The sequence below is a fragment of the Coregonus lavaretus genome (assembly GCF_964263955.1).
Source record: "Coregonus lavaretus genome assembly, chromosome: 3".
Classification (NCBI taxonomy): Eukaryota; Metazoa; Chordata; class Actinopteri; order Salmoniformes; family Salmonidae; genus Coregonus; species Coregonus lavaretus.
In genome coordinates this window covers 48,763,022-49,009,964 of record NC_139990.1, presented here as the reverse complement: position 1 = coordinate 49,009,964, position 246,943 = coordinate 48,763,022, and the positions used below count along the sequence as shown (strand labels likewise).

Genomic DNA, 246,943 nt, shown 5'->3' with positions numbered 1-246,943 from the left:
GTTGACAGCTTTATGATGATAGTCTATATTTGTTTTTAATTAATTATAATAACTCACCCAAACAAAAAACATTTCTGAAACAATACTGATGAAAAACGCAATTTAACCAGAGATGTATTTCCTATTTGCTACTAAAAACTTAAGAACTGCAAATAGAGAAACTTTACTGTCCACTAGTGCTGAGCAATTAGTTCTTTTTTAGGTCGGTTCGGTTTCAGTTCGATTATTAAAACATCACGGTTTTCGATTTCGGTTTCAATTATTTTTTTAAACATTAAATGCACTATGCATTATATGGGTTGAATGCTGTAATAACACAGAATAAAACAATTAATACAAGTCCCATGATGGTAGTGACTGCCCATTACTGCTTATCACTTATTAACCATCATTTATTGACATTATTTTACTAAAATATTTCAGTTGTTGAGTGTATTACATTTGTTTTATTTGATAACTATTATCTCATTCCGAGTCATCATCTCATCTCTATAGAGCTGCTGCCTATGCTGTCTGACACAATTTTGGTAGTTCTTCAAAGTAAATAAGGCATACTTTTATTTACATAAAATATTTTTATTCAGAGCGACTTACAGTTAGTGAGTGCATACATTTTTTTTTTCATACTGGCCCCCCGTGGAAACCGAACCCACAACCCTGGCGTTGCAAGCGCCATGCTCTACCAACTGAGCTACACGGGGCAGTTTATGACTGCTGAATACCAACTATCAATCACTTAGGTAGAGATCCCTCTCGATTGCGCATTATGCTGTCTTTTGTCTTGCTCTCCTTTTCTGACCCACACTAACCTAACAGTAGCAGGCGTAAAAGAAACACAGACCGGACAAGTAGGTGCGCAATGTATTATGGTCATTGTAGTTATTTACCTACCTACCTTTTTTAAAAGGTATCTGTGACCAATAGACACATATCTGTATTCCCAGTCATGTGAAATCCATAGATTAGGGTCTCATTTATTTATTTCAATTTACTGATTTCCTTATATGAACTGTAACTCAGTAAAATCTTTGAAATTGTTGCATGTTGCGTTTATATTTTTGTTCAGGATACTAAATAATGGCTACTTCTGAGAAAGTATTAAACTGTCAAGAGGAGTGAAACAAGGTTGTCCAGTTTCGACATATCTATTTATTATGGCCATCAAAATGTTATCTATTAGAATTAGATCCAACAATAACATCAAGGGGCTAGAAATCCGGGGCTTAAAAACAAAGGCATCAGTGTGTGCTGAGGACTCATGCTTTCTTTTAAATCCACCATTTGGAACTCTGCAAAGCCTCATGGAGGATCTAGATAATTTCTCTAACCTCTCTGGAATACAACTGAACTATGATAAGTGTACCATATTAAGTAGGCTATTGGATTGCTTTCACATTACCGTGTAGTTTACCAATAAAATGGTCTGAAGGTAAAGTGGACATACTCTGTATTAAAATCCTGAAAGAAAGAAACAATCTCACTACAATACATTTTAATAGAAAGTTAGCAAAAATAGATAAGATCTTGCTACCATGGAAAGGTAAATACCTGTCTATTTGTGGAATTTTTTTGTCACATCCCAGTTTGCAATTTCAATTTAATCCACCAGAAAAGGCCTATTACAACAAATATTATGTCTAAACTCAAATATACTAATTGATTAAAAAAAAAAAACATGATTTTTGGAAATAATGTTTACAAATTGTATAATCTTTGTTAATGATGTCATAAATATGACTGGTGGAGTTATGTCACACATGCAGCTAACAAAAAAAACGGGATGGTTTTCAGAGATACAGTGGGGGAAAAAAGTATTTAGTCAGCCACCAATTGTGCAAGTTCTCCCACTTAAAAAGATGAGAGAGGCCTGTCATTTTCATCATAGGTACACGTCAACTATGACAGACAAAATGAGAAAAAAAAATCTAGAAAATCACATTGTAGGATTTTTAATGAATTTATTTGCAAATTATGGTGGAAAATAAGTATTTGGTCAATAACAAAAGTTTCTCAATACTTTGTTATATACCCTTTGTTGGCAATGACACAGGTCAAACGTTTTCTGTAAGTCTTCACAAGGTTTTCACACACTGTTGCTGGTATTTTGGCCCATTCCTCCATGCAGATCTCCTCTAGAGCAGTGATGTTTTGGGGCTGTCGCTGGGCAACACGGACTTTCAACTCCCTCCAAAGATTTTCTATGGGGTTGAGATCTGGAGACTGGCTAGGCTACTCCAGGACCTTGAAATGCTTCTTACGAAGCCACTCCTTTGTTGCCCGGGCGGTGTGTTTGGGATCATTGTCATGCTGAAAGACCCAGCCACGTTTCATCTTCAATGCCCTTGCTGATGGAAGGAGGTTTTCACTCAAAATCTCACGATACATGGCCCCATTCATTCTTTCCTTTACACGGATCAGTCGTCCTGGTCCCTTTGCAGAAAAACAGCCCCAAAGCATGATGTTTCCACCCCCATGCTTCACAGTAGGTATGGTGTTCTTTGGATGCAACTCAGCATTCTTTGTCCTCCAAACACGACGAGTTGAGTTTTTACCAAAAAGTTCTATTTTAGTTTCATCTGACCATATGACATTCTCCCAATCCTCTTCTGGATCATCCAAATGCACTCTAGCAAACTTCAGACGGGCCTGGACATGTACTGGCTTAAGCAGGGGGACACGTCTGGCACTGCAGGATTTTAGTCCCTGGCGGCGTAGTGTGTTACTGATGGTAGGCTTTGTTACTTTGGTCCCAGCTCTCTGCAGGTCATTCACTAGGTCCCCCCGTGTGGTTCTGGGATTTTTGCTCACCGTTCTTGTGATCATTTTGACCCCACGGGGTGAGATATTGCGTGGAGCCCCAGATCGAGGGAGATTATCAGTGGTCTTGTATGTCTTCCATTTCCTAATAATTGCTCCCACAGTTGATTTCTTCAAACCAAGCTGCTTACCTATTGCAAATTCAGTCTTCCCAGCCTGGTGCAGGTCTACAATTTTGTTTCTGGTGTCCTTTGACAGCTCTTTGGTCTTGGCCATAGTGGAGTTTGGAGTGTGACTGTTTGAGGTTGTGGACAGGTGTCTTTTATACTGATAACAAGTTCAAACAGGTGCCATTAATACAGGTAACGAGTGGAGGACAGAGGAGCCTCTTAAAGAAGAAGTTACAGGTCTGTGAGAGCCAGAAATCTTGCTTGTTTGTAGGTGACCAAATACTTATTTTCCACCATAATTTGCAAATAAATTCATTAAAAATCCTACAATGTGATTCTCTGGATTTTTTTTCCTCAATTTGTCTGTCATAGTTGACGTGTACCTATGATGAAAATTACAGGCCTCTCTCATCTTTTTAAGTGGGAGAACTTGCACAATTGGTGGCTGACTAAATACTTTTTTCCCCCACTGTAGATGGGAGGGGTTGAGGGTAGCTGAAGGGTGGGACTAAAAACAAAATAAAAATAGATGACTAACGTAAAATATACTGTGTCCGTAAAATATATATATAGTATGTATAAGCTGGAAGTAGAAGCCTAAGTATTGTTGTCCATTAGTTTACTCCAATTAGGGGAGGGGTGGTAGGGTTCAGGGAAAATAATAAAAATGTTGTAAACATTTTATGGGGGATAGGAAATGATGCAGACAATTACATTAATAGATTGTGGGATCTATCTGCAATATTAAAGCTGATTTACGACTAAAAAAAATTGGTAATGAAGGAGAGAAGACAAGGAAAGAAGGAGAGGTGGCAATTAAAGGAGACCACCAGACCAGACCTGCCTGAGGGTCACATAAATCGGGGAGAGTTTTTCATTAAATGTATAACAAAGGGTGACAAGGAATCTGCTTTTAATGTAGGAGCCAGACCAGGTAACCTGCTTGTTTGGTTACTTAGGTGTACCTCTTTCTTTAACTCTCTGATGGGTGTGTTCTTTATAGCATTCCAATTATTCTCATGAACATGTATGGCTCCATAGCTCAGAGGTTAGAGCACTGGTCTTGTAAACCAGGGGTCGTGAGTTCAATTCTCGCTGGGGCCTTAATTTTGATCCTACCCTCTGTGACATGCGTCTGAAACGCTGCACAAGGTGGGAGTTACCATTACTCTGGCTCTATACAGCAGAAAGATTTAAAAGTGACAACAAACGGACAATATTGCCCTGCAAAAATAATTATCTGCTGTACTACTACTGTAAAAGACATTGCCAAACAAACTGAGGATACGTTTGCTGATCCCGTCCTGGGACGCCCATCATGATTAAAGAAGGGCTGAAACTAGAGACAGGAGTAGCAGAGGTCATGTAAGTCGTTGATATTAAATAAAGCATTACAGATAATGTCAACAGCATTGTGATGAGGGAATGCCATAGGCTGAATTGAGAGACTGGGCTAGGTAGTTTAGTCCCAATCTAGAAGATTTATTTTCTTAGAAATTCTAACTTAACAAAAAATACTTGAGTCCTTTTAGCTCCTTGTAGAGCAAAGGCACAACAATAACAAAAGCAATATGTTCTCAACCCTGACAAACAATATACTACTGCTGACTAACAAAAGCAATATGTTCTCAACCCTGACAAACAATATACTACTGCTGACTAACAAAAGCAATACTTTCTCAACCCTGACAAACAATATACTACTGCTGACTAACAAAAGCAATATGTTCTCAAGCCTGACAAACAATATACTACTGCTGACTAACAAAAGCAATATGTTCTCAACCCTGACAAACAATATACTACTGCTGACTAACAAAAGCAATATGTTCTCAATCCTGACAAACAATATACTACTGCTGACTAACAAAAGCAATATGTTCTCAACCCTGACAAACAATATACTACTGCTGACTAACAAAAGCAATATGTTCTCAACCCTGACAAACAATATACTACTGCTGACTAACAAAAGCAATATGTTCTCATTCCTGACAAACAATATACTACTGCTGACTAACAAAAGCAATATGTTCTCAACCCTGACAAACAATATACTACTGCTGACAAACAAAAGCAATATGTTCTCAAGCCTGACAAACAATATATTACTGCTGACTAACAAAAGCAATATGTTCTCAATCCTGACAAACAATATACAACTGCTGACTAACAAAATCAATATGTTCTCAACACTGACAAACAATATACTACTGCTGACTAACAAAAGCAATATGTTCTCAACCTTGACAAACAATATACTACTGCTGACTAACAAAAGCAATATGTTCTCAACCCTGACAAACAATATACTACTGCTGACTAACAAAAGCAATACGTTCTCATTCCTGACAAATAATATACTACTGCTGACTAACAAAAGCAATATGTTCTCAACACTGAAAAAAATATATACTACTGCTGACTAACAAAAGCAATATGTTCTCAACCCTGACAAACAATATACTACTGCTGACTAACAAAAGCAATATGTTCTCATTCCTGACAAACAATATACTACTGCTGACTAATAAAAGCAATATGTTCTCAACCCTGACAAACAATATACTACTGCTGACTAACAAAAGCAATATGTTCTCATTCCTGACAAACAATATACTACTGCTGACTAACAAAAGCAATATGCTCTCAATCCTGACAAACAAATACTACTGCTGACTAACAAAAGCAATATGTTCTCAAGCCTGACAAACAACATACTACTGCTGACTAACAAAAGCAATATGTTCTCAACCCTGACAAACAATATACTACTGCTGACTAACAAAAGCAATATGTTCTCAACCCTGACAAACAATATACTACTGCTGACTAACAAAAGCAATATGTTCTCAATCCTGACAAACAATATACTACTGCTGACTAACAAAAGCAATATGTTCTCATTCCTGACAAACAATATACTACTGCTGACTAACAAAAGCAATATGTTCTCAACCCTGACAAACAATATACTACTGCTGACTAACAACAGCACAAACACATTTAGCCTGCTGGGTTTAAACCAGTAAAGCATGTTGAAAGCATAACAACATTAACTTTAACTTTCTGTTTGACATCATAATCATCATCAAATCAAAATCAAATCAAAGTTTGTTGGTCGTGTACACAGATTTGCAGGTGTTATGGCCGCTGCATCATCATTCTAGTAGTACGTTTATCAGAACATCGGGGTGTGGTAGAAAGTTTATCAGTACAGGGGGGTATGGTAGTAAGGCCAATAGCAGTCCACCATCTCCTTGGCCTCGTCGTATGTGGTGAACTCGCAGTCGGGGGAAATTTGTGGCTGTCCCGGCTCACAGAATCTCAGATGGTCTCTCAAATTGTACATATCGAAGGTCAACATCTGGGAGGAACAGATTTTTTCATTATCTTAAGTGATAGCTAGACTTTCGATTACTGATTGTAAAGTCTTCCTATTCACTGCTTTGGCAACATTGTTGTACCTTTAAAAGTTATGCCAACGAAGCAGTTGTCTTAAAACCTGTCCTGGAGAGATACAGGGTGTGCAAGGTTTTGTTCCAGGCAGCACTTACACAAAGACTACACTAATTAAGGTCTTGATAATTAGGTGATTAATTGAATCAGGTGTGTTAGAGTTGGGCTAGAACTAAATCATTTACACCCTGTTACTTTCCGGTAGAAACATTATTGATCCCATCAATAAAGTTAATGTGAAATCTAACCTGTGAATCATCCATCTGGAACGCTACAGCAATGTTGTCCCAAACGTAGAACTGGTGTTTCTGCGGATCAGGGATCAGGTGGGTTACATCCTGGTTCTGGTAGGGCTTTGGCACCAGTTTGAAGCTGTGGAAAGGAAGTGAAAGTGTAAATCAATTCAAATTGTAATAAAGCATCCCATGCTAGAATTGAGAGTGATTTTGTAGCTAGTATTGCTGTTACATCTAAAGTAACTGATATATTTAGCATTGCATGGTAACGTTTTGAGTCGGCACATTGTTTACATTTATCTGTGAATTACACTCACGCACTATACGCACACACTCTAACCTGTGTGTCTCACACATGTCCTCGGGTCTCCAGATGATCTATCCATCTCTGTAAGCACAGACTCCATCATCATTGTCCTGGAGGAGAGGGTACTTCTCAAAGAGGTCATTGTTGAAGTGACTATGGACTAGCACTGAGTACATCACCTCCTGTTTGTACAGCACTGTCTCATTCACATGCAGGATTGGCTCGTGTCCAACACATAGCTAAACAAAAAGACAAATACCTTTATTATCATTAAATTACATGATCTTGTTTCTTTCAATTATTTGACCACAAATTCTCACATGGTCTCGGTATGTACCCAGCACAGGAGGTTGGTGGTACCTTAATGGAATTGGTGGAATGGTATCAAATACGTCAAACACATGGTTTCAATGTGTTTGATGCCATTCCATTTGCTCCGTTTCAGCCATTGTTATGAGCCGTCCTCCCCTCAGCAGCCTCCATTGGTACTACCCAGCAGTCATGTATGTTAATTCTACAGATATTGTAATTGTTCCACTAATAACACTTCAGTACCCTTTCCCGATATCTCTTGAGCAGCTCATCCAGGGGGAAGGTGAAGCGGTAGGAGCCCAGACGGGAGGTGTCCAGGAAGGCAGGTGAGGTGGCGAACCTCTGCAGGAAGGATGTCTGCTCCCTGGCCTGCTCCTCCGTCCTGTCAGGGTACCTGGCCTGGAGCAGACGCTGTTCAGCCGAGGCCATCTCCTCCGCTCCCAAAGACAAGCTCCACCACAGCATGTCCAAACCCTCTGGCCCCTCCTCTCGGTCCCTAGCACGGAACCCCCCCTTGGCTATCGACGGCTATGCCAAATAGCCCGCCTTCATTCGTGTCGTGTCTGAGCTGGGAGACCCGGAACTCTGGCCTTGGGTATTCTGGGATGTTGTCTTTGAAGAGGTAATTGTTGTGAAAGCCCTGAGCTTTCAGTCTCAGTCCTAGGTCCGACAGTTTCAAGTGCTGGGCCTGGACAGCAAACTCCTGGTGTCCTCTGTGTTTTTTGCACACAACCACATCCATGTTCTGCTCTCACTTCAGCGTTGTCTGAGGAGAATTTGGAAGAAAAGGAAGTTCAAAATACCAAAAAGGCAAACATTAGTCTACCGAACCAGAACTAATGTGTCTTCTGAAGACACCAACATACAGTAACACAGAGTGATGTGGGATGTTTGGAAAGTATTGGAGAAAGAAGTGGTGGCAGTCTGCGTTTACTCAGTCAGCCCTTTAATATGTAGGCTACCATAAAAATGTACTGTACAACCTGATGGTTAAAGAGATGAACCATTGCCCACAGGGTTGCTGGTTCAAATCCCAGGCCTGTCGAGAGTGGGAATGTGAGACAGCAAAAGCTCTGGTCCTTGTGCATGCGTCACGACTGCAATACCAGCTGCTTGCGCATCTGACGCATGCGCGTGGACCAGAGCTAGTCTGTCAGTAAACTAAATGCTCAAAATAGTTTGAGAATTCACAGCTTGAGCACATGTTGAAAAGTTGGTTAGCACTCTAGCAACATCTTTACTTAGGTGACTAATGAAAGTATATTGACCTATCTAACACCTCAAAAAAGACATCACCTTGGTACTTTTCAGCATGTGCTGTGGAAATGCCCGGGGGGTGGTTTAAAAAAAAATATATCTATAAATGTATTGTATGAATCCTATGAATTGAAATTATAAAAACTTGATGTAAAAAAAAATTATAACTGCAAGTGCCCCCACACCAACATTATTCGTTTTAAAGTAACTGCCCAGTGAAAATGGAAAGTTATACGCAAATAATGTTGAATCGTCTTATACTCGTATTTGTGGCCAAAGAATATATATATATATATAAACACCTCAGACTTGTATCTCAAACAGACCATTTAAAAAATGCTTGCTATTTCCTCAGATAATGATGTCATACTCCTGAGGAGGATGAGCTGGTCAATCAAAGGTCTAGAGGATGAGCTGGCTAATCAGTGGTCTACTTGCATGAATATTTTGAATTACCGGTGTAGAGGAGTGGCCTAACATTATGATAATGTCTATGTAATTGGGTAATTAATTATATATGTGTTTATCTTTATTCCACCATAAACAGGGCACCATCTATCATTTAAATTGATAGGTAACTTTCTTAGCAAGTAGGGATAAACCATAGGCCTATTTGTCACAATTATAATCTGAAGGTAAGCAAGGGTGCTTTCCAGTCACCAACTACGCTGACGTCTAAGCAGCAGAAGGATTTCGGTCGGCCGTGGCTATTATTCGAGCCACGCTTTAATAGTTCCGTTCGAATGGAGAGTGGGGGCGTGGCTAAGTGCTGAGGCTCCTTGCCTGACTGGCTGAAACGTTCTGTGTTCACGCTTAACAGGGAAGGAAAGGTCTTGCTTACCCAGCCCCAGGGAGGAGAGTCCCTTTCCTTAGGGAATTGAATAGTGTTCCATTATTGATGGACAAATCCTTTGCACAACCGGGAAAGGTGGGTAATTGTTCAGGGCTTAATGTTCCCAACATAATGATACAAAACATGACATATTCTATTGGGGATTTATTATTCTCCTAAATTGATGGGATGACTAACTTAGAAAGAATGCATTCTTGACTGGGCTAATGTAGGCTGTGACACCTGGCAGGCTGTGATTGATGTGAAGAGCTGTTTTAGGGGGTAAAGGGAGATAAGGATTTGCCTCCAAATGCTAGACTATACTGGTTCTTTGTGATCTGTGAGCCTTCCTTGGACGTAGGAATGATGTCTAAGGGAGCTGGCTCTTCTCACTATGATAGGTTGTTATGATAAACTTGTGCCTGGCTGAAGTGTGCAACAAATGGCGCCGAGGAGATGAGACCAACCCCTGAACCAACGGATTGGCTGAGTAAAGTTTAAACCACACTCAGTTCTTTACTCTGATTGGCCAGCAGAGAAGTGGGAAACTTTCTCTGTCAGAGTATTTGAGCAACAATCTGAAACAATGGATTTAGTTCTCTGGGGTGTCCTGCGAGGTATCTCAGAGAGCCCGTATATACGAAACATCATATTTACCATTGAAGGTTTTTGCATTAATTAAAATAACTAGTATATCTTAGAAGTCGTGTTGACCTCTTTTGTTCCTAATACCAGATTTGAATTGACGCGACTTTGACAATTGGTGACCCCGACGCGGTCTGGTAGAAGGGACTTCGCTGGGTAAATGTCCGGCCCATTTGGTCACCTCTTTCATCGAACCGTGTGTTTCACAAACTGCCCGGGCTTCTAAAAAGGTAAGCAGATACCTATTGTTAAATAACTGAAAATCTGCACATTGGCTTTATCCAAATTAATTTTGTGAAACACCTGTCTGATGTAAGTGAACTAAATTATTAAACTATTATGAGTAGATAAGCACAATATTGTGACATGCAAACCTTTGCTAAATGTGATGTTTAAACCATGGTACCAGAGAGTATTGATCTACCGACAAGGTCCGTAACTATGGATACGGCTAGGTTCAGGAGACAATGCTGACATCTACCGGCAAGGTCCGTAACTGCGAGGGTACGGCTAAGGTTCGGAGATAAAGGGAATTATTGGCTAAGGGCGTTGGCTACTGACACATATCCATCGAGATATGGCTAGGATCAGAGGAGCGCCAAAATTTTAGTTGAGTATTGTTTCTCTGACACATATCCAGAAGAGATATGGCTAGGTTCTGAGAAAATACTGAAGTCTCCAGGCTAGGATCACCAGGGGTGAGAACTGGAGACACAGGGAATTATTAGCTAAGGGTGTTGGCTACTGACACATATCCATTGAGATATGGCTAGGATCAGAGGAGCGCCAAAATTTTAATTGAGTATTGTTCCTTTGACACATATTCAGAGAGATATGGCTAGGATCAAGGAAGATACTGAAATCTCTGGACCACAAATGGTGGAACCGTGAGATACAGGGATTAATTGATTAAAGTGTAACGTTGTGGCACATATCCACTAAGATATGGCTAGGATCAAAATGGCCACTTAAATTTTAGATAGTGTTACGCTACTGACACGTATCAGAAGGCTAGATACGGATAGAGTCAGGGGGACACTGGGTGTTGTTGTATGCATGAGTGCGCGAATGATCACTGACGAAATAAAATAGTGAATAGGAGTTATTAAAAATAATAAACCTGTATATTAAGACGTCTGTGGCTGTCCAAACTGTATAATTTGGGGATAACTGTTGGGTTTGTGGTTGCTTAAACCATATAACCCGTTAAAAACAAATGGGAACATAAAGCAAAAGTGATGAATTGTGTGACTGAACTGAAACGGTTGAGCTGATATGTTTGAACTGTGCCGTTTGGTGTTTGACATAGCATAATACTGCTTTTGGATAGTTGTGTCGAAACAATTCGGTTTAGTATTTGATTTGATGTTTGATGTTTGACATAGCATAATACTGGTTATAGGTGCTTGGTTTGGGCTATTTGGTTTATTATTTGATCTAACGTTTGATGTTTGACCGTGCAAAATACTGGTTAAACAATTAGACCAAAATAATTCGGTTTATCGTTGAGATATAAACGTGCACCAACTTTAACTAATTAGGTGGGAATTATTTGATTTAAATAAATAGACTGAAGTACTTTGAATAACGGCAGAATATTGGAAAACGCGCTAAAACGAGAAAACAGCTCCTCACAGCTCCTCAAAAAGCCTGTTCCCCCTGGACAAGAAAAAAGGTAGAGTTGCGAGGGGAGGGGCTGGAGAGAGCGAAAGTGTGGCTTTTGGAGCAATGAAAAGACTGGGAGATGGCTGGGAACGCATGTGGGTATCTGACGAGAGAATGTTCTAAACTTGCTCACCCGAGCGTCATGGGTGAGAAAGTAGAGAATGTTTACATTTGCATTTTTGGTAATTTGGCAGACGCTCTTGTCCAGAGCGATTTATGGGAGCAATGGGGGTTGAGTGCCTTGCTCGAGGGCACATTGGCAGATTTTTCGCCTGGTCGGCTCGGGGATTGGAACCGGCGACCTCTCGGTTGTTGGCGCGGCGCTATTGGTCACTAAACTGCCAGCCGCCCCATATGAGTTTAAGGTTGTGGCGTTGTTGGATCATGTGATGGTGGAATAAACTAAGTAAATGTTGTTTTAGACGTAATGTATAATATAGTACAAAGCAAATAGAGGGTTAAACTGAACTAATGATCATGGTAGAGCTAACGTAGTACAGTGAGGGAACTTCATTTTGTGTCAGAGGGTAAGATGAGATCATTAATGGTACTATTGGTGAAAATCTATTTATCATTTCAAGGCATGAGTAACAATCTGCATTTATGAGTGTAAATTCCACTGCTGATGTGTTGATCGAATGGGTACGATGGAGTAGTTGGTTTGGTAATGTTGAATGGACTATTTGTAGCGTGTTTTGGGGTTAAATAGAAAAAACTAACTTATTCAATAGGGAATCAAAGGGAGAGAGAGTTTTTTGCTGAGGTGAAAGCTACTGCGATTTTCATTTGGTGACGTCACTTGCTCTATGAACTGGGAGTAGTTACTTTGAGAGCATCGCAGATGGTGTGGAGTGACTGGCGATGTCCCTGGTTCGAACACAGGTAGGGACAGTAGACAAAGCTTTCGCAGTGGGGCTATATACCTAGATTACTATGTGGATTGAGAAATGTGAAAGGTTGAATTAGATAGCTTAAATATAAGTATTTTAGATAAGTTTATGAAAATATGTTACAGGTACGAATGACATTATTTCCTAAGAAGGAAGATTGTAGGGACATTTCCCGCGCCTCCCCCATAATGCAGGAAGGAGCAGGAGAGGGAAAGGAGAGATAAGAGACAGGACATAGTTCAGATAATAGGAATGTCATTAAGCGTATGCTGATAAACGATAGCAAGTATTTGTTTTATTAATTAGGGCCTAATCAGAGAGAACAGTTAAATAAATTGAATAGCGAACTGAAATGGGTTAGCGGGAAAATACAAAATAATTGGACGATTTTAGAACGATAATTTATTTTGGTTAGGATGAAAGTATGCATTGGCTGTTGTGCTGGGGAATAGCGCCAGCCTGTGGTGGGTTATGGATTTGTTACATAAACTTATATTTTAAATTAAAGTGATGGAATAGGCTATAATTATAACATTATCAGAAAAAAGACACAATTTAATGTGAAATAGTTATTACAATTATTATTGATAGTTATTACAGTTATTATCATTGATCCAGTAACGATATAAGGATAGTAGAGGAAGGCAGGGGATTTAATCTCATTAGGGAAGTTATATTAGGAAGAAAATACCATTAAATGAGGGAACATTTGATGTAACCGTGATTGTATTGGCTAAAAACTCAAATATGACATTTACAGGGGGGACAGGAACAATATAAGGGGAGACAGATTTTCCTAGGGGGTTGAATAAATAATTGATAATGGATCATTTGAGATGAGATCACATGTAGCAGAGTTAGGGTAATCAATTAAATAATCATTGTATACTCGAGGAATTTTGAGTGGTTTAATGAATTAGATATGAGGAATTAGAATGATACAAACAATTATTGATGGGTTAAGACTGGGAATATCTATCATGTTTTGTGTGTACTACCATCTTTAGATTATAACTAGGAGAAAGAGATTAGCTCATCTCAGTTAGGCAGTATTTAGGTCATAAAAGTGAGCTATCAAATTGAGTGAGGCCTGGCTATTTGTGATTGTTGTTTTTTCAAATTGGGTTAACATGGGTTCACAGAGCCAGAGGCTGTACAGAGAAAGGTGGAGCCCCCATGTTGCCCTAGTGAAAGAACATTCAGAGGAATGGTTATCACTAGGTAAATGGATAAAACAGGGGAAAAACATTACTGACTGGCAGAAAACACCAAATGGGGATCAGTATGGCCACTCCACTGGGAGATATAGAAGAAAGTTAAATTGGAGAGCAAAAACCCAGCCCAGGTTCCACCTGGAGATAAGTTTTAATGGATGACAGGAAGAGATTTTCTTAACTCAGGAACAGGAGGCTGAGTTAGCAGCAATTCCGTTCAAATTATGGTCACAAGGACAGCAGATGTAGGACTAATTAAGGGGGTAGCTCCAGTACAAGTGATTCCTCGATTCGATAATAGACCATACCAAAAGCAATATACTATGAAACCAGAAGCAATAAAAGGGATAACACCTACATTTGAGCATTTACTTAAGGGAGGGGTGATAATTCCTGGAGATGAGGTACAATGAAACTCTCCAGTATTTCCTGTTAGAAAGGAGGCACCTAGCGCCGACTGGAGGATGGTCATGGACTTGCAGGGGGTTAATAGAAATATTATTCCCAGAGTTCCATGTGTACCAGATCCACATACATTGCTGAACCAATTGAAACCAGAGAACTCCTATTTTACAGTGATAGATTTAGCTAATGCTTTCTTTAGTATCCAAGTTCATCCGGATAGTTAGGGGTGGTTTGGCTTTACTTTTCAGGGAAGGAAATGGACTTAGGCTAGGATGCCTCAAGGCTACTCGGAAAGTCTTACAATCTTAGCCCAGGCTATAACTAGGAATTTGGGAAAGTTTGAACCTAGGGAAGGAAGCCAAATGTTAGTTTATGTAGATGTTATTCTATTGGCTAATCCCACTCAGGAGGGATGTAAGAAGGATACAATCCAATTGTTAACCTTCCTTGGCAGAGCGAGGTCATTTACCTAGGACACACTATAACACAGGAGGGGCGAATGTTAAACTCATCCAGGAAAACTGCTATATTTGAAGCGCCAAAACCGTTAAAACAAAAAACAAATGATGAGCTTTTTGGTAATGATAAAGTGCTGTAAAGTTTGGGTACTCCATTATGTACTGCATACGGGTAAATTAAGTGATCTTATCTATGGGAAGGCAATGGTAGCCCATGGTAAAGTAATTTGGAACTCTAAGGAGGCATACATACATCAGGGATGTTATCCAAATGGTAGAGAGTAACGAGGGATATGACATTGGTAGTGATTTAAAGATGATGAAGTTTTTTGGTGGGCTATTAGATATAACTGGGTTAATCATGAACATAGAGATTTTTATTCTTTGTTGCTAGACAGAAGACTTAGGTGACCTAAAAAATAGACTTGTCATGTCCAACAATTAGTCTTCAGGTCAAGCCCGGGAGAGCCTGGGTAGAACAGAGTTTGAACTAAACATAAGTGTTTTTACAAGATAAGAGATTGATTGATTGGATTACTAATTGATTCTGAACTGGATGAAAGTTGAATTTAGCTGCCATAAAAGACAAAGGAAGTGGGAGGAGCAATAAAGAAGCAAAAGACAATCTCAAAAATGAAAGGCATGGCAATTGGATGATAAATTACATAAGGATGGTTTAGAAAGGTGGTAATATTGACACATGGGCAAATCATGTGTCAAAAAGGCGGAGTGATAGGATTAAATAATAATGATAGGATTAAATAAAAATAAAAAAACAACAATAGAAATTGAGAGCTCAACATGTATGTGTGAAGATAGTTTATTAACCACACCCGTATGTCAGAGGTTTTGTGCCCCACAGGTGAACTAAAGGAGAAGGTGACCCACTCTATCTCACCAGGAGACTGGGTGTGGATCCAGTCCCTAAAAGAAGAAAAACTGGAAGCAGGCCTGTTGGGAAGGGCCCTATCAAGTCCTATTAGATCCACCTGGGTGCATGTCACACACTGCAAAAAGGTAAACCCAGTTACACCTGATGAACAAACACAGAGTTAGGAGAAAGAACCGATCACCACTAGGGCTCGGGGGTTGGCTCCTTAACGAAGATTCCCTTACCCTGTCTGATCATCCCTGTGTGAGTTCGGTAGAAGGTGAAGCAATGGGTTGGCGCCTGACATGTTCTCAGGGCGAGGGTGGGGATTCACAGGTCTCCTGACAGTAGGTAGCTGTCTGATTGGGGGGGCCATATTCCTAACACACTCAAACCCTTCTGATCAGCCGAAAGTAGTAGTTAACCTAAAACAAGTTGATAAAATAATACCTGAGCACAGTCTACGAAGGCATAGGAGACAGCTAGACGTAGGGAAAGGGGAAGTTTAGGGACTTTAGGGGAGGACATCACTATATGTATGTCACCTTGTACATCCTGGGACTATGTAGTTGTTCATATCGAGAGCGTGGGGGATATGTAAATCTCCATACACAGTTTAGGGACAGGTGTAGTATTGTGAAAGTAGGGAATTACCAGAAATGGCAGTGCGACCCATAGAAGGGTAGGTACTGTCTGAAAGTCTGAAGTACGCAAAAACAGGTTTATCCTCCATGCAAGCCACCTGGGAATGTGGTGAAAGAGTCTTGTAGTAACTTGAACTATCTGTATCCCCCGATAACAAAGTCATTCCGACCTAGGTTGCCTACGTTTGAAGTCTCAGGGGATTCTAATTGTTTTTCTAGGACTAGTAAGATAGGATACAGAGTAGGGCATCTTAGCTCTGCTCCTACACAAAGAATATCACAACTGAAAGAGACCATGACTAATCTCTCCTCTTTGTTGCAGCCAGAGGATTTTAGGAGCCAAAATCAGGCCCGTGCTGACATCTGATGGTTGTGTGGTGATAACTGATTGTGAACTCAACTACATATGTAAACAATCAAACGTGTCAGAGACTGGTGAGTTGTCACGTAGAAAGTAGGACCTCCTCCCGGGATCCTTTGATGAAAGGATCCTGTGATGGGATAGGAGTACCTCGAGTGGTTCCAGAACAATTCAAAGCTAGGAATCAGATCGCAGTTGAGTTTGAATCAAGTATTTTTTGGTGGTCAACAATTGATAAAAACGTAGATTGGATAAATTATATTTACTATAACCAGCAAAGATTTATAAACCACACTTGTGATGCAATAAAGGGATTAGATGAGCAGACAGCGGCAACTATCTTAATGACATGGCAGAATAGAATAGCTTTAGATATGCTTTTGGCTGAGCGGGGCGGAGTTTGTGTTCTGTTTGGATCTATGTGCTGTATTTTTATCCTCAAACAATATAGCACCGGACGGGTCAGTGACAAAAGAGCTTCAGGGGAGTAACTACACTGACGAACAAACTGGCTGAGAACTCTGGTATTGATAGCTCCATAAACGGTTGGTTTGATAACATATTTGATAAATGGAAAACTATTGTTGTAACTATTCTGGGTGAAGTTATAGCCTCTATGGGTATACTTGTTCTTTGTGGATGTTGTCTTATTTCCTGTGTCTGAGGTTTGGTGAGAAAGGAGATGGAGAAGGTGATTTCCCAACAGATGGTGAGATACGGCCCAATCCTGGACTCCAACCTAGGAATGGAGGATATGACCTACCAGGCTTGGTGGAGTGACACTAGAGGGTGTCTAAAGGGGGCCAAAATATACTTCTCTGTTTGTGTTTTATGTTTTAATAGTCTTATGTTTTGTGTTCTATTAATCCTGTGTTTTATGCTTTATTAATCAAGTTAATCATGTGAATGTTTGTCTTTCCTTATGTGATGGTTTGAAGTTCCTTGGTGACTGGTAACAATTTGCAAGTGGGGTGTAGATGAACTGAGGGTTTGAATTTTTTAGTATCATTATGGCCTATTAATAAAAGTGTGATTTTTTGTTTGTATTGTATTATAATGAATGACAATCTGTGTTTTCTTATTTTTTGAATCACACCTTATTAGGTGTGAAAAGGGGGATTATTGGGGATTTATTATTCTCCTAAATTGATGGGATGACTAACTTAGAAAGAATGCATTCTTGACTGGGCTAATGTAGGCTGTGACACCTGGCAGGCTGTGATTGATGTGAAGAGCTGTTTTAGGGGGTAAAGGGAGATAAGGATTTGCCTCCAAATGCTAGACTATACTGGTTCTTTGTGATCTGTGAGCCTTCCTTGGACGTAGGAATGATGTCTAAGGGAGCTGGCTCTTCTCACTATGATAGGTTGTTATGATAAACTTGTGCCTGGCTGAAGTGTGCAACAAATGGCGCCGAGGAGATGAGACCAACCCCTGAACCAACGGATTGGCTGAGTAAAGTTTAAACCACACTCAGTTCTTTACTCTGATTGGCCAGCAGAGAAGTGGGAAACTTTCTCTGTCAGAGTATTTGAGCAACAATCTGAAACAATGGATTTAGTTCTCTGGGGTGTCCTGCGAGGTATCTCAGAGAGCCCGTATATACGAAACATCATATTTACCATTGAAGGTTTTTGCATTAATTAAAATAACTAGTATATCTTAGAAGTCGTGTTGACCTCTTTTGTTCCTAATACCAGATTTGAATTGACGCGACTTTGACAATTCTCCTTGAAATACAGATAAGTTATTCACAACGGGGTGAATACACAATATCATTGAACATTTCTACAGCACACAATGATCATAGCATGCATCAGTACACTTCTTGCTTCCTGCGCCTAGGTCCTTATGTAGCCTAATAATTTATCCAAAAAAGCAAGGTTTTGTAGTTAACAAGAATGTTCTCCTGATTCCATATGAAAGGTGTCATGAACCCTGCGTCCTGAGTCTGTTCCTGCCTGTGTTGCCGTTTTTCTGCTCTGTATCTCCTGTTTCCCGAAGGTGCCTGAACGCACCCTGTCCGGTTGCCGGGCGACGTTGCTAGGCGGGTGATCTCTCGATTACCCGCACCTGCTTCTCATCAGCTTCGGCACACCTGGTCCTGATCATCACTCCTTCATAAGCTCTGACCTGACATCCATTCCCTGCCGGATCGTTAGCTATAAACAGTATTTTTTGCCAGCGTATCAGCCTCAGAGTACTAGCGTTAGTTTTGTTGTTTTTTGCACCTTGTTGACCTGCCTTGTACTTACCTCCGTTTGTTCTGTCTACAGTCATTCTCCCGGAACCTTCACCCAACCCCTGCCGTGCCATTATTCATCTGCCACTTCACCACCACCTACTCATCTCCGCCACCCGCTCCGTCTCCTGAACTATTCTGCATCTTTTATCTGTAATAAACACTCTCATTCGTTCAACTCACCTTGTCCTGGTCTGCTTCTTTTTTTATCCAAAAAAGCAAGGTTTTGTTGTTAACAAGAATGTTCTCCTGATTCCATATGAAAGGTCTGGATTCTGTCCGTTTAGCGCAAGGCGAGCCATTTTGCAAGCCCCTGCTGTTACTGTGCCATCCTGTCCTGGATAGAATGTTTAAAGTGGATGTTCTGACGTTTAATGGCCTTCTGGAGTGTTATCGTGTAATCCGGAGTGTGTTGGGAAAGGGAGAAAAGAGGTAATGGGTTGCGTCACGTCTTTTCATCTCTACCGTTGGCATGCCAATGGGCAAGTAGATGTGTATTGGGTATGGTCTGCCAACTGCCAGGCATTTGGAAATGGTCTGGTCATCAGTCAGTGCGACATCCCTACACCGGTATATGCCCACACCATTCTACACCGGTATGGTATATGCCCACACCATTCTACACCGGTATGGTATATGCCCACACCATTCTACACCGGTATGGTATATGCCCACACCATTCTACACCGGTATGGTATATGCCCACACCATTCTATTGTTGGGGTACGCCCACACCATTCCAACACAGAAAACCTGCTTTTTAACATACTTAATTACATTTCTATAGAAGGAAAACTATTTAACTCATATTGTAAGTAATTATAGGTCACTTTTAATAGAAATCTGGAAACACTGGACAGTTATTTTAAAGGTAGACTCAGTGTTATGCAGCGGCAATTTTAGCATGTAAATCTTGGTGGGGCAAACTAAAAAAACATTTTTTTGATGCATGCCAGAAAAGCCACTACAGAACACAACACTAAACAATACATTAATTGCACTATAACGGTGACTAACAGTGCCCACAAACTGTTAGGGCCTACATAAAGCTGTCCCAACAGCAGTCCCAACACCTTCCCACTGCTACACCTGGCTATCAGCAGAGCCTTGTCTGGCAGCGAAACAGTTCATTCAGCCTAATTTACTGCCTAGCTGATATGGCTGACTTGCTTAAACAAATGTGGTTTCTACTGACAATTGAGATGTACAAACTATGGCATAAGGGGACGACGAGCAGATAAGAGGCAATCGGTAATTTCGATAATAGTCAATATTACTTTCTTAGCTACAGTATACATATCTCGCTGGCATATTACATCATTTATGCAGCAGCATACAATAGATTTTTGGACTCATCTTGTTGTGCTGTCATCAAAGTCTGTCATTCTCTGGATTTATGGTGCTTTCAAGACAACTGTGAACTCTGAAAAAAACAAGGTCGAATCATGATGACGTTAGTGATCTTCAGGTCGGAGCCCTAAAAAGAGGCTTACAATTCTGAGTTGGATGACCGTTCATAACGTATTTTCCCAGTTGGAGCTTGTTTTTTCCCGAGTTCCCAGTTGTCTTGAACTCACTGAAATGCTTGCAGTTAGCCACTGATTCCTTCCAAATCACTCATTGTTGAATTTCCGATTACCAACTTGTTGTGTAATGTTTATGTCCAATGGCCGATAAGCACCGATACGTTTTATCTATAATTATTCTTCATTATTTTTCTTCATATGACAAGGATAAAAAATAATTTTCCAGTAGATTGTGACTTCATTCATGATGATGACTGCTAGCTAAGATTTTGAAAGTATGATGTTGACATGATCAGTCCAATCAAAGCTACTGTAGATGTAAGGTGATTTGATGTAATTTTATCTGTTGCCAATGACCTTGAGCCTTCTTGGATGGGCACTTCTAATGTAACTCTATGGCAGCATCCAAGGGGCTTGAATTTTCAAGCTCTACCCTTACATTTGACGGTGATGTAGTGTCCCTATGAGTGAGAGAACACTGAGCCAATCACGGCGCAACTGGAGAACGTTACCAACCCCAATGCTCCGTATTTTCCGCTGGCAGCCCCACCACCACAGAAAGCACTGAGCTAGGCTGAAACACCTTAATTTTGGAGCTACCTTACTCAAGAAAGCAAAAAAGAGACCAAGTTTGTATGCGGCTTTATTAACTCAATGATATATATATATATATATATATATATTTTTTTTTTTTCATTGTTTGCAAACTGATATGTGACACATATTAATGCCAATATAACATGAAAATCAGGCAACCCCCCAAAAACATCTTACTACAATACATTTTAATAGAAAGTTAGCAAAAATAGATAAGATCTTGCTACCATGGAAAGGTAAATACCTATCTATTTGTGGAAAAATCACCCTGACTAATTATTTAGTCCGAACCCAGTTTATCTATTTACCTATGGCCATGCCTACACCAAACAACTTGTTTTTTAAAATTATATGAGCTAAAAATATTCCACTTTATTTGGAACCGCAAACCAGACAAAATTAAACGGGCCTAATTATATAATGAATAGGAATTTGGAGGGCTTATATTATTAAATATTAATGCATTGAACCTCTCACTAAAGGCTTCAGTCAGGCAAAAGTTAAAGTTAAATCCAAACTGGTTTTCCAGCAGAGTAGTTAGAATGACTCCATGTACAAGAATATACTTTTCCCCTTTATTGATATTGCAACCTCTCACTTTCAGTTATTTGAAAATGAAATAATCTCCAGAATATCACTATTTTTAAACAAGCTATAGAAAGCTGATTGCAATTTCAGTTTAATCCACCAGAAAAGACTGAACAAATAGGCCTATTACAACAAGTATTGTCTAAACTCAAATATACTAATTGATTTTAAAAAATCATTATTTTAGGATTTTTTAAAACAAATTGTATTATCTTTGTTAATGATATCATAAATATGACCGGTGGAGTTATGTCACACATGCAGCTAACAAAAATATATATATATGGTTTTCAGAGATAGATGGAAGGGTTTGAGGGTAGCTGAAGGGTGGGACTAAAAACAAATACAAATAGATGACTAATGTAAAATATACTGTGTCTGTAAAATGTATATAGTATGTATAATCTGGAAGTAGAAGCCTAAATATTGTTGGCTATTAGTTTACTCCCATTAGGGGAGGGGTGGTAGGGTGGTGTCAACTAATAGTCTTGGAAGGATCCTGCTTGATTCTGTAAGTAGAATTGTTTTAACTTGTAAACTGTGTTGGTTCTGTCGGTCTGTCATAGTTAGTAAGCTACCCAGTCTGCTTAAAAAGCGATTGCTACCCATTCACACTGGACGCAGGGCCAACCACTTATTTTGTTCTCTGCAGATTACAACTCAATAGGAGGGGGAGTGGCTACACTTGTGCTAGGCAATTAGCTTAGTGTTATTAGTACAACCTCTTTGTTTAGCGGCAGCTGTCCCTGAAACAAAGACAGTTCTGCAAAGTTGTTCTGCGGGAGTTAGTCGAGGGAGGCCCCGCTCTCTCGCTTCCCCAGATGTTTAGTTAATTTCATTCTGATCTCTTTTGCATTATTGTAGCCTTTTCTGTAGCCTGTCAACTATGTGTCTGTCTATCCCTGTTCTCTCCTCTCTGCACAGGCCATACAAACTCTTCACACCGCGTGGCTGCTACCACTCTAATCTGGTGGTCCCTGCGCACACGACCCACGTGGAGTTCCAGGTCTCCGGCAGCCTCTGGAAGTACCGTTCTGCGGCCAACAAGGCAGAGTTCATCTCAGCCTATGCTACCCTCCAGTCTCTCGACTTCTTGGCGCTGACGGAAACATGGATTACCACAGAAAACACTGCTACTCCTACTGCTCTTTCCTCGTCTGATCGTGTGTTCTCACATACCCCGAGAGCATCTGGTCAGCACGGCGGTGGCACAGGAATCCTCATCTCTCCCAAGTGGACATTCTCTCTTTTCCCCCTGACCCATCTGTCTATCTCCTCATTTGAATTCCATGCTGTCACTAGCCCATTCAAGCTTAACATCCTTGTCATTTGTCGCCCTCCAGGTTCCCTTGGAGAGTTCATCAATGAGCTTGATGCCTTGATAAGTTCCTTTCCTGAGGATGGCTCACCCTCACAGTTCTGGGTGACTTTAACCTGCCGACGTCTGCCTTCGACTCATTTCTCTCTGCCTCCTTCTTTCCACTCCTTTCCTCTTTTGACCTCACCCTCTCACCGTTGTAAGTCGCTCTGGAAAAGAGCGCCTGCTAAATGTAAATGTATGGTTAAGGGAAAATAATAAAATAAAATAAAAATGTTGTAAACATTTTATGGGGATTGGAAATGATGCAGACAATAACATTGATACATCGCACAATCTATCTGCAATATTAAAGCTGATCTACCCTTAAAAAAAAAAGTCACGAAGGAGAGGAGACAAGGAAAGGAGGAGAGGAGACTATTAAAGGAGCCTTCTGAAGAATGTTTACCACCAGACCAGACCTGCCTGAGGGTCACATAGACCTGGGAGTGTTTTTCATTAAATGTATTGTTGTGTCGAGTAAACGTTGCTAATTATGCTGTGATGACCAAGGAGAATCGCTGACGCTGTATTTTCATCATAAGGTTTATTCATAACAAAGGGTTACAGCGTCGATTTACAGATACCTGCAGATACCTGGAGAATAATCGCCCCATCTCTAATATGATTATTCTGTCTTCCTTTGTCCCAACTGTGGTATATATTCTATGTAATCTGATATGGGTGTTCCCCTACAGACCAATCACCTGTCTCCACACAACAGACTTATTCTGTTCTATGGGGTGTCCCTCTAAAACTGCTCCCTCTAAAACTGAATAAACCTCCTCTCAGGTTCCATTTGAAAACATTAGCAAAGTCATAACTCCTCAGACACTACAGTATAACAAAGGGTGACAAGGAATCTGCTTTTACTGTAGGAGCCAGACCAGGTAACCTGCATGTTTGGTTACTTGGGTGTGTCTCTTTCTTTAACTCTCTGATAGGTGTGTTCTTTATAGCATTCCAATTCTTCTCATAAACATGTATGGCTCCATAGCTCAGTGGTTAGAGCACTGGTCTTGTAAACCAGGGGTCGCGAGTTCAATTCTCGCTGGGGCCTTGATTTTGATCCTACCCTCTGTGACATGCGTCTGAAACGCTGCACAAGGTGGGAGTTACCATTACTCTGGCTCTATACAGCAGAAAGATCTAAAAGTGACAACAAACGGACAATATTGCCCTGCAAAAATAATTATCTGCTGTACTACTACTGTAAAAGACATTGCCAAACAAACTGAGGATATGTTTGCCGATCCCGTCCTGGGACGCCAATCATGATTAACGAAGGGCTGAAACTAGAGACAGGAGTAGCAGAGGTCATGTAAGTCTGTTGATATTAAATAAAGCATTAAAGATAATGTCAACAGCATTGTGATGAGGGAATGCCATAGGCTGAATTGAGAGACTGGGCTAGGTAGTTTAGTCCCAATCTAGAAGATTTATTTTCTTAGAAATTCTAACTTAACAAAAAATACTTGTGTCCTTTTAGCTCCTTGTAGAGCAAAGGCACAACAATAACAAAAGCAATATGTTCTCAACCCTGACAAACAATATACTACTGCTGACAAACAAAAGCAATATGTTCTCAACCCTGACAAACAATATACTACTGCTGACTAACAAAAGCAATATGTTCTCAACCCTGACAAGCAATATACTACTGCTGACTAACAAAGCAATATGTTCTCAACCCTGACAAACAACATACTACTGCTGATTAACAAAAGCAATATGTTCTCAAGCCTGACAAACAATATACTACTGCTGACTAACAAAGGCAATATGTTCTCAACCCTGATAAACAATATACTACTGCTGACTAACAAAAGCAATATGTTCTCAACCCTGACAAACCATATACTACTGCTGACTAACAAAGGCAATATGTTCTCAAGCCTGACAAACAATATACTACTGCTGACTAACAAAAGCAATATGTTCTCAACCCTGACAAACAATATACTACTGCTGACTAACAAAAGCAATATGTTCTCAAGCCTGACAAACAATATACTACTGCTGACTAACAAAAGCAATATGTTCTCAACCCTGACAAACAATATACTACTGCTGACTAACAAAAGCAATATGTTCTCAACCCTGACAAACAATATACTACTGCTGACTAACAAAAGCAATATGTTCTCAAACCTGACAAACATAATACTACTGCTGACTAACAAAAGTAATATGTTCTCAATCCTGACAAAAAATATACTACTGCTGACTAACAAAAATTAATATGTTCTCAACCCTGACAAACAATATACTACTGCTGACTAACAAAAGTAATATGTTCTCAACCCTGACAAACAATATACTACTGCTGACTAACAAAAGTAATATGTTCTCAACCCTGACAAACAAAATACTACTATTGACTAACAAAATAAATATGTTCTCAAACCTGACAAACAATATACTACTGCTGACTAACAAAAGCAATATGTTCTCAAACATGACAAACAATATACTACTGCTGACTAACAAAAGCAATATGTTCTCAACCCTGACAAACAATGTACTACTGCTGACTAACAAAAGCAATATGTCCTCAACCCTGACAAACAATAAACTACTGCTGACTAACAAAAGCAATATGTTCTCAAGCCTGACAAACAATATACTACTGCTGCCTAACAAAAGCAATATGTTCTCAAACCTGACAAACACAATACTACTGCTGACTAACAAAAGCAATATGTTCTCAAACCTGACAAACAATATACTACTGCTGACTAACAAAAGCAATATGTTCTCAAACCTGACAAACAATATACTACTGCTGACTAACAAAAGCAATATGTTCTCAACACTGAAAATGTATGTACTACTGCTGACTAACAAAAGCAATATGTTCTCAACCCTGACAAACAATACACTACTGCTGACTAACAAAAGCAATATGTTCTCAACCCTGACAAACAATATACTACTGCTGACTAACAAAAGCAATATGTTCTCAAACCTGACAAACATAATACTACTGCTGACTAACAAAAGTAATATGTTCTCAATCCTGACAAAAAATATACTACTGCTGACTAACAAAAGCAATATGTTCTCAACCCTGACAAACAATATACTACTGCTGACTAACAAAAGTAATATGTTCTCAACCCTGACAAACAATATACTACTGCTGACTAACAAAAGTAATATGTTCTCAATCCTGACAAAAAATATACTACTGCTGACTAACAAAAATTAATATGTTCTCAACCCTGACAAACAATATACTACTGCTGACTAACAAAAGTAATATGTTCTCAACCCTGACAAACAATATACTACTGCTGACTAACAAAAGTAATATGTTCTCAACCCTGACAAACAAAATACTACCATTGACTAACAAAAGAAATATGTTCTCAAACCTGACAAACAATATACTACTGCTGACTAACAAAAGCAATATGTTCTCAAACATGACAAACAATATACTACTGCTGACTAACAAAAGCAATATGTTCTCAACCCTGACAAACAATGTACTACTGCTGACTAACAAAAGCAATATGTCCTCAACCCTGACAAACAATAAACTACTGCTGACTAACAAAAGCAATATGTTCTCAAGCCTGACAAACAATATACTACTGCTGCCTAACAAAAGCAATATGTTCTCAAACCTGACAAACACAATACTACTGCTGACTAACAAAAGCAATATGTTCTCAAACCTGACAAACAATATACTACTGCTGACTAACAAAAGCAATATGTTCTCAAACCTGACAAACAATATACTACTGCTGACTAACAAAAGCAATATGTTCTCAACACTGAAAATATATATACTACTGCTGACTAACAAAAGCAATATGTTCTCAACCCTGACAAACAATACACTACTGCTGACTAACAAAAGCAATATTTTCTCAACTCTGACAAACAATATACTACTGCTGACTAACAAAAGCAATATGTTCTCAAGCCTGACAAACAATATACTACTGCTGACTAACAAAAGCAATATGTTCTCAACCCTGACAAACAATATACTACTGCTGACTAACAAAAGCAATATGTTCTCAACCCTGACAAACAATATACTACTGCTGACTAACAAAAGCAATATGTTCTCAAACCTGACAAACATAATACTACTGCTGACTAACAAAAGTAATATGTTCTCAATCCTGACAAAAAAATATACTACTGCTGACTAACAAAAGCAATATGTTCTCAACCCTGACAAACAATATACTACTGCTGACTAACAAAAGTAATATGTTCTCAACCCTGACAAACAATATACTACTGCTGACTAACAAAAGTAATATGTTCTCAACCCTGACAAACAAAATACTACTGCTGACTAACAAAAGCAATATGTTCTCAAACCTGACAAACATAATACTACTCCTGACTAACAAAAGTAATATGTTCTCAATCCTGACAAAAAATATACTACTGCTGACTAACAAAAGCAATATGTTCTCAACCCTGACAAACAATATACTACTGCTGACTAACAAAAGTAATATGTTCTCAACCCTGACAAACAATATACTACTGCTGACTAACAAAAGTAATATGTTCTCAACCCTGACAAACAAAATACTACTATTGACTAACAAAAGCAATATGTTCTCAAACCTGACAAACAATATACTACTGCTGACTAACAAAAGCAATATGTTCTCAAACATGACAAACAATATACTACTGCTGACTAACAAAAGCAATATGTTCTCAACCCTGACAAACAATGTACTACTGCTGACTAACAAAAGCAATATGTCCTCAACCCTGACAAACAATAAACTACTGCTGACTAACAAAAGCAATATGTTCTCAAGCCTGACAAACAATATACTACTGCTGCCTAACAAAAGCAATATGTTCTCAAACCTGACAAACACAATACTACTGCTGACTAACAAAAGCAATATGTTCTCAAACCTGACAAACAATATACTACTGCTGACTAACAAAAGCAATATGTTCTCAACCCTGACAAACAATATACTACTGCTGACTAACAAAAGCAATATGTTCTCAACACTGAAAATATATATACTACTGCTGACTAACAAAAGCAATATGTTCTCAACCCTGACAAACAATATACTACTGCTGACTAACAAAAGCAATATGTTCTCAAACCTGACAAACATAATACTACTGCTGACTAACAAAAGCAATATGTTCTCAAACCTGACAAACAATATACTACTGCTGACTAACAAAAGCAATATGTTCTCAAACCTGACAAACAATATTCTACTGCTGACTACCAAAAGCACAACAAAATGTAGCCTGCTGGGTTTAAACCAGTGAAGCATGTTGAAAGCATAACAACATTAACTTTAACTTTCTGTTTGACATCCTAATCATCATCAAATCAAAATCAAATCAAGGTTTGTTAGTTGTGTACACAGATTTGCAGGTGTTATGGCCGCTGCATCATCATTCTAGTAGTACCTTTATCAGAACATCGGGGTGTGGTAGAAAGTTTATCAGTACAGGGGGGTATGGTAGTAAGGCCAATAGCAGTCCACCATCTCCTTGGCCTCCTCGTATGTGGTGAATTCGCAGTCGGGGGAAATTGGTCGCTGTCCCGGCTCACAGAATCTCAGATGATCTCTCAAATTGTATGTATCGAAGGTCAACATCTGAGAGGAACAGAATATTTAATCATCTTAAGTGATAGCTAGACTTTTGATTGCTGATTGTAAAGTATTCCTATTCACTGCTTTGGCAACATTGTTGTACCTTTAAAAGTTATGCCAACGAAGCAGTTGTCTTAAAACCTCTCCCGGAGAGATACAGGATGTGCAGGGTTTTGTTCCAGGCAGCACTTACTGTCATGTGAATTTCTATCTCTAATTCAACCTAAGCTTGAATCATTACCAGAGGTTGTAAGGCTCTGGTTTTAATCATCAATGATTCAAGGTCCATAACCACGAAGAATGATTTTTTGTATGTTTATTCATGGAGAGCTCTGGCGCCAAAGACACAAACATAAGATTTTATACCTCCTAAACCTGACTCCTCCCACCTTTAGGTGACTTTTCTAAACAGTTTCCGCCTCCCCCTTCACCCTTGAATGTTTAGTACCGCCCCCTCTGTTAGTGGGTTGACACTACATGATAATTCTAACATTTATACTGTATTTGGGGTGAAATCCTTTAGTCATTATTCTTAAAATCCAAATTAATCTAACAATCCACCCCTTTGACTAAATAGTCCCACATTCAGGATAAATGTATTTTACAAGCATGATTAATCTCAGAGATCACATCAGAACTAATAAACATTTCATCCAATTGCGGTCTTTCAGGGTCCAAATCCTCGTCATCCACCAAGCCTGGAGGATCGTTTTTCACATTCCCCTGGTCAGAGTCCAGAGTCAGTCCATCTCTCATCATTGTTTAGATACTGCATTTCACCAACGCCTGACTCACCAATCCTCGGACACAGGGAACAAGACAACAACCACATAATACAAGAATACCCATACAAACACTGACTGCTCCTAAGATGGTGGCTGCTAGGGTTTTCCATTTACCAAATATTTCATCAAACTACCCTATCCACAATGTACTAACTTCTGAGTTCAGTTCATCCTTCACTTAGTGCAGTTAATTCTGTAAGAGCTCTGGTGACTGTCCCATCCAGTGTGGTGTTGTTAGGGATAAATGTGCAACAATGGCTTATCTTTCTATAGACACCGGCCCTTTCTGCCTGATCTAGAACCAACCTCTACTAAGTTATGAGCGGGATGGCGGATAATCGCTCAGAGATCCCCTTTACTGCATCTCTAGTCTGGTCAATAAATCGTTGTTGGTTGTAATAGATATAATTTATCCAATCCATATTTTTGTTTATTGTCACCCACCAGAAAAATGTTGTAGTAAAACTCTCCCATATTTGATTCATAGCTTTGTATTCGTCTGGAACACCCCTGGGGATGCCTATACCATCTATCCAAATTGGGCTATTTCCTTCCTGACCTATATTTCTCCTCCTCCTGATTATTCTTCCTTTCACTGGTCTTTGATGACTAATTCTTACAGGTTGGACCAACAATACTGGTGCACAAGTACCCACCCATCCCTCTGGTAATGTCTGCCGAATGCTCCCTTTGTTAGTGCATGCCCACCACACATCAGTCAGAGGGATGGTTAGGCTCCCAAAAAATTTTCCCCCCCTTCCTTATCTAAATCAGTCACATTAATTATCTCCTTACAGCCATCAAAATCACCCAAGTTACGGGTGCCATTTCTATGTATGTAACACTGGTATTCGCCAGGAGCTAAAGTGAATCTAGGTGGGCTGGCCCAGTATGTCAATTTTGCCAGCCCAATCCCTGTGCAATTTGGCTCTTTTTGATTGGACCCCAGGTCTAATCCACAGGGAAACATTGCCTTTGGCATTGGGGTGGTCAACATTGTCGGTCGCCCAATGGAGCATGCATAACAATTGGTCTCCCCCAAGGCCCTAGCGGTGTATTTCATCCACTTTAACCAGAGATTCTCATCAGGGACCCCCTCCACTTCCCCATTGTTCCATTCTTGGAGGAGAAAATCTTTCATAGTGGACGGGTTAGTCGAATTGACTCAGTCATCCCTTGACTGATTTACTCGGTCTATTGCTGTTAGTGGATTAATGATAGTACCTGTGCTTTCCATATCTTTTGACTCCATCAAATGTAATCTTAGACAAGTATCCCATCCGTATTTGTCCGCGCAAGCCCAGTAAGTTATTTTCATGTCCTCTTTAGTGACTTTTACTATCGTTACTACCATTTCCGTGGGGATGTCGTTATACCTTCTTATCCTCCATCTGGATGTCCAGCCCCCCCCCCCCCCCCCCCCCGTCTCATCTCTCCGTCCCCCAGTATGTCTAAATACCTGAGCCCAGGAACAATCCGCCGAGGGAGCTGAACATAATACAATGGGATTTTATAATCCCACGTTGCTTGCTTATCTGCCCTGATAAGATCCCTGATCCTAATTTTGAATCTTACTCCCCACCCTTCTCTGACTCCTATTTTGTAGATCACTCACCCTTGACGGTCAGTATGTCGGGTCGCTTCCCTTTTATTTCTTAATAATGGTAAGGCCATAGCGTAATTGGTGGGAGGTGGTGGTGGATCTTGACATACCACGACTATTGTCGAGACTATGATGCAGCTCAGGGTCACCCATATTCCCAAAAACCGCCAACCCACTCCTGTCTTGAGTCCTTCTGCTCGGTACCACCCCATACTCACACCCTAGGAACACACTACAGTGATGATAGGTCTGGGTAGGAGATCTTCGTTGACAGAGGTGACCCCCGGACCCTGTGGCCCAGTTCTGCTCTTCAACTCTGCGTGTGCTAAGTGGTGCTTGTATGTGGTCTTACCTTCTTGCAGTGGGTAACATGGACCCAGGTTCCTCTCTCTGCTATTCTAATGGCCAAGGCGGTGACCAACATAACCTGATAGGGCCCTTCCCAACAGGCCTGCTTCCAGTTTTCCTTCTAGTGACTGGATGCTCACCAGTCACCTGGTTAGATAGTGGGTCACCTTCTCCTTCGTATATTATTTAATCCTACAATTAGCCTCTTCCCCCCTCTTGACACATAGTTCTGCTTATGTGTCAATATTTACCATTTTCCTAAACATTCCCTTAGGTAATTTATCAACCAATTGCCATGCCTTTCATTTTTGAGATTGTCTTTTGCTTCTTTATTGCTCCTCCCACTTCCTTTGTCTTTATGGTGGCTAAATTCGACTTTCATTCAGTTCAGAATCAATTAGTAATCCAATCAAACAATCTCTTATCTTGTAAAAACACTTATGTTTAGTTCAACCTCTGTTCTACCCCGGCTCTCCCGGGCTTGACCTGAAGACTGATTGTTGGACATGACAAGTCCATATTTAGGTCACCTAAGTGTTCTGCCTAGCAACAAAGAATAAAAAACCTCTATGTTCGTGATTAACCCAGTTATCTCTAATAGCCCACCAAAAAAAATAAACCATCATCTTTAAATCACGACCAATGTCATATCCCTCTTTACTCTCTACCATTTGGGTAACATCCCTGATATATGTATGAAAAGCTAAGACTGTTTGGGAAGAGAGCAACAACGTAAACTGTTCTTCCTCCTCAGAGTTCCAAATGATTTTACCATGGGCTGCCATTGCCTTCCCATAGATAAGATCACTTAATTTACCCGTATGCAGTACATAATGGAGTACCCAAGCTTTACAGCAGTCTATCCTTACCAAAAAGCTCATCATTCTTCATCTATTTTTTTTTCTCTAGTCCTTATCTACCTGATCCTATTGCTAAATCAATGATCTAGGCAATAGTTGTCTCGCCTTAGATTGTACATTCCTCTGATTACTGCAGCTTATTCCATTAATTTAGGTTCAAATATCCCCCAACAAACCGTTCCATCCTACAGCATAGTAAACACCACCTATGAACTGTTGAAAATCCCCTAAATTCAACATAACAACCCTTTATAAACATCATGCTGGGTGTGTTTTTTTTATTTGAAAAACCCAATTGAAAAATAACAATCAAAGATAGTTAGGCTCAACTTAATTTGGTAGCTCCCTCTTATGACTTAAATACTGCCTAACTTCACTACTGCTCCCCCTTGCCCTGAGCAATATTCCAATGAGATAAGCTAATCTCTTTCTCCTGGTTATACATTTTGTTAACCTTCAATTACCATCTGTAATCTAAAGATGGTAGTACACACAAAACATGATACAGATATCCCCAGTCCTAACCCATGAATAATGTTTGTATCAATCTAATTCCTTATAACTAATCCATAAAATCCCTCAAAATTCCTCGAGTATACAATGATTATTTAATTGATTACTCTAAATCTGCTACATGTGATCTCATTTCAAATGATCCATTATCAATTATTTGATCCACCCCCTAGTAAAATCTCTCTCCCCTTCTATTCTGGAGTTCTACCTCTACCAGCTATTTCCCCTAGTGGCCATTAAATACTCTGCTCTCATCTGTTCCTTTTCTTACTCTGTTAGTCTCTGCTTTTCAAGCTATAGAAACTGTTGTCTCTGTCTCTCAGCCTGCTTGTTTTTCAAACCTAAACAGTTTCCTTCTCTCTATTTCTTTTATTCTCTCCCTCTCTAACTTCCTCTGTCTCTCTAAGTCTGTCTCTGCCTCTCCTTTTTCCTGCCAACCAGAGCCACAAATCATTCTCCTTGTCCTCAACTCAAACCTCACAGCTCTATCGCTACTTCAGTTCGCCATCCAATTTCTTCAACTGTTCTCTCTGATTCGGCCCTAATCAATAAAACAAACACTTGATATCGTTGATAAGCATACATTTAAGGATGATATTCCATAATGTCATTCGCACTTGTAACATATTTTCATAGACCTATCTAGAATACTACTAAAGCTATCTAATGCAACTTTTAATACACGTAAAAACTCTCTCTCTCTCCACCCATTCCCTATTGAATAAGTGCGTTTTTAACCCCCAACCACGCTCCAAATCTTCCCTTTAGCATTAACCAACCAAATACTAAGTAGTATCCGGTTACCATTCATCCCAGCCGTTGAATTCCCTCATACACACATATTTCACCTTATGCCATTCAAATGCCCAACACAACAATGAAAAAATGTGAATATTCTCTACTTTCTCACTCATGACGTACGTCTACGTTTTAGTGCGAAAGTTCATACATATGCATCGTTGGACTTTATAGGTACCTCTCAAATAATCGCTTTGTGGTGTTTTTAGCCAATTCTTAATTGACACTAATCATTTTTTAAAACATTTTCCTTTGTTACCGTTAAAGCACTTTCGCGCTTAAAAAAACCACTCGCTGTTTCTAGCCCCTCCTTTCGCTGTTTTTTAACATTTGCTCCACAGTTGATATGCATTTGCGTAATCATATTTTCTAACTTTGCAACATCGAGATGCCCAATAAATCCATACCTCTTCTCCCAAATGGATCCATAAAACATATTTCTTCGATCTCTTTAGAAGTTTTATTTCCCATGGTGGAAAAATAAAAATCCCCCCTTTAGTAATAATTCCCAGAATTATTCTTCTAGGAGCTATTATTTTAGTGCGTCTCTTGAGCCAATGTATGATCTGCTTTTGTAATTAACCATTTAAAATGATTTAACCCCTAATCCAGAGCTTTTATTTAAAACTCCGGTTTCATGAAAAGAGTTAGATAACCATTTTTTCTCACGCGACTTATTTTTTTAGCTCCTTCCTAGAAACAATTATCACGTCTCCCGATGGATTAAGTCTCACACATATACGACCTTATACAATCATTTGCTAAACTTATTTGCAAAGTTCTAGCAAATCCCCAGTCGTATACGCTACACCCGACTCATCTATCTCACACAATGATAATTATCTCCCTGTTTATACTGTTACACTGCATCTCGCACAATAACAATATTAACTAGTTTACATTTGTGATGGCCATTCACTCCATGTCATTTCGGACTAGTTTATTTTTGTAATAGCTATTTACTTAGGGTCATTTTCGGACCCTCCCCAGTCGTAATAATTATTACCTTCTTTGAGATTTTGGTAACTATTGTCTGCCCTTTACAAGAATTCCTATTCTTATACAAGTTCAAATCATTTCACCAAAATCCATGAATAAAAACTACTGACCTTTTCCTTGCAGTTTGGATTTAAATGCTTTTTCAAACTCGTTAACGTCTTTATCGTTCATAAGAGTAATCACCGGCCTGCTTATAACCTTAACGTCGAAGGCCAGGACTCTTTCACGGATAGTATCACCCGCCCGTGCACGGGTTTCGGTGTCCATAGAACGATAAAGATGTATTAAGCTCCGCTCAAAGGACCAATCTGTCATGTGAATTTCTATCTCTAATTCAACCTAAGCTTGAATCATTACCAGAGGTTGTAAGGCTCTGGTTTTAATCATCAATGATTCAAGGTCCATAACCACGAAGAAGGATTTTTTGTATGTTTATTCATGGAGAGCTCTGGCGCCAAAGACACAAACATACGATTTTATACCTCCTAAACTTGACTCCTCCCACCTTTAGGTGACTTTTCTAAACAGTTTCCGCCTCCCCCTTCACCCTTGAATGTTTAGTACCGCCCCCTCTGTTAGTGGGTTGACACTACATGATAATTCTAACATTTATACTGTATTTGGGGTGAAATCCTTTAGTCATTATTCTTAAAATCCAAATTAATCTAACACTTACACAAAGACTACACTAATTAAGGTCTTGATAATTAGGTGATTAATTGAATCAGGTGTGTTAGAGTTGGGCTAGAACTAAATCATTTACACCCTGTTACTTTCCGGTAGAAACATTATTGATCCCATCAATAAAGTTAATGTGAAATCTAACCTGTGAATCATCCATGTGGAACGCTACAGCAACGTTGTCCCAAACGTAGAACTGGTGTTTCTGTGGATCAGGGATCAGGTGGGCTACATCCTGGTTCTGGTAGGGCTTTGGCACCAGTTTGAAGCTGTGGAAAGGAAGTGAAAGTGTGAGTTAATTCAAGTTGTAATTAAGGCATCCCATGCTAGAATTGAGAGTGATTTTTGTAGCTACTATTGCTGTTACATCTAAAGTAACTGATATATTTAGCATTGCATGGGAACGTTTTGAGTCGGCACATTGTTTACATTTATCTGTGAATTACACGCACACATACGCACACACTCTAACCTGTGTGTCTCACACATGTCCTCGGGTCTCCAGATGATCTATCCATCTCTGTAAGCACAGACTCCATCATCATTGTCCTGGAGGAGAGGGTACTTCTCAAAGAGGTCGTTGTTGAAGTGACTGTGGACTTGCACTGAGTACATCACCTCCTGTTTGTACAGCACTGTCTCATACACACGCAGGATTGGCTCGTGTCCAAAACATAGCTAAACAAAAAGACAAATACCTTTATTATCATTAAATTACATGATCTTGTTTCTTTCAATTATTTGACCACACATTCTCACATGGTCTCGGTATGTACCCAGCACAGGAGGTTGGTGGTACCTTAATGGAATTGGTGGAATGGTATCAAATACGTCAAACACATGGTTTCAATGTGTTTGATGCCATTCCATTTGCTCCGTACCAGCCATTGATATGAGCCGTCTTCCCCTCAGCAGCCTCCATTGATACTACCCAGCAGTCCTGTATGTTTATTCTACAGATATTTTAACTGTTCCACTATTAAGACTTCAGTACCTGTTCCCGGTATCTCTTGAGCAGCTTCTCCAGGGGGTAGGTGAAGCGGTAGGAGCCCAGCCTGGAGGTGTCCAGGAAGGCAGGTGAGGTGGTGAACCTCTGCAGGAAGGATGTCTGCTCCCTGGCCTGCTTCTCCGTCCTGTCAGGGTACCTGGCCTGGAGCAGACGCTGTTCAGCCGAGGCCATCAAAGACAAGCTCCACCACAGCAGGTCCAAACCTTCTGGCCCCTCTTCTGGGTCCTCTGGCCCCTCCTCTCGGTCCCTAGCACGGAACCCCCCCTTGGCTATCGACGGCTATGCCAAATAGCCCGCCTTCATTCATGTCGTGTCTGAGCTGGGAAACCCGGAACTCTGGCCTTGGGTATTCTAGGATGTTGTCTTTGATGAGGTAATTGTTGTGAAAGCCCTGAGCTTTCAGTCTCAGTCCTAGGTCCGACAGTTTCAAGTGCTGGGCCTGGACAGCAAACTCCTGGTGTCCTCTGTGTTTTTTGCGCACAACCACGTCCATGTTCTGCTCTCACTTCAGCGTTGTCTGAGGAGAATTTGGAAGAAAATAATGTTCAAAATACCAAAAAGGTAAACAGTCTACCGAACCAGAACTAATGTGTCTTCTGAAAACACCAACATACAGTAACACAGAGTGATGTGGGATGTTTGGAAAGTATTGGAGAAAGAAGTGGTGGCAGTCAGCGTTTACTAGGTCAGCCCTTTAATCTGTAGGCTACCATAAAATATACTGTACAACCTGAAGATTAAAGAGGTGAACCATTGCCCACCGGGTTGCTGGTTCAAATCCCAGGCCTGTCGAGAGTGGAAATGTGGGACAGCAAAATCTCTGGTCCTTGTGCCTGCATCACGACTTCACTACCAGCTGCATGTTCATCTGACCCATGCGCGTAGACCAGAGCTTTTCCGGATTGACTGACCTTCATGTCTTAAAGTAATGATGGACTGTTGTTTCTCTTTGCTTATTTGAGCTGTTCTTGCCATAATATGGACTTGGTCATTTACCAAATAGGGCTGTCTTCTGTATACCACCCCTACCTTGTCACAACACAAATTATTGGCTCAAACGCATTAAGAAGGAAAGAAATTCCATGAATTGACTTTTAACAAGGCACACCTTCTAATTGAAATGCATTCCAGGTGACTACCTCATGAAGCTGGTTGAGAGAATGCCAAGAGTGTGCAAAGCTGTCATCAAGGCAAAGGGTGGCTATTTTGAAGAATCTCAAATATAAAATATGTTTTGATTTGTTGAAAACTTTTTTGGTGTTATTTCATACTTTTGATGTCGTCACTATTATTCTACAATGTAGAAAATAGTAAAAAACAAAGAAAAACCCTTGAATGAGTAGGTGTGTCCAAACGTTTGACTGGTACTGTATATTCCACCATAAACAGAACACCATCTATCATTTAAATTCATAGGAAACTTTCTTAGCAAGTAGGGATAAACCATAGGCCTATTTGTCACAATTATAATCTGAAGGTAAGCAAGGGTGCTTTCCAGTCACCAACTACGCTGACGTCTAAGCAGCAGAAGGATTTCGGTCGGCCGTGGCTATTATTCGCGCCACGCTTTAATAGTTCCGTTCAAATGGAGAGTGGGGGCGGGGCTAGGTGCTGAGGCTCCTTGCCTGACTGGCTGAAACGTTCTGTGTTCACGCTTAACAGGGAAGGAAAGGTCTTGCTTACCCAGCCCCAGGGAGGAGAGTCCCTTTCCTTAGGGAATTGAATAGTGTTCCATTATTGATGGATAAATCCTTTGTACAACCGGGAAAGGTGGGCAATTGTTCAGGCTATAATGTTCCCAACATAATGATACAAAACATGACATATTCTCCTTGAAATACAGATAAGTTATTCACAACGGGGTGAATACACAATATCATTGAACATTTCTACAGCACACAATGATCATAGCATGCATCAGTACACTTCTTGCTTCCTGCGCCTAGGTCCTTATGTAGCCTAATAACTTATCCAAAAAAGCAAGGTTTTGTTGTTAACAAGAATGTTCTCCTGATTCCATATGAAAGGTCTGGATTCTGTCCGTTTAGCGCAAGGCGAGCCATTTTGCAAGCCCCTGCTGTTACTGTGCCATCCTGTCCTGGATAGAATGTTTAAAGTGGATGTTCTGACGTTTAATGGCCTTCTGGAGTGTTATCGTGTAATCCGGAGTGTGTTGGGAAAGGGAGAAAAGAGGTAATGGGTTGCGTCACGTCTTTTCATCTCTACCGTTGGCATGCCAATGGGCAAGTAGATGTGTATTGGGTATGGTCTGCCAACTGCCAGGCATTTGGAAATGGTCTGGTCATCAGTCAGTGCGACATCCCTACACCGGTATATGCCCACACCATTCTACACCGGTATATGCCCACACCATTCTACACCGGTATATGCCCACACCATTCTACACCGGTATGGTATATGCCCACACCATTCTACACCGGTATGTTATATGCCCACACCATTCTACACCGGTATATGCCCACACCATTCTACACCGGTATATGCCCACACCATTCTACACCGGTATATGCCCACACCATTCTACACCGGTATGGTATATGCCCACACCATTCTACACCGGTATATGCCCACACCATTCTACACCGGTATGGTATATGCCCACACCATTCTACACCGGTATGGTATATGCCCACACCATTCTACACCGGTATGGTATATGCCCACACCATTCTACACCGGTATGGTATATGCCCACACCATTCTATTGTTGGGGTACGCCCACACCATTCCAACACAGAAAACCTGCTTTTTAACATACTTAATTCCATTTCTATGGAAGGAAAACTATTTAACTCATATTGTAAGTAATTATAGGTCACTTTTAATAGAAATCTGGAAACACTGGACAGTTATTTTAAAGGTAGACTCAGTGTTATGCAGCGGCAATTTTAGCATGTAAATCTTGGTGGGCAAACTAAAAAAACATTTTTTGATGCATGCCAGAAAAGCCACTACAGAACACAACACTAAACAATACATTAATTGCACTATAACGGTGACTAACAGTGCCCACAAACTGTTAGGGCCTACATAAAGCTGTCCCAACAGCAGTCCCAACACCTTCCCACTGCTACACCTGGCTATCAGCAGAGCCTTGTCTGGCAGCGAAACAGTTCATTCAGCCTAATTTACTGCCTAGCTGATATGGCTGACTTGCTTAAACAAATGTGGTTTCTACTGACAATTGAGATGTACAAACTATGGCATAAGGGGACGACGAGCAGATAAGAGGCAATCGGTAATTTCGAGCTAGGATGGACGTAGTCAATATTACTTTCTTAGTTACAGTATACATATCTCGCTGGCATATTACATCATTTATGCAGCAGCATACAATACATTTTTGGACTCATCTTGTTGTGCTGTCATCAAAGTCTGTCATTCTCTGGATTTATGGTGCTTTCAAGACAACTGTGAACTCTGAAAAAAACAAGGTCGAATCATGATGACGTTAGTGATCTTCAGGTCGGAGCCCTAAAAAGAGGCTTACAATTCTGAGTTGGATGACCGTTCATAACGTATTTTCCCAGTTGGAGCTTGTTTTTTCCCGAGTTCCCAGTTGTCTTGAACTCACTGAAATGCTTGCAGTTAGCCACTGATTCCTTCCAAATCACTCATTGTTGAATTTCCGATTACCAACTTGTTGTGTAATGTTTATGTCCAATGGCCGATAAGCACCGATACGTTTTATCTATAATTATTCTTCATTATTTTTCTTCACATGACAAGGATAAAAAATAATTTTCCAGTAGATTGTGACTTCATTCATGATGATGACTGCTAGCTAAGATTTTGAAAGTATGATGTTGACATGATCAGTCCAATCAAAGCTACTGTAGATGTAAGGTGATTTGATGTAATTTTATCTGTTGCCAATTACCTTGAGCCTTCTTGGATGGGCACTTCTAATGTAACTCTATGGCAGCATCCAAGGGGCTTGAATTTTCAAGCTCTACCCTTACATTTGACGGTGATGTAGTGTCCCTATGAGTGAGAGAACACTGAGCCAATCACGGCGCAACTGGAGAACGTTACCAACCCCAATGCTCCGTATTTTCCGCTGGCAGCCCCACCACCACAGAAAGCACTGAGCTAGGCTGAAACACCTTAATTTTGGAGCTACCTTACTCAAGAAAGCAAAAAAGAGACCAAGTTTGTATGCGGCTTTATTAACTCAATGATATATATATATAAAAAAATCATTGTTTGCAAACTGATATGTGACACATATTAATGCCAATATAACATGAAAATCAGGTAACCCCCCAAAAACATCTTACTACAATACATTTTAATAGAAAGTTAGCAAAAATAGATAAGATCTTGCTACCATGGAAAGGTAAATACCTATCTATTTGTGAAAAAATCACCCTGACTAATTATTTAGTCAGAACCTGTCACGCCCTGGCTCTGGGGACACTTGTATGTTGAGCCAGGGTGTGAGTTTCCTTTGTGTATTCTAGTTGTTGTATTTCTATGTTGGCCAGAGTGGTTCTCAATCAGAGGCAACGAGTGTCAGCTGTTGCTGGTTGTCTCTGATTGGGAACCATATGTAGACAGGCTGTTTTCCCACAGTGGTTGTGGGATCTTGTTCCAGTGTGGTTTGTGTTAGACCGAGGACGGCACGTTATCGTTTGTTGTTTTGTTTGTGTAATCATTAAATAAAAAGTATTTTTGCCTTCAACGCTACGCCTTGGTCCTCTGTTCCCGACGATCGTGACAGAACCCAGTTTATCTATTTACCTATGGCCATGCCTACACCAAACAACTTGTTTTTTAAAATTATATGAGCTAAAAATATTCCACTTTATTTGGAACCGCAAACCAGACAAAATTAAACGGGCCTATTTATATAATGAATAGGAATTTGGAGGGCTTACATTATTAAATATTAATGCATTGAACCTCTCACTAAAGGCTTCAGTCAGGCAAAAGTTAAAGTTAAATCCAAACTGGTTTTCCAGCAGAGTAGTTAGAATGACTCCATGTACAAGAATATACTTTTCCCCTTTATTGATATTGCAACCTCTCACTTTCAGTTATTTGAAAATGAAATAATCTCCAGAATATCACTATTTTTAAACAAGCTATAGAAAGCTGATTGCAATTTCAGTTTAATCCACCAGAAAAGACTGAACAAATAGGCCTATTACAACAAGTATTGTCTAAACTCAAATATACTAATTGATTTTAAAAAATCATTATTTTAGGATTTTTTAAAACAAATTGTATTATCTTTGTTAATGATATCATAAATATGACCGGTGGAGTTATGTCACACATGCAGCTAACAAAAATATATATATATGGTTTTCAGAGATAGATGGAAGGGTTTGAGGGTAGCTGAAGGGTGGGACTAAAAACAAATACAAATAGATGACTAATGTAAAATATACTGTGTCTGTAAAATGTATATAGTATGTATAATCTGGAAGTAGAAGCCTAAATATTGTTGGCTATTAGTTTACTCCCATTAGGGGAGGGGTGGTAGGGTGGTGTCAACTAATAGTCTTGGAAGGATCCTGCTTGATTCTGTAAGTAGAATTGTTTTAACTTGTAAACTGTGTTGGTTCTGTCGGTCTGTCATAGTTAGTAAGCTACCCAGTCTGCTTAAAAAGCGATTGCTACCCATTCACACTGGACGCAGGGCCAACCACTTATTTTGTTCTCTGCAGATTACAACTCAATAGGAGGGGGAGTGGCTACACTTGTGCTAGGCAATTAGCTTAGTGTTATTAGTATAACCTCTTTGTTCAGCGGCAGCTGTCCCTGAAACAAAGACAGTTCTGCAAAGTTGTTCTGCGGGAGTTAGTCGAGGGAGGCCCCGCTCTCTCGCTTCCCCAGATGTTTAGTTAATTTCATTCTGATCTCTTTTGCATTATTGTAGCCTTTTCTGTAGCCTGTCAACTATGCGTCTGTCTATCCCTGTTCTCTCCTCTCTGCACAGGCCATACAAACTCTTCACACCGCGTGGCTGCTACCACTCTAATCTGGTGGTCCCTGCGCACACGACCCACGTGGAGTTCCAGGTCTCCGGCAGCCTCTGGAACTGCCGTTCTGCGGCCAACAAGGCAGAGTTCATCTCAGCCTATGCTACCCTCCAGTCTCTCGACTTCTTGGCGCTGACGGAAACATGGATTACCACAGAAAACACTGCTACTCCTACTGCTCTTTCCTCGTCTGATCGTGTGTTCTCACATACCCCGAGAGCATCTGGTCAGCACGGCGGTGGCACAGGAATCCTCATCTCTCCCAAGTGGACATTCTCTCTTTTCCCCCTGACCCATCTGTCTATCTCCTCATTTGAATTCCATGCTGTCACTAGCCCATTCAAGCTTAACATCCTTGTCATTTGTCACCCTCCAGGTTCCCTTGGAGAGTTCATCAATGAGCTTGATGCCTTGATAAGTTCCTTTCCTGAGGATGGCTCACCCTCACAGTTCTGGGTGACTTTAACCTGCCGACGTCTGCCTTCGACTCATTTCTCTATGCCTCCTTCTTTCCACTCCTTTCCTCTTTTGACCTCACCCTCTCACCGTTGTAAGTCGCTCTGGATAAGAGCGTCTGCTAAATGTAAATGTATGGTTAAGGGAAAATAATAAAATAAAATAAAAATGTTGTAAACATTTTATGGGGATTGGAAATGATGCAGACAATAACATTGATACATCGCACAATCTATCTGCAATATTAAAGCTGATCTACCCTTAAAAAAAAAAAGTCACGAAGGAGAGGAGACAAGGAAAGGAGGAGAGGAGACTATTAAAGGAGCCTTCTGAAGAATGTTTACCACCAGACCAGACCTGCCTGAGGGTCACATAGACCTGGGAGTGTTTTTCATTAAATGTATTGTTGTGTCGAGTAAACGTTGCTAATTATGCTGTGATGACCAAGAAGAACCGCTGACGCTGTATTTTCATCATAAGGTTTATTCATAACAAAGGGTTACAGCGTCGATTTACAGATACCTGCAGATACCTGGAGAATAATCGCCCCATCTGTAATATGATTATTCTGTCTTCCTTTGTCCCAACTGTGGTATATATTCTATGTAATCTGATATGGGTGTTCCCCTACAGACCAATCACCTGTCTCCACACAACATACTTCTTCTGTTCTATGGGGTGTCCCTCTAAAACTGCTCCCTCTAAAACTGAATAAACCTCCTCTCAGGTTCCATTTGAAAACATTAGCAAAGTCATAACTCCTCAGACACTACATATTCCCCCCTTCAAGACAAATTAAATCTCGAAAACAAAAAGAATAGGATTATGACAAGTAACAATCTCTCTTATTGAGTATTTTTAACAATAAACCAAAAACACTTTTTTCTATGGAGTGTAAATACATTTCTATGAAATATGAACAAATCTCTATGGAGTGTGAATACATTTCTATTAAATATGAACAAACCTTTATGGAGTGTGAGAGCGAAAAACCTGTCTGGCAGCCTTCTTTCCAAATATCCATCCATCAATCAAGACAGTAAAATTCTCTCACGGCCCCTCTGCCCCAGGCAACCACTTAAGTACTCCAGATCAATTCATAAATCTTTATCAATGCATTTGAAACTATGATGCAATTAAATACACATGAAAGCCTCAGCAAACAAAATACTATCAAAAAATGTCCACACTCAGGCTGGTCGACCCATCGGACCCTCCTGTGGATTCTCTCTATCCCTGCCTAGACCCAATATCCCTAAGCATCCACGAAATAAACAAAAACATCTGAGATCCCCACATGTACCCAATAACAGCAAATATCATTCTACAAAAATTAATACCAAAAGAATATGACACAAATTATGTATTACACATGCAAATATGTCATTGCAGACACTGGAATGTAGTCCACTACACTTCATCTCCTCAGCAGTGTCGACTTCCAATGCATCGTCGATGATGGAATCGGAACATTTCCACACCTTCCTTGTTCCTTCATATTCTCCTTTCATATTGTCCCTTCATATTGTCCTTGTTTGAGTATTTGAATCTCTCTACATATTCCCCCATATGCTTCTGGAAGAAAAGAAAATACCAAACAGTGTCTTTTGCAAAACAACACATTCAAATTTAAACATCAATATCAACTAAAAATATAAAAATGATATATAAAATGATATATCAATGAATCACATTCTATTTCCCCCCTTTGATTCATAACCAAATACTAAAATCACCATAATATTTAAAACCCCTTTGAAAAATACAAAATTGATATCTATCTATCAATACTCCTTTGAGTCTTGACAGAAGGTTAAACCCTCTTATCGTTTCATTCGCAAAACCCTTCAAATTATAGGTAATATTATCTATATGATCTTCCCAAAATTTTACACCATACCATGGAAAAATCCCCACTTCTCTCTTAGACTTATCCTCCAATGGTAGGCTTCCCAGACTATGAAACTTCTCTCTTTCAGAATCAGATTTATCTCTTTCCCTTTGCTTCCCCTCTTTTAATTTTAAAACCTCATATGGAAGCTTCAACTTCAACATGTAACAACATATTTTCCATCCATAGGTAAGAATATATTCTCTCACCACAAACCCCTAATGTTTCTCTAAAATCCCCCAATAGTCACATTACCATTCAAAACGTCTCTCCACATGAGAGGAATCTCACCTCTACACATTCCTTCTCTCACATCTACAAGGAAGATGAGCTGTATCACTCATCCTAACCCTAATAACAGTCGTTTCCTCTAAAATTGGTGCTGGAGCGATTGGCTCCCTTGTAATCAAATGTGATATATTTATAGCTTTAATAACTGTCAATGTTGAAAGAGTTAAATTGCTTCTCACTGTTGTTATAATATGCTGAAGTGTTGATGTCATTGTTGTTAATTCATCCATTCTCCCTAAAGCTTCTAACTCTTTACTTGTATTTCCATCTATCACCACTAGTGTCACTACATTAACTCTCAATCCCAACTCTAATCCCTCACTTTCAAACTGTTGATTATAAAAAATACACTTGTAATCACCTTGATCTTCCTGCTGGGAATTGTAAATATAGATACTACAATCACCCTCAATCTTCATTCTTCTCTCATCATTCAGCAACGCATACTTTCTCAATGCATCTGCTCCTAACAGATCTAAACTCCTACCATATCTATCTTCCCACTGAACTCTAAATTTCCTTCACCACTGTTCTCTCTCTCTTACTACTAACTAACATTGAAGCTTAGCTGACTGTCCTAGAGTTCCTTCAACCCTAGTTTTCTTAACTTTTTAATCTGACTTTTTCTCCTAACTTTTTCAAAAACCATTTCACTGAGTTATCCACAAATTCCTTTCCCTCTAATTTTAGAAAAACCATTTCACTGATTCATTCACAAAATCCTTTCCCACTAATTTTAGGACATGTGATCGGGAAGTCCCCACCTGCTAATGACTTCTTTACACACAGACTTGGCAAACGATTGAGCATATTTTAGCCTAGTTTGAAATATCTTGGTGTAGGAATGTAACCAAGAATAACAGTCACCCTTTTTAACATCATTTTTCAGACAGATTGTCCTCCTTCCTATGATATAATCTTTTCAAGCAAATATGATTCCCAAAAACCCTACTCTTTTATAATATTCTACCAGACAGCCATCTGGTGTACATCTTATTGTACAGTCCAACTTACACAATGCATCTCTTCCCAACAATGCAATAGGTATATGTTCTGATACCAGTATGGGTATTGTAATTTTATTTTTTCATAGCAGAGCTCAATTGGTTCCTTAAGAGTAATCAACTGTTTTACTCCCTCAAATCCCTATCCTAATTAGTTAATTTTACATAGTGAAATGTTTAACCTCTTCAGGCTGAACACAGATAAAAGCTTTTCCACTATCCACCATCACTTCTCATAGTCCTTTGTTTTCACTTCAATTGTTGGATCTTTTTCTAATTGGTGCTACCAGCTGACACCCCCCTTCGGATCTTCTAGGCACCCCTAGAATCCTTGCTCCTTGTCCCTATAAGGGTTCACCTGTCCTCCAGATGATCTTCACTTGCTCCTGTATCTTCCTCTGAAATTCCCTCTTGTGTTTCCTTCTGGCCCATTGCACTCACAGCAAAGTGACCAACCTGTCCACAATTATAACACACTTCTTAAGATTGCTGGAAGTATGGCTTTAATCTTCCTCCTCTTCCTCTTTCTAAATCTTATTGTCCTCTTCCTCTCCAATTCTTTCTCAGTCCAGAAACTATCTATGGATATGAAACAACTTGTACCACTAGTTGTGGCTGGTACAATTGCATTTGACCTTGTTCAGTTGAAGCTGTAGCAGTGATTGTTGATTTGGTGCACACTGATTCTTCATAACCAAAGCTTTTCTTCTCCTTCTTCTTCTCCCCCCAGTTGTATTTCATCAAGTTTTCTGAGAGTTTCTTGGTCCTGTTCTTTCTTGTTGTTGACATATCGGTATTCTTCAAAGGCTTATATTCTAAGTTTTGTCCTCGAGATATCATCTTCTTACTGGTGCTCTCTTCCCTTGGCCTCAATGTATGCTTCTCCTCCAATTATTGGGATCCTTTTCTCAGCAGTTTTTTCTCTCTTCTGTATCTTCAGCTTCTTGAGTTGTTCTTCCAGTTCTTTTTTTTTCTCTTCTAAATTATTCCCCTTATCCAGGCATAATACACATCAGTCTATATCTCTTTCTATTTCTTCTTTACTAATCATTGTAGAATAAAATCCTATTTAACATAAAGCCCCTTTAATCTCCAAATCTTCATCGCTTTCTCCATCTTCACTTTCCTCAGAGATCGAATCTCTAGTATCCTTCTTCCTTCAACTTCCATCAGAGATCAAATCTCTAGTATCCTTCTTCTTTCCTCTCTTCCCAACTTCCTTCTAATCACAGAGTCATATCCACCCATGATCTCTTCTCAATCACTCTGATCATCATCATCTTCATCTTCTTCATCTTCAAGTTCCTTCTTCCTTAACCTCACTCTTCTCTTAGTTTCCAGACATCTCATTTTCTTCTTACTTTTGGAGTTTTGGATTCATCTTAATGGTCCTTTCTGCTTCTCCTCTCTCTATTATTCAGCAACTTTCATCATGTTGATGACGTCAGGGTTAAGATTCCTTCCACTAGCTATGGTTGTTCAATGTCAGGCCAACTTTTATTCCCTTTTCCAGATAACATTTAGTTAATGGTATTGCAAGGTTTACTAATTTCAACTATATCAACAGGTGTAATTACTTTCATAGTTCTGATGTCCTTTTTCCCCCTTGTAACAACTATTTTATATTACTTTATTGTAAATTATTTCATTATTTTAGACTATATAGCCTATGGCTTCCTCCCTATTTTTTTCTCCCAAAATTATAATTAATCAATTAATTTATTCATCAATTTATTCATTTGTTCATTTTATTTTACCAAACTATTGATTAGTGGCAATCTTACCACATCCAATCAGGAAAAGTAAATGAAAGTAGTCAACTTCAGAGCAACCCAAAAAATAAAGACCTATAATCCTGCAACACTACAGTAGTCACAAACCCCATTGCTTAATTAGCACCCAATTATCTTAATTTTACAGAATAATGTCAGTACTCGATTCCCCTCATATCTAATCAAACCCACTCATGCACAAAAACTCCAATACGCAATTACGTCAATTGATCAGTCTGTTGCCAAGTCCCTGTCAAATTGTCATAACATCAAATATGCTAGGCACACAAAATATCCTGTATGGGAAGGTAAGGTTTTTGTAAATAAAACAGTACTAGCCTTGATTTTCTGACTTGATCCTGTTGCAGCAGACTCTGTCGCGTCACACCCTGTCGCTTGATGTACACGTCAGCACTTCCGCTCTCTCTCTCTCTCCTCCTTCCTCTTATCGTCTCTCACATGACAGAATAACAAAGAAACAGACAAGAATTTAGTAGTTTATGCACTCACTGAGCTATTACAAACATTCAATATTCCTCCGTTCACATTCGCGCTAAGAAATAACTCAGGAATCGTATAAATAGCTCAATAACATTTTATTTTATTTATTTAATTTTTATATATTTTTTTTTATCCGTCGACATATCTCTAGTTTATCAATTCAATAGGTCTCAAGAAAACAGTTTCATCTTCAAACAACAGCCGATGTAACAACCAGAATACACTATTAGTCTAACTCTTCTCCTCTCTCTTCGTTCCTTCGTTCGTCTGCTCTCCCCGCAGAGGAGTGTAGGCAGAGGAGTGGCATATTTACCCCTACGTAACTCTAGTCATAAAATCACGCGCATGCGTAGTTCAAACATCAATACGATTTCAGCATGGACGGAGCTCTCTCCCAGCTCTCTCCAAGCTAGACAACAGAAAGTTAACAGTCCCGCTGTACTTCCTCTCTTTTACCCCTCATAGACAAACAATAACACTTAACAGAGCTCACAAACCATAGGACACAAATCCCACACTATTCTAAACACAGTTTTGGAGGCTCTATCCATTCCTATGGACCTCCAAGGTAACATTTGTAGCATGTAGCATGTATCATTTATCATGTAGCATTTAGCAATTAGCATGTAGCATGTAGCCTGTTACCTCCGTTGCGCCGTATAATTCCTTTGTTCTCTAAATTTTTGCTACCACGAGGTCCCCCGGAAATTCAATGAGCGGTCACGTCAACCAAATGATTCGTCAACCACATGCTGAGAGGTAACATACAATCGAATATATATACCACAGCCTCAAGCCCCATGGACTTACCTAACTTCACCTAACGTGTTATTAGGATTTTTGGCCCATCCTAGTGATCACCTCCTTTAAGAAGGTTTTTCCATAGATTCGCAATGGTTCTAATTTGTACACATATACCTTGGCCTTATTCCTTTCAATCTATTCTTCTTGAACTTTATTCAAGCAAAATATCCCTATAGACACTCCCCCCTTTTTGTGTTGTTTACCAGCGCAAACAAATTTAGAACGGACTCCTATCCCACAGCATATCAGCAACGCACACACGCAAGTTCTTTAACGGTGCATTCTCTCAACGCCCACACACACAGACACACGAACTGACCAGAGCCCAAAGTAGCGAGAAAACTCAACCTTATCTGCCTCTGGAGCCAAAGTCAGCTCGGCGCCCATGAATGGAACGCTGAGAAAAACGCAATTCGTCCGAATACCTCGTCACCATTTTGTTGTGTCGAGTAAACGTTGCTAATTATGCTGTGATGACCAAGGAGAACCGCTGACGCTGTATTTTCATCATAAGGTTTATTCATAACAAAGGGTTACAGCGTCGATTTACAGATACCTGCAGATACCTGGAGAATAATCGCCCCATCTCTAATATGATTATTCTGTCTTCCTTTGTCCCAACTGTGGTATATATTCTATGTAATCTGATATGGGTGTTCCCCTTCAGACCAATCACCTGTCTCCACACAACAGACTTATTCTGTTCTATGGGGTGTCCCTCTAAAACTGCTCCCTCTAAAACTGAATAAACCTCCTCTCAGGTTCCATTTGAAAACATTAGCAAAGTCATAACTCCTCAGACACTACAGTATAACAAAGGGTGACAAGGAATCTGCTTTTACTGTAGGAGCCAGACCAGGTAACCTGCATGTTTGGTTACTTGGGTGTGTCTCTTTCTTTAACTCTCTGATAGGTGTGTTCTTTATAGCATTCCAATTCTTCTCATAAACATGTATGGCTCCATAGCTCAGTGGTTAGAGCACTGGTCTTGTAAACCAGGGGTCGTGAGTTCAATTCTCGCTGGGGCCTTGATTTTGATCCTACCCTCTGTGACATGCGTCTGAAACGCTGCACAAGGTGGGAGTTACCATTACTCTGGCTCTATACAGCAGAAAGATCTAAAAGTGACAACAAACGGACAATATTGCCCTGCAAAAATAATTATCTGCTGTACTACTACTGTAAAAGACATTGCCAAACAAACTGAGGATACGTTTGCCGATCCCGTCCTCGGACGCCAATCATGATTAAAGAAGGGCTGAAACTAGAGACAGGAGTAGCAGAGGTCATGTAAGTCTGTTGATATTAAATAAAGCATTAAAGATAATGTCAACAGCATTGTGATGAGGGAATGCCATAGGCTGAATTGAGAGACTGGGCTAGGTAGTTTAGTCCCAATCTAGAAGATTTATTTTCTTAGAAATTCTAACTTAACAAAAAATACTTGAGTCATTTTAGCTCCTTGTAGAGCAAAGGCACAACAATAACAAAAGCAATATGTTCTCAAGCCTGACAAACAATATACTACTGCTGACTAACAAAAGCAATATGTTCTCAACCCTGACAAACAATATACTACTGCTGACTAACAAAAGCAATATGTTCTCAACCCTGACAAACAATATACTACTGCTGACTAACAAAAGCAATATGTTCTCAAGCCTGACAAACAATATACTACTGCTGACTAACAAAAGCAATATGTTTTCAAGCCTGACAAACAATATACTACTGCTGACTAACAAAAGCAATATGTTCTCAAGCCTGACAAACAATATACTACTGCTGACTAACAAAAGTAATATGTTCTCAACCCTGACAAACAATATACTACTGCTGACTAACAAAAGCAATATGTTCTCAAACCTGACAAACAATATACTACTGCTGACTACCAAAAGCACAAAAAAATGTAGCCTGCTGGGTTTAAACCAGTGAAGCATGTTGAAAGCATAACAACATTAACTTTAACTTTCTGTTTGACATCCTAATCATCATCAAATCAAAATAAAATCAAGGTTTGTTAGTTGTGTACACAGATTTGCAGGTGTTATGGCCGCTGCATCATCATTCTAGTAGTACGTTTATCAGAACATTGGGGTGTGGTAGAAAGTTTATCAGTACAGGGGGGTATGGTAGTAAGGCCAATAGCAGTCCACCATCTCCTTGGCCTCCTCGTATGTGGTGAATTCGCAGTCGGGGTAAATTGGTCGCTGTCCCGGCTCACAGAATCTCAGATGATCTCTCAAATTGTATGTATCGAAGGTCAACATCTGATAGGAACAGAATATTTAATCATCTTAAGTGATAGCTAGACTTTTGATTGCTGATTGTAAAGTATTCCTATTCACTGCTTTGTCAACATTGTTGTACCTTTAAAAGTTATGCCAACGAAGCAGTTGTCTTAAAACCTGTCCCGGAGAGATACAGGGTGTGCAGGGTTTTGTTCCAGGCAGCACTTACACAAAGACTACACTAATTAAGGTCTTGATAATTAGGTGATTAATTGAATCAGGTGTGTTAGAGTTGGGCTAGAACTAAATCATTTACACCCTGTTACTTTCCGGTAGAAACATTATTGATCCCATCAATAAAGTTAATGTGAAATCTAACCTGTGAATCATCCATGTGGAACGCTACAGCAACGTTGTCCCAAACGTAGAACTGGTGTTTCTGTGGATCAGGGATCAGGTGGGCTACATCCTGGTTCTGGTAGGGCTTTGGCACCAGTTTGAAGCTGTGGAAAGGAAGTGAAAGTGTGAGTTAATTCAAGTTGTAATTAAGGCATCCCATGCTAGAATTGAGAGTGATTTTTGTAGCTACTATTGCTGTTACATCTAAAGTAACTGATATATTTAGCATTGCATGGGAACGTTTTGAGTCGGCACATTGTTTACATTTATCTGTGAATTACACTCACGCACACACTCTAACCTGTGTGTCTCACACATGTCCTCGGGTCTCCAGATGATCTATCCATCTCTGTAATACAGACTCCATCATCATTGTCCTGGAGGAGAGGGTACTTCTCAAAGAGGTCGTTGTTGAAGTGACTGTGGACTTGCACTGAGTACATCACCTCCTGTTTGTACAGCACTGTCTCATACACACGCAGGATTGGCTCGTGTCCAAAACATAGCTAAACAAAAAGACAAATACCTTTATTATCATTAAATTACATGATCTTGTTTCTTTCAATTATTTGACCACAAATTCTCACATGGTCTCGGTATGTACCCAGCACAGGAGGTTGGTGGTACCTTAATGGAATTGGTGGAATGGTATCAAATACGTCAAACACATGGTTTCAATGTGTTTGATGCCATTCCATTTGCTCCGTACCAGCCATTGATATGAGCCGTCTTCCCCTCAGCAGCCTCCATTGATACTACCCAGCAGTCCTGTATGTTTATTCTACATATATTTTAACTGTTCCACTATTAAGACTTCAGTACCTGTTCCCGGTATCTCTTGAGCAGCTTCTCCAGGGGCTAGGTGAAGCGGTAGGAGCCCAGCCTGGAGGTGTCCAGGAAGGCAGGTGAGGTGGCGAACCTCTGCAGGAAGGATGTCTGCTCCCTGGCCTGCTCCTCCGTCCTGTCAGGGTACCTGGCCTGGAGCAGACCCTGTTCAGCCGAGGCCATCTCCTCCACTCCCAAAGACAAGCTCCACCACAGCAGGTCCAAACCTTCTGGCCCCTCTTCTGGGTCCTCTGGCCCCTCCTCTCGGTCCCTAGCACGGAACCCCCCCTTGGCTATCGACGGCTATGCCAAATAGCCCGCCTTCATTCATGTCGTGTCTGAGCTGGGAAACCCGGAACTCTGGCCTTGGGTATTCTAGGATGTTATCTTTGAAGAGGTAATTGTTGTGAAAGCCCTGAGCTTTCAGTCTCAGTCCTAGGTCCGACAGTTTCAAGTGCTGGGCCTGGACAGCAAACTCCTGGTGTCCTCTGTGTTTTTTGCGCACAACCACGTCCATGTTCTGCTCTCACTTCAGCGTTGTCTGAGGAGAATTTGGAAGAAAATAATGTTCAAAATACCAAAAAGGTAAACAGTCTACCGAACCAGAACTAATGTGTCTTCTGAAAACACCAACATACAGTAACACAGAGTGATGTGGGATGTTTGGAAAGTATTGGAGAAAGAAGTGGTGGCAGTCAGCGTTTACTAGGTCAGCCCTTTAATCTGTAGGCTACCATAAAATATACTGTACAACCTGAAGATTAAAGAGGTGAACCATTGCCCACCGGGTTGCTGGTTCAAATCCCAGGCCTGTCGAGAGTGGAAATGTGGGACAGCAAAATCTCTGGTCCTTGTGCCTGCATCACGACTTCACTACCAGCTGCATGTTCATCTGACCCATGCGCGTAGACCAGAGCTAGTCTGTCAGTAAACTAAGTGCTCAAAATAGTTTGAGAATTTACATCTTGAGCATACGTTGAAAGGTTTGTCAGCACTCTAGCAACATCTTTACTTAGGTGACTAATGAAAGTATATTGAAGCCAGTCACTAAACATACATCTAAAGAGAAAAAAAACCTACAGAGGGAAATATAGTTAGTGCTTTGAAGAAAGCTCAAACTGCACCTGCCCCCAACCCACAGCGCTTGATGGTTTTTGCGACTGCACTTGAAGACACTTTCAAAGTTCGTGAAATTTTCCGTATTGACTGACCTTCATGTCTTAAAGTAATGATGGACTGTCGTTTCTCTTTGTTTATTTGAGCTGTTCTTGCCATAATATGGACTTGGTCATTTATCAAATAGGGCTGTCTTCTGTATACCACCCCTACCTTGTCACAACACAAATTATTGGCTCAAACGCATTAAGAAGGAAAGAAATTCCATGAATTGACTTTTAACAAGGCACACATGCTAATTGAAATGCATTCCAGGTGACTACCTCATGAAGCTGGTTGAGAGAATGCCAAGAGTGTGCAAAGCTGTCATCAAGGCAAAGGGTGGCTATTTTGAAGAATCTCGAATATAAAATATATTTTGATTTGTTGAACACTTTGTTGGTGTTATTTCATACTTTTGATGTTGTCACTATTATTCTACAATGTAGAAAATAGTAAAAAACAAAGAAAAACCCTTGAATGAGTAGGTGTGTCCAAACGTTTGACTGGTACTGTATATTCCACCATAAACAGAACACCATCTATCATTTAAATTCATAGGAAACTTTCTTAGCAAGTAGGGATAAACCATAGGCCTATTTGTCACAATTATAATCTGAAGGTAAGCAAGGGTCCTTTCCAGTCACCAACTACGCTGACATCTAAGCAGCAGAAGGATTTCGGTCAGCCGTGGCTATTATTTATGGAGGACTAAAAGTGCCACAATTAAATAAATAAATACACCATTAAATAATTACTTAAATGTGTCATTAATTAATTAAAATTAGAATTAAATACATAAATGTGTAATTAAATGTGTCATTAATTAATTCAAATACCGATTCATTTTATGTAAAATACATATATAATTATTTCACTATTTACATTTACATTTCATGATCCTGCATTGCAGTGATTCATGAATTACTTAAAACTGTCAAACTGACCCATCAAAGTCAGTGGGCGGGGCTAACGCGAATCTAGTCTGATCCATTGCTTTGGTCTGAAGTAGAGTAGGCCAACCTGGATAGAGACAATGGAGGATCTCCGTGAACTTTCCAGGGAGTTGGTTAGAGACATTTTAAACTTAGCAGAGGATGTAGAAGCAGGACCTGCTGACATTATCCGGAATTGATTTGTCTTGGCTTGATGCAGAGGGTAACCAATCAGGCGTTAGGTTCCGCCTACCAACTTTTGATGGGTCAGTTTGACAGTTTTAAGTAATTCAGGAAGCACTCCAACGCAGGACCATGAAATGTAAATGTAAATAGTGAAATTATTATATATGTATTTTACATAAAATGAATCGGTATTTGAATTAATTAATGACACATTTAATAACACATTTATGTATTTAATTCTAATTTTAATTAATTAATGACACATTTAAGTAATTATTTAATGGTGTATTTATTTATTTAATTGTGGCACTTTTAGTCCTCCATAATTATTCGCGCCACGCTTTAATAGTTCAGTTCGAATGGAGAGTGGGGGCGGGGCTAGGTGCTGAGGCTCCTTGCCTGACTGGCTGAAACGTTCTGTGTTCACGCTTAACAGGGAAGGAAAGGTCTTGCTTACCCAGCCCCAGGGAGGAGAGTCCCTTTCCTTAGTGAATTGAATAGTGTTCCATTATTGATGGATAAATCCTTTGTACAACCGGGAAAGGTGGGTAATTGTTCAGGCTATAATGTTCCCAACATAATGAAATATTCTCCTTGAAATAGAGAGAAGTTACACAATATAATAAAAACAATTCTACAGCACACAATGATCATAGCATGCATCAGTACACTTCTTTCCCTCCCCGCCTACATCCTTATGTAGCCTAATAATTTATCCAAAAAAGCAAGGTTGGTCAGTTTGGCAGCTGCGCGAGTGGGTGGGAGATGCCTGTGTGTTTTGCGGTTAACCGGATCTTTTTTCGGCAGTTTTCTTGAAGATCACTTCGTGACCCACAAGCTGCAGTACTGTCGTACAGCAGCAGATAATGATGGGTTGTCAGCCACTTGCGCCGTTCAAAACAAAAATACTAGGTCAAATCATGACGTCAGTGATATTCAGGTCGGAAAGTCGGAGCTATAGAAAGATGCCGAGTTGGATGACCGTTCAAATCGTTTTTTACCCAGTCGGAGCTCGTTTTTTCCGAGTTCCCAGTTGTTTTGAACGCGGCAACTGTCATTCCCACTCGCCATCATCGAATGGACTCAAGCTAGCAAGAAGTTCTGACTGGGCTCAATTGTCATGAAACACAAACACAGCGATGAGTTTCTCCCTCTTGGTTTAATACACACTTTGAGAAATAACGAGGAGCACCCATAATGTGTTTTGTGCGGGTTAGTGCTTAATGAGTCTCTCATCCACAGCATGACGGTAAACCAGGGAGTTCTTTCAGGACAGGGCAGAATGCTTCAGGAAACAGTGCTTCGACAGTGGAAGAGTAAGTCAGCTAGCAAGGCATTGTTGTCATTTTATAACAGGTGATAATAAGCAGAAATAAGGGAGTACTATCTCTTGTAGTAGTCGATGTGAGGTTCTCTTTCAAACAATCCCCTTTTACACAGCTAATAGCTAGTTACTGATAGTGCAACCATAACGCCTCGATCACACCGGCAGAGGAGTGCATTTGGGTATACCAGAAGTACATTATTTCCCGATGGAATGCTGCGTTTGCCTTGCAGCATTGCGTTGTAGTATGTTCTGTGTGGTGCATATGTTGGATTTATCGAACGTATGCGTCAAACTGTATGCATAGATGGCTTGACAGAAATGATAGTAGAAGTTGAATGTTAAACTTTAAGTTGCACACTGTAGTAACTTGACAAGGAATGCCCACACACATTTTAATATTACTTTCCTTTACTTTCAACCTAAGAAATAAAAGGTGTACAAATACAGCAAAACGATACAGCCCCTCAACATGTGGTAGTCACATTGTACAGATCCGATTCTGGGTGATGACATCATCAAAGGGGAAAGGTCACGGTCAATGCCAATAATAACCATACACACATGAATAGTAATCACACTATACTGCAGGTAAGTACAACACATATTCAATGTAATTATTTATATAGTGTCCACGCTATAACACACACATATCCAGATGATGCTGCGTCTCATTTTGCGCAAAAACCCTATCGGTGTGATCAAGGCGTAAGTTACAGTACATATTATTGTTGAAAACAAGTCTAGGTTGGAACTGTTGTTGTTAAAATACAAGTAATATTTTTTATTCTGAATTGGAATAAACTGATTGAAGCATGATGCTTTTTGAGGCAAACACACTCACACAGTTCTGGGTTGCTCATCTACAGCAGGAAGCGGTCTCCTGCCTGGCTGAGAAAGCAGTAGATGTTTGGCACCACCTACCTATGTGAGTCAGGGTTTTCAACTCTGGCGTACTTAAAACACAAGTACAGAAACCGACTCAATGCTGAGCATGACCTCAGGGTTGCACTGTCAAAAACTGAGCCCAGAATAGACCTGCTTGTTGAAAACTTCAACCAATCACACACCTCTCATTAGGACTGTGTGTGTGTGTGTGTGTTTTCTGGACTACATCTGTGTGATGCCTCAAAAAGCATCTTGCTTCAATCAGTTTATTCCAGTTCAGAATGAAAATGATTTATTGTATTTTAACAGCAACAGTTCCTACCTAGACAGATATGTAAGAGTGTTTTTAATGGGAAAATATAAACATGAATAGCTATTTATATGGGTATTTCATTTCGTTGTTATTTGTCTACATTGCATTTGTTTTAGGTATAAGGGCAAATTAAATGTACCAATATTTACATATAGTTGCATGTTTTCATAAGCTTGGGTCCCAAGAAAACACAGGATTTCTAATTTGGGTCCCAGGCTGAAAGAGTTTAAGAACCCCTGTTCTACAGTGTTCCATTGAGCCTGATGACCCCTGTTCTACAGTGTTCCATTGAGCCTGATGACCCCTGTTCTACAGTGTTCCATTGAGCCTGATGACCCCTGTTCTACAGTGTTCCATTGAGCCAGATGACCCCTGTTCTACAGTGTTCCATTGAGCCTGATGACCCCTGTTCTACAGTGTTCCATTGAGCCTGATGACCCCTGTTCTACAGTGGTCCATTGAGCCTGATGACCCCTGTTCTACAGTGTTCCATTGAGCCTGATGACCCCTGTTCTACAGTGTTCCATTGAGCCTGATGACCCCTGTTCTACAGTGTTCCATTGAGCCTGATGAAAAGTATTTTCCACGCCATCTTGAGCTGTAGTCATCTGATCCTAATTATAAGTAAACACAAAACATAGCGTGGGACCAAACACTTTACCTGCAGGTCAACCAGAATTTATGGAAGGGTTGACTTAAGTTGCAGGTCATGGTTCCCTCTCAGGGCCATGCATAACTAACCTGGCTAGCATAGATAACGGTTCTCATAATAATATAGCGCCATCTACTCTGGTAGTTTTCCATTGTGAAAGGTTGGTTCTGTTGTCGTGTGAGTGCTGTTTTAAGGAAAAACCAGCACAAATCCTCTAGGTCTGAATATTCACAACCCTTGAATGGAGGGTGTCCTCTGATCACTGAAAATACATCCACAAAAAACTATTGTTGTCAATATCATTTTTTGGCTGAACACTGCACTATATTTCCTTGGATTTATCATTTCCAACAGCCCTTACACTCTGCTGTGTTAAGCCATTGGTTCATTATCCTTTGGCAGAGTGGGAGCCACCATAGATTGAATCCCGGCTGTTGTACTGTTTGGCGTTGACAGTGGCGTAAAGTACTTAAGTAAAAATACTTTAAAGTACTACTTAAGTAGTTGTTTTGGGTATCTATACTTTACTTTGCTATTTCTATTTTTGACAACTTTTACTTTTACTTCACTACATTCCTAAAGAAAGTATTGTACTTTTTACTCCATACATTTTCCCTGACAACCAAAAGTAGTCGTTACATTTTGAAAATTGTCAAATTCACGCATTTATCAAGAGAACTGCCTCTGATCTTGTGGACTTACTAAACACATGCATCTTTTGTCAATAATTGTTGGAGTGTGCCCCTGGCTATCCGTACATTTTTAAAACAAGAAAATGGTGCCGTCTGCTTTGCTTAATATAAGCAATTAAAACATATTTAAGTATATTTTAGCAATTACATTTACTTTTGATACTGAAGTATATTTAAAACCAAATACTTTTAGACTTTCAATCAAGTAGTATTGTCACGATCGTCAGGGAGAGACCAAGGCGCAGCGTTGAATGCGAACATTATATATTTATTTAGAATGATCACACGATCAAAACAACAACGATAACATGACGTCTACAGTATAACACAAACCAAATCAGAACAAGAAACCACAAACACAAAGTGAAAGACAGACAGTTAAATATGGCTCCCAATCAGAGACAACCAGCTGACACTCGTTGCCTCTGATTGGGAGTCACTCAGGCCAACATAGATAGACAACGACTAGAACCTAAACAAAATAAACACCCTGGCTCAACATACGAGAGTCCCCAGAGCCAGGGCGTGACAGTACCCCCCCCCCAAAGGCGCGGACTCCGACCGCGCCAACCAACCACAACAGGGGAGGGACCGGGTGGGCACTCCGCCACGGCGGCGGATCCGGCTCCGGACATGACCCAGGCACGGGTTGTGCTGGACTGACGACGCGCACCCCTGGCTTGGTGCGTGGAGGAGGAACGGGCCTTACCAGGCTGACGACGCACACCGTAGGCTTGGTGCGTGGAGCAGGGACAGGCCGGACTGGGCTGACGAAGCACACCACTGACTTGGTGCGGGGAGCAGGAACGGGCCGAGCCGGGCTGACGAAGCGCACCACTGCCTTGGTGCGGGGAGCAGGAATGGGCCGGACCGGGCTGACGAAGCGCACCCCTGACTTGGTGCGGGGAGCAGGAATGGGCCGGACCGGGCTGACGAAGCGCACCCCTGCCTTGGTGCGGGGAGCAGGAATGGGCCGGACCGGGCTGACGACGCGCACCACTGACTTGGTGCGGGGAGCAGGAATGGGCCGGACCGGGCTGACGACGCGCACCACTGACTTGGTGCGGGGAGCAGGAATGGGCCGAACCGGGCTGACGACGCGCACCACTGACCTGGTGCGGGGAGCAGGAATGGGCCGGACCGGGCTGACGACGCGCACCACTGACTCGGTGCGGGGAGCAGGAACGGGCCGCGCCGGGCTGACGAAACGCACCACTGACTTGGTGGGAGTGGCAGGAACAGGCCGGACCGTACTGGGAACACACACCACTGGCCCTACGCGGGGATCAGGAACAGGCCGGACCGGACTGGCAACACACGCCAGTACCTCTCGCCGTGCCTCTACAACCTCCCTCCCCCTGGTGACCAGTGACTCCCGCAACCTGGCGGCCTCCTCTGCCAACCCGCTGGACCGCTCCATCGCGGCCTCCTGCTGCCCCGACGTCGTGAGCCCCCCCCTAAAAAATTTCTGGGGGTCTCTCCTCCCCGTGGGCCAGGCCTCCATCGTTCTCGCCCAACTCTCGCTCCTCTGTCTCCAACTCCCGCCATTCAGCTCCTCAATGGGCTTGACCCAGTTGAAGCTCTTCCTCAACTGGTCCCAAGTCCACCCTCTCTGCTCCTCACTAGGCTTGACCCAGTCGAGGTTGCCACGGAGATCCGCTAGCGATGGCTCCTGGACACGCTGCTTGGTCTGGTCTTGGTGGTTTCTTCTGTCACGATCGTCAGGGAGAGACCAAGGCGCAGCGTTGAATGCGAACATTATATATTTATTTAGAATGATCACACGATCAAAACAACAACGATAACGTGACGTCTACAGTATAACACAAACCAAATCAGAACAAGAAACCACAAACACAAAGTGAAAGACAGACAGTTAAATATGGCTCCCAATCAGAGACAACCAGCTGACACTCGTTGCCTCTGATTGGGAGTCACTCAGGCCAACATAGATAGACAACGACTAGAACCTAAACAAAATAAACACCCTGGCTCAACATACGAGAGTCCCCAGAGCCAGGGCGTGACAAGTATTTTACTGGCCCAAGTAGGCAAGGGGGGTGTTGTAAGAATTTCCAGGTGAACAAAAGGAAGAGCAGTGGTAGGTCAAATCAATCAAGAATCAATCCAGTTTATTACAAGTTGCAACAGGGAGACACCACCCAGCACAGAACCTTTCCCTGATTGATGGTCCTGCTATCTGCAGCTGGGCAATGAAGTCAGGCTGAGTTTAACGAGCCTGTGTGACAGGGTCTAGGAGTGTTTTATACAGTGGGGGAAAAAGTATTTAGTCAGCCACCAATTGTGCAAGTTCTCCCACTTAAAAAGATGAGAGAGGCCTGTAATTTTCATCATAGGTACACGTCAACTATGACAGACAAATTGAGGAAAAAAAATCACATTGTAGGATTTTTTATGAATTTATTTGCAAATTATGGTGGAAAATAAGTATTTGGTCACCTACAAACAAGCAAGATTTCTGGCTCTCACAGACCTGTAACTTCTTCTTTAAGAGGCTCCTCTGTCCTCCACTCGTTACCTGTATTAATGGCACCTGTTTGAACTTATTATCAGTATAAAAGACACCTGTCCACAACCTCAAACAGTCACACTCCAAACTCCGCTATGGCCAAGACCAAAGAGCTGTCAAAGGACACCAGAAACAAAATTGTAGACCTGCACCAGGCTGGGAAGACTGCATCTGCAATAGGTAAGCAGCTTGGTTTGAAGAAATCAACTGTGGGAGCAATTATTAGGAAATGGAAGACATACAAGACCACTGATAATCTCCCTCGATCTGGGGCTCCACGCAAGATCTCACCCCGTGGGGTCAAAATGATCACAAGAACGGTGAGCAAAACCCCAGAACCACACGGGGGGACCTAGTGAATGACCTGCAGAGAGCTGGGACCAAAGTAACAAAGCTTACCATCAGTAACACACTACGCCGCCAGGGACTCAAATCCTGCAGTGCCAGACGTGTCCCCCTGCTTAAGCCAGTACATGTCCAGGCCCGTTTGAAGTTTGCTAGAGTGCATTTGGATGATCCAGAAGAGGATTGGGAGAATGTCATATGGTCAGATGAAACCAAAATAGAACTTTTTGGTAAAAACTCAACTCGTCGTGTTTGGAGGACAAAGAATGCTGAGTTGCATCCAAAGAACACCATACCTACTGTGAAGCATGGGGGTGGAAACATCATGCTTTGGGGCTGTTTTTCTGCAAAGGGACCAGGACGACTGATCCGTGTAAAGGAAAGAATGAATGGGGCCATGTATCGTGAGATTTTGAGTGAAAACCTCCTTCCACAGCAAGGGCATTGAAGATGAAACGTGGCTGGGTCTTTCAGCATGACAATGATCCCAAACACACCGCCCGGGCAACGAAGGAGTGGCTTCGTAAGAAGCATTTCAAGATCCTGGAGTGGCCTAGCCAGTCTACAGATCTCAACCCCATAGAAAATCTTTGGAGGGAGTTGAAAGTCCGTGTTGCCCAGCGACAGCCCCAAAACATCACTGCTCTAGAGGAGATCTGCATGGAGGAATGGGCCAAAATACCAGCAACAGTGTATGAAAACCTTGTGAAGACTTACAGAAAACGTTTGACCTGTGTCATTGCCAACAAAGGGTATATAACAAAGTATTGAGAAACTTTTGTTATTGACCAAATACTTAAATAAATTCATAAAAAATCCTACAATGTGATTTTCTGGAAAAAAAATCTCATTTTGTCTGTCATAGTTGACGTGTACCTATGATGAAAATTACAGGCCTCTCTCATCTTTTTAAGTGGGAGAACTTGCACAATTGGTGGCTGACTAAATACTTTTTTTCCCCACTGTACATAGAATGGAACATTAATAATAATGTACTTACGGTCAGGTTGAAGGCTGCTAAACACTGCTAATCTTGTCTTCTTTGAAGCAGAAACAGTATCTTGAAAAGCTCACCTTGTCTTCTTCTTTTCCTCTGCACCACACCAATAGTTAGGCTCAACTTTTTGTTCTTTCAACACTGAACTTTCAGGGGGTTCCCAGTCTGCAAGCTGCAGTAGCCAATCACATCCAGTATCTACATACCGTTACGCTAATACCTCATTGCATTTCCTTTTGTCTACTTCACACTTGTTGAAGCTTTAACCGACTCCAAAACCATTTCTACACCATGTTGTCAGCTTACGAGGCCTGATGAAGACAACGTACAGTTGTGAATGCTACAGTGATTTTGTGAAAATGTATTATTTGTCTAAAAACATGATTTTTTTCTGGTTACTCAGACTAGTATAGGCTGTAGATATGCCATACCAGCCCCCACAGAGGTAGTACCTAGACGGCTATTTGGATGTATAGGTACTCAGACAAGGCTGTTGTAGAGTTGTGAATGCTGCACTATTTTTGTGAATATTATTTGCCTTTTGAAGATAATTTAGAGTTTTGAATGCAATTATATTTTGCAAACAGATTGTGTGTCTGAAAGCATGCATTTTCCTGGATCTGGGTACTCAGACAAGGCTGTAGATATACCACAGAATATACCAATACAATCTCTACACAATGTTCTCAGTTTAGGGAAGCATGATGAAGACAGTTAATAGTTGTGAATGCTACACTATTTTGGTGAAAATAGATAGCCTAATTAATCTCGTCTGAAAACATGAATTTCCTCAATCTGGGTACTCAGAATAGGCTGTAGCTGTACCATAAAGTATTCAGACCCCTTGACCCTTTCCAAATTTTGTTACTTTACAGCCTTATTCCAAAATCCATTGAATTGTTTTTTCCCCTCATCAATACACAACACCCCATAATGACAAAGCAAAAACAGGTTTTCCGAAATTTTTGCACATGTATTAAAAATACAAAACTGAAATATCACAGTTACATAAGTATTCCGACCCTTTACTCAGTACTTTGTTGAAGCATCTTTGGCAGCGATTACAGCCTCGAGTCTTCTTGGGTATGACACTACAAGCTTGGCACACCTGTATTTGGGGAGTTTCTCCCATTCTTCTTTGCAGATCCTCTCAAGCTCCGTCAGGTTGGATGGGGAGTGTCGCTGCACAGCTATTTTCAGGTCTCTCCAGAGATGTTCGATTGGGTTCAAGTCCAGGCTATGGCTGGGCCACTCAAGGACATTCAGAGACTGGTCCCGAAGTCACTCCTGCGTTGTCTTGGCTGTGTGCTTAGGGTCGTTGTCCTGTTGGAAGGTGAACCTTCGCCCCAGTCTGAGGTCCTGAGCGCTCTGGAGCAGGTTTTCATCAAGGATCTCTCTGTACTTTGCTCAATTTATCTTTCCCTCGATCCTGACTAGTCTCCCAGTCCCTGCCGCTGAAAAACATCTCCACAGCATGATGCTGCCATCACCATACTTCACCGTATGGATGGTATTGGCCAGGTGATGAGCGGTGCCTGATTTTCTCCAGACGTGACACTTGGTATTTAGGCCAAAGAGTTCCTTCTTGGTTTCATCAGACCAGAGAATGTTGTTTCTTATGGTCTGAGAGTCCTTTAGGTGCCTTTTGGCAAACTCCAAGCGGGCTGTAATGTGCCTTTTACTGAGGAGTGGCTTCCGTCTGGCCACTCTACCATAAAGGCCTGATTGGTGGAGTGCTGCAGAGATGGTTGTCCTTCTGGAAGGTTCTCCGATCTCCACAGAGGAACTGGAGCTCTGTCAGAGTGATCATCAGGTTCTTGCTCACCTCCCTGACCAATGCCCTTCTCCCCCGATTGCTCAGTTTGGCCGGGCGGCCAGCTCTAGAAAGAGTCTTGGTGGTTCCAAACTTCTTCCATTTAAGAATGATGGAGGCCACTGTGTTTTTGGGGACCTTCAATGCTGCAGAAATGTTTTGGTACCCTTCCCCAGATCTGTGCCTCGACACAATCCTGTCTCGGAGCTCTACCGATAATTCCTTCGACCTCATGGCTTGGTTTTTGCTCTGACATGCACTGTCAACTGTGGGACCTTATATAGACAGGTGTGTGCCTTTCCAAATCATGTCCAATCAATTGAATTGACCACAGGTGGACTCCAATCAAGTTGTAGAAACATCTCAAGGATGATCAATGGAAACAGGATGCACCCGAGTTGAATTTCAAGTCTCATAATAAAGGATCTGAACACTTATGTAAATACGTATATATATATATATATATATATATATATATATATATATATATATATATATATATATATATATATATATATATATATATATTAGCAAACATTTCTAAAAACCTGTTTTCGCTTTGTCATTATGGGGTATTGTGTGTAGATTGATGAGGGGAAAAAATTATTGAATCCATTTTAGAATAAGGCTGTAATGTAACAAAATGTGGATAAAGTGAAGGGGTCTGAATACTTTCCGAATGTACTGTATGTTGCAAGCCATCCATGCAAGTACATGACTTGAAATATTTTTTCCTGTCTTCTCTGAGATTTAGTGGTTATTTAGAAAAAAAATACATTGAGAAACAAACATTCTGAGCCAGTGCTAGAGGTAGGTTTAGAAGTGTTGCAAAAACGCAACATTGGGCTTAAAGTTTTGCCAAACTGAGACATAGGGCCACATTCATATATTGATAGAAGTTAGAAAGATAGTTCTTCAAAATTCTGCAAATATGGACAACCAAATACTTCAAGAGTAACTTTGAAGTCCCCTCTACACATCAAATGAACAAAAAAATATAACAAATGTTTTGTGGTTTATGCGATCAGAATACTACCATTGACGACCATTCATTTTATGGTAAAGAAGTAAAATAGGAGGTTATCTCTCCAAATGAAGCCAGAAAGAACATCCAAATATTACTAAACTGAGTTAGATGTTCTCTAGACATAGAAAAACCACAAAATACTTTATCCTTTCAATATATGTTTTTGATAGCGAAACACAAAAATGTTGATTGGTCGAGTTGATCAATGCGCTATTTCAGACAAAATAGGACTTCATTTCAGATTTATATATGTTAGACAATATTTTCCATCACATGTCAATGCATTTTATCCATTTTGATGTGGTTATAATAGAATTTCACCGTTTTCTGACCACACATTCTTTCTACCGTTGAAGCCCAATGTTGCATTTTTGCAAGATTTCCAGAAATAATGTATTATTATTGCCCTATTATTTCTGAAGGGTAATACAAAAAAAGGCTCATTTAGATCTATGCTTGGGTCTCACAGGGTTAAACAAAGAATTGAGACAACAAATAAACAGAAGAAAAAATTATAATAATAAGTGCTCTGTACATGTGCCTGACTGTCTGTGGGTGATTGAATGACAAATTAAAGAGGTTTTGAAAAGGCATGTCAAAGTATGGAAGTGGATTCATCATCTTTACTTTTAAATATAGTGTATCATAAAAGAGAGAACAAACATGCCAAAGATAAACTGTACGGAATTGTTACTAAACATCACAGTATATGACTCAGTTGCACTGGTTTCCTTTGACGAGGAGGAATGTTCCAGTAGCCACCCCCAGCAGTCCCAGAGTCAGGGCCACTACAAAGAATACAGCAGGACCAGCACTGGACCCACTCATCTCAGGCTTTGGGGCATAGAAGGAGGACACATTTCACCCATGTTGTGTTTCACTCATGCTCAAATACAACTAGACATATATCATTCATTTATAAATTAATGGACATCAGATCCTCTAAATATAACATCCAATCTGCCCATGATGAATAAAACCTGCTCCCTTGCATCTCTCACCCCAGAACTCCACAGTGCAGGCGTAGACATCCCCCAAGAGCTCGAGGACATGACTGTCATGTATGTCATCTAGCTCGCTCTCATATGTCATCTAGCTCGCTCTCCTCAACTCACTGCTCCTATTGTAGGTGTAATTCCAGTGTTGGCCTGCAGGGCGCGGGAGTGAGATGCTCTTGGGCTGGGCTGGAATGCTCCTGTTCAGACAAAGTTACTGTATATCTAATCAAATAAAAATACACAGAGGAGGGATTCAACAAACACTCTAGGAGATGCGCCTGACTTTCCTGTCTGAATGGCGGTGTTCTTTAGGACTCAGGTGCATGTACTGTACATGCTGTCAAGTCTGAGCTAGGGTGCGACCCAGTTAGATCTGTGCAGTTCACCTAGTTACCAGATAGTTCTTAACTGAGTTTACAAAATATTAGGAACACCTTCCTCATATTGAGTTGCACCCCCACCCCTCCCTTTTGCCCTCAGAACAGGCCCAATTCGTCGGGCATGAACTCTACAATAATAATAATAATATGCCATTTAGCAGACGCTTTTATCCAAAGCGACTTACAGTCATGCGTGCATACATTTTTTTTGTGTATGGGTGGTCCCGGGGATCGAACCCACTACCTTGGCGTTACAAGCGCCGTGCTCTACCAGCTGAGCTACAGAGGACCACAAGGTGTCGAAAGCGTTCCACAGGGATGCTGGCCCATGTTGACTCCAATGCTTCCCACAGTTGTGTCAAGTTGGCTGGATGTCCTTTGGGTGGTGGACCATTCTTGACACAAACCGGTGCACCTGGCACCTACTACCATACCCAGTTCAAAGGCACTTCAATATTTTGTCTTGCCCATTCACCCTCTGAATGTCACAAATACACAATCCATGTCTTAATTGTCTCAAGGCTTAAAAATCCTTCTTTAACTTGTCTCCTCCCCTTCATCTACACTGATCGAAGTGGATTTAACAAGTGACATCAATAAGGGATCATAGCTTTCACCTGGATTCACCTGGTCAGTCAATGCCATGGAAAGAGCAGGTGTTCTTAATGTGTTGTACACTCAGTGTATATAGAGGGTGCAACTCTATTTATTTGTATAGCCAACAAGTCATAAACCCCGCTTATTTCTACAATTGCTATTAGGGCTCGATTCAATCCATAACAGCAAAGTTCAGCGCTAAAGCGCAATTGACATTTAAAGGCAATGTTCCCGCGTTCGGGATGACTGCATTCACATTAAACGCTGCATATGTCGGCTCAATCGGAAATTACTGTTACATTTCAAGGGCGCTATAGTGCTGAACTTTGGCAATACAGATTGAATAGAGCCCTTCAAATCAGATTTTAAACCTAACCCTAACATTAAAGGTCCAACTGCAGCAACCTTTAACAATGAAATGCCTTACTGTGATTGTTTTCAATGAAAATGGTCCAAAATAAACAAAAATTGATTCTTAGAAAATAGCAATTTGGTCTATTAAATAATATACCGCCTGGTGATGTCACCAAACTCCATCCCACCAAAACAGGTATTTTCAAACAGCTCTTACTCTAAAAGGGCATTATCCTGATTTTCACAATTTCACAGTATTATTCTAAAGTCATAGTGTGGAAATATAAATATGATAGCTACCTATGGATGCTTTGAGTCAGGTGATACTGAGGTAGTGGTGGTGATGGATGGGAATGAAGCTGGCTATGCTGATTTCAAGGAAGGAAAGAGGGTGTGGACGGTGCCTAATGTTCCACTAAGTAAAACATTCCATTCACTGATGTCTTATGAATATGCTAAATTGACTCTAATTTGGTGCATGGAGCGTATGAAATTTAGAAAAGGTGCAGTACCCAGCATACCACAAGTCAAAGGTAAGTCAGATTCTTTATTGGAATGTCTGCATAAGCCAGTAAAAAACTATGCATAAATGTAGATGTATTTTACTGTATACTTCTTACCTGGAAAAGTGTCTTAGTCTGAGGTTGGAGTTGCCTGACACCTGTAAAAGCAATACCCTCCAGAGTGGGCGGGGAGCCTTTTAGTCTAGTGGACAGACAATGGACTACTGAATATGAGACCAGATCCTGAATGGGTTTGGTCCATCTTACTAGTGAAGTATTCTTTGGTCCGTGTAACAAGTGGAGTCTTTTTCTATGTTCTGGTTTCTATTTGCCCCCCAGAGCACCATCTACCCCAGGGATGAGGAGGAGCTGGGGGTGGAGAACACGCTCATCTACTCTGTGAATCATTTCTTTCCCCCGTCTGTCAAAGTCAACTGGACCAATAATAGCCTGGAGGTGACTATTGCAATCTTACTAAAGATGGAACGTTCCACCAGTTCTCCACCGTGAGTTTCACCCCACAGAAGGGTGACTTCTACGCCTGCACTGTGGCGCACACGGCCCTGAAGGACCCCAAAACTAGGTTCTGGGGTGTGGGGAAATTCTGAATAGTATACTTTAGATGTTTCAGTAATATGTCTACTACAGTGTGTGATTACTGGATGTTCTCTCTGACTAATCTCTCATGGTGTGTTTTACTGGCACCTCTTTCCTCCTGTCCCCAAGAGCCTGAGGTCAGTGAGGTAAGTGCGTCCAGTGCTGATCCTGCTGTATTCTGTGGAGTGGGCCTGGCTCTGGGACTGCTGGGGGTGGCTACCGGAACATTCCTCATCATCAAAGGAAACCAGTGCAATTGAGAACCAGAGATACAGAATAGAGGCAAAAGTGACATTGTAAAGGGCTGAAATGGGGTAATGTGGATAATGTAGGTAATGTGGGCAATTGGGTAATGGGGATAATGTGGGTAATGGGATAATGTGGACAATGGGGTAATATAGATAATGGGGGTAATTTGGGAAATGTGGGTAATATAGGTAATGGGTAATGTGGGTAATGCAGTAAATTGTAATAACTCCTTGTTTCACTGTACTGACATCATGGAAAACATTCACAATTACAGAGGTGTAACAATTAATGCTTGTCAGATATGTGCTAGTTTCCAGATATAGCTTTTGTTTTCTGCTGCATCAATTTTTAGCAAAAATAAATAAATCACTAAAGTTGGTTTTAATTACCTACCCATTAATGTGCACTGTAGAAAACATATTTTCACTCAATGTTTTTGCTAGCACTTACCCCAAAACAAAGTGTCTGGGTTAACTTGACACTTGTGTAGAATTGACCAAAACAGAACAGATGCTTCAACCTCACTGACTGGTCTACCATTGGGGTTTCATCCCAGATAAGGAACAAACACACATGTACAACCTCCCGAGTGGCGCAGTGGTCTAAGGCACTGCATCGCAGTGCTAGCTGTGCCACTAGAGATCCTGGTTCGAATCCAGGCTCTGTCGTAGTTGGCCGCGACCGTGAGACCCATGGGACGGTGCACAATTGGTCCAGGGTAGGGGAGGGAATGGCCGGCAGGGATGTAGCTCAGTTGGTAGAGCATGACGTTTGCAACGCCAGGGTTGTGGGTTCGATTTCCCACGGGGGGCAAGTATGAAAAAAGATTATACAGTGGGGAAAAAAAGTATTTAGTCAGCCACCAATTGTGCAAGTTCTCCCACTTAAAAAGATGAGAGAGGCCTGTAATTTTCATCATAGGTACACGTCAACTATGACAGACAAAATGAGAATTCTTTTTCCAGAAAATTACATTGTAGGATTTTTTATGAATTTATTTGCAAATTATGGTGGAAAATAAGTATTTGGTCAATAACAAAAGTTTCTCAATACTTTGTTATATACCCTTTGTTGGCAATGACACAGGTCAAACGTTTTCTGTAAGTCTTCACAAGGTTTTCACACACTGTTGCTGGTATTTTGGCCCATTCCTCCATGCAGATCTCCTCTAGAGCAGTGATGTTTTGGGGCTGTCGCTGGGCAACACAGACTTTCAACTCCCTCCAAAGATTTTCTATGGGGTTGAGATCTGGAGACTGGCTAGGCCACTCCAGGACCTTGAAATGCTTCTTACGAAGCCACTCCTTCATTGCCCGGGCGGTGTGTTTGGGATCATTGTCATGCTAAAAGACCCAGCCACGTTTCATCTTCAATGCCCTTGCTGATGGAAGGAGGTTTTCACTCAAAATCTCACGATACATGGCCCCATTCATTCTTTCCTTTACACGGATCAGTCGTCCTGGTCCCTTTGCAGAAAAACAGCCCCAAAGCATGATGTTTCCACCCCCATGCTTCACAGTAGGTATGGTGTTCTTTGGATGCAACTCAGCATTCTTTGTCCTCCAAACACGACGAGTTGAGTTTTTACCAAAAAGTTCTATTTTGGTTTCATCTGACCATATGACATTCTCCCAATCCTCTTCTGGATCATCCAAATGCACTCTAGCAAACATCAGACGGGCCTGGACATGTACTGGCTTAAGCAGGGGGACACGTCTGGCACTGCAGGATTTGAGTCCCTGGCGGCGTAGTGTGTTACATTTACATTTTTACATTTTAGTCATTTAGCAGACGCTCTTATCCAGAGCGACTTACAGTTAGTGAATACATATCTTTTTATACTGGCCCCCCGTGGGAATCGAACCCACAACCCTGGCGTTGCAAACGCCATGCTCTATCAACATCCCTGCCGGCCATTCCCTCCCCTACCCTGGACGACGCTGGGCCAATTGTGCACCGCCCATGAGTCTCCCGGTCGCGGCCGGCTGCGACAGAGCCTGGATTCGAACCAGGATCTCTAGTGGCACAGTTAGCACTGCGATGCAGTGCCTTAGACCACTGCGCCACTCAGGAGTTACTGATGGTAGGCTTTGTTACTTTGGTCCCAGCTCTCTGCAGGTCATTCACTAGGTCCCCCTGTGTGGTTCTGGGATTTTTGCTCACCGTTCTTGTGATCATTTTGACCCCACGGGGTGAGATCTTGCGTGGAGCCCCAGATCGAGGGAGATTATCAGTGGTCTTGTATGTCTTCCATTTCCTAATAATTGCTCCCACAGTTGATTTCTTCAAACCAAGCTGCTTACCTATTGCAGATTCAGTCTTCCCAGCCTGGTGCAGGTCTACAATTTTGTTTCTGGTGTCCTTTGACAGCTCTTTGGTCTTGGCCATAGTGGAGTTTGGAGTGTGACTGTTTGAGGTTGTGGACAGGTGTCTTTTATACTGATAACAAGTTCAAACAGGTGCCATTAATACAGGTAACGAGTGGAGGACAGAGGAGCCTCTTAAAGAAGAAGTTACAGGTCTGTGAGAGCCAGAAATCTTGCTTGTTTGTAGGTGACCAAATACTTATTTTCCACCATAATTGGCAAATTAATTCATTAAAAATCCTACAATGTGATTTTCTGGATTATTTTTCCTCAATTTGTCTGTCATAGTTGACGTGTACCTATGATGAAAATTACAGGCCTCTCTCATATTTTTAAGTGGAAGAACTTGCACAATTGGTGGCTGACTAAATACTTTTTTCCCCCACTGTATATATATAATGTATGCACTCACTAACTGTAAGTTGCTCTGGATAAGAGCGTCTGCTAAATGACTAAAATGTAAATGTGCAAAGCAGTGCAATGTTTGCCTAAGTACAATGTAATTTATAGGTGTTACACAGTTTTTCTCTAGTTAAAGTAAAGTGTGAGTTATGGGGTACCATAAAAAAAGGACACAATATTTTTAAATGATGCCCAACCAGTCAATTAAAAAACAAGTCAGTATGTTGCAGTCACACAGTAAACAGTTGCAAAATAAAACATATGATGCTGTTCTTCACCTGCACTGGAGTGGTTGGAGTTTTAAAGCTGCCAATGCTTCTGTGTTTTTTAATAATCAGTTTCCTCATTCAGTTTCCTCATTACTAGCTCGTGATAGAACTGTTTTAACTCTGGGACGTAAACATGTCTGTGCTGAAGTTCTCCTCCATACACCTGGTGCTCCTCTCCTCTTCTCTCTGTGGGTGAGTATAGACATTTAAGATTTGGGGGTAATGTGGGTAATGTAGATAATGGGGTAATGTGGGTAGTGTGGGTAATGGGTAATGGGGGTAATGTGGGTAATATCGGTAATGGGGGTAATGTGTAGTCCAGGGTTGTCAGCACTACCACTAGATCAGACACCAGCACAACATTTTATTTTTGGTTGGTTGTTTGATATTGCCACAAAATTCAGTGGGGTATCCCAGAGTGGGGCTTAAACCCAGATCCAGTGACTGTCAAGCCAAAATTGTATCCTCTTGATGAGGTTGCTTGGTGTTGAGTTAAAGTCGCTACAAAATGTTTTATTGTAAAGTGTATTTTAAAAACGTGAATGCTTTTTACATAGAGTTTGGGTAACGCTGTACAGTGTCATTATTATTATAACAGGTTATTTACATCTGTAAATACAATGTAAAAAGTATTGTAATAAATGGTAATAACTCCTTGTTTCACTGTACTGACATCATGGAAAACATTCACAATTACAGAGGTGTAACGATGAATGCTTGTTACAAATGTGCTAGTTTCCACTAAACTGTCTAACTTTATATTGCTTTTTGTTTTCAGCTGCATCCATTAAAGGCAATATGTTGTAGTCACACAGTAAACAGCTGCAAAATAACATGTACCTACCTGCTGGAAACATATGAGGCTGTTCATCACCTGCACAAGAGTGGTTGGAGTTTTAAACTTGCTGCCAATGTCTCTGTGCTTTTTAAAATCTGTTTCCTCATTCAGTTTCCTCATTGCTAGCTCATGATATACCTGTTTTAACTCTGAGATGTAAACATGTCTGTGCTGAATTTCTCCTACATCAACAGTGAATTCAGTGGGTTAGCGCAGAGTGGGGCCAAACCCAGGTCCAGCGACCGTCAACCCAACACTTTAGATTATTGAGGTTGCTAGGTTTTGCGTTAAGGTCACTACAATATTTAATATTGTAAAGTTTATAAAAAATGGGAATGCACTTTAAATAACGTTTGGGTAATGCTGTACACTGTGCTTATTATTATTACATGGTATTTACAATATGTAATAAAAAGCATTGTAATAAATTGTAATAACTCCCCCCTTGCTGAATTTCACTGTCAGCATTATAACAACAACAAATGTTGCTCTCTCTCTTTTTCTCTCTCAGCAGGGTGTCAAGTGTCAATGTGCAGCGGTAGGACGGAGTCAGGCGCAGGACACAGAACTGAGTAAACGACGTACTTTACTCGAGAAATAAACAACACTCATTTCCACGCAGGGAAAACACACCAGCTCACATAAGTCTTAAACACAAAACAAAGAACAAACACGCACAAAACCATGTGGGAACCAGAGGGTTAAATAGGGAAATAATATAATGTAATGGGAACCAGGTGTGTACAATCAAGACAAAACAAATAGAAAAAGAAACGTAGATCGGTGGCAGCTAAAAAGCCGGTGACGACGACCGCCGAACGCCACCCGAACAAGGAGAGGCACCAACTTCGGCGGAAGTCGTGACAGTACCCCCCCCTTGACGCGCGGCTCCAGCAGCGCGCCGACACCGGCCTTGGGGACGACCCGAAGGACGAGGTGCAGGACGATCCGGGTGGAGACAGTGAAATTCCTGCAGTAAGGAAGGGTCCAGGATGTCCCCCACCGGCACCCAGCATCTCTCCTCCGGACCGTACCCCTCCCACTCCACGAGGTACTGAAGGCCCCTCGCCCGACGCCTTGAGTCCATGATGGCTCGTACAGTATACGCCGGGACCCCCTCGATGTCCAGAGGGGGCGGAGGAACCTCCTGCACCTCAGACTGCTAAAGTTGGTGGCAGCTAGAAAGCCGGTGACGACGACCGCCGAACACCGCCCGAACAAGGAGAGGCACCAACTTCGGCGGAAGTCGTAACACAGGGCTGATGCTGGTGCCAACAAGTTATGATATGGGTCCCTCTAGTGGTTCAATTATATTACATTTGGAGTTAGAAGCTCGACAAAAACTGGCCAATATCAAATCCCTGGTGGCAGCTGATATTGGAGTTTGCTTGTAGCAGCTGTTTAGAATAAAGAAGAATCAGTTTAGCAACATTATTTTGGTGTGGTAGGTATGTCTTATGACATAAGAATAGCCTATCAAATATACACTGAGTGTACAAAACATTAGGAACACCTTCCTAATATTCAGTTGTACCCCCTTTTGCCTTAATTCGTTGGGGCATGGACTCTGCAAGGTGTCGAAAGCGTTCCACAGGGATGCTGGCCCATGTTAACTCCAATGCTTCCCACAGTTGTGTCAAGTTGGCTGGATGTCCTTCGTGTGGTGGACCATTCTTGATACACACGGGAAACTGTTGAGCGTGAAAAACAGTTGCAGTTCTTGACAAACTCAAACTGGTGCGCCTGGCACCTAATACCATACCCTGTTCAAAGGCACTTAAATATTTTGCCTTGCCCATTCACCCTCTGAATGGCACACATACACAATCCGTGTCTCAATTGTTTCAAGGCTTAAAGATCCTTCTTTAACCTGTCTCCTCCCCTTCATCTACACTGATTGAAGTAGATTTAACAGGTGATATCAATAAGGGATCATAGCTTTCACCTGGATTCACCTGGTCAGTCTATGTCATGGAACGAGCAGGTGTTCCTAATGTTTTGTACAGTCATTGTATGTTGAATGGTATTATTAGTATGGCTATATTTTTCAAACGCAGAGCTAAAACTTATGAAAGCTCAATCACAGTTTTTATTTTTATTTGAAGACAATGCATTTCTATTATTTGTTCATTCCTGGAAACGAAAAATAAGTGCAAGTAAACTTGACAGAAACTTACATATACAACAATGGAAGCTGCTGAGGAGAGGACGGCTCATAATAATGGCTGGAACGGAGTTAATGGAATGGCATCAAACACATGGAAACCATGTGTTTGATGTCACAGGAGGTTGGTGGCACCTTAATTGGGGAGGACGGGCTCGTGGTAATGGCTGGAGCGGAATTAGTGGAATGGTATCAAATACATCAAACACATGGTTTCCAGGTGTTCGATGCCATTCCATTCGCTCCGTTCCTCCCCTCTTTAGCCTCCTGTGTTTGATGTATTTGATACCATTGCACTCATTCCGCTTAATAAGATTTCTGAGCACCACTATAAGACAGGAATAAGACCAAGGCTGAATTCAGTACGAAAAAATGTAGTGGACAGTTCAATTAAACGGAAAAGGTGCTGTACTGAACGACCAGTTAAAAAACGGGGAGGGGTTGGGTTGTGGGTTCAAAATGCAAAGCCGCCCTTTAAATACGTCACTCGTTGCTTCAAGCCACACCCCGCCACACCCCGCCACACCCACCAAACAGAGCAAACATACTCAGAGATGAAGAGGAAGAGAGAGGGCCAACTCAGCGGAAAATCTGTCTCCCTCCGACAGGTGGCGTTTTTTCATTGTTTTGTCCACCAAGCAAGGAGTTTTTGTATGGAGGTCAATGAGGGCATGTCAAATTTCGTCAACAAAAAAAAATGTATGGCTTATTTGCTACGTGAGGTTTATTTGATGAAATAGAAGTTTCGTAATGCTTAAGTTGTTACGAGTGCACTGATATAAGTAGGACACGTGACATCACGGCAACTTTGAGAAAAAACGCTTTATATCGGAGTTGTCTCGAGATGGCTATGCATATTCATGGCATGAGGATAGTAGCATAGCATCTCTCCACATTGAATACAGGCGGTTGACGTCAACAACCCTCGTCGAATATTCAAAAAAGGATTACAACAATGAGATGTATCCACCAATCCAAAGAAAGGATAGCCGGGAGCTAGACAGCCTACCATGCTGCTTTGTGGACAATGACTCCCATTGTTAGGGCGGAGACACATCTATCTTGTCAGTACATCCATAATCTTTGATGTACCTCAAAGTCTGTTCAAGAATTTACAAGAACGTTTTGGGGAAACATGTAGTTCAGTACAAACTGTTCTGCAACATAGCAAACCTTCAATCGAAATGAACGTACCCCATGTCTACTGGCCTACTTATCTAATTGTTTTGTATTTTAAACTGTTATTTTGTTTTTTGTCCATAATTAGGATATGATTTTGTGATTTATATTTCCTTTGCCTGCAGTGGAGGCTCCTCAGAAGAGGAAAGGGAAGACTATCCTCCTCAGTGAATTTCATTTTTATTGATTTATTGTAAAACATTAAAAAAGTTATCCTATTTAGATAAAACTATACTAAATATATTCACGTCACCAATAATTGATTAAAACACATTGTTTTGCAATGAAGGTCTACAGTAGCCTCAACAGCACTCTGTATGGTAGCACCATGGTGTAGTCGGAGGACAGCTAGCTTCTGTCCTCCTCTGGGTATATTGACTTCAATACAAAACCTATGAGGCTCATGGTTCTCACCCCCTTCCATAGGCTTACACAGTAATTATGACAACTTCCAGAGGACGTCCTCAAACCTATTAGAGCTCTTGCAGCATGAACTGACATGTTGTCCACCCAATCAAAGGATCAGAGAATGAATCTAGTACTGAAAGCATAATCTACAGCTAGCTAGCTCTGCAGTGCATAAAATGTGATGAGTAGTTGTCTCAAAGAGTGAGAAAGACAATAGTTGAACAGTTTTTAACAAATTAATTTCTTCAAAAATGAAGGAGAAGCAAGAGAGAGAAAGAGAAAGAGAGAGAGAGATTTCATCATGTTTTTCCCACTTTCAGTTTCACTAACTTAGCTAGCAAATGCAGCTAGCTAGTTTAACCTACTCAAACACCCTGCTCAAATAGAGGGATGCTATTACATTACATTACATTACATTTTAGTCATTTTGCAGACGCTCTTATCCAGAGCGACTTACAGTTAGTGAGTGCATAAATGTTCATACTGGCCCCCCGTGCTATGTTAGCTAGCTGGCTATAAATATCCAACACAACACTGGAACTCTTCCAAGTCAAGGTAAGCTTTTGGTTTAACTAATTTATTGCCACCGGGGCCCACCAGTTTAACTGCTGAACTGCTTACTGACTATACACTGTAATGTTACTGCATGATTGTAGCGGGTTTAATAACGCGTTAGTTCTATTGAGTTATGTTGACTATGACGTTACTTTAGCTAATATGGTGACAACTATGTAGGCTGTGTGTAGCGGTTATGATATGAAGGTTTGGCTTGGAAAGGTTGTTTCGCCTGGTCACATACAGCTGATGTGTCGTGCATTTAAGTCCACAAATGAAGGGGAGAGTGCATAGATGCGAGAAGGAATGCAACGTGGCTGCTATGAAAGTGAACTGTGTTTATGCGTGATCAGTGGTGTATTCATTCCGCCGATTCTGTTGAAAAACGTTTCTTAAACAGAAGCAAATAGAATGAAACTGAGAAAAATACCTGAATTTGTCCAATAGAAACTCTAGTTTGCAACTGTTGGATTAATGATTACACCCTAGATTCGCTAGATGCAGGCAAGAGTGTGCAAGGCGGTATTGAATGTGTCACTGTCTGTCCATGTCGACCTATGTGCACCTAAGCTGTAAACTTTCATTCATAGGCTAGGTTGTAGCAACCTCATGATGGGTATAGGGAAAATTAGAGTATTGTGTAGTCACCTAAGCCTATCAATGTTACATTGAACTGGGTGAATGGAATATGAATGACAGTCATCCAATATGCTTTAATAGAAATAAGGTCCTCCCTCAGTTTAAAATGCACCGACCACCACTGTTTACCTGAATGATAACATGTACTTTATAAATAAAAACACAAAGTTAAAAAACATAGCCTACTGTTGAGATCATGATAGAAGTGTGTGAGCTGTAGCAAGCGGTAGGATATAACTGATACGGTAAACGTTTAGCATACCTACTGAACTACAGACAAGAAAATACACTCGGAAAATAACCAGCCACTACCTACAGAGGACGCGCAGCAGCTGATACTCTTTCCGCGCATGCTCTCTCTCGAGGAAATATGAGCCGCTTCTGGTTCTATTTTCTTTTTCTATTTTTCTCAATTAAAAGCCCAAGCCTCATCCTATTTGTCTGTTGCGCGGTGTAGGTGTTCATCCACTACTGGAAGCGATAAAGAAAGACGCGGAGAAAGGGAGGGGACAATGGAGAAAGAGGAGAGGAGGATGAGGGAGGGAGCCAGCCAGGAGGGAAGGAATAGGCCTATAGGCAAATATACAGTCGATGTGAGAAAGGCTGTTGATGTTTTAATACACAATCATGCATGATGCATGCATTAAACTGTAGCAGACAAAAAATAATAGGCTGCAGGTTATGTTTACCTCCTGTTATGACATACTATCCGTTATTTGTTTGTCTCATCATCTCTCGGATATCCATCACTTCACTACTTAGGTCACAGAATCTCGTGCCCTTGCACTGCCAATCTGTGTGACGTGGTTCTGAGATGTCGGAATGTGCTGTTCTCGCAGCGGAGGTCGTCAGACGCACTGGATGGGATGGTTACGTTACCGGACATTGATAACCGCTGCAGACACACGCGTCCAGCGGGGGGCGATAAGGGGAGTTTATAAAAACATGGTGATGACTGACCATGTCCATTAGTACGAGGGACAACAACTCTGCGCGAGAGAAAGTGTGGTAAGCTACTTTCTATTTACCTAAACAAGTTAGCCTATGTTTATTTATCACGACCATTCCTCCAAACAATCCCAATCTGATTAACCTGATCTAATGTAGAACTTTCTGGGAGAGATTATAGTGATCTACATGACATCATTGTTTTCATTAAAAGAGCTATATGTAATATTTTTGCATTTCAATTTCATAAAATGGCCTTAATAAATCTTCAGTAATAGTGGAAGGATAGTGTTTCACAATATTTCTTCCCCCAAAAAAGTCATTGGGTCCACACAAAATTGCATTTAAATGGTCCAGCCTTCTTATTGGTCAACAAAAGACAGACCTTCTCTTTTTGTCAAATTGATTGGGGCCAACAAATCTCTTGTTGTCAATTCAACAAAGGACCAGTCAATTTAACAAGATATTTGCTGGCCCCAGTCAATTTAACAAGAGATTTGCTGGCCCCAGTCAATTTAACAAGAGGTTCATTGTTGAATTGTTACATGTAGCCTAGTACCTTTAAATTGTATGAATAATACTTTATGACTTTGGCCAGCCTTGATTCAAAATCCTGCTGTCATGACTCATGTCAAGACAGAAAAGTATGTATAGGCTACCTCAGCACAAGTTCAGGTTATACATGTGTCCTTTATGTTCTTATCATAGGATTGGATCATTAACTTGTGATGAATGACATCACTGTGAAATGTGGATTGCTCGAATGAGATTGACTCAGTCTAACGTGATGTCTGTTTTCTCCACAGCCTTGAAAAACCCTAGCTCAGCCAGTGTCTGAGTAGTGAATATTGTGTGTGTGTGTAGGCTATAATGGGTCTGGCACTGTCTGGCTGGCTGGGTGGCATCCCAGCCAAGATGAAGAAGGATGCTCCCTCCTCTTCCTCCTTCCTCCCGATGTCCATCCCTACCTCCTCCCGCCTTTCACTGCTCCTAAACTCCTTTCCCATTGCCCCTGGAGACCCCCGGTGCCGCTGGAGCCCCACACACTGTTCACCTCACTTCCTGCTGTCCCCGTGCGGGGAGGAAGTGACACGTGCACCCACCCAGCAGAGCAGCGACGGGGCTCGGGGGGAGAAGGGGGAGAGGGGAGGACTGCACGTGTGGGAGGTGCTGTGGAGCCCCGCCCACAGAGGAAGTCATGCTGTGATTGGTGTATCCACGGAGCACTGCCCGCTGCAAACCTCCGGTTACACTGCACTGGTGGGCGGAGACTCACAGTCCTGGGGATGGGAACTCACAACCAATCAGCTGTGGCATGCAGGGCGAGCACTGCGGAGGTACCCCGGGGAGAGAGGGGTGCAGGCAGGAGAGCGATCTGTGTCCCCCCCTCACCCTGTCCCGGAGCACGTGCTGCTGGTTCTGGACACAGACGCAGGAACTCTGGGATATGTGGTAGATGACTGCTTCCTGGGCGTGGCCTTTAAGGACCTCCCCCGAGGGGTGGAGCTGTTCCCAGCCATCAGCAGCGTAAGGGGTGGAGCCTCCATACGACTATGCTACCTCAATGGAGCTACCCGTGAGTATAACCTCATCATTATAATACAATACAATGTAACTTTATTGTACCTTGGCATGTTGCTTGGCTTTGATAGCATCAACACAGACAGGCAACATTTACCAAAATATTACAGCTACCAAACTAAACACAGTGCAACTAACACAACTAAAACAGTTCAGAACTATTGATGATGCCCTTAAACCCAAACATGCCCACGCCAAGTACTTATGTTTGCATCAGTGGAGGCTGCTGAGGGGAGAATGGCTCATAATAATGGCTGGAACGGAGCCAATGGAATGGCATCAAACCATGTGTTTGATGCATTTGATTCCATTCCACCAATTCCGCTCCAGCCATTACCACGAGCCCGTCCTCCACAATTAAGGTGCCACTGACCTCCTGTGGAATGCATGTATGTTTGTTACATTTCTTTCTCTCTTTCCTTCCTTCCCTCTCTTTCTCTCAGGCGAGCCTCCTGCACTGATGGCTCTCTGTGGTCTGTCCATCCATGTGTCCATGGGGAAAGAGAGAGAGACTCAGACAGACAGACTACCTCTGCCTCTTCCTCTTCAACGCTACCTCCTGCCCAGCATATGACTTGCACACACAAACACACACACACGCGCACACACACACACACACACACACACACACACACACACACACACACACACACACACACACACACACACACACACACACACACACACACACACACACACACACACTGTATGGAGTAAATAGGAATGTTCTCACTGACACAATGTCCATATACTGCTAAATTATAGAACCTATTTATTACAACCATGATATTGTTGGATTGTAAAATACACCTGCTGTTTTTTACTACATTTATATTTAATAATTTATTAATTTATGTTAAATCTATTGCTGTTTGTTTAAAAATGCTATTTATTTATTAAATATCTGATATTACAGGCTGCCATAACTCCTGTCCTGGGGCTCATTGTTATTGTTCAAGTCTTCTCTACCTCATGTTCTCACACACACATACAGGATGGTTGGTTTAGACAACAAAGTATAAAAAAAAACTAATTAAATAGGTTAGGATAGCACACTGCTGATGTGAGTAATATTGAACAATCTGTTTTTTTTGTCCTCTTAGAATAAACGTATGTCACACAAACAATCATCACACATGTACCCTCACAGCCTTCATTCAGTTCTGAACCCATGCTTTAGCAGAGATGGAATAGGAAGCGAGACATCCCACACCCCAGTGGTGTAGTGGTGCATGGAGAAGTGGGTATACTCTAATTTTGCCAAAAATGTTTCAAACGGCCCGCCCGGCGAAGGAAAGGTGCCCTGTGTGAAAGATCCTATGAGAAACAGTGACATACACTCTGAATGACCTAAAATTATCAATCCCATATTGGTCTTTCACAGTCAGGCCAACCCAAGCTGTACTGTGCAGTAGGCGAATAGTGGTACCTATTATTGAAACAGATAAACTGAGTCAGAAATTCACAGGTTTCAGATTTTCCCCAATTTCTTCAGGGTTTTGTTCTCAAAGGCCCTTTTTTGTTTAGTTTTTTTGGCAAAACTGTATGTTCTAAGTCCATAACAATGCTAAAACCACATCTGGAGACCACTTTTGAGGTCTTTTGAGGAACCTAGCACTGTTGTTTGGTTAGCAGTGTTTCTGTAGCACATGAATGGCCACTGGATTGATGCAAATAATCATGATATCATTCTGACAGGTATGCATGCGTTCTCCTGTTCTATTGTTGTTGATTTTTACTTTCTTTCATTGTCTAGCAGCCCAAGGAATGATCCTAATCATATTAGCAACCCCATGACAGTTATTGCATATTTAAATCCCCCCTCTTTCTAACAGATATTTCCATCTCTGTCCATTCCCTTAGATTGCAGTTTTGAAACTGCAGTAAAAGTGCAGTGACTGCAGTCGACTGTGGTATTTTGGATGCAGTAATTGCATAATACTGCAGTAATACTGCACTCTAACTGCAGTTATACTGCACTCTGACTGCAATCTTTTTTCGTAAGGGTGAAACAGCGCATGTGCGGTGCGCATTTTAGAAAGGTGTTTTCCCGCAAATTGTTTTTTGGAAAATTCACGTGTAGGCCTACTGCCATGTGTACATTGCTGCGCCTAAAATAAATAATAATAATAAATAATATTTTATCAACATTTTAAGCTAAACAGTCCGATCTGTTCCATCAGCCTTACTAATTGACATGGCGGATACCTCCACTACACTACTCTGATACGCATCAGTGGGGATTGAGAAGTGAGCCTACGCAATGCCCACTGAAAACTAAATGGGTATATGGAGTATACCTGCGTATACCCACTACACCACTGCCTCTCTCTCATTTTTTCTGGTTCATACAATGCCTTGCAAAAGTATTAATCCCCCTTGGAGTTTTTCCTATTTTGTTGCATTACAACCTGGAATTTAAATTGATTTTTATTTGGATTTCATGTCATGTACATACACAAAATAGTCCAAATTGGTGAAGTGAAATGAAAAAAATAACTTGTTTCAAAAAATTCTAAAAAATAAATAACGGAAAAGTGGTGTGTGCATATGTATTCACTCTATGAAGCCCCTAAATAAGATCTGGTGCAACCAATTACCTTCAGAAGTCACATAATTAGTTAAATAAAGTCCACCTGTGTGCAATCTAAGTGTCACATGATCTGTCACATGATCTCATTATATATATATATATATATATATACAGTGGGGAGAACAAGTATTTGATACACTGCCGATTTTGCAGGTTTTCCTACTTACAAAGCATGTAGAGGTCTGTAATTTTTTTCATAGGTACACTTCAACTGTGAGAGACAGAATCTAAAACAAAAATCCAGAAAATCACATTGTATGATTTTTAAATAATTAATTTGCATTTTACTGCATGACATAAGTATTTGATCACCTACCAACCAGTAAGAATTCCGGCTCTCACAGACCTGTTAGTTTTTCTTTAAGAAGCCCTCCTGTTCTCCACTCATTACCTGTATTAACTGCACCTGTTTGAACTCGTTACCTGTATAAAAGACACCTGTCCACACACTCAATCAAACAGACTCCAACCTCTCCACAATGGCCAAGACCAGAGAGCTATGTAAGGTCATCAGTGATAAAATTGTAGACCTGCACAAGGCTGGGATGGGCTACAGGACAATAGGCAAGCAGCTTGGTGAGAAGGCAACAACTGTTGGCGCAATTATTAGAAAATTGAAGAAGTTCAAGATGGCGGTCAATCACCCTCGGTCTGGGGCTCCATGCAAGATCTCACCTCGTGGGGCATCAATGATCATGAGGAAGGTGAGGGATCAGCCCAGAACTACACGGCAGGACCTGGGCAATGACCTGAAGAGAGCTGGGACCACAGTCTCAAAGAAAATTATTAGTAACACACTACGCCGTCATGGATTAAAATCATGCAGCACACGCAAGGTCCCCCTGCTCTAGCCAGCGCATGTCCAGGCCCGTCTGAAGTTTGCCAATGACCATCTGGATGATCCAGAGGAGGAATGGGAGAAGGTCATGTGGTCTGATGAGACAAAAATAGAGCTTTCTGGTCTAAACTCCACTCGCCATGTTTGGAGGAAGAAGAAGGATGAGTACAACCCCAAGAACACCATCCCAACCGTGAAGCATGGAGGTGGAAACATCATTCTTTGGGGATGCTTTTCTGCAAAGGGGACAGCACGACTGCACCGTATTGAGGGGAGGATGGATGGGGCCATGTATCACGAGATCTTGGCCAACAACCTCCTTCCCTCAGTAAGAGCATTGAAGATGGGTCGTGGCTGGGTCTTCCAGCATGACAACGACCCGAAACACACAGCCAGGGCAACTAAGGAGTGGCTCCGTAAGAAGCATCTCAAGGTCCTGGAGTGGCCTAGCCAGTCTCCAGACCTGAACCCAATAGAACATCTTTGGAGGGAGCTGAAAGTCCGTATTGCCAAGCGACAGCCCCGAAACCTGAAGGATCTGGAGAAGGTCTGTATGGAGGAGTGGGCCAAAATCCCTGCTGCAGTGTGTGCAAACCTGGTCAAGACCTACAGGAAACGTATGATCTCTGTAATTGCAAACAAAGGTTTCTGGACCAAATATTAAGTTCTGCTTTTCTGATGTATTAAATACTTATATCATGCAATAAAATGCAAATTAATTACTTTAAAATCATACAATGTGATTTTCTGGATTTTTGTTTTAGATTCCGTCTTTCACAGTTGAAGTGTACCTATGATAAAAATTACAGACCTATACATGCTTTGTAAGTAGGAAAACCTGCAAAATCGGCAGTGTATCAAATACTTGTTCTCCCCACTGTATACACCTGTTCTGAAAGGCCCCAGAGTCTGTAACACCACTAAACAAAGGGCACCACCAAGCAAGTGGCACCGTGAAGACCAAGGAGCTCTCCAAACAGGTCAGGGACAAAGTTGTGGAGAAGTACAGATCAGGGTTGGGTTATAAAAAAATATCCGAAACTTTGAACATCCCACGGAGCACCATTAAATCCATTATTAAAAAATGGAAAGAATATGGCACCACAACAAACCTGCCAAGAGAGGGCTGCCCACCAAAACTCACGGCCCAGGCAAGGAGGGCATTAATCAGAGAGGCAACAAAGAGACCAAAGATAATCCACAGCGGAGATTGGAGTATCTGTCCATAGGACCACTTTAAGCCGTACACTCCACAGAGCTGGGCTTTATGGGAGAGTGGCCAGGAAAAAAGCCATTGCTTAAAGAAAAAAATAAGCAAACACATTTGGTGTTCGCCAAAAGGAATGTGGGAGACTCCCCAAACATATGGAAGAAGGTACTCTGGTCAGATGAGACTAAAATTGAGCATTTTGGCCATCAAGGAAAATGCTATGTCTGGCGCAAACCCAACACCTCTCATCACCCAGAGAACACCATCCCCACAGTGAAGCATGGTGGTGGCAGCATCATGCTGTGGGGATGTTTTTCATCGGCAGGGACTGGAAAACTGGTCAGAATTGAAGGAATGATGGATGGCACTAAATACAGGGAAATTCTTGAAGGAAACCTGTTTCAGTCTTTCAAAGATTTGAGACTGGGACGGAGGTTCACCTTCCAGCAGGACAATGACCCTAAGCATACTGCTAAAGCAACACTCGAGTGGTTTAAGGGGAAACATTTAAATGTCTTGGAATGGCCTAGTCAAAGCCCAGACCTCAATCCAATTGAGAATCTGTGGTATGACTTAAAGATTGCTGTACACCAGCGGAACCCATCCAACTTGAAGGAGCTGGAGCAGTATTGCCTTGAAGAATGGGCAAAAATCCCAGTGGCTAGATGTGCCAAGCTTATAGAGACATACCCCAAGAGACTTGCAGCTGTAATTGCTGCAAAAGGTGGCTCTACAAAGTATTGACTTTGGGGGAGGGTGAATAGTTATGCACGCTCAAGTTTTCAGTTTTTTTGTCTTATTTCTTGTTTGTTTCACATTAAAAAATATGTTGCATCTTCAAAGTGGTAGGCATGTTGTGTAAATAAAATGATACAAACCCCCCAAAAATCCATTTGAATTCCAGGTTGTAAGGCAACAAAATAGGAAAAATGCCAAGGGGGGTGAATACTTTCGCAAGCCACTGTATACTGTCAATGAACTATATAAGTAGACCAGACCCAACTGCTATGCATTGGTGTCTATGGGAGAGCCACCTCTTAAAGGGGCAGTGCAGTCAAAAGTGTGATTTTGCTGTTATTTGGATGATATTTCAACACTATAAGTTCAGAAAAAAAATGCCTGCAAATTCAGCATGTTCAGGTGGGATGGTGTTTTTGTCCCAGATCATGACATCACAATCTGATCTGACTATTCTTACCAGTCATCTTTTATTTGCATATGTATCCTACTACTTTGAAGAGGTAAGGGTAGGTGTGTAGTAATATCCTATCCGCCAATCAGGACTGTGTATGTAAATATATTTAAATTTGTATCAACAGGGGCCCACAAGACCAGACTGAGCATGTCAATGGTAAAGAGAGGCTCAAGGAAATAAATGATTAAACATACAGTACCAGTCAAAAGTTTGGACACACGTACTCATTCCAAGGTTTTTCTTTATTTTTACTATTTTCTACATTGTAGAATAATAGTGAAGACATCAAAACTATGAAATAACACATATGGAATCATGTAATAACCAAAGAAGTGTTAAACAAATCAAAATATATTTGAGATTTGAGATTTTTCAAAGTAGCCACCCTTTGCCTTGATGACAGCTTTGCACACTCTTGGCATTCTCTCAACCAGCTTCATGAGGTAGTCACCTGGAATGCATTTTAATTAACAGGTGTGCCTTGTTAAAAGTTAATTTGTGGAGTTTCTTTCCTTCTTAATGTGTTTGAGCCAATCAGTTGTGTTGTGACAAGGTAGGGGTGGTATACAGAAGATATCCCTATTTGGTAAAAGACCAAGTCCATATTATGGCCAGAACAGCTCAAATAAGCAAAGAGAAACGACAGTCCATCATTACTTTAAGACATGAAGGTCAGTCAATACGGAACATTTCAAGAACTTTGAAAGTTTCTTCAAGTGCAGTCGCAAAAACCATCAAGCGTTATGATGAAACTGGCTCTCATGAGGACCGCCACAGGAAAGGAAGACCCAGAGTTACCTCTGCTGCAGAGGATAAGTTCATTAGAGTTACCAGCCTCAGAAATTACAGCCCAAATAAATGCTTCACAGAGTTCAAGTAACAGACACATCTCAACATCAACTGTTCAGAGGAGACTGCATGAATCAGGCCTTCATGGTCGAATTGCTGCAAAAAAAACACTACTAAAGGACACCAATAAGAAGAAGAGACTTGCTTGGGCCAAGAAACACGAGCAAAGGACATTAGACCGGTGGAAATCTGTCCTTTGGTCTGATGAGTCCAAATTTGAGATTTTTGGTTCCAACCGCCATGTCTTTGTGAGACGCAGAGTAGGGGAACGGATGATCTCCACATGTGTGGTTCCCACCGTGAAGCAAGGAGGAGGTGTGATGGTGTGGGGGTGCTTTGCTGGTGACAGTGTCTGTGATTTATTTAGAATTCAAGGCACACTTAACCAGCATGGCTACCACAGCAGTCTGCAGCGATACGCCATCCCATCTGGTTTGCGCCTAGTGGGACTATAATTTGTTTTTCAACAGGACAATGACCCAACACACCTCCAGGCTGTGTAAGGGCTATTTGACCAAGAAGGAGAGTGATGGAGTGCTGCATCAGATGACCTGGCCTCCACAATCACCCGACCTCAACCCATTTGTGATGGTTTGTGATGAGTTGGACCGCAGAGTGAAGGAAAAGCATCCAACAAGTGCTTAGCATATGTGTGAACTCCTTCAAGACTCTTGGAAAAGCATTCAAAGGTGAAGCTGGTTGAGAGAATGCCAAGTGTGTGTAAAGCTGTCATCAAGGCAAAGGGTGGCTACTTTGAAGAATCTAAAATATATTTTGATTTGTTTAACACTTTTTTGGTTACTACATGATTCCATATGTGTTATTTCATAGTTTTGATGTCTTCACTATTATTCTACAATGTAGAAAATAGTAAAAAATAAAGAAAAACCCTTGAATGAGTAGGTGTGTCCAAACTTTTGACTGGTACTGTATATTTGGAGTTATTTTCATGAAATAAACACATACAGTGATTTATCAGACATACAGTGATTATTTAAAAATACTATTAAAAATACAACAACAAAAAAAGACTGCATGGGGGCTTTAAGTAGATGGTAAATGAGTGGGATGTCTTCAATTATCCACCATCTTTGGCTTTAGTTCTGCTGCAGCGGCGCCAGCGCACGTGGGGATGAATTTGGCGCGCTTGGTGCACAGTGAGAGACGCGCTAAAAGTCAACTACACACACAACAGCTAAAAGACGAGTTAACGTTCAGGTTAGTAGAGGTAGACTACCGGTAAGTTGCTAACTAACAAACATGCTATAACTGAGGCGCACATTCCATATGTCTGGAAACGGAAAGGGTTAGGCCTACGACATAAGTAAAATTCAAACTAGCTCAAGTTAGCTAACTAGTCAAATTATGATACAATGATTCACGTGACAAGGTTTAGGCCAAAGTTGTCTGCGTGTCTTTGTGTAGCCTAGAGAGTAAATGTCGGTGCCTGGTGATGTCAGAGGAAGAGGCCTGTCTGAGCCCCCCAATCTGAATAGAGAGGAGGAGGAGGAGGAAGAATCACATGAGGTGAGAGCAACAGTGAACACACACATACATGTCATGTGTGCTAAACCACCTACAAACAATGGGCCATGGTAGATTAAGAAAATGTGTATGTGTGTCCAGGTGTTGCTGAGTGTGTTGGCCCAGCATGGGCAGTTGGGGTTGTGTTTCTATGACAGCAGAGACTTCACTCTGCACTACATGCCTGACACCTCAGGCAACCACCAGCTCCAACTGTTGGCCAGAGGTATATACTAAAGTTAAACACACATACACTCACACACACTAACCAGAGGTAGTCAGTACACATGCCTAATGCACACCTAAACTACTTACTGACCCAAACGCATTGATCCCTCTCCTCCCTGTCCCCCTCTCCTTCCCCTGTCCCCCTCTCCCTCCCCCCGGTCCCCCTCTCCCCTGTCCCCCTCTCCTTCTCCTCTCCCTCCCCCTGTCCTCTCCCACCCCCCGGTCCCCCTCTCTCCTGTCCCCCTCTTCTTCTCCTCTCCCTCCCCCTGTCCCCCTCCCAATGTCCCCCTCCCTGTCCCCTCTCCCGGTCCCCCTCCTCTGTTCCCCCTCCCTCCCCTTCCCTCTCCCCCCTCTCTCTCTCAGTGGTCCAGGAGGTGAGCCCTCATGTGATCATTACCAGTGCTAAGCAGGAACGCTGCATGGTCCAGTTCATGCAGGGACTGGGTGAGGAGGGGCACCGCACAGGGAGGACTGGGGAAGGGAAAACGTTAGGCCGGCCCGGGAGGGTTGGGGGGTGATGGTTAAGGTGGAGGGTAAAGGTTAATGCAAAAAAATCTTTCTACATTTGCACTTTCTCCCCCTTTCTCACTTTATCTGCTTGCCCTTCTATCTCACTTTCTCTCTCTTTCTCTCAAGCTCTCTCTTCTATCGCTCACTCTCTTCCTTTTCTCTCTCGTCTATCACACACACCCCCCCTCTCTCTCTCTCTCTCTGACTCCCTCTCTCCTCCCTGCTTCCAGGAGCCAACCCAGACTACAGGCCAGAGGTGGTGACCTATCCCAATGTGGACTTTGGTAAGAACAGCTGCCTGGCCTGCCTGTGGTAATACAGTAGGTATCATTCTTTGTGTAACATTTTAACATCAATAGTAAAGTTTTCAATTACAGATTCGCTCTCTCTCCATCTCTTTTCTGCAGGTCTGGAGGTCAGTAAGCAGAGGCTGCTGTCTGCCCAGCTTCTCTTCCTCCCTCCTGCCGTCTCAGAGAGAGAGAGAATCTCCTACCTCTCCTCCTGCATCTCCTTCGATTCCCCCCTCATGGTGAGTTCTCCCCCCACCTCCCCCTTGTTCCATTAAAATAACCTCAGGTTAGGTTAAATTGAAAATGTTGTTGTTTTGTGTGTGTGTCCTAGCTGCGCTCAGTAGGTGCGTTGCTAAAGTGTCTGGACAGGAGGAGAGTGGGAGTGGAGCTAGAGGACAGCAGTGTGGGAGTCCCCATCTTACAGTTCCACACCTACACACTGTAAGACACACACACACAAAACATACAACACACACATACTGAATTTCATTTCTCTTACAGGAAAGACGTGGTGTATGTGGACCGGGATACTTACAGGTCAGTCCCCCTGGAGACAGACACAGACACAAACACACACACACACACTCTCTCTGCCATGTTTGTTGTGTGTGTTGCAGATCTTCAAGTCGGAGATGCACCCCTCTGTGTACAAGCTGCAGTCTGGGGAGAAGGAAGGGCTCAGTCTCTATGGTAACACACATTATGGGATGTTAATGCACTGATGTGATGTCAGTACATTCTCACACTCGCATTATGAGAAGCGATGATCTCTCAGGCGGGTTTCCTGTAGTGATGATGTCATGGGTGTCGGTGTCTCTGTTTCAGCGATACTGAATCACTGCAGGTGCAAGTTTGGCTCCAAACTGCTTCGGTGAGGAAAACCTGTTCTCATGGTTAAAGTATCAGAAACCAACCACACACAGATCATATCTGAGAAACATAATCAATACCTCAGTACCTGTTCGTGGTGGTGCGTAGTCATAATCTATCCCTCCTTGTTCTGCTAGACATTGGTTATTGTGAAATACCCTCTCCTCTCTCTCTCTCTCTCTCTCTCTCTCTCTCTCTCTCTCTCTGTCTCTGTCTCTGTCTCTGTCTCCTCTCTCCATCTCCTCTCTCTCTCTCTCTCTCCTCTCTCAGCCAGTGGTTTCTGAGGCCTACTCGTGACCTGGCAGTGTTGAACAGGAGACAGGAGATTGTGAGATTGTTCTCCTGCCCACGCAATTCTGACTCCCTAAACACTTTGCAGGCCTCCCTACGCAACATCAGGAGCATCCCGGTAATCCTTGACCTGTAACCCTGACCTCTGAACTTAACCCTTTCAGCGCCATGCAGGCCTCAATCTGCAACATCAGTGATGAGTATGAATTTGCTGTAATTAAGCATATTATTTATCCTGCTGTAGACTCTACTGTGTACGATGTCTCTGTCTCACATCAAAGTCTCTGACTGGCAGGGTCTCTACAAGGTAGGAGTTCTACGACCATTTATCTATGTGAATAGCGTGTCTGAGTGTGTACTAGACAAACTACTGTGCAGTGTGAATTGTTGTGTGAAGAGTGTGTGTGTGTGTGTGTGTGTGTGTGTGTGTGTGTGTGTGTGTGTCTGTGTGTTGTAGACAGTGTACAGTGCGGTGTGTATCAGGGACACAGTACGCTCCCTGCCTCAGTCCATCCAACTCTTCCAGGAGATCAGTGAGGGATTCTCAGATGACCTTTACTACACGTCAGGTGCAGCTCCCATGTTCTGTATGTCAATGTGTTTCGTTCTCATTTTGTTCTGTGATTTGTGTCTTGTACAGGTGGACTTTCAGGGCAGTTTAGCAGAAAACCGTTTCACCGTCAAACCCAATGTGGACCCTGCTATAGACGAGAGTGAGTGTTCATAACATTAGAGAATTCTGAAGGTTAGAGTTATGTTAGCTGAAGGTTAGGGTAAGGTTAGTTGAAGCTTAGGGTTATGTTAGCTGAAGCTTAGGGTAAGGTTATTTGAAGTTTAGGGTTATGTTAGCTGAAGGTTAGGGTAAGTTTGTTGAAGGTTAGGGTTAGGTGATGGTTATGGTAAGGTGAAGGTTAGGGTCATCTTACTCACCTCCGTCTGCTCCCTCTGTCAGAGAAGAGGAGGATGATGGGACTGTCTGATTCCTGACGGACGTGGCTCGCAGAGAGCTGGAGCACCTGGACGCCCGCATCCCCTCCTGCTGCGTCATCTACATCCCCCTGGTCTGACATCTACTATTACTGTCTGTCTACATCCCCCTGGTCTGACATCTACTATTACTGTCTGTCTACATCCACCTGGTCTGACATCTACTACTACTGTCTGTCTACATCCCCCTGGTCTGACATCCACTACTACTGTCTGTCTACATCCAACTTGTCTGACATCCACTACTACTGTCTGTCTATATCCCTCTTGTCTGACATCTACTACTACTGTCTGTCTACATCCCCCTGGTCTGACATCTACTATTACTGTCTGTCTACATCCCCCTGGTCTGACATCTACTACTACTGTCTGTCTACATCCCCTTGATCTGACTTCTACTACTACTGTCTGTCTACATCCCCCTGATATGGCATCCATCATGGGGTTACCCATCCCTGGTTTACATGCTAACAAGGATGCTAAATGCTAAACAAATAAATCTCAAATGTATCTTGCTGACTGTCAGGATCAATAGGATGCTGATGCTTTCTAAATATCCATAAAATGAGGTGAAGTTGTAATCTGGATGGCCTATAACATCAACATAATTTATTTATCTCTCTCTCTCTTTTTTTTTCTCTCTCTCTCTCTCTCAGATAGGGTTCCTGCTCTCGGTCCCTCGGTTGCCCAGCATGGTGGAGAAAGAGGACTTTGAGATAGAGGGCCTTGACTTCATGGTGCGTGTGTGATACATGCGTATGTGTGCTCACTGTGAGTATGTGTTTATGATGTGTGTATGTTCTCACTGTGTATGTGTGGTGTTTGTGTGTGTGTTTAGTTTCTGTGTGAGGAGCGTCTGCACTACCGCAGTCAGAGAACCAAGAAGCTAGATGACCTACTGGGAGACCTACACTGTGACACCAAAGGTCAGGCTGTCAGCCCTCCCCTCTCTTTCTCTCACTCCTCTTCTCTCCTCTCTCCTCTCTTTCTCTTTGCCCTCTCTAAAATGGGGACACATATAATCCAGAAAAATTAATATCAGAATGGGCAATGTCAGAGACCAGAATATAAATATATATACCACAGGAGGTTGGTGGCACCTTAATTGGGGAGGACGGGCTCATGTTAATGACTGGAGCGGAATAGGTGGAATGGTATCAAATACATCAAACACATGGTTTCCATGTGTTTGATGCCTTTCCATTTGCTCCATTCCGGCCATTATTATGAGCCGTTCTCCCCTCAGCAGCCTCCTGTGATATATACATATAATGGTGTGTAAAGACAGTATGGACAGTATGTTAATAGAAAAGGGGTGTACAGCAGTAGTTATATATCGGATGAGCCTTGACTAGAATACAGTATTTACATATGAAGTGGTAAAACAGTATGTAAACATTATTAAAGTGACCAGTGTTGAAATCGATCAAATTTCAATCAAATTTGAGTTATAAAGCCCTTTTTACATTAGCAGATGTCACAAAGTGCTATACAGAAACCCAGCCTAAAACCCCAAACAGCAAGCAATGCAGATGTAGAAGCACGGTGGCTAGGAAAAACTCCATAGAAAGGCAGAAACCTAGGAAGAAACCTGGAGAGGAACCAGGTTCTGAGGGGTGGCCAGTCCCCTTCTGGCAGTGCCAGGTGGAGATTATAACAGTACATGGCCATTAAGGCCAGATTTTTCTCCAAGATGTTCAAACGTTCATAGATGACCAGCAGGGTCAAATAATAATCACAGTGGTTGTAGAGGTTGCAACAGGTCAGTACATCAGGAGTAAATGTCACTTGGCTTTTCATAGGTTGAAATAGCAGGTGCGGTAGAGAGAGAGAGTTGAAAACAGCAGGTCTGGGACAAGGTAGCACGTCCGGTGAACAGGTCATGGTTCCATAGCTGCAGGCAGAAGAGTGGAAACTGGAGCAGCAGCACGACCAGGTGGACTGGGGACAGCAAGGAGTCATCAGGCCAGGTAGTCCTGAGGCATGGTCCTAGGGCTCAGGTCCTCCGGGATGGGAGGGAGAGAGTCTAAGGTGCAGGGTAGATTACCGGGTGGTATCCAGTTAGTAACAGTGTCTAAGGTTCAGGGCAGGGTACTGGGCGGAGGCCTGCTAGTGGTGACTGTTTAACAGTCTGATGGCCTGGAGATAGAAGCTGTTTATCAGTCTCTCAGTCCCAGCTTGGATGCACCTGTACTGATTCTCTTCAGGAGAATCTCTAGCAACTGGATTTAGCTAAATATTTTCTGGATGATTTAGCACACATAGCACCTTTTTTCCTAAGAGTTTATCTAGAACCTAAAAGGGTTCTTTGGCTGACCCCATAGGAGAACCCTTTGAATTACCCTTTTTGGTTCCAGGTAGAACCCTTTTGGGTTCCATGTAGAACCCTTTCCACAGAGGGTTTTACATGGAACCCGAAAGGGTTCTACCTAAAAACCAAAAAGGGTTCTACCTGGAACCAAAAAGGGTTCTCCTATGGGGGACAGTAGAGGTCTTCACGTGTCCATAAAGTTGGACCTGTTCCGAAATGTACCTGGGACTTTCCCACACAAACCCGATATGCATAAATAACGGGCCCAAGGACAACTAGACCTGTTCCGTATAGATCGGGTCAGATCCAGACCCAGTCCGGTCCGAGTGAGGGAAGCAGCAGAAAATTCTTTTTTTAGCTACTTTATTAACCAGAGCTGATACTGTGCGAGAGGAGGGAGAGAGGTGGGGCTCTAGCAAACGGGGGAGGGGCCGTACTGTGAGACAGTGACATGGAGGGAGGAGGGAGGGAGAGACGAGGGACAGCAACCAACCAAGACTAATAGCTGCCATAGCTAGGTTATCTATCATCTAATATGATTACGTAGTACCTGTCTTGGACTGAATCAAACCAAGACGAGAAGCTAGTTAAGCTAGCTAACCCTTAGCTAGCTAGGCTAACTGATGCTGCAGTGCATGCACTTTCTCATCCTACAGTTACAAATAACAACAACTCCATTCAGAATATTAAGTAGCAGCCTGCCTACCTGTTGGCTCTTTTAATTACGTCATTTTAATTCCATCTTCCGTTGATTAGATATCTCCTAACTTTTGCCACACATGGAGACTATGACTGTAACCTATTGCCACTTTGATTACTTATGATTGGCCAACAACAAGCTACACGCACCAATCCCCACTCTCCTGACAAGCAAGATCAGCAGCAGCAGCATAAATTATACAATTTCTCTCTCTCTCTCTACTGCAGCAGTCACGTTCGGATCTGTACAGGCCGTTCCGGACAAGTCAGTTAAAATTACACATACCCGAGACCCGTAACAATTATATCAGATCCGACTCAGACCCGTGACCTTATTTTTGGATTTCTGGATCCGGACCAGCTCGGGTCTCGGGTATTCGGGTACAGGTGGACCCGTGAAGATCTCTAGGGGACAGCCGAAGAAACCCTTTTGGAACTATTTTTTCTAAGAGTGTAGACCATACTCTCTGCATGTCTGAATCGCTCTGTCTCTGTCTCTGTCTCTGTTTCTCTCTCGCTCTCGCTCTCTCTCTCTCTCAAAACCAAGATTGAACTCTTTGGCCTGAATACCAAGGGTCACGTCTGGAGGAAACCTAGCACCATCCCTACAGTAAATCATGGTGGTGGCAGCATCATGCTGTGGGTTCACATTCCAACAGGACAACGACCCTAAGCACACAGTCAAGACAACACAGGAGTGGCTTCGGGACAAGTCTCTGAATGTCCTTGAGTGGCCCAGCCAGAGCCCAGACTTAAACCCTCTGGAGAGACCTGAAAATAGCTGTGCAGCAATGCTCCCCATCCAACCTGACAGAGTTTGAGAGGATCTGCAGAGAAGAATGGGAGAAACTCCCCAAATACAGGTGTGCCAAGCTTGTAGCGTCATACCCAAGAAGACCTGAGGCTGTAATCGCTGCCAATGGTGCTTCAACAAAGTACTAAGTAAAGGGTCTGAATACTTATGTAAATGTGATATTTCAGTTTTTTTACAAATAAATAAATACTGTTTTTGCTTTGTCATTATGGGGAATTGGATGAGGGGGAAAAAAACTATTCAATCCATTTTAGAATAAGGCTGTAATGTAACAAAATGTGGAAAAAGTCGAGGGGTCTGAATACTGTCCGAATGCACTGTATATATATGTAATATTTTTCTTATTTTTCCACAAAAGTCGTGCACTGGGCCTTTAATAGTGCTGTATTATATTAATGGACCGATATAGCGTCTGTAGCGCGGCCAATTGTTTTATTTTCACCCACCCCCCCCCCACAATAAAAACAATAACGAGGCTGTATGCGGGGAGTCCCAGTACCGAGTCAATGTGCAGATGAGACTCTAAAGCGAGATTTGACATTTAAATAAGTTAATAAATGTAAATGTGAACATTAATAAATGCCACCACTTCAGACTACTCTGATGTTGTTTCTTGCATTGTACCCAATGATTTATCAAAACTTACTTGATAGGTTGATGTCCTCATTGTGGTTTTACAGACATGTTTAATTAGTTTTATGTACACACTTTATTAGAATATTTATGAAATGCACATTGTTATATTTGGTAACACTTGCTTATTTTCCCTCGACTCCAACCCCATTTGATACATTGAACGTATGTGGGTGGATCAATGTCTACATAAGTTTGCAAATTATAAACACTCACAAAAGCTCTGAGGAAGGCCTTGAGGCCGATATGTAAAGCTTAATAAAGAGCAGTGATACTATCAAGAGCAGTGATACTATCAAGAGCAGTGATCCTATCAAGAGCAGTGATACTATCAAGAGCAGTGTGCAGGTTTCTTCTGTTTTCTCATCCTATTCAGCTGTTACCATGCACCTGCAACAAAGATAGCTCAGATGTGCGAGTGCCTTTTGAACATTTAAATCAGTTATTCTGGCTGCAATACATACACACAATCACACACAGGTGTTTTCTGTGTGTGTGTGTGTGTCCCTGTCAGGTGTGTGTGTGTGGTGGAGAAGTTCCTGTGTGTGAACCTGGAGGACCAGAGTGTGGATCTGCAGCGCTACATGAAGGAGGAGCTGCTGCCTTCTGGAGGAGACTTGCTCTAACAGGAACACTACTGTATACCAGTACTACTGTTGTCGATGGGAGATACACTGGTACTACACTCTTAGAAAAAATAGTTCCGAAAGAGTTCTCCGGCTGTCCCCATAGGAGAACCCTTTTTGGTTCCTGGTAGAACTATTTTGGGTTCCATGTAGAACCCTCTGTGTAAAAGGTTCTACATGGAACTCAAAAGGGTTCTACCTGGAACCAAAAGGGTTCTACCTGGAACCAAAAAGGGTTTTTCAAAGGGTTATCCTATGGGGCCAGCCAAAGAACCCTTTTATGTTCTAGATATCACCTTTTTTTTTTAAAGAGTGTACTGTTGTCAATGGGAGATACACTGAAACACTGTCCAGTATGACCTCAGCTTCACTAACTGTAGGATATGGCGTAGGAGGAAGTTGCCCCAAGATGCTGATGATTTTAGAGAGGTTAAGATTATCCTAGATCTGTGCCTATGGGTCTGAGAGAGTGAGGCGTACTACTATAGGATTTACCATAACACTAAAGTCAATGGGAGATACTGTAGTATTCTCTATGGAAATATTTCAGTTTGGATGAGAACATAAAAGTAATTTTGATGTGTTTAAAATATCCCGACCAAGACTGAGGACAATGTAAATTAATATTATGTTATTCACAGTTACAATTCAAAATGTTCAATAAATATGATAGAAATTAAAATATGTTTTCTAGTTTATGCCAACAACAGAATGAGAAAGTTACTTTACATTTATTCTAAATTGTATTCCATAAAACCGTCTAATCAATTTTGCCCAAAGCCCAGAGACAGCTTCTAAGGGTTTAACATGAGCCTTTTGCCTTAATCTGGCACATCCACATATGTGTTAATTACTGTCCATAATCCTTTACAAATAAACACAGAAAATTAACAGAATTAAATGTGAGCTGCTGGGGACTGTATGACGCATGGTGGTATTGTAGTCTTGAAGGTGAGGATCATGGTTATTGTAGTCCTGTTGAGGGTGAGGATAATGGTTACTGTAGTCACTGTCGGGGAAAGGAGAGGTGGATGATGGTTATTGTTGTCAGTGCCAGGGAGAGGAGTGTGTTGAGGGGTAGTGTGTGTCCGGTGTTGCATAAGTGTGTGTCGCAGCAGTGCTTGGTCATCACGTAGATGGTTGTGTTGGAGAAGATCTCCACACTGGTCACCAGCTCACACTCCTTCACCTTGACACAGCCCAGCAACTTAACGTCCAACACATCACCTACAGAAACACACACACCGTTAACACACATACACACTGTCAACACACTAATACGCTCCACTTCACATTCCTCTGCCAAAAACCCACAAAACCCAGCACCGTAATGTCCCACACACAGCCCCCCCACACACACAGAAAACACTCACACACAGCACCCCCCCGGCCATGTCTATGCATGTGACCCACCTGCCTTCCCTCGGCCAGTGTAGCACCTCTCCCCGATGTTGCAGTTGGTTTTGGTGGTGTAGCAGGCGTCCCAGAAGCCCAGGTCACAGCGGAAACACTGCAGAGGTCCCTCCTCCTCCCGTTGCTCCTCCTCCTGATCATCCTCATCTGGGACCACAGGGTTTTATCATGTACAGTACACTCTCAGACAGGGACATAATCGCTACAAGTCATGAGTGCTATATTGATTTATTGATTGAATTGATTTGATAATTTAAAGTCGAAGGCTGCTCCTGACGGAGACAACATTACATACATAAACAATTATTTGAGAATAAAAACAATAAAGATTGAAGGTTTATTTATATTGTGGTCCTCTTTGGTAAATAATATGAAAGGTGGGCAAGATCGCATTGTACACACTGTACACTCAATGCAGTTTAAAAAACATTAACAACAGTACTTAATTACAAATATTTACAACATAATCAACAGTACTGAGGTATCCTTACACAGGTCACTTCTTGAAAATAAAAATACCCCTAATCAAACAACAACTCAAGGTGATGCCTTAAAGCTGTTCTCTGACGACAAAGATTTTATGTACAGTGAGTGGTAATTTGTTCCACAGTACTGCAATAGACAAGAGTGGAATAGAGGAATACGTTTTTCCCGATGAAGCTCTTGAATCTACAGGGAATAAAGTTGGTAGCGCTCCCTCTGGTGGAATACTGGTGGGTGTCACCAATGCGCTTAAAATAATTACATTGGTACTGTAAATTTGGGAAAGAGTTATGTAAAATGTTTGATGACTTGGGTGACTTGTTTCACTTGAGCAACTCTTGAGCCATTTCAGTTCATCAAAGAGACAGGGTTGAACATGAGTACGGAACGGGAGCTTGAGAATAATCCTGACTATTTTATTCTCAATGGTGTAAAGTACTTAAGTAAAAATACTTGAAATTACTACTTAAGTAGTTTTTTGGGGTATCTGTACTTTACTATTTATATTTATGACAACTTTTACTTCACTAAATTCCTAAAGAAAAGTATGTACTTTTTGCTCCATACATTTTCCCTGACACCCAAAAGTACTTGTTACATTTTGAATGCTTAGCAGGACAGGAAAATGGTCTAATTCACAAACTTATCAAGAGAACATCCCTGGTCATCCCTACTGCCTCTGATCTGGTGGACTCACTAAACACATGCTTCGTTTGTAAATTATGTCTGAGTGTTGGAGTGTGCCCCTGGCTATCCGTACATTTAAAAAAAACAAGAAAATGGTGCTGTCTTGTTTGCTTAATATAAGGAATTTGAAATTATTCATACTTTTACTTTTGATACTTAAGTATATTTTAGCAATTACATGTACTTTTGATACTTAAGTATATTTAAAACCAAATACTTTTAGACTTTTACTCAAGTAGTATTTTACTGGGTGACTTTCACTTTTACTTGAGTCATTTTCTATTAAGGTATTTTTACTTTTACTCAAGTATGACAATTGGGTGCTTTTTCTACCACTGCTTATTCTGAGAGGTTTCTGAAGCTTATTCTTGAGGCACACACATAATCAATGATATAATCAAAATGACACTGCACAGGGGTCCCTGCCAGTGTCTGCAGTATTTTCCTATCAAGAAAACGTTATTTCCAAGTCAGAAACGTTACTTTTTGGTTAACCTTGGTGAGAGCTTTTAAGGCCATACTCTCACCTGATCGGTCACTATCTTACTCACAACCAAGGTAGTTCACGGCATCTTCGGCTGTAACCACTGTGTCTATCGTAGACTACAGAAGACTATGTCTCTAGTAGAATACAGAAGACTGTGTCTATAGTAGACTACAGAAGACTGTGTCTATAGTAGAATACAGAAGACTGTGTCTATAGTAGAATACAGAAGACTGTCTATAGTAGAATACAGAAGACTGTGTCTATAGTAGACTACAGAAGACTGTGTCTATAGTAGAATACAGAATACTGTGTCTATAGTAGAATACAGAAGACTGTGTCTATAGTAGAATACAGAATACTGTGTCTATAGTAGAATACAGAAGACTGTGTCTATAGTAGAATACAGAAGACTGTGTCTATAGTAGAATACAGAAGACTGTGTCTATAGTAGAATACAGAAGACTGTGTCTATAGTAGAATACAGAAGACTGTGTCTATAGTAGAATACAGAAGACTGTGTCTATAGTAGACTACAGAAGACTGTGTCTATAGTGCGCCAAGATGTTACAGTAAGAGGGGAAACTAAAGTAGTTTAGTCAGATCATTTTCTTAGGTAGCTGTATCTTGTGTTCATCTGCCAGCAGCATACCACACTGCATCCCACTGCTGAAAAGCATTAATGGTGGATGAGGTAAGTTTGTAAAGCACTTTGAGCACCTAGGTGGAAATTAGGTTTAGGTGGTAAGTCTAACCCTATGTACACTTTAGGGCTAGACTTACTGCTTAAAGCTAGTCCAGTTAAAATGTTGCTCCATTACCACCTGCCATGGCCATCCACCCCTGGTGGGAGCAGCTCCTAGTGCTAATCCAAACCCTGAGTTTCAGTGATGTTCCTAATCTCTGGTCATCAGCCCCTCTCATCCTGTTAGCTTGTTAGCCCCTGCTAGCTCAGGTGAACACTAATTGGCTAGAGGATTGGGGTTGCACAAACTCACCAACTGGAACTAGCAAGTATTTCATCCAGTGTTTGCTTTATCACTGTGTTGGAACAAAGACCTGCATGCACACACCAGGACTACAGTTGACCTAACGATTACTATATGGACTACAATAGCTACCTAAAACTAATTCCAGTAATCATCCCAAACCAGAGGAGGCTGGTGGGGGGAGCTATAGGAGGATTGGCTCATTGTGATGTCTGGAATGGAATAAATGGAACGGTATCAAACACATCAAACATGAAAACCACATTTGACTCTGTTCCATTCATTCTATTCCTCCTATTGCTCATCCCACCAGCCTCCTCTGTCCCAAACATAGAGTCACCCAACCCAACCTCAACTTAACTCTCTTCCAGTAATTCTCTTCTCTTCCAGTAATCATCCCAAACATAGTCACCCAACCCAGGAGAGTAATTGCAGGACTGGTGAAGCTGTTTAAAGACATGAAAGCCCCATCCTCTTCAATCAGAACAATCCCAGTATTTGTATAAAACTGATACTGACGTATTTGTATAATACTGATATAATTATGTTCGTAGTGAATATGTTCATGGATGCTCTGTGTAGCTACAATGTCATGTTTATTATGTTCTTATTGACGTGTTATGTATGCTTTATGAACACACATTTAAATAATATATATCTTAAATGTGCTGTAGCAGTTTGAAGTTGGTGTTAAACAACATAATTCTATGATTCTAACATTGCAATTTTATGTTCACCACATTCTGTATGAAAAACTTCACATCCCATACCTAAACTATAGCCTACCTAAATACTATGACCCAGATCAGAGAAGGGCCAATTTATCTCAATTTACCTGCAGAAGCTGTTAACATCGCCAGGGCAAAAACACAGAGCATCAATCCCCTCATTTCAGAAATAAATCCTTAAAACTATCCAGAGAAGGGCCAGTTGAGACCACAAAACAAGGAGTGTCCCTGAGGAAGTCAATGAGCTCCATATTGACAGTAGGAGCAGGCACCCCTGTAGCAAGAATTGGATTAAGACGCATTATACCTGTTTATTCTCACAGACCAATCACTGTTGTTGTCAGAGGCCGCACTACGCAGTGGGCCAGCCATCCGGAGCAGAGACGTAAAGATATAGGCTCTCTATAAGCTGTCTATATATATATGGCTCTGATCCGGAGCATGTTATTGCAGTGGTGGAAAAAGTACCCAATTGTCATACATGAGTAAAAGTAAAGATACCTTAATAGAAAATGACTCGAGTAAAAGTGAAAGTCACCCAGTAAAATACTACTTGAGTAAAAGTCTAAAAGTATTTAAATATACTTTAGTATCAAAAGTAAATGTAATTGCTAAAATATACTTAAGTATCAAAAGTAAAAGTATAAATAATTTAAAATTCCTTATATTAAGCAAACCAGACGGCATGATTTTCTTGTTTTTTAAATTTACAGATAGCCAGGGCAAACTGGTAAATAGTAAAGTAAAGTACAGATACCCCAAAACACTATTTAAGAAGTACTTCAAAGTATTTTGTCCCACCCTGACTTATGGGACTCTTGTATGTTGAGTCAGGGTGTGGAGATCTATGTAATTATTTCTATGTTCACATTCTAGTTATTGTATTTCTATGTTTGGCCGGGTGTGATTCCCAATCAGAGGCAGCTGTCGCTCGTTGTCTCTGATTGGGGATCATACTTAAGTTGCCTGGTTGCAATCATTAGTTGTGGGATCTTGTTCCGTGTTAGAGGCTTGTATTGTGTTTAGCCTTAGGACTTCACTTTTCGTTGGTTTGTTGTTTTGTTGTGGTGTTTATCAGTAAATAAACATGTATGCCTTTCACGCTGCGCCTTGGTCTGACCCGTCCTTCAACATCTTTGACAGAAGATCCCACCAAACACGGACCAAGCAGCGTGCCCAGGACACAGGTGGGGAAGATTTGGTCTTGGGAGGAGATATTTGCGGGGAAAGGACCCTGGGCGAAGGTGGAAGCCCAGGTAGGAGAGGAGCAACGGCAACACAGAAGGCGCCGGCCGAGGAGGAAGCCCGAGAGGCAGCCCCAATAATTATTTTTTGGGGGGCTAAAGGAGTGGTCTGTTTGGGGGGGGCTAAAGGAGTGGTCTGTTTGGGGGGGGCTAAAGGAGTGGTCTGTTTGGGGGGGGCTAAAGGAGTGGTCTGTTTGGGGGGGGGGGGGCTAAAGGGGTGGTCGGGGAGCGAGAGAGAAGAGCCCCGACCACTGCACCTGGTGGGTTTCCAGGTTGAGTCCCTACGACCATGGGAACAAGAGTGGGAACAGTTTTATACTGAGGAGTCGGAGGATGACGACGACGATGAGTTTCTGTTCCCTAACTCGTGGGGGCTCCCGGAGGAGTCCTCACTGGAGGAAGATTGCCGAGAGAGAGAGAAGGATCGGATCTGCAGGGTAAGAGAGGAGGCCACCACATTACGGGGGCTGATAGCGAGAATAGAGCGGGAGAGCTCCATTCAAGAGGAGGCACTGCAGGAGGCTCGTAGGAAGAATGAGGAAGTAGATGCATGGAGAGAGGAGCTGGTCAGGCAACATAAGGAGCGTGGGTTAATTGAGGAACCCATGTATGCGGAGATACGCACTGTATCGCCAGTGCGCATACACAGCCCAGTGCGTTCTGTGCCAGCGCCCCGCACGTGTCGTGCGAAAGTGGGCATCCAGCCAGGACGGGTTGTGCCAGCTGTACACTCCAGACCTCCAGTACGCCTCCAAGGTCCAGTATATCCTGCTCCGGTTCTACGCACTGTGTCACCAGTGCGCCTCACCAGTCCTGTACGGCCCGTACCTGCTCCTCGCACCAAACCAGTGGTGCGTGTATCCAGCCCGGTACGCCCCGTACCTGCTCCCCGCACCAAGCCAGTGGTGTGTGTCCCCAGTCCGCCCTGGCCCATTCCTGCTCCTCGCACCAGACCAGTGGTGCGTGTTCCCAGTCCGGCCCGGCCCGTTCCTGTTCCTCGCACCAAGCCAGTGGTGCGTGTCACCAGCCCGGTACGACCCGTACCTGCTCCCCGCACCAAGCCAGTGGTGTGTGTCCCCAGTCCGGCCCGGCCCGTTCCTGTTCCTCGCACCAGACAAGTGGTGCGTGTTCCCAGTCCGGCCTGGCCCGTTCCTGTTCCTCGCACCAGGCCAGTGGTGCGTGTTCCCAGTCCGGTATGGCCCGTGCCTGCTCCCCGCACCAAGCTAGTGGTGTGTGTCCCCAGTCCGGCCCGGCCCGTTCCTGCTCCTCGCACCAGACCAGTGGTGCGTGTTCCCAGTCCGGCCCGGCCTGTTCCTGTTCCTCGCACCAGGCCAGTGGTGCGTGTTCCCAGTCCGGTACGGCCCGTGCCTGCTCCCCGCACCAAGCTAGTGGTGAGTGTTGCCAGTCCGGCCCGGCCCGTTCCTGCTCCTCGCACCAGACCAGTGGTGCGTGTTCCTAGTCCGGTCCGGCCCGTGCCTGCTCCTCGCACCAGACCAGTGGTGCGTGTGTCCAGTCCGGCACGGCCCGTGCCCGTTCCACCGGTGCCTGGTCCGGCACCGGTCAGCTGCTCCACTCCGGAGCCAGAGCAGTCCACTCCACCGGTGCCAAGTCCAGCTCCGGTCAGCGGCTCCATTCCGGAGCCAGAGCAGTCCGTTCCACCGGGGTCGAGTCCAGCTCCGGTCAGCAGCTCCACTCCGGAACCAGAGCAGTCCGCTCCACCGGTGCACAGTCCAGCTCCGGTCAGCAGCTCCACTCCGGAGCCAGAGTAGTCCGCTCCACCGGTGCATAGTCCAGCTCCGGTCAGCAGCTCCACTCCGGAGCCAGAGTAGTCCGCTCCACCGGTGCCAAGTCCAGCTCCGGTCAGCGGCTCCAGTCTAGACCCAGACGTCAGCCCCTCTCCAGGTTCGGGGTCTCCCACACCAGGGCCCAGACAGGGCTTGGTGCATCGTGGGAGGAAGGAGAGGGGAAGCAGCGCACCGAGGTCCAGACCAGACCAGGGGCGCAACGGGGAGGCTGAGAGAATGTGGTCGTCACGCCCGGAGCCGGATCCGCCTCCGAGGCGGAATGCCCACCCGGACCCTACCCTGTTATGTCAGGTTTGTGCGGTCGGAGTCCGCACCTTTGGAGGGGGGGTACTGTCACACCCTGACTTATGGGACTCTTGTATGTTGAGTCAGGGTGTGGAGATCTATGTCATTATTTCTATGTTCACATTCTAGTTATTGTATTTCTATGTTTGGCCGGGTGTGATTCCCAATCAGAGGCAGCTGTCGCTCGTTGTCTCTGATTGGGGATCATACTTAAGTTGCCTGGTTGCAATCATTAGCTGTGGGATCTTGTTCCGTGTTAGAGGCTTGTATTGTGTTTAGCCTTAGGACTTCACTTTTCGTTGGTTTGTTGTTTTGTTGTGGTGTTTATCAGTAAATAAACATGTATGCCTTTCACGCTGCGCCTTGGTCTGACCCGTCCTTAAAAGAACGTGACATATTTTTACTTAAGTACTTTACACTACTGTGTTATTGTAAAGCTAAGACATTTAATTAACCAATCGGCTCAGACAAAGAACTGTCTGTAACTAGTCTGGGCTGGATTTTGAGTAGTTACTACTATTCACTAGCTCATGAAAATATCTGTACTTCCCCCCATATTAAACTAACACATTAGCATCATCAGAGAGAATGTCTTTTGGGAAACAGCTGTTGGATGCTTAGAAATGCTCTTTATGTGGGATCTAAATACTTGTTTATTTGATTTCAACTATATTTTGACAGGGAGTCATGCTGAGACCAAGGCCTATTTTACAGATGAGCCCTATACTTACAAAAATACACTACGAAAAGCCAAAAATATGGATTTAAAGCTACAAAGGATAGAACAGATAGAGAGTATTAGGTTATCTCACAGGGCACTGGAAAAAAAGCCTATTATACTTCATTATTTAATGAACATGTTTAAACACCACAAAGGGAATAATGAGATGTCCTAAATCAACGTTGAGGGTTAGATGTCCATTAGTAATCTGTACTTGACTGAATGTTCTACCACATGGCGCTATTGAAATCCTACTTTATGTGAAGATAGACTCACAGCAGGTGTTGTTGTGTGGGTCACAGGTGTCCCAGGTGTTGTTGGGTGGGTCACAGGTGTCCCAGGAGTTGTTGCTGTGCCAGATTGAAACACTAACTTGAGATCCTGACTATCTACTGATCAATGGGAGATTTGCACAAAGTTGTGATTTGCATGTGCAGATCTCAGGTTAGGATTCAGCCCTCTGGTCCTGTAACCCCAGTAGGGTCTCCCCCCTCGGTAACACACGTGTCTGACTCAGCGAGGAGGAGTTAAGCAGCTTAGAGACAGTGCTCCCAGTCCCACCAGGCGGACATGTATCTGCAAAGCAGGGGGGGTTACAGTACAGATCCTGCATAAACTCTAATAAACTCTATGTATGACTGACATTAGAGGGAGACTAAAACAACTGTCCTGTATGTGGGATTGTGTAACACAAAGACAGACTGAGACAGTTAAACAAACCTAGGCAACAGCAAGAGCAGAAATCTCTGTGTGGGACAGAGAGGGTGTGTGCGTGTGCGCCCGTTTGTGTGTGCATGTGTGTGTGTGTGTGTGTGTGTGTGTGTGTGTGTATGTATGCGTCTGTGTGTGTTATGGAAGGCCATAGGTGGAGCATTGTGAGAGTAAGGGTTAGGGTCAGGCAGGGATTACATGTGAATTTAATGTTCAGGATTACAGCCCAGCAATCAAACACTGACTGAACACATAACTCAGCCGCTGCATTACTAAACTCACAAAAACACATACCTCCCAGTATTAGTATAGTCAGAAGACAGAAACCAAGTAATGGTTTATCCCTGGTAATGTCACTTGTGGTGAACTGGGGTTAATGGGTTCAAAAACAGAAAGAGACGTGTGAGGTTTACCATGCGTGAAAGCATGCATGCGGTTGTGTGTGTGTGTGTTGTGCCTGTGTGAGGTGTAGATGTGTCTGGCCGTGCAGGGCAAGGCAGTCTTGGCGTTCATCACTAATCTCGATGGCATTATCACAGCATGTGTCTGAACAACAGAGGAAATACTCTGCAGTCCTGAAACACCAATAAAAAACTCTCAGTCTGTTCCACAGCATAATTAGAGACTGGAGGAGAACACTCAGGACAATTAAAATCACCCTCCCTCTCCCTCCTCCTCCTCCTCCCCCTTTTACTGCATCTGTGGGCTCTATTCAATCAAACCCACAGTCTAACATCCTAATGGTTTTGGGTACTGTAAAAACAAAAGGTTTGTTGCATACATGCTGTAAAGATATACTTCATACATGTTCTGCAAACAAAGACTACCAACTGGGCACATTTGGTTGAGTTGTCAGCTAACGTGAATTCAACGTGAAATCAACAAAACAAATTCACCATGACATTGTATTTAGGTTAAAAGTTGGGTGGGAAAAGGACGCAATTTCCTTACGTTGATGACTTTTTGCAAATGTTTTGCTGAAATGACGTGGAACAACGTGGACTCAACCAGTTTTTGCCCAGTGGGTAGTAACATCTCTATCTCAAGTAAAGATTAGAGTAAGCATGTGGACAGCCAACTGTGAGAAGGCATTCACTTTATTTTCATTGCTATGATTTCTGTCCAGCTCCTGAGCCAAGTTTGGGTGTGTGTAAACAGAAACCCTAAAGGAGAAGAGCCGTGACAAACAGTCACTAATATTAGATACAACTTTGAGTTACAGTTAAAACAACAGCATGAATCAAAGTTCTCCAAAGTAGCCTGTTTCATAGCGGAATGTCTGGTCGTATTTAGTGTGTGTGCGTACATGTATGTGTGCGTGTGCGTGCGTGCATGTATGTGTGCGTGTGTGTGTGTGTGTGTGTGTGTGCATCATTCAGGATGGCACCACAGTCACTGTCTGCAGTGGAATCCTCTCCAAGCCCAAATACGGTCAAACCACCCTGAGAGAGACTTTACTATACAACAACAAGCTGACGTCACCTAGCCCTGTCTCCCCCTGGCCCTGCCTGTCCTAGAGGGGTAGAGAGAGATGGCCAACACACTCCACTGCATCTACAGGCTATAGACACCACAGAGAGAGATGGAGAAATATGTGGTGCATTTATTTAGAAAACCGTGTACAGATGTGAGTGAGTACAGTAATGTCTCCGAGTTCGTGAATAGAGTAGATAGGGGAGCCTGTCTGCACGTTATAGTTGATCTCACTGGAGTTACAGGAGTCAGAGTACACAGAGGAGGGAGCGGGGGAGGGACAGGAGGAGGGGGGGTCCTGGTGGTGCAGGACTGTGGTCAGCAGGGTTGACCCCTCCTTCCCCCCCACCTCTCTGACTCTTTCTTCACCCCCCTGTCCCTCTCTCTGTCCCTCCCCTGGCAGCAGTGAGCTCAGCTCCCCCACAGAGAGAACATTCAACTCTGACCCCTCCTGTCTAGGCACTCTGGGAGGCAGGGGGGGCAGGCACTCCTCAGGGAGAGGGGAGTGTCTGTCTGAGGGTTCTCTCTGGTTCCCCTGTTCCACATCCTCATAATCACGGTTCTCCCGGCGCCGTTCCCTTGTTTTCTTCCGTTTGCGTTTCCCCTGCTCCTCAGGGTTCTCAAGGTTCTCACGCTCTCGGTTCTCGCGGTCCCGGTTCTCGTACAGCAGGGTTCCGGCACAGATGAAGATGAACAGGCCGACGCCCATCACGACAGGGCCGAGCAGTTTCATTCGCTCGCTGTGGGAGCTGCCTCGCCCACCCACAGGGTTAGGGGTGGAGCTTGCATACCCGGCCACGGCCACAAACATTCCCACCATCACCACGACAACGCCCGCTAGCAGCCACGCCCCAGGAGGGGAGCGGAGGCGGAGTCTGACTTTGAGCTCATCCTTCTGTCGCTGTGGGAAGCAGAGTGGGCGGGGCCATGTGGTTTGTAGGCAGGTTGTTTCAGGTGAGTGGGAGGAGTCTTGGGTGCAGACAGCGTTGACCGCTCCAGTGGACCCCGCTACTGTCATCCTCTACCACAGACTGGATAGACAGAGAGAGGACAAGGACAGGAGAGAGAGAGAGAGGACAAGGACAGGAGAGAGAGAAAGAGAGAGGACAAGGACAGGAGAAAGAGAGAGGACGAGGACAGGAGAAGTAATGGGGAAGAGAAAGGGGTTCAATCAGAGGGAGAGAAAAAAGACGGGGGAAAGGGTGGGGTGGAGAGAGAGGGATTGTTGAGAGTTCACTTTGTAAACAACAGGAAATGACAGAGGTGATAAGAACCCCAGGAGTTAATGAGATGCTGTATGTGGGTCTCTCATGCCTCCTTCTAAACTCCACTCTAGACTACCCTATACACAAGCCCGTTCACTGTAGCCGTCACATTTAAACTCGAACTAAATATTCCACAATAGCCTAAGGAAATACTAAAATAACGCACTGTCAAGACAAACATATCAATGGCGTCCAATTCTGAGCTAAATGGATAATATATGGTCCCAGAGGTAACAGTCAATTGACCCAGTCCCAGATGTGGCTTCTATTAGATTTCACATGAAGTCATTTCGTCTGATTTGGGTCTTTCCTTGAAAATAACATTCACTCAATCCGTCACTTCAACAGGGAACATTAATGCAAAAAAACAAGACATTTAGTAAAGAAGTTCAGAAATTGTAGATTTTACATACAATTATATTAATGATGGCATTAACATCAGTCAAAAACGTTCACCGAAGGTTCGACCTTGTGCAACATTGTAGCAGACCCTCGACAACTTTTCTCGAGGGAGCAGAGTTGCGTTGTCCGATTCCCGATACAAAGTAACGGTAATCTTTTTATTAATGGGTATCTGACACAAAATCCTTTTTGACATTGGGGATGTCTGAATAATGTTAAAAGTAAGTCAACACTATTGACAAAATACAAACAAAAATGAAAAAGTAACACTTGCTTTTCATATGCTGCGCTCAGATTTTCGATAACATTCCGATAATGGTTACTTGTCTCGATTTGGCTGTTGCTCCGTCGTGGACATTTCTTCGTCGCTCCTGTTGCTGACATATCTAAAACTATTTTCTCAACATGATGACCTTTATTTCTTTTGTCCCTACATTCATATGATCAATGTTGACTCTTCAGCACCCTCTTTAAATGTTTTCCCGGAGTTTCACCCCTCGACCAGGCTGCATATTAACATCTATCCAGCCTTGGTTTTAAGCGGCGAATAGGCTACAACGGCGCATGCGGGATCTTGGTCCTCATAAATTCCCGATGAGTAAATAGGCCTAAATGTTTCAGTTGCATTTTGACTTGACTCTATACTATGCGCACACTTTGCTTTTTGGAATACAGTTTGATGTTTCAGAAGCACTAAGTCAGAGTATAAAGCTCGGTGTGTGTGTTTTTGGTTTTACTATCCTTGTACTATCCAACTAGGGACATTTTGCTGGACCCCACAAGGAAAAAGGCTATTTTAGGTTTAGGGGTTGCAGTTAGAATTAGGGAATAGTTCTAGGGGGTTAAGGTTAGGGAAAATAGGGTTTTGAATGGGAATCAATTGTTTGGTCCCCACAAGGATAGTTAAACAAACATGTGTGTGTTAGTAAGATATGCTGTGTCTGGTTGTGTGGCTGAGGGGTCGTGGGAATCTTTGGCTGGTTTGGGCCAGTCCCACAGTGATCCTAGTAGTTATTATTAGTTAGAACAGCAGAATACTTTGGGGGGGGGGGGGGGGGGGGGCTTCAGAGTGAAGAAGGGAGGAGAGAAGAGGGATTGATAAATAGAATGGGTGTGGGGCTGGATGGAGAAAGGTTTATGACATAACCAGGTGTGTGTGCGGACCGGACAGGTGTGTGCTTAGGTGTGGCGTCAGTTCCTGTGAATCTGAGGCAGTAACAGGATACAGACACATTTACATTTTAGTCATTTAGCAGACGCTCTTATCCAGAGCGACTTACATGAGCAATTAGGGTTAAGTGCCTTGCTTAAGGGCACATCGACAGATTTTTCACCTAATCGGCTCGGGGATTAGAACCAGCGACCTTTCGGTTACTGGCACAACGCTCTTACCCACTAAGCTACCTGCCCACAGATCAGTGCTGTTAACAGATCAGAAGAGTGAATAACCAAGCCCTCAGGCAGTGTGCACATTAGAATAATATACAACACCAAAGACTGTATTTCATTTATTCCATTCCACTCACACACACACTCCAGCAAACATGCACCTTCACAACTGACACCATCTCACAAGTCAACAGCACTTATCAATTCCCCTTAAATTAAAATACATAAATACCGGTTTCGAATATAAACAATATTGATGATAAACACATTTAAGCTCATTGCAACACACTTCCAAGGTATCGCAAGGATGACATTGACAAAAAATCTTTAAAAGATTAATTCCTCAATTCAATTAAAAAAAATACATTTTTAATTTCTTGGAAAAGATTGGTATTGATTTGCATAAGCTTCCAAAGAACCACTTCTTATTGGGATACAGGGTGTGTCACGACCCCAGAGCTATAATACACTATTTACACTGCGTACACAATAAATCAATCAGACCAAATGAAACAGTAAACAATATTCACTCAGAACACATTGATGATTTTCTTTTCTTTCCTTTTTTACATTCCAACTTCATTATCGTTTGACCATTAGCTCTAAAGCAGGTCCACAGAAAAACATCTCTCTTCAGTTGAAATAGTCCTGAAGTCCAGCTTTCCTTAAAGTTCCAATGCTGTAACATTTGCCCTTTTAAATAAACATCTGACTAACACACACATACACACACAAATCAATCCTCTCCCTCCACCCAAGCCTTGAGCCGTGCCAACCTCTTCCTGCCTTGGCCCTGTAGAGACATGTATCCATCTGATGGAGAGAGGTAGAACTACATGGTGCTTTTCTTTCACAACAAAAAAATAAATCAAGAAGTATTCAAGGAAAAACATGTACCGACTATTCTTGTTCCATTTGCTCAGGGCTGAGCACCATTTCCTCACAATTTAAAATAAAAGCAGATATTAAAAAATAATAATATTAAAAGGTAGACTCAGCGGTATGACGTAGATGCAGAAAGTAAACAGCATAGTGGGTCAATTTCCGCAAACAACTAAGAGCGTTGAAGTGTGAGGCTCAACTTCTCCGCTGTTTTGGTTCCCGGTAGCCAGGGAACAGCGTGAAGCGAACCCATGCACATGTGCAGATCACAGGAGGCTGCTGATGGGAGGACAGCTCATAATAATGTCTGTAATGGAGTAAACGCAATGGTATCAAACACATGGAAACAATGTGTTTGATGAGTTCAATGCCATTCCACTATTCCGTTCCACCATTACAATGAGCCCGTCTTCCTCAATTAAGGTGCCACCAACCTCTTGTTCCGCAGATACTGTTGTGAGAGCGAAGTCTTGCATCTCGCTCATCTCAATATCTGTGGAGCTGCTCGTGGCAACATCATTTCGCTGAGTCTAACTTCAAATCGAATTCAATATCAATACTTTTAAGATGCCCACTGCTCATTTCTTATTCATTCAGAAAACAAACATTTAAGTTAAAGGGGCAATCTGCAGTTGCTATATACATTTTTGGACATATAAATTAATGATATATACCCATTGATTCTTGAAGAATATCTTATAAATGCCTCATGAGCTTAGTTCAAGAGTCGTATCCCATCAGAACCCAAAATAAATGATTGTTTTACTTCAATGTTGGTAAACAACGTAAATGTAAACAAACACTGTATAGCCTCAAAACATGGTTAAAACTATAATTTTGATGATGGTTCTGTCTATGAATTTGAGTGGTAACATTTCTCCGCTTTAATATTGTTTCAACTCAGGATTGCCCCTTTAAATTATAATTGTTGCTATGTTACAGTATAAAACACTTTCTTGGGTTGTCTGTGCCATCTGTCTGACAGATAAGATCTCAATTGCATACTCCTCGCGTCCTCTCTCCTCGTCTCCTTCTGAAAACCCATTGGAGAAGGTCAGAGGGGCGGGACCTCTGGCTTTCGCATCCAATGGGTTTTGAGAAGGAGACGAGGAGAGAGGACGCGAGGAATATGCAAATAAGATCTTCCCACAGACACCACAGGTACATCCTCTCTGTATCCTCTCTATTCCTCTACACTGACGTGCAAGAACTGGATAGGTGAAAGCAGATTCCTGGTGGGCATCCATCACGTTGCTCTGACCTATCCTACGGCTCTGATCAGTGCAGATGAAGATCAAAGGGGATAAGATGAGGAGGCAAGGAAAGGAGATGAAACTTCTCTAGACTATTGAGATACAGCGGTCGGGAATGGGAGGAAGTGAAGCGTGAGGGTGCGTCTCACTCCTCATCAGCATTCTTCAGCATGAGTATGGCGTTGTATATCTTGAGGGCGGGGCCTAGTTTGATTGACAGGATCTTGACTATGTCTGCTTGGGTGAGAAGCAGGAAGGCCTCTCCGTCTATTTGCTGGAGCGACACACAGAGACACAGAATAAGCTCCAACACAGAACGTGTGTGTGAGTGTTTGAATGTCAATGGCAGAATTTAATTTCACTTGGTTGCATTGTCATAGGATACACCAACCAGGAGCAGCAAATGAGAGGAGTGCTCAAACCCCAACTGATTCACACAGTTGGGGTTTGAAGTGGTAGTTCTTACCTCTGTCCTGAAGGTGGCAGCGTGCTCTTTGCAGCCCGGGAGCCCTTTGACAAAACTGGCCACCTGACCAACAGGGAAACAAACATTAACACACACACATACACACATAAATAAAAACGCAATAGGATACACAAAGCTATTGTATTGGCTGTATGTGTAATGTATGTGTTTTGCACAATATGTGAGTTTGTATAGTATGCGTACAGCGTGCCTGTACATGTTTGTATTGCTTATGTCCTCATGTGTGCGTGTCTGACCTCGTCAGCGGTCCAGGTTGAAACTCTCTTAGCAGTGAGGCCCAGGACCTCAGGGAGCAGCTGGCAGTGTTTGTCCCAGCACAGAGCCACCCTGTGAGGGGGAGAGGAGGAGCCACCTGGGGAGAACACTGACTCATGGAGTGCCTGCTGGAGAGACAGGGGGTCTGGGGGAGAGGGAGGAGAATTGAGCTGTTCATATCTTCAATAGACATGCACAGACAATATATTAACCACACAGCATTATACCCATTCTCTATTTCTGGGAGGAGAACCTTTACCTTTCCCATCTCCACTCTCCTGCTTGACGAAGTGCAGCTTCAGATACTTTGGGACTGGAGCAGACCTGCTGAAATACAACATACAGTGCCTTCGGAAAGTATTCACACCCCTCAACTTTTTCCACATTTTGTTGTGTTACAGCCTGAATTTAAAATTGAGGTTTTTTTGGTCACTGGCCTACACACAATACCCCATAATGTCAAAGTGGAATTATGTTAAAATGTCTGAAATGTCTTGAGTCAATACGTTCAGGAGTAAAAATGTGCTTAACAAGTCACAAAAATAAGTTGGATGGACTCAATCTGTGTGCAATAATTGTGATTAACATGACTTTTGAATGACTACCTCATCTCTGTACCCCACACATACAATTATCTGTAAGGTCCCTCAGTCGAGCAGTGAATTTCACACACAGATTCAACCACAAATCCAGGGAGGTTTTCCAATGCCTCGCAAAGAAGAGCACCTACTGGTAGATGGGTAAAAAAAAAAAAAGCATACATTGAATATCCCTTTGAGCACGGTGAAGTTATTAATTACACTTTGGGTGGTGTATCAATAGATCCAGTAACTACAAAGATACAGGCATTCTTCCTAACACAGTTGCCGGAGAGGAAGGAAACCACTTAGGGATTTCACCATGAGGCCAATGGTGACTTTAAAACAGTTACAGAGTTTAATGGCTGTGATAGGAGAAGGATGGATCAACAACATTGTAGTTACTCCACAATACTAACCTTACTGACAGAGTGAAGGAAGGAAGCCTGTACATAATACAAAAATAATCCAAAACATGCATTCTGTTTGCAACATGGCACTAAAGTCGTACTGCAAAAAATGTGGCAAAGCAATTAACTTTATGTCCTGAATACAAAGTGTTATGTTTGGGGCAAATCCAATACAACACATTACTGAGTACCACTCTCCATATTTCAAGCATAGTGGTGGCTGCATCATGTTATGGGTATGCTTGTAATCGTTAAGGACTGGGGAATTTTTCAGGATAAAAAAGAAACGTAATGGAGCTAAGCACAGGCAAAAATCCTAGAGGAAAACCTGTCTCAGTCTGCTTTCCACCAGACACTGGGAGACAAATTCACCTTTCAGCAGGACAATAACCTAAAACACATGGCCAAATCTACACTGAAGTTGCTTACCAAGAAGATAGTGAATGTTCCTGAGTGTCCGAGTTACAGTTTTGACTTAAATCTACTTGAAAGTCTATGGCAAGACCTGAAAATGGTTGTCTAGCAATGATCAAGAACCATTTTGACAGAGCCTGAAAAATGTTGCTAAGAATAATGGCCAAATGTTGCAAAATCCAGGTGTGGAAATCTCTCAGAGACCCAGAAAGACTCAAAACTGTAATCGCTGCCAAAGGTGCTTCTACAAAATATTGACTCAGGGGTGTGAATACTTATGTAAATGCAACATTTCTGCATTCATTTTCAATAAATTAGCAAACATTTCTAAAATCATGTTTTCACTTTGTCGTTATGGGGTGTTGTGGGTAGATGGGTGAGAAAATCTAATCAATTTTGAATTCAGGCTGTAACACAACAAAATGTGGAATAAGTCAAGGGGTATGAATACTTTGTGAAGGCACTGTACTCTCTTAGTAAACCAACAAAAAACACTCTGCTCCAACATGCATTTCAGAGTTTGGTAGGAGAGAGGAGTGTGTGCCTTACCTCTTGGCCTTGGCTCCGTCGTGGCTGGGCTCGGTTGAGCCCCCTGGTGGCTCACTCTGACTGCTGCACCCGGATCGTTCGCCCTCGACAACCGTTGCCCCCCTAGTAACACTACCATAGAAACAACTGTTGCCATAGAAACAACTCCACAACTCCAGACTTGATTTGCAGTACGATAACAAAAGAAGGCACTGAAGCAGAGCTCTCCAAACCCCTTCTGTTACATGTTCCACACGTACCTGGTCTGAGGGGAGTGGTCTGCAGGCTCGGGCTGCTCTGGCGTGGTGGGGGTGTTTGTCTGGGTGTGTGAAGGAGGGTCTGGCCGTCGCCCACGGTGATGAGGCCCACTCAGGGTCATAGGTCGTTCTCCACTCAGACGGTCTGGTACCTGGCCCTCCCTGTTCAGGTTCATCTCAGAGTACGGACAGCTCACCCCTCTACACACACACACAAACACACTAGTTCAGAACAGGAACACACATCACCTTGCTCACAGATCACAAGTCATTGTATGACGTGTTTTGATAACAAAACTATTTTGACAGTTTGTGTGTGTGTGTGTGTGTGTGTGTGTCTGTTACTGACGTGTAGTGGGTTCCGTAACGGGGTCCTCGGATGTGGCCAACCCCATTGCATCCTGGGGTAGGACAGCCCTGCCCTGGGAGGACCAGCATATCAGTAGAGCCTGAAACACACCGCAGAGTTACTACTATTAGCTAGTACTACACACACACACACACACACACACACACACACACACACATATATACACAGAGACAGAAACATCAGAGAGAGTGACCTGACCACACACACAGACATACACTAAATAGTGTTTATGTCCCCATAAACCGACAGCTAGCTACAGCAGCTGTGTAGAACCAGCATCATTTTAACTACACATATTTTTTCTGCATGCCACTTCTTGCAAACCTTACACTTTGGGACTGGTTGGAAAATATTTGTGGGTTTTAGCAAAGTCATGACCATGTCGATTTTTTGGAAGTGTGTGTGTGTCTCACCATTGGGGGGGTGTTGTAGGGGATGACTAGTCTTCTGACACCAGCCCACAGGGTGCAGGTCTGGGCAGTCAGCGTCCACCCAGTAGTCATACTCCTCACTCCAGCCATCAAAATGGATCTGAGAAAGACAGACAGGGTTACACACACACTACTCCACAATAATCATACTGCACTCTCACACACAGCGTACCCTCAGTCGGTGGTCCTCCACCTCGGCGATGGTTGTTACACGGATGAGCATGGGGTTCCTCTTATCGACGGCTTCCAGCTTCATTCCAGCCTGGAACCCATGGCAGGGACGCTACAGGACACATTCAAGAGTTAACATCATGATTGATACAGATGGATTCATTTGCATATTTGTAGCTGATATAAATAAAGAACGTCAGACGACCCAGCACAGAGCCCAGGGGAACTCCATGTGAAAATCCCCCAGGCATCCCAATCAACACCAACAATGTAATTTGCATGTGTCACAGGTTTGAGTGTCAACTGTACGTGTGTTTGAGAATGTGTGTTTGTGTGTCTTACCAGTTTGAAGGCACGTGCAGGGACTGCCTGTGTCCCAGTCTCCTCCATGTACTTATCCCAGGAAAAACTCTTTGGGTGCTTATACTCTGAGAGGGGAAACCACAACACACCCTTATACAATGTTTTATGGTGTATCCAAATAAAGCGTTGAAATATGTTTTGTGTGTGTGTCTCACCAGCAGGGGTGGTGAGGGTTAGCTCAGCCTCCTCACAGTAGCCTACAGGGTGGATGTAGGGACTGCTGGCATCACACCAGTAGTCATAGGTGTCGTCCCAGTTGTCAAAGTGTATGAGGAGTCTGTTGTCAACAGCAGCCGCGATGGACGCTACGCAGATCAGATACGGGTTCTTCTTATCCACCGCCTCCAGCTTCATACCCGCACGGAACCCTGACGGAGTCACCGACTACACCCAGAAGTACCCCCATATTTCATGTACAAACTTACTTGAACAGACCTAAGGTCACCAACTAATTCACAACACAAACACACGGTTAATGGATCCACACAGGCTGTCAGGTAGGCTCACCGTGTTGAGGCTCTTGAAGAGGTGTTTGGGGGCCAGCTGACCTCTGCAGTTCTTCACATACATGTTCCAGTTGAACTCCCCATCCTTACAACCTAGACACAAAAGGTTGAAGGTTAAAGTTTTGTCCAGCAGCAATTGTGCAGTCGGTAGAATATGCAATGTGTGTCGGGTGTGTGTGTATGTGTGTCTGGGGTGTGTGTGGGTGTGTGTATGTGTGTGTGTGTGTGTATGTGTGTGTGAGGTGTGTGTGGGGTGTGTGTGTGTGTATGTGTGTCGGGTGTGTATGTGTGTCGGGTGTGTGTGTATGTGTGTCTGGGGTGTGTGTGGGTGTGTGTGTGTATGTGTGTATGTGTGTGTGAGGTGTGTGTGTGTGTGTATGTGTGTCGGGTGTGTATGTGTGTCGGGTGTGTGTGTATGTGTGTGTGAGGTGTGTGTGGGGTGTGTGTGTGTGTATGTGTGTCGGGTGTGTGTGGGTGTGTGTATGTGTGTGTGTGTGTGTGTGTGTATGTGTGTGTGAGGTGTGTGTATGTGTGTCGGGTGTGTGTGTGTATGTGTGTCTGGGGTGTGTGTATGTGTGTGTGTGTGTGTGTGTATATATGTGTGAGGTGTGTGTGGGGTGTGTGTGTGTGTATGTGTGTCGGGTGTGTGTGTGTGTATGTGTGTGTGTGGACCTTTGGGCAGCAGCAGCTTGTGGCCCATCTTCTCACACCAGCCCGCGGGCTTCACATCCCAGGTGTCAGCATTTACCCAGAAGTCATAGCATTCTGGATAGCCGTCGAAATGAAGTCTTATCCTATAACCCTGGACCTGAGACAGAGAGAGAGAGAGGAAGGAACGCAAAGAAACGAGGGAAAGCAAAGGGTTAGTTGTTAGAAAACAGATTTCCCCCTATATTTTATTGGTCTGACCTGTTAAACAGACACATACCTCAGCAACACTGAGCACACAGAACAGAGAGGGGTGACAGGGGTCCAGTCCTTCTAACTTCATCCCCACTTTGAAGGCATTCCTGCTCTGAGGGAACGACTGGTGCTGCGGGACACACAGATAACACTCTTTGACACGTCTGTACAACTGTTTGAGTGTGTGTCAGCGAGAGAGCGCATGATAAAGTGTATGTGCCACACCTCCTTGAACAGTTTAAGGGGGCCAGCTATAGCCTTCTCCTCCTCCAGGTAGGAGGGCCAGCTCCAGGGTCGCTTCTTATTGGGTGGGGCTGTCACTGGGGGTGGGACAACGAAACAGTCACCAATCAGTGACATGAAAACCAGCAGGATTGCAGCACTCATGACCCCTGGTCTACCTGATTGGACAAACTTTCTAGCCCTTGTCATGATCAACAAATCCATCCTCTCATCTATCCATTCTCTCATCTATCTATCCCTCCCATCTATCCATCCTTTCATCTGTCGATCTCTCCATTTATCCATCCTCTCATCTATCCATCCTCTCATCTATCATCCGCTCATCTATCCATCCCTCCATCCTCTCATCTATCCATCCTCTCATCTATCCATCCTCTTATCTATCCATCCTCTTATCTATCCATCTATCCATCCTCTCATCTTATCCATCCTCTCATCCATCCATCCTCTCATCTATCCATTCTCTCCCTCCCCTCATGTAATAATAGTACATACCTAGCTTGGCCAGCTTAGCAGCTCTCCTCCCTTTGACAACCTTGACCTTGTCCTGTAGAGAGCGAGACAGTGACACATCAGCAGGAGAGCTGCCACACACACACAACATTACTCTGCTTTCCAGGACCAGCGTTGGTGACATATTCTATCATCACCTCTTCCTCCTCCTGGTTGTCTTCCTCTTCATCACCAGAGTCCATGTAGATCTTCCTCTTTTTCCTCACTCTTTTCCCCAGTCCCCCCTCCACCCCCTCTCTCTCCCTCTGCTCCCCGGGAGATGACCTAAACACACACAGAACAGAGGTCATTCTGTGAACTATGCTCATGTGATGACTGTTTCGGGTCTTAACTGTTACTACTATCAATATGCTTTCTAAAATACAGTACAGTAAGAATAGCTAACATCTTAGAGTGGGAGTCTTTACCTGCCACTGGAGGTCTGGACACAGATGGAGCTGCAGTATTTGCCCTGGAGGAAACTCTCCAGTGGTCCGGAACCCCCACACGACCTACAGCTAGCCATCGCAACCCTGGGGACCACCTCTGCACTGGAGCCCACCTCCGCACTGGGACCTACCTCGACGCTGGGGCCCACCTCCACACTGGGCTCCTCCACAGTGGGACCCTCCTCTAGAGACAGAAGCACAGGGCCTTGAGCTGGGGGAAAGAGAAGAGTAATATTGAAGCTTTGTAGAATTCAACGTTGAATGTGGGAAATGTAATGGATTCTATGGCCCCATCTGCAGAGCACCCAGTATGTAGTATGCTAATATACACAGTGCTGACATAGACTCATAGCTCTGATATAAATACTACACACCTGTATTATAAACAGTCATAACTATGTTATAACCCCTATGTAACCGTATGTTTACATTACCCTTAGGTGCAGGTGGCTGGACTTCCTTGGCTGCAGAGGAGGCTGCGCTGCTCTCTGATTGGGCCTCTGGTGGAGGGGTGGGCCTTTGCGACTGGGCGGGGTTCTGGGGGGCTAGCCCTGCCTCTTTGACCTCTGGCTCTGTCACGATCTCCAAAGTTCCAAACTCTGTCATACGGAACTGAGAGACACCAGTTAGTCACACACCTGTCTGTAGTATCCACACACACTCACTCACTCACTCACACACACACACCGTACCTTGATGTCGCTGCCGGGCAGTGTGGCGATGCCGTCCTGCCAGTCCAGAGCGCCCATCATGTCAAACTCCGCCCCCTGGGAGGGGCCATCGCTGGGCGGGGTGTCAGTCATCTCTCCCTGCTCTCCTCCTCCTGCACTGACATCAATCAATTAAATCAGTCAGCCAGTCAATGGGCGTGTTCGAGCGGTCACCGCCTTTCAAAATGTGTTGCATTATGGGGATAAAAATTGTCTGACTTGTGCCTACATGTCGACTGCACGAACTTGACAAAAACCATGTGATCAAAGGTCATGCAGTTTTTGATTAAGTTGCATTCAAGTCGCTGCTGTTGCTTCTCACCAACTGCACCATGTGGCCATCGTCTGGCTAGTGGGAGGAACTATAGGCACTATCTGTCAACCAATCATTAGGATGTTTTTAGTTGACCCACGTGAACGTGACCAAAGACGTGACTGAAACAGAAACCAACTTTGCTGCGATTCTAAAGCTATAGGGGATACTATGATATTTGAGACCTCTCTCTAACCAATTAATTGCACACGTTATGTTTTCAGTTTGTGAGTGTGTGATGAGGGTATAGAAAAGTTTATTTCGACATTTATAAAGAAAAACTTGTATATACAATAGCAGGTATGTTGACACTGCCATGTTGATCTGAGCCTTTCTTTTGGAAAACCATTACTAGGGCCGGGACGATACTCGTTAGTATCATGGCAAGGAAACAAAGCACAAAGCAGTTTTAACTTCTTTAGGAAAGCAGCCCTATAGTTGGAAACAAACGTCATTGTCATCCAGAGTCACATTTATTTATTTTCCAAGCTAGAACACAATATTTTACATACAGCAGGTTTTTAAAGAACCAAAGAATTTAGTCTGCTTCGTGTTTGAATTTTTGCATGGAAATAATATTGTGATACTGGTATTGCGATACACAGCCTAACCATTACAGTGTCTGACATTCTGTTGTCGCAGATGCACCTCCCCTGACTTTACTCGTTAACAGAATGTTTAGTTAGACTTACTACTCAAACACACCCAATCAATCAATAACCATACAGGTGTCACATCCAAATTACCTGGTACCCCGTGTATATAGCCAAGTTATCGTTAATCATTGTGTATTTTTTCCTTGTGTTATTATGTTTTCTATTTTTCTCTCTGCATTGTTGGAAAGGGCCCGTAAGTAAGCATTTCACTGTTAGTTTACACCTGTTGTTTAGGATGCATGTGACAAATAACATTTTATTTGAATTAAGACAGCATGCCCGCTTCAGCAGTGGAAGGGGAAAAACTGCCACATGGCTATTTACATATCTGCCTGTCTTTCATGTTAAGACAAGATGTGTGGGGTGTTTGTTCATGCAAGGATCTGGGATAGACTAGGCATTTACATTTTAGTAATTTAGCAGACGCTCTTATCCAGAGCGACTTACAGTTAGTGAGAGCATACATTTTCATACTGGCCCCCCGTGGGAAACGAACCCACAACCCTGGTGTTGCAAGCGCCATGCTCTACCAACTGAGCTACAGGGGACTACTAGGCCTGTCTGTATGTTCTCAGAGTAAAACTGAGATTGAGAAAAATCTGTCAAATGGATACAATTGTCTATCTGCGTGTTTTAGTTAGATATAAGATATATACGTCTGTATCTATGTAATGTTTTTGCACCATGTACTTTCGGGACCACAATGGAAATAAGTCACTGACTTTATTTTGCTATCCCTGTTACGTTTTGAAAATGAATGTAGTGTGTGTATCAATCAAATTACATTATCCGAAAAGGTGTACTCGAAGAATCTTCGAATATCCCTGACACAAAAAGTACAGGTACCTGCGAGAAGTAAACCAACGCGTGCAAGTCAGGTACTAAAGAACCGCATCCCATCGCCGCTAGAGGGCGACTGTAGGTTGACTGTTGTGGAATACACCATGCACTTATATGAAGCAAAACAGTAAATATTTTACTTTTGAAAACTAAATATCAAATAATAAATGCACAAGCACTCCTGCATGGATTAGCCTAGAACACAAGTATTGACAAACACCGTGAGAGACGTGTCAAATACAAGTTAAAAGAACAAGTTCAGCTTTTCCTTGTTTTAACAGTATCTTATTAAATCGGTTGTTTGCATTGACGCGGACAACAGAGATGGTAGAATAATCAATTGTTTTAAAGAAAACAATGTGTTCTGCACAGAAAGGTCGAATTTACGTGTGTTTTAATCAAACTAAGATCACGATATAACGTTTTCGCCTCGACGCTGGTTCAACACTATATTTTGGTCAAATAAATGATTTGTTTGACTGAAATAAACGAATGGGAAGTAAACAATAAAGTGTGCTGTTCGACATCTGTCAGTTTACGTTCCCAAGTTTAAACCTCGAATTTATTCGACCATAAATAAAGTGTTCGTGCGCCCATGATTAGCATTCGTCTTATACAAAATGGCGGAGCATAGGAAGAGGCCACCAACACGTTAAAACTATGTAAATGACTCAAGTTATTTATTAAAACACATAATGCAGAGACTTGTCTGTCAAAGAAAACCAAATATATACCCTGCAATTTCATATGTTAGTGTTTTCCCTCATCATGGCCATTTTCTTTACTTTCCCCTTGTCTCGGAATGTCAGCCAGCTAGCTGCCAGCTAGCTTGCTAACTGCTTCTGGCTAGCAAAGCGTCACTACGGTTCAATTCAAACGGGTAGCTAGACGGCTAGGAACTGGGACTAGCATTGTGGCTTGGTGTAGCGAAGTAAGGACAACCAGTAATAAATAAGTTTCCAGGTTTTGAACGTTAGAAAATGCTTAGGAACGGACTTCTACAATAGTTGGAATAAATAAATAAATAACCGCCCATACACTGCGTTATTTGTTCAAGGCTAAACTATAGAATTGCTTTCTTTTAATTTCTTCAATAGAAACTTGACTCTCCGATTTATCTTTACGGTTTTAAATCACAGTACAAATAATAAGAACCCGTGCAAACTATAAAACGAACGATGCTTTACCGATTACTGTTGTTATTTGCAACATGTAATGTATAACGGCGATTATATTGTTTGAAAATTATGGAACTCACCTCGTTTCTGTTTTAACTCTTATTTTGAGCTGGATAGTGGATGCAACACGCATGCGCTCAATGAACGCTGCCTGACAACTTTGGATCTCGGTAAACTTGAGCACACAACTATTGATGGTCGATAGGTACAGCAAGACGGACGCTTAGAGTGGACATATAGTTTATTAAATATTGTATTCATGCCTTGGGACTAGTCTTTCTCCCTCGTGTATTTTCAGAATCTCAGAGAGCATCAAATCGGAGCGCAGGGGCGTGCAGCGTCTGTTTGGCGTGGCGCGCGATTTCCATTGTGGTCATGTCACTGTATGCCGTCAATAACTGTTTACGTCACCACCAGTCAATATTGGCCCCATATGTTAAAAGAAAGTTGACAGTAGACTAATCATAAACCCAACTTCTAGCTGTTTTATGAACGTGGCCACACTTCCTACCAGTAATTCAGCTAAAAAGTAAGAGCGGTCAAGCCTAGACGCCAAATAGACCTACAGTAGTTAGACCGTAGTATTGATTCCAACAAGGCCTATAGGCTATCAGCTCTTATCGGATTTAAATTGTAAAACATGATGCCTTTTCATGTTTGTTATCCATGCCCAATCAGACCAGACGTCCGGAATAGAAGCTCTCTGACTTTGCTATTTTAAGGGTTAATTAATAAGACATTCCTACTGTTCTTATTACAAGTGAAATGTTGGACTGGAGAGCCTACTGTAGTCTATTTGGCATTATGAAATGCAGGCCTTCAATGGGAGTGTGTCGCCTATAAATAAGCCTGCTGTTTCCTGTCGCTACCGCTAGATGACAGTATAATGCTGTTTTCTGACGGATTACAGTGTAACATCTCAGTTTCCCAGTCACAAACATTTTTCTCAACATCAGAAGAACGACAGATGCTAACCATGAGATGGCCTTCAGGGATAAAGTGGCCGACACGAGGGTAAGAGGACTGTTTACTCGGATTTGACACAGAAAAATCTGATTACGTGCCATCCGGGCAGCCGTGGGTCAGATATGGACGCTGTTATAATAAAATACGAAATCATCAGTTGTCGTTGTTGGCGACTATAAAGCAAAAGATATCAGCCTATCATTCCTATTCAGCGACTGATATTTCATTTATCGTGAATGGCAAATGCAACAGATGATGATCACTCAGTCTGTGCAAATGAAGGTCTTCTGTCCTTTGCTGCTCCCCCGCAGTGCGCATCCCCTGCAGAGCCTGTTGGAGTTCTGCCATGGGAGCTTTTACACCTGCTAAATGATCCACGGTTCAGTTGACAGTGCTGTCACGGCTTTACTACTGTGTCTGGGCGGCTGATTTGAGTATAGCCTAGGTCTATGATATGTGATATATTACTCTCTCTTTCTCTCGATCTCTCTCCCTCAGACCGTGCTTGTGCACCTGCTGCTGTGCATCGTCATATTCTACTCTCTCTACTACATGATTGGGAGTGTGTGTTTCGGCGCGTTCAGGTGCAACACTTTTCTTTTCCTCTCTCTGCGTGCACGTGTGGTTATTGGGTAAGTGACCTTGCTGGAACGGTGAGCCGTCCTCACGCGGCTTCTATAAACCTGGTGCCAGGTGACAGAAGAGAGGGGGAGAGATTCGTGGAATCCACAGCATCTATTGGTCTGTTTTCATTGATTGGAATGACAGTCAGTTTCAACCACCCTGGTTCTGTCCTAGCTCCTCCTTTTTAATATCCTATGTGTTTGTTTGTTTTATCTGCTGTTCTTCTGTTTGCATTCAGGTTGGATCACTTCGATGGACTTATTCCCTTTGACTTTAAGACTGAACCAACCAATTTGGAGTCCAACTCCAAATACCTGGGTGAGCGAAGATGTGTATGGTAGTGTTTGTGTGTCAGCAGGTAGCCTAGCAGTTAAGAGCATTATGCCAGTAACCAAAAGGTCACTGGTTCGAATCCCTGAGCTGACTAGGTGAAAAATTGGTCGATTTGAGCAAGGCACTTAACCCTAATTGCTCATGTAAGTCGCTCTGGATAAAAGCGTCTGCTAAATGCCTAAAAGGTTTTTTTTAAAGGTGTCTGCGCGTGCGCATGTCCTCTACAAATGGTTAATGACTTATACTGTTGTTCCAGTGAACCTGCTGTCCATGGAGTTGACCTATTTCTGCAGTGGTCTGCTGTTTGCTGCCGTGGTGAGGAGATGGGTCTGGGACTACGCTCTCACCGTCACACTACTGCACGTACTGCTCACCAGCCTGGGTGAGGCACACACACACACACAGAGAAATACATACACATGCCTGAACTCACTCACTCACACACACACACACCCTGGCTTAACTCAGAATAATCTCTCGCTGGCAGAGGTGAGTGCTCAGGGCCAGCTTTGATGACATCAGCACAGGACGGGAAGTGGGGTTAGAGTTGAGAAGCAGTTGGGGCCAAAACAAGGCACATATATTGACCCTATCCCTTGGTCTTCTTTAATTCCCCTTCGTCATGTGTAAGGACTGGATTGGATAGGTCTAGCTCTAAAGCAATACGATGTACACTTCACTTACCTTAGTTCTGTGTGGTATATTACCTGTTTGTAATGTGTGTTTGTAATGTGTGTTTGTACTGTGTGTTTGTAATGTGTGTGTTTCAGTGATGCTGGAGTTTCCCTTGGTATGGCAGTGGTGGCTGGCCCTTGGTAAGATCTACCTCTCCCTCACTTCACCTCACCCACAGAAACCTTCTGAGTTATAGACTAGTAATTGATTATGTCTCTTCTTTATTAATGGTTTTGTGTGTGTGTGTGTGTGTGTGTGGTTGTGTGTTTTGTTTGAAGGCAGCGGGTTGTTTCTGATGATCTGCAACGGTCAGCTGATAGCTTACTTCACCTGCCAGAGTGACCAGAGTTACCCAACCTTCAATAGCTACTGAGTACACACACACACACACACACACACACACAGAGACCAGAGTTCTTTGCGGTGAGTCAGGTGGAAATGGAGGGAAACCAAATGTTCCTGTTGCCTTGGTTACCTGTTTGATTGTTGCACTTCGTTTCTGTTGTTTCTGTATTATATTTCTATGGACCGGTTTCCCAGACACCAATTAAGCCAAGTGATTCTCCACTGAGCAAGCTTTTGAGTCCAGGAAACCGCTCTTATATGTAATATCTGTGTTCTGTATGAATGTTAATCATGTCATTTATTATCTTAGACCTATTAAACCAGCTGTAACCTCACATACCTGGACTGGCTCCATACACACACACACACACACACACACACACACACACACACACACCTGTTTTACCATCCTTGTGGGGACCAAACAATTGATTCCCATTCAAAATTATATTTTCCCTAACCATAAATCTAACCCTTACCTTAACCCTAACCCTTAAACCTAACCCTAATTCTAACCCTAACCCTAAAATAGCCTTTTTCGTGGTGGGGACAGGCGAAATGTCCCAAACTTTTCTGAATTTTCCTTGTTTTAATATCCTTGTGAGGACTTCTGGTCACACACACACACACCCTAACCCCAACCCTTACCCTAGCCCTAATCTTATGTTGTTTTTAAAATATATATTTGTTGTATTCTATTGTTTTATGGACAGTGATAGTACCACTGATAGTTGGAGTGTAGAGGGGAGGCAGATACAGAAGAAGACAGGGAGGAAGGGCTGAGACGGGATTCGTACCCATGTCGCCAGGGGTGTATGTGTTCCATAGTCTGAGGGGTTACCACTAGGCCAGACTTTGACATCTTATAGTCAACCCTAACCCTAACCTTGGTTTATCCTACTTTTCTCTTTGGACCCGTAAGGTGCTGAAGATTGGCTCCGCCTTGTTCTCCCTTTGACCCAAGGTGCAGGAGGCCGACTCCAGGTAGCTCCAGCTCAATGTAACCACTGGTTCTAAGTAACCCTGCCTGAGCCTCAGTTCTCTGTGAGACATAAACAATCTGATACATGATAGGAAAATGCACTTTAATTTATTGAAAACACAAATAATAGCAGAATGAAATCAGGGCTCCGTGACACCAACCTCAGCCGAAGGCATATAGGAGAACCCTGGGAAGGCTCCATTGGCCGACATGTCACTCAAACCCAGGGAGGCGGGGACTGGAAGAAGCGTGAACTCAGCGTCAAAATACCGTACATCACACGGACCAGACTGAAAGAGAGAGGGAGGGAACGAGTGATCAGACACACATTCAGGTAGACACAGATCCTGCCCAAAGTCAAACTGACCCATAGCCCCCATAAAACACACTCACAAACTCTCTCTCACACACACACATACATACATACACACACACATACACTCACCAGGTTGGGAATGAATGGGGGAGGGACTTTTCTGGCTAGCAGGTCATCCCAGTTGATGGACAGGAAGAAGGAGTGGCCCTGCAGTTCGGCCTACAAACAAAGTGAGACAACACAGCATTAATATAATTTATAAGTCGCTCTGGATAAGAGCGTCTGCTAAATGACTTAAATGTAAATGTATGGGTGCATGTGTGTGTGGTCTTGCATGTACAGTGCATTCGGAAAGTATTCAGACCCCTTCTCTTTTTCCACATTTTGTTACGCTACAGCCTTATTCTAAAATGGATTAAATATATTTTTTTCGTCATCAATCTACACACAATACCCCATAATGACAAAGCGAAAAACAGGTTTTTAGAAATGTTTGCAAATGTATTAAAGATACAAACTTATTTACATAAGTATTCAGACCCTTTGCTATGAGACTCGAAATTGAGCTCAGGTGCATCCTGTTTCCATTGCTCATCCTTGAGATGTTTCTACAACTTGATTGAAATCCACCTGTGGTAAATTCAATTGATTGGACATGATTTGGAAAGGCACACACCTGTCTATAAAAGGTCCCACAGTTGACAGTGCATGTCAGAGCAAAAACCAAGCCATGAGGTTTTGTCAATAGAGCTCAGAGACAGGATTGTGTCAAGGCACAGATCTGGGGAAGGGTACCAAAAATGTTCTGCAGCATTGAAGGTCCCCAACAACACAGTGGCCTCCATCATTCTTAAATGGAAGACGTTTGGAACCACCAAGACTCTTCCAAGAGCTCTTCCCAGCCAAACAGAGCAATCGGGGGAGAAGGGCCTTGGTCAGGGAGGTGACCAAGAACCTGATGGTCACTCTGACAGCGCTCCAGAGTTCCTCTGTGGAAATGGGAGAACCTTCCAGAAGGACAACCATCTCTGCGGCACTCCACCAATCAGGCCTTTATGGTAGAGTGAACAGACAGAAGCCACTCCTCAGTAAAAGGCACACGACAGCCCACTTGGAGTTTGCCAAAAGGCACCTAAAGGACTCTCAGACCATGAGAAACAAGATTCTCTGGTCTGATGAAACCAAGATTGAACTCTTTGGCCTGAATGCCAAGCGTCACGTCTGGAAGAAACCTGGCACCATCCCTACGGTGAAGCATGGTGATGGCAGCATCATGCTGTGGGGGATGTTTTTCAGCGGCAGGGACTGGGAGACTAGTCAGGATCGAGGGAAAGATGAATGGAGCAAAGTACAGAGATATCCTTGATGAAAACCTGCTCCAGAGCACTCAGGACCTCAGACTGGGGCGAAGGTTCACCTTCCAACAGGACAACGACCCTAAGCACACTGCCAAGACAACGCAGGAGTGGCTTCGGGACAAGTCTCTGAATGTCCTTGAATGGCCCAGCCAGAGCCTGGACTTGAACCCAATCAAACATCTCTGGGAGACCTGAAAATAGCTGTGCAGCGACGCTCCCCATCCAACCAGACAGAGCTTGAGAGGATCTGCAAAGAAGAATGGGAGAAACTCCCCAAATACAGGTGTGCCAAGCTTGTAGCGTCATACCCTAGAAGACTTCAGGCTGTAATCGCTGCCAAAGGTGCTTCAACAAAGTACTGAAGAAAGGGTCTGAATACTTATGTAAATGTAATATTTCAATTTTTAATTTTTAATACATTTGCAAAAAAATCAAAAACCCTGTTTTTGCTTTGTCATTATGGGGTATTGTGTGTAGATTAATGAGGGGGAAAAAACAATTTAATCAATTTTAGAATAAGGCTGTAAAGTAACAAAATGTGGAAAAAGTCAAGGGGTCTGAAGACTTTCCAAATGTACTGTATGCGTCAACACTCTGTGCCAGGTGGGGTAATGAGGGTGCTTACAAGGTCATGTTCCCCCCCAAGGCGTTTGGAAAAGTCCTTCACCAGCAGGCCCTGCAGCAGAGACCAGGCAGACTGGGACACACTGTAGAACGGGGGCTGTGGAAGAGAGAGAGAGAGAGAGAGAGAGAGAGAGAGCGGAGGAAGGGGAGAAAGGAGAGAGGGAGAGAGGAGAGAGGGAGCCAGATAAGTGTGCAGTGATGGAATATGCTAGTTGCAAAGTAGCTGAAACATACAGAGAAACACCCTCACCAGTCTCATAAAGCACACTCCCCAGCACCCACCAGTCCACGGCTCCACTGTAGGCGTGGCCTAACAGCACCTCTGGCGCCAGATACTCTGGTGTTCCACAGAACGTTTGCATAGCTCCACCCACAGACACGCCCGCTTTACACAGCCCGAAATCCGTCAGAACCACATGACCTCCACTGTCCAATAGGATGTTCTCTGGCTTCAGGTCTCTAAGGGGGTACCGAGAGTTAAATCACTGTGAGGAAAACGCTCTCTCTCTCAGTGTGTGTGTGTGTGTGTGTGTGTGTGCGCGCACCTGTAGACTATGTTGAGGGAGTGGAGGTAGCCCAGGGCTGAGGCCATCTCCGCAGAGTAGAATGTTTCTCTGGGCTCCGGGAAGGCACCCTCCCTCTGGAGATGGTAGAACAAGTCTCCTCCATTGATGTAGTCCAGTACGAAGTAGAGAGTGTTAGAGGTCTGGAAGGAGAAGTGGAGCCCCACCAGGAACGGATGCTGCAGTCCCTTCAGCAGCACACTCCTCTCTACCATCACGTCTCTGCTGGAAGGAGAGAGAGAGACAGAGGGATAGAAAGAATGGAATGGAAATAGAACAGAATGATAGATACCTCTTTCTTCCTCAGTATGACCTGTTTCTGTAGAACCTTGACAGCGTAGAAACTTCCACTCTGTCTGTGTCTCGCTAACACCACCTGCAACAAGATAAATACATCACCAACACAACAAACACACACTGGCCTACTCATACACACACACACTTGCTCCCACCTTCCCAAAGCTTCCTTTGCCGATGACCTTCAGGTAGTGGAAATCAGAAGGCTTCACCCTGGTAAACATGACAACAGAGAAGCATGAGTGACAGGTCTGATGATTTCCACTGGTTAAGGGCAACTCGAGGAAAAACTCCTGGCCATAAGTATGGGTACTCACTGAGTCTCATTCTCCAGCAAACTTGGCAGACACTGATAGAGAGAAAAGGGAGGGGGAGGGGGGGGGGCAGGGTTAGATTTGGGTCAGACAGAGATTATATACTGTAGATGGGTCCTAGGTCACCTGGCTGTATGCCTATAAATACTCACCGATGTTCCCCCCTCGCTCTCCTCTCTTTCTCTCTCCTCCCTGTCTTCTCTCTCCTCCCTGTCTTCTCTCTCCTCCCTGTCTTCTCTCTCCTCCCTGTCTTCTCTCTCCTCCCTGTCTTCTCTCTCCTCCCTGTCTTCTCTCTCCTCCCTGTCTTCTCTCGCCTCCCTGTCTTCTCTCTCCTCCCTGTCTTCTCTCTCCTCTTCTCTCTCCTCTTCTCTCTCCTCTTCTCTCTCCTCTCTCAGGCTCTCCTGCAGCAGGATGGTCTGGGTGTCCAGGCTTTACAGAGACAACATGGACAGTGTTAGGCCTATGTGTGTCTCTGTGTTAATTAGAACATAATACATTATGTTATATCATCAACATGGAGTACAATCATTACTACAATATGAAGGAAGTTGTGACTTACTGCTGAAAGATTTGGTGGTCGGACACCAGTTTGTGAATGAAGTTGCTGAAGCCCCCTTTCTTCCCTTCAAGCAGAGCTGAAACACAGGAGAGGGTTCTTACATAAGACTATGTCAGTATCAATATCAGTAGGTTCTCAAAGTGTCAATATAACTAACCTCACTATAAAGGACAATCTAATGAAAAACATGATGTAAGACATCAAGGGCGTCATACATGCAAGTCAATGACATTAACAATGTGTTATACACTATACACTACCAGTCAAAGGTTTGGACACACCTACTCATTCAAGGGTTTTTCTTTATTTTTACTATTTTTTATATTGTAGAATAATAATAAAGACATCAAAACTATGAAATAACACATATGGAATCTATATATATATTTGAGATTTGAGATTCTTCAAATAGCCACCCTTTGCCTTGAAGAAAGCTTTGCACACTCTTGGCATTCTCTCTACCAGCTTCATGAGGTAGTCACCTGGAATGCTTTTTAATTAACAGGTGTGCCTTCTTTAAAGTTAATTTGTGGAATTAATTTCCTTCTTGATGGGTTTGAGACAATCAGTTGTGTTGTGACAAGGAAGGGGGGGGTATACAGAAGATAGCCCTATTTGGTAAAATACCAAGTCCATATTATGGCAAGAACAACAGTCCATCATTACTTTAAGACATGAAGGTCAATCAGTCCGGAACATTTCAAGAACTTTGAAAATTTCTTCAAGTGCAGTCGCAAAAACCATCAAGCGTTATGATGAAACTGGTTCTCATGAGGACCGCCACAGGAATGGAAGACCCAGAGTTACCTTTGCTGCAGAGGATAAGTTCATTAGAGTTACCAGCCTCAGAAATTGCAGCCCAAATAAATGCTTCACAGAGTTCAAGTAACAGACACATCTCAACATCAATTGTTCAGAGGGGACTGTGTGAATCAGGCCTTCATGGTCGAATTGCTGCAAAGAAACCACTACTAAAGGACACCAATAATAAGAAGAGACCTGCTTGGGCCAAGAAACACGAGCAATGGACATTAGACCGGTGGAAATTTGTCTTTTGGTCTGGAGTCCAAATTTGAGATTTTTGGTTCAAACCGCCATGTCTTTGTGAGACGTGGTGTGGGTGAACGGATGTTCTCCGCATGTGTAGTTCCCACCGTAAAGCGTGGAGGAGGAGGTGTTATGGTGTGGGGGTACTTTGCTGGTGACACTGTCTGTGATTTATTTAGAATTTAACGCATACTTAACCAGCATGGCTACCACAGCATTCTGCAGCGATACGCCATCCATCTGGTTTGGGATTAGTGGGACTATCATTTGTTTTTCAACAGGACAATGACCCAACACACCTCCAGGCTGTGTAAGGGCTATTTTACCAAGAAGGAGAGTGATGGAGTGCTGCATCAGATGACCTGGCCTCCACAATCCCCTGACCTCAACCCAATTGAGATGGTTTGGGATGAGTCGGATGGCAGAGTGAAGGAAAAGCAGCCAACAAGTGCTCAGCATATGTGGGAACTCCTTCAAGACTGTTGGAAAAGCATTCCAGGTGAAGCTGGTTGAGAGAATGCCAAGAGTGTGCAAAGCTGTCATCTAGGCAAAGGGTGGCTATTTGAAGAATCTCAAATATAAAATATATTATGATTTGTTTAACACTTTTTTGGTTCCTACATGATTCCATATGTGTTATTTCATAGTTCTGATGTCTTCACTATTATTCTACAATGTAAAAAATAGTAAAAATAAAGAAAAACCCTTGAATGAGTAGGTGTGTCCAAACCTTTGACTGGTACTGTATATACAAAAGTATGTGGACACCCCTTCAAATTAGTGGATTCGGCTATTTCAGCCACACCCGTTGCTGACAGGCGTATAAAATCGAGCACACAGTCATGCAATCTCCATAGACAAACATTGGCAGTAGAATGGCCTTACTGAAGAGCTCAGTGACTTTCAACGTGGCACCGTCATAGGATGCCACCTTTCCAACAAGTCAGTTCATCAAATTTCTGCCCTGCTAGAGCTGCCCTGGTCAACTGTAAGTGCTGTTATTGTGAAGTGGAAACATCTAGGAGCAACAATGGCTCAGCCACGAAGTGGTAGGCCACACAAGCTCACAGAACGGGACCACCGAGTGCTGAAGTGCGTTGCGCGTAAAAATCATCTGTCCTTGGTTGCAACACTCACTACAGAGTTCCAAACTGCCTCTGGAAGCAACGTCAGCACAATAACTGTTAGTCGGGAGCTTCATGAAATGGGTTTCCATGGCCGAGCAGCCGCACACAAGCCTAAGATCACCATGCGCAATGTCAAGTGTTGGCTGGAGTGGTGTAAAACTCGCCACCATTTGACTCTGGAGCAGTGGAAACGCATTCTCTGGAGTGATGAATCACGCTTCACCATCTGGCAGTGCGACGGACTAATCTGGGTTTGGCAGATGCCAGGGGAACGCTACCTTCCCAATGCATAGTGACAACTGTAAAGTTTGGTGGAGGAGGAATAATGGTCTGGGGCTGTTTTTCATGGTTCGGGCTAGGCCCCTTAGCTCTAGTGAAGGGAAATCTTAACGCTACAGCATACAATGACATTCTAGACAATTCTGTGCTTCCAACTTTGTGGCAACAGTTTGGGGAAAGCCCTATTCCTGTTTCAGCATGATAATGCCCCCGTGCACAAAGTGAGGTCCATACAGTAATGGTATGTCGAGATCGGTGTGGAAGAACTTGACTGGCCTGAACAGAGCCCTGACCTCAACCCCATCGAACACCTTTGGGATGAATTAGAACGCTGACTGCAAGCCAGGCCTAATCGCCCAACATCAGTGCCCGACCTCACTAATGCTCTTGTGGCTGAATGGAAGCAAGTCCCAGCAGCAATGTTCCAACATCTAGTGGAAAGCCTTCCCAGAAGAGTGGAGGCTGTTATAGCAGCAAAGGGGGGACCAACTCCATACTAATGCCGATGATTTTGGAATGAGATGTTCGAAAAGCAGGTGTCCACATACTTTGGTAATATAGTGTAACTGTTATTGACAATACGTTATAACTGTTATTGACAATGCGTTATAACCCAATAATAACGCATTATAGCAGTTGGCGAGAAAAGGTGTTAGGCCACCGAGCATTTAAACACTAGAATCTGAAAACACATAGTTGTAACTACATTAATAGAATCCCACAGAATGTCAAACTTACCAGTAAAAAATGACACAAGCCCTTTCATTTTGGCATAGGACATTCTGTGCCTTGGCTGCGTAACTCCCATCTGGATGAAATAATAAAGTCAGGTAAAAGGAGTGAACAAACTGCGAGAGAAGAAATAAAGGCTGGTAGGGGTCCGAGATGTTCTTCAACTCTGGTGGCTGCGGTCTGAACCGGTTGAGAGTTCAGCACCACTGACAGCACGTGCTCCGCAGGCAGGCTATTTACAACAACCCCACGCGCTCTCCCGTCAAAAGACCTCTCTGACGTAGGCCTAATTGAATCCAAGGCACCACCATAGGCTACATTATTGTGTGGGCATTGGGCTCAAGTCACTCATCTACGAAATCCTGAACGGGCTCCCGCGCGCCCCGGGTGTAGTATCGAATCAATGCTCTTATCAATGGAAACCCTTCTGAAATGTTCTAAGAGCTCTGTATGGACAGACACTGTGCTACTGCTTTGGGGAATGTGTGTGTGTGTTTGTGTGGTAGCTGCTTTGATTCCTCTAAAAGGCCCTATATCCTGATAAATGAACTCTGAATGCAGAACACACAGAGGGGAGATCAATACTGACCGATAGTTTCCACTGACCATTCGGAAAGACAGTCGAAATAGAGCAAAAGAGACAAGGAGAGACAAATACACATAATTAGTCACAGCAGGGGCTGTATGGTAAGAGTCAGACCATGCTATTTTCCAAACTAATGCAGGAAGGTCAGAGGTCATCTGCTTTGGTCCAGATACAGGTAAACCCTGTTCAGAGTCACTACAGACTGTAGGCTGTATAGACCTGTCTGAGGAGGGAAAGGAAAGGAAAGGGGGATACAGGGAATGACTACTGTAGATTTACCACACCAACATTGACCTGATCTATGACCTCTGACATTTAACCTTCCTCTCATTGGACATTTAGAGAACACAGGCTTGCACGCACGCACGCGCACACACACACACACACTCTGACAGGTCTGTATTCTGTGTGTGCCAAAGAGTGTATCAATATTACAACTAATCATGTAATTCATTACATAATATGATAATTTTTCCCAAAACGCTATGTATCCATTTTCAGAAATGTTGGTAAATTAGTTTTTATTGTTTAAAGAACTTATGAAAGATATTGGTGTTTTTTCACTATCTAATTATGGCATGGGCTTCTTCAATGACAGAAAAGTATTTGTTTGAAATCTAGCACTTGATAGTTTCATTTCATAGAGACAAATAATCATGTTTTTTTGCAAAATGCTATACATCCGCCTCACTCTCAGAGAAATAAGTAGTACTGCTAGGTTTTACACAGTCAAATGTAACAAATAACTACATTTTTAATAAAGAACTGTACAAATGATACATTTGTGACATATATTATTTTTATTTTTATTTTTTATGAATCAATACAGTAATATGAGATCTGAATGTAAAACATTTACATTTTACATTTGAGTAATTTAGCAGATGCTCTTATCCAGAGCGACTACAGTTAGTGCATTCATCTTAAGATAGCTAGGTGAGACAACCACATATCACAGTCAAATATACAGGATACCAACATTCCATTCCAGCTAAACAATGGATATATACTGTATAGCGTTTTGCAAATAAAACACATCTTAATACACACCTACAATCTATGAATAAAAAAAACTGAGAACAGTAATATTTTACACACACATGAAAAACCATGTGAAAAATGTATGGAGATAGCATTTTGGAAATAACCTCTTCATATGTAACCAGAGAGAGAACATTCTCCCGAATCAGACACCGTCTAGTCAATACGTTCACACCGTCCTAACGAGAAAGTACATACATGTTGCCCTAATGAAACAGACAAATGGGAACATGCACTGCTCCAACGAAGACAACACCAACAACACACTCTGCCCATCTCACAGAGGAAGACCATCAGAAAGAGAGAGATAGAGAGAGAGGCAAAAATAAATGGAGAGAATTGAGATGGGAAAAGAGAGAGAAAGAGGGCTGAAGGTTAGACAGAGAGAGGATAAAAGGTGAAAAACAGAGAAACTAGTCGAAAGGAGTCAAGTATGCTGACCATTTCTTCTTCCTTTTTCTCTCCCCCTCTTTCTCTCTCCCTCTACCACTCTCTTTCTCTCTCTCTTGCTCTCGCTCTCTACCACTCTCTTTCTTTCTTTCTCTCTCTTTCTACCTCTTTATTTCTTTCTTTCTTTCTCTCTCGCTCTCTCTCTCGTCTCTATATTTGGAGCAGTGGAGTTCAGGGGACAGTCAGTGCTGTTGGGTCTTGGTTACTGCAGCAGTAAGGTGCCACTCAGAGAGAGAGGCAGAGGAAGTTATCCCACTTTATCACCCCACTGACAGAGAGATAGGTGAGGGTCACCCCACTAAGAGTCAGAGGAACCGGTCTTTGCTGGTTATAACTCACCATCCCACATCTGACTCTGCATACCCTCTGACCCTGGTAACCTACTAGCACAGCAACTGGTGACACTACACACTGTAACACGTCCATAACCCTCCAACATTACCTAACAGAGAAGAAGCACTCTCTTTTGACGACACCACAATGGCCTCTCTCTGGATTGGGCAAAATTCTATCCCACTATTGGTTAGTGGAATAGAATCAGGTTTGTTAGTGCTGGGCTGGAACACAAGCCTGCTGCATACACTGTAGCTCTCTATCGCTGAATTTCAGAAAATCCCTTTCTGTTTACATCAATCCAATGCTGTCCATGGAGGGGAGTGAGCAAGTGTCCATGAGGGGGTTTGAGCAAGTGTCCATGGAGGGGAGTGAGCAAGTGTCCATGAGGGGGTTTGAGCAAGTGTCCATGAGGGGGAGTGAGCAAGTGTCCATGAGGGGGAGTGAGCAAGTGTCCATGAGGGGGTTTGAGCAAGTATCCATGGAGGGGAGTGAGCAAGTGTCCATGAGGGGGTTTGAGCAAGTATCCATGGAGGGGAGTGAGCAAGTGTCCATGAGGGGGGTTTGAGAAAGTGTCCATGAGGTGGTGTGAGCACATGTCCATGGGGGGAGTGAGCAAGTGTCCATGGGGGGAGTGAGCAAGTGTCCATGAGGGGGTGTGAACAAGTGTCCATGGGGGGGGGAGTGAGAAAGTGTCCATGAGGGGGTGTGAGCAAGTGTCCATGAGGGGGTGTGAGCAAGTGCACACTCTCGGAAGAATGGTATGGGATAAGAAGTCAGCACAGGATCAGGGTTGCCAGCCCTTTGCCTACCCTTGGCCCTATAGCAGGGGTGTCCAACTGAATTCCTAGGGCAGGGGTGGGCAAAGGACAGGGGTGGGCAAAAAAAAAAAGATGATTATGGGTTAAAACACTCCAGGCCACTCTTGAAAGTCTAAAACTAGACAGAAATTATGTTGAAATTATAATGGTCCTACAGTATATATTTTCAAATAACTGCCCCTTTTCTGGGCTGCAAATGGATTTTGACAAACAAATCGGTCTCCAAAAAATCTGTGCAGCCCTCTGTTGAATTTCAAAATCCCAATGTGGCCCTTGAGCCAAAAAGTTTGTCCACCCCTGTCCTAGGGGGACTAAGTGTCTGCGGGTTTTTGCTCCTCCCTTGTACTTGATTGATCAATTAACATCATTGATTAGTTAGGATCTCCCCTCACCTGGTTGTCTACACGAATTAATTGGACACGAATTGAAAGGAAAAAACTAAAACTTGACACCCTTGCCCTGCCTATAGAAACACCCGCTTCAGCAGTACCTCGTCTCGTCTGTAGATGGCAGCAGGATCCCAGAGAGGTTCAATGGGAGTAAATTACAGGCTGCATCTCAGGCTGTTAAAACAGGATTACAACATAAACCAGGGTTCTTCAATTCCGGTCCTGGAGGGCCGAAACACCTCTGTTTTTCATCCTCTCCTTCTAATCAGGGGCTAATTCAGACCTGGGACACCAGGTGAGTGCAATTAACTACCAGGTAGAAATAAAAAACAGAAGTGTTTCGGCCCTCCAGGACCGGAATTGAAGAACCCTGACATAAACTGTTAGGACACAGACAAGTGTATTGATAGTAATATGATTGTCTCAATCGGATAACAAAGTCACATTTTAATTGGGGATGTAATTAGACAGGTCTCATTACCTTCATCTGCACTGGTATGGAAATATCTGACTTTTTGGATGAGTACAGATGAACGAGGAATTGAGACAATGAGAGGGAGTCATTAGACTATTGAGATTAAGAAGAAGAGACAAGGAGATGACGCTGCTTTAGGAGAGGAAGCGAGCCCCTGACTGGACAGTTGATGAGCCTCCTCAAGACAGGACATGTGGAAGCTATGCAGAGGCACCATTCGTTTTCTCCTATGAATAAGTAGCCTAGGCTACTTCAAGGATGGAAGGAAAGAATTATGTGTTATCAAAGTAGTCCCAATGAACAAGACTTGAGGTACTCCACTCTTTTTCGGACCAGCCAAGAACCTAGACCGAGTTTCACTTTCACATCTCTGGAAGTTTAGATTTTGCAAAGGATATTCAACCCCTTGTTCTGGTGAATCAGGGTGTCACTCCTCTACAGTCCTGCAAGGCTGCGTGAACAGATTACATGATATCGGCTTCCTCTGATAAGAAATAATATGATCTGCTGTGCCTACATCGGGGGTGGCTGAGGACCAGAACGCGCATCCATCAAGGCGCGAGCGCGCATTGAGAAGGGGCGGGGCAGCGGGAATCTCTCTTTCCGGATATTTACCTCCACCTGCCCGCGCGACGCGCCTGGTTCCGAGGGTTTTAACAGCGGTAGTATCAACGGACATGACAAAGTTCACAAATCCAGGACTACTGAGGTATTTTAACTGATCTTCTCTAACTAGATTGTCTGTGTTCTCATAACAATCCGCCAGGATCAACTTGATATCTGAAGTGAAGTAAAGTTGCTGAATGGCATGTTGAGTATAGCAGTAGAAGAACCTATAACATTAGGCTACGTTTATGTTGGTCGTTCATAGAGCCTACTTAGTTTAAAGTCCACGTCGAGGCTGTAGGTTTCAAATAACCTACCATTAAGGATATTGGACGTTATCTTATTCTCCTTGTTAGTTATTGCGATACACCAGTTGAATCGATAACCGAGATGACGTCTGATAACAAGTTCGCCAATGCCACCAGGAGCAAATCTCAGGCCTATCTGATACACTTTAAATAGGCGATGTTGTATACCAATACTGCCCTCAACAGTCTAGACTTAAAAAAACTCAGTGTCTTAAAATAGTTAAGGCAGTTCAGTTCTAACTGGTGTGAATGTCATTATCATTATGGAAAATCAGGCGTGTGAGAGTGCTCTACTCACTGTAATGTATTCAGAGTGAGTACAAACATTAACCTGTGTGTGTGTGTGTGTGTCATAGGCCTAGAGAAAGACCTGGCCCACTCACCTTAGCCTACATTAACACACACACACACACACACACACCTACTGTTATTAAAAGCATGGGTTATTGGGTTGATGCCCAGTAGAGCTGGTGTGTAAACAACACTGCCATGCGTTTGCATGTAGATCTGAGATCAGTTCCTAGGCCTGTGGATGGGCGAGCTCGTCTCTGACAATATTTAACATTCTTATCATTCAGCAGTCTGCACAGGGAGGAAGAGAGAGAGAGAAAAGGAGGGAGGGAGGACGGACATGTTCAGACTGGACAGATAATAATGTATTACCGACAGACACACACACATACCCGCTACATTACTCATTGCAGCATGATACTGCTTCACAGACACAAAAAGTACACACTGGGCGTGTGTGTGTGGTTTTGTTTGTGTGTGTGTGGGGGGGTGGTTTGTGTGTGGGTGGGGGGGGGGGCCAGTATGAAAAAAATTAAATAATGTACAGTGAGGGAAAAAAGTATTTGGTCCCCTGCTGATTTTGTATGTTTGCCCACTGACAAAGAAATGATTAGTCTATAATTTTAATGGTAGGTTTATTTGAACAGTAAGAGACAGAATAACAACAAAAAAATCCAGAAAAACGCATGTCAAAAATGTTATAAATTGATTTGCATTTTGAGGGAAATAAGTATTTGACCCCCTCTCAATCAGAAAGATTTCTGGCTCCCAGGTGTCTTTTATACAGGTAACGAGCTGAGATTAGGAGCACACTCTTAAAGGGAGTGCTCCTAATCTCAGTTTGTTACCTGTATAAAAGACACCTGTCCACAGAAGCAATCAATCAATCAGATTCCAAACTCTCCACCATGGCCAAGACCAAAGAGCTCCCCAAGGATGTCAGGGACAAGATTGTAGACCTACACAAGGCTGGAATGGGCTACAAGACCATCGGCAAGCAGCTTTGTGAGAAGGTGAAAACAGTTGGTGCGATTATTCGCAAATGGAAGAAACACAAAATAACTGTCAATCTCCCTCGGCCTGGGGCTCCATGCAAGATCTCACCTCGTGGAGTTGCAATGATCATGAGAACGGTGAGGAATCAGCCCAGAACTACACAGGAGGATCTTGTTAATGATCTCAAGGCAGCTGGGACCATAGTCACCAAGAAAACAATCGGTAACACACTATGCCGTGAAGGACTGAAATCCTGCAGTGCCCGCAAGGTCCCCCTGCTCAAGAAAGCACATATACAGGCCTGTCTGAAGTTTGCCAATGAACATCTGAATGATTCAGAGGAGAACTGGGTGAAAGTGTTGTGGTGAGATGAGACCAAAATCGAGCTCTTTGGCATCAACTCAACTCGCTGTGTTTGGAGGAGGAGGAATGCTGCCTATGACCCCAAGAACACCATCCCCACCGTCAAACATGGAGGTGGAAACATTATGCTTTGGGGGTGTTTTTCTGCTAAGGGGACAGGACAACTTCACCGCATCAAAGGGACGATGGACGGGGCCATGTACCGTCAAATCTTGGGTGAGAACCTCCTTCCCTCAGCCAGGGCATTAAAAATGGGTCGTGGATGGGTATTCCAGCATGACAATGACCCAAAACACACGACCAAGGCAACAAAGGAGTGGCTCAAGAAGAAGCACATTAATGTCCTGGAGTGGCCTAGTCAGTCTCCAGACCTTAATCCCATAGAAAATCTGTGGAGGGAGCTGAAGGTTCGAGTTGCCAAACGTCAGCCTCGAAACCTTAATGACTTGGAGAAGATCTGCAAAGAGGAGTGGGACAAAATCCCTCCTGAGATGTGTGCAAACCTGGTGGCCAACTACAAGAAACGTCTGACCTCTGTGATTGCCAACAAGGGTTTTGCCACCAAGTACTAAGTCATGTTTTGCAGAGGGGTCAAATACTTATTTCCCTCATTAAAATGCAAATCAATTTATAACATTTTTGACATGCGTTTTTCTGGATTTTGTTGTTATTCTGTCTCTCACTGTTCAAATAAACCTACCATTAAAATTATAGACTGATCATGTCTTTGTCAGTGGGCAAACGTACAAAATCAGCAGGGGATCAAATACTTTTTTCCCTCACTGTATGCACTCACTAACTGTAAGTCACTCTGGAAAAGAGCATCTGCTAAAATGACTAAAATGTAAAAAAAAAAAAAAAAAAAAAAAAAAAAGTAAAGTGTGTGTGTGTGTGAGAGCGAATGACAAGGGGCGGTTCTCTGCAGACGATGTCATCCTTAGGGAGGGGCAAAACTACATGAGCAGATATCATCATAATTTCCAGTCTGGAGGTGTTTCATTAAGGTGTGTGTGTGTTGTATCTCTCTCCCCAGGTTGTGGAGAAATGGACTGAGGGTTGTATCAGTGTGTGTGAGTGAAGCGTAAATCAGAGTGCAAAGACACAGAGACGTGATAGTCCGGCATCCCTTCGTGACATAGCTACGCGTCTCTGAGACCACTGTCCGCGGGGAGACGCACAGCCCTAACGGGTACCTCCCCAACATTCCCAACCAACGCGGCTCCATGTCCCTCTATTCATTTGAATGTGTTGACAGTTGGATAAATTGCTTGAGCCGCGTTAAGAATTCAAAAAAATATGAAAGCCAACGGTCCAATATTCTAGAATACTGCTGTGCATACACATTTTGGACTCTGATAGACGTGTATGTGAGAGAAAGTGAATGTGTGTGTATGAGGTTGAGTAACCCGCGGTAACAGACATGCCCAAGCCTGATCTACTCTGTTTGGTTCAACTACTGGACAACACTATCCAGACCTTTACAGTCAATGTGAGTATACACAGACACACACTCTCCTGATGTGCAGAGATCATATGTACAGTGGGGGAAAAAGTATTTAGTCAGCCACCAATTGTGCAAGTTCTCCCACTTAAAAAGATGAGAGGCCTGTCATTTTCATCATAGGTACACGTCAACTATGACAGACAAAATGAGATTTTTTTTCTCCAGAAAATCACATTGTAGGATTTTTTATGAATTTATTTGCAAATTATGGTGGAAAATAAGTATTTGGTCACCTACAAACAAGCAAGATTTCTGGCTCTCACAGACCTGTAACTTCTTCTTTAAGAGGCTCCTCTGTCCTCCACTCGTTACCTGTATTAATGGCACCTGATTGAACTTGTTATCAGTATAAAAGACACCTGTCCACAACCTCAAACAGTCACACTCCAAACTCCACTATGGCCAAGACCAAAGAGCTGTCAAAGGACACCAGAAACAAAATTGTAGACCAGGCTGGGAAGACTGAATCTGCAATAGGTAAGCAGCTTGGTTTGAAGAAATCAACTGTGGGAGCAATTATTAGGAAATGGAAGACATACAAGACCACTGATAATCTCCCTCGATCTGGGGCTCCACGCAAGATCTCACCCCGTGGGGTCAAAATGATCACAAGAACGGTGAGCAAAAATCCCTGAACCACACGGGGGGACCTAGTGAATGACCTGCAGAGAGCTGGGACCAAAGTAACAAAGCCTACCATCAGTAACACACTACGCCGCCAGGGACTCAAATCCTGCAGTGCCAGACGTGTCCCCCTGCTTAAGCCAGGCCCGTCTGAAGTTTGCTAGAGTGCATTTGGATGATCCAGAAGAGGATTGGGAGAATGTCATATGGTCAGATGAAACCAAAATAGAACTTTTTGGTAAAAACTAAACTCTAGTCGTGTTTGGAGGACAAAGAATGCTGAGTTGCATCCAAAGAACACCATACCTACTGTGAAGCATGGGGGTGGAAATATCATGCTTTGGGGCTGTTTTTCTGCAAAGGGACCAGGACGACTGATCCGTGTAAAGGAAAGAATGAATGGGGCCATGTATCGTGAGATTTTGAGTGAAAACCACCTTCCATCAGCAAGGGCATTGAAGATGAAACGTGGCTGGGTCTTTCAGCATGACAATGATCCCAAACACACCGCCCGGGCAACGAAGGAGTGGCTTCGTAAGAAGCATTTCAAGGTCCTGGAGTGGCCTAGCCAGTCTCCAGATCTCAACCCCATAGAAAATCTTTGGAGGGAGCTGAAAGTCCGTGTTGCCCAGCGACAGCCCCAAAACATCACTGCTCTACAGGAGATCTGCATGGAGGAATGGGCCAAAATACCAGCAACAGTGTGTGAAAACCTTGTGAAGACTTACAGAAAACGTTTGACCTGTGTCATTGCCAACAAAGGGTATATAACAAAGTATTGAGACTTTTGTTATTGACCAAATACTTATTTTCCACCATAATTTGCAAATAAATTCATTAAAAATCCTACAATATGATTTTCTGGATTTTTTTCTCTCTCAATTTGTCTGTTATAGTTGACGTGTACCTATGATGAAAATTACAGGCCTCTCTCATCTTTTTAAGTGGGAGAACTTGCACAATTGGTGGCTGACTAAATACTTTTTTCCCCCCACTGTAGTTCCTATCCATCTCTGTAGAGTGGTAATGATAGCAGTGTCAGAAGGGCAGACCGGGAAACTCAGATCTCAGCTTCCCATTGATCTCAACACACAACCTTGACCTGGAGAACACACTCATTAGAGAAGCTTTACCAAACCATACTGTACTACAATATCACATACACACACACACACTGAGTGACTCCCAGTATAAGGTGTGTTTTGCATCTCTCAGAAGCAGGATGCAGGGGAGGTTCTGCTGGAGCAGGTGTGTAACCAGCTGGGTCTGCAGGAGAGACATTTCTTCAGTCTGCAGCTACGAGACTCCAACACCACCATCGTTGCTCAAACACACTCTCCTGTGAGCAGCTACACACACGCACACACGCATGCACATATAAACACACTCTAGTGAGTATCTACACTAACACAGCGCACACACACTCTTTCTCTAGTGAGTATCTACACTAACACAGCTCACACACACTATTTCTCTAGTGGATATCTACACTAACACAGCTCACACACACTCTTTCTCTAGTGAGTATTTACACTAACACAGCTCACACACACTCTTTTGTGAGTAGCTACACACACACTTAGTGAGTACTCTAAAACGCACACAACAGATGGTGAATGTAGCATAATGTCTTTGATTAACATAGTTTGTTTGTCTTGCAGAGGTGGCTAGAGGCCAACAAACCACTGAAGAAGCAGCTGAAAGGTAAGAAACACTAAATGAGACCTTAGCCTGAGCCCAGTGTCATCCTACTGTTTAGCCTGAGCCCAGTGACATCCTACTGTTTAGCCTGAGCCCAGTGTCATCCTACTGTTTAGCCTGAGCCCAGTGTCATCCTACTGTTTAGCCTGAGCCCAGTGACATCCTACTGTTTAGCCTGAGCCCAGTGACATTCTACTGTTTAGCCTGAGCCCAGTGACATCCTACTGTCTAGCCTGAGCCCAGTGTCATCCTACTGTCTAGCCTGAGCCCAGTGTCATCCTACTGTCTAGCCTGAGCCCAGTGTCATCCTACTGTCTAGCCTGAGCCCAGTGTCATCCTACTGTCTAGCCTGAGCCCAGTGACATCCTACTGTCTAGCCTGAGCCCAGTGACATCCTACTATCTAGCCTGAGCCCAGTGACATCCTACTGTCTAGCCTGAGCCCAGTGTCATCCTACTGTCTAGCCTGAGCCCAGTGTCATCCTACTGTCTAGCCTGAGCCCAGTGACATCCTACTGTCTAGCCTGAGCCCAGTATGATCCTACTGTTTAGCCTGAGCCCAGTGTCATCCTACTGTCTAGCCTGAGCCCAGTGTCATCCTACTGTCTAGCCTGAGCCCAGTGTCATCCTACTGTCTAGCCTGAGTCCAGTGTCATCCTACTGTCTAGCCTGAGCCCAGTGACATCCTACTGTCTAGCCTGAGCCGTGTCATCCTACTGTCTAGCCTGAGCCCAGTGACATCCTACTGTCTAGCCTGAGCCCAGTGTCATCCTACTGTCTAGCCTGAGCCCAGTGTCATCCTACTGTCTAGCCTGAGCCCAGTGACATCCTACTGTTTAGCCTGAGCCCAGTGACATCCTACTGTTTAGCCTGAGCCCAGTGACATCCTACTCTTTAGTCCAGTGTGCATTTCGATAAATGATCAATGTTCAATTTAAGATTGAATTCTGTGGATTGTGGGGGGTCATGTCAGGGGTGATGGATGATTAAGGTCAGAGGTGAGGTCATCGGGCTGTGTCTGACAGTGACTCTGTCCTACAGGAGTTGTCTCTCCCTTCTACCTGACCCTCCGAGTCCGATTCTTCATCTCAGACCCCAACTCTCTACAGCATGACCAGACCAGGTAGGGACATGAGTAGGGATCATGGTCTCGTGACAAGGTAGCCCTGCCTGCCACTTCAAAATCAGTGGAACCTTTGGCCCAATAGGGAATTTCCTCTTGGTCTAATGGTCAAGAGGTTGGTTGGGTTCTCCAATGGGAGACCTGGGTTCAGATCCCCTGTGTGTGTCTGTGTACCTGTAGACAATGTTGAGAGTGTGTGTCATTAGGATGTACAGTATATGTCTGATTCAGATGATAACCGTCTCCTCTACTGTCCTGTGTGTCTGCAGGCATATGTACTTCCTCCAGATCAGGAGTGACATCAGAGAGGGCAGGTCAGACACTCTGAGCTCCCACATACACATACATTCCCTCTTACTCCACCTAGTGGTGTAAACAGTGTGACGTTACATTGAGAAAGTGTGTGTCCTGCAGGTTGAAGTGTCCTCTGAGTGCAGCTGTAGTACTGGCCTCCTATGCTGTGCAGTGTAAGTCACGCTCTCTTCTTTGGTCTTATTAGTGTGTTGTCTGTCTGGGGGTTTAGCATAATCTGTCTCGCTCTTTCACTGTCTCTCTCTCGCTCTCTTTCTCCTTCTCTCTCTCTCTTTCTCCTCTTCTCTCTCTCTCTCTTTCTCCTCTTCTCTCTCTTTCTCCTCTTCTCTCTCTCTCTCTTTCGGTCTTCTCTCTCTGTGTTGTAGCTGAGCTAGGTGACTACTCCCCAGACCTTCTCCCTGGTTACCTGTCCAAAAGCCATTTCCTCCCGGAGCAGGACGATGACTTCCTGTCTAGAGTGGAGGCTCTGTACCCAGGGCACAGGTACACACACCCAGAGACCAGGCGTGTATACAGCACCCCCTGGCCTACTAGAGGACATGGTGGAGCTGTTAGCATAATGCTGATACCAACCTATCCTATTCATGTGCTGTTTCAGGGGGCTGAAGCAGAGTGAAGCAGAGCTGTGTTTTCTCAATACAGCAAGAACACTGGAGCTGTATGGAGTGGAGCTACACACTGCCATGGTAAGTACCTCCGTATGTCTCCCTCTGACGCTCCCCTCTGATGCTCCCTCGGCTTCCTCTCATTATTCTATCTCTGTCTTTCTCGTAGGACTCCAACAGTTCCCCTCTATTGGTGGGATTGGCCTCAGGGGGCGTAGCTATCTTCTGTAACATGATTTGCTCCAGCTTCTTCCCCTGGTGAACACCTGGACTTATGATCAGACCCACACCCCACACACACACACCCCACACACACACACCACACACCACACACCCCACACACACCCCACACACACACACACCCCACACACACACCCCACACCCCACACACACACACACCCCACACACACACCCCACACCCCACACACACACACCCCACACACACACACACCCCACACACACACACCCCACACCCACACCCTGAGTATGTATTGTCTCCTGCAGGGTGAACATCATCAAGATATCCTTCAAGAGGAAACGCTTCCTTATGCAGCTCCGACGCAAACATGTGAGTCCTGATTGGCTCAAAATGGTGTGTCCTGCTCTCCTATTGGCTGGCCTTAGTGTTGTCTTCATAACGTGTGTTCCAGGGGGAGACGCAGGACTGTGTGGTGAGCCTGGTCCTGCCCTGTCACAGGGCATGTAAGAGCCTGTGGAGGTCATGTGTGGACCATCACTGCTTCTTCCACTCCAACAAGGCAACCCGTAGCCCACACTACGCCAACCTGGCAACCCAGATACACAACAAGCTGCTCTCACAACACTGGGCCTTGGGCAACACTAAAACAGACAGGCAAGCGCACACACACACACACACACATAACAGACACTATCTTTCTCTCTTTCTTTTACTCATCTGCACACTTGTCTCCTCTGCAGTGGTCCAGTGTGTAAGAAAGTGATGGGTGGGATGGAGTGGAACCCGGTTCTGAGGGGGTCCACCTCGTCAGAACACCTGGAGACCAAGAGCCTGCCATCCCGATCCCCCCCGCTCACACCCAACTGGTACTGCCCACACCACACACACTGCTACAGCAGGAGATATCATGTTAAGGAGTAGCTGTGTCTAGGGGTAACTTCATCCTACCTTGTCTCTCTCTCTGTTAGGCGGAGTCCTCGTGTGCGTCATGGCGCCCGTAAACCCCGCCCCTCCTCAGTGGAGCTGAACAATGACCTGCGAGACGTCTCAGAGGGGGAGGACGTCTTTTACACCTACAGGGTCTCCCTCAGCAGCAGCAGGGGCATCCAGGAGGGCACGCCTACACACAGGTCAGACACACACACACTTGCACACGGTATGAAATTGTATCAGTGTAAAGTACATTCTCATGTTGGAGTATGTTCTGAACACAGTATCTATATCAGTGTTTCTGGTACACACAGCCAAGGGGGCGGATTGTCGCAAGTTGATGATATCAGCACAGGAGAGGACGACATTGAGGCCACCTCTCACTACCGGGACAAGGTCAGTTACCCAGACAGACACGGGTGTGGGGGTGATCATGTATTTGGGATAAAGTATCTCATCTGTGTGTGCCAAATTCAGTCAATTGTGTGTGTGTTGCAGCGTGCTCTGGGGGATGGAGACCTGCTATTGGTGCGTCTCGCACCTGATCACAACGGAAAGTTTGGTTTCAATGTCAAAGTGAGTCTCCCCTTCAATGAATCACACACACTCTGTTACATACAGTACCATTCCTGTATCCCTGACTGTGTTCCTGTTCTCAGGGTGGCGTGGACCAGAAGATGCCTCTGGCCATATCCCAAGTCAACCCTGACTCCCCTGTAAGTGACCATGTATTCTGGTTTATCTGTGTTGCTAATGCCTTTGTAAACAGTACTTTAGATTAATCCAATGTGATTTGCTTGATTTGTTGATTGATTAATTGATTGTAGGCGGGGCGGGTTGAGCCAAGGTTGTTGGAAGGGGACCAGGTCGTGTTGATCAACGGTCGCGACATCTCTGAACACACGCATGACCAGGTTGTCATGTTCATAAGAGCCAGCAGAGAGTCCCACTCCAGAGAACTGGCTCTGCTCATACGACGCAAAGGTAACACGCACACTAGAGAGAGTGAGAGAATGGCCCTGCTAATCAGACACTGATGCAGGTAACACACTGTGTGTGTTTAGGTCCAGGCCGTGTGGCCCCCCTGCTGCAGTTTCCCTCTGCCCTGTCTCTGACTGGCCAATCACACAGTGATCCACTGCTTCTGCCTGGCCAATCAGAACGAGGCCAGACACTTGAAGAGTCCATGAAACAACTGGAGAGGGGAATCCAGACAGGCACTCTCACCTTCCACTTCGAGGTGTGTTTTAGTTAGGCAACAACACTATGAAAGGGACTTGCTTGTGTGTTTAAATGTAACAAATGCACTTTGGGAATAACTAGTCATTCACATCACAATAAAACCTGCTGTTGACAATGCAGACAGAAGAGCGTAGTGAGTGATGGTGATGATGTGTGTGTTGTAGAACCTGTACATGAGGAAGCCTGGTCTATCAGTAGCCTGCGCTCGTCTCCCAGAGAACACAGACAAGAACAGATACAAGGACGTGCTGCCCTGTGAGTACATACAGTTCTGTGTCCTAGTAGGAGTGACTCAACATACCAGTGCCAGTGTACCTATCTTCCCTAATGTCCTGAATCTGTGGGAGCTGGAGGACAGGACACTGTGCTTTGTTTGTTGAGCTGGTATGGTGGTTTGTGTGGGTCTGGGGTGGTTTGTGCGGGTCTGGGGTGGTTTGTGCGGGTCTGGGGTGGTTTGTGCGGGTCTTGTTCTGACACACACTCTCAAACTCTTTGTTCTGTCAGATGACATCTCCAGAGTGGTACTTCAGGACCAAGAGGACTACATCAATGCAAGCCACATAATGGTCAGTACACACTGTGTGTTTAGTGTTGTCCTTGTTGACTTGTGTGTAATTATGCTGTATTTGTATATTCTGTGTGTCAGGTGGTGCCCCCAGGGTCTGGTGTGTGTCTGCGCTACATTGCAGCTCAAGGACCGCTGCCTCAGACCTGCACTCACTTCTGGCAGAGTGTGTGGGAGCAACGCACACACACCATCATCATGCTCACCACACTCACCGAGAGAGGACGGGTATACACACGGACACACTCTCTCCTCTCTCTTTCAAAGAGTGAAACACACATTTACCGAATGAGAATGGATACAGCACACACAGGTTTACCAAGGTCCCAGGCTCATTGTGAGTAGCTGTCTGCGTCTTTGCCTGCCTGTTGCTTGGTAACCTGAAGCTCTTACTAATTGATCATCTTGCTGATATTCCACAGGTACTTCACACACACACACATTGAGGCTGACAGTCAGTTTCCACTCATCTCCTGATATAATATAAGTCCTGGCCTTGAGAATGTCCTGAGATGTTTGGGAGAACACACTGAGTGAAGCACTGACTCAGAAATATGGAACACAGCTCAGTAAAATAAAATGTCTCAGAGCTTAAAGATGTGTTATAGCCTCTAGTAAATCAATATTAATGAATGTCAAAAATCTATTGTGTGTGTGTTTCAGACTAAGTGCCACCAGTACTGGCCACACCCTCCTGAAGTGGTTGATTATGGGTACCTGAGAGTCAGCTGCCACTCCGAGGAATGCAACCTGGCCTACGTCACACGCCAGTTCACCCTCACACACACACAGGTAACACACACGACCTGACTCACATAACAGGAGGGGTGTGTGTGTGTGTGTGTGTGTGTGAGTTCTCCACAGGAAACATTGACCAAACTATCCCCAGCCAGCTCCACGTGTTTCTGCTTCCATTGGCATTGTGTTTATTTACCTTTACACCACAGAGGTTAATATAGAACACGTTCTCCTTTACAATAATAGCCTGCCAAAGAGTACACACACACTACACTGCTGTGCTGGCCCATCTGTTCCTCTGGCTGTCAGAATTAATCCCTGCATGGAGCCACAGGCTGGACAACACACTCTCCTCCTCTATCCCTCCTCCATCTCTCCCTCTCTACTCTACTCTCCTCCCTCTCTACTCTCCTCCCTCTCTACTCTCCTCCCGCTCTACTCTCCTCCCGCTCTACTCTCCTCCCGCTCTACTCTCCTCCCTCTCTACTCTCCTCCCTCTCTACTCTCCTCCCGCTCTACTCTCCTCCCGCTCTACTCTCCTCCCTCTCTACTCTACTCTCCTCCCTCTCTACTCTACTCTCCTCCCTCTCTACTCTCCTCCCGCTCTACTCTCCTCCCTCTCTACTCTTCTCTCCTCTCTACTCTCCTCTCTCTACTCTCCTCCAGATCTCCCATCACAGTAACTGAGGTACCACACCCTACACTTTTAACTGTTTCTCTCTCCTCGCATCTCATCCATCTTCCATTACAATCATCACATATCCAGGTTAATTTAATTTATTAAAATATCTTTCATAAAAGAGACAGTGTGTGTTCTCTCAGCTGTTTTCCTTCTGTGTTTATTATCCTATACGTGTGTGTGATTCCAGCTGGGAAAGGAGCGTTCGGTGACCCACCTGCAGTATGTAGCATGGCCAGACCATGGTGTACCTGATGACCCCTCAGACTTCCTGCTGTTCATCACCTCTGTTAGGGAGAGGAGGACAGGAGACACGCCACTTATGGTGCACTGCAGGTACACACACACACACGCACGCACACATTCACACACACGCACGCACACACACACAAACTACCCCTCTAAGGTTGCAAGACTTATAACACCTCATGTATGTTGTTGATGTAATTGCAGCGCTGGGATTGGGCGTACAGGTGTTCTCATTACCATGGAGACGGCGTTGACGCTGTTGGAGAGCGGACGACCTGTGTTCCCTCTGGACATCATCAGGACGCTCCGAGACCAGAGGGCCATGATGATCCAGACCACGGTACACACAAGCACGCCTATACGTCTAACCATTAGCTACGGTCCTCCAAGACCAGCCTTGAGCCCTGACTGAAACCCTAATGACTGTCTGCAAATTCCTTTGGTATGTTTGTTGTATGTGACTGGACTATTTTTATGTTTGTGTTCAAGTGTCAGTTCCGGTTTATGTGTGAGGCCATCCTGCGTGTCTACAGAGAGAGGAGAGCATTCTGCAGCACCACCCTCAGCACGGCTAACGGACCACTAACAGGAGGAGGGGGGGGACAGCTAGCCACAGCGCTAGGCTAACAGGAGGGGGGACGCCTAGCCACAGCGCTAGGCTAACAGGAGGGGGGACAGCTAGCCACAGCGCTAGGCTAACAAGAGGGGGGACGCCTAGCCACAGCGCTAGGCTAACAGGAGGGGGGACGGCTAGCCACAGCGCTAGGCTAAAAGGAGGAGGGGGGACAGCTAGGCTAACAGGAGGAGAGGACCGCTAGCCACAGCGCTAGGCTGTAGCCTTAGAGAGCCATAGCACTCCACTAACCTTAAGTGCTCGGCTACGGCTAGCCTTCGGTTGCTACAGCACATAACAAGCCGTAGTGCAGAATGTGCTCAGCTAGTCTTATCCTTATGCTAGCCACAGAGAACAGCTAGCAGGGAAGGGTCATGTACAGTAGAGATCTGTATATTTTTTTTCTCTGGGACAAAAGTGCTACTGTGTGAGTGACTGAAGACCGTATCTCACTATAGCCACTGTAGAAATTATGCCTTAGAGAAATGCCTTCCTAATGGTGGGCCCGCGGCTAGTTCCTCCTGAGTGGTAGCTATTTAGCCTTCCTAATGGTGGGCCCGTGGCTAGTTCCTCCTGAGTGGTAGCTATTTAGCCTTCCTAATGGTGGGCCCGCGGCTAGTTCCTCCTGAGTGGTAGCTATTTAGCCTTCCTAATGGTGGGCCCGCGGCTAGTTCCTCCTGAGTGGTAGCTATTTAGCCTTCCTAATGGTGGGCCCGCGGCTAGTTCCTCCTGAGTGGTAGCTATTTAGCCTTCCTAATGGTGGGCCCGCGGCTAGTTCCTCCTGAGTGGTAGCTATTTAGCCTTCCTAATGGTGGGTCGCAGCTATTTCCTCCTGAGTGGCGGCTATAGAACTAGGCCTTTTATTTTTTTATTTTTTTTTGTCATTTAGCAGACGCTCTTATCCAGAGCGACTTACAGGAGCAATTAGGGTTAAGTGCCTTGCTCAAGGGCACATCGACAGATTTTTCACCCAGTCGGCTCGGGGATTAGAACCAGCGACCTTTCGGTTACTGGCACAACGCTCTTACCCACTAAGCTACCTGCCGCCCTACTTTTCTAGACTAGAGCGATTGACTGGTCTGTCTGTATTGTTGGGAGAGTGTCAAAGGCTTTCGGTGGATTCACAGTACAGACGAACACTGCCAGAGGCACCACACACTACCCCCCCGCTCCCATCTTCCCTAAATTATTGACACACTGAATAAACACACTGATATCCACTTGGAGCTCTCTGTCTGTTTGTTGATCTACTAAAAGTCAATTGATGGTATCTTACATTCTCAGAGTGAATTTTACAGATGAAAGATAATATTCACAAGTTCTACATGTAATATCAGTTCCAGGTAAATGTAAGTATATTTGTGGCCAGTAGAGTTGCCTGTACGTATCAAAACGTTGTAGGAGTTGAGTCCTACAGGCTGCAGTGCAGTTAGTCCTCATTTAAACACATTCCTGTTACCTGCCCTAGATGTCTGCATGCTCCAGTTCAGTGCCAACATAAGTCCCAGACCATGTTGAACAGTCTACTGATCTCATAGAAAGATTTAGGAGGGGCATAGTAGCAATTACTACTAAACAACCATAGCAGGCAGATATCTGGAGTGAGTAAAAGGAATATATTTGTTTTAGGACAGGTCAACTCTCTGCACTTTCACTGGTGTGTGTGCTTCTTTCTGCCTGAATCCCGCGGCTACACCATAATCCTACCGGTTTATTCTGAAATTGCATTCTTCTTTTTTGCTTGTCCTCCACATTACATTGTCCCTATTGTGGTTTGTCCTCCACTGCGCTAGCCGTGGTGTCGCCTGTGGCCGACAGGGAGCGCTGCTTCGCTGACACAGCCTGGCCCCAGTAAAAAAAAAAGTTTGTTCTGCGTTGTGTTTTTACGCAGGCGCAAAGCATGCTGTTTGTCCAGTTTCTCTGGTTGACTTACCTGTGAGGTGAAGCAGTTTCGGTTCTTCGTGAGAGGATTAAATAATACCGACCACTGGTTTGAGTAAGCGCGTCCCGGGAGACTAACCACGGTATGTGAGACTATAGGGACGCCCGCTGCGGAACACGAGAGCTGCTCGGGATTTCTCCGGGATTTCTCCAACATTTCAGAATCAGTGCAACAGCAGGTGCGCGAGCGGGGACGAAAGGCAGGCGGAGACGAAAGGGGGGTTGTGCTTCCGTGAGTGAGTTCACTATTGAAACCGAATAAATGATTGGAAAATTCAACTGGTTGCTTTGTTAATGCCGAATAGACAGGTCCTGCTCAATTATGCGGCTGGTGATCCCCACTGCTGCCGACAGTCAGTTTCAGGATTCAGCGGCAGCCTGAGGTCTCCGTGCCTGCAGTGAGGGACTCTTCGCCCCGGGGTGGTGGCAGTGGGACAAACGCCACACACATTGTTTCCCTGTAGTAAGCCTCCCCGTGGACACCGAACACGGTGCTCGCGCTGTGGGTAGAATTAACAATTGGAAAGATGATGGGCTTCCTACGCCGGACGTTCAGCCACCGCTCGCGCAGACGGTTTCAGACAGCGGACGAACCGGACGGGAAAGGAAGAGGGGGAACCGCGAACCCCGCGCTCCTCGCACACCAACAGCAGGTCGTCCACGCGCCCGCCGTGGTGACCGGGGGAGCGGCTGTGCACATCCCGGCGGCTGGGACCGCCAGGGATGCAATCACCTGCCGCGTGCTGCTGCTGGACGGGTCGGACGTTAACGTGGATATACCAGTGAGTGTGTGTGGTGTCTCCATATTATTTTCGGACAATTCTCTATCAGCAGAATAAAAACGTGGCTGTTATTCTATGGTTGTATGGCTTAGGTCATTCAGCACCATGGAGTTTTCACACCTGTCATTGTGTGTCCTGTGCAGTGAGAGGTAGGGCTACAGATGGTGTTGTGATCAGCCAATTCATCACATTACTTCCCCATTCTGACTGTTGGGAGGAAGCTGCTTACCTCAGAGAAACCTCCACCTCCTCTCTGCCCATCTCCCTCCTTCTCTCTCTGCCCATCTCTGTCCCTCTCCGTCCCCCCCCCCTCCCTCTCTGCCCCCCCCCCCCCCCCCCCCATCTCTGTCCCCCCCCCCTCCCTCTGTCCCCCCCCCTCCCTCTGTCCCCCCCCCCCTCCCTCTGTCCCCCCCCCCCCCTCCCTCTGTCCCCCCCCCCCCCTCCCTCTGTCCCCCCCCCATCTCTGTCCCTCTCTCCCTCCCTCCCTCCCTCTCTCTCTCTCTCTCTCTCTGCCTCCTTCCCTCCATCCTCAGTTCTCTATCTCTGTTTGTCTCTCTCTCTCTGTCTCTGTGAGTGAGTGATCTGATTTATCTTGTGGTGCTGTGACAAGAGAGAGTGTGTGGGTCCAGGGGAGATGGAGATGATTAGTATGTAGGCGTATGTGCATCATGTTGTCTTGTGAGCTTTTTTTTATCTTAAAGGTCGAGTTTGTGCGTGTCTCATCGTCAATGAAGCCGTCTCGTGTCACTTTTTGAACACTTACAAGAAGTCAGACTGCTGAGGGAATCAATGGTCATGGATACAGAGATCCTATGACCTAATGTTCCTGGATAGACGCTAGTAGTTTATCATGATGATAATAAGTTGGATTTGTATTGGGCAAAAGATTATCTGGCAAATACACAAAACATCAGAACATGAGCGCAATTCACTGCGTGTGAGAGGATGTAAATTGCTGCGCTCAATGTCTTGAAGTTAAATTAGTGCGCTGCAGGTGTGTGGAGCCAGGACATGGTGTAGTTAAGAAATATGCTTTATGAAGTTTGACTCTGGAGATAATTTCTTGCAGTGTGTGGAAAGCATCCTCTCTTCAGAACTAAACAGTACATTCAGTAATATCACATTAAATTTATTCCAAACAGTAGGCTATAACTTTGCCTTAGAGAATAAAGGCTTGTGTATGTAAGGACTATTTCCTTTGTTTCCTCTTATTAATACGAACTGGCTGGAGAAAATGCTAACGGATCACAGGACATCAGCTGACTGAAACCAGAGTCTATATAGAGCTCTGACAGGAACAAGCCTGAACATGACTGCTGAATCCTCCCTCAGGGATTCATCTACAGGTGTATTGAGTTGAAATTAATTCAATTAAACTTGTCTTCATCCAAAATCGACCCGCTAGGGCCTGCCCTCTAGGCATGGCTGTGAGAAGATGTTTAAGGGTGGGGGTGCTGACTTTTATTTGTGTGTGGGGGGGGGGGGCAGTGCTGCTGAGAATTCTTTCTCCCTGCACTGTTGATGGCTATTTTGGTCTGCTCATATAGAAAGTAGTAATAAAGGCCCAGGGCACTACTTTTGTGGAAAAGAAATATTAGGTATTTGAAAACATTTTTTTCTTCTTATTTATCAGGGGGTGCTGCAGCACCCTCAGGACCCCTACTTCGCATGGCTATGCCCCTAGGCGCTTTCAGCTAGCCACTACCCCCTAAACACTCCTAGATATGAGTGGATTTCATGGGTATTAGCGCTATGGTGATAACTTCACCTTTTCTACCTCCTTATAGGCTTGGTGGACTTTGTCCCATTTTACTTGCACTTGCTGTCTAATCCAGATCTGCACAAGAGCTTTGGAGATAATATCTAGGGGAAATGTCTGTCTGTCTGTCTAGGGAAAGTGCCTTGGGTATGGGGTTGATTTGGGAGTGTGTGTCTGTGCTGTGATTTGACAGGAGCTGAGGAGAGGAACAGGAAGACAATAGCTTTTTTTTGTGACCTCCCACTCCGTAACACCACACACACACACACACACACACACACAGAAATAGGCAGGTTCAGACTTGTTATCAGGGAACAAAGTACAAGGTTATCCTCTCTCTTTTAAAAACACACACTGTGAGGGGTGCAGCTTTTTAGTGGTTTAGGGCATTGCATCTTGGTGGGTGTTCAGCTCAAGGGCGGGTGTTTCAAAGACAAAGGCCTGAATTATGGAAACTCCCCCAGGTTTTATCCCTCTGATTCTGCCCCAGATGCAGGCCCTAGTAATTACACACACACTGTCATTCTGCTCCATATCCAGCATCAAGGTCTAGGCTATTTATTCTCCAGCCTCCCTATTGTGACTATAGTACACGTGTGTGTTTAACAGAAAAGGTCAAAGGGCCAGGAGCTGTTTGACCAGATCAGGTATCATCTGGACCTGGTGGAGGCTGACTACTTTGGACTGCAGTTCATGGACCCAGAACAAGTCTCGGTGAGTATACATAAAGCCTCTGAACACAAACACACACACCACAACCTGCCATTGCTGAGGGGTTTCCCTATGATGTAATGACAATAGTTAAATGAATCACAGTGTGGTGTTAAAATGATTGATCTGACTCTCCAGCTATCTGTCATATTCTCTCTCTCTCCATCATATTCTCTCTACATATCTCTGTCTCTGTCTGTCTTTCTCTACTTTTTTATATATATATGTGTATATATATGTGTGTGTATGTGTGTATGTATATATATATATATATATACTCTGTCTCATACTACCACTAGAGTGAAAGTACCGCCAGCACCTGTTGTCTATTCCATTTGCACAACAGCATGTGAAATTTATTGTCAATCAGTGTTGCTTCCTAAGTGGACAGTTTGATTTCACAGAAGTGTGATTGACTTGGAGTTACATTGTGTTGTTTAAGTGTTCCCTTTATTTTTTTGAGCAATATATATATATATTGCTCAAAAAAATAAAGGGAACACTTAAACAACACAATGTAACTCCAAGTCAATCACACTTCTGTGAAATCAAACTGTCCACTTAGGAAGCAACACTGATTGACAATAAATTTCACATGCTGTTGTGCAAATGGAATAGACAACAGGTGGAAATTATAGGCAGTTAGCAAGACACCCCCAATAAAGGACTGGTTTTGCAGGTGGTGACCACAGACCACCTCAGTTCCTATGCTTCCTGGCTGATGTTTTGGTCACTTTTGAATGCTGGCGGTACTTTCACTCTAGTGGTAGTATGAGACAGAGTCTACAACCCACACAAGTGGCTCAGGTAGTGCAGCTCATCCAGGATGGCACATCAATGCGAGCTGTGGCAAGAAGGTGTGCTGTGTCTGTCAGCGTAGTGTCCAGAGCATGGAGACGCTACCAGGAGACAGGCCAGTACATCAGCAGACGTGGAGGAGGCCATAGGAGGGCAACAACCCAGCAGCAGGACTGCTGCCTCCGCCTTTGTGCAAGGAGGAGCACTGCCAGAGCCCTGCAAAATGACCTCCAGCAGGCCACAAATGTGCATGTGTCTGCTCAAACGGTCAGAAACAGACTCCATGAGGGTGGTATGAGGGCCCAACGTCCACAGGTGGGGGTTGTGCTTACAGCCCAACACCGTGCAGGACGTTTGGCATTTGCCAGAGAACACCAAGATTGGCAAATTCGCCACTGGCGCCCTGTGCTCTTCACAGATGAAAGCAGGTTCACACTGAGCACGTGACAGAGTCTGGAAACGCAGTGGAGAACGTTCTGCTGCCTGCAACATCCTCCAGCATGACCGGTTTGGCGGTGGGTCAGTCATGGTGTGGGGTGTCATTTCTTTGGGGGGCCGCACAGCCCTCCATGTGCTTGCCAGAGGTAGCCTGACTGCCATTAGGTACCGAGATGAGATCCTCAGACCCCTTGTTAGACCATATGCTGGTGCGGTTGGCCCTGGGTTCCTCCTAATGCAAGACAATACTAGACCTCATGTGGCTGGAGTGTGTCAGCAGTTACTGCAAGAGGAAGGCATTGATGCTATGGACTGGCCCGCCCGTTCCCCAGACCTGAATCCAATTGAGCACATCTGGGACATCATGTCTCGCTCCATCCACCAACGCCACGTTGCACCACAGACTGTCCAGGAGTTGGCGGATGCTTTAGTCCAGGTCTGGGAGGAGATCCCTCAGGAGACCATCCGCCACCTCATCAGGAGCATGCCCAGGCGTTGTAGGGAGGTCATACAGGCACGTGGAGGCCACACACACACTACATTTACATTTACATTTACGTCATTTAGCAGACGCTCTTATCCAGAGCGAACTACTGAGCCTCATTTTGACTTGTTTTAAGGACATTACATCAAAGTTGGATCAGCCTGTAGTGTGGTTTTCCACTTTAATTTTGAGGGTGACTCCAAATCCAGACATCCATGGGTTGATAAATTTGATTTCCATTGATAATTTTTGTGTGATTTTGTTGTCAGCACATTCAACTATGTAAAGAAAAAAGTATTTAATAAGATTATTTCATCCATTCAGATCTAGGATGTGTTATTTTAGTGTTCCCTTTATTTTTTTGAGCAGTATATATATATATATATATATATATATATATATATATATATATATATATATATATACACATATACACAGTGAGGGGGAAAAAAGTATTTGATCCCCTGCTGATTTTGTACGTTTGCCCACTGACAAAGACATGATCAGTCTATAATTTTAATGGTAGGTTTATTTGAACAGTGAGAGACAGAATAACAACAAAAAAATCCAGAAAGATGCATGTAAAAAATGTTATAAATTTATTTGCATTTTAATGAGGGAAATAAGTATTTGACCCCTCTGCAAAACATGACTTAGTACTTGGTGGCAAAACCCTTGTTGGCAATTTTTACATTTTTTACATTTTAGTCATTTAGCAGACGCTCTTATCCAGAGCGACTTACAGTTAGTGAGTGCATACATTATTATCTTTTTATTTTTTTCATACTGGCCCCCCGTGGGAATCGAACCCACAACCCTGGCGTTGCAAACGCCATGCTCTACCAACTGAGCTACATCCCTGCCGGCCATTCCCTCCCCTGAACGACGCTGGGCCAATTGTGCGCCGCCCCATGAGTCTCCCGGTCACGGCCGGCTACGACAGAGCCTGGATTCGAACCAGGATCTCTAGTGGCACAGCTAGCACTGCGATGCAGTGCCTTAGACCCCTGCGCCACTCGGGAGACTACATGATTCCACTTGGTTACTACATTATTGATTTCTTCACTATTATTCTACAATGTAGAAAGTAGTCAAATTATAGAAAAACCCTGGAATGAGTAGGTGTGTCCAAACTTTTGACTGGTACTGTAGATTAGGGCCTAATTAATTTATGTAACTCAGTAAAATCTTTAAAATTGTTGCATGTTGCGTTGATATTTTTGGTTCAGTGTATATATATGTAAATAAATAAATAATAAATATATATATATAATTATTTATTTTCATGACGGTCTTCATGACGGTCAGACGTTTCTTGTAGTTGGCCACCAGGTTTGCACACATCTCAGGAGGGATTTTGTCCCACTCCTCTTTGCAGATCTTCTCCAAGTCATTAAGGTTTCGAGGCTGACGTTTGGCAACTCGAACCTTCAGCTCCCTCCACATATTTTTTATGGAATTAAGGTCTGGAGACTGGCTAGGCCACTCCAGGACCTTAATGTGCTTCTTCTTGAGCCACTCCTTTGTTGCCTTGGCCGTGTGTTTTGGGTCATTGTCATGCTGGAATACCCATCCACTACCCATTTTCAATGCCCTGGCTGAGGGAAGGAGGTTCTCACCCAAGATTTGACGGTACATGGCCCCGTCCATCGTCTCTTTTGATGCGGTGAAGTTGTCCTGTCCCCTTAGCAGAAAAACACCCCCAAAGCGTAATGTTTCCACCTCCATGTTTGACGGTGGGGATGGTGTTCTTGGGGTCATAGGCAGCATTCCTCCTCCAAACACGGCGAGTTGAGTTGATGCCAAAGAGCTTGATTTTGATCTCATCTGACCACAACACTTTCACCCAGTTCTCCTCTGAATCATTCAGATGTTCATTGGCAATCTTCAGACGGCCCTGTATATGTGCTTTCTTGAGCAGGGTGACCTTGCGTGCGCTGCAGGATTTCAGTCCTTCACGGCGTAGTGTGTTACCAATTGTTTTCTTGGTGACTATGGTCCCAGCTGCCTTGAGATCATTGACAAGATCCTCCCGTGTAGTTCTGGGCTGATTCCTCACCGTTCTCATGATCATTGCAACTCCACGAGGTGAGATCTTGCATGGAGCCCCAGGCCGAGGGAGATTGCCAGTTCTTTTGTGTTTCTTCCATTTGCGAATAATCGCACCAACTGTTGTCACCTTCTCACCAAGCTGCTTGGCGATGGTCTTGTAGCCCATTCCAGCCTTGTGTAGGTCTACAATCTTGTCCCTGACATCCTTGGAGAGCTCTTTGGTCTTGGCCATGGTGGAGAGTTTGGAATCTGATTGATTGCTTCTGTGGACAGGTGTCTTTTATACAGGTAACAAACTGAGATTAGGAGCACTCCCTTTAAGAGTGGGCTCCTAACCTCAGCTCGTTACCTGTATAAAAGACACCTGGGAGCCAGAAATCTTTCTGATTGAGAGGGGGTCAAATACTTATTTCCCTCATTTAAAATGCAAATCAATTTATAATTCTCTCAATGTTCAAATAAACCTACCATTAAAATTATAGACTGATCATGTCTTTGTCAGTGGGCAAATGTACAAAATCAGCAGGGGATCAAATACTTTTTTCCCTCACTGTATGTATGTATGTATGTATGTGTGTCTTTTTTAAATTGATTTTCCCTTACCATCCCTCCTCTAATTGGAGTAAACTAATGGACAACAACACTTAGGCTTCTACTTCCAGCTTATACATACTATATACATTTTACGGACACAGTATATTTTACAATAGTCATCTTTTGTTTGTTTTTAATCCCATCCTTCAGCTACCCTCCACCTCCCATCTATCTCTGAAAACCATCCAGTTTTGATATCTGTTTGCCATATATTTTTCAACTGTGCTGTGATGTTTCACAAAAGGTCTGAACCTTTCTATTCTCATAGTTTCTACAGATTGTAAATTAAAGAAAATGTTTTTCTAAAAGTAATACTATATTATTGATCGATTGACTATGACTTTTCAAATCACCCAGCAGTGCTATCTGCAGAGTTAGCTCCAGGTAAATGTTGCAATTCTTCAGCCATTTCCGGACCTGTGACCAAAAACAAGCTACATATGGACAGTACCAAAACAAATTATCTAATGATTCTGTCTCTTCACAGCAAAATCTGCAGAGCTGGGATGGTTGTATCCCCCATATGTATAACATTCTATTGATTCTCTACTTCTTTGTGTCTCTCAGCACTGGCTGGATGTGTCCAAGCCCATAAAGAAACAGATCAGAGGTGAGTCCATTCACTCCCACTATCTAATATTCTTAGTGTGTGTGGTGTATAGTTAATAACAAGTGAAAGCCAGCTACTTTTGCCAGACTGTTGGCAGTGTCCTCTACTTAATGTGTGTACTGTATACACTGGGTTTGTGTGCAGTGTTTGTATGGTGTGTGTATGTAGCTAAGTGGGGGGGCAGGTGGCTCATTACCAGCTGTTGACATGGTGATTAGGGAGTGTTGCAGGGTGATGCCCATGTTTACCTTGTCTGGAAACGCCCCTCTCAGAGAGAGAGAAGGTGCACACGTTTTGCAACCAGGGCTGCCTGGTTCTTACCCGAGTTTGCAGAATTGTTTAAGTGCCTGGTGTCCCCAGAATTATTTATTTATATATATATATATATATATATATATATATATATATATATATATATATATAATGTTTTTTACAATATGTGGTAGAATAGTAGATTGGCATGTCTATATCTTCCCTCCCTCCCTCTGTCTGTTTCAGATGGTCCTCCATACAGACTGTTCTTCAGGGTGAAGTTCTACTCCTCAGAGCCCAATAACCTGCATGAGGAGTTCACCAGGTAACACCACACCTGGCTGCCTACACACACACACACACACACACACACGCTCTCTGACACTCATATACACACTCTCTAGCACACATGAATACACACACACAATCACACACACAGTTTCTCGTTCACACAAACTCACCCCCTCCTGGGTGTAGTGTAGAGGTGTAAAGGGGCAGCGTAGCTAATTACTTTGGTCTAGTGGGGAAGAGACTAATGAAGGCAAAATGGACTGAGACCTCTTCAGAGAGAGACAGTCTGTGTGCCTGTCTGTCAGTCAGTGTGAAAGAGGGAAAGATTGAGTGGTTTTATTCTCTCACTCCTTTTGTCTGTGTTCCAGGTACCTGTTTGTGCTGCAGCTTCGACAAGACATTCTGTCCGGCAAGTAAGCAGCTCCTAACACCCCCGACACACTAAACCTCACACACTTTCTACACACACTCTCTCTCTCTCTCTCTCTCTCTCTCTCTCTCTCTCTCTCTCTCTCTCTCTCTCTCTCTCTCTCTCTCTCTCTCTCTCTCTCTCTCTCTCTCTCTCTCTCTGTCTCTCTGTCTCTCTCTCTCTCTCTCTCTGTGTCTCTCTCCATCTGGGTCATGTCTCCTGTGTGTAGCTCTATAATAAAGTACAGGATCAGAACATCAGAGGGCTGCTAATTTGAAGAAAAGGACCTCTCCTCCCCAACACACACACACACACACACATATATAGTTATATCACACACACACACACACACACACACAAATACTCTTGAAAGTAAGGCTACATATGGTGTGATCTCTGCTCTTTAACCTTCCTCTCTCCCTGCAGGTTGAAATGTCCATATGATGTATCAGTAGAACTGGGGGCCTACTGCTTACAGAGTAGGTGATGATTTACACACTACGGTATCTCTTCAATCAGTGTTTAGGTTTCTTTTACACCTGATTATAACGCGTGTGTGTGTAGGTGAGCTGGGGGACTGTGACCCTCTAGAGCATTCTCCTGAGCTGGTGTCAGAGTTCCGCTTCACACCCAAACAGAGTGAGACCATGGAGGCAGACATTTTTAACAAGTGGGTGGACCTAAGGTGAGTTAAAACGCCATCAAACAGGACATCTTCACTGGTTTCTGTCTGAACAGACTGTAGGTGCATCTGGATAAGAACACAGGACAGGTGATAGCCACATGGGCTGTCTGATTATTTAACATCAGATAGAGGAGAGCAGGTGATCACTCTGGTGTTCTCTAGTGCTGTATCAAACCTATGTAGCTCACCACTTCCCTCTCTCTCTCTCTCTGGTCCTCTCTCTCTCTCTCTGGTCCTCTCTCTCTCTCTCTCTCTGGTCCTCTCTCTCTCTGGTCCTTTCTCTCTCTCTCTGGTCCTCTCTCTCTCTCTCTGGTCCTCTCTCTCTCTCTCTGGTCCTCTCTCTCTCTCTCTGGTCCTCTCTCTCTCTCTCTGGTCCTCTCTCTCTCTCTCTCTCTGGTCCTCTCTCTCTCTCTCTCTGGTCCTCTCTCTCTCTCTCTCTGGTCCTCTCTCTCTCTCTCTCTCTCTGGTCCTCTCTCTCTCTCTCTCTGGTCCTCTCTCTCTCTCTCTCTGGTCCTCTCTCTCTCTCTCTCTGGTCCTCTCTCCCTCTCTCTCTGGTCCTCTCTCCCTCTCTCTCTGGTCCTCTCTCCCTCTGTTCCTCTCTCTCTCTGTTCCTCTCTCTCTCTCCCTCTGGTCCTCTCTCCCTCTGTTCCTCTCTCTCTCTGGTCCTCTCTCTCTCTCCCTCTGGTCCTCTCTCCCTCTGGTCCTCTCTCCCTCTGTTCCTCTCTGTCTGTGAGACGGATTAAGGGATTAGTCCCTGGAGCATCTTGATTGAATCCAGGCAGTATTTAACCCCGCTAGTGTTTGATCGCTCCAATCTCAGATTAGATTACACACACACAGATTACACACACATACGCTGGGGCTCACTGAGCTGACATGACACCAGTGAAAGTGAGAAACCGAAGAGAAACCCTACTGAGTTTCGCTCTCTCTCTATTTGCCAGATAAACCCCTAGGCCCTAATCTGTTGTGTACATCTGAACTGGATCACTGCAAGAAATATTGAGGACATTCCACCTACAGGGCAGGATATGTGTGTGTTAGAGGCCGAGCACATGTTTGTGTGTTTTCCCAGGGGTAAGGATCCATCCCAGGCAGAGACCAGCTTCCTCAACAAGTGTAAATGGCTGGAGCTGTACGGAGTGGACATGCACTTTGTCAAGGTTGGTGCATGTGTGGTGTTTTTGAAGGGAGTTGTGCTGGTGGTCGTAGAGTAGCATTATGAGCGTGTGACTGTGTGTGTTGTCCTCAGGGAAGGGACGGAGGAGAGTACGCTCTGGGTCTCACTCCCACTGGCATCCTGGTGTTTGAGGGCTCCGCCAAGATAGGCCTGTTTTTCTGGTAAACACACAGTCTTTGACATAAACACTCCAAAACACACTGATATATTCTTGAAAACAGCTGCATAGTCTCTGACAATGTCAACTGTGTGTGTTTTCCAGGCCCAAGATCACCCGCCTGGACTTCAAGAAGAGTCGACTCACTCTAGTGGTGACGGAGGATGATGATCAGGTGAGCAATATACACACACACGGTGACAAATAGCCCTGGCCATGACCCCACTCTCTGAAGGTGTCTCATATATGCAAAAAACACATTTCCATTTCACACCATCATACATTTACAGGCTACACACTTGTGCATGAACACCCCCTATTTGACCTTTTGACTTGACGACAAAGATGATTTCATACATGGTTTTTGTCGGAGTGGTGGTTGATTGTGATTGGCTGTTGTGTGTTTAGGGGCGGGAGCAGGAGCACACATTTGTGTTCCAGTTGGACAGTTCGAAGACATGTAAACACCTGTGGAAATGTGCCGTGGAGAGCCACGCCTTCTTCCGGCTGCGTCAGCCCACTGCTGGGAATGCCTCCCGCAGTGACTTCACACGCCTCGGATCACGCTTCAGGTTCAGGTGGGTGGGGCTTGCACCAACAGAGTCTGCGTCCAAAATGGCACCCTATTCCCTATAGAGTACACCAGGTTTGACCAGAGCTCTATGGTGCACTATATGGTGAATAGAGTGCCATTTTGGATGCACTCAGAACTAGGTAGGGTTCTGGTCAAAGGTAGTGCACTAAATTAAGACTAGTGCGCCATCCAAAATGCAAGTTCTGTCTCTATGGTTACTTGATGGAAGCTATGGTTACAGGGATCTTTCCCTATGGTTACAGGGAGCTGTCGCCACGCCGTTTGTTTACAAACTGAAATGACCTTCAGATGCACACACTATTACACGCATATATCCCCATCATACAGGGACGCAGTATGTTGAGTCATGTAAATGTTCTGTACATCCTAACATGCCAAATACAGACGCCAGCTACAGTTAGTCTTCGTTAAAGGGAAACTTCGAGATTTTGGCTATGAAGCCCTTATCTACTACCCCAGAGTCAGATGAACTCATGGATACCATTTTTATCTATCTGCGTCCAGTATGAAGGAAGTTAGCGGTAGTTTCGTGAGCCAATGCTAACTGGCGTTAGCGCAATGATCGGAAGTCTATGATATCTACTAGCATGCTAGCAGTTACCATAGACGTCCAGTCATTGCGCTAATGCTAGTTAGCAATTACGCTAATGCTAATTAGCAGCTTCCTTTAAACTGCATGCAGAGACATAAAACTGGTATCAATGAGTTCATCTGACTCACTGTCCAAATCCTTTAAAGTGTTTTCTCTCTCCTTCTCAGTGGAAAGACTGAGTACCAGGCGACTCACGGAGGGAGGCTGAGGAGGGCCAGTACGTTTGAGAGACGACCCAGCAAGAGATACCCCTCCCGCACTCACTCGCTGGGGGGCAAGGGTTGGTATATTCCCCCCAGTACACCCTATAGCCTATACCCTACAGCTCCCAGTTACCCCATACAGTAAAACATCCATACAGGCAGTTTCCCATGTGAATTCTCCTGTGCTTGATTCACTGACCTGATTAACCTGTCTCTCGCTCTCTCTCTACAGCCAAACCACTACACCTCAGGTGGGTCCCTGAGAGCACAGGACAACCAAGCATGTACAGTGCCTTCAGAAAGTATTCACACCCCTTGAGTTTTTCCACATTTTGTTGTTACAAAGTGGGATTAAAATTGATTTAATTGTCATTTTTTGTGAACGATCTACATAATACTCTGTCAAAATGTGAACGCTTAAAAATAAATGTATGTATGTGTGTGTGTGTGTGTATATGTATATATATATATATATATATATATATATATATATATATATATATATATATATATATATATATATATATATATATATATAACACGAATATATCTTGATTAGATAAGTATTCAACCACCTGAGTCAATACATGATAGAATCACCTTTGGCAGCGATTACAGCTGAGTCTTTCTGGTTAAGTCTCTAAGAGCTTTCCACACATGGATTGTGCAACATTTGCTCATTATTCTTTTCAACATTCTTCAAGCTCTGTCAAATTGGTTGTTGATCATTGCTAGACAACCATTTTCAGGTCTTGACATAGATTTTCAAGCAGATTTAAGTCAAAGCTGTAACTCGGCCACTCAGGAACATTCACGGTCTTCTTGGTAAGCAACTCCAATGTAGATTTGGCCATGTGTTTTAGGTTATTGTCCTGCTGAAAGGTGCATTTGTCTCCCAGTGTCTGGTGGAAAGCAGACTGAGCCAGGTTTTCCTCTAGGATTTTTCCATTACGTTTCTTTTTTTATCCTGAAAAACTCCCCAGTCCTTAACGATTACAAGCATACCCATAACATGATGCAGCCCCCATTATCCTTGAAAATATGGAGAGTGGTATTTGGTTATGTGTTGCATATTTGATTTGCCCCAAACATAACACTTTGTATTCAGGACAAAAAGTGAATTGCTTTGCTACATTCTTTGCAATATTACTTTAGTGCCTTGTTGCAAACAGGGTGCATGTTTTGGAATATTTTTATTCTGTACAGGCTTCCTTCTTTTCACGCTGTCAGTTAGGTTAGTATTGTGGAGTAACTTCAATGTTGTTGATCCATCCTCAGTTTTCTCCTATCACAGCCATTAAACTCTAACTGTTTTAAAGTCACAATTGGTCTCATGGTAAAATCCCTTAGCGGTTTCCTTCCTCGGCGGCAACTGAGTTGGGAAGAACAGCTGTATCGTTGTAGTGACTGGGCGTGTTGATACACCATCCAAAGTGTAATTAATAACTTCACTATGCTCGAAGGGATATTCAATGTCTGCTTTCCAATAGGTGCCCTTTGCGAGGCATTGGAAAACCTCCCTGGTCTTTGGTTGAATCTGTTAGAAATGTACTGCTCGACTGAGGGAACTTACAGATAATTTTATGTGTGAGGTACAGAGATGAGGTAGTCAGTCAAATCACGTTAAACACTTATTGCACACTGAGTTGGTCCATGAAAATTAGGTGACTTGTTAAACACATTTTTACTCCTGAACGTTAGGCTTGCCATAACAAAGGGGTGGAATACTTATTGACTCAAGACATTTCAGCTTTTCATTTGTAAAAATGAATTCCACTATTTTAATAAATTTTCTAATTCAGGCTGTAGCACAACAAAATGTGGAAAAGGGGTGTGAATACTTTCTGAAGGCACTGTATGTTGTGTTAATGAGCAGTATGTGAATGAGCATGATGCACATTGTTGTAAAATGTATGTAAATTGAAGATATGTTTCTGTTAATGATCTGTATGTAAATGTGGTCTTATTAAGGAGTTTTGTTGTTCTGTTTCAGCGCCCACACCAGCCCCGAACCTAGTCTACACCCAGTAAGACACACACACACAATGGTTCCTCATGGATATGAAGGTTAAAAAATAAAATGTCAATGGATACCTTTGACTGATTACCATGGCAATGCATCTGCAATATTCAACTGAATATTATTTTCTCACTGTCTTTGCCTCCATCTCTCTCTCTTCAGTACCAGTGTAACATCCCTATAGCCCATGAGCCTTGGCACCCAGCCCTCACACCCCCCATCTACCTACAACGCTCAGGACACACATCCCCGCACAGGTGAGACAGACACACAGACAGACACACAGGGAAGGCCAGTTGGCGTCTTAATGGCATATAGTGAAAATCCCCCTAGCCCCCAGAGTTCTCTCTCATTTCAGAGGTGCAGTCTTTCTCTCTGCCTGGTGGGCTCTACTCCCTTTATCTTTTTAAAATGTCTTTCATTTCACATCACTGTTACATCATTCATGTGTTGCGTCATTCAGACCGGCTGTGTGTGTGTGTGTGTATGCTCACCGTGTGTGTGTCATGTTCCATGTCCAGAGCGCCTGCCGCAGTAGCAGTGAGTCCAGAGCCCAGTCATCAGTCAGTACCAGAGAGGACCAGCGGGTCTTTCCCAGGATCCATCAGTGTGGTGTACAGAGACAAGGTCATGACTGCACTCTGACCCCTACACCCTAACCTCTACAGCTCTGCCCCAGGACCCTGTCCCAAACCCACCACTAAATCCAAACTCTAACACATACACACATGCATAGGAGAGAACTGGAATACAGAAGACTGAGGGAGACAGATGAACACTCTGGTTGTGGACTCATGGACCAAAATACATGGCCCTCATCATCACCACCATCATCATTACACACCAGCCTTGTCTACCATGTGTCTTCTCCATCAGATCCCCACCACCATGCTGGGGAGGGAGAAAGAGCCTGTAATAACAAAGAGAGCGAGAGACTTTAAACACAGAGACCATAGAGAGATCTCTCTCCTAGTGGATTGGACCATGATGTTTAATGGTTCATGTTCAGTGCCGTGTTAGTTCATGTGATTGTTGTTGATACTTCAGTGTCTAAATGCTACAAAGTCCTCACATTTAACTGGGTAAGATTGAAATTCCTTTTATGCTATACAAAACAATCGTACCGTTACTTTATTTTCCTGCCCAGTTAGCGGGTAGATTTGCTTTTAGATAAATCCTTTCAGAGCAAGCCAAATAATTTCATGTTATTGCAAAGTTATCCTAGATCAGGATTCATTGTTTGAATGTAAGATGTAAAGCATTTGAGTGTGTGTGCAGTGTGTGAAGTAGTCTGTGTCATCATATGCTGCTGGAACTAGGGATTACATGGTTCTACATTACATCTGTAGGTGAATATAGCTACTTTGGAAATCTCAGATGAATGATTAAGGAAAATGTGCTTGTTAAATTCTTATCAGTGATTATATACAGTGGGGAAAAAAAGTATTTAGTCAGCCACCAATTGTGCAAGTTCTCCCACTTAAAAAGATGAGAGAGGCCTGTAATTTTCATCATAGGTACACGTCAACTATGACAGACAAAATTAGAAGAAAAAAAATCCAGAAAATCACATTGTAGGATTTTTAATGAATTGATTTGCAAATTATGGTGGAAAATAAGTATTTGGTCAATAACAAAAGTTTCTCAATACTTTGTTATATACCCTTTGTTGGCAATGACACAGGTCAAACGTTTTCTGTAAGTCTTCACAAGGTTTTCACACACTGTTGCTGGTATTTTGGCCCATTCCTCCATGCAGATCTCCTCTAGAGCAGTGATGTTTTGGGGCTGTTGCTGGGCAACACGGACTTTCAACTCCCTCCAAAGATTTTCTATGGGGTTGAGATCTGGAGACTGGCTAGGCCACTCCAGGACCTTGAAATGCTTCTTACGAAGCCACTCCTTCGTTGCCCGGGCGGTGTGTTTGGGATCATTGTCATGCTGAAAGACCCAGCCACGTTTCATCTTCAATGCCCTTGCTGATGGAAGGAGGTTTTCACTCAAAATCTCACGATACATGGCCCCATTCATTCTTTCCTTTACACGGATCAGTCGTCCTGGTCCCTTTGCAGAAAAACAGCCCCAAAGCATGATGTTTCCATCCCCATGCTTCACAGTAGGTATGGTGTTCTTTGGATGCAACTCAGCATTCTTTGTCCTCCAAACACGACGAGTTGAGTTTTTACCAAAAAGTTATATTTTAGTTTCATCTGACCATATGACATTCTCCCAATCCTCTTCTGGATCATCCAAATGCACTCTAGCAAACTTCAGACGGGCCTGGACATGTACTGGCTTAAGCAGGGGGACACGTCTGGCACTGCAGGATTTGAGTTCCTGGCGGCGTAGTGTGTTACTGATGGTAGGCTTTGTTACTTTGGTCCCAGCTCTCTGCAGGTCATTCACTAGGTCCCCCCGTGTGGTTCTGGGATTTTTGCTCACCGTTCTTGTGATCATTTTGACCCCACGGGGTGAGATCTTGCGTGGAGCCCCAGATCGAGGGAGATTATCAGTGGTCTTGTATGTCTTCCATTTCCTAATAATTGCTCCCACAGTTGATTTCTTCAAACCAACCTGCTTACCTATTGCAGATTCAGTCTTCCCAGCCTGGTGCAGGTCTACAATTTTGTTTCTGGTGTCCTTTGACAGCTCTTTGGTCTTGGCCATAGTGGAGTTTGGAGTGTGACTGTTTGAGGTTGTGGACAGGTGTCTTTTATACTGATAACAAGTTCAATCAGGTGCCATTAATACAGGTAACGAGTGGAGGACAGAGGAGCCTCTTAAAGAAGAAGTTACAGGTCTGTGAGAGCCAGAAATCTTGCTTGTTTGTAGGTGACCAAATACTTATTTTCCACCATAATTTGCAAATAAATTCATAAAAAATCCTACAATGTGATTTTCTGGAGAAAAAAAATCTCAATTTGTCTGTCATAGTTGACGTGTACCTATGATGAAAATTACAGGCCTCTCTCATCCTTTTAAGTGGGAGAACTTGCACAATTGGTGGCTGACTAAATACTTTTTTTCCCCACTGTACATTACAATAGGATGTCATGTTATGGAAACCTTGCCTTGAATCTATCGCTGCATATCTACCTTTGTTCTTCGGAGACATGAATGTTATGTGTGTGAGAGGTTCTGACTCAGCTTAATCAATAGAATGGCACTGATAGCCTTGTTGTTTACCTCTGTTAATGCTGATTGTGTTTACATCCTGGTCATGCTCAACATTCCTTCCTGTTGCCTTAAAATTACTCCTATCACAACCAGCCTTGGTTGCTATAGCTGCAGCCTTGTTGAATAAACGCACTGCTTAAACTCTTTCACTTAAGTTTAATAATGTACATGTGTACACACACACACACAATGAATGACTGTGTTAAAATGATGTGCCATACACGCACAATACCGCACACAGACTACTAAAGCACAGGCGGCTGGTTGTACCTTAATTGGGGAGGACGGGTTCATAGTAATGGCTGGAATGGTATCAAAGGTGCTGTCCATGTGTTTGATGCCATTCCATTCACTCCATTCCAGGCATTATGATATGTCCTCCCCTCAGCAGCCTGTGTACCAAAGAGAGGTTTAAAAACTATTGTTAATGTGTGGTAATGGAGATGAACCAGGGTGCTGTCTGAGGTTCTGGGTTTCTGGACTGTGTGTTTGAGTGTGTGTGATGTGCTGTCCCCAGTTTCCCTCTGAGTGGTCCTGTCCTGGGAGGGGAGCAGCAGTTCAGTGTTGAGGAGAATGAGACGCCTTACTCTGGAAGCATGCACCATCGCCACCGCAGACACACACACTACGACAACAGCCAGGAGACTTACTGTCACACACACAGCAAGAACAGTGAGTATACACACACAGGTATACACACCACGGCAGCCAGGTTATACAGTGCCCTCCACTATTATTGGCACCCCTGTTTAAGATGTGGTCGAGGACTTCCAAAAATTCTCCTTTTTTTTTAAACAACATAGAACCCAAATGCAAAAAAAGAGAAAAATCCAACCTTTTATTTAAGTACATTACTTTGGTGGAAAAAAAAAAATCACACATTTAGAAGAAAAAAAAACTTGAAATCATGTGTCCCACAATTATTGGCACCCCTTACAATTCCGCTGAAAATTTTAATTGATTTTTTTTAAAATATATTTTTCTGTAGTTGCTAAAGTTGGTCAGGGTATCTAGGAACTTTTAATTAGTAATTCATGACTTCCTGTTTCCCTGGGGTATAAATATGACGTGACACAGAGGCCTAATTCTCTTACCCATTTGTCAACATGGCAAAGACAAGAGAACACACCATTCAAGTAAGGCAGATTTGTGTCGACCTTCATAAGTCAGGCAATGGCTACAAGAAAATAACCACTCGCCTTAACTTGCCCGTATCTACAGTCAGAGGAATCATTAAGAAGTTTAAAACAACTGGAACAGTGACAAACAAGGCTGGAAGAGGTCCCAAGTTTATCTTGCCACAACGCACAGTGAGGAGGATGGTAAGAGAAGTAAAAAAAAGTCCTAAGCTCACTGTCACAGAATTGCATCAAAGAGTGGCATCTTGGGGTCACAAAGTCTCCAAAACAACCATCAGACGCTCTCTACATGCCAACAAGCTGTTTGGGAGGCATGCAAGGAAAAAGCCTTTTCTCACTAACACTCACAAACGTAAACGTCTGGAGTTTGCTAAGCGGCACTGGGACTTCAACTGGGATCGTGTGCTTTGGTCAGATGAGACTAAGATTGAGCTTTTTGGCAACAAACACTCTAAGTGGGTCTGGCGTAAAACAAAAGATGAGTATGCGAAAAGCACCTCATGCCCACCGTGAAGTATGGTGGAGGATCTGTGATGCTGTGGGCCTGTTTCTCTTCCAAAGGCCCTGGGAACCTTGTTAGGGTGCATGGCATTATGAACGCTTTGAACTACCAGGACATTTTAAATAAAAACCTGATGGCCTCTGCCAGAAAGCTGAAGATGGGTCGTCATTGGGTCTTTCAGCAGGATAATGATCCAAAACATGTGGCAAAATCTACACAAAAATGGTTCAGCAGTCACAAACTCAAGGTCCTCCCATGGCCATCTCAGTCCCCAGACCTCAACCCAATCGAAAACCTGTGGGGCGAGCTAAAGAGGAGAGTGCATAAGAGAGGACCCAGGACACTGGATGATCTAGAAAGATTGTGCAAAGAAGAATGGTCAAAGATCCCTCTCTCTGTGTTCTCCAATCTTGTGAAATGTTATAGGAGGAGATTAAGTGCTGTCTTGTTGGCAAAGGGGGGTTGTACAAAGTATTAACATCAGGGGTGCCAATAATTGTGGGACACATGATTTCAAGTTTTTTTTTTTCTAAATGTGTGATTTTTTTTTTTCTTCACCAAAGTAATGTACTTAAATAAAAGGTTGGATTTTTCTCTTTTTTGCATTTGGGTTCTATGTTGTTAAAAAAAAAGGAGAATTTTTGGAAGTCCTCGACCACATCTTAAACAGGGGTGCCAATAATTGTGGAGGGCACTGTATGTTAACACTGTGTGTGTGTGTGTAGAACACAGAGCCCCTCCCTGTCCTGTAGATGAGTTGGAGCTCTGTCTGCTCAACCCCCTGGAGACAGACAGCAACACCTCTCCCTGGCCTTCACTTCATGTCAACGTGGACAACAAGGTACAGTAACACACCAGGTGACACATTTTAGCAGTTATTTTAGTACACATTTGGACTCCATTTTTCTCTCTCTCTCTCTCTCTCGCTCATCTCTCAGGCGGAAGAGAAGCAGTTGTCTGAGAAGTCTCTCCACCCCTCCTCTCCCCGCAGCCCTCCAGACCATCTCAAGTGTAACATCCTCAAAGCTCAGATGGAGGCTCTCTATAGAGTGAGTACTGATCCCTAGTGAGTGATGGAGGAGCTCTATAGAGTGAGTACTGACCCCTAGTGAGTGATGGAGGCTCTCTATAGAGTGAGTACTGACCCCTAGTGAGTGTGTGTTTGCAGTAGCCGTGTAAAAGCTAACATCCTCTCTCATCCTCCTGTCCTCTTCTCTGTCATCCTTCTGTCTTCTCCTCTGTCATCCTCCTGTCCTCTTCCTGTCCTCTCCTCTGTCATCCTCCTGTCATCCTCCTCTCCTCTCCTGATGAAGGATGCTCCACTGACGCCCAGAGGGAAAACCTCTAGTCAGGAGATCAACGACAGGCCAGTATTACCAGTGATACAGTACTCCTCCCAGTGTGTGTGTGTGTGTGTGTGTGTTTGATGGTAGATAATGGTATGTGTGTGTGTCTCAGGTATCAGAGCTCCAGTCAGGACTCTAGAGACTCTGCCACGTCCAGTCTGACCACAGAGAAATTGTCCCTCCGCCCCGACCACAACTCAACCACAGACCGACCCGCCAAGTCTAACCCCAACCGCAGGAAAAGACTGGTCAGGCAGTTCAGCTTGTAAGTATGGCAGGGTTTTCACAACCTGCTCTGGGATTCCATACGATGCTCACATCTGTGTCCTGTACTCCAAGTACTGTCATAGCCTAGCCACTATACAGAAAAACCTATGATGTTAGTTATTCAGTACTCATGTGATACATTTAGAATGTTGTGGCTGAACACTGTCCTGTAATTGGTCCTCAGTAACCATGAGGACGAGGATAATCTCCCAGAGGCCCTTGCAGCGATCTCGTCCCGGAGCACTGGGAAGTCTGGATCTAACAACTCACTGGACAACCAGACACAACCCTCCATATACCCCCAGGAACCACACACACAGGTTACCATCCCCCAGAGCACTCAGCATCACACGCACACACTTTTCATGGCAGTGCATTTGTCCATTTGGATCAGAGCCATGACATTTCTAAGCAAATACCAGGATAATAGTGGATTGTGAACTAAACTGTTTTGTGTGTGTGTGTTGCAGATGGACATGCCGATACTGGAGCTGAGGAGTCCATGCTGTGAGCGTTCCCCCTCCCCCTCTCCCCACCTCTCACCTTCCTACTACCACACCTCTATCCCTCACCTGGTACCCTACCTCGCCTCACACACCGACAGGTAACACACACTCAGGTTACAGACACACTAACACCTAACACACACACACACAAATCCCAGTCATGTAACATTCCTGTGTGTGTCTGTGTTTAGCGGGGAGGAGATGAGGTTGGGCAGAGAGAAGATTCTCAGGGCTCTCCTGATGACGGAGCTCTGAGTCCCCTGACCCCTGTGTCATCATGGATGTCTCATGGACCTGGTCTGAGATGACCTTCAGGAGTCCCACCTCCACTGGCCACACTCAGCATTTAGACATTTACATAATGCAGTCAACCTTTCTATATTTGCATAAAAACGACTTTGCTTAAGTGTTATTTTACAAGGAACATGTTTTATGTATACCCACACTACAGACCCTGAAATAACATTAACACATGCTCAGAGAGAATCAAATAACCAGGCAGACAGACAGACAGACAGGCGGGCAGAGGGACAGGTGACGATGAAAGATGAATGGTAAAGTAGTAAGGTTACTGCTGGGAATCCTACACACTTGTCATGACTTATTGTATTGTCAAGTTGACCCGCTCTAATTAAACTGCTACATGCTAGTAACTGTTCCCAGGCGAAAATCTGCAGAGCTGCAGTCCCATTCCTGTCCTGTAGATAGAGACACACCCACACAGACTGCAGCTTGGATCAGTTGTAGTTTCCCGTAACCACTACCTGGATAAGGCCTTTTTTACATCCTCCTTATAGTTGTTAGAATTTTTGCGATTAAACTGATCCTAGGCCTGTGGTTACGTGGAACTAACTGGAGAGTTTGGGTCAGAGCTCAGGTTACAGCTCTGCCATGTTTCTGTGCAGTTCCTTATTGCTGTTCTTGTCTATGTTCTATACCCCTGTGTTTAACCCTAATAAAGAAAACATGGTTACTTTTACTCCTGCTCTGTCTGGTCTCTGCTCGGAAGTGTGTGCGTGTGGGGGGGGGGGGGGTTTCCTGTCGGTGTGTGAGTGTCAGGTAAATCAAGAGAAACCGGTGCATAAACAGGATCAGGTAGGGTGTTGTGGAGTGAGTGAGGGAGAATGTGGGTGGGGTTGTAGTGTTACACAATGCTAGTTCTGCACTAACAAGGTCCTACTGCTTCTTGTTTACTCTTTTCCTCTACCTTCATCCCCCCTCTCTCTCTCCCTCCATTCTTTACTGCTAGAAAATACCATCCTGTGGTATAATGTCTCTAATGTTTCAGGATGACAATAGTACTGTGAGAGAAGGTGTGTGAGGGACTGAGAGTCAGTGCACTGTGACAGGGAGTTCTCAGTGTTCCTCCTCCAGCCACATTCTGTCAACAGCGGCCCCACCTTAGCAGTATGAGAGGTGTGGGAGTGCGTGAACGCACCAAATCACAAACCCACTTATCATAGGTTCTTCACTCCAATTTGATCACTTGATCGTTGTAATGAATAATGAATTCACAGACGGTGCGTGTGATTTGTAATCAATGAGTTTCCCAGACAGGCTTGTTTCACATGTTCTATTTATTAGTGTCAGTGTGGTCACAGGAGAGTTCCCTGGACAGCCAGGGACCCACAGTCACAGCAGACATCATCAACATATTACATTATTAATGTATTACATCTTCATCATCATTGGCCATGTATAGCTCTGTCTAATCTGGCCTACATGGGAGTAAAACACACTGGGTGAGTTTCAATAGTCTAAAGTGGGCTCATCTCCTTGACTCCTCTCCTTAGTCTGCACTGATCTGAAAACTCATGATAGATGAGAACAATTTGTCCTTTTACGTCAGTGTAGTAGACTGTTGAGATGCAGCCATGCAGGCACAGTGGTAAATCTCCATCACAGTGACATTACAGTAAGGCATCTGAGATAGCACAGTGGTAAATCTCCATCACAGTGCGAGACTGAGCAGGGCTGAGTGTGTGGATTAGGGATAGGAGTTGGGACCGAGCTGGGTTAGGCAATAGACAGTGTTGGAAAAAGTACTAAATTGTCATACTTGAGTAACAGTGAAGATACCTTAATGGAAAATGACTTAAGTAAAAGTATCTGGTTTTAAATGTACTTAAGTACAGTGGTGGAAAAAGTACTCAATTGTCATAAAAAAGTAAATGCTATACATCAAATTCCTTATATTCCAAACCAGACGACATGATTGAATTGTTTTTTTAATTTATGGACAGACGGGCACACTTCAACGCTCAGACATAATTTATAAACGCAATATTTGTGTTTAGTGAGTCCGACAGATCAGAGGCAGTAGGGATTACAATGCATTATATTGATAGGTGCGTGAATTGGACCATATTGCTGTCCTGCCTGAGCATTCGAAATGTAACGAGTACTTTTGGGTGTCGGAAAAAGTATGGAGTAAAAAGTACATTATTTTATTTAGGAATGTAGTGGAGTAAAAGTTGTCAAAAATATAAATAGTAAAGTACAGATACTCCCCAAAACTACTTAAGTAGTACTTTAAAGTTGTTTTAGTTTTAGTACTTTACACCACTGGCAACAGGAATAGTGATCTCCTGGCTCTGGGCTCAGCTTGGCATCACAAACAAAAGGCAAGGGTGGAGTGGCACTATGCAACCATAAACAGGTCAGATGGGAGGGGTGTGGGAGTGATTCGGCATTTGATTAACTAACTACATGTAACTTTTATGTCAGACACTATGCTGTTGATATACAGTATAATCTGTATAGTAATTGGATTGGTTAGCAGTGCTTTGGTATTTGCCATAACATGTAAACATCTGAGTGTAGCTAGCACTACTAACTTCTTCATGCAGGAAGCTTCCTAATACAATATTCTAGTATTGGATTGTAAAATTATAGAAAGTATAAAGAAATAAAATGTCATATAATGTTTTTAAACAGACAGTATAAAATAAAATATATACATATACAGTGGGGGGAAAAGTATTTAGTCAGCCACCAATTGTGCAAGTTCTCCCACTTAAAAAGATGAGAGAGGCCTGTAATTTTCATCATAGGTACACGTCAAATATGACAGACAAATTGAGGAAAAAAATTCCAGAAAATCACATTGTAGGATTTTTTATGAATTTATTTGCAAATTATGGTGGAAAATAAGTATTTGGTCACTTACAAACAAGCAAGATTTCTGGCTCTCACATACCTGTAACTTCTTCTTTAAGAGGCTCCTCTGTCCTCCACTCGTTACCTGTATTAATGGCACCTGTTTGAACTTGTTATCAGTATAAAAGACACCTGTCCACAACCCCAAACAGTCACACTCCAAACTCCACTATGGCCAAGACCAAAGAGCTGTCAAAGGACACCAGAAACAAAATTGTAGACCTGCACCAGGCTGGGAAGACTGAATCTGCAATAGGTAAGCAGCTTGGTTTGAAGAAATCAACTGTGGGAGCAATTATTAGGAAATGGAAGACATACAAGACCACTGATAATCTCCCTCGATCTGGGGCTCCACGCAAGATCTCACCCCGTGGGGTCAAAATGATCACAAGAACGGTGAGCAAAAATCCCAGAACCACACGGGGGGACCTAGTGAATGACCTGCAGAGAGCTGGGACCAAAGTAACAAAGCCTACCATCAGTAACACACTACGCCGCCAGGGACTCAAATCCTGCAGTGCCAGACGTGTCCCCCTGCTTAAGCCAGTACATGTCCAGGCCCGTCTGAAGTTTGCTAGAGTGCATTTGGATGATCCAGAAGAGGATTGGGAGAATGTCATATGGTCAGATGAAACTAAAATATAACTTTTTGGTAAAAACTCAACTCGTCGTGTTTGGAGGACAAAGAATGCTGAGTTGCATCCAAAGAACACCATACCTACAGTGAAGCATGGGGGTGGAAACATCATGCTTTGGGGCTGTTTTTCTGCAAAGGGACCAGGACGACTGATCCGTGTAAAGGAAAGAATGAATGGGGCCATGTATCGTGAGATTTTGAGTGAAAACCTCCTTCCATCAGCAAGGGCATTGAAGATGAAACGTGGCTGGGTCTTTCAGCATGACAATGATCCCAAACACACCGCCCGGGCAACGAAGGAGTGGCTTCGTAAGAAGCATTTCAAGGTCCTGGAGTGGCCTAGCCAGTCTCCAGATCTCAACCCCATAGAAAATCTTTGGAGGGAGTTGAAAGTCTGTGTTGCCCAGCGACAGCCCCAAAACATCACTGCTCTAGAGGAGATCTGCATGGAGGAATGGGCCAAAATACCAGCAACAGTGTGTGAAAACCTTGTGAAGACTTACAGAAAACGTTTGACCTGTGTCATTGCCAACAAAGGGTATATAACAAAGTATTGAGAAACTTTTGTTATTGACCAAATACTTATTTTCCACCATAATTTGCAAATAAATTCATTACAAATCCTACAATGTGATTTTCTGGATTTTTTTTTCTCATTTTGTCTGTCATAGTTGACGTGTACCTATGATGAAAATTACAGGCCTCTCTCATCTTTTTAAGTGGGAGAACATGCACAATTGGTGGCTGACGAAATGTGTTTTTTCCCCACTGTACGTAGAGTAGGACAGTATGAACATTCCTCTTTCTCTCTCTCTCTCGATCTCTCTCTCTCACACACACACACACACATACATCCACACGCACTTACACACATACACACATGTCATGAAGAAAGGTTCAGATCAATAATTACTACTAAACGCAGCTCTACTTCTAACAAACATCTCCTGAAGTGGTTCTAATACTTCTAACATCTCTACAAAGCTTTTTTAAAATAGTGTGTGCAATATAAGACAGAGTTGCATTTTGGCTGAGGCAAAGCTCTGATATAAAATACATTTCTGCTCTCACGCATATTCACTGTATATACAACTCAGACTAGGAACTGGAGGCCAGGACATTCCCCCACATATCCTTTGGTGTGTGTGCGTTGTGTGTGTTGTGTGTGTTGTGTGATAGTGTAGTGCAGGAGTGTCAAACTTTCAGCACAGTTTAATATAGCGAGCCATGTCTTATAAAAAAAAAAAAAAGTACATATAACCAATTTTCAGTGTGGCCCTCCAGACCTGGGTGAAAACCCAATGTGGCCCTCGGGGTAAAATGAGTTTGACACCCCTGGTATAGTGTGTGTGTAATGGGTAGTGTGCGACAGTGTGGGGATCTTTGAGCCTTCTACAGCATGTTTCGGTCCAGGTAGTACCCTCCCTGCTTGGTCAGGAGAGGGGGAAAGGGCATCAGAGCATCACCACTGCTGGACTGACCAATCATACCGCTCAGGACAGGCAATGCCTCCATAGGACTCTACAGAGAGAGGGAGAAAGGCAGGGAGAGAGGGGGAGGAAGATAGAGACAGGAAGTGATCGTACAAGGAAAGGAGTCTATGTGGTTTGAAGGTTGTCTTGTCCCAGCACCAGAGGATTCCATCACTTAGTCCACCACCTCCCCACCTAACACACTAGTACACCACTGATAACACTATCTAGCACACTACAATGCCCCAAGGAGGAAAGGGGGAACACACCTTGGAAGGGCTGAGTCAGACAGCAGCAGGTACAGTGCCAGTCAAACGTTTGGACACACCTACTCATTCAAGGGTTTTTCTTTATTTTGTACTATTTTCTACATTGTAGAATAATAGTGAAGAAATCAAAACTATGAAATAACACATATGGAATCATGTAGTAAACAAATATATTTTCTATTTGAGATTCTTCAAATAGCCACCCTTTGCCCTGATGACAGCATTGCACACTCTTGGCATTCTCTCAACCAGCTTCACCTGGAATGCTTTTCCAACAGTCTTGAAGGAGTTCCCACATATGCTGAGCACTTGTTGGCTGCTTTTCCTTCACTCTGCCGTCCGACTCATCCCAAACCATCTCAATTGGGTTGAGGTAGGGGGATTGTGGAGGCCAGGTCATCTATTGCAGCCCTTACACAGCCTGGAGGTGTGTTGGGTCATTGTCCTGTTGAAAAACAAAAGATAGTCCCACTAAGGCCAAACCAGATGGTGTATCGCTGCAGAATGCTGTGGTAGCCATGCTGGTTAAGTGTGCCTTGAATTCTAACTATATCACAGACAGTGTCACCAGCAAAGCACCCCCACACCATAACAACTCCTCCTCCATGATTTACGGTGGGAACTACACATGCGGAGATCATCCATTCACAAACACTGTGTCTCACAAAGACACGGTGGTTGGAACCAAAAATCTCCAATTTGGACTCCAGATCAAAGGACACATTTCCATCGGTCTAATGTCCATTGCTCGTGTTTCTTGGCCCAAGCAGGTCTCTTCTTCTTATTGGTGTCCTTTAGTAGTGTTTTCGTTGCAGCAATTCGACTATGAAGGCCTGATTCACACAGTCCCCTCTGAACAGTTAATGTTGAGACGTGTCTGTGACTTGAACTCTGTGAAGCATTTGTTTGGGCTGCAATTTCTGAGGCTCGTAAATCTAATGAACTTATCCTCTGCAGCAGAGGTAACTCTGGGTCTTCCATTCCTGTGGCGGTCCTCATAAGAGCCAATTTCATCATAGCGCTTGATGGTTTTTGCGACTGCACTTGAAGAAACTTTCAAAGTTCTTGAAATGTTCCGGATTGAATGACCTTCATGTCTTAAAGTAATGATGGACTGTTGTTTCTCTTTGCTTATTCGAGCTGTTCTTGCCATAATATGGACTTGGTCTTTTACCAAATAGGGCTCCTTCTGTATACCCCCCCCCTACCTTGTCACAACACAACTGATTGGCTCAAACGCATTAAGAAGGAAATAAATTCCACAAATTTACTTTTAAGAAGGCACACCTGTTAATTGAAATGCATTACAGGTGACTACCTCATGAAGCTGGTTGAGAGAATGCCAAGAGTGTGCAAAGCTGTCATCAAGGCAAAGGGTGTCTACTTTGAAGAATCTCAAATATAAAATATATTTGGATTTGTTTAACACTTTTTTGGTTACTACATGATTCCATATGTGTTATTTCATAGTTTTGATGTCTTCACTATTATTCTACAATGTAGAAAATAGTAAAAATAAAGAAAAACCCTTGAATGAGTAGGTGTGTCCAAACTTTTGACTGGTAGTGTAGAAATTGACCATATAGAACAGGTACGGTTCTAGTTTCCACCAGATAATGTTGTGTTGATCGGGACACAGAGTAGAAGTTCCTCCCAACCACTGGTCCAGGATCAGATGTTTTCTACCTCCTGATGGTTCACGTTAGGATTGGGTGTGTGGGGTAATCTGATCCTTGGGTGTGTTGGGTAATCTTATCCTAGATCTGAGGTTTGGATTGACTGTGTGGGGTAATCTGATCCTAGAGGTTAGGATTGGGTGTGTGGGGTAATCTGATCCTAGATCTGAGGTTAGGATTGGGTGTGTGAGGTAATCTGATCCTATATCTGCACTGTAAAAAAAGATGTCAAGAAGAAGGAAATCAGCTGGAATAGGATTGTGAGTTTGCTCAACAAAAATGTTGTTGAGCAAACTCACAATCCTATTGCAGCTGGTTGCCACAGATCTAGGATCAGATTACCCCACACACACAATCCTAATGTGATCCATCAGGGGGTAGAACACATCTGATCCTGGACCAGTGGTTGGGGTGACACTTCTACTCTGTGTCCCGATCAACACACATTCTCTGGTGGAATCTAGAACCATAATCTTTTTTTACAGTGTGTGGTTTGGGGCATTGAAATCCCCCCTAGCTAGACTCTACCCCGTGACCCCCTAGTAACCCGGAATCTCAGACCACACCCATAACCACGTCGTCCCGGAGATGAAAGAGAGGAGAAACACACACCATGACCCTGTCAGCCAATCCTTACCTTCCGCCTGCCTAGGACACACCCCTTAAATACACACCCACTCTTTGGGCTGCGTGAGCAGGGTCCGGGAGGGATCGTGATCATGCACGTTAGCATGAGCGTGCACAAGGCCATCCTCAGTAGCGTACTATAGTGTTGGGGGGGACAGAGACACAGGGGACTGAGACAGAGACAGACAGGCTGGGTTGGGTTGGGTTGGGCTGGGCTGGGCTGTGTGTTCAGAAGAGTCAGCCTTTGCAAGTTGCTTACTTGTGATTTATCTACAGTATATAGTATCACTTCAACTTTCAAACTAGTGTTCATTAGCACAGGCTGAACTCGTTGTCTATTTCCTAGTGTATCAGTGAGGAGCAGCCTCTTGTAAATCAAGTCCATGCAGGCAGTGGAGCTCCACCCTACATAATGCCTGTGGGTGTTTGGGAGGGAGGCAGAGGGAGAGGACAGAATAGGGAGGGTAGACCTGACTAACTCGTTTGATAGCCTCCAGGCAAACACAGTGGATGCCTGACAGTATAGTACACTCCTCCAATAGCAGATTTGAATACTTCCTTTGGATCGACCGTGAGACATGAGAGGGCACGGCAACACATACCATACCGGTCACATTGCACACACACACACACACACACACACACACACTTTCTCTAACACACATGAATGTACACACAGACTTGTATAACTAACCGTGTGGGGACACACAATTCAGTCCCATTCAAAATCCTATCTTTCCTAACCCCTAACCCTAAACCTAACCCTTACCCTTACCCTTACCCTAAACCTTACCCTAACCTTAACCCTAACCTTAACACCAAAACCTAACCTTAACCCTATCCCTAACCTATGTTGCTCTGCATGTGCTCACTGCTTATTGTTTGTCTGTATTGTTATTGTAATAGTTTTTAATAACCTGCCCAGGGACTGCGGTTGAAAATGAGCCGGCTGGCTAAAACTGGCACTTTTACTGAAACGTTGATTAATACACTGTCCCTGTAAAAATAAAAATTAACTTAACTCAACTCGACCCTAGCTCCTAACCCTAACCCTAAAACTAACCATTCTCTTCCCCATAAGTATAGTTAAACACGTCCAAGTGCACACTCACACACATACACACACACATACACACACACACTGTTTACCTGGTATCCCTGAATGGTGTTGAGCAGTTCTTTGTAGGCGAGCCCATGCATACGGACCACTCCCCCAGGGGAGGGCAGAGGGGAGGGGGAGGGGTAGTACCCTATAGTGTTGGGAGAACCTGGGGGACTGGAGAGAGGGAGGGGGAGAAGAGAGGAGAGAGAGAGGGTGAGATATAAAGAGTGAGTTGGAGAGGCCATAACAAAAAGAGTATTATACATCCTGAAATGCCATGAGGTGCGTGCTGTAAATATCCGTTACGGAAATATCACATAATTTCACATGTGGAAAATCACGTGATTTTATATGAAATTCCACATGTGAAATCATGTGAAATTGTGTTTTTGGAACACTTCACGTGTTTTCACGTGTAGTTTAATGTTATCACATGTTGCTTTACATGTTGTCACGTTATCACATTAACTTAATATAAGATCAAATGTGATCACATGAAAATATGTGTTTTTGGAACACACAACTCCATGTGGTTTTTCCATCAGGGATATCACATCCAAATGAACTTGAATGCTGAGAGAGAGGGGAGAGGAGGGGAGGGGGGAGAGAGAGAGGGGAGAGGAGGGGAGGGGGGAGAGAGGGGAGAGGAGGGAAGGGGGGAGAGAGAGGTCATTGTGGTCTTAGTGCTGTTTGCTGTTCCTTCTGATACCACACCACTGCTCAGTCATTAACTACCCTTGTGTATGTCCCCCCCCCCCAGCCCCCAAGGCACTTACAATATATGATTGGATGGTTTATGGGCCTAATAGTTCTTACCTGGGGCATTGATATCATTAACTACCCTTGTGTATGTCCTTCCCCACAACACATACTAGTCCTTACCTGGGATAGTATGCAGTGTAGTTCATGTAGAGCTGAGTGCTAGCTGGGTAGTAAGCGTGTCCAGGTCCTAGGGGGCGGGGACTCAGCAGCACCTGACCAATGGGAGGGAAGAGGCCGGCAGCCTCAGCAGGCAGGATGGAAGGGGCGGATGGGAAGGAGTAGGAGGGAGGAGACAGACCTGGGGAGTGGGGATAGAGTTAGACAACACGCCAAGGCAAGGACACGGAAAGAACATATGCCCAACACGGCACACAGAGAACAACAGATCCCCTGGTCCCCTCTAAAGATGGCCGCTGTAAGCAGACTACAGTGTGCTTCCGGGTCATCTACAGTGGCTATGTGACATGGTCCGGTGACTTTTTGTTTCTAGGAGACCCTCCTCAATGAACACCTGACACAACAGGTAGCTTTAGATTCTACAGACGTGTGTTTGGGCTTGGGGGTGACTCCTGACCCCACCTGCATAACGAAGACTAGACATCACCAACATTGTTTTACATTTTTGCAGACGCTCTTATCCAGAGCGACGTACAGTGTTGAGTGCACACATTTTCATACTGGTCCCCGGTGGGAATCAAACCCACAACCCTGGCATTGCAAGCACCATGCTCTACCAACTGAGCTACACGGGACTACACACCAGAACTCAATGACTAGACATCACCATGACTACACACCAGAGCTCAGCTCCGCCCACCTCTCCCACACCCCCACTGATTGGACACGCTCCAACTGTAAGACTCAAGCCCAATCCTAAATCAACCCTGAGTCCCTACCCTCAAGTCATTTTTGCAATATTGCTTACACACCTATCCAATACTTCCAGTACAAAGGGATCCATTTGGAATTGGGCAAGAGGCCTCACACATGCCAAGCACACACAAACCATTGGAACAGACTATTTTTAATCAGAGTGTGTGTGAAAAATATGTTTACAATGAACAGTCAGTGAACTACAGATTTCTCCCTGCATGCAAATTCACCAAAATCACACAGAATTACACAAACCACAACAAGGGGTAACACACACGCATTCCTACACAAGCACGCACACACACACACTCACACACACACCCCAGGTTCCTACCCCTCAGGTCAGGTCAGATGCTCCTGTCCTCCCAGAGTTCTAGATCAGAGAGAACCCAGACAGAAAAGAAGACAGGGGGCAGGATTTAACCTCTGACCTCTAACCCCTCACCCTTCCCTGGTCTGTGGCAGCCCACCTACCCTGCGGTCCCGAAGCGCCCAGCTCCCAGCAGCACTTACGTCTGGACTTACATGGCGGCGGGCTGAGCCCTGTCCCACTCCTGGTCCGGGTGTGTGTGTGAGTGTGTGTATGTGAGAGGGAGCCTCCCATCAACACCAGACCCATCTCTTCAGCGCTACAGGGGAACACCTCCACATAGCGACTGTTAAGCCCTCGCTTGCCAGCCTGGCCCGGACCAGACATCACCTGCTTGTGGACCCGCTGGGAGGCAGAGAAAGCCCGCTCCGCTGAACGCATCTGGATGAAACAGTCCCCTGACGGACGACCCTATGGAGACACACATACGCACACACACACACACAAACACACACACAGCAGGGAAAGTCTAGTTTCTGTAGGTGTAGTGTGTGTGTGTGTGTGTGTGTGTGTGTGTGTGTGTGTGTGTGTGTGTGTGTGTGTGTGTGTGTGTGTGTGTGTGTGTGTGTGTGTGTGTGTGTGTGTGTGTGTGTGTGTGTGTGTGTGTGTGTGTGTGTGTGCAGGCTCATATAGTGTGTACCTACCTGTTGGTTGACCACCATGTGTACTCCGTGTGGTCTGATGTCATGTGTGTATTCTCCTAGGAAGGCCAGTATATCCTCTATGGTGGCGGTGTAGGGCAGCCCCCTCAGCCTGAGGCAGTCCCTCACACCACCAGGAGAGGGCAACAGAGACACGGAGGGCAACAGTGACACCAGGGGGGCAGGAGCCACGGGGATCAGAGGGGCTGACGAGTACCTGTTCAACACCTACACACACACATACACACACACACACACACACACACACACACTGAGCTATAAGGTTAGACAGTTATAACTTGTAAGCGCTGGTTCAGCAACAACATACACACATAAAGAAGCGTATTCTCTCTGGAGTTCCTGGTTTTACTCTGGCAGGGGTATTCCGTTTAGGTGTGTGTAGGTCAGTGTGTGTGTCTGTATTGAAGAGATGGGATCTGGCTGGTTGCCAACAGGATATCACAATGTTTACCGTCCTGAAGAGGAACTCTAACTCCCCCCATCAGGGTCACTCACTACCACTGAACTCTGACCTCTTGACCTCTCACCTTCAGACATATAAGACCACTATAACATTTAAACCTGTACTGTATAGGAGTCTAAGTACATGGGAATGTTTCTACACTGAGAGCTGAAACACCAGCTTATCAATGAATAGGTCTATTAAGACTGTGAGAGGTGAGGTGAGGTGAGGTGAGGTGAGGTGAGGTGAGGTGTGTGCGTATGTGTGTATGTGTGCGTGTGTGTGTGTGTGTGTGTGTGTGTGTGTGTGTGTGTGTGTGTGTGTGTGTGTGTGTGTGTGTGTGTGTGCGTGCGTGCTTTAGGAGGGTAATCCTAAGTATGAAAAAACAATAAAATATGTATGCACTGGATAAGAGCGTCTGCTAAATGACTAAAATGTAAAAAATGTAATCTTTCACAGACCAGAGCGTTTAAGTGTTTACACAACAAACCAGAACGCCAGGCGCTGAGGAGGAGAGCAAACACACACACACAGACACACACACACACACACACACACACACACACAGAGAGACACACACACACACACACACACACACAGACACAGACACACAGACACACACTCGCTCATCCAGTTCTTAATTAGAGTAAATGCCCATGCTCTATTGAAGCTCTGTGTCACACCCTTAAACCTTTAAATCTTCTGCTTAGGTTTCCTACAGAAAACCCCCACCAGGACTATACCAACACACACACACCAACACACACACATGCACGCTCACTCCCTCCCTCTCTCTTTCTACCTGTTGCACCTTAACAGACAGACACACACCCCTCCCCCAACACACAGACATACCTGTTGCACCTTAACAGACAGATAACCCTTCATACCTGTTGCACCTCAGCGGCGGTGCTCTTGAATAGCTCAATATATCTCTTCCCCAGGATGTCTTTGTGCTTCCTGAGAGCGCACTGAGCATGCTCCTCACTGGCGAATAGGACGAAGGCGTCGCCAGTAGGCCTTCCATCAGGGAAACGCACAAATAGGATGCCATCCTTGTCACCACTGACAGGACACGCCTCTTTAGGCCCCTCCCCCTGGTAGAAGAAGGCCAGCACCTGGTCAGGTGTGGCGGTGAAGGGAAGACCTCGCATCCTGACGATCACCTGGTCCTCACGAGACAGGAACAGCGCCACCTCACTGGAGGTACTGCCTGCTATCTTAAGGAAGTCCTCTCCTGTTGCCTTGTACACCTGCAGCAGAAAAGACATGGCATTAACTCCTGCTCTTTGGGATCCAGATGTTATTTACAGGTTACGTCTACGTATTTATTGGTGTTGTTAGTGTCTGAGCAGGACCATAGATAGGGTTAGTAAAAGGTTGATAATAGGTTATTAACAGGTTACCTCTATGTATTGTTGGTTAGGGTTAGTAAAAGGTTGATAATAGGTTATTAACAGGTTACCTCTATGTATTGTTGGTTAGGGTTAGTAAAATGATGATAATAGGTTATTAACAGGTTACCTCTATGTATTGTTGGTTAGGGTTATGGTTAGTAAAAGGTTGATAATAGGTTATTAACAGGTTACCTCTATGTATCGTTGGTTAGGGTTAGGGTCAGTAATAGGTTGATAATAGGTTATTAACAGGTTACCTCTATGTATTGTTGGTTAGGGTCAGTAATGGGTTGATAATAGGATATTACTAGGTTACCTCTATGTATCGTTGGTTAGGGTTAGGGTCAGTAATAGGTTGAAATAGGTTATTAACAGGTTACCTCTATGTATCTGTTGCCCATGTGGTGTTTGTGTCTCTGCAGGGCCATGTCTCTGTGTTCCTCACTGACAAAGCGGACCAGAGCCTCTCCGTTCCTCCGACCCTGGGCGTTCAGACACAACGCAGCGCCACCTCTGGACAACACACAGCATTACAGCTATTAAAACAATTTCAATACACTACACACCATCATAACAGCAACGAGTCAAACACAACAGACAACACAGTACTGGACACTGAACACACATACTTGGCAATGTTGAGTCCTCTGAAGAAGCGAGCGATGTCCTGGTCAGATGACTGCCAAGGCAACCCCCTCGCTCTGATCACCGTGTTATCACACACACGCTCCATCTTACTGCTACACACACACGGACACACACCAGTTAGCGTCAAATCACTCACCTGCTCCATCCAATGATGTGAGAACACCAATGAATTGTATCATATCTTCTACCTTACTGCAAATCTATCTTAGCAAGTCTACTTACCAAGTGCCGCTTTCAAACTTCTCAGTGACTCTCTCTGGGTTTGAGAATGTGTGACCTACAACAAACAGAAGACCAGAGAAGAAATCAAAGATGAGCAACAATGACAACATAGTGAGAAAAGTCAGAGTTTGTGTAAGTTAGTGTGTTACTCACGTAAGGGTTCAGATAGCAGGGCTAGGACGATGTTGGCCATGGTCTGGACCTGCAGTGCTGCTGTGACTGGCGTCGGATCCAACATGGCTACTGGCTCCACAGTTACACTGAGAGCTGAGGAAACCGTGGTCAAGGAGAAAACTCCAGGAGAGGAGCAAGCAAGGTGCGTGTGTGTGTGCATGTGTATGTGTGTGTGTGTTAGTCCTGCTTCCTGGTAGGTGTGTAGGGCTGGTCCTGTTGGCTAAACACACAGCCTGTTACTCTCTGAGCTACAGTGAGACATGTCAATTGTGTCTCTATTTGCATTTCAAAACCTCTAGTCCCACAGCCAACACCCTGTGGCCTGCAGACGCCTCCCCCTTGGGAGTGTGTTTGTGGGGGGGGGTGCTCACTTAAGTATCACACAAACACACTCTCGTGCTCTCTCTCTCTCACACAGAAGCAGGGTTCATGCAAAGCTGTAGAATGAACCAATTGACAACTAGCTAATGAGTGTCTTTGCTGTGTTTCTCAGTTGTAAGGATACATTCAGCCATGTACTGCACCTCCAGGCTCTTGGTGTCTGCAGAGGGGAAGTGCTTCCTGAACTCTTTCCTCAGGTCAAAAAAGGAGTTGAAACATTCTGGCAGTGCCAGGTTCTGCAGAGGAAGACAATTGCAGACATTACCCACTGGGCACAGACGTGAATTCAACGTCTATTCCACATTGGTTCAAGGTAATTGTATTGAAATGACGTGGAAACATTTATTATTATTGATTCAACAGTAGAGAGGAGGAAGAGAACATGTGTAGCCTACCATTGACAGCTGTTTGGTGTAGGGTCGGTATCAGGATCTACGCTCTGTTTATTACTGTCATTTACATATTTACTCATGTCAATAAAGTTAGGTTCCCCATGGGTCTGTGTATCATACTAGGTGTGAGGGGGGGAGGAACACAAGATGTAATAAGAGAACGGTGTGTGTGTGTGCGCGTTCGTGTTCAAACAAAGCCAAGACAATACGTCAAGACAACCTCACATTTTAACATCATGTAGAGCAGGATCTTGACAGAGGAGATGACATAACACATTTCTTTGTGGTTCTGTGACCAGAACCAAAGGGTTCTGGTGGAGGTAAGTGTCCGCCCTCACCTTGAGGCTCTGCCCCGCCCTGTCAGCCTGTACCCTTACCTTGTCTGCAGCTTCGGGGTGGAGAACCTGGCGAATGTGGAGCTGCCCGTCTGTACACACACACACTGACGTGCCCGTGCCCAAGGTGTTCACTTCATTGGTCAATCTCAGATGGAACTGTTTAAAACATAGGAAGAGATTAGCTACAATGTAAACTCTTTAAAATCAAGATCAGATAATACATCTGTAATAAACAATTACAGAACAACTCATTGGTAATATTGAAAATCCACTAAGATTTTATTGGTTGAAAGTGTGATCATTTTTCTGGTGATGATCAATAACAATGCAGCCATTTAAAATCTCAGAATTTAGCACCAAAACGTTGACCACAGTATACAATTTCAACCAATGAGTTATAAATGTTTCCTACTGACTAATAAACAACCAATTAATGCAGTTTATAGACTATTTAAACTGAGTCTACCTTAATGGAAAGTATTACCATAAAGATAAATATTTACAAAAACATCAAAATATAGGCTTACACCTTACTGATTGTTATAAAGTCCAACTTGAATGGCTTGTTGTTACATTTTTGGTGTGTTGTCATTGATGTTTGTGTGTGTATGTCTGTCTATTGTCTTTTGTCTACTTATGGTTTATATTGTTTGAAAAATACAAAGAAAAAAAGTACACGGTTTTTGGTTTCAGATAACCAACCAGAGAACAAGCACTTTAATTGCTGCTAGTTGTATCATCCTCATTATGCAAATGGTTGATCATTTGCATTACTAAGCTCTAAAGATGCACACCTCCTCATCACTCAAAGGACTGTCAGTTCAAGCTGTCAAGCCATGTGGATCTCATTCAAATACAGTAAAATGCCATCAAAGCTATAGCGATCTAAAACTAAGATGAATTATTAGCCAATTATAATTAGATATCCCAGGATGAAGGCCTAAATAAACAATCAATTGTTATAAAACTCCAATCAATGCATAGTGCCCCTGATTTCAATTGAAGGATGAATGGATGGCAAAGCAGAATATGGTGAGGTCAAAAATGTATTTCATAAAAAATCATGAGACAACAGATACTGTATGTACCTGGTTTAGCGCGTGCTCCAAGCCTGTGACTGTAGAGACAGACTCCTCGCTGTCCTCCACTTCATCCCCATCCTCTCTCTCCCCCAGACAATCTTCTGCCAGGTCGGAGTGCTCAGGCCGTATTAACACCTCATTCACTTTCCCCAACTGGACCAGAGAAAAAACACACACACTTCAGTACATTTAAAATATAAACTTCATTATCAAATGCACATTTTCATAGGCTATAGGCCTGTGTACACTTAAAAAAATGGAGTAGGAGACTTATGACACACTTATGATCAGAGTTTTGTCATTAGACCTCATAAACAGAAAAACAAAGTTGGTCGTCTTTTAAACCAAATAGCGCACATTTGACACAATGCACATTCTGGTTATGCTGGATGAATACTGTCTTTCTATAATAATAATAGTCATTCTCATATTCTCTTAATAAAATACAATATTTTAAAGATTACCTTTTTGTTATTCAAATCCACGAGCTGCCACACCAACTGCACGAGCTCCTTCTCGTCCGAACCCAAGAGGTCTCCGCTCGCGCCAGATGTGGTGGTGAACAACACCGCCAGGTAGTCTACCTGAGCCGTCATTTTCAGGATAAATACAAAGAAACTACTCTAGTTACACCCAAAGTAATAGAAAATAACATACAGCTACACCCCCAGAACAGTACAGAACCCAAAGAATCCAGCCACCCACACCCAGACCCCTATGCGCAAAGGTGTGCTCAGCAACTCAAGATATTTTTAGTGGCTTCTTGATTGCGTGATAATCTATGCCAAATCTCCCGCACACCTCAAGGCAGTGTAATGGCTGAATGTTCCCTTTTTTTGTGAAGGACCTACCTGTGTGCGCTGCGGACCACGTGACCCAGGTAGCTACCTGCCTGGGGTGTATTCATTACGCCGATTATGTTGGAAAACGCTTCTTAAACGGAAGCAAACGGAACGAAACGCGGAGAGACCTACCTGCATTTGTCCAATAGAAACTCTCGTTTTGCTCTGTTTGCTTCCGTTTGATTCTTAAACTTTAAACGTTTTCCGTAATGAATACACCCCTTCTCTGTCTGAGTGCTGTCCCTATTGGTGCTTTCAAACAGGGACGTGGCACCGCATCGCGACAAACCCATCAGCACGACCTGAACAACATACATGAGAAGAACAACAATCTCATATACTAGCCTACAAACGGATGATGGCCTAGTTTTTATCCCTGTTTATGGGTAGACGAGTGCATAGGCTATTTCCAAATGCTACGCTTGGCATATAGGCTGCAGTGGGAAATGTTAATGAAAAAAATCAAATGTAACATAATGTTGTTTTCTGCGTTTCTGCTACTGCTGAGAACATGTTGAGACCAGCCGGTCGTGGCAAATCAGTGAAATCATTACAATGAAGTTTATAAGGCCTATTTAAAAATAAACAGTAATGAAAAATATGTAGATCCATTGTTTTCATTTAGGCTATTGTAAAATACATAGATAAAATATTCAAAGTCAGGCTATTGCCTTTTTTATTACGGCACCTTTATAATTTATTATAAGAGAGCCATTGGCAGTAGCCTGAATTATGTTGGATGAACTCTCCACTATGCACCGATTTCAGATCAGTTTGTGGTTCTACTCATTATAAACAAAGTAGGTTTAAACTGATTCAGGGTCTGTCTTTACAGAACTGCTCATCGTCGGGTTTTAAAACCCGGAAACCGTTGTAGCTAGATCCGGAAGTTTACCCCAAGTGAAAACAGAAAAATATGGCGGGGGACACTTTAACGGAGCTTCTTTTTCTGGATACGTTCAAACATCAAAGTGCAGAGGTAGCTAAATATGTTAATACCGCTTGGGTTTTATCCCAGGAGTATACTTTGCTGAGATTCCACTTAGCTAGCTAACTTTGGCTTCTGATCCCCTATCTTCCCCTAGGCTAATGCTAATGCTAACACAGTGGCCACCTTGCAGAATAACTAAATCGTCCTTCCAAACTAAGTGTGATGCATTGTTTCCTAGCAAGGTATTACGTTTTAAGTAGCTTACGGGTTCTTATATTCAGTGGTCTCTCCTACAGTTGTAGCAGGGATAGGGATACGCGAAACTACCTAGCCATAATGGATAATGGGACAGTCGGCAACAGCGTGTGCGCAGATTGTTTACCCGTTAGCTAGCTAACTACTCACACAACTAACGTCTATGTTTACCAGCTAGCTAGCTACTCACACAGGTTACGATACACAGACAGTTTTCAGACTGTTCATATTTACAGATAAAGTCTACAGTTACTGTCTGCAGATGAATACACGAAATTCCCAACAGGCCCTTTTGTTTATTTATGGCACAAAAAAGAGCTGACTGTTTTTGTTGTGCGCTAACATGGTCTTTAAATAAAAATCACATTTTATTTGTCACATGCGCCGAATATAACGGGTGTGGTAGGCCTTACAGTGAAATTATTAAAATGTGTTCTGTCTGTAGCTGACCAATGTGGACGTGGTGCGGTTCCCGTGCGGTGTCCTAATCACAGAGGTGCGCGTCATTCCCCCTGGAATTAAAGCACACACCAGTTTGCCAGACAACCGGGCATTCGGGTAAGAAACCATCATTCAAGGTGTATACGGGAGATCAAAATAAATATATACTACTATGTGCATGTGACATCTGAGACTGGGATGTGTGTGAGGGGAACTCCAGGGGCCTCATTTATCAATCATGCATAGGCACTAATCTGTGCGTAAACCATGCGTGGGATTATTTCCACACAACGTGTGCGATTTATCAATATGAATGTTTGCTTGAGTGTGTGTAACTTTACGCACTCACACAGTGCCAAGTGGTGAAATAATGCCTTGATCACACCTACAGCCTCATTGAGCAAAATGGTACGCAGCATCATCTGGATATGTGTGCAACAAAAGTTCAATATTCACATTCTGCTATCATTAATGTCAAGCCGTCTACGCATACAATTTAATGCATAAGTTCAATAAATCCAATGTATGCACCACACAGAACGCACTGCAATGCAATTCTGCAAGGCAAACGCAGCATTCCATTGGAAATGAATGTACTTGTGGTGTACCAAAACGCAATGATGCTGTCAGTGTGATCGAGGCGTAAGGGTACTGTCAAGTGTAGAATGGGGGAAATATATGTTGAAAATGTCTGAAATTGCGATGGAGTAATAATTCAATCGCTTTTCGATGTCGTATTTCCATTGTGAATTCATGCAACATATCTTGACAGGCATATCATTTGACCACATCAGTGCATTTGTTACTATAATAATTCACATAAAGTACAGTCATTTGTTAAATTAGAGGCACATGTGAAAGTGAAACAATTGTTGAAATACTATAAAAGACTGAGATAATGGGAAAACGAATGAGAGGCTGATCTTGCTCTGTTGGAAGATTTGGCACGCTGCATTTCACAGAGAGCGCGTTTTTAGAAACAGGTGGGACTTTTTTGGTTTTAGGAAATGATGTCTGATGAGACAATCTTATAGGATTTTTGTGAGGACTTAAGACTTACTTTAAAAAGGCAAACGCATGCCATTCCGGTGCACATCCAAGTGCTATCCACCCTCTGGTTTTTTCATTGGGAGCTTGCCGATCGGCATCTCACAGCCTCGGTGAGCCAGTGTTTTGGATGCAATCATCAGTAAAATGAACTGTAACATACAATTTCCATACACCATCGCACAACAGGTTGAAGTCAAGTTTTTTGTTGTTGCCATCAATGGGTTCCCAAATATGAACGGAGCAATAGCCACATCGCCATAAAAGCACCATCCCAAAACGAGTTGAACTATGTGAACAGTAAAGGCTTCCACTATTAATGTGCAGGTGATAAGTTATGTGATGTGCAAAAGACGCTGCTGAATGTGGTGGCCAATGTTGGCCTATAGGCCTACAGGAGGGAGCTGTTGAGGATGGATGGCTTATTCGTGAGTGTTGCCTACTCATTTGAAGTATATTTGCCATTGCTAAAGCAACTAATTGTCTTAATGTTTCTCTCGTTTTGGCTTTGGTTTTATTTTTACTGTTCAAGCCGCAACTGAGAGAGACAAATGAAACCTTTTGGTTGTACTCAATCTCTGACACTAGCACCTCTATTTTCTTAGTCTTTTTTGGTTGCGATGTTGTATATCATGGTACGGTGTTGTATATTCCCTACAGGCTTTAAAGGGATGATTTGGACCATGTATGATTAATTGGGGGTGTTTCAAAATGCAAATAGCCAAGGTCGTGCAAGAGCACTGAGGCTGAGAACAATTGGTATTTATCAACGGTTATCTCCTACAGGTGTACGAATGAAGCTTGTGGGATTGTTTGATAAATCATACTTTTTCTATGTGTACGAACATTCAAAATTCTGTTCGAAAGTAGTATTTTATAGAAGTTTCTACGCAATATTGATAAATGAGGCCCCAGAGCTGTAATGTCCTGTTTGGCCTCGTTCTCACCGTGTGTGAGGTAACCGTAACCGGACAGACGGGATCTCTCATGTGTCCGAAAGGGGGGCTGAGTGGTGATGTCATATCCTGTTCCTATCTGTTTCCAGGGAGACGTCGCCTCATTCCTTCCAGCTGGAGCTTTTCTTCAACAACCTCACTAAACCCAGCAACGCCTGCTTCCACAGACTGGGCAGGTCAGTAACACTTAGTACATTATATTTGAATTGAATTGAATTTATTTGTGTAAATGACATATTTAACAGAAATGTACAATGTGGACCCAGAGGATAGCACTTACAATTATTAATTTAAAACACTTGTTTCCAAAGACTGGTCCTCGAATATACCTCTACTTCTCTCAAACTACCTCTCTCTGTCTGTATCCCTCTCTCTCTACCTCTTCCTCTGTCACTCCTGCCCTCCCAGTATCTGTCTATTTCTCTCTCCCCGCCCCTCCTTTTTCTCTTCCCAGAATGTGTCCATAAAAGTATTTGAGAGTTCAAGTCTCACCTGTAGAACCTGTCAGGGCAGAGACCAATCTGTGCCGACTGTCTTAGTCCTTGTCCACGCCGAGACTGGTCTCTAGAAACTCAGCCCTGTTGTTGCACCTTCCGAATCACACACAACAGAATGTAGAACACAGAAAGACACATCGATCATTCCAACAGAGAACACAGGCACAAACCTAATGTTGGTCAAGCGCTCACAGGCCATTGTTGTTAACCTGAGAGAGAACTTGCAGTACGTCAGCCCCTCTACTGTAGCCTGCTCCACTACTAATGGCAATGTGATAACTCTCTTTCTGTTTCTGTCTCATCCTTACAGTTTTGAATATGACGAAAACAAATCCATCATTTTCAGGCCCAATGGAAAGGTAAAGACTCCTCCCCCCTCTGTCTGTGGAAAGGTCACTGTTCTCTCTGCAGGGGAACTGTGTTGTGTGTGTGTCGCTTTGTGTTTGTAATGGTGTGTGTGTGTGTGTGTTGTGTAGGTGAATACAGATGGTCTGGTACTGCGTGGTTGGTACACCAGTCTGACGGTGGCGGTGTACGGTACAGCGGAACGGTCACATGGTCACGACCGGGACTCTCCCCCGCCTCCCCCTCCCCCACCCCCCCAACAACAGACTGGCCTCAAGAGGATCATCAAACAAGGTGGGTAAAGACTCATACTAGAGTTGTCAGGATACCACTATCACAATACTACCATACTTTCCATGGCAAAAAGGAAAACACAAGGCGAACTAAACTGTGTGTGTCTCAGAATGGGATAAGGAGGAACAGTATAATGGCAGTCCCCCCAGACCAGCTCCCAGAGGCCCCCGCACCCCTCCTGGACCGCCCCCACCAGATGATGATGATGAGGAGCCAGTCCCAGTGACCGGTAACACACACACACACACACACACACACATTTCTCTGTCTTTATGTTTATCTCACAGGGACAGATTTCATACTGTATATTCAACTAGCTAACATTGCCAAAAGAAACGTGTCCATGTATTTGTGCAAGCCTGTATCCATGTATACCTGATGCCCTCTTTGGTTGCCGTGATAACCGACTGTGGTGTCCATGGTGACTGTTTCAGTTGGAGTGTCCAAGGCGGAGCCGACTGAAAGAGGGGAGGACTACCTGGAAGCGGTCTCACCTGAACGCGGCTCACTACCTGCCGACGAGCCCTACTCAGATGCCGAGCCTGAGGAGGAGGGGGAGGAAGAAGAGGACGAGGAGCCGGAAGAAGAGGACGACGCACGGACGGAGTGTAGCGCCCCTGAGGATGAGGAGGAGGAAGATGAGGAAGATGAGGGTGAGGAGGAGGAGGAGGAAGAGATGGAGGAAGGTAGGGGGGCTCCTGTGTGACGGCAGGACAGACAGTGTGTGTGCTCTAGCATGCTGCCTGCACCCCTCAACCCTAACCCTATACCCTGCTCAGACCCCTCAACCCTAACCCTACACCCTGCTCAGACCCCTCAACCCTAACCCTATACCCTGCTCAGACCCCTCAACCCTAACCCTATACCCTGCTCAGACTCCTCAACCATAACCCTACACCCTGCTCAGACCCCTCAACCCTAACCCTATACCCTGCTCAGACCCCTCAACCATAACCCTACACCCTGCTCAGACCCTTCAACCCTAACCCTATACCCTGCTCAGACCCCTCAACCCTACACCCTGTTCAGACCCCTCAACCATAACCCTATACCCTGCTCAGACCCCTACACCCTAACCCTATACCCTGCTCAGACCCCTCAACCCTAACCCTATACCCTGCTCAGAACCCTCAACCCTAACCCTACACCCTGCTCAGACCCCTCAACCCTACACCCTGCTCAGACCCCTCAACCCTAACCCTATACCCTGCTCAGACCCCTCAACCCTAACCCTACACCCTGCTCAGACCCCTCAACCCTACACCCTGCTCAGACCCCTCAACCCTAACCCTATACCCTGCTCAGACCCCTCAACCCTAACCCTACACCCTGCTCAGACCCCTCAACCCTAACCCTATACCCTGCTCAGACCCCTCAACCCTAACCCTACACCCTGCTCAGACCCCTCAACCCTAACCCTACACAGTGCAGTTAACAGAGCCGTTGTAACCAGCCTAACCAGTTGTAATCATAAGCCTTAGAGCCATGGCTGTTGCTGCTGTAGGTTCAGATCCCCTTGCATGACAAACTAACTGCGCCTGTCTGCTGTGGTTGTCTCTCTCATTCTTAACTCTTGGTTGAGTGAAATGTAATTTCATCATCTTATTAGTGTTTTAGCACTAATGTGAGTGAGGCCTTTTCTTTTGCTGTGCTTGTGTTGATTGTTTTTGTTGTTGATTTACAATATTTCTTTCACACTCCCTCCCTCTCCTCTCCAGGTGATGACGGTTATGAGCAAATCAGTAGTGATGAGGATGACTTGGACAATGGGAGTTTTAAGGTGCCCAGTTTTGACATTGACTACACCCCTGAAGACCTGGCCTCTGTGCCCCCAGTCCAGTACGATCCCTACGAAAGAGAGCTACGCCCACTGCTCTACTTCACCCCTCCTTACAAGACCCGCTTCGACTCCCAGCTGGAGAGGGCCAGGGGGGCTGTGTGTTGTGGTCCAGAGGGGCCTGGAGGTGGAGAGGGGGCAGAGGCTGAGGTTGTAGCCCAGATGAGAGAGCTCCTGGCTGGGATAGGAGAGGACCGCGACTCCCGCTGGGTCACGGCCCTAGAGCAGGCATCAGGGCTGCTCGCTAGAGGTTTGGGCTTTCTGATTGCACAGGGGGAATGGGAGGAGCCTATTGGAGCTCTGGTCCAATGGGCTCTCCAGGGTCTTAGTATGGAGATAGCTCTGACCCAACCCATTGCTCTAAACCTCAGGCAGCTGAAAGCTGGAGCTAAGCTGGCTTCCTGCTTGGCTGAGTGCCCACAGGGCCTCACTACGCTGCTGCACGAGGGAGCCCTGGAGCTCCTACTGGAGCTGCTCCAGGTGGACCATGTGTCGTCCACGCTGAAGCTGTGTATCCTGAGGGCTCTGGATGCTCTGACCAGTGCCCCCGCTGGTGTGGAGGCCTTCCTACAGGAGGGGGAGATGGAGAGGAGTGGATACCAGGTGAGAGGGGCCATACTGTACACATAAAGACCTCATAATAGAGAGGAGTGGATACCAGGTGAGAGGGGCCATACGGTACACATAAAGACCTTATAATAGAGAGGAGTGGATACCAGGTGAGAGGGGCCATACATTACACATAAAGACCTCATAATAGAGAGGAGTGGATACCAGGTGAGAGGGGCCATACTGTACACATAAAGACCTTATAATAGAGAGGAGTGGATACCAGGTGAGAGGGGCCATACTGTACACATAAAGACCTTATAATAGAGAGGAGTGGATACCAGGTGAGAGGGGCCATACGGTACACATAAAGACCTCATAATAGAGAGGAGTGGATACCAGGTGAGAGGGGCCATACTGTACACATAAAGACCTCATAATAGAGAGGAGTGGATACCAGGTGAGAGGGGCCATACGGTACACATAAAGACCTTATAATAGAGAGGAGTGGATACCAGGTGAGAGGGGCCATACATTACACATAAAGACCTCATAATAGAGAGGAGTGGATACCAGGTGAGAGGGGCCATACGGTATACATAAAGACTTCATAATAGAAAGGAGTGGATACCAGGTGAGAGGGGCCATACTGTACACATAAAGACCTTATAATAGAGAGGTTGCGTGTGTTACTAACTGAGGTTGTGTGTTGTGTGTCCGCCCCCCGCAGCGGTTGGTGCAGCTGTTCCTGGGGGAGGAAACTGTGCGGGTGGTAACCGCGGGCAACGCCATTCTACAGAAAGGCCACGCCTATGAGGTTATGACTGACCTGCAGAGGACAGCGGCAGCCTGGAGCGAGCCTCTGCAGGTAAACACACACTGACTGGAGACCTGCGTTTTGAGAACGGTTATTTTGGTCTGATAAAATTTCATAACCAGTTCCCAGTTCAGTGTGGAACTCTGGGGTTTCTATGTCTGAGGTTCTACTGTGCATATAATTACAACAGTATATCAGTATATGAGATTTATCATTGTTATATGTCAGGATGAGGGGGAGGAGCCTGACATACCAATGGAGGAGGAGCCATCATTAGGCCCCTCCCCTGTCAGCGAGGCTGAGCTGGATAGGTTGGCTGGGGTTCTAGAAGAGTTACATCACCTTCTAGAGACCGCCCCCCACACCATGGTCCAGCCCCCTGGAAAGGCCTTCCCTACAACCACACGCATTACTGGTCCACAGGAGAGAGACGACCCCTACCCTACACTTTACAGGTAGGTACAACACAAAAACTCACACACACACATACACACACAGTCGTTTGTACTAATAACTCCCCCCCCCCCCCCCCCCCCCACAGGTACATGCATGCATGTCATTTCCTGGAGAGCACGGCGGTGGCGTTGTCAGCAGCAGTGGCGACGGGGCATACAGGCGTCACTCACGCAGTCAGAGAACTCCTGCACTTCCTGTCTCTCACCCAATCAGGACTGCTCTTCATGCTGGCCCAGCCCACGCCTACCAACTTGCTGCTCCGCCTCCTAGCAACCGTCGCCGAGGCTGAGGGAGAGGAGCCTATGGTCATCGGGGGTGACGGGGGGTTCTTGGGCCCCGGATTGGGTGAAGAGGGTTTGGGGGTGTGGCTGATGCAGGCGCTGCATGCCCTCCAGAGTGTTTCTGAGCTGATGAGTCACGTGACTGCCGGCGGGGAGGGAGGGGTGGGGCTAGAGGAGGGGGACAGTGCGGAGGTACTGAGCATGCTCCATGCCCTCTACCTCATCACCTTCACACAGACTGGGAGGAGTGCTGTGGCCCATGTCTTCAGCCTGGAGAACAACCTTTCCTGTCTGGTTACGCTGCTGCAGCACCACAGCAAGGACGGACACGGGGAGGCCAAGGCCCGGAAGGCGGTGACCTATAACTATGCGTGTATGCTGGTGCTGATGGTGGTTCAGAACTCCAGTGATCTCCGTACCATGGAACAACACGCTGCTCCTCTACTCATCCTGGCCAAGGCTGATGACACCAACGCTAAACTACAGGGTACGTAGCTCCTGACCCCTGACTCTAACAGGGTTTGGCCGGCCGGGACTCCCCCACGGACTCCTTTTGGCGGGCCGGGTGCCTGCAAGCTGACTTCGGTCGCCAGCTGGATGGTGTTTCCTCCGACACATTGGTGCGCCTGGCTTCCGGGTTAAGCGAGCAGTGTGTCAAGAAGCAGTGCGGCTTGGCAGGGTCGTGTTTCGGAGTACGCATGGCTCTCGACCTTCGCCACTCCCGAGTCCGTAGGGGAGTTCCAACGATCGGACAAGACTGTAACTACCAATTGGATATCACGAAATTGGGGAGAAAAGGGGGGTAAAAGTACAAAAAAAAAGTAAAAAGTAAAAAAAAAGAAAATATGTATATATATATATTTAAAAAAAGAATGTGTTGAACTACTATTCAGAATTCCTTGCAAAGGTGAACTGCAACACTAAGTCATCTTCTCAGTGTTGGTCTTGTGTTCCAGAGCTGAGTCAGTGGCTGGAACCTCTGGACAAAGTGAAGTTGGAGATGGGCAGCATCCCCAGCCTCATAGACTACATCAAACAGGTGAGCTACAGGTCCCCAAGGAGTGATAACCAGTTGTTGCAGTTTGTTTAATACCTCATAATGATGACTTGGCTGCAGGCCTTCACCTCCCTAAACACACACACACCGACTTGCTTTGATATAACTAGCTGACTGAACTCCACTCCATGGTCAAGGAAGTTTCTGATCAAATCCACCAACGGAGTGGAGCAGAGATCAGGCTTTGTGAAATTCAGCAACAGCTAATTTGATTTGATTTATTAGGATCCCCATTAGCCGATGCCAATGGCGACAGCTAGTCTTACTGGGGTCTGACACATAACAAAAATTCATTACAGACAAAATACTTTACAATTTACATACATTAACATGTAGTGTGTGTGTGTGCATCTATCAGTTCCACATACATGTCAGTACATATACACAACAATTAGGTCACATGGGGGAGAGGCGTTGTGCCGTGAGGTGCTGCTTTATTTGTTCTTTGAAACCAGGTTTGCTGTTCACTTGCGCTATATAAGACGGGAGTTCCATGCACTCATGGCTTTGTATAATATTGTACGTTTCCTTGAATTTGATCTGGACCTGGGGTCTGTGAAAAGACCCCCGGTGGCATGTCAGGTGGGGTAAGTGTGTGTGTAAGTTGACTATACAAACAATTAGGAATTTCCAACACATTAATGTTTCTTATAAAAACAAGAAGTGACGCTGTGTCTTTCCTCAACTCTTAGCCAAGAGAGACTGGCATGCATAGTATTAATATTAGACCTCTGTTTACAATGAAGAGCAAGAAGTGCCACTCGGTTCTGGGCCAGCTGCAGCTTAACTAGGTCTTTCTTTGCAGCGCTTGACCATATGACTGGACAATAATCAAGATAAGATAAAACTAGAGCCTGCAGGACTTGCTTTGTGGAGTGTGGTGTCAAAAAAGCAGAGCATCTCTTCATTATGGACAGACCTCTCCCCATCTTTATAACCATTGAATCTATATGTTTGACCATGAAAGTTTACAATCTAAGGTAACACCAAGTAATTTAGTCTCCTCAACTTGTTCAACAGCCACACCATGCATTAGCAGATTTAGCTGAGGTCCAGAACAAAGGGAATTATTTGTACCAAATACAATGCTCTTAGTTTTAGATGTTCAGGGCCAGTTTATTACTGGCCACCCATTCCAAAACAGACTGCAACTCTTTGTTAAGGGTTTCAGTGACTACATTAGCTGCGGTTGCTGATGCATATACGGTTGAATCATCAGCATACATGGACACACATGCTTTGTTTAATGCCAGTGGCAGGTCATTGGTAGAACAAAGAAAACAGTAGAGGGTCTAGAGAGCTACCCTGCGGTACATGCAAATAGTTGTGACAGTGCAAATAGTTGTTACAGTGGCTGACCCAGATCTTGACTGGAGGGAGGGAGGGAGGGAGAGAGGGAGAGAGGGAGGGAGAGAGGGAGGGAGGGAGGGAGGGAGGGAGGGAGAGAGGGAGGGAGGGAGGGAGGGAGGGAGGGAGGGAGAGAGAGAGAGGGAGAGAGGGAGAGAGGGAGGGAGAGAGAGAGAGATGTGGCTGCATGCATATGGATGTGCATCAGTTAGAGCATGGCTGATGTAAACAAAGTACATATTGTATGTACATGTGTATTATTGGTCATATTACTAACGGAGAACCCATTCTGTCCCGTGTGTGTCCCTGTAGAACGTCGAGAACGTGTTGACCCTAGAGGGAAGTGGACTGATGTCTGCTCTGAGGGCCCTCTGCCAGATCGCCTGTCCCCCTCCCGCCGTAGAGGGTCAGCAGAGAGATCTGAAGTGGAGTCTAGCGGGGGTGCAGTTGTTTTCTGGGGAGGGCTTGGACATGTGTGTTTGTGTGCTCCAGAAGCTGTGTAGCGTGTTGCTGCCTGCCTGGCGTGTGCACGGACACATGGGACCCACGCCGCAGCGCTGTATGATCCTTGGCGTGTGCGCGAACACGCTAAGGCTGCTGCGGACCATGCTGACAGAGCTGCTGCGTAGCGGGGCCTTCCAGTTCAGGGACACGCGTGTGGCGAGCACGTTGGTGACGCTACACATGGTCGTGTGTTCAGCCCCGGCCTCTGGACGTCTAGACTGGGAGGAGACCAAGGTTCAGGCCCTCATCGTAGACGTGCTGCTCACCTTCACACAGGGAGTCAGCGAACAGGTACAACTCTTTTCTGATTGTCCTGTAACATTATGTCACATGTTGTGTGTGTTGCGTGTGTGTTGCTGTGTGTTGTGGGTGTGTGTGTGTTTTGTGTGGCTGTGTGTGTGTGTTGCGTGCGTTTATGTGCGTGTGTGTGTGTAATAACCTGTGTATCATTTCCCCTGTAGATGACCCACACAGAGGAGACTCTGCTCAGCAACACATGGTCTCTGATGCTGAAGGAGGTGTTGGGCTCTCTACTGAAAGCCCCAGAGGGACTCTTCTCAGGCCTCACCCTGCTGTCTGAACTACTGCCACTCCCCCTGCCCATGCAGAGCACACAGGTACACACACACGCCTGCTGCTTCTCATGTTGATACAGCAACCGTCATCAGCAACAGTCTGTATGTCATCAGATTGACACTTAACAAATACATTTACATTTTTACATTTTAGTCATTTAGCAGACGCTCTTATCCAGAGCGACTTACAGGTAGACCAATGCATGAGGTAGGACAAGTCTTTCATGTTGGAAACATCCAAACCAAGGGGGAACAGGTTTCTAGTTGTGTGTTGTGCCTGGCCCCCCTCCAGGTGATCTCGGTCCAGGACGTGGCGGTAGCATTGAACACCAGGAAGTTGTGGAGCATGCACCTGCGGGTGCAGTGGGGCGTGTTTGCGGACGCCCTCGGGTGTGTGTGTGGAACTAGCTGTCCACCGCTGCTGGCCATGCTGCGACGTGTGTGTGTGCAGCTGGCTGACCTCTCCTCTCCCACCGCCACCCTCATCATGAAGACCCTGCTGGAGCTACTGCTGGGGGAAGTACAGCCGTAAGACAGGCACAAACACACAGCCTTTTGCACCTCATCAACTAAGATGGCAAGCCAAATAAATCCCAAATTGGCCTTCACGTCCAAATTACAACCACCATGCTGCCATCTCTGATGTGTGTATGTGTGTGCGTGTTTGTATCTGGTGTGTGTATGTTTTTGATTTGGGTATGTGTGGTTGTGTTTTTCAGTGTGGAGGGTAAGAGTCCGGGTTGGGGGCAGGTCCTGCGTCTCCTCTCTCTATTCGACACCCTGGTTTCCCAGAGAGCCTGTAAGATCGCAACGTTACACCTGCTCTCTGGCTCCGCCCCCGGAGACGAACCATTGACTGATGTCTTCCCCCTGCTACTGTCCCTATTGGTTCCCTCTGCTGACCACGCCCTGCCACAACAGCACTGTGCAGAGCTGGTGGGATCTGTCCTGCAGTCACTGTGTGACCAGGTAACACACGAAGCACCTGGCATTGTATGAGGCTAATGCACTTCATCCACTAGTTGTTGTTTTGCCTCCAGCTATTACAGTGGAGAGGTATGGGGTGAATTGGTGCCTGCTATGTTGTGTTCATAAACATTTAGGTCTTTGTGCTCTTTAGTCTAAACTATGTGTCAGATTAGCAGGGTGTCGTATCCGGCTGAGCCAGGTAAGAGAGGGAGCAGTAGAGGGAGAGAGGAAGGTGTGTGTTTAACCCCATCGGTCCCAAGACACCAGCAAAAAATAGGCTTTTCATTTATTTGACTTTAATTTATCTGCATGTCCAGCTCTTATATTTAGCCTCACGATGAAGTGTTTTACCATTTTATTTTCAGGACAACCTGGGCTACAAGTAGAACACAAAGCTATTTGACATAAACAGTTGCATTCATGAGTTTTATTGACAGAGCAAAAACTTGATAAAAATGTAGTTATATGAATGCTGTAAGTACAGAAACTGTTTGCTCACTGGGAAATGAATATCCAACTAGTCAGTGACAACTGTGTGGAGTTTGGAGTTTATAACAGCAATTATGTGAGCTTATTACAGTATTATAGACACTATGTCCTGGAATTTACTATGATCTTCTATGTAGAAGAACCCCTTACCTTCTAACGCCTCTTGTGTAGCTAATGAGCATCATAGAGTGAAACATGTTACGTGTTCGTGAGAGTCTCAGCTTTTCATATATACCTTTTAATAGGCATCTCAAATCATTCTGACTCTACAGACATTTGTGTAAACAGTGGGACTCATTGGGTTAACTCTGCTGTGTGTGTGTGTGTTAGGACATCTCTCTGGTGGTGCCCCACCCAGCCGAGGGGTGTGTGTCGGAGGCCGAGCAGCTGGCCAATGCCCTTCCAGGACGGGAAATGATCTCATCAGTGTGCGACTCACTTCTGGAGGTTTTGGGGAACGGAGAGAGCAGTGCCACTCTGCTCCTCACCTGTCTCAGAACACTCATGTTCCTCACAGAACATGACTATGGACTCTACCACCTCAAAGGGTACACACACACTCCTCACTGCCAGGAGTTTAGATCAATGCAAGTGTAGCATGTATATAGACAATAGTAGGGGTTAAAGCACTGAACCCTGTGGAACACCGAATTCAACTGTAGTATGTGTGTTTTTAGAGCTCTGAAGAAGCACAGTGCCAGTGTGTGTGCTCTGTTGAAGAGACAGGTGTTCTCCTTCAGGAAAGACTCTGCTGAACTCCTCTCTGCTCTGCTGGACTTCCTACGACAGATCCTCAACACTGACCCTCTGGTAAAACCCCAAACAAGTCCATATCAACATTATCAACCCTTATTAACATGATCAACCATTATCCAGTCAACCATTATCAGCCGATGCTGATATGAAGGCCGATCCGCCCGTATATCATTCATCATTCTATCACACTCTCTCTTCTCATACCCAGGGTTGCTGTGGGGAGGAGAGTGGAGGGGAAGAGTCCGTGCTTGTCCCGCCCCCAAGGTCTGTGGCTCTGACTGGCTCAGAGATGAAGGCTCTGCTACAGTGGGAGGAGACTGACACACACCCTCTAAACACACTAGAGAAACACATCACGGTACACACCCACACACTTTGTGCATAGTAATGATTATAAGTACAGATCTCTGAACGGAAGTAGTAGCAGTAACTGTCATGTGTGTAGAAGCTGTGCAAGGAGGAGGATTCATTGGAGACCCTGTTGGAGAATGTGATTGGTCTACGACAGACGCTGGAGACCACTATGGATGCATCTTCTCCCCCTGAGACGGAGCCCACTCTACCCAACCCTGACACGCTATTGGCCCAGTTCAACCACAGGTACCGCCCACAGACACTGTTGGCCCAATAGATACCGTTAAAGCTGCAATATGTAACTTTTTGGGTGACCTGACCAAATTCACATAGAAATGTTAGTTATAGATCTGTCATTCTCATTGAACGCAAGTAAGTCAAAGAAGCAGTAGATATGTTCTATGTGCGCTATTTCTATGCTTCCCATTCTTAAATTTTGTTTTTGCGTCTTTTACTTTCAGTTTTGTACACGAGCTTCAAACAGCAGAAACAGTTATCAAATATATATTTCACTGAGATTTAGATCGTACAATGATTCTCTACACTATACTTGCCTGTTTTGTCACATAATCTGAAATTAGACGAACTATTAGAATTTTAGCAACCAGGAAATGGCGGAGCGATTTCTGCATAGTGCACCTTTAACAAAAGTGCAATTTTAATCAACTGTTTATTAATTCTGTGCCTGTATGAACTCAAAATCTGCTTGGAGAATCTGGCTCGTCTTGAATGCCCCACTGACATGCTATGGACCCAGTTTTGACCCCAAACTGTGTGTGTCCTGTTCTGACTGTCTGTGTGTGTGTTCTCTCCTGTAGGACGGTGTTTGTGTTGTCGGAGGTGTTGGATGAGCAGCTGAAGGCTCTGTGGTTCTCCCCCTTCCACACTGACGACATGGAGGCTGAACTAGACATGGTGAGACACCTGTGTGTTGTTTGAATGTGTGTGTGTCTCCCTGTCTGTGTGTGTGTGTGTGCGTGCGTAACCTCTCTGTCTCTGTCCCTAGGTGAAGGTGGACCTGCTAGGCCTGGCCCAGGAGTGTTGTCCAGAGTTGGACCTGAAGTCGGAGCTAGAACGCTCCTTCCTGTCTGAGCCCTTGTCTCCCAGTCACACCAAAACTAACAAGGGCTTCAGGCTGGGCAAGCACAAACACGAGACCTTCATCACCAGGTACACACACACACACACACATACTTTTATCACCTTTAGGTACATATAACCATGTGATTGTATGTGACCCACATATTAACAAAGATGCCTGTGTCGTCCTCTTCCTCACTCCAGTGGTAAGTCAGACTACATCGAGCCAGCTAAGAGAGCCCACATGATGGCTGCTCCTCGCGGTCGGGGCAGGGGGGGCTTCGGGGGACAGCCCTGTCGCCCCCACGACATCTTCCGCCAGCGCAAACAGAACACCTCGCGCCCTCCCAGCATGCACGTGGATGACTTTGTGGCGGCAGAGTTTAAAGACGTTGGGACTCCTCTGGGCCTGTTGCCCCCCAAGCGACCCCCTAAGAGCTCCCCCAAACCCCCCACCAGAGGCCTGTTCACTGGGAACAGAGGCAGGGCTGCCTTCCACAGCCAGCAGACACGCTTTTTCACCCCACCGCAGCCTAAAGGAGTGCTGCTGTCTGGTATGTAGACACACACACATCGCTGTAAACTAACAAGCGGGGGTCTGTTGTCTTTTGAAGAACCTTTGACTAACATGTCTTCCCGTCCCTTCTAGGTAACTATAATGCCCGTCGTGAGGGTGGGCGAGGTGGCTCGTCGTGGAGTGGTCCGTTGCCACCGGTTACCCACAGAGGAACATACAGTGATGCCAGGGGCGGGCAGAGCAACTTCACACGCGGCCCCCTGCCCTCACGACAGCAGCCTGCAGGTACACACACACACATGCTCGTTTGCACACGTACATACTGTATGCACGCACACACACACACACATATTCAGAGAACAACATGCATACAAGATAATACTTTCATGCACAATTACTGATGGTCACCCTTGTTCTTCTCCCTCCCTCCTGCCACTCTCTCTCTATCTTTCTCTCTCTTCCAGGTGCATATCGCCTGGCTCCGCGGGACCGCGCCCCTCGAGGTCGTGGGGGTACAGGCCTGTCGTGGCTGAGTCAGGGAGGAGGAGGAGGAGGGAGGGGGTCTCAGGGGGGGAAGTTTAGCGGTGGGGGAGGCAGCGGAGGAGGGAGGGGACGACACGTTCGCTCCTTCACCAGGTAAACAAACCTGGCCAATGACTGCAGCCCATCACGGCTCTTAACGGACCAATCAGGATAATGAGTACATCATCTCCATGGAAACGTGTCCTCTGTGGGATTCTATTGATGATGATGTGTGGACTTTGTGTTGATCTTGTTGTGTTATGTTTTTGTTCTTTTACATTGTTGTTCAGACTCAATAAAGTTATGTGATTGAGAGCGCTGTCTGGAGTAGTGTGTTAATGTTCCTCACTGTGGTATGTTAGTGTATGGATGGATGGATGGTTGGATTGACAGAAGGATCGATGCATGGGGTATATACAATGTAAGAATTTAGTGATAAACTGTATATAATTACAATCCATTGGAGTAGATGGAGTAAGACTATAGTACCTTAAGAGGACCAGAGATCAGAGGTGGTTCATCAGACTTTATTTAGGATCTCAGCAGGTTGGTTTCCTCTGAGTTTAAGCAATGTCACAGGTATCTGCCAATCATCAAGGGTGCGTTCAGGAGACACCACGTCGGACAAAATGTTTTCAGACGGTTAAATTAAGGAATTGAGGATATGGAAGTCAAAGCATTTTCTCTAATTTGTTCCTAATGCACATTACCCAGTGCCCAAAAGTAACATTAGGAATGGCCCCTAAATCCTGTGCAACCTCCCTCAGATGACGGTGACCTCTCTGCTCCTCTTGATGCAGTCGAGGGTGATGCTGTGGGGGCCGGCCTTATGTGACCCCTCCCCTGGCTGTGGGGAGGTAGGCGGGAATAAGGCTGGAGTGGGCGAGGCCGAGGGCAGTGATTGGGTAGAGGCATGTGTTGGCCCCTCCCTCAGCAGGCCCCTGGTCGGGTGTTCTACTTGATGCTGGCTCCTAATTGGCCCGTCTTGATGCAGTCCCCTGATTGGCTCGTCTCTGTTCCGCTGGCCCCTGCATGGCTGCAGGCTCCGGAGCATCTCCAGTAGCTCCCTCTTCTCTAGCTCCGCTTCTGCCAGCTCCCGTCTCCGCAGGCGCTCCGCCCCCAAGAGAGCCCGCACATCACACACCACCCTCGACAGCTGGCCCTACACACACACACAGGGATGTGTTATAACACACACACACACACACACACATAAATCCATATAGGTAGTACATATTATAAGTGTGTGTCACCTTGAGGTCCTCCACCTCGCTCTTCAGCAGAGACTCTTTCTGCACCATGTGTCTCCTCTGAGAGTCCAGCCTCGACTCCATCTCACGCCTCACCTCCTCCACCTTACCCAACATCTCTGCCCTGCGACACACACAAACACACACGTGTGTCACAATAAGTCACAATATCCGTTGTATAAAAGCAATGATGATAACACCCTTGAGGCTCTAGAATATTGTAAATATTGGCACGACGCGGTTACAACAGCCTAATATACAGTATCTCAATCCATCACCTCAAATACACACGAACCTGAGCAGCTCCAATTCTGTTCGTAGCTCCGCAACACAGTTGTGCTGTGATTGGTCTACAGAGAGAAGGGTATGGCCACAGCCACTAGGACACGCCCTGCTGCGGAACTCACACTCCGACAAGTGAGACTCTAGACCCCTCCTCTCCACCTGCACCGGACAACCTGGGGAGGGGGAGAGGGGAAAGAGAAGAGTTAAGGAGAGGGACACAGAAAGTAACAGAAAGATGAAGTAAGAGAGCAACACTTGAGACCTACTGAAAGTCTCTCACTGTCTTTCTCACCCCCACTCCACCTTCCTCTACCCCACTCCACCTTCCTCTCCCCCACTCCACCTTCCTCTCCCCCACTCCACCTTCCTCTCCCCCACTCCACCTTCCTCTCCCCCACTCTGCCTTCCTCTACCCCACTCCACCTTCCTCTCCCCCACTCCACCTTCCTCTCCCCCACTCCACCTTCCTCTCCCCCACTCCACCTTCCTCTCCCCCACTCTGCCTTCCTCTCCCCCACTCCACCTTCCTCTCCCCCACTCCACCTTCCTCTCCCCCACTCTGCCTTCCTCTCCCCCACTCTACCTTCCTCTCCCCCACTCTGCCTTCCTCTCCCCCACTCTGCCTTCCTCTCCCCCACTCCACTGCATTGCACGGCACTCAAGCACTCCCCCACTCAGAGATGCAGTAGCAAAAGGTCAAAGGAAGATTGAAGGATAATAACTTTTTATGTTTTTAATTGTGCAAATAAATTAAACACAATCCAATACCACACAGACACACACACCCTGATACCTACCGCCCTGGTAACATATGTAGTCTCCACCTGCCAACAACAGGTCACAGACACACGTGAGAGTTCACCTAATACCAACTCACACATCCCCCCCATCCCTCCGTTGCATTGGCTCTCATCCCCTGGGGGATGTTGCTCATAAAAAATGGAGGTGGGATCCCTCCCTGAGTAGTTGGATGTTTCCTCTATACAGATCTAGAGTATTTTATTATTCACCCATAATCGTAAAGGTTAGGATTCGGTTAGGGTAAGATGATCCTAGATCTGTGCCTAAGAGCAACTGCTACCTGGAGCTGAGGTCATTGTTCATCCCAGGTGGGCTCTGTATGATGTCACCATGACAACTGGTCTACCACCTGCTCCCCTCACACAGGTGTCATATCACTTCTGCTCCGTCTCAACTAAACACACTTCCATGTAGTATACTATACATTTCTCTAATACACTTACATACACTGACACGTTCATATTCACCCACACACTCTCTGTATTGTAATACACTGTAATCAGTGGAGGCTGCTGAGGGGAGGACGGCTCATAGTAATGGCTGGAATGGAGTCAATGGAACGGTATCAACCACATGGAAACCACATGTTTGATCCCATTCCATTGAATCCATTCCAGGCATTATTATGAGCCGTCCTCCCCTCAGCAGCCTCCACTGACTGTAATACACACAGAGCTGTAGTACCTGTGTAGGAGCAGGGCATGAGGGCGAATGGACACTCATCCTCGTGTGTGTGAAGTGTCTCCAGGCAGCAGACAGCATCACAGCCCTGGCCAGAGTTAACACAACGGATCTGGAGCCTAGACAGGTCATTACGCATGTACCTAACACAGACCAGACCAGAGAGTGATTGTTAGAATAACCATATTGTGTGTGTGTGTGTGTGTGTGTGTGAGAGTGTTTCTGTGTGTGTGTGTACCTGTGTAGTGGTCTCAGAGTGCTGATGTCCAGTGGAAGTCTGTCCTCAGGGCAGGAGTGGTGGTGTATGAGCCAGGAGCTGATGCAGGCAGCGCAGTAGGCATGTTCACAAGGGGCCTGGAGGGGGCGCTCCAACACATCCCGACACACACAGCACAGAAGTCCCTCGTTCACGTACCCCACAAACCTCTCCAGGTCATAACCCATCCTACAGCACACACAGACATACACATATACGTGCAGAGCACATAATGAGGCCACACAGTGCAAAAACAGTCAAACACTCATACAGCAGTGTTGTTAACTTCCTCCTCAATGTTCCTGGTTTTCTCAGTCTTTGAGCCCCTATGACTCTCCATTCTACTGGCATTCTATTTTACAGAATACACTGACCCTTACCTGAGACTGACAGACTCTCCTCTCCTCCCTCAGTCCTTTCTTCCTCTTTGGACTTGTCTCCTTCTTCTCTCCACCTCTTCTTCTCCCCACCTCTTCTTCTCTCTCCACCTCTTCTTCTCTCTCCACCTCTTCTTCTCTCCACCTCTTCTTCGCTCTCTTGTCTCTGTAGTTTACCCCATGTGAGGGTTTCTTCTGGCCCCTCCTCTATTTGCTCTCTCAGGGCCACGTCTCTGTGGTGATGTCTCCCTAGCAACAGGGATCCTCTGCCCATGCAGCCAGCTGCTGGACGAGACCACAGACAGACAGAGTTACACACACACACGTTAAGAGCAAGTGATGAAAGGAAGACTAGGCCTACTGTAAGTAATCCTGATTTATCTATTTGTTTTATTCAGACATTTTGGCAGGATAAATCCCTTGGGATGAATCATTGTGTTCTACAGGGGGTCCTGATGAAGCAACACATTACAAAGGCAGTTCCATTCAAACAGGAACATGGTGTATCTACAAACATGTTCTCTCCCTCATTCACCCTGTCCCTTTCCCTCTCTGTCTGTGTCTGTGGATGTGGGATTATCATGGATTACGCTCTTCTCTGATTGGATTACAGACTCCATGACAACATCCCCAATGCACTCTCACCCCACAGCAGAAATCAAAAAGCAACCCCAGAAAGAGAGAGAGAGAGAGAGGACGAGAGAGAGAGAGTGAGTGAGAGATAGAGAGAGAGCGAGAGAGAGAGAGAGAGAGAGAGAAAAGAGAGAAAAGAGAGAGAGAGAGAGAGAGAGAGAGAGGGAGAGAGAAAAGAAGGTTGACGACATCCGATCCTCGTTTGTTAAGTCACATGACACCGCTGGTCCTGCTCACACTGCCCTACCCTATGCTTTGACTTCTTTCTCCCCTCTCTCTCCAGATGAAATCTTGCGACTTGTGACGGCCGGCTGCCCAACAACCTGCCCGCTTGACCCTATCCCCTCCTCTCTTCTCCAGACCATTTCCGGAGACCTTCTCCCTTACCTCACCTCGCTCATCAACTCATCCTTGACCGCTGGCTATGTCCCTTCCGTCTTCAAGAGATTGAGAGTTGCACCCCTTCTCAAAAAACCTACACTCGATCCCTCCGATGTCAACAACTACAGACCAGTATCCCTTCTTTCTTTTCTCTCCAAAACTCTTGAGCGTGCCGTCTTTAGCCAACTCTCTTGCTATCTCTCTCAAAATGACCTTCTTGATCCAAACCAGTCAGGTTTCAAGACTGGTCATTCAACTGAGACTGCTCTTCTCTGTGTCACGGAGGCTCTCCGCACTGCTAAAGCTAACTCTCTCTCCTCTGCTCTCGTCCTTCTAGACCTATCTGCTGCCTTTGATACTGTGAACCATCAGATCCTCCTCTCCACCCTCTCCGAGTTGGGCATCTCCGGCGCGGCTCACTCTTGGATTGCGTCCTACCTGACAGGTCGCTCCTACCAGGTGGCGTGGCGAGAATCTGTCTCCGCACCACGTGCTCTCACCACTGGTGTCCCCCAGGGCTCAGTTCTAGGCCCTCTCCTATTCTCGCTATACACTTGGCTCTGTCATATCTTCACATGGTCTCTCCTATCATTGCTACGCAGACGACACACAATTAATCTTCTCCTTTCCCCCTACTGATAACCAGGTGGCGAATCGCATCTCTGCATGTCTGGCAGACATATCAGTGTGGATGACGGATCACCACCTCAAACTGAACCTCGGCAAAACGGAGCTGCTCTTCCTCCCGGGGAAGGACTGCCCGTTCCATGATCTCACCATCACGGTTGACAACTCCGTTGTGTCCTCCTCCCAGAGTGCAAAGAGCCTTGGCGTGACCCTGGACAACACCCTGTCGTTCTCCGCTAACATCAAGGCGGTGACCCGATCCTGTAGGTTCATCAAATCAAATCAAATTTTATTGGCCACATGCGCCGAATACAACAGGTGCAGACATTACAGTGAAATGCTTACTTACAGTCCTTAACCAACAGTGCATTTATTTTTTATTAAAAAAGTAGAATAAAACAACAACAAAAGTGTTGAGAAAAAAAGAGCAGAAGTAAAATAAAATAACAGTAGGGAGGCTATTACATTTACATTTTAGTCATTTAGCAGACGCTCTTATCCAGAGCGACTTATGTGTACATGTGGGTAGAGTTAAAGTGACTATGCAGTTAGAGGGCTGTAAAACGGCAGCCATCTTCTCCGGCGCCATTCTTCAGGCGCCATTCTTCATGCCATTCTTCATGCATTCTTCATGTAAGGCAGAGTACGACCCTGCCTTACACAGGAAGCGGCACAGGTCCTAATCCAGGCACTTGTCATCTCCCGTCTGGATTACTGCAACTCGCTGTTGGCTGGGCTCCCTGCCTGTGCCATTAAACCCATACAACTCATCCAGAACGCCGCAGCCCGTCTGGTGTTCAACCTTCCCAAGTACTCTCACGTCACCCCGCTCCTCCGCACACTCCACTGGCTTCCAGTTGAAGCTCGCATCTGCTACAAGACCATGGTGCTTGCCTACGGAGCTGTGAGGGGAACGGCACCTCCGTACCTTCAGGCTCTGATCAGTCCCTACACCCAAACAAGGGCATTGCGTTCATCCACCTCTGGCCTGCTGGCCCCCCTACCTCTGCGGAAGCACAGTTCCCGCTCAGCCCAGTCAAAACTGTTCGCTGCTCTGGTACCCCAATGGTGGAACAAGCTCCCTCACGACGCCAGGACAGCGGAGTCACTCACCACCTTCCGGAGACACTTGAAACCCCACCTCTTTAAGGAATACCTGGGATAGGATAAAGTAATCCTTCTACCCCCCCCCCCCCCCCCCCCCCCAAAAAAAAAAAAAAAATATATTGTAAAGTGGTTGTCACACTGGCTATCATAAGGTGAATGCACCCATTTGTAAGCCGCTCTGGATAAGAGCGTCTGCTAAATGACGAAAATGTAAAACATTTAAATGTAAAAGAGAGAGAGAGAGAGAGAGAGAGAGAGAGAGAGAGAGAGAGAGAGAGAGAGAGAGAGGGAGATGTTAATCAAATAGGCAATAAACAAAGAGATATCATAGAGTTATGATGATGAAATTGCCACCACATGTCAGCAACTCTGTAGGATATAAAGCCTAGCCCTCTAGCCTACAGCCCACTACTCCTACCATGACCATCGACTATTGCTGCACTAAGACTATGTGGTGTCAATATGCATTTTTCATATCATGCATTATGATAACATGCTAAATATAAACTCTAGTGTAACTCCAAAGCAGTTTATGCTTTGGGGTTTATGTAAAAGTTATGTATTCTGTGATGTTGAATATCAATTCTGCATTTGACATATTCCATATAATCACATGCAGCAACCTTCTGACCAGTAGCTGCTGTTTACAGTATGTCTGTGGGGTTTTGCAGAAATGCTTGCCAGGATGTAATTTACTTGACCACTTATTCGATTTTTATTTTCTAGAGTAGTTTACTTACCACCAGTGCTCAGTCCATGACAGATGACATCTCAATCGGAATCATCATTTCATTCTGCAAACTCCTTCAAATTGAAGTGATATATTATAACACAAATATCCATGCAATCTCCACGATAAATTAGTCGGAATGGCCAACTGTAGGCCTACTGTAGGGCAGGCAGGCTATTATATCGTAAATAGTTGATCAACTGGCGAAAATCGGATTATTTCGAAGGCAAAATGTACACTGGTTTTACCTCTACCGGCACGACACTGGTTGACAGCGGCAGATTGTGTCTTTAATCGCAAAACGATCGAACTAGAGCAAACACCACCGTTTGGGGGCGCGGGAGTAGAAAACGAGTGCACTCACTATTACTGGACTCCGCCCCTCTACGTAACACGCAGCCAATAGCAGTTTACGCCACTTTAGCGGGAGAATTCATTTATCGCTGAAGAGTTGTGCGTTAATGTTTTCTTGTAACTAACTGTAAAGCAGAGGCTTGCTTGACTAGACAGGTATTTATGAAACACACTATTATGCCTTATGTTATCTTTCCAACATGTTGTCACAAGCTAGTTGGTTGTTATAGATGATGAGAAGAACATTTTGACATTTTTAAGGCTTCAACAGTTAACGTTCTTACAGCACTGTCCGAGCAGCTGCACTAATTTGGGCTAACTAGCTACACTAACGTTAGCTAACAGCTAACATAATCTATATATCTGAACCAACAATGATGTGTATAAACCCATCATTGGTATAAACCCATACATCTCATTGATCTGAACTAACTATTCAAAGGCCATGTACACTGTATGGAAGTAATATATAGCTATGCTATGTAAATATGTTATCTAACTAGCTGCTAGCTGTCTTTTACTAATCAGCTACTAACTAGAACATTGATTACCTAGTTAGCTAGCTGAATAAGGTGTTACAGAAGGGAACAAAAGCCTGTACACCCAGGACCACTAGTTCTCCAGGAGGCTCAGGGTTGACCACCCCTACTCATAAGCCCTCTTATAGATTTACATTTTAGTCATTTAGCAGACGCTCTTATCCAGAGCGACTTACAGTTAGTGAGTGCATACATTTTCATACTGGCCCCGCCGTGGGAAACGAACCCACAACCCTGGCGTTGCAAGCGCCATGCTCTACCAACTGAGCTACACAGGGGGTCAGTTTAATGTGAAATGATTTGATAAATTATTACAAACACACTCTCACACCCTCACTCAACTCACAGACAGGATGCGTCGCTCGGGGGCCCCCAGCCAGCTCTTTGGTAACATGGCGAAGAAGCCCCGCTTCGTCCCTCCTGAAGCCTCACTGGCAGGTCCTCCTGATATCCCTGTGGGTACCCTGCCTGAACTGGAGCCTCTGGCCCCTAAACTCGCCCTGGGGAACGTGCTCAACAAGGTAAACACACGGTCCACTTCACTGTCATCCTAAGCCACAAATGTGACCCCTATTTCTATTGTAGTAATGAAGTAACTAAGCATAGGAGTCATATTGGAGCTACTTCTCTCCCTAGCCGATATGAGTAAGACTTTTAAACAGGTAAAAATTCACAAGGCCGCAGGGCCAGACGGATTACCAGGACGCATACTCAGAGCATGCGCAGACCAGCTGGCAAGTGTCTTCACTGACATTTTCAACCTCTCCCTGACCCAGTCTGTAATACCTACATGTTTCAAGCAGACCACCATAGTTCCTGTGCCCAAGAACGCCAAGGTAACCTGTCTGAATGACTATCGCCACATAGCATCTGTAGCAATGAAATGCTTTGAAAGGCTGGTCATGGCTCACATCAACACCATCATCCCAGACACCCTGGACCCACTCCAATTCGCGTACCTCCTCAACAGATCCACAGATTACGCAATCTTTATTACGTTCCACACTAAATTAACACCTATATGAGAACGCTGTTCATTGACTACAGCTCAGCGTTCAACACCATAGTGCCCTCCAAATTCACCACTAAGGGAAGGACCCTGGGACTGAACACCTCCCTCTGCAACTGGATCCCTCAGGGGTGTGTGCTTAGTCCCCTCCTGTACTCCCTGTTCACCCACGACTGCGTGGCCAAGCACGACCCCAACACCATCATTAAGTTTGCTGACAATATAACTGCGGTATGCCTGATCACCGATGACGATTAGACAGCCTATAGGGAGGAGGTCAGAGACAACAACCTCTCCTCAACGTCAGCAAGACAAAGGAGCTGATTGTGGACTACAGGAAATGGAGGGCCGAGCACGCTCCCATTCACATCGACAGGGCTGTAGTGGAGCGTACATTACTGGGGCCGAGCTCCCTGCCATCCAGGACCTCTATGCCAGGCTGTGTCAGAGGAAGGCCCTAAAAATTTTCAGACTCCAGCCACCCAAGTCATCGACAGTTCTCTCTGCTACCGCACGGCAAACGGTACCAATGCACCAACAGGACCCTGAACAGCTTCTACCCCCAAGCCATAAGACTGCTAAATAGTTAGTTAAAACATTTTTTTTAAATAGTTAACATTTACAGTTGAGTAATTTAGCAGACGCTCTTATCCAGAGTGACTTAGTTAGTGCATTCATTTTAAGATAGCTAGGTGGAGCAGCCACATCACAGTCATAGTAAGTACATTTTTCCTCAATAAAGTAGCTATCAGTAAAGTCAGAGCTAGTAAGGGGGGGGGGGAGGGGTCAAGTGCGAGTGTTAGTTCATGAAAGGCTTTTTAAAAAAATCTATTTTTTTGATTAACCAAATAGCTACCCAGATTATCTGCATTTACCCTTTTTTCACTTACCTTTTTGACTCATCACATACGGTGCTGCTACTGTTTACTATCTGTCACTTTATTCCTAGTTATATGTACATATCTACCTCAATTACCTCATACCCCTGCACATCGACTCCGTACAAGTACCCCTTGTATATAGCCAAGTTATCGTTGCTCATTGTATATCTATTAGTACTTTTATTGTTTCGTGTTTTACTTTTCTATTATTTCTCTATCTCTCTGCATTGTTGGGAAGGGCCCGTAAGTAAGCATTTCACTGTTAGTCTATACCTGTTGTTTACGACGCATGTGACAAATAGCATTTGATTTGATTTCACTCATACTGCGATGTGTGGGCCCTCTCAGACCTATGTAACAGTTCTCCTTCCTTGCAGGTCCAGAGGAGCATCTCAGCCCCTGCACTGCCCCTTGCCCTGCCTGTGAAGGCCTTCGGCCTGGCTAAGAGCAAGCCCCAGGCATGTCCAGAGCTCTAGCCAGGGTGCTGGGTGCAGCAGACAGTAAGAAGAACGGGTCAGAGCCTGAAGACCCTTCCTTTACAGAGCAGAACACTGGAGACCCAGCTGGTGAGTCGGACATTGGAGGATGGGGGGTGGGGTGGGTTGTGGTGGTGGCACAGTAAACGTTGCTATTGAAACCAGGTATTCCTGGTGTAGATCTACTGAATTTTAATGTGGAGCAATACTTCTGTTAAGCTTTGGATTTACTCTCTGTATGTCAAAAGCAGAAATCCTGGTGATGAACATCACTAATCATAAAAGCAACAATGCAACTACTAACCAATGATGATGGTAAGAATAGTCAGGAACATTTGGTGTGCTATAAGCGAAATGCAGTATGTTTACAATATGTAGCATATATTGTTTACATTTCACTGCTGTTGCTAAAGACGTTCTGAAACATTGTTTGTGAGATGCTGGGATTTTGTGTAGCTTAACGATTGAGTCTAAGACCTAAAAAGGTGAGGCACGGGTAAACTGTATTTTGCCTAATAAAATAGTGTTCTTTTTTATTTAACCAGGCAAGTTAAATAGTGATATTTTTTTATTTAACCAGTAAAGTCAATTAAGAACACATTCTCATTTACAATGACGGCCTAGCAAGAGGCATAAAGGCCAAAGTGTCCAGTTTGAGTGTGTTTTGCATCTCGTTCCAGTCGCTAGCTGCAGAGAACTGAAAAGTGGAGCGGCCCAGGGATTTGTGTGCTTTGGGGACCTTTAACAGAATGTGACTGGCAGAACAGGTGTTGTATGTGGAGGATGAGGGTTGCAGTAGGTATCTCATATAGGGGGGAGTGAGGCCTAAGAGTGTTTTATAAATAAGCATCAACCAGTGGGTCTTGCGACGGATATACAGAGACGGCCAGTTTAGAGTGCAGTGATGTGTCCTATAAGGAGCATTGGTGGCAAATCTGAAGGCGACTGGTAAAGAACACCTAGCTGCTCGAGAGCACCCTTGCCTGCCGATCTATACATTTCGTCTCTGTAATCTAGCATGGGTAGAATGGTAATCTGAACCAGGGTTAGTTTGGCAGCTGGGGGGAAAGATGAGCGATTACGATAGAGGAAACCAAGTCTAGATTTAACCTTTGGGTCTGAAAGTACAACACTTATTTCCAATTTGATGGAAAAGTAACTACGACCTCCGATGAGACATCAAACATGCAAAAGGACAATATAGGAGGAAGGTGGAATCCTATTACACCAGCTCCGACGCTCGTCGTACTGTAGGTGGCAGGGCTTGCAGACAATAACGGATTACAAAGGCAAACCCAGCCATGAGTTGCCCAGTGATGCAGAACTCCCAAACCAGCTAAATGCCTTTTCTGCTGGCTTCGGGGAATATAACACTGTGCCTTGCGTGAAAGCCCCTGTTTTTCTGGATGACTGTGTAATCTCGCTCTCTGTGGCCGATGTGAGCAAAACGTTTAAACAGGTTAACAATCACAAGGCCGCCGGGCCAGACGGAATACCAGGGCGTGTTCTCAAAGCATGCACAGACCAGCTGGCAAGTGTTTTAACAGACATTTTCAATCTCTCCTTGTCCCAGTCTGTAACCCCAACATGTTTCAAGCTGACCACCATTGTCCCTGTTCCCAAGAGCTCCAAGGTAACCTGCCTAAATGACTATCGCCCTGTAGCACTCACATCTGTAATTATGAAGTACAAGGCTGGTCATGACACACATCAACACCATCATCCCAGACACCCTAAACCCACTCCAATTCGCATACCACCCCAACAGATCCACAGATGACGCAATCTCAATTGCACTTCACACTGCCCTCTTCCACCTGGACAAGAGGGGAAATAACTCTGTGACAATGCTGTTCATAGACTACAGCTCAGTGTTAAACACCATAGTCCCCTCCAAGCTCATCACCAAGCTAGGGACCCTGTGAATGAACCCCACCCTCTGCAACTGGAATCCTGGACTTCCTGACAGGCCGGCCCCAGGTGGTGACACATCCGCCACTCTGACCCTCAACACGGGGGCCACTCAGCGGTGTGTGCTTAGTCCCCTCATCCCTGTTCACCCACGACTGCATGGCCACGCATGATTCCAACACCATCATCAAGTTTGCTGACGACACGACAGTGGTAGGCCTGATCACCGACGGTGATGAGTCAGCCTATAGAGAAAAGGTCAGAGACTTAGCAGTGTGGTGCCAGGACAACAACCTCTCCCTCAACGTCAGTAAGACCAAGGAGCTGATCGTTGACTATAGGAGAAAGAGGGGAGAGCACGCCCCTATCCGCATCGACAGGGCTGTTGTGGAGCGGGTCGAGAGCTTCAAGTTCCACATCACTAAGGACTTAACATGGTCCACACACACCCGCACAGTCGTGAAAAGGGAACGGCAGCGCATCTTCTGAAAAGATTTGTCATGGGCCCTCGGATCCTCAAAGTTCTACAGCTGCACTATTGAGAGCATCTTGACTGGCTGCATCACCGCTTGGTATGGCAAATGCACTGCCCTTGACCGTAAAGCGCTACAGAGGGTGGTGCGGCAGTCCAGTGCATCACTGGGGCTGAGCTCCCTGCCATTCAGGACCTCTATACCAGGCGGTATCAGAGGAAGGCCCGAAAAATTGCCAAAGACTCCAGCCACCCAAGCCATAGACCGTTCACTCTGCTACCGTCCGGCAAACGGGACCGGAGCATCGGCTCTCCGACCAACCGGCTCAGTTAAAAAGCCGTTAATTTGTGGCACCCTGATGAAGGCTTTAGCAGATAGGCGTTGGTGTATTTTATTTGACTACAAATGAAAGGCATTTTAAGTGCCTGGACTTAGATTTTTTTATGCCACTTAGCACCTATTTGTGGTTATAATTTTTCCTTTTTGCTTTTCCAATACAAACATGATAGAATAATATGAAATCAAGAGAATGTATATGCTGCTTTAGAAAGGAAATGCAGCAAACCAATATCGCCTTTCTAAGGTGAGTGACACTTAATCTGTCCATTTAGGACTGGCAGGGATTAATTTTATCCTTGGGCTTCAGTGAAACAAACACACACTGAATGAAGCCTGGCCAACTGTAACAAGCCTATGTTTTAATGACAGCAGTTCCAGCATTATGCAAATGAGCGTGGGTAGTGCAGCGGCAGCGCGAGGCAGATTAGAGCTGTGCCTGGGATCAGTGAGCACACGCGCTCTGTCCCCCTCCCTCCCTCTCAGAGCAACTAGTGCCTCTGTCTCAGTGTCTCCTCTCCTTTCCCCGCTTTTCCTCTCTCTTTGCCTTTTCACTAGTTTCCCAGTTTTTCCATTCTGTTGTTCCCGTCGGCGGATGATTCGTGTGTTTCTCCTTGAGACGCGGTTCTGATTTCCTTTGTGTAAAATAAAATCGCGCATTTGCACGGACTGGCGCAGCGCACACACTGCTCCGGTTAAACCAGCGCCGTTTCCTCATCTCTAGTTAAACGGAAATAAGAATAAAGAACATGCATCTTTACAATTTCATTGGTATTTCCCCATGTAAGCACACACATTCCCACCGTATGTTAGTATTTAGTGTATAGCAGTTAGAACTAGCGCTGTTTTTAGGTTTAGAGAGACCGGGTTGTAAGTAGGTCGGGCTGGGTTTAAGCGGCTTTAGCCTGCGTCAGCCTAAGCTGGGAGGAATTCACCCAAAGCCCTCCGCGGTAGGCGGGGGCCTAAACGAGGCTGGCCTAGTTAAGCCTGATTCTTATTGTGTGCCTGTGTGTGTTGTATAACACAGAGCAGAGAAGACCTTGGATGAGCGAGAGTACATGCGTTAGACTGTGTTTGATTGAGAATCCATAAAAGGGGAGGAAGAAGAGGGACAAGGAAGAGAGGAGAGAGTGAGTGAGTGAGAGTTAAACCAGTATTAGCCTGAGCCTCGTCACGGAGCACTGAGTGAAGGAACAGAAAGAAAAGGGAGGTAGAGAACCAGACCAAATGTAAAAAGGAGAGGAAAATAAGCAAGTTATTGAGTTGAGTTAGTGCTGGTGTCTAGGCTTGGCCTAGTCTGGTTCCCTGGGCTATGTTCTAAGATGGCGTCTGGGTCCTTCTACATGTCATCCAGTATGGTGGGTAAGGCTCGCTCCTCCAACTTCACCTTGTCTGAGAAGCTGGACCTGCTGAAGCTGGTCCGCCCACACATCCGCATCCTGGAGGAGCACACCAACAAGCACGCCGTCATCGTGGACAAGAACAAGTGCTGGGACACAGTGTCGGAGCAGTATAACGTCCTGGGGGGGGACAGGCCCCCCCGCACTGCCCAAGGCCTACGCACCCTCTACAAGAGGCTGAAGGAGTCGGCCAAACAGGAAGTGATGCAACGGAGACACTCCCAGCCAGAGTACAGAGGAAGTATATCTGAACCAACCAGGAGAGTGATGGAGATGATACCTCACCTGTTCCATCACGGAGCTATCCACCATGATAAAGACCCTGCGACGATGCACAGGTGAGACACACACACACACACACACAGGATACTCTGTAGAGCTCTACTAATAACTACCAGAGGAGAGGGGAGGGGCTGCTCTGTAGAGCTCTACTAATAACTACCAGAGGAGAGGGGAGGGGCTGCTCTGTAGAGCTCTACCAGTAACTAGAGGAGAGGGGAGGGGCTGCTCTGTAGAGCTCTACTAATAGCTAGAGGAGAGGGGAGGGGCTGCTCTGTAGAGCTCTACCAGTAACTAGAGGAGAGGGGAGGGGCTGCTCTGTAGAGCTCTACTAGTAACTAGAGGAGAGGGGAGGGGCTGCTCTGTAGAGCTCTACCAGTAACTAGAGGAGAGGGGAGGGGCTGCTCTGTAGAGCTCTACTAGTAACTAGAGGAGAGGGGAGGGGCTGCTCTGTAGAGCTCTACTAGTAACTAGAGGTGAGGGGAGGGGCTGCTTTGTAGAGCTCTACTAATAGCTAGAGGAGAGGGGAGGGGCTGCTCTGTAGAGAAATACTAGTAGTTAGAGGAGAGGGGAGGGGCTGCTCTGTAGAGCTCTACTATTAACTAGAGGAGAGGGGAAGGGCTGCTCTGTAGAGAAATACTAGTAACTAGATTGGAGGGGAGGGGCTGCTCTGTAAAGAAATACTAGTAGCTAGAGGAGAGGGGAGGGGCTGCTCTGTAGAACTCTACTATTAACTAGAGGGGAGGGGCTGCTCTGTAGAGCTCTACTATTAACTAGAGGAGAGGGGAGGGGCTGCTCTGTAGAGCTCTACTAGTAACTAGATGGGAGGGGAGGGGCTGCTCTGTAGAGAAATACTAGTAGCTAGAGGAGAGGGGAGGGGCTGCTCTGTAGAACTCTACTATTAACTAGAGGGGAGGGGCTGCTCTGTAGAGCTCTACTATTAACTAGAGGAGAGGGGAGGGGCTGCTCTGTAGAGCTCTACTAGTAACTAGATGGGAGGGGAGGGGCTGCTCTGTAGAGAAATACTAGTAGCTAGAGGAGAGGGGAGGGGCTGCTCTGTAGAACTCTACTATTGACTAGAGGGGAGGGGCTGCTCTGTAGAGCTCTACTATTAGCTAGAGGAGAGGGGAGGGGCTGCTCTGTAGAGCTCTACTAGTAACTAGAGGTGAGGGGAGGGGCTGCTTTGTAGAGCTCTACTAATAGCTAGAGGAGAGGGGAGGGGCTGCTCTGTAGAGAAATACTAGTAGTTAGAGGAGAGGGGAGGGGCTGCTCTGTAGAGCTCTACTATTAACTAGAGGAGAGGGGAGGGGCTGCTCTGTAGAGCTCTATTAGTAACTAGAGGAGAGGGGAGGGGCTGCTCTGTAGAGCTCTACTAGTAACTAGAGGAGAGGGGAGGGGCTGCTCTGTAGAGCTCTACCAGTAACTAGAGGAGAGGGGAGGGGCTGCTCTGTAGAGCTCTACTAGTAACTAGAGGAGAGGGGAGGGGCTGCTCTGTAGAGCTCTACTAGTAACTAGAGGTGAGGGGAGGGGCTGCTTTGTAGAGCTCTACTAATAGCTAGAGGAGAGGGGAGGGGCTGCTCTGTAGAGAAATACTAGTAGTTAGAGGAGAGGGGAGGGGCTGCTCTGTAGAGCTCTACTATTAACTAGAGGAGAGGGGAAGGGCTGCTCTGTAGAGCTCTACTAGTAACTAGATTGGAGGGGAGGGGCTGCTCTGTAAAGAAATACTAGTAGCTAGAGGAGAGGGGAGGGGCTGCTCTGTAGAACTCTACTATTAACTAGAGGGGAGGGGCTGCTCTGTAGAGCTCTACTATTAACTAGAGGAGAGGGGAGGGGCTGCTCTGTAGAGCTCTACTAGTAACTAGATGGGAGGGGAGGGGCTGCTCTGTAGAGAAATACTAGTAGCTAGAGGAGAGGGGAGGGGCTGCTCTGTAGAACTCTACTATTAACTAGAGGGGAGGGGCTGCTCTGTAGAGCTCTACTATTAACTAGAGGAGAGGGGAGGGGCTGCTCTGTAGAGCTCTACTAGTAACTAGATGGGAGGGGAGGGGCTGCTCTGTAGAGAAATACTAGTAGCTAGAGGAGAGGGGAGGGGCTGCTCTGTAGAACTCTACTATTGACTAGAGGGGAGGGGCTGCTCTGTAGAGCTCTACTATTAACTAGAGGAGAGGGGAGGGGCTGCTCTGTAGAGCTCTACTAGTAACTAGAGGTGAGGGGAGGGGCTGCTTTGTAGAGCTCTACTAATAGCTAGAGGAGAGGGGAGGGGCTGCTCTGTAGAGAAATACTAGTAGTTAGAGGAGAGGGGAGGGGCTGCTCTGTAGAGCTCTACTATTAACTAGAGGAGAGGGGAGGGGCTGCTCTGTAGAGCTCTATTAGTAACTAGATTGGAGGGGAGGGGCTGCTCTGTAAAGAAATACTAGTAGCTAGAGGAGAGGGGAGGGGCTGCTCTGTAGAACTCTACTATTAACTAGAGGGGAGGGGCTGCTCTGTAGAGCTCTACTATTAACTAGAGGAGAGGGGAGGGGCTGCTCTGTAGAGCTCTACTAGTAACTAGATGGGAGGGGAGGGGCTGCTCTGTAGAGAAATACTAGTAGCTAGAGGAGAGGGGAGGGGCTGCTCTGTAGAGCTCTACTATTAACTAGAGGAGAGGGGAGGGGCTGCTCTGTAGAGCTCTTCAAGAGAGGAGAGGGGAGGGGCTGCTAACGATCTCTGTTATTGGGCCTGCTCCAAAATCTTTGCCCATACTGGAAAAAAGCTACAGAGGAGCGTAACAGAGATCGAGAACTGGGCCAATCTGTGGCGGGTCAAGCTCAACCCCTGAAGACCCAGTGCATCCTCTTCTTCAGAAACCCCAAAAGAACCAAGCAAGTACACCTTAAACTGTATGGACAGGCACTCCAGACGACCCCAGCGGCTAAGTTCCTTGGGGTCACATTTCAAGAAAACATGTCCTGGAGTGCCCACATAGAGTGCCTGGAGAAGGAGTGGAAGCGACTGTACCACCTGAGGGTACTCTGCAGAAGAGGAGGAGGAGCCACATCAGGAACAGCTGTCAGAGTGTACCCGAGCTACATCCAGCCGCTCTGAGTATGATACACCAGCCTGGTGGAACGTGGGGAGGTCTCATGTCAGAAAACTTCAGACGATTCAACACCTTGCCATCAAGATGGCGTACAAACTCCCCACGTACACAAACACACACTACATACATGAAGTTTCAGGACTGAGAACAGTAGAGGAGAGGATGGTTGTTCTGGGGGCGGAGGTTTACACTCAGGTTGGTGGACAATCCATCTCTGAAACCCATGATTCGGGAGGAACAAAGCTGGCCCGCCCCCAGATTTTTATCCAGCACCCCCCTCTCCATGCTTCTTAAATATTGAGCATATGTACCACTTTTAAACCATTAGAGTGGATATCTGATGCATTCTATTGTGAATTTATCCACTCTTACTCCTGCTGAAAGGCACTGCAATAGAAGCAGACATTTTAACAACCTAAAAGCGGTTTTACTGCACTTTAAACCCATTAAAGTTTTTTTTAATCAAATCAAGTTGAGAAAATAAAGGAGAACACCCCCCCTTGCTCTGTAGAGCTCTACCAGTAACTAGAGGAGAGGGGAGGGGCTGCTCTGTAGAGCTCTACCAGTAACTAGAGGAGAGGGGCTGCTCTGTAGGGCTCTACCAGTAACTAGAGGAGAGGGGAGGGGCTGCTCTGTAGAGCTCTACCAGTAACTAGAGGAGAGGGGAGGGGCTGCTCTGTAGAGCTCTACCAGTAACTAGAGGAGAGGGGAGGGGCTGCTCTGTAGAGCTCCACCAGTAACTAGAGGAGAGGGGAGGGGCTGCTCTGTAGAGCTCTACCAGTAACTAGAGGAGAGGGGAGGGGCTGCTCTGTAGAGCTCTACCAGTAACTAGAGGAGAGGGGAGGGGCTGCTCTGTAGAGCTCTACCAGTAACTAGAGGAGAGGGGAGGGGCTGCTCTGTAGGGCTCTACCAGTAACTAGAGGAGAGGGGAGGGGCTGCTCTGTAGAGCTCTACCAGTAACTAGAGGAGAGGGGAGGGGCTGCTCTGTAGAGCTCTACCAGTAACTAGAGGAGAGGGGAGGGGCTGCTCTGTAGGGCTCTACCAGTAACTAGAGGAGAGGGGAGGGGCTGCTCTGTAGAGCTCTACCAGTAACTAGAGGAGAGGGGAGGGGCTGCTCTGTAGAACTGTGCACAGAGCTAACCCCAATCAGTTTACACACAAACACAAACACACTCCTCATGCTCACACTCTTAACAAACGCACACGCTCATTCAGCCTAAAGTATTTGGTTCCGATTTAAAAACTGACATTTTATTTCAGCGATGATAATGCAATAACAACATTCTCCCTGCACAGCGAAAAGTGATATTGAATAGAAAAATGTTATCTTCTCTTCATAATGTAAATGCTGAACATGCTTTCTGGCTGTGCAGGAATGTTTTTTATTTTATTACCTCAGTCAACAAACAAAACACAATCCACATTGACAGATGTGGCAGACATAAATAACATAAGAAAATAAATGAAAAATAAAACAAAACAACATTTTCAGCAGCACTATCAGTAATCATGTTTGATATTTATTATATACACTGAGTTTACCAAACATTAGGAACGCCTTCCTAATATGTAGTTTCACATATACATACACACATTTCCTTAATCACCCCATTCACTCTGTCCAGTTTGAAATATAGTTGAGTAGTGGAGACCAGAGTCTATCAGACCCGGGCTGTCTCTTGCAGAGGTCATAGGTCAGCTTTTCAAGGGGCAGAAAGTCAACAATCTGGTCAATCCGCATTTTAAACGTAGGAGAGATATTAGAAGCCCACAGTAGGCGAATGCATTTTTTAGCAAAGTATGAGATGGTCATAAAAAGGGTTTTATGAAGAATGTTTTTGACAGTCCCGAAGACCGGTTGTGTTAAATACTCTCAATACCCCCTCCCACCTAATGCCACTTATAAATGTATGGCTGTAGTAATAAAGCTGTATTCTACTCCATATGCTCGCTGTAGGATGATGTATAATAATGATATAGTAATAAAACTGCATTATACTTTTTAACTCCAGGTTGATGTATAAGCATGAATCTGTAGGATGATGTATAAGGGTGACTACAGTAATAAAGCTGTATTCTACTGTTTATCTGCAGGATGATGTATAAGGATATATAGTTATAAAGCTGTATTCTACTGTTTATCTGCAGGATGATGTATAAGCATGACTCTCCCATGGAGCAGCCTGGCAGCAGCTCCTCCCTCCCAGAATACCCATCAAACCCCATCACCCACCACCTGGACCAGGATGTGATCAGGCTGGACCAGGATGTGATCAGGCTGGACCAGGAAGTGGACGTGAAGCCTCCGCCAGACCTGACCATCCTCTCCACGCGTGTGGGGGCGGTGCTAGGAGGCGAGGGGGGGGAGGAGGAGGAAGATGAGGAGTTGGGCAGTGTCCATGGTTACGACGGCTCCCTCTCTCCCTGCCCATCCTCCGTCGCCCTGCCCCTCTCCACCTCACCCGTTCCCCTGCAACGTGACCTTTACCCTCATGACCACTACCCCCGCCGTGACCCTGACAGGCTCCACCCCCTTCAGCTGGCCGAGGAGCACGAGCAGGTCATGGCCAATCACAGAAAGATGGGCGTATACCTGGAGGAGAAGAGGGAGGGGCTAAAGAGGAAGCAGGAACTGGAAGAAGAGCTTATGAGAGCGAAAATCAAAGTAGAGAAACTGAGGGCAGCCAGGCTGAGACATGGACTACCACTGCCCCTATAAGACACACCCATGGCCTGGTAGGACTGACCATTTGGAACTCAGGAGGATGCTCTGAATTGTTAGTATTTCCGTGTTGAATGTTTAGCGTGTGGAAGAGGGGTTTGGCCTGAGAAATAATGTGTTTGAGTGAGGATTTAAAGGTCCAATGCAGCCTTCTTTATCTCAATCTCAAATCATTTCTGGGTAACAATTAAATACCTTACTGTGATTGTTTTCCATTAAAATGGTCAAAAAGAAACAAAAATAGATTCTTAGCAAAGTTCAATTTCTCAAGTAAGAATTTTGGTAGGACTGTCTGGAAGTGGTCTGAGTGGGGAGGGGAAAACTAAAAACTAGCTGTTATTGGCAGTGGTTTGGAACCCTCTTTCTTAATGGTCTATTAACAAATGTATGGTGATGTCATGAGGCAAGCCAAAACTCCATTCCTCCAAAACAGGCTAAAATTTCAGCCGATCTTTTCAAACAGCTCTTACACTAAAAAGGCATTATCATTTTCACAGTATTATTCCAACCTCATACTGTGGAAATATAAAACACAGGAAAATCTAGTTTTTGACTACACTGGGCCTTTAAACAGTTTATTTGCGTAAGGAAGAGTGTGTTTGAGTGAGGATTTAAACAGTGTTTGTGTGAGGAAGAATGTGTTTGTGTGAGGAAGAATGTGTTTGCGTGAGGAAGAGTGTGTTTGCTTGAGGAATAGTGTGTTCGCATGAGGAAGAGTGTCTTTGAGTGAGGATTTAAACAGTGTGTTTGTGTGAGGAAGAGTGTGTTTGCTTGAGGAATAGTGTGTTTGAGTGAGGATTTAAACAGTGTGTTTGTGTGAGGAAGAGTGTGTTTGCTTGAGGAATAGTGTCTGAGTGAGGATTTAAAGTGTGAGGAAGAATGTGTTTGTGTGAGGATTTAAAGTGTGTGTGTGAGGAAGAATGTGTTTGTGTGAGGAAGAGTGTGTTTGCTTGAGGAATAGTGTGTTTGCATGAGGAAGAGTATCTTTGAGTGAGGATTTAATAGTTGTTTGTGTGAGGAAGAGTGTGTTTGCTTGAGGAATAGTGTGTGTGTGGCGACTACGGTTGAGCTTTAACTCTGGAGCAAAAGACCATACAGATCTCTGCTTTTGTCATACGAGAGGTGCTACTATCACTGGTTTTAAAACTGGTACTATTTTGACTGGTTTCCGTTGGTTCAAAACTCTGCGTTGCTTAACCATCCCATTTGGGGATTAGGAGGGAAGAGGATAGGTGATGGGGAGGGAAGTGGATAAGGGATAGGGAGGGAGGAGGGGTTTAGAAGGGGGTGTTGCTGTTAGTGTTATGATGTTCAGTGTTTGTTGTTCAGATCTTCTGTGGTTTCATTGTTTTCTATTAAAAGTATTTTTCTTCATGGGTTTTGTGCTTTATTATCTCATCTCTTCTTCTTCTTCTTCTTCCCTTCTCTAACCTCCCCTCCTCTATCCCTCTCTCTTCCCCTCTTCTTTACCCCCTCGCCCCCATATCTGTCTCTCCTCACCTCTTCTCTTCGGTCTCACCTCCCCTCCCTTCCGGTCTCTCCTCACCTCTCCTCTTCTCTCCGGTCTCTCCTCTTCTCTCCTCACCTCTCCTCTTCTCTCCGGTCTCCCCTCACCTCTCCTCTTCGGTCTAGACTCAATATGAGGTTCTCTTCACTGTAAGCCTGCCACCTGTAAGAGTGAATGTGTAATTCAAACCTAATTCAAAACCTTTAGACTTGGATGTTTCACTTGTGAAGAAGTGTGAGGTAAAGCACAGATGCAGTGATGCTTAACAACTACAGTGACTATACTGTCCTAATATGGTCATTTTAGAGGAAACTGGATTAAATGTTTCTCTGTAAAGCAAGGGACCCATGGCTTGGACAGCCTCTTGCAGCCCAGGGCTGATGTCTCATCCTGGGCATGGCGCTGTAGGAAAGTCCCAGGCTGCAAGTAGAGTGGAGGCCTCAGTGATGTAGCAGCCTCTGCTGGTGAACATGTGAACTGCCACTCAGTAGATCTTGCATAAAACCTATAGCGTGAATCCTAATTTGAGATTAGTGCACACACACAATTCACACTTTCACCTAAATCGTACATTGCTGCTGTCAATAACAGAATTGAAAACAAATGTATTTTAAAGAGCAATTCAAAGCCTTGGTATAAGGTTTAGGGTATTGTATTAGGATCCCATTAACTACTACTAAAGCAGCAGCTACTCTTCCTGGGATCCACATAAAACTTGACATAATACATAACATTAATGGACAGAACTTCATACATTTCAAATAAGAATACACGCTTTCATACATTCATGCTTTAGCAAATATAAAAGACCACTCAGTATCTTGTACTGAAAAAGAGTTGAGCTACTTGTCTCCGCTGGTGTTTGTTCTAGTCACATGTAGTATATTTAGAGTTTGCAGGCTGCAGTTTGTGTGAGCAGTAATGTGTTAATGCTCTGATTATTAGTGTTGATGTCTTTTTTTGTTTCAGATTTCAGATGTTCCCCACAGAGTCCGGCAGGAGGGTCAGGTAGCGGTTCTGATTCTGGTGGGCCGAGGTACTTCAGTGTGATGTGGTGTAAGGTCAGTGGGAGGAAACACAAGCGCTGGGAGGGAGATGCTGTCCTGGTGACACGAGGACGCACCGCCACTCTCAAAGACATGGAGGGCAAGGACATCGGCAAGGGTGAGTGTGTGTGCGTTTTACTGTCTGAGCGGCAGTTTCCCAATCACATATTAAGCATAGACAAAACATCATGCTCAATGGAGAATCCTCATTTGAAAGTGGTTTTAATCCAGGACTAAGCCTCATCTGTTGCCAGGAAACCGGCCCTGAGAGTGTTATTTCCGAGTGCATCTGAGAGGGATTCAGATTTTGTGTGTGTGTAGGTAGTGGGTATAAGGTGTCAGAGCTGGCATCGCTGTGTGAAGGAGAGGCGTTGATGATAGGGGGTAAACAGGTGGAGGTGATGGGACTCATATCAGAGCTGGACTACAATAAGGGCCGCTGTTTCCTTGACGTCCATGTGGAGAAGGAGGAGCCTAAGATATCAGCTCCTCCCCCCTCACGACGCCCAGCTTCCAAACTATTGGGCGGAGAGACTGATAGGGGAGTGGCCAAGCCTCAGGAGGAGGGGCCCTGTAAACCACGCCACGACCCTCTAGCACCAGGTAAATACACAGACATACAGTACACACACACACACACACACACACACACTCATCCTCATCATCTCTCTAATGGTTTGTGTAGGAGCCTTTGTCATGCCCCGGCCCTCAACCAATCACCAGTGGGCTTATAACAAGGCAGGCCTCCCACTGGTGGACGTGGTGGTTGACCCCTACTTGACTGCTAACCTCCGACCCCACCAGAGAGACGGCCTGCTGTTCCTCTACGAGTGTGTCATGGGGATGAGGTAATGGGAGATGTGTGCATGTTCATGATGAATCCTCTGATCACTCCAAAATTAAATGTGGTGTTCCACAAGGCTCTGTGCTGGGGCTGCTATTTATTTAGTTTGATTGATTTGGTGTGTGTGTGTGTGTCAGGGCTACATGTAGGTACGGTGCTATCCTGGCAGATGAGATGAGTCTGGGTAAGACCCTCCAGAGTGTGGCATTGACGTGGACGCTGCTAAAGCAGGGCCCGTACGGCGGGAAGCCGGTTGCTAAGCGTGTGCTGGAGGTTGCCCCTGGCAGCCTAGTGCAGAACTGGGGGGCGGAGTTTAAGAAGTGGCTCGGCCGTGAGAGGATCAGCGTCTACACTGTTAACCAGGTAGGGGTGTGTTTGATCAGCGTCTACACTGTTAACCAGGTAGGGATGTGTTTGATCAGCGTCTACACTGTTAACCAGGTAGGGGTGTGTTTGATCAGCGTCTACACTGTTAACCAGGTAGGGGTGTGTTTGATCAGCGTCTACACTGTTAACCAGGTAGGGGTGTGTTTGATCAGCGTCTACACTGTTAACCAGGTAGGGGTGTGTTTGATCAGCGTCTACACTGTTAACCAGGTAGGGGTGTGTTTGATCAGCGTCTACACTGTTAACCAGGTAGGGGTGTGTTTGATCAGCGTCTACACTGTTAACCAGGTAGGGGTGTGTTTGATCAGCGTCTACACTGTTAACCAGGTAGGGGTGTGTTTGATCAGCGTCTACACTGTTAACCAGGTAGGGGTGTGTTTGATTATCGTCTACACTGCTGTTTCTGATCCATATGGTTGTGCAAGTAACCGAAAGGTCGCTGGTTCTAATCCCCGAGCCGACTAGGTGAAATATCTGTCGATGTGCCCTTGAGCAAGGCACTTAACCCTAATTGCTCCTGTAAGTCGCTCTGGATAAGAGCGTCTGCTAAATGACCAAAAATAAAAAAATAATAATAAAAAATTATATGGTGATGTGTGTGTGTGTGTTCCATGTTGTGTTGTTCATTAGGACCACAGGGTGGAGCTGTTTGCAGCTTCTCCTCTCCACAGTGTGTTAGTGATCAGCTATGAGATGCTGCTACGCTCTCTGGACGTGGTGAGTTGGTTCACAGCAGCGTATCCAACAGCGGTGGGAAGTACCAGTGTTACAACACTGTTGAATTACACCTAAACTCCTATACAGTGCATTCAGAAAGTATTCAGACCCCATGACTTTTTCCACATTTGTTACGTTACAACCTTTATTCTAAAATGAATTAAAAAATAATAATCCTCAGCAATCTACACACAATACCCCATAAAAATAAAAAATGGAATTGATTTACATACACTACCCGTCAAAAGTTTTAGAACACCTACTCATTCAATTTTTTTTATTTTTTAAAAACTATTTTCTACATTGTAGAATAATAGTGAAGACATCAAAACTATGAAATAACACATATGGAATCATGTAGTAACCAAAAAAGTGTTTTATATTTGAGATTCTTCAAATAGCCACCCTTTGCCTTGATGACAGCTTTGCACACTCTTGGCATTCTCTCAACCAACTTCACCTAGAATGCTTTTCCAACAGTCTTGAAGGAGTTCCCACATATGCTGAGCACTTGTTGGCTGCTTTTCCTTCACTCTGCGGTCCGACTCATCCCAAATCATCTCAATTTGGTTGAGGTCGGGGGATTGTGGAGGCCAGGTCATCTGATGCAGCACTCCGTACTTTCTGAAGGCACTGTATGACACAGATTAGGAGTACGATGCTACACTCATGGGACATCAGAACGTTCTGTGTGTGTGGTGTGTGTTCTATGTTTGTGGTGTGTAGGTACAGAAGCTGGAGTTTGGGCTGGTGATCTGTGATGAGGGTTACAGGTTGAAGAACAGCAGCATCAAGACCTCCTCTGCCCTGAGTGGTCTCAGCTGTACATGCAGAGTTATTCTGACAGGTACACACACAGCCCTCTGTTTTATTGCCGTTTTCCTGTCCCTTTCTCCTAGTGTTTTCTGGTATATTGTGTGTGCTGTACTGTAGGTACTCCTGTGCAGAATGACCTGCAGGAGTTCTATGCCATCATAGAGTTTGTGAACCCGGGCATTCTGGGGTCGTCTGCTGCCTACAGGAAGGTGTACGAGGAGCCAATCCTCCGCTCCCGACAGCCCACCTACACTGAGGTACATTACCCACCTACACTCTTTATCTCTGTCTCTATACCGCTACACTATCTCTCTATTATCTACTGTCCCCATCTCTTTCTCTCCCTTCATTCCTTCTCTATATCTCTCCCTATAGGAGGAGAGGGTTTTGGGGGAGGAGCGAGCGGCTGAGCTCTCTCGTCTGACTGGTCTGTTTATTCTGAGGCGGACCCAAGAGATCATCAACCGCTACCTGCCGCCTCGTCTTGATTGGACAGTGTTCTGTAGCCCCTCCCCCTTGCAGCGGGAGCTATACCAGGCTCTCCTCTCGCACCGTGTCATCCGAGCCTGTCTACAGGGGTCGACACAGACACAGACTCACACACACCTCGCCTGCATCACCGCCCTGAAAAAGCTCTGCAACCTCCCAGGACTGCTCTACTCCACTGTACAGGTACGACACATAAAGACACGATGATGATGACGACAATGATGATGGTGATGATTGTGTGTTTTCCAGGAGCGTTCTGACGGTGGCTCAGCAGAGGGTTCTCTGTATGAAGGGCTAAGAGGTGTCTTTCCAGAGTCTTACTCTTCTGGGGGCTTCAGTACAGCTGACTCAGGGAAACTACTGGTCCTGTCTGACCTACTGACCACTATACGCCACCTCAGCCCTAATGACAGGTAGGTGTGTGTGTGTCTCTGTGCGTGCGTGTGTGTGTGTTTGTATGAAGTGCGTCAAGGGATCCGGGTACACTGCCATTGGTTTGTTGACACCATAGAGATCCTATTAAATTACTAGAGGGGCTGTCATAAACCCTCAAAGTTCCAGAATGGGTTGAAAATGGCAGCCATATTGGCCAGGGAGAAATCTAAACCAGTCTAATTGGAATGAATGGCAGAAGAGGCAGAATCCCGATTTTTCTTATGGAGGAAAATAAAAGCAAAGCATGTGATATCAGAAATTGTGTAATAGAATTATTGTCAAACTAAAATATTGTCATATAATTATAAATACAGTTTATACGGATTTTATACACATTTTCAGTATAAATAGCCTCTGAAATATATGTAAACAGACCATAAATGTAAAAAAAGTTAGTTATATGATACAATATCAATACTTGTTGCATTTACAACTTGTCTAAGTCCTATCATCAACTGATTTCAGCCAGTGTATGGATTGACTGCATTTTTAAAATGGAATGTTGGCATATTGGCAGTTAATTAGAAACATTTATGGAATCATTCCTCTAAAACTGACTGGCTAGCTAGCTAACAAACATACAGTGCAGATAAATTCTTAAAATGCATTATTTTACACAATATCTTATCACAGCACTGGCAAACCATGGTTGACAAACTCCCTGACCAAAATGGCTGACCTTTAGACCATCATAAGAAGGTTAATGTCCATTCTAGTATTCTAATTCCTAATTCTATGGTTGACACACTCATGCTCTGGCACATGATCTTGACCATCTTGATCCTATGGTGTGTGTGTGTGTGTGTGTGTGTGTGTGTGTGTGTGTACAGGGTGGTGGTGGTGTCTAACTACACTCAGACGTTAGACCTACTCCAGAACCTGTGTGTCCACCTGGGCTACACCTACTGTCGCCTGGATGGCCACACCCCCACCATCCAGAGGCAGCGATTGGTCGACAACTTTAACAGTCCTCACTCCGCTCACTTCCTCTTCCTCCTGAGTTCTAAAGCCAGAGGGGTGTGGCTTAACCTGATTGGCGCCTCCCACCTGGTCCTGTACGACATCGACTGGAACCCTGCTAACGATATACAGGTACAAACACACACACGCTCCACACTCCCACTCACCACCATTAGATGGCACGGTCTGTGTATGTTTCGTTCACATCTGAAACACACGTGTACACGTTACTGGTCGGTCAGTACCTGCTATGCTCTTGGAGGAGTGAGGATGAGGAATAGGCCTTCCTCCTGATGTGATAGTTGGGGCTGATGTGTGTGTGTCTATCTGTGTGTCTGTCCCCCTCCAGGCAATGGCGCGAGTGTGGAGAGACGGACAGAAGAAGACTGTTCACATCTACCGCCTGCTCACTGCAGGTACCATAGAGGAGCGTATCTTCCAGAGGCAGGTGTCCAAACAGGGGCTTTCTGGGACAGTGGTGGACCTGGGGAAAGGGGCAGAGCATACCAGCTTCTCCTCCAATGAGCTGCGAGATCTCTTCAGCCTGACGGACACACCCTGTCTCACTCACGACCTACTACACTGCAGCTGCAGTATGGATGGATCAGCCCCAGGTACACACACACACACACAGAGTTGTCTACATGTGTGTTTATTAAATGTGTTTTTTGTGTGTATTATAGAAGAAGAAGAGGATGAGGAGCCTGCGTCTGATAGGCCGTGCCAGCTGGGTCGTCAAGGTGACCGTGATGGGGCTGGGCAGAAGCATCTGAGCATGTCAGAACTGATGCAGTGGAGACACTTCTCAGGGGGGACACACACCTTCAGAGATGCTTACCTGGATCACGCACGAAACCACATCTCCTTCGCCTTCCAGTCCACCATCTCACACACCACTCAGTAACATGCGCACTCACACACACACAGGCTCCACAAATGACCTCTAGACACCAAGGAAGTGGCCCTTTCTGAGAAACATTGGACCATTGGACTGTTATTCTTTCTTTATATTCTCTACTGTTTTTACAGTTTGATAGAAGAAAGTGTAAATTTTTGAATAAACTGTTAAATGATACTGCGTATTCCATCTGTCTTTTATTCTGTTGCAGAAATAACAAGATGAATCAAACACTGCAGATGAATCATACACTGCCGATCAAATCAAATTGTATTTGCCACATGCGCCGAATATAACAGGTATTACCGTGAAATGCTTACTTACATGAATCAAACACTGCAAATGAATCAAGCACTGCAAATGAATCAAACACTCCATTAAAACCTGTGTTTGACTTTTAGTGATGGGGAGGTGGAAATGACTTCTGGAATGAGAGGAATCCAGCTGTGTGTGTTAGTGTGTCCATGTCAACTGTTTCATTCTTGGGCAAAGTGTGTGTTTCCACTGTCTTCAACTGTTTCATAAAGGTATACTGTATGTTAGCTGATGTATAGTCCAGGACCACACACACAACAGGGCTGGCATGGAGGGAATGTGTCCACACACCACCACCCTGGGAGAGCCAGCCTCAGTGCTGTAGTTACTACTGGTAGAGATGGAGAGTCTCCGTCTGCTGTAGTTACTACTGGTAGAGATGGAGAGTCTCAGTCTGCTGTAGTTACTACTGGTAGAGATGGAGAGTCTCAGTCTGCTGTAGTTACTACTAGTAGAGATGGAGAGTCTCAGTCTGCTGTAGTTACTACTGGTAGAGATGGAGAGTCTCAGTCTGCTGTAGTTACTACTAGTAGAGATGGAGAGTCTCAGTCTGCTGTAGTTACTACTGGTAGAGATGGAGAGTCTCAGTCTGCTGTAGTTACTACTGGTAGAGATGGAGAGTCTCAGTCTGCTGTAGTTACTACTGGTAGAGATGGAGAGTCTCAGTCTGCTGTAGTTACTACTAGTAGAGATGGAGAGTCTCAGTCTGCTGTAGTTACTACTGGTAGAGATGGAGAGTCTCAGTCTGCTGTAGTTACTACTAGTAGAGATGGAGAGTCTCAGTCTGCTGTAATACTACTGGTAGAGATGGAGAGTCTCAGTCTGCTGTAGTTACTACTAGTAGAGATGGAGAGTCTCAGTCTGCTGTAGTTACTACTGGTAGAGATGGAGAGTCTCAGTCTGCTGTAGTTACTACTAGTAGAGATGGAGAGTCTCAGTCTGCTGTAGTTACTACTGGTAGAGATGGAGAGTCTCAGTCTGCTGTAGTTACTACTAGTAGAGATGGAGAGTCTCAGTCTGCTGTAGTTACTACTGGTAGAGATGGAGAGTCTCAGTCTGCTGTAGTTACTACTGGTAGAGATGGAGAGTCTCAGTCTGCTGTAGTTACTACTGGTAGAGATGGAGAGTCTCAGTCTGCTGTAGTTACTACTAGTAGAGATGGAGAGTCTCAGTCTGCTGTAGTTACTACTGGTAGAGATGGAGAGTCTCAGTCTGCTGTAGTTACTACTAGTAGAGATGGAGAGTCTCAGTCTGCTGTAGTTACTACTGGTAGAGATGGAGAGTCTCAGTCTGCTGTAGTTACTACTAGTAGAGATGGAGAGTCTCAGTCTGCTGTAATACTACTGGTAGAGATGGAGAGTCTCAGTCTGCTGTAGTTACTACTAGTAGAGATGGAGAGTCTCAGTCTGCTGTAGATGGAGAGTCTCAGTCTGCTGTAGTTACTACTGGAAGTGATTGAGAGTCTCAGTCTGCTGTAGTTACTACTGGTAGAGATGGCGAGTCTCAGTCTGCTGTAGTTACTACTGGTAGAGATGGAGAGTCTCAGTCTGCTGTAGTTACTACTGGTAGAGATGGAGAGTCTCAGTCTGCTGTAGTTACTACTGGTAGAGATGGAGAGCCTCAGTCTGCTGTAGTTACTACTGGTAGAGATGGAGAGTCTCAGTCTGCTGTAGTTACTACTGGTAGAGATGGAGAGTCTCAGTCTGCTGTAGTTACTACTGGTAGAGATGGAGAGTCTCAGTCTGCTGTAGTTACTACTGGTAGAGATGGAGAGTCTCAGTCTGCTGTAGTTACTACTGGTAGAGATGGAGAGTCTCAGTCTGCTGTAGTTACTACTGGTAGAGATGGAGAGTCTCAGTCTGCTGTAGTTACTACTAGTAGAGATGGAGAGTCTCAGTCTGCTGTAGATGGAGAGTCTCAGTCTGCTGTAGTTACTACTGGAAGTGATGGAGAGTCTCAGTCTGCTGTAGTTACTGCTGGTAGAGATGGAGAGTCTCAGTCTGCTGTAGATGGAGAGTCTCAGTCTGCTGTAGTTACTACTGGTAGAGATGGAGAGTCTCAGTCTGCTGTAGTTACTACTGGTAGAGATGGAGAGTCTGTCTGCTGTAGTTACTACTGGTAGAGATGGAGAGTCTCAGTCTGCTGTAGTTACTACTGGTAGAGATGGAGAGTCTCAGTCTGCTGTAGTTACTACTGGTAGAGATGGAGAGTCTCAGTCTGCAGTAGTTACTACTGGTAGAGATGGAGAGTCTCAGTCTGCAGTAGTTACTACTGGTAGAGATGGAGAGTCTCAGTCTGCTGTAGTTACTACTGGTAGAGATGGAGTCTCAGTCTGCTGTAGTTACTACTGGTAGAGATGGAGAGTCTCAGTCTGCTGTAGTTACTACTGGTAGAGATGGAGAGTCTCAGTCTGCTGTAGTTACTACTAGTAGAGATGGAGAGTCTCAGTCTGCTGTAGTTACTACTGGTAGAGATGGAGAGTCTCAGTCTGCTGTAGTTACTACTAGTAGAGATGGAGAGTCTCAGTCTGCTGTAGTTACTACTGGTAGAGATGGAGAGTCTCAGTCTGCTGTAGTTACTACTGGTAGAGATGGAGAGTCTCAGTCTGCTGTAGATGGAGAGTCTCAGTCTGCTGTAGTTACTACTAGTAGAGATGGAGAGTCTCAGTCTGCTGTAGATGGAGAGTCTCAGTCTGCTGTAGTTACTACTGGAAGTGATGGAGAGTCTCAGTCTGCTGTAGTTACTACTGGTAGAGATGGAGAGTCTCAGTCTGCTGTAGTTACTACTGGTAGAGATGGAGAGTCTCAGTCTGCTGTAGTTACTACTGGTAGAGATGGAGAGTCTCAGTCTGCTGTAGTTACTACTAGTAGAGATGGAGAGTCTCAGTCTGCTGTAGTTACTACTGGTAGAGATGGAGAGTCTCAGTCTGCTGTAGTTACTACTGGTAGAGATGGAGAGTCTCAGTCTGCTGTAGTTACTACTGGTAGAGATGGAGAGTCTCAGTCTGCTGTAGTTACTACTGGTAGAGATGGAGAGTCTCAGTCTGCTGTAGTTACTACTGGTAGAGATGGAGAGTCTCAGTCTGCTGTAGTTACTACTGGTAGAGATGGAGAGTCTCAGTCTGCTGTAATACTACTGGTAGAGATGGAGAGTCTCAGTCTGCTGTAGTTACTACTAGTAGAGATGGAGAGTCTCAGTCTGCTGTAGTTACTACTGGTAGAGATGGAGAGTCTCAGTCTGCTGTAGTTACTACTAGTAGAGATGGAGAGTCTCAGTCTGCTGTAGTTACTACTGGTAGAGATGGAGAGTCTCAGTCTGCTGTAGTTACTACTAGTAGAGATGGAGAGTCTCAGTCTGCTGTAGTTACTACTGGTAGAGATGGAGAGTCTCAGTCTGCTGTAGTTACTACTGGTAGAGATGGAGAGTCTCAGTCTGCTGTAGTTACTACTGGTAGAGATGGAGAGTCTCAGTCTGCTGTAGTTACTACTAGTAGAGATGGAGAGTCTCAGTCTGCTGTAGTTACTACTGGTAGAGATGGAGAGTCTCAGTCTGCTGTAGTTACTACTAGTAGAGATGGAGAGTCTCAGTCTGCTGTAGTTACTACTGGTAGAGATGGAGAGTCTCAGTCTGCTGTAGTTACTACTAGTAGAGATGGAGAGTCTCAGTCTGCTGTAATACTACTGGTAGAGATGGAGAGTCTCAGTCTGCTGTAGTTACTACTAGTAGAGATGGAGAGTCTCAGTCTGATGTAGATGGAGAGTCTCAGTCTGCTGTAGTTACTACTGGAAGTGATTGAGAGTCTCAGTCTGCTGTAGTTACTACTGGTAGAGATGGCGAGTCTCAGTCTGCTGTAGTTACTACTGGTAGAGATGGAGAGTCTCAGTCTGCTGTAGTTACTACTGGTAGAGATGGAGAGTCTCAGTCTGCTGTAGTTACTACTGGTAGAGATGGAGAGCCTCAGTCTGCTGTAGTTACTACTGGTAGAGATGGAGAGTCTCAGTCTGCTGTAGTTACTACTGGTAGAGATGGAGAGTCTCAGTCTGCTGTAGTTACTACTGGTAGAGATGGAGAGTCTCAGTCTGCTGTAGTTACTACTGGTAGAGATGGAGAGTCTCAGTCTGCTGTAGTTACTACTGGTAGAGATGGAGAGTCTCAGTCTGCTGTAGTTACTACTGGTAGAGATGGAGAGTCTCAGTCTGCTGTAGTTACTACTAGTAGAGATGGAGAGTCTCAGTCTGCTGTAGATGGAGAGTCTCAGTCTGCTGTAGTTACTACTGGAAGTGATGGAGAGTCTCAGTCTGCTGTAGTTACTGCTGGTAGAGATGGAGAGTCTCAGTCTGCTGTAGATGGAGAGTCTCAGTCTGCTGTAGTTACTACTGGTAGAGATGGAGAGTCTCAGTCTGCTGTAGTTACTACTGGTAGAGATGGAGAGTCTGTCTGCTGTAGTTACTACTGGTAGAGATGGAGAGTCTCAGTCTGCTGTAGTTACTACTGGTAGAGATGGAGAGTCTCAGTCTGCTGTAGTTACTACTGGTAGAGATGGAGAGTCTCAGTCTGCAGTAGTTACTACTGGTAGAGATGGAGAGTCTCAGTCTGCAGTAGTTACTACTGGTAGAGATGGAGAGTCTCAGTCTGCTGTAGTTACTACTGGTAGAGATGGAGTCTCAGTCTGCTGTAGTTACTACTGGTAGAGATGGAGAGTCTCAGTCTGCTGTAGTTACTACTGGTAGAGATGGAGAGTCTCAGTCTGCTGTAGTTACTACTAGTAGAGATGGAGAGTCTCAGTCTGCTGTAGTTACTACTGGTAGAGATGGAGAGTCTCAGTCTGCTGTAGTTACTACTAGTAGAGATGGAGAGTCTCAGTCTGCTGTAGTTACTACTGGTAGAGATGGAGAGTCTCAGTCTGCTGTAGTTACTACTGGTAGAGATGGAGAGTCTCAGTCTGCTGTAGATGGAGAGTCTCAGTCTGCTGTAGTTACTACTAGTAGAGATGGAGAGTCTCAGTCTGCTGTAGATGGAGAGTCTCAGTCTGCTGTAGTTACTACTGGAAGTGATGGAGAGTCTCAGTCTGCTGTAGTTACTACTGGTAGAGATGGAGAGTCTCAGTCTGCTGTAGATGGAGAGTCTCAGTCTGCTGTAGTTACTACTGGTAGAGATGGAGAGTCTCAGTCTGCTGTAGTTACTACTGGTAGAGATGGAGAGTCTCAGTCTGCTGTAGTTACTACTGGTAGAGATGGAGAGTCTCAGTCTGCAGTAGTTACTACTGGTAGAGATGGAGAGTCTCAGTCTGCAGTAGTTACTACTGGTAGAGATGGAGAGTCTCAGTCTGCTGTAGTTACTACTGGTAGAGATGGAGTCTCAGTCTGCTGTAGTTACTACTGGTAGAGATGGAGAGTCTCAGTCTGCTGTAGTTACTACTGGTAGAGATGGAGAGTCTGTCTGCTGTAGTTACTACTGGTAGAGATGGAGAGTCTCAGTCTGCTGTAGTTACTACTGGTAGAGATGGAGAGTCTCAGTCTGCTGTAGTTACTACTAGTAGAGATGGAGAGTCTCAGTCTGCTGTAGATGGAGAGTCTCAGTCTGCTGTAGTTACTACTGGTAGAGATGGAGAGTCTCAGTCTGCTGTAGTTACTACTGGTAGAGATGGAGAGTCTCAGTCTGCTGTAGTTACTACTGGTAGAGATGGAGAGTCTCAGTCTGCTGTAGTTACTACTGGTAGAGATGGAGAGTCTCAGTCTGCTGTAGTTACTACTAGTAGAGATGGAGAGTCTCAGTCTGCTGTAGTTACTACTGGTAGAGATGGAGAGTCTCAGTCTGCTGTAGTTACTACTAGTAGAGATGGAGAGTCTCAGTCTGCTGTAGTTACTACTGGTAGAGATGGAGAGTCTCAGTCTGCTGTAGATGGAGAGTCTCAGTCTGCTGTAGTTACTACTGGTAGAGATGGAGAGTCTCAGTCTGCTGTAGTTACTACTGGTAGAGATGGAGAGTCTCAGTCTGCTGTAGTTACTACTGGTAGAGATGGAGAGTCTCAGTCTGCTGTAGTTACTACTAGTAGAGATGGAGAGTCTCAGTCTGCTGTAGATGGAGAGTCTCAGTCTGCTGTAGTTACTACTGGAAGTGATGGAGAGTCTCAGTCTGCTGTAGTTACTACTGGTAGAGATGGAGAGTCTCAGTCTGCTGTAGATGGAGAGTCTCAGTCTGCTGTAGTTACTACTGGTAGAGATGGAGAGTCTCAGTCTGCTGTAGTTACTACTGGTAGAGATGGAGAGTCTCAGTCTGCAGTAGTTACTACTGGTAGAGATGGAGAGTCTCAGTCTGCTGTAGTTACTACTGGTAGAGATGGAGAGTCTCAGTCTGCTGTAGTTACTACTGGTAGAGATGGAGAGTCTGTCTGCTGTAGATGGAGAGTCTCAGTCTGCTGTAGTTACTACTGGTAGAGATGGAGAGTCTCAGTCTGCTGTAGTTACTACTGGTAGAGATGGAGAGCCTCAGTCTGCTGTAGTTACTACTGGTAGAGATGGAGAGTCTCAGTCTGCTGTAGTTACTACTGGTAGAGATGGAGAGTCTCAGTCTGATGTAGTTACTACTGGTAGAGATGGAGAGTCTCAGTCTGATGTAGTTACTACTGGTAGAGATGGAGAGTCTCAGTCTGCTGTAGTTACTACTGGTAGAGATGGAGAGTCTCAGTCTGCTGTAGATGGAGAGTCTCAGTCTGCTGTAGTTACTACTGGTAGAGATGGAGAGTCTCAGTCTGCTGTAGTTACTACTGGTAGAGATGGAGAGTCTCAGTCTGCTGTAGTTACTACTGGTAGAGATGGAGAGTCTCAGTCTGCTGTAGTTACTACTAGTAGAGATGGAGAGTCTCAGTCTGCTGTAGATGGAGAGTCTCAGTCTGCTGTAGTTACTACTGGAAGTGATGGAGAGTCTCAGTCTGCTGTAGTTACTACTGGTAGAGATGGAGAGTCTCAGTCTGCTGTAGATGGAGAGTCTCAGTCTGCTGTAGTTACTACTGGTAGAGATGGAGAGTCTCAGTCTGCTGTAGTTACTACTGGTAGAGATGGAGAGTCTCAGTCTGCTGTAGTTACTACTGGTAGAGATGGAGAGTCTCAGTCTGCAGTAGTTACTACTGGTAGAGATGGAGAGTCTCAGTCTGCTGTAGTTACTACTGGTAGAGATGGAGAGTCTCAGTCTGCTGTAGTTACTACTGGTAGAGATGGAGAGTCTGTCTGCTGTAGATGGAGAGTCTCAGTCTGCTGTAGTTACTACTGGTAGAGATGGAGAGTCTCAGTCTGCTGTAGTTACTACTGGTAGAGATGGAGAGCCTCAGTCTGCTGTAGTTACTACTGGTAGAGATGGAGAGTCTCAGTCTGCTGTAGTTACTACTGGTAGAGATGGAGAGTCTCAGTCTGATGTAGTTACTACTGGTAGAGATGGAGAGTCTCAGTCTGCTGTAGATGGAGAGTCTCAGTCTGCTGTAGTTACTACTGGTAGAGATGGAGAGTCTCAGTCTGCTGTAGTTACTACTGGTAGAGATGGAGAGTCTCAGTCTGCTGTAGTTACTACTGGTAGAGATGGAGAGTCTCAGTCTGCAGTAGTTACTACTGGTAGAGATGTAGAGTCTCAGTCTGCTGTAGTTACTACTGGTAGAGATGGAGAGTCTCAGTCTGCTGTAGTTACTACTGGTAGAGATGGAGAGTCTCAGTCTGCTGTAGTTACTACTAGTAGAGATGGAGAGTCTCAGTCTGCTGTAGATGGAGAGTCTCAGTCTGCTGTAGTTACTACTGGTAGAGATGGAGAGTCTCAGTCTGCTGTAGTTACTACTGGTAGAGATGGAGAGTCTCAGTCTGCTGT

At 44.4% G+C, this 246,943-nt stretch overlaps 12 protein-coding genes, 1 long non-coding RNA gene and 2 pseudogenes across 20 annotated transcripts; 8 read left to right on the top strand and 7 right to left on the bottom strand.

The window, feature by feature from the left end:
• The first annotated feature begins 79,360 nt into the window (after positions 1-79,360).
• Positions 79,361-80,783, top strand: LOC311115756 (SPRY domain-containing SOCS box protein 2-like). The gene is made up of 2 exons (XM_084157337.1): positions 79,361-80,074; positions 80,523-80,783. The coding sequence occupies exons 1-2, from the start codon at positions 79,369-79,371 to the stop codon at positions 80,651-80,653; spliced, it is 837 nt and encodes a 278-aa protein (XP_084013463.1). The 5' UTR covers positions 79,361-79,368; the 3' UTR covers positions 80,654-80,783.
• Positions 80,784-88,201: 7,418 nt separating this feature from the next.
• On the top strand, positions 88,202-96,547 carry LOC311107664 (mutS protein homolog 5-like; annotated as a pseudogene). The gene is made up of 17 exons: positions 88,202-88,291; positions 88,391-88,514; positions 88,880-88,960; positions 89,257-89,310; positions 89,434-89,555; positions 89,648-89,757; positions 89,818-89,853; positions 89,927-90,006; positions 90,142-90,187; positions 90,457-90,595; positions 90,722-90,784; positions 90,935-91,190; positions 91,430-91,538; positions 92,121-92,201; positions 92,303-92,390; positions 94,703-94,739; positions 96,436-96,547. The product of its transcript is annotated as a mutS protein homolog 5-like (transcript).
• A 1,006-nt stretch (positions 96,548-97,553) lies between these two features.
• LOC311107654 (uncharacterized protein) lies at positions 97,554-106,610 on the bottom strand (the record flags this gene model as incomplete). Its single annotated transcript, XM_084150181.1, has 3 exons — positions 97,554-97,774; positions 97,961-98,107; positions 106,511-106,610. The coding sequence occupies 3 exons, from the start codon at positions 106,608-106,610 to the stop codon at positions 97,554-97,556; spliced, it is 468 nt and encodes a 155-aa protein (XP_084006307.1).
• Positions 106,611-107,700: 1,090 nt separating this feature from the next.
• Positions 107,701-108,662, bottom strand: LOC311107644 (uncharacterized protein; the record flags this gene model as incomplete). The annotated part of the gene is made up of 1 exon (XM_084150173.1): positions 107,701-108,662. The coding sequence occupies exon 1, from the start codon at positions 108,586-108,588 to the stop codon at positions 107,701-107,703; it is 888 nt and encodes a 295-aa protein (XP_084006299.1). The 5' UTR covers positions 108,589-108,662.
• A 4,244-nt stretch (positions 108,663-112,906) lies between these two features.
• Positions 112,907-123,448, bottom strand: LOC311114852 (lethal(3)malignant brain tumor-like protein 4; the record flags this gene model as incomplete). Its single annotated transcript, XM_084157242.1, has 21 exons — positions 112,907-113,035; positions 113,228-113,290; positions 113,485-113,648; positions 113,763-113,827; positions 115,455-115,565; positions 115,694-115,891; positions 116,040-116,139; positions 116,474-116,591; positions 116,664-116,774; positions 117,005-117,090; positions 117,181-117,409; positions 117,533-117,624; positions 118,204-118,339; positions 118,460-118,564; positions 118,660-118,754; positions 119,173-119,224; positions 119,328-119,454; positions 119,598-119,829; positions 120,053-120,230; positions 120,311-120,446; positions 123,396-123,448. 21 exons carry the CDS (start codon positions 123,446-123,448, stop codon positions 112,907-112,909), a joined length of 2,580 nt encoding a protein of 859 aa, XP_084013368.1.
• An 827-nt stretch (positions 123,449-124,275) lies between these two features.
• On the top strand, positions 124,276-126,359 carry LOC311114311 (putative transmembrane protein 244). Its single transcript, XM_084157176.1, has 6 exons — positions 124,276-124,329; positions 124,780-124,865; positions 125,144-125,223; positions 125,495-125,620; positions 126,009-126,053; positions 126,192-126,359. Exons 1-6 carry the CDS (start codon positions 124,297-124,299, stop codon positions 126,284-126,286), a joined length of 465 nt encoding a protein of 154 aa, XP_084013302.1. The 5' UTR covers positions 124,276-124,296; the 3' UTR covers positions 126,287-126,359.
• Positions 126,360-127,150: 791 nt separating this feature from the next.
• On the bottom strand, positions 127,151-130,622 carry LOC311107635 (serine/threonine-protein kinase Sgk1-like; annotated as a pseudogene). Its single transcript has 8 exons — positions 130,554-130,622; positions 130,394-130,477; positions 130,084-130,326; positions 129,773-129,997; positions 129,540-129,621; positions 127,686-127,775; positions 127,402-127,530; positions 127,151-127,300 (listed from the first exon to the last, which is right to left on the bottom strand). The product of its transcript is annotated as a serine/threonine-protein kinase Sgk1-like (transcript).
• A 456-nt stretch (positions 130,623-131,078) lies between these two features.
• On the bottom strand, positions 131,079-134,542 carry LOC311112839. The gene is made up of 3 exons (XR_014610915.1): positions 134,463-134,542; positions 131,272-131,347; positions 131,079-131,141 (listed from the first exon to the last, which is right to left on the bottom strand). It is a non-coding gene; the product is annotated as an uncharacterized lncRNA (long non-coding RNA).
• A 7,905-nt stretch (positions 134,543-142,447) lies between these two features.
• LOC311119497 (tyrosine-protein phosphatase non-receptor type 3-like) lies at positions 142,448-153,419 on the top strand. Of its 2 annotated transcripts, none has more exons than XM_084157751.1 (25): positions 142,448-142,604; positions 144,459-144,584; positions 144,905-144,947; positions 145,985-146,066; positions 146,336-146,380; positions 146,481-146,533; positions 146,744-146,861; positions 146,977-147,064; positions 147,153-147,241; positions 147,488-147,551; positions 147,634-147,836; positions 147,923-148,048; positions 148,151-148,312; positions 148,427-148,508; positions 148,611-148,688; positions 148,772-148,828; positions 148,940-149,096; positions 149,177-149,352; positions 149,519-149,609; positions 149,859-149,920; positions 150,001-150,147; positions 150,583-150,711; positions 151,527-151,672; positions 151,790-151,925; positions 152,075-153,419. In XM_084157751.1, exons 1-25 carry the CDS (start codon positions 142,536-142,538, stop codon positions 152,210-152,212), a joined length of 2,667 nt encoding a protein of 888 aa, XP_084013877.1. In that variant the 5' UTR covers positions 142,448-142,535; the 3' UTR covers positions 152,213-153,419. The 2 variants fall into 2 exon arrangements, with proteins under 2 accessions (XP_084013877.1, XP_084013876.1); XM_084157750.1 differs by having other exon boundaries at positions 148,409-148,508.
• A 688-nt stretch (positions 153,420-154,107) lies between these two features.
• Positions 154,108-176,665, top strand: LOC311119487 (band 4.1-like protein 4B). Its single transcript, XM_084157749.1, has 23 exons — positions 154,108-154,921; positions 157,290-157,394; positions 162,325-162,367; positions 162,866-162,944; positions 163,279-163,323; positions 163,746-163,798; positions 163,884-164,004; positions 165,080-165,167; positions 165,257-165,345; positions 165,447-165,516; positions 165,750-165,919; positions 166,696-166,808; positions 166,964-166,982; positions 168,725-168,758; positions 168,914-169,008; positions 172,446-172,600; positions 174,295-174,410; positions 174,508-174,618; positions 174,883-174,935; positions 175,028-175,180; positions 175,367-175,502; positions 175,653-175,786; positions 175,880-176,665. The coding sequence occupies exons 1-23, from the start codon at positions 154,667-154,669 to the stop codon at positions 175,941-175,943; spliced, it is 2,301 nt and encodes a 766-aa protein (XP_084013875.1). The 5' UTR covers positions 154,108-154,666; the 3' UTR covers positions 175,944-176,665.
• Positions 176,666-178,796: 2,131 nt separating this feature from the next.
• Positions 178,797-193,232, bottom strand: LOC311113280 (epithelial splicing regulatory protein 1-like). 4 transcript variants are annotated; one of them, XM_084156497.1, is made up of 15 exons: positions 192,838-193,200; positions 192,380-192,526; positions 191,331-191,447; positions 190,686-190,797; positions 190,160-190,273; positions 190,007-190,061; positions 189,766-189,876; positions 189,517-189,649; positions 188,630-188,992; positions 187,280-187,504; positions 186,791-187,046; positions 185,513-185,690; positions 184,678-184,804; positions 183,539-183,665; positions 178,797-181,005 (listed from the first exon to the last, which is right to left on the bottom strand). In XM_084156497.1, the coding sequence occupies exons 1-14, from the start codon at positions 192,967-192,969 to the stop codon at positions 183,564-183,566; spliced, it is 2,172 nt and encodes a 723-aa protein (XP_084012623.1). In that variant the 5' UTR covers positions 192,970-193,200; the 3' UTR covers positions 178,797-181,005; positions 183,539-183,563. The 4 variants fall into 4 exon arrangements, with proteins under 4 accessions (XP_084012623.1, XP_084012622.1, XP_084012624.1 ...); XM_084156496.1 differs by having other exon boundaries at positions 178,799-181,005; positions 186,779-187,046; XM_084156498.1 differs by lacking the exons at positions 178,797-181,005; positions 183,539-183,665 and adding an exon at positions 181,288-181,670 and having other exon boundaries at positions 186,779-187,046; positions 192,838-193,232.
• An 862-nt stretch (positions 193,233-194,094) lies between these two features.
• LOC311112002 (protein virilizer homolog) lies at positions 194,095-210,406 on the top strand. 2 transcript variants are annotated; one of them, XM_084154963.1, is made up of 25 exons: positions 194,095-194,194; positions 194,847-194,959; positions 196,935-197,021; positions 197,653-197,701; positions 197,819-197,981; positions 198,091-198,210; positions 198,416-198,634; positions 199,700-200,421; positions 201,098-201,235; positions 201,413-201,639; positions 201,726-202,408; positions 202,878-202,960; positions 204,638-205,120; positions 205,291-205,446; positions 205,697-205,932; positions 206,124-206,373; positions 207,193-207,410; positions 207,540-207,672; positions 207,827-207,976; positions 208,064-208,218; positions 208,791-208,887; positions 208,979-209,142; positions 209,257-209,606; positions 209,702-209,854; positions 210,034-210,406. In XM_084154963.1, the coding sequence occupies exons 1-25, from the start codon at positions 194,132-194,134 to the stop codon at positions 210,207-210,209; spliced, it is 5,388 nt and encodes a 1,795-aa protein (XP_084011089.1). In that variant the 5' UTR covers positions 194,095-194,131; the 3' UTR covers positions 210,210-210,406. The 2 variants fall into 2 exon arrangements, with proteins under 2 accessions (XP_084011089.1, XP_084011088.1); XM_084154962.1 differs by having other exon boundaries at positions 194,105-194,194; positions 198,416-198,667.
• A 448-nt stretch (positions 210,407-210,854) lies between these two features.
• On the bottom strand, positions 210,855-213,552 carry LOC311120074 (E3 ubiquitin-protein ligase PDZRN3-B-like; the record flags this gene model as incomplete). Its single annotated transcript, XM_084157809.1, has 5 exons — positions 210,855-211,253; positions 211,345-211,465; positions 211,637-211,799; positions 213,112-213,251; positions 213,347-213,552. The coding sequence occupies 5 exons, from the start codon at positions 213,550-213,552 to the stop codon at positions 210,855-210,857; spliced, it is 1,029 nt and encodes a 342-aa protein (XP_084013935.1).
• Positions 213,553-217,670: 4,118 nt separating this feature from the next.
• LOC311115745 (DNA repair and recombination protein RAD54B-like) lies at positions 217,671-238,862 on the top strand. The gene is given in 15 exon segments (XM_084157336.1): positions 217,671-217,729; positions 218,461-218,633; positions 220,380-220,446; positions 220,449-220,568; positions 233,155-233,353; positions 233,557-233,834; positions 233,917-234,079; positions 234,213-234,438; positions 235,093-235,179; positions 235,906-236,026; positions 236,113-236,252; positions 236,371-236,667; positions 236,734-236,897; positions 237,750-238,011; positions 238,229-238,862. Coding segments are annotated over 14 exon segments (2,847 nt in total). The 5' UTR covers positions 217,671-217,729; positions 218,461-218,465; the 3' UTR covers positions 238,784-238,862.
• Positions 224,521-230,746, top strand: LOC311115734 (fibrinogen silencer-binding protein-like; the record flags this gene model as incomplete). Its single annotated transcript, XM_084157335.1, has 2 exons — positions 224,521-224,936; positions 230,105-230,746. The coding sequence occupies 2 exons, from the start codon at positions 224,521-224,523 to the stop codon at positions 230,673-230,675; spliced, it is 987 nt and encodes a 328-aa protein (XP_084013461.1). The 3' UTR covers positions 230,676-230,746.
• Positions 238,863-246,943: the final 8,081 nt, after the last annotated feature.

What these genes read in the sequence shown, in the direction of transcription:
- LOC311115756 (XM_084157337.1), top strand. Translation starts at nt 79,369, where the DNA reads ATGGGTCTGGCACTGTCTGGCTGGCTGGGTGGCATCCCAGCCAAGATG. An exon ending in CTACCTCAATGGAGCTACCC is followed by an intron (nt 80,075 to 80,522) that starts GTGAGTATAACC and finishes TCTTTCTCTCAG; the next exon opens with GCGAGCCTCCTGCACTGATG.
- LOC311114311 (XM_084157176.1), top strand. Translation starts at nt 124,297, where the DNA reads ATGGCCTTCAGGGATAAAGTGGCCGACACGAGG. An exon ending in GTGTGTTTCGGCGCGTTCAG is followed by an intron (nt 124,866 to 125,143) that starts GTGCAACACTTT and finishes GTTTGCATTCAG; the next exon opens with GTTGGATCACTTCGATGGAC. An exon ending in CGTACTGCTCACCAGCCTGG is followed by an intron (nt 125,621 to 126,008) that starts GTGAGGCACACA and finishes TGTGTGTTTCAG; the next exon opens with TGATGCTGGAGTTTCCCTTG.
- LOC311119497 (XM_084157750.1), top strand. Translation starts at nt 142,536, where the DNA reads ATGCCCAAGCCTGATCTACTCTGTTTGGTTCAACTACTGGACAACACT. An exon ending in CTACAGCATGACCAGACCAG is followed by an intron (nt 146,067 to 146,335) that starts GTAGGGACATGA and finishes GTGTGTCTGCAG; the next exon opens with GCATATGTACTTCCTCCAGA. An exon ending in TCTGCTCATACGACGCAAAG is followed by an intron (nt 149,097 to 149,176) that starts GTAACACGCACA and finishes GTGTGTGTTTAG; the next exon opens with GTCCAGGCCGTGTGGCCCCC.
- LOC311119487 (XM_084157749.1), top strand. Translation starts at nt 154,667, where the DNA reads ATGATGGGCTTCCTACGCCGGACGTTCAGCCACCGCTCGCGCAGACGG. An exon ending in TGGACCCAGAACAAGTCTCG is followed by an intron (nt 157,395 to 162,324) that starts GTGAGTATACAT and finishes TGTGTCTCTCAG; the next exon opens with CACTGGCTGGATGTGTCCAA. An exon ending in AGTCAGGAGATCAACGACAG is followed by an intron (nt 174,936 to 175,027) that starts GCCAGTATTACC and finishes TGTGTGTCTCAG; the next exon opens with GTATCAGAGCTCCAGTCAGG.
- LOC311113280 (XM_084156496.1), bottom strand. Translation starts at nt 192,969, where the DNA reads ATGACGGCTCAGGTAGACTACCTGGCGGTGTTGTTCACCACCACATCT. An exon ending in ACCCCGAAGCTGCAGACAAG is followed by an intron (nt 190,798 to 191,330) that starts GTAAGGGTACAG and finishes CTTCCTCTGCAG; the next exon opens with AACCTGGCACTGCCAGAATG. An exon ending in GCCGCCATGTAAGTCCAGAC is followed by an intron (nt 185,691 to 186,778) that starts GTAAGTGCTGCT and finishes CCCACTCCCCAG; the next exon opens with GTCTGTCTCCTCCCTCCTAC.
- LOC311112002 (XM_084154962.1), top strand. Translation starts at nt 194,132, where the DNA reads ATGGCGGGGGACACTTTAACGGAGCTTCTTTTTCTGGATACGTTCAAA. An exon ending in GGACTCTACCACCTCAAAGG is followed by an intron (nt 207,411 to 207,539) that starts GTACACACACAC and finishes GTGTGTTTTTAG; the next exon opens with AGCTCTGAAGAAGCACAGTG. An exon ending in TAAAGGAGTGCTGCTGTCTG is followed by an intron (nt 209,607 to 209,701) that starts GTATGTAGACAC and finishes CGTCCCTTCTAG; the next exon opens with GTAACTATAATGCCCGTCGT.